This window comes from Anas acuta, chromosome Z (assembly GCF_963932015.1).
Source record: "Anas acuta chromosome Z, bAnaAcu1.1, whole genome shotgun sequence".
Classification (NCBI taxonomy): domain Eukaryota; kingdom Metazoa; phylum Chordata; class Aves; order Anseriformes; family Anatidae; genus Anas; species Anas acuta.
This window is the reverse complement of record NC_089017.1, coordinates 19,734,749-19,995,077: the sequence shown is the minus strand read 5'-3', so window position 1 is coordinate 19,995,077 and position 260,329 is coordinate 19,734,749. Positions and strand designations below refer to the sequence as shown.

The window sequence follows — 260,329 nt, the reverse complement described above, 5'->3', positions numbered from 1 at the left end:
GTGAAAAAGCACCTGAAAGCATGCAGAATTTATTCCGCATGAGTAACCTAAAATCTGACATTTCCTTACTTACAGTTTTGAGACTGCTGACAGCATTCTTAAAGCTCTCTAGCTTTGCATCTGCAATGCTACTTAACAGTGTCCACATGCGCTGTTTTGAAGAAAGGAATGAAATTAGATGCTTTAGCTGAGCCAGACTAGCAGGGAAGGCTAAAATTGACCTTTACTTCTCCAGTTCCTGGCTGCATTAATCCTTCCACTTTCCTTGACCATTCTGGCAGCCACTGGATCCTTCCATGGGGTGGCTGAACCCACCAAAAAATAACCCAGAAGGAGGGAGAGGAAAAAACAAAACAAAACAGGGAACAACCACACAGGCATCTTCCAAACAAAGCAAGTCGGACAGGCTTCCAGCAGAGATGAGAAGCCCCAAGCTGGAGGCAGGAAGGGGCAGGACCACACAACAGAGAGTGGGTAGGGAGGAGAACAAGACCTCCCCTGCTTTTTGGATACTGGCCTTCAGCATCACAAACTAAAGGATATTTATTTTAAAAATTACAGGATGACATATCAAAGCTTTAGCAGCAAAAGTAATGGAGTAATTTGGCTTACCTAAAGCTAAGCCATTATCTTCATTTGTAGACAAGCAACATTTAAAAGAAATTGCTTATCACCTTCTATCTCTTCACCCTCCCCCCCCCCCCCCCCCCCCAATTATGGCTCCTAATAACAGAAGATTGTTCCTAGTCGCAACTCCAGAGTCACCCACTGAAATTATTTCACTTCAGCAGTGCTAAAGTGACTCATAGGCTTGTGTGTAGTATGCTCCCCACAAAGAGCTCAGCCTTACTGTTTCTCTCATAAATAGGTATGAGAGACTTGTTAGGCTCTGAGAGGCTGGTTAGGCACTGGTATGAGAGACTGGTTAGGCACTGAGAGGCTGTTTAACAACATTGCCATTTTGTTTAGTCTCCCTTATTTTTCTGTAATTCAATTATACTGGTCGAATTGTACCCTACCCACTTAGAGATTAAAACTGGAAAAATCTGTTTTCATTTAAAAAAAAAAAAGTTTTTCTGCTATTCCCTTGTGATATCTGAACTTATATTCAGATAATACAACGTTTTGAAGAGTCTTGTTCTATCCTTTGTTTTTTTTTTTTTCTCCCTAAACAGCCTGCCAAGCCCAGCCCAACCCCAAACCCTGAGAATTCTTGCCAAAATATACATTTAAACCCAACCCATAGAAGGATTGTTGATCCAGCACTCAGCCGGAACAGGTGCTTTTGCACGTAACAGCAGTCAGGTGGTCAGAAAGGAGGCAACTCTGCTTCTGGACAAGACAGTCCAGCCCTCATTCAGCTCCAACGCCAAGCAGCATGCTGCTGTGACTGGAGCTGGTGACCCTGTGTCAGCACACCAGAAGCCTCTGGGTCTCACTAGACCCTAGACATCCATGAGGGCACCCCTCTGCTTTGAGAGACCCCCAGTGTTGCAGCGAGATCTGGTGAGAAGGGATTCCCCTTCAGTCTTGCTCAGTGTCAGTAATTATAAATGAGAAACTACTGACCATGCACAGCTTGCTTTCCCAAATGGTTCTCTGCAATTCAGCCCTTATTCCACAGATGTACAGATCCTGCTGTGGCTTCTCCCCCCTCCAGAATCCTTCTGACCAGAGCTGTGTCTGCATCACAGGCAGATCTGTGGCACGAAGCCTCCTGGAGTGGGGAAGGGATTGCCACATCATTCTCCAGCTACAAACTAGCACCATTCATCACACCAGTTGACACATCAGACTTGTGTGCTGGCAGGGCAGGGAGGGGGGAAATAAACAAAATCCCACCACACACCAAGTGGTCTGCAGCAAGAAATAAAGATTCTTGCATCACACTCTTCTTATGCTGTATGCAGGGCCTCTTTGGCGCAAACTCTCTTCCTGACCTCATCTACCATGACTATCCTCCAAGTCCTGCATCCTCAAAGCTCATTTTCTCAAGGGAGCTCAGCAGTTAGAAAATGCAGCTACATGTGCACATTTCAGGGGAAAAAAAAAGAGAGAGAGAGAAAGAAAGAGAGAGAGAGAGAGAGAGAGAGAGAGAGAAGAGAGAAAAAAAAAAACATGCACAGACTATCTAAGCAAGCTTTCAAAGAATGAGCTTCCAGTTGGTTTAGTCATCCAGTTCTAGCAATCTACTTTGTTTCAACCTGTTGTTCTTATCTCCAAGACATTGATTTTATTGCAGGGTCCTTTCTTGGGGTAGAGTACTTTTGCAATTAGAACAACAGACACAAAATCCTGACATGGGATTAATGAGAGAAGGCCTCTGTTGGAGGCTTCTCTGGGCTCTTGGAAGGTAAAATATACTTGCTAAGAACTCCCATCTCTTTTTAGACTGTCAAGTCCCAGATACTTCTGTTATATAGATTTAAAATACTTTTACTTTCCATAATGTGACTTCCTACATGCAAGATATGTTCTCTGAGTTTTAAAAAAATCAGCGTGAACACACACATCCGAAAGTTTCAACTGAAATAGAAACCCTAATTAAAAATAAATATTGCAAGTGTATATAACATAGAAAAAAAAAGTACATCTGTCTGTATGTTCACATAGCAAAGAACGCAGTGAGATTCAGCTTCCAGTAAAATAATACGAGCATTAATAAATTCGTATTTAAAAAAATCACCTTTTCCTTTTTTCCCTTCAGGAAGAGCTTATACTAACTGAAGTCTTTTGGTTTTCAGATAACAGACAGGAAAGTATTTCTCCAGAAGAGATGAAAGGATTTAGGTAACACTGTATATACAATTAGAATTCCCAAATGTTTGCACCACTGGCAGTTCCTGCGGGTGCTGGAAGAAAGATTAAGTTTGATTAAATTGAAGATTGTGCAAGTTTATTTATGGACTCAGCTGTGAAATAGAAAATAAAAAAACTACATGAAGCAAAGCCATTACTTGTAATCTGTTGGTAAAATACCTGAAGTATTATTTTCAACATAAAAACATAGTTCAATATGAGCTTAGAAATAAATGAAGTTCAGTGAAAGCACTACACTAGCAGATAAAAGGGACAAAAAACACCATTTCAGTCTAAGAGTCTGGAATATATATATTTCATTGGCTCGTTGGCCCAAATGCATCTGACTGTATTCTAAGCCAGACAAATAGAAGGTTAAAAAATTAAAATACTAAGAAATTAACCCCTTGGCAATGTATTCCAACAAACGAATTGGGGGCTGAGAGGGAAGGACATGGAAATTCAGAAGAACATCCCTTACAGTCCATAATCAACACTCTTTCCTGGCTGCCCAGGACCACCGGACAGCCAGCTGTATTTCCAGTCTTCACAGGGATCCAAATGTACTTTCTACTGACACAATAGCTTTCAGCCCTAGTCTAACAGTTCTGAATACTGACCTAGAGTAAGCGTAAGTGCTTATCATCGATTCCAGGAAAGTCAGGATTTAACCTGTTCAACCCACTTCCCAAAATGCTTTATATGAAGGAGAGCATTCAGCATACTCCAAAGCTGTAGGAGAAAATCTGAGCTGGACTTGGATTTGATCCCCTCATTACACCATGTCACTGACATTAGTAAGTCACTTCTGTTCCTAGAAGAGTTCAAACAATCCAAAACCAAGCATTTCTTTTCAGCAAGTTGGATTTAGAGATGTTACAAAAGATCAGCAAATTAACCCAAAATGTATCCAATAGAAAGGCTGCAGTTTTGCTGCTAACTTGGCTTGTAAGAACAACAACAACAAAAAAAAAATATTAAATTTTCAAGCCAGAGCATGAAATATTCCCAGCCTTTGATATTTTGTATTGTTTCAGCTTCTCTAGGCTTTTACAATCTCATAAATTCCCTCAATGCCAAAGTTGCCTTTCCGACCCTCAACTCAGAGCATTGGTTTATGTGAAATACACTACTGAGTTAGCCTTCACCTCTCATGCCTAATCATAAATTATGCAGCAAGGCATTCTTAGTAAACGTTTTTACCACTGCTTTAGCAATGGAGATTGAAAAAAAAATGCCAAAATGGGAAAAAGCACAACCACCATTGGAATATTCTCATACTCAAGACACATGTGAAGAAGTCTAAAACAGAACTTTCCTCAGTCACTCAAGTAACAGTCAGAATTTAGCCCTCCAGGGTCTTTCACAATATAACAGAGGGTGAAGAAACAAATTTACAAAAAACAAAAGAAAACAAGAAAATGAAAGCTATAAAGAGACTTGTAGATATAATTGGCAAGAGGTGATCTTTGTGCATAGTACATGACAATGCAGGAAGCACTCTGGAGTGGATTAAACCACAATTTGATGCAGAAAGTCCCAAATTAACAGGTTTGCATACGCAAAGACAGTAATAGCCTATGTGAAGTTTTATGCAGTATATTTGGGGTATTTTCTCATCTCATTCATCTCATTCTCCTTAGAGGACTCCAGCAATAACAGACTAAAGTGCTCCTCCCTACAACAGATTTTCCTTGTTTTCTTTCCTTTCTTTCTTTTTTTTTTTTTGTTTTGTAATGCCAATATCATTCATGTAACAGTATTTATATCCATCTCTATAAGCTTATGATTCTGTTTGTGGCTTTTTTTTGTTGTTGTTTTTGTTTTTGTTTTTAATTCTCCTGAGTTATGTAATAAGCATGCAAATGTGCCTGATTTTTGTGCCTTTAGCGGTGAAACTCAATTTTGAATAAAGATTTTACTGAGTTTCTTAAAAAGAAAACCAAAAACCACAAAAAAAAACTCTTGAGAGAACTCTTCTTGTTATGAAGAGTTCTCACAAGTTAAATTTCAATGGTTCCACATTCTGAAAAAGACCATTCACAGTCATGAAAATGACCCATTATTCTTTGACTGCAACCATCAACTACTGCTGACAAAGATGTTTGAAACAAATTTGAAAAGAATATTCAAGATGTACCAAATTCAGTTGAGTTACTGCATTGCTTTCACGCTTTTATTAGAACATAGAGAGAATACATACTCTCCAATCTCTTAGAGTTAGAAGAAAGTAACCTAGGAAAAAGTATTTATAGTAGCTTGAGTAAAACTTCTACTCTAGTTAGTGCAGTAGGTTCCAGGAAAAAAAAAAAAATCATCTAATAGAAATGTTGGTTTGAACATGAAGTGAAAAAAAAAAAACAACTTTTAATTTCCTTTGTAGTTTGACATTATTTCACTTGTTTGTTGTTGGAGTTCTTTTAAAACAAAACAAAACAAAACAAAACAAAACAAAAAAACACGAACAACTATTTAGGTGTGATTTGAATTGATTTTTCTGTTCTGTTTCACTGCCATTTTCATCATACTTTTCAATTTATGCCTACAAAGCTTCCTTCTATATAGGCAGAATATTTAGGACAGAGAAAGAGAGGCATTACTATTTAATTCCCCCATCCTCTGTGAAACATCTCCCCCATAAATCGCAATCTACAGCCTCTTCATGTACAACTTTTGCCGGTCATCCTAACAGCAATAGAAAAGTCTTTCTATCTTTTAGACTACCTGCTGGCAAGTCAAAGATAATTCCTTATGCAAATAGCTGATGCCTAAAGTCTGATTTCTCTTTTAACTAGGAAGGATTCAAGGTTAATTTAAATGTTCCTTATGCTGTTTTGCAAGTTGTTGAAAGCTGTCTTTAAGCCAAGGGTTGCGTTCTCAGAATAGGAAGAATTCATCAAAACTTTAAATCTCCTCCTTTAGTAGTTCAGACAAGACAATGGTATCAGGTAAATAAATAAAACAGAAAAATGCAGATCCATTTCATGGGTACTTTGGTGCTACAAAACCATGCTATAGGGCCCATCATACACTTCCGTAGAGGTTTTAGTTGACCTTTTTCTACCAGTATTTTAACATCGGCCACTGCACCACAACGGTAGCAAGATAAGATAAGTAGGTAAGATTTTGTCAGTGGATGCTCTCAATAGTCTTGCACACATTCAACCTGTCTGCCTTGTAACACATCTCTATAACATATCCTTATGAAGAAACAAACTCCCATTGTAAGATCTCCTTTTAAGAAGATTCTGAATGAAGCTTTAAGAAAAATTAAAACAAACAAACAAAAAAAAACATAAAAAAAAACTTTTTCAGTCTTTAAGCAAAGCTGTAAATTCTTTGTAATAATGTGCCTTTTCCTCTGAATGACAGTGCTACTGCTGCTGTCTGATTTATCTTTTGCAAAGCTCATCAGATGAGCAATTTCTGCTTGGAGCAACTGCAGAAATTCCCCCAACACTCCATTTGCCTGTCCTGTTGGTCATCTTCACAGCTGAGATCCATAACATTTAGCTATGGATAAAAGTAGCAAATGTCTCCAGTTTGTCTGGCATTGGAATAATGAAGGAAAATGTTGACAAATCAATAAGGAAAACAAGAGAAATGAAGAAAATGTCCTATGTTTTATTTTGAGATGGAAGAAAGTATGATGAAAACTGAAAGTATTCAAAGATTTGAAATAAGCAAGAAATTATTAAGGGCCTGTAAAAGATCACATGAACAACGAGTGTACATGTGTGATCTAACCTTAAGAAACAATTTTATTTCCTTAAAAAGAAAGATAATTGTGATTCAACGTTTGAGAACTATGATTTCACAGAATAATGCTCTGCATAATCATTTTACTTCTGCACAAATATTTACATTGTATTAGTGGAAGAGTAACCCATACTCTTCCCTCCCTGGATTAAAGCATCACCACCAAGTTACACAAGAAGTCAATGCTAACTGGAAACAGCTGCTAAGCCACTTGTATCTCTGTTGCTTTATAATAACCACTAATAACTCAGAAGGATCATATCTTACATCTGCTTCTCTTCTTTTCTACATCAAAGTCTTAGCAGATAGCTTGTAAGTGAAGTTGTCATAGAAGCTAGGTCTTGAGGAGAGGCACAGAAAGCCATCCTGTGGTTGCTGCAGATGTTCCCCTCTGTACGTTTACTAATAGCTGCCTGCTGAGTTTTAACATTCCTGAAGCCAAGGTTTCCAGATGTCTCCTCCAAAATTAATATGGTCTACTGGGAAGTTTACAGAAGGGAGAAAATCTGAAAGTTTCTCTTTCCTAACTATTTTTTCACCTGCAGCCTCTGATAACCACAGAGGAATAGTACGTAACATATATTTGCTGCCATACTACAAATATGCACAACAACGGTGTACCCTAATAATGACAACCCCACATCATAAATCACTACTTTCACATACCAGAGACAGCCCCTTAGGGTCATCAGAAGTGGTCAGGCCACCAAGTTGCACTGCCTCCTCCTCCTACTGCTGTTTTTGCTTCGTCTGACATTAATGCCCATCACCTCAGAGATGTTAGCCATGACGTCTGACAACATAAAATGAGATATAGAGCTCAAAACAATAAAATTTAATGAAAATTGACTCTAACATAGACTTTACTAACATTTTTCTGGCCACTTTATCCTACATTGCTCTCAAGCAAAGGCACGTACTTATTTTCAAAAGTCCTTTGAACACAAATGGAAAGTAAGACGTCTGATTCACACATTACAACTTTCAAATCATGTTTTATTATCAAATGAAATCCTGCCAAGTTTCTTTATCAAATTCATCAAATATTTTCCCCTTTCTCTTGAAGAATGAATGCAGCCACCTTATTCTTATTAAAATTCAAACAAAACAGATTGTACTGAGGAACCCAGCTACAGTGATTGCTGTGTTTTATTCAAGGGATCGGATTGCTTCCAGCCAGCACCCTTCAACAATGGCCTCTGAATATGCATACAAGCACTCATTTTTCAGTGACAATTTTATGAAGATGTACACGCACAAAACAGGTTCCATGCAGGCGGTATTTACAGCCTTCCTTGCCTCCTGCCAGAAAATTTCTTCTTTAAACAAAGAACTACGGCTTTTCCTAATGGAAGGAACATTTCTAAAGCCCCGGAAATCTAGCTGCAATTAGGTAGTATAAATCAAACCACAGTAATGAAGCACACAGATGACCCAATTTTCTAACCAGTGTAGCAGGAAGGATTTTGGAAGTATATGTAATAACTTTTTGCACTAGCATACAGTGTACTTTTATCTGTCACATAACTATTCTCCCTTCCTGGGAAAAAAAAATAAAAATGCTTTGTAATTAGAAAAATGAAAGAAAGTGGAGAAAGACAAAGCAAAAGGCAATCATATCCACTACAGCTAAAAGCCATAGTCTATTTGGGAAACAGAAATCATTCCAACTTTTAACAACCAAGAAAGACAACTCATCATCCAAAAGCCAGTATCACACAAGGTTAATCACTTCAACAATGGACAAAACTTCAAGATCTTGACCTAATACAAGTAAAGAAGGCCACAAATCAGGGCTTTCACAAGAAATGGGGACCTGCTTCTTCCCTGTTAGCTGTTTTGGAACAAATTAATGTTTTGTTTGCATAAGCAGTCACATGCTTGTCTAAGCCTGTCATATACATCTATGATAAAATACTGATTTTCCAAAGTTTCAGGTTTTAAAAAAAAAAGTTAATGGAAAATTCTTCATCAGCTTGATATCGGCTAGCATCAGCTGGCAAATAGCAAGTTGAAACAACTACAAACTATTCTGGAGACTACTTCATGCATGATAGGAAGAGATTTGACGAAAGAACATTTCAGAAACAGTTTTGGCACAATATTCTTCTCCAAACAAGTATCGTTTACTTGCTGGTGACCAACATTCACACTGTTGCTGTAAGAGCATATCCATCAGCCTTCCATCTTCTCAGCACCACTCTGTTCTCCCTCCCTTTATGAGCTAAAATCATCCTTAAAATGTGAGAGGGGATAATGGTAAGATTTATAGCCTGAGACAAGAGACTCTGCCAAGAACTACTGTTCTCTTATTAATCCCAGGATGGAAAAAGACAATGAACCTTTCACTCACTCTCAAGAGGACTCTCTCTTAACTAACAGATCTAGCTTCACTTGCCTGTCCCATCTGCAGTCCTAGACCACCACAGAACAGAAATTGTTCCTCTCACTACAGTCACAACAGTACCCTCTTTATATGAAAAAGAATTACATATTGTTCCTGAGACCTAAAATTGTTTGGGTACTAATTATTTTTTGTAGTATGCAAACGTCAGCTTATAACGGAACAACAAAGAACTGCATTAAGCAACTCTGCACTTCAAAGGTGGCAGCTATGGGTACACAAAATACTATGCTGGAATACTGTGCTGACAGAAGCTACATAATTTATGCTTTCTACAACACTGCAAACTCCATAAGGGAAAATGGGAGAAAAAAAGCAGAAGTTAAATAACAGTGAAAGCCTTTTTCTGAATACCTCTGCAGGAAGACTTTCCACTCAGCTAAGAAAAGCTGGAACCTACTCTTTTTTCGGTACTATTCAATATGCTGCACACAACTTTCAAAATGTCTGTGCCATTTAGAATCTCAAGTTTCTCTCTCTCTCTCTTTTTTTTTTTTTTTTTTTTTTTTTTTTTTTTTCTTCTGTAAAACTGCACTTTCCCTTTATCTTTTAGTTCTTTAGGAAAGAGAAGTCAGCTACCGAGGACTGCCATATTCCACAAGCTGTATTCCTCCTTGGAACAAAGGGGTACAATTCAATTCACCTTTTAAAAGGAGCAAGCAGACAATTCTGTCCTGCAATAGATAGTAATAGTACTAGGTAACACTAATGCCAACATTTAGGAATTACAGATAATGATGATGATTTGGGACACTGCATCTTATTTTGTTAAAATTATGAAGACAGTACATTAATCAGCATAGTTGCCATCAACCCTTATTGTGCAACTGCAAGGCATCATAAACAAGTCAGCAAAATGCTTTAGTAGCTGAAAAACTTTCAGTCTAGACTCTTATCAGAAGACGATCAAAATAATAACAATAACAGTAAGATCACAAAGACTTGTGCATCCATTTAATTACAGTAAGTTCTTTACTACAGTATGTACTTCATCACACTTAAGCAAACATCAAACCAACTCCATTCTATCACTGCTTAAATAACTTTTCCATGGCACAAAAAAAATCTATCATTTATGTTATCATAAATTTAGACTGAATAGCAAAAATTTTACTCAACTTTTTTCTAGACTGTGACATAGAAATATCAGACTGTTATGACTTTTAGGAACAGATTTGAGTCTGATTAGTTCTTTCTTATTCCTCAAATCACAGAATTTAAACAAATGAAGTCCTTTGTTGTAAACAACCCAAAACTACTTAAAAATTAAAAGCAGGAGAACTGGACAAGTTTGCCATTCAACAGATTCTTCCATCTAAATACACTTACGTCTCAAAGAAAAAAACACTGCTTTTGGGCAATAACAAAAGTTCTGAGTTTTATCTACTGTTTTCTATCTCTGTTCTCTTTTTCACCAAGCATTTCTAAAAAATGTGAGGCTAATAGCTTTGATATTTCTCTCTGGGCATGTTTCTTCTCTCTGGACATGTTTTAACCCTCATAATCTGTACACTCTAGAGGTGAAAAAAAAAACACCTCAAATATAATGAGGTGAAAGAAATAAAACTACACGGTTATGTCCTAGGAAGAACCCTTTCACATGCTTTTTCCAATAGCATGCCATATTCCATGAAGCTCTAAAAGAGTAGTTTAGAATGAGGTTTGCTTCAACACAGGCTTCACTGCTCACTAGAACCAACAGGAGTTTTTTACCTCTGGACTGTGGACAAGAGATGTGCCAGTTTTACTACAGATACGGACATATTCGTCCTACATTCAAACTTAATTGCATGCACACAAACATAACAGGAATAGCCCTTGAAAAAGCCACAGCTGTTTCTCACTTCAAGCATTAAATCCAGGTGGATCATGTAACGACTCTTAAAGTTGTGCTGATTATTCCAATCTGAACACAGCCAACTTTTTAAAAATGCCTAAACCTGAGTGGATTAGGCCACCCTGGTTGGAAAATCTGACAAAATACATAACTTCATATAATTCCGGTTAGTTTAGACACATTGCAAATTGCTGGACTCTTACAATAGACACTGCATCATTGCACCTTCTGCAAGCTAGGAAACTGGACTAACACACAAAAAAAGTTAAAAATATTGAATAAATTTACGCATTAAGCTCAAGTGGAAAATACACTCATTTTCACTTCATCTAAGACTGTTACTCTGACTCTCTCTTTTTTCTCAAGGACAAGAATGGAAATAGTCACAAGAAACTTAAAGCTCAGTTTTATGGACCTGTTTTGGAAAGCGATCCTTTTATTAAATACATGACATTTAACATAAGCTTCCAATGAATTAAATTGCAAAGATATGTGCCACATTTAGTATCTTCTATTTAATCAATATGAATGCAAACTAATATTGTACCTTAGTGAAGGATGAGGTATAATTATTTAAATCAATACTTGTAATTTCATCACCTGGCACAGAAAACAAAGTTCCATTATCCAAATACCACTGTGCAGTTCCTGATGATATTATTTTCCTTTTTATTAGCATGGATAACACCACAAAAATATGCTGTTAGGTGAATCTACAAGCATGATCCTGTAACAAAATATGCAACTATAACCGATATCAATCAAAACTAAGGGAGCTAAAATGATTTCCAGCTCTTGTGATTTTATCATTAGTCATACGTGGTGTTTTGCTTGAGTCATATATTTAAGAACCTCAGCAGTGGTGCCTACAATTACATTTTATGATTTCATTAATGCTGCAAGGTCGAAAGGAATCTGCCTTTTTACACATATGCATGAAGCATGCAGGTGACAGCCTTGGTAAGTAACATGCCTGATTAGTGGGTACCAGATTTGGTTGCAAAAAAAAAAAAAAAAAAGGCAAGAAATTGTTAAAAAAAAGTGCTTTTCATCTACTAATGGTAATTCCTAAGTAACAACACGCTAAGACCCACATACTTGACTTCCAACATGTCTTCTTTGCCGTGTAGTTTCACTAATGAGAATTTAGTGAAATTTTCTTCCTTTTAGAGAAAAAAAAGACCTGTTTATCTGTTTGACAGTTTATGACAGCAACACTATGACATTCCACCCACAAAATAAGCTGGTACAAGTCAAAAACATAAAGAACACAGGCAAAGCTAAATTTTCTGCTTCTGGCCCTACCCTTTACTAATTCTATAGGCTTAAGAAACAATGGTCAAGAATAGACCACTATTGTCTTTTCTGTCCCTGAAAACTTTTTCCTTCCTCTCCCTTCACTTCTGTTCTTCTTTCCTATGCTTCTTACTCCTATGGTTTATATATAAGTAGTTTTGGTCATAAAGTTCTGAAAAAAAAAATATATATATATATTTTTTTATATATAAAAATTATATAAAAAAAATATATATATATATTTTTTTAAGTAGTATTCTAGGGATAGGAAAAACAACAACAACAAAAACAAACAAACAAACAAACGAACAAACAAACAAAACACTGTATCAAGCCAAAATAGTCAACAAACAAATTTAATAAATAGTAACAGGAAGAAAAAAAATCATTGGCAGGGCCTTTATTGTTTAAAAATGTTATTCTGTTGCATTATTTCAAGACCTTTCAAATGCTAATCAAGATACATACAGTATCAGATGCTAATCAAGATACATATAGTATAAGAATCAACATGGCCTAAGTTGGAAGGTGGTAGGAAAGCACAAAGGTGCTTGCAATACAAGCATATGTTTTAAAATTCAGCTCCTCTGAATATTCCTGCAATGATCAGTTAAAGTTAATAGAGGAACATTGAAAAAAGTGTTTCTCCTGTCCCCATTTCCAACACTGAAAGTGTTAAGAAAGTTCTCTGCAAAGCAGATTCAAGTAAGCATAGATTTAAGAATTCCATAGAGTTTAATACAGTAAGAGATTCAGCCAATGATGAGCTCTGAGAGTACCCTGTTATTTGCTAAAATAAGCACAATTGTGCTCTGGCTGCTATTCCTACAAGCATCTCCATCTGGCCTTGGAAAAATGGGGAGAAGTGTGATGCAATTCCATGGCACCCACATCCTCAAAGCCCAACACTCAACACCTAGGTCTCAGCAAGCTCTTATACAAGTTGTCTCAAATTAATTGCTTCACACACCAAGACCTGAAACTGGCTCCCTTTAACATATGTTAATCTAATTGATCCCTATGAGCCTCCAAACAAACCCGTTGTAGCAGGGAGCAACAAGGAAAGAGATTTTTACATACCTGCAGCTGGGTTGTTAGCAGAATAAATGGACTGCACCCCACTCAGTGATGCTCACTGAAATCCAGTTATTAAGCTATGAGAACAAGCCCTAAATGAAGCTGATGGCCTCAGCTACTGGGTTGGCCTTGAAGTGTCATTACTGTCACTACAGTGATTGTAAGCAGGGGACATTTCTCTAGTCAGTAAGTTTAACAAACCTGGAAGAAGGTACAAGAACTACGATTACGACAAAACAAAAAGAAACAAAAATAGATTTTTTCTATGACACATTACATGAGCAGTTTTTAGCTAGCATGTATTAAGAAGAAAAAAAAATGAATCTAAGTCCCTGTTTAGATTCAAAATATTTTTATAAATGGGAAGTATCACAACAGATGAGAAAACATTATTTACACAGAATACTTCAGTGAATTTAAAAATTTAAATTGCACGTAACATTTTATCCAAAAGAGAGAGAGAAGGTAGAACATAACGATACCCAGCACAGTATCAGCCAGAGCTCCACAGACACTTATGTCTGTGTCTCTGCACAGTTATACATAACTCTCAGTTTCAGATGGAATTCTCATACACCTAAGATATATGCACATGGATTTGCAGAGTAGGAGCCAAAATATCTTCTGTATCATCAGCATCCAGTATAAGAAAACTAACACTTCATCATAAGTTTTGGATCTCTAAGCCAGAACATCTCACAGCCTGAGAAAGAAAGCAAACCTGGCAGCCTTCTTCCAGTGTGACAAATTCATCTCTTGTACAGCTAATTTCTCTTCCTTTCTACAGCCTACTTTTAGAACAACGGTTTCATGAAGCTCTTTGCAAAATATTTTTGCTGTGTGTCTTCTATGCTTTCTACCTCAGTACTGTGCTACCTAAGCAACTAGGGCTACTGCTGTACAGAGGTGACACCACCACCCCTGTAAGTTCCTCAGAAACTCTTGTAATACCCTAATAGATTACAAGCCTCAAGCTTGGACACCCAAGAATTTATTAGCTCACATCCTAGGGAGTGGGAGATAGTAGGAACAACAAGCATTATTTAGCTTGTGGGAGCCAGGGAATTAAAAACATTTAACCTTTGTTTCTCTAAGAAATCCTTATCTGCTGGCTTTTGTTGGTGTTGTTTCCTTTCATTTGCTATTCATGCTCTTCATCTGTTTCTCTAATTTCCACCAACCCTTGTGAAATTCCACAGTCATCTTTTAAAACAGGAATGTTTCTAAAAGCAGAGGCTTTGGTATTCATAAGTGAATGCAGAAACTCCTCCCTTCTCAATGGTATCGCTGAAGACGACCTATGTATCCATGTATCCGAAATCTTTTATTTTTTTCCCTCCTCTCTCTCTTCTTTCTGGATGTTTCCTGAGAAACCATCATAATTGTGGATACCTATTACTACATTTTCCATAATGTCAGCCAAGAATTCATCAGCTAAATAACTCTTTTCCTCCAATGACTACAAACGCTTCAAACGTGTCTTAATTATACTTCATAACAACTCTGAATCAAACTCAGTCAGCTTTACAGTGTTACTGCCAGTAGCTAGAGTTATTTGACACCACAACAGATAAAATTATTAAAACTGCTCCAATGTAATCAGATTTATCTTAAGGCTATTCAAATACCTGAAAATGCCCAAGATTTTTGACAGGCTTCCTGTAAGTATGAAATTCTGACCTTTGTGTCCAGGCGCATGCCAAAACAGCACAGAGGTTCTACGCACATCTTCGGGCTCAGAAAGAGCTGTTAAATTATGGCCTTCCTAGACAATCATGTCATTAAATGTCATTTCACATCAGTTTAATAAGGTTGATCATCTCCCATGTTTTTTTTATGAAGTTAGTCTATTTCCTTTGAGCTTTTACTTAGCTCATTTTCATTTCTGCTCTGCCTAGACTGAACTCTTTCATAGTGAAGCCAAGGTTGAGAAGAGAAAGATCTTAATTCATCATGAACATCATTTTTCCCACTGACACAGTTCATATTTTTTCACTGGTTCATTAATAAGAGGCAGCTGTGATGGGCACAACAGTAATGCACACCCACCATGAGAGCATCAGAATATGACAGACATGAATGAAAACAAATGATGCTCAGACCTAGAACAACACAGTCATGTTTCAGACTGAAAAAAGAATAAATATAAAATATATTTTTGTACTTCTTGTCCTAAGTCCCACATCCACTATTAAAAGTGACAAAAAAAAAAAACAAAAACAAAACAAAACAAAAAGAAACAGAAAATCTCAGATGGGGGAGGGGAAATTACACCCAGCTACTGCAACTCCTCTCCTCCCTGAAGAATATTTCTTCCTAGCAGTCATGCAGAAAGAGAATATAGGAGATGATGGGGTGAAGCATACTGTCCTTCTCACTGCACCCATCGTGATGACTGGGGATGCTTTCTTAAACTTCTCTAAACTGAACCAAGGTGGAGCAGCGTGGTAAACTAGGCTGCACTTCTCCCAAGGACACCCAGGACTAGACTGGCTTTGGGCCTGGGCTATGAGGAGTTGGCCTGCAGAAGGAATCACAGAATCATACCTCCAAATTATCTGGTCCAACCATCCTCCTACCACCAATATTACCCACTAAACCATGTCCCTACATACCACGTTCAACCTTTCCTTAAACACCCCCAGGGACTGCACCACCTCTCTGGCCAACCACTTCTTCCCAAAGAGGGTACCTGCATATGCAGAGTACCGAAAACAAAGTTATAAAAAGAAATGGCCTACCTAGTTAAGGCTCTACAGAGTTGGCCAGGTAGTGTGATGGATGTGGGTAGCCCAAGGAAAATGAGACAGCACAACTTCAGTAACATGGCAGAGGAACAGGTTAGATCATACCTTTGAAGGATTAACATCACTGCAGCTTGAGATGTAAGCATTATTCAAAGGGAGAATAATTTTTTACTATGAGATTCAAGGAAGCATAGATAAACCAGTGCATGTCAGCCCAGGGTAGACTTACAGACATGGTACAAAGGTGTTGTAGGAGAAGGGCAGGAAAGGGTCCATTCTAGAATGTCTGAGACCCCTTGTATACAAGTCATGATATGTAACCATTACTGCAGATGGGAAACCAAAGCACAGAGTCCAAGGGCTTACTAAATGTCATACTATGATATTAAGGAGACAGGAATAGAACCAACCCTGTCTTACATCATAACCACATGTTTTTTAAATAAGTTTGCAAGCCTTTTATATTCCTCCCATTTTCTAGCATAGAAAACATGTACCTATGAAAGTGTTTCAGCAGCTAATAGACGAATAAACAGAACAAAAGCAAGTTTTTCTAATCTGTACATATGCATACCCACCCATACCTAAACTTCTCTAAGTTTCATTTCTATAAAAAGTCATTAAGCCAAGATGAGATATGGGAAACATAACATTAAAAGAGTGCCTGTCTACTTTTATGTTTAGAATGATTTATTTAATTGGTCCTAAATGTTGGATTAGTGTTATAATAAATCAGATATCCAGAGTGCATGGCACAGTATTTCACAGAGCACTAGGATTACCAGCACAGTAAACTTCATACAATTTATTAGCATGCCTACTAGTACTGGACTGAGTTAGTATTTTTAGATTCCACCTAACTTTAAAATTAACATGAATATAATATTCGTGCAATTAAGTTTTACATCAAATCTTATGGCACTGACATTACACAAGACTACTGACAAGATGAACTGCTACAAGCAGACAGCAATTTATAGAGAAAGAGTTTGTAATATATTATTAAAGGAGACCACAGGCCAAATTCTGCTCAGGACTGCACTCTACATACGTCTATGCAAGACTTGTCAGCATATAACTACGAAAATGGTTTGAGAATATAAAGGTAAACATTATTCTTTATGCTAAAAAGTTACTGCCACAGCTGATGTCTCATGTAGACTTCCTCTTTGTTAAACTTCTTCCTTTCCATAGACCTTTCTGTACCTAACATTCAAAGCTGGGGTTCAGAAAACTGATGTTTGTCATGGACTCTCTTTTACAGTTAATTCCAGGTCCAAGAAGTGATTAAAAGAAGTTGAGTTCCATCCTAAAAGAGAAGTGATCAATTTTTGAAAGAATTTGCTGACATGTAATGCAAGTTAAGGCACACTGTTCCCGTTCACAGACTTCCTTTAATTAGAAGGGAGTGTATACAGAGCTTGGTGACTAAAAGAAGTAAAAATATATGGTATGAGGACTTCTCAATGGACAGTCATGTCATTTGGTCAGTGGTACTTAGATTCCCTTACATATTGCAACTACAGACTAAGCAGTAACCCTTCTGTACGTCACAAGCACTGATATGCTAGCAGTCCTTCTAAAGCAGAGTCCCTCCAGCTGCCAAGAAACCAATCAACAATGAAAAATCTGTAATGAACAAAACCAGTCTGATAACCAGCCATCAGAGGATGGGTTGATGAAAGTGCCAGGGAAGCAGACCCTGAAAATTGCTTTAAGTGCTTTAAATACAATGCTGTCTTGACATATGTACATGAAAGAGTAAGTTATTATCATACTCCTAACAGATTTGACAGTTTCAGGAAGGGATATGAACTGTATCCAATTTCCAGAGAAAAATATGCTCAACACAATCTGGAAAACTACTTGTATTTCAATAGATGTTTTCAACCTAGTATAGAATTTCCTTTTGTTATTCTCAGACTAAGCTTTTCCAATACACACGCACAAAATACACATTTATACACAGAGAAAATTATGTGGAGGGAAGGATTTTTTCCTCATTTAATAAAATCTTCAAGTCTTTGGAGACTATTCAGTTTTTCATTTTCTACTGCATTAAATTTTACCCCCAAAAGAAGCCTTATGAAAATATTTATCGTCCTGTATTATTTGTCCAAGACATGGATTTAAAAGTGATCCAGCCAAGGACAATTGCAAACTTCTACAGACTAGACAAAACTATTATGCTTTTACTATAAATAAATAAATAAGATATGACATGAAAAGTGCAAAACAAAAGAAAATCATAGGCCTAAAGCAAATTTTTATTACAACACTACTCTTTCATGGGCTTCTTCAAGCTTCTTAGGAAGTATATATAGCATAAGAAGATATTCCACTTCGGTCTGATACATTACTTCACTTCTTTCCATATCCCTCTCGTTTGTGCCATTGTGAAAGTCAATCACATCCATTCACCATTGCTTGTTCTTCCTTCTAAATCCTTCCGTGTTACCCACGGTGCTCCAATTGCTGGGCTGAGGGCAGCTCTGCAATCACTTGATCACAACACAGGACTTTGGTCAGGGATTCCCACCCACAAACATCAGTTAATAGTTGTCCTTGATTAAATCACATTACCATTGATCTCATGCTGTTTTAAAATCAATGAAGTTTGTATTTTGGTGGTTAAATGTTATTTGTAAAAAGTTCGGCTAGTAACATTTGCTCACCTGACAGCCCAGGCCAATCAGTTCATAACTCTCAATGAATACTTTTTTCACAGTTTGCCTGCATAAATTTATTGGGAAAAAGATGTTTTTCTATGCTTCATTTCCACAATATATTCAGACACATGAGTCTGAACAGCCACTAACAGGTTATTTGCAAGCTTGCTTAGAGTCCCTAATGTCTCTCTCCTTTCAACAGCTTTGGAAAGTAATCTAACAGCTCCAGCAGCTTGAGCTAAAAAGGGCCATGAGGACATAAGAAAAGAATTCCTCTGTGGGACAGAGAAAAAGGGTCAGTCGGTCTCAAGAAATGGAAAAGGAACTACTTTTAAGCAGTTTGGTTCTCCTTGGACATAAAATACTTGGCTCTGCCACTGAACCCTGTGCATTGTGCTGCTTTCTGTGCAAGGTATCCCTAATCACATCTGGTGTAGAAAGTATGATTGAATGCAAATAGTGCTGATTCCTCAAAATCAGTCCTACTGAAGCTACACAGCTTTCTTCTAATTCTTTTACTGACAGCTTATTCTTAAAAATAGCTTTTTCCAGAATTTACGATGGCCCTAAGCTATGGTTCCTAAGAAATGATAATGGTTATGATGGTTCCTAAGAATTGATTTGCATGCACAGGCCAACACATCTGCTTATCCTCAGACACATCTAGAGAGTACAACACAGTGATCCCACATTTTTGAAATAAGTCACTGCATTATAGTATGCGGTAGAAAGAAGGAGGGGAAGAGAAAGGTAAAAAACAGTCTATCTAGCACATCTGAAAATGAGCTCAAACCCTTTTTAGTTCCAGCAGCTGCCTATAATGGAAAAAATGAAGATTGGCTGTTGCCAGAAAAGCGGGCAGTAAGAAATAACAGATGTGAAGTTTCAGCAACATCATTGGCCAGTTCAGCCATACAAGGGCTTCAGAGCCGGGGTCCCCGTCGGGCTGCAGCATTCTCAGAGGTGTACTCACATTTCGAGTGGCTGAACTATTCCTCTTCCTTCATTGAACTTACTCGGTGACCTCAGCCGTGAATGCAATTGTCAGGAAATATTCATATCCTTGCCACCATGTGTGGGCTGTGGGTAAGGGCTCTTTGATTAAAGTTAAATGTTATATCTTCCAAAATCATTTTAACATTTCTGTTCTCTCTTCTTCCTTTCCCCTCACCCTTTTTTATTTCACAAACACTTAGGGTGAGCAGGGCAAAGACAAGTCCTTCAGCACAAGATCTTATTACACTAGGCTCACAAAGAAAATAAGATCAAAGAAACCAATCTAATATAGTGCGTACATTTTTAAGAGAAAGGGCAGTGGGTGAAAAATGCCCTTCAAAGAGTCAACTCCAATTACAGAAGTCATTTTCAAAGAAGAATGAAGTTGTTTGACAGAGTTTAAAGGGGAAATCATGAACTCAATGTCTGCAGAATATATCACATCAAGAGCAACTTTTGTCAGCTTAATATGAGAGATTATGTGGACTTGCATTTATATGAAGTAAAATGGAAGCTATATTTAGGCATCAGAAATACACCTTGAAAATACAATGTGGATCACAAAGATGACTGCTCCTTCAGTAAAGCCAATTATAAAGCAATTTTTTTGAAAATATACTTCCAATGAAGACTGTGACAGCAGCAACAGCAGCAGAAATGAAGTTGGGCTATCATGTCCTTTGCAAGCCATTGTTCTGGAATTTTCAAAACTTGGTTGTAAAGTGCAACTCTGAACAAGCACATGTTTTCATGCTATGTCTCATCAGGTGTATTTAATACTTTTAGCAGAAAAAAGCTGAAATCCCTCTCTGCACCTACTTCCAGCTGCTTATTTTATTCCCTGTTTGCCCCTTGTGTTACATCTAGCTATTTCACAGCCACAGGACAAGCCAGCCCAACAAAGTTATCTGATGTAGTTTTCCTTCCCAGGTAGTTAGATTTTTTTTACTCAATCAGCTGCTTACCTTGAACTCACCTTGTGGCTGGGGGCTGATGCAAGAGAGGGGAAGGAACAGGCTGAAGCAGTACTGCCCCTTTTGGCATCAGCCTGCAGTTGCGTAAGTCCAGATGCAACATTAAACCATGCTCTGTACAGTATTATTAGCCTACTGCTTGCAGAATCAATACCCAAATGTCTTCAGGATTCCACATTACACAACAAGTCCCTGAGACTTAATATCACAGCATGAGAGAAATTCTGCAAGCACTGCAACGGCACCTGAAGGAAGCCACAGACACTAAAACACAGTGAAAAATGCTGAGGCACAGTATCTGGAGCAAGCACCTTGCACGCTACACAGACAAAAAGTGTAAGAAACAATCGACTTTCCTAATACCACTTAGCAAACTAATAATAGTCATGGAAATAGAATGTGAGGGTCATGCAGGCAGCCCTATCCTCTATGCCACACTCCTTCCTGCGGCCGCAATTGCCGTTTACTCACTGCTTGTGGCATGGCACCTCCATGTCAAGAGCTGTGCTAAGTTCCAGAAATAACAAAATTAAAATTAGCCATTGTATTTGTTGCTCCATAAGCAAATTATCAGTTCAGCCTGGTTTACAGTATCTGAAAGTTCCCACTGACCTCCCAAAGAAAGAACTCCAAACCTTCTGATTTTCCTGGCTTAGAACTCAACCTCTGTTTTCTTTTCTTTACCTTCAGAGATGAGAAAGGGGAAAAAGGCCCATTGCTATTTCTGTTTCTATTAAATTGAGGTGGGACGCAGTTTTAAGTCAGTGTTTTAGTATCACCTTATAGTTCTCCAAAGGAGGAGCATACAAAGACCAATTACATGAAAAACAAAAAACAGGCACACCATCTCCTCCCCTCCCACGCACAGAAAAGAGGTAGCTCATATAGGAAAAGCAATATAAATATATAACTTCCTATTTACTCTGGCTCTTAACAAAAACAAGTAAAACCAGCAAGACTGGCTACAGCTCCATTTTTGATGGGGGGTGGGGGGTGGAAACTGACTCTGTACTGTTATGTACAGAATACTTAACTGTATTGATATACACAAAACCAAAAACCCCAAACCAAACACAAAACCGCAAAATCAATTCCCTGTCCTGATCTGTATTCTGCTGTGAGCTCTGTGAGCTATGCTGGACTAACATACAGTGACCTTTCAATTACATCAAAACCATGAACATTTTATTAAAAACGCTTTATTAAAAACCTAAGAAATAATCCCTTACATCATAAAAACACTGTCATGAGGCAGATGAAGTTCAAACATGGATAAGATGACACCATGAGCAAACTATGGCTTTCCTTCTTATGAGAGCCATCAGGACACAAGGAAAGGCCTTCAGAAAGACACTCTACTTCCTTTCCTTTACCTTGGTTTCTCCCAGTTGTTTCCAAGGCTGGAAGTACAACCCTTATCCTCCAAAACTAACTGGGACCTATGCATGACAACTAGGTAAGTATTGTCACCTGGAGAGGCTGGCTGTTCAAAACATGTAGTTTTCACATTTTCCAAGTTTTAGATCTGTAGTTTTAGGTCTACACAGAGCTAATCTTACTAACCATGCAATTTTACCATCGCCACTGTATGTATCCCTCTACATAGGCTTTCCATCTGCTGACGCTGACAGTTGGTCTTTGTTTAAGTTAGTTTCACACTCTTAATACATGTGCTGGTATTTTTGTTATGTTGCTAAGCACTACAGCGCACATTACTATAAAATTAGTCATACCTGTAAAGGTATCCAAGAAACAAATTTACATTAATAAGAAGTGTCTTTTTTTCTTAACTAGCAACTTCTTAAAGAGCATCAAACTTGTAAGACTGAATACCTATATCTGCTGTTGCATAATGCTGCTTAAACTCTCTATGCTCTATCAAGGCCAGCCCAATTACCATACAGTACACAGTTTTCATCCCCACACTTCAGTTTTCATCCCCAGCAACTGCTATGAAAGTGTGGTGTGTCATCTCACTGATCCATAGTATGAGCAAGGTTCCAACTTAAGAAAAGTTGGTGCTTCAGCTTTTTTGCATTCAACAAAACACTTAATCATCTTCTCAGTTTCTAAACAAACAGTATTTTAGCTGATGACCCTTAAGCATATCCTCTGATTCTGTGATGAATCAGGGCCCCGTATCAGAGCATCCCACCAGAAAGGCTATGGTATTAATCATAAAATAACAAATATCAGCACTCTGTAAAGAAGGAAATGATTTCAGTTTGAAGTTACGCAATTAAATGTCACTAAAAGATCACAAGTAACTTCACATGAGCTATGTTGTTTATAAGATTACTTTTAAGCAAGTTTGAGTCACCCACAAGCAGCAGTCACAAGCAATTTTTTAGTTATTTTTAAAAACCTTGTATATATTTTCTTTGTTTCCCTTACACTATAGGTACATTTAGCTTGACAGAGGGATAGCTTTTGTTTCAGAATACCTGGGGCAAGTGAGTTCTGAAGAATGGGCATGTGGTATTAACAGAGCCCATACATGAAGACGCACAGACTGGAATTCTTCCTTGTACACTGTAAAGAAATTTTCCAATAGCTTCAGCTTTTTGTGGGATCAAACACTACATACACCAGAGTGGTACCTGTTGGATTAACACTCCTGTTTCAACTCAGTGGCACAGTTGTGTATTGTGAAACACTTAACTTACACAGAGCATGTATAAATGTGTCACACTGTCACACAGACAAACGAAGCCACGTAAATCTGTATACGTGTGGATATCTCAGTGAGGATGGGAGTGGTTAGTGAGGTTCAATCTAGTCTGAATTCCTTTTTGCTTAGTTCTATGTGATCCTGAAGTTTACTGTGGCTCCTAGTAAGTCTACACTTAAGAGCAAGGGCAAAACATGGATTTTTCTCTTTTCTCTAGGCACCTTAATGTTGTTCAGTCTTTCTAACAACTCTGGTCATGTATTCACCATGGCCAAAACTATCCTAGATAACTGAGTACCTTCAAAGTGAGCAAGGATCTGTAACATTTTAAGAGTACCAGATGAACTAACGTAAACGTCAGACTAACTTTTTAGGTCTCTTGAATGCCCTGGAAGAAGAAGGAACAAACAAGATTCATTCTGTCTGAGAAAAAAGGAAAAGGGGGATATAAAGTGCACAGGAACTATCAATTCACTCTACAAGTGCACCAGAGACACCATGAATACAGCCCTTTTTAGACCTGAGAATTGGGAGGTTAGGAAGACAGATTAAGACAGCAGGCAAAAAGGAAGTATGCAAAATTAACTGACAAATTCACTTAAAACTCACTTAGGTGCTTCTCCTGGTAAAACACAGGCAAAAATAAAAGGTGATAGTAAAATAGAATTACACGAAGGTAAATGATATCCTGAACAAATGATGTCCTACATCAAATGACGTTCCTTCAAAGTTTGAAAGCAACAGCACTTTAGATATTAAGAACTATTCAAATACAATTCTCAGAGGTGATAAAGGGCAAAAATGGAAGAAAAAGACAAGGCAAGAATGTCTCACTGTACCACGTTTTCTCTGCTCTTGGTCACCAGAGTCAATAGCATGCACAACTGAATCTGTGGATGCTAAAAACTTACGTTGACTGCCAACAACATTGGAACCAAACAAGATTCCATAAATACAGAGTATTTCATGTGTCCTGGCTTGAGTATGGAAATCAGAGGAATAGAAAAATATGTTATTCCAAATAACCATCTCTTGGAAAAAAAAAAAAAAAAAAAAGTAGTTGCTTTTTAAAATATTTATTATTACTATTATTATTATTAAATATAATTAACGGTTGGTGTATATAGCTCTGCACTTACAAGGCTCTCTTTGCCAGCCTAGCTCTACAGTCAGGGAAGTGCAAATAACATATTCATAAACACATTAGTAAAGAAAATTCACTTGAAAAAGTAAATGAAATCTTTAAGGTTCTTTCTCAGACTCCATGTTCCCTTTTAGTCACAGCAGGTACATAACTGGCACACAGAATGTAAGGGACCTATAAAATGATCTGTCTTGAGAAAGGACACCGTAATTTTCAGAGAAAATTCGGGGAATTAAGAATCATAGACATAAGGTTGAGGGGTTAAAGAAAAAGAAAAAATCTCCTTACACTAATTTATTAACTCACCATTAGGTTTCCATGTATTGTGGAACAAGATCTGACTTTATATGTCTTAGTGTATACACTGCCATGATTCTGAGAAGTCTGTATTTGGTATCGCTTATTTAATACAACAGGTCACGTTTATGTTACTGAAGCATAGGTTAAACAATTTTACTTTAAATAGTTTTAGTCATTCAAGTTCAGTATTTTTTAACTCACGGTGGTGGGTAGTGAGGAGATTTCACTTATCAAAAGCAGCCGTTGACGCTACCTCCTCTTTGCTTTCTTAAAATCAATGCTGAAAATATCAGATGAATACTCTGAATACAATTGTGGTGCTCACAAAAAAAGAGAAATATTTAAAAGGAATAGCCTGTTGCACATCCTCCAACCCTCAAACAGCAGTCAAGTTTCAGAGGTAGAAATACTAGATAATATAATCCGAATTTCTTTTACTCACCAGTGTTCCACGTCCTTAGGTCTTGGTCAACCACTTCAGAAACCTGGCAATACCTAGAGAAATAATTGACATAAAATGTAAGAAAGGTACAGAGCCAAAAACATTAAAACAATATTTATGATTAGTTTCTAGTGGCTAGAATGGCACAACTCCACTCAAAAGAGACTATAAGCATGCGGGTAACATTTCACTACCATGACACTTCTGCTTTGCTAGAAATGTAGCATACTGGACCTCACTCCAAACCACCAAGTCTCTAAAAAAAAAAAAAGCATGTGTGAAGAAGTAACACGTGAACCACTAACCATGCTCAACATTGCATCTTCTTCTCTTCCTCTGTTTTATTACTAATATGTGCCAAGTTTTGAAAATAAAATTAAAATGATTTGTATATAACATTCAAATTCATAACAATGTTTTAAAGTTAGATGTGACTTAGGAAGAACTACAGAAGTTCCTAAAACAGTGAAATAAACTGAACTATGTAGCAGGCTCAACCCCTCAAGCTTAAGAAGCGTACATCCAGACCCCCTCCACCATCACTCCATAGATATTTCATGAAACTCAGAAATGAGACACGTAGTCCCCTACCTGTGTTGGACTTAGCCCTTTACAGACCTAGGACTGACTACCTAGGGAGCAGGTCTGCTGAAAGAAAGCTGGGGACCCAGGTGGGGAACAGGCCAAAAGTAAGCCAGAAGTTAGCCCCGGGTGGCAATATGGAAGGGCAAGAATATGCTGGTGTTTACTCTACAGGCAAAACTCCCATTAATAAATCCCTCCTGAAATACACGACTAGAATACCACATAAGTTTTGGATACCCAGTAGCAAAAATTTAAAAAAGGTAATAAAATAAGCTGACAAGGGTAGGTAAGGTTGATTCAGTGATGCTGAACAAGATTTCCCACTTCCCACAATAATAACAAATTCTGAATATTTATACACACATCCACAGATGATATATGAAGAACCTCCCCATTTATACAAGAATAAACTGAGATGGAAGATCAGCAGACTCATTAGAGGTGTGATTTGGCTTTTGAGAATATGATTTTACAAGGAATCTCTTTACAAGGGATCCCTTTACATGGGATCTGCACAGATCTCTTAACTAAGCATGCTGCTGAGGGCAGGGGAAAACATACTGGGAGCACTGGAGAGTCAAGTAAGGCTTAAAATCATCTCTGGATTCCCAGTACATGGAACATTCCACCAAAAAAAAAAAAAAAAAAAAAAAAGTAGCTGTGATTATTCCAACTTTTCCCTTCTGTCTTAAAGGTAGTTAACATGGCAATGAAAATACTGCAGCGTTAGCAGAGACAGAGGAACTACATTTCATTAACAAAAAGGTCACACTGTTTTCCTTTAAACTCAAGCACCTAAATGCATGGTCAGTTTTAAGTAGGCAAAATCAATGGATTTCTATGACAATTACAATTAAATTGTGTTTTTAAGGAAGTTTCTTCACACAGTCCTGCCTCCCTAAGAAATGGATAAAACACAGATGGGAAAACAGGATTAGCCCATAGAGATGGCAGTAGAACAGCTTCCTCTACTTGCCTAATACACAGCAACTATTTTTCTCACCCAAACACGATAATAGCAAAAAAAATAGAGGAGAGTAAGTACTATATTAAAAAGAAGAGAGTCTTTTTTGAGATTACATTTGTGACAAAGCAAGAAAAATGGCACACACCTTCCATTCTCTCATCACCACACAGGCAGTGTTCATTTTCATCTATTCCACAGATGGCCAACACCCAACCCAAATCCTCCCAAACAAATCTGAATGAGAAAAACACATTTGTGCATTTGGTCTGTCTCTCAGGAGCTCTTTCCTATAAATTTCTAAATAGCTCAGATGGAGTTCTACAACAGTTGACAAAACCACATAAAATCTATTTCTACTAAATTAACCTTAAATTTTGCTGCAGTAATCCCCTCTCTCCATCCACAGAAAATACAACATTCTTAATTTTTAGCTACTTTCTTATTTGCACAGAGAAATATCTTAGTGCAATAAATGGAGAAAGAGTCTTCTATACTGTATACTATGCAAAGTCATTGATCTAAACTTATTTACAGTCAGCAAAAGCAAATAAGCTGGACACTGTTAACAGAACACAGCTATTTTGATAACTTCCCCTTATCACATACCCTGACTTTTTACACAACAGGAACAGGGTATACTCTGCCTCCCCAGCAAAAATGGAAAAAAATAATACAGATATATCCGCTGTATCTTAAAACATCCTTTTCAAGTAGCTTTTCTTTAGATACACTACTGTGTGATACTTCCATGTATTATACAACAGCAAGTATTCCAATCAAAGAAATATTTACTTACTTCAGGAAAGTTTGTATGACCAATTATGTCACTATGAATAGAAATAATTCATTCAATGGGTTCTTTGTCTTTTGCTATCAATGCAGAACAGTATTAAAAAAAAAAAAAAAAAAACATACTATTTTATAGGCGTCATTAAGGCTAGCTTCAGAAATAACAGCAAAACAAGAATGGGAAAACATTTTCTTTGGGATTATACTATTAGCAGATTAGAAACCTCTAAATTAATTACAATAAACAAGAGAGGAAAATAACAGCTTACGATACATAATAGTTGTTGGTTTTTTTTTTTGTTTTTAACATTTCTGCCCATGCTATTTTCTTTTCCACATATACAAGAAAAAAAAATTGCAGTTCTCCTTCTAGTATTTCTCCAGTATAATCTACCTAATTTGTTCAATCTAGATCATAATATATATCTACAGACACATAATTCAAAGCTCAAAGCAGCATACCATCAGCATACCATGCAAAGCAATAAAATTTACAAGTTATTTCAACGAGAACAAAAAAAATCTCATTTTTTTTACACTACAAAAAGCATTTCACACAAATGCACCTGCACTGAAGTTTACACCTAATAAAACCCAGATGTACTCCTAATATGCTGCTGATCCATGCTCTTAATTCATGTTTTCCCATCACACCACCTTAACCAAGAAAATGGTACAGCCTAGTTTTACACATCATTAAAATGTTTAAACCAAATACTACATTTTTATAATCCTAGCAATTCCCACAAAACTAAACAGAATAAATACAGCAGCATTAACAGACCTGCACTGTGAATGAAAGATCCCTCTTAGCCCATTACCTAATACAATAAGCACCTGAGAGATCAGTGAATTAAATTACCACATTTATTTAACAAGTCTGTTATTACTTACTGAAACAAAAGATATGCAAATTAATTTTTAGTGAAGTTATTCATTAAAGTGAGTTACGTCCTACAGTGTTTATTTCGTTTAAATTTAAAACCTTATTTGAAATAAATAATATGAAACATCAGCTAGGAGTCCGATCCCACATTCACTGAAATCAATGGGAGTTCTTATCTTTGGTGTTAACTGCGAGGATAAAAAGACATAAATTGTTTACTTTCAGGGCTGTGTAAAAGCACTTAGCAAGTCCACTTTCACAACACACTTGCTAAGTCACATCTCCATGTCACAGACAGGGACAGCAACGCAAAAAGGCAAGTCACCGTCACACGGCAGCACTGCGAGTTACAGCATTGCCAATGCTTTGGACTTACTCCATTAAACACATCACTTCTGACAACTCAAGAGCAACTGAACACCTTCCCTCATTAAGACAGCCAAACTCAGTGTGCAGCTTTGCAGTAATCTCTCCAAAAAGTACATGTCCCCAGTCACCAAAAATGTCCTTGGCCCCATTTTGGACATAAAGACACTCTAGGTGGCTGCAGTTCCGCCACTACCATGAGTGACAAGACAAGAAGCAATTGAGAAAGCAACTCTATCACACTGCTGTCATGGGCACAGTGACAGAGATGTGTCCCATGGACAGTCTCATCACCAGGCACAAGAAGACACCATGTCAACCTGTAACAGTGGGAGCAAGCTGGGAACAGGCAGACCTGCAACACCACTCCAGTCCGGTCTGTCAGCTCCAGCTGGGCTGAAACAGGCTCCTGGGCTGACAGACAAGGGTGAGGAGAGGACCCAGGGGAGGCCGAGTGGGGATGACAAGGCCCATTAATGCCCTCGTGGGCCCTGACATTTGTTTGCTAATTAAATACTCTTACCAATAACATGTTCTTCAGCAATGAACTTGAAACACTTGGCCAGCTCAGGCTATTCTTCTTCCTAAATGTCAAATGGTTTAATAAATAACAACTTCTGAAGAGTATTATTAGCATCCAAATTATTGCCCCAGATTACCACACACTGTGGCCTGCAAAATGCTAAGTTTACAAATAGTCTACTGGCAGAAGTGGAACAGAATGACTCCAAGTGAGACAGCTCAATCTTCTTGTGAAGGCCTAGAGATGGTAACCTTGGAGTTTTGCAAGCACATGTAAGCAAACAGCACACCGTTGTACTTAATGGGTAGACAGCCCAGCACTCTCACAGAACACTGCATGACTCTCCCATCATGATAGTTAGAACAGAAAATTTTTATCTCGCACACATGCACACATGCTCTTCAAATCAACAGCTGCAGGATTTGTTTTGTTTTCAATCCAGCATCTCTTTCTCATGCCAAAGTTATATTCAGAGTATCATCCCAGTGATGCGAACTGCGACTATTACAATTCAATTAAAACAATCAATAAAGTTTCCAAATGGCTTTACAAGATTCCTGCATTTTTGAGTACTCCTGCACCACAATCTAATTATTAGAAACCTGTTTTGTGGTTTCAACTGAAATAAGAAATTTCCTTAAGCAAAATCTTCCCCTCTTCCTACCCTCACCTCTCAAAAACCAGAATCATTTTAACATTCAAATTCTTTTACATTTAAGACAAGGTTTCTAACAGAACATCCAAACACATAACCAGCAACCAACTTACTAAGTCATGAATAAGATTTTACAAGACCTCAAAATACACTCTCAAACTCCTCTATGGTGCCAGGAAAACAGCACTGTATACCTTAAGCACACATTCTGTACTGGACTTATTTACAGGTTCTCCCCTCACAGTTTTTATTTGCAGAGATGTAATAATACATACACATTAAAAGTGACTTATAAAATTAAAGCAACCATAGATACTAGTGACGATTCTTAATAACCCATGTCCAGAGAAGGGCTACGAAGCTGGTGAAGGGCCTGGAACACAAGTCCTATGGGGAAAGGCTGAGGGAAATGGGGTTGTTTAGTCTGGAGAAGAGGAGGCTCAGGAGAGACCTTATTGCTCTCTGCAGCTACCTGAGAGGAAGGTGTGGGGAGATTAGGGTCAACCCCTTCTCACAGATAATTAGCAATAAGACTAGAGGGAATGGCCTTAAGCTGCACCACAGGAGGTTCAGATTGGGTATTATGAAAAATTTCTTCTCAGAAAGAGCAGTCAGGCATTGAAACAGGTTGCCCAGGGCGGTGTTGGTGTCACCATTCCTGGAGGTCCTTAAGGAAAGGGTAGATGTAATACTTAGCAACATGGTCTAGTGGTAATATTGGTGGTAGGTGGACAGTTGGACTGGATGATGTTAGAGGTCTTTTCCAACCTTAATAACTTTATGTTAACCTTTCACCAGTGTAAAGCTTCTTTATAATCATGAAACACTTCAGTGGTTCATTTAATAACCTTGCTAAGTCACAAAACCTACAACTTGGACTAGTTTGAGGAGAAGGAACTTCTTTGAGGTCAAGCTGAACGGCCCATCTGAACATTAGCCAGCCAGTAGGCCTATCATGCACTCAGACTTTAAATTAAAGCTTAAAAAAATAAAAAAAGTACTGCTTAGGACACCAACATCTTTATTGTTCCTTCAAACTTAAGATATTCTATGATCCTGTTGATGTCTCAGAACTGATTTTCAGTCTTGCAGAAACAGAAGACGAAAACCAAATGCAATATTCAATGCAAAGAAAAAATAAAGAAGAGACACTGGGCAAGATTCCATGTGCCTGTCTTTAGTGTTTCAGTAAACTCTTGTTATTAAAACAAAAATCCTTACTCATGTTTTATCTGCCCAGCATTCCTGCTCTGGAGAACATCCTGCAGTTTCTACAGATGCCTGAAAATTCTTAAGTCAACTCTATCCAGCTTGCTTTTCTAAAGGAAAAAATCATAGTCACAAATGCTTCCCTTGAATACGCACGCTTGGGCTTCCTAGCCAGCAATGACTAATCTTTACAATCCCCAAAACAGGTATTCAACATGCCAGAAAGTTTATGGTAATCATAAGATTACTTCCTACAATCTTTACTGAAACTCATGAAAAGGTGTTTGTCATGAAAAACATCCATGTTGAATTAGGAAGAGAGAACAGCTGAACTGATCAAAGGAGAGTTGAGAAAAGATGCAATTTTGCCTTCTTTCACCTAGAAAAACTGAAAGTGCTAAAAATGAAACATAATCGTTTCCTACAGTTACTGTAAGTGGTTAAAATGTAAGAAAAAAAGAAGGCATATTGAAACAACAAGCCAATGTTGGAGCAGGAACATAATAATCATAAACTAACTGTGAATGTGTCTAAGTTGCACATTAAAATATTACTTCTATGCCATCTGAAAGACAAAGATTCTACAGCAGCCTTTAAAGAGAGGTGGAGACAGAAAGCATAGTTTTATGTCAGAAGATGATGACATGTTAAAAGGAATTGCATACAGCCTGATTGCCTGCAATACCAAGGGAACAAACTTGAAAGCTCTTCTCATCCAAATATATATACATTTTTTACAATAAGTTAGCACACCTTCAATCACATCACAGAAAGTATGTACTTAATACCTTAAAGCCACCCCAAACCTTACTGTTAAAAGTGAGACACACATTGTAAGTTCATTTAAAATACTCTTCAAGTATTAAATGTTAAAATGCAGTTTCTCATCTAAGCCTTACCGTCCCTACATGGTTATGGAACTATTAGCTGTGTCCTGTTCTTTTGATTCTCAAATGCTGCTGACAACTGCATTTATTAATCTTGAATCTGCACAAGAGATCTATATTGAATAAATTCACAAAGTCATGTTTAAAGAACATGAAATACTTGGCCATTTAGGTCATTCTAGACCAAGGTTAAAAAACAAGACATGGTGATATAAATATGTTTATTTTTAATATGATTAGCTCTTTTGTTTTTTTGTGAAGTGCATAAACAAAGTAATATCCATGAAAAAAAAAAAAATTGAAACAAAACATGAAAAACTAAGGTCAAGCAGACCTCCACAAAAACAAAGAAGGGAGAAATTGGTCAGTTCACAAAGCACAAGCAAAACAGCCTTTAAAAATCCATAGGAAAGATTTCTTTAAGGATATATAAACTCTTCTTTAGCCTTCATAGATCTCTCTACCAATTGAGCTAAGAGACAACACTTGACCAGAGCATTAACAAACATATCTGAAAATTCCTTCTGTTCCCTCATTCTCTCAAAACATTGTGTTTTGCTATTTTGTTAGCAATGAATATTTTAACTGGCATCGGACACTTCCTTGCTAACAGAGTAAACCTAATGATGAATATGCAAGGTGGTGACAAGTTAAGGACCAGCCAACAAGGGAGTGAGATGGAAGGCTCCCATTCCAAACCCTTGGAAGGCAGGAAAATGCATCAGTACTAATCTCATGCCCCACTCCAGGTTTGAGGGCCAAGAAAATCTGCAAATGAGTTCACAGCTCTCTTAACCATTCAGTTTAACACTACAAGGCTATTCTTAAAACTTCCACCAGAGCTCAATGACTTCCAAGAAACCACTATCAGACTCTGAAATAAGATATAATGTTGTCTGTTCAGTGAAGTTTGCTATAATTTAAGAATCAACAAATTTGTGAGGCAGATTCATGTAGCATATTATTTCCAGTTTATGTTGGACCAAATAACTTAAAAAAAATAATCTTCTATGTATAAATTACACATATTAACAATTGTTTCAATTCTGCAGCAACTGAAAACATATTTTTCAAGACATATGTGTGTATGCATGTGTGAGAGAAGGCAATCATACTGGGAAAAATTATGAATAGCCCAACTTCCATGAGCTTTCTTATGAATTATGAACAAATTAATTCCAAAAACATGAATCAGAAAATTCCTTAAGTCTCATTGTCTGGTTGGTGCACTAATTTAAATCTGTAATTCTGTAAAGCTTTAAACTGTAAATTTGAGACCTTATCTACTAACCTTTTCTCCTTAACTAGCTTTCTGAAGTCTGAAGTATTTGTATGGGCAATCTATCTTTTTAAGGGATTTTTCCAATGCAGGCTGAGTTTCAGAACACAACATGAGTGTATTTTCTTACATAATTGTTTTCTTATGGTATTTCAGCAATTGAATATTGATTCAAAACCTCTTACAGGCAGAGCTGGCTGCTTTAAATTATTGCTTTTGAAAACGCACAGATGATATGCAGCTACTTTACTCCCCAATATCCTTTGCAGCATTCAAAAGAGTTCTCAAGTAAAGGGAGAAAATTATACAGATATTACAGATATACACAATCTCTTTCATATTCATATACGTAATATATTCTGGCTCAACTCAGGTGGTCCCCAGAGGTTTTGGCTCTCTAGAAAGAGTGAAATATCTGAAACAGACATTTTTCTTATTCATTTATTAGCACTGTTTTCAAAGGACTGTTCAGAGAATGAAGCCCAAGAAAAATGCAAATTCTCCACTCCACGCTCAACTAACAAAGCATCCAATCGTTCCCACTGAGCTCCAGTTCATTTTGTATCCACATGTAAGTGATTAAGAGTACATTGTTTGAAACTTAATTCCACATCTGTTCTTCTGTGGGACTTGGAAAACTGATGCATTTTTCTGATAATTGTTTGCAGAGAGGATAATCACAAGCATGTGTAATAGTATCCCAAAGTGTAAGGGGAAAACACCATGAGTCTAAGATTTTTTTTTCTGAATATTTTTGTTTCTTTTCTAAGTAGATAAAATATATATATAGTTTCAGATGAAAATGATCAATAATGTCTTGAGAAGCTATCCATTATAACTTAAAAAAAAAAAAAGCAAAGCCCAACAAGTATGTGGTGGGGTTTTTGTTTTTGTTTGTTTGTTTTGTTTTGTTTTAAAATATCCCAGTAGTTTACCCAGAGAGCTAAAATCCATTTTGTGGTCTGCCAGGTAACTTCAAAAAATTATTTAAAAGTGGCAAAAGCAACAACACATAAAATACATGGCTTCTTCATGAAGCCATACAGTTATGAGAGAACTTTCTACAGTTCAGAGAGTCAGCATCTTGTGAATGGATCACACATTTCAGTGATAAGGATGTATTTTCTTTAGATGTCTAATGAAATACTGACAAGCACAGAAAAGTAGATAAGAACTCTTCACTGTTTTTGCTAATGTAAGTGCAGACAATATCAAAGGGTACTGGGGAATGTAAGGTTCAAGAAAGCACTTTTCCATGTGAGATGCAGTTGGGTGTTAAATTTCTCATTTGCTCAAGAAATTACTGGACAAGTTAATGAAGGAAAGATCCACTGAAAGCGATTAAACACAAACTTGCCGCCTTTGACTCAGTACATCCTTGAGATGCGGAACAATGGATACTACAAAAGCACCAGTGTATATTTACTCCGTTCTCTAGGCCACTGGCTATCACTATATACTAGGCTAAATAAAACTTTGGTCTACTTTTTTATTTATGTCCTTAGGACATTATGTATACGTATATATAGGTCAAGCGAAGGTCCAAGATAATGGACTTTCACTTCAATAACAAGTACAAGAGTGACATTAACTGTAATGATTCAGGAAGAAATTCATAGGGATGTCATAAGGTAGCTAAAAATGCCTTTAACAAAAAAAAAAAAAAAGCTTAATGCTGAGCTTGAAGTAATAATTAGTCATCAATGAGGACATGTCGAAGAAAGGCCAAAATTTCAGTTCAGTCAGAGCAAACTGATGAGTCAGTTAAAGAAACCAGATACTGCTGCCAACTTGTACAATTTTATTGTGAACTTCCTGACACTTGATGATTTTGTTAGACTGCAAATGCCAGAGATACATGATTAGCTCACATTTTAAGAGGTGTTTTCAAATTTTTCTCTGTATCACTAGGACTAGAAACATGGATGACATCAGAAGCTAAATTCACTTAAATTGTAGGATCAAGAGAGTATTTCTTTTCTTTCTTTTTCAGTTTTCATTGTTTTGTTTGTTTGTTTGTTTTTTCTCCTCCTCCTTTTTCTTTGCTGGTTCTGGCAATAGTGAAAACAAGGTTAAAACCCAGAATTCCCACATGTTGCCAGTTCTGAAACTCTGAAACACTGAAACACCTCAGATGAACTAGATTAAAAACATGAATGGGAACTGGGTGGGCTTCCTGAAGCAGAGAAGTAGAAAAGGCACAGGAGAAATAAAGTTCAACTAACAAACTAACAAAACACTTATAATGCGTAAAAAGACACTATTCGGAGAAGGCAAAAAGTCGATCTTCTACAGCAAAGTAACTGCTGGATTTCAAAAGTTTTCTGCTAAGCAAAATTGCTATCTTGCATTAATTAATTAAGGACTTCAATTTAAAATGTGTAGGATAACCCACTCCATAAGTCAGAAGAGACAAAAAGGACCTGTTGCATTAGATAGTTATATATTGTTAATTTCATTATGTAACTTAAAGAATGCCACAAAGGAAAGATTAAAAATGCAGAGCATGTGATCAGACGGCATTGTGCTTTGGAAGAAATATTCCTACCAGATCTGTATTGAAGCTTAGTAGCTTCAATACACTTCAGAAGTAGTTTCAATACACTTAAAACACTAAAAGAATAAGCAATATTGCTTGAACAAGGACTAAAATACAACATATAGCCTTATTTTTACATAAAAAGGGGTCAGTTTATGCACGTGTGATTATCATACCAATCAACAACTGTTAATGTATCAATCCAACTGTATCATACCCAGCTGTAGACAATAATGACTGAGTTTTATTGTCTCATTTAATATAATTTAACACTTTAAAGAATCACTGAAGGCTCCCTGCTGGTCAGGTAAGATTAGACAGTCATTAACCATCTGCAGACAAAGATCAGGTGAACAAGCAAAATTCCCTCCCATACCTCCAATCATACTAATGCCAAGACAGCACCAAAGTTTTCACAACTTTCTTTCCATGTGCTCTAGGCACTGGAAGACGTGTACTTTTATTTATTGATTTATTTTTAAGTATGAGTATCCTCTGCCAACAGCATTTCCTAAAAAATTCCAACTTTTTTTTTTTAATAGTTACATGTGTGCATATGAATATGCTACACCCCTATATTTATACCCCAAAAATATAAACTTAGCTGCTTCAAAGATGTGTAAGTCTTTTTCTTTTTTTTTTTTTCTTTTTTTTTTTTTTTTTCCCTGCTAGGGTGACCAAAAGGCTAAACAAAATTCAGTACACGTAGGAGTCCCACGGGTCCAATCCACTTTGTCCTTCTGTAATTGTACTAAAAGCTTGCCTGGAGTCTCTCAAGGCATCTGGAGTTGACACTTCTCCTATTTATCCAGCTAAAGAAAGGTCCCCTGCTTCTCCCCTGCCAATACCATGAAGAATTTAATGCATCAGCAGGGACTTGAAGCCTGAAACTCTATCCAGTATTTTCATAAAACGATTCACAGACTTGCACTGACTTCTTTTGACTTAGAGCAAAGGGTTTCCATGCAGCAATTTGGAACTAGATTAATCCACTCATTTCCAGCAGGAGGAGAGCAGAGGGAGAGCACTGTAACATACAACCACAGAACTGATTTTAACATACTGAGACAGAAGAGAAGTCCCAATCGGAATGGCTTCATGCCTTCTTAAAAAGATCACAGCACCTATTTAATGCCTCCTGTGAAAAAAGTAAGGACAAACACCAAGCAACGGAACAGAAAATTAAGCTGGCAATAAAAAAAAAGGGGAACCAAGAAACATGAGGAGACTCTGCTTTTTACTTTACAAGAGGAAAGCAGCTTGGAACCAAATCTTACTCCACATCAACACTCCCTGTAACAACAAAGAACCAGAGGAGGAACCAGATCAAAGGAGCATTCATGAGCAAAGCTGAACACATTCTCTTTTTTATAACTAAAATAAAAGACAAATACATAGCACAGAAGGAAACCCTTTCCTACCACATTTACTGATAAATTTGTCAAAGAAATGCTCATCCACACTTCCACTTTTATTATCCCATCCAGTATAATAAGTATCAGAAAGGCCAGTTATACTGCATTTAGCTTTTTGAGAATGGACTAATTTTGTGATTAATTTTGTGATTAATGCCACTCCAACTTTTTTAAATTGCTTGCTTGTGCAAAATGGCGTGTTCGTTTTTTCTGAAACTTAAGATGTCCTCCATTAACACAGGACAAAAGGTTGAAGTGTGCAAAATGTGAATTTTATTTAAAGTACACAAAAAAAACACATAGCAGCTTTTCTGTAAGAAATCAGAAGTTTATTCCAGTCATGTAACTGTTCAAAGTAAGAGAAAACAATAGCCGTCAACCATGAAAAGAAGTGACAGAAAATGAAAAAATAGAAGATGGAATACAGGCATTTCTTTTACTTCTACAGTGCTTTTTTTAGCCACCAGAAAGCAGACAGATCTACCATTCCTATATACCAAGTCTTATATAACATCCAGTCTTACATATTATAAAATGTCCTTTCAATTCCCAGGGCACCTACTATTGAGATCCTAAAATTTGTCTTCATCTTCCAAATTCCTTATCAAGGGCAACAAACTACCTCAGTGACTCAGGATTTATCAATCTTCAGTCTCAGAATCATCAGAAATATCTGAAGTAATCAAGCAACAAGTTATATGTAATAATCCAGAAGCACAGCAGAAAATAATCGTATTACAAAGCCCTTGGTTTATGCATAGTCACACATTAAGAATGGAAATTAGAAACTCAGCTTGCAAGTAGCAGGAGGGCCATTCTCTAACAAAAGTAGTGATACGGAGGGAGGGCCATATTATGTACAAAAGGTATGCATCTTCACAAGTCATAAACAGCATAAATATTTCACAATCACTGAACACTCAGGAAGGATATTAATATCCCATAATACACACTAAAGTTTCTGCAGCTCTTTCCAGTTTTCTGGAAACAAAGTTCAGCCAGTGAAAAGCACATTCAGGATTGTGCATACATGTACAGCATTCCAGCTTCCTCATATAACAAGTCATCCACAGGAAATGCTCTTTCAAAAAGTTCAGTCAATTTTTGAAACGTCCCTGTCATTTCTCTTCTGAATAATTTACAGTCTTATTAAAAACACTTGATATGCTAACAGTGTTTTTAGGTAGAATAAACTCATAAGTATTCTAATGAAAGATTCCTAATGATTAATTAAAACCCTAATTGCACAAAAAACAAACAAACAAACAAACAAACAAACACTAGTATTAGATACTGTTAATTTCTGGGTATATATTCAAGACACTTGTAACATTGCTCTCATTAGGCAATGTACTCTGGGTGTCCCTGCTTCAGCAGCAGGGTAGGACCAGATGGCCTCTGGAGGTCCCTTCCAACCTCAGCCAGTCTGCAGTTCTGTGAATTAATCTCTCATATCACATTGCAAGATACAGTACTTCTATAAAGTGTGTTCTCAAGTTTAAAAATACTTCAAAAAGTCTGTATATCTACAACAAGTTTTTATTACTCCTGCAATCTAAACAGTTTGCCTTTACTTAATTAGATACCTTTTTGGCTTTTCCAATACAAACAAAACAGTGTTACCTACTATACTTGCCATTTGAAGCATATCAAAGAGGCGTAACGTTTATTTATTTATTTATTTTCCAATTTATTTACATAACAGTAGAAGCATGAACTACATTTTTTCTTCTGCATTTATTATTACTGTATACCCAATGAACACATGGCTACAGCAGAAAACCTGGTAGAAGGTGCAGCAACAGCCCCCAGGCCACTGCCATCAGGGCTTGTGCTGTGGACCCACAGAGCACCCCCACACTTCATCACATAAGCTTGTTGGTGACCATCCCTCCAAGATTAATCTGTTATATAGATCCTACTTATTTTAGTCTTTTGTCACTGCTGTTCAAAAGCAGTTTAGATACTAGCTATCTACTAGCTATCAGGTTTTAAACTCTGTCCTGCATAAGCCATGAATACAGAGATTCCCCTCTCCAGAACCTAGCTTGCTGAAAAGATGTGTGTTTTAATACTTAAGGTGAAGGAAAGATCTAAATAACCAAATATCAGAACATTGCATATTGGGCAACATCATTCACTGAATCACAGCTGAAGCCATCACAAATGCAAAGCCCCTGTGGTACTATTGCTAAACTGGTTTGAATTCAACTTTTCCATAACTTTCCAGGAAAGCTAAGTGATGTTTTTGATGTATGGTGGAATCTATTTACAACATTTATTCAGTGCAAACTGCCAGAGTCCTGCTATTTCCTACAAAAGAATGGAGACCCCTGCCTTCACTTTATAGGTAGTAGTACCTCAGTGTTTCTGGTACCTTCCTTTGAGGTGCTATAAAATTTAACAGAACTTTTGGAGCCCACCCTGATGGCACCCTATAACAAAAAGTACAGATTTTGACTACTAGTAAGATAAAATACAAATTAATTCAGAACTGTGCGCTCACTTAATTCATAATACATTCCCTGTTTTCTTCTTCTTCTTTTTTTTTTCCAAAGATTTTTCAAACATATTCAAATTAAATATAGATTTTGATGCAGTACTTTGTCCTCACCTGTACTCCTCTTCCTTAGGCACCTGCTCATGGTTGTAGATGTGGATATTGCTGCTTTTCCCACAGAGCAGCCAAATCAAAGGCAACCAGTGCCAACTGATAAGACACAGCCATGCTGCCGCACAGAAAGACAACTGAGTGGTAAATTGTACCTGGGAAAACAGTCCAAGTGGTCTGGCCAGAGCAGGGATAGCTGAAGAGTCTCTGGCAGACAGAGAGTTTCAGAAACACACACTCCTCATCCAGAAATTGCCTGCCTGCCCTGCTGGCTCCAGCAGAGCAGGAGCCATGTGTGGTTTCTGCAGCCTAAATTTCCTTTTCTTTGGGATAACAGCCTGAACTCCACCAGCAGTGGCTGAGTCCAGCCCCTCAGGAAATAAACATCTGGCTCTTGACATTGATACATGAAGAAAAACCTGCTTCTGGGTAGACAATACACAGATCTGTAATTCTGAACATTCCCAGCCTACATTTGGATTTTGGTGAAGTAAGTAACTTAAACAGCTAAACAGACAGACTTTACACAGCAGACATCCTGAGATCTCACGACATTTAGCTCCCAACAAGATTTTCTTGTTTTGTTGTTGTTGTTATAACTAAGAATAAAAACCCTGTACATTTTCCAGGCTTATTTGTAAGGTTAAAAGCTTAGTAAAATTATTTACCCCATTTCTAAGTACTCACTGGCAACCTTGAAGACAAACAGTTCAGTATGGTGGCACATACTGATAATTAAGCTTGGCTCTATGCATAATGGCTTCCTGCAAAGTCAATTAGAAGCATCTTGATCCTGAAACTTTTTATTATTACTTTTATCAAAGATCAATCAACTAAACACTACTTCATTTTCTCCAACCATCAACATTACTTTCTTCGTAAACAACCTACAATGTTTCCATTATCACACTATATCACACTACAATCAAACTCCACAAATATTTACAGGCAGTTTTAAAAGCCTGATCAAAGAAACTTTTTACTGGTAGTTGGTTGCCTCAATCACTTTTTTGACAATTTTAAAAATTACATGCATCAATGATCAGGAACCTGTGAGGCCAGAGACTTCATATAGCCTTTAGTCACAGTTGGTGTTTTTTGGGTTGTATTTTGTTGTTGTTGTTGTTGTTTTGTCGCTATCAAGTAATATAAAGATGCATATCACATTTGGTTTGTTAAAATGTGTTGCTTGCAATTGTTATCTAGCAAAAAAAAATAAAAAATTCACAGGCAGCTGCTGATGACAAACAAGGAAAACAGAAACCTTTTCTTTCTGCATCTTCAAAATCAGAAGCCTTATGGAAATTCTGGAAACTTTACATGTATATAAAACCAAAGTTGAATGTTATGCTACAAAAAGCATGTTCTTCATTAAAATTAGTAATCATGTCTTTTAGGTTTAATGCAGTTTTGCAGCTCCAAAGTTCTTAGTAGTGAATTGATTTCAGTTCCTTTAAACCTTTATCTAATCCTATTAACTATCTACCACAGAATGATTAAATGATTAACATTCAAGAACCCTACTACCGCAGGTCTGGCTTCTTCAGTTATAGGCTTCACCAAAGATTTCACCACCAGCCTCTTACTGTTTGTAAGGCAAAGCCTTGTTTACTGAGAACCTTTCAAAGTTTTGTTTAAAGTTTACAGTGCTCTTGTGAGACTCCACCTAGAGTGTTGTATTCAGCTCTAGGGTCCCCAGCACAAGGAGGATGTGAACATACTTGAACAAGTCCAGAGAAGGGACACGAATATGATCAAGGGGCTGGAGCACCTCTCATATGAGGATAGGCTGAGGGAGTTGGGGCTGTTCAACTGGAGAAGAGAAGGCTCCAGGGAGACCTTATAACAACTTTCCAATACCTAAAGGTCTTGCAGAAAAGCTGGGTAGGGTCTCTTTGTAGGAACTGTAGTAATAAGACAAGGGGGAGTGGCTTTAAACTATAAGAGGGTAGGTTTAGGTTAGATATAAGGAAGAAATTGTTTACTATGAGGGTGGTGAAGGAACTGGAACAGGTTGCCCAGAGAAGCTGTGGATGCCCCATCCCCAGAAGTGCTCAAAGCCAGCTTGGATAGGGCTTTGAGCAACCTGCTCTGGTGGGAGGTGTCCCTGCCTATTGCATGGGAGTTGAAATCAGATGGCCTTTAAGGTCCCTTTCAAAACAAACCATTCTATGATGCTATGATTCAAAGAAATGAATGCCAAAACAAGAAAAAGCTGAAGAGTGAAAAAATGAAGTCTTATAGGGACTGCCTGAAGATGAACATAAAGCACATCCTTTGTAGTCACAGAACAACAGATTCAACCTGGAAGCCACTCTGAGTCTTCATGTTTGAGCAGTGATCCAACATTGCAAGGACAAGAAGAGAAGCCAAGGAGCTTCTTGACAGCAATTTTGGGGAATCTTAGACTGTTAGTGATGCAGCTGTCATCCTTCTGCCTATGTGGAAGGACAACCTTGTTCAAAACTTCTTTTAAACAATAACTTTGGAGGGATTTTTTTTCCATTTGTAACACGGATGATCTGAAACAAGGATGATCTGAAGTGAAAAAAAATAATTTAAACAAATTAATAATAAAACTAAAATGGGAAGCAAAAAGAATGGAGGTGGAAGAATATTTTAATAACTCTTGAGGATAATAAAGGAGCAACCTTCCTTCTCTAATTTCCAATTTTGTTAATGCTTATATAAAACAAGTTGAATATTTTTGTCTACATTTGAAAAAAGCTCATTATAAAAGACAGAATGCTAAGGGTGCTTAATACTCTTAGATGAAACATTAAAAAAAAAAAAGAAAGAGAGACCTGTGCAGGAAAGCTGTGAAGCCAACAATGAGACCAAATAAATTTTCTATATTCCTACAGAATAAAAACAAAGCAAAACAAAAAGTTTTCATGGCAACTTTCAGTGTCCTATTTATCAACTGTTTCAGTGTCCTATTTATCAACTGATCAAGTATGTCTCTAAAATCATCATTAACATAAATAACAATATGAAAGGAACATATATTTAAGGCTCAGGAGTAAGAAAACAATAAATTCCTTCTAGTACTTTTGAATATAGTTGAATACAGCTCTTTCATAGTGCAGCTATGCACAGTAAAGAGATGAAGGGCACTCCTTAAAAGAGAAGGGAAGAAAAAAATACCTTTAGTCCCTTATAGTTTACTTATTTTATTTATAGGTTGTGCAAATTACTACCACTTAATGCAAAGCATTAACTCCTAAGGGAAAGCATGAAGGACACATTTCCTTCACTTAAGCATTGGGGTTAGTAATATGTTTACATTGCCCCAAACAGCTTTTAAATTCAACTATTCCACCCCATTTTACAAAAAGAAATATATTCGTGTATTCAGTCAAAAGAATATCTGTAAATCAAGAGTATTTTCCTGGTTCAACACAATGCTAATGGGATTTCCATTTGTTTCCTGTCTGAATTTTAAGGAAGGACTTTTTTTCTGATAAACGCATCTTTCTTATTTCTGCAAATTACAAAAAAAAAAAAAAAAAAGTTAAGGAATGATATTTGCCAGACCCTCACCCAAGTGAGTGACAGGAGCTTTATTCACAGACCTGCACACCACAAAAAAAAACATCTTGCTGAACATTCTTATGTGCATATAGCTCGTTTCATAGGTTGTGGAGTTTAACCTAACATTGAGTATTTTCATTTTCTTTCTTCCCAAATTCACAGACACATGAACAATACCCTGGCCACTGAAACCAATCACAACCAACCACTGCAGTGACTTCAAAAAGTCCTTTTCTACTGTTTAAGGCCACAAGAAGAGTCTCCAGAGCAGTGGTAATCTCCACGTTCTTCTTGAGAGCCAAGAGCTTGAGCTCTCCTCTCTGGCCAGGAAAGGTGGGACAACCTGAACCACCTCGCAGTGAGAAACACATCTACTTTTCACTTCATGGCTAAGTGCCCTAACAACTTGGTTGTCACACAGGGAGCAGGACAGCATCTTACTACTCCAATAATTTTGTATTTCCTTTTGTTTTGGTTTGTTTTTTTTGGGGGGGTAGGGAAGAGAGTGCTTACGTTTATCTGCAGGAAAAGACTCTAGCGTGGACATGCCTCCTGAGAAGTGTGAAACATCCACCGGGGACAGGTTTCTGCCCAGAACACCATCCTTGCCATTTATAGTTTGCTTCTTAGGAATATGATGCTGCTGAAACACACCCACACAGTTTCATCCAGCATTTTTACATCTTCACTCTCTGAAGCTTTTTAGAGCTTCAAATGTACATTTTTAAGGCTTAATTTAAAAATAATTTAAATGTGTTCTAGTTTCACACTGACACTGAAGCCAATAAGGGCCCATAAAGGCAGCTTCCTGCCTCAGTTCCCTCTTCCCCCCCATACTTCAAAATGCCTGGGGACCCGATCAGAAATCTCTACATGACCAAGATTTCCAGCTCACCTCTCAGTGCTGTCTTTTCAGAAGCTTTCTGTTCACACTGCCACCAGCCTCCTTCAGCCACTTTCAGCTACAGCATCAGCACTGCTCCCTTCAGCAGTTCGTTGCTTCATTGTTTTCTCCCCACACTGTTATATCTTCCTCCATGACCCATTCCACCCCTGTTTTCAAAGGGCTGTGACAAGGTCTCTTATCTTGGTTCCTTTTCCTGTGGAAATTAAAATTTCTTGAAACATTACTCTTCCACACAGCAGCTGAGGAAAACTGGTTTTTATCTAGCGTGCAGTTCTTCCTCAGTTCTGCTTACTGGAAGCCACAGGATTTGATTGAGACAGATGGGCTGGATCATCCACCCCAGACCCCTCACTGAAAGCACACACAGGAAAGGAGCGTAGAAAGAGTTACAAGGATGCAGAGAGCTTACAAGCAGCATGAATTTTCTTAGAAAATCTGTTAATTGCACGTAGACAAATTCCCCAAATCATTCCAGGCATATTGTATATATAAGCATTACTGGCCGATTTTAAATCTTTTCCAAAATATATCCAACAGCTTAATGGTCTCAAGATTACACTAAGATGAGAGAAGGTACTTCTGGCTCTTCTTATTTTCATAGTGAAGTTTTAACCCCTGTGCAAATGGATGTTCAGAAAACAAAGGGTCTGGCTAAAGCCCACGTTTTTGAGTATTATTTTTAGCTTTCTTGACGCTGAAGGAATTCACTACAGGCTCTCTATGGTATGGAACAACGTTCCCACCAGTCTCTCTGTTACAAATTAATGAAAAGCTGGCTACTCATTCTCTGCCTAAAGGCATCTACCATGCATCATAAACTTCAGTCATGGGCACTGAAGAACAGATCAGTGTACAGCCTCACCGTAATAATCCAGCTGAAGCTCTCTGCTTAACATTCCTTGCAGCAAGATGACCTCCTGAGCCTTCTAATACAATTAATTCTCCTGTCCTCTCCTCCTCTCCCATTGCCAGACTTCTCCAAAAGTGCCATGTATGCAGAAAAAATAGAGAAGTTCCTTGTTCCTCTTTAAAGCACAGGACAGTCACGTTTTTAACTGCCACACTCTACAAAAATATAATGTTGAGTTTAAAATAAAGATCAAGAACTAAGTATTTGCAAAATTGTATCAAAAGGACTCAGTGGTGATCTCTGCATTAAAAGCCCTGCCCTAAACAAGACCTATAAAGCACTTTAACTGTGTACTTTGGAACAATGCCTAGAAACAAGGCTACAAAGAGCCCCTCCACACCCAAACCAATGCTCTTCGACTGATATTTTACAGCAAAGCAAATATAAAATGATAATAAAAATCACTTAGCTATGAAAGAAAAAAAGTAACCTTAAACAACAACAAAAGTGCTGTATATTCAAAGTAAGATTTTTAAAAGTGATAAGCACTTGCTTAGTTCAATTGCTCCTGCTAGTATCAGTAGCATAGCTTTAAACTATTACTGACTGCTACAGAACAATTCAATTTTGAAGCACTAAAAATGTTTAATTACAGTTTTAATGCTACTCTAAATTTGATCTATTGGGCATACAAACCTTGCCAGTCAGAATTCTCAGTTTCTAAGTAAAAGGGACATTTAACAATTCAAAGAAGGAAGGAGCCAAGGCATTGTAACAACGTAACTTAACCACTGTGTGAGTTACTAGATAATAGCACAAGTGCAATCACTTGTACTACTTTGAAAACGACGTTTTAAGTCATCATTTATGACCATTCTGTTAGAAAGCATTAGCCTGCTTGCCAAAACTTGTAGTTTGCTTTCAACTTCTGTAACTCAAAACAACACTGACAAAGATGCAGGGGAAACACCTATAAAATATTTCCCCTTAATTTTAGGCTCAATTATTCATAGCAGGCCACATATTGGCCCAACTCCTTTCACTTGCTGACCTGGTCTTTATTCTGCTTTCCAGCAGACTTTCCTGTCCACTTTTTAAATTCTGTATGGTATGCAGCTCCAAGTAACATTTAGTAGAGAATGACATGGTCTAGTGCAAACTTCTGTTGTGGAGCTGCAAACTGCACATGTGTCTTATTCTCCACGCAAGCTAGCAGGCAGTAAGGAAAACCACACCATCCATTGGATCCTTTTCACTGCTTAAGCTCTCCATACAGTATATGAAAAAAAAAATCAAACAAAACAAAGATACATATTTCACCAACTTTTGGAGGAGTGAAGTCTGAATTATTTTAATTAAAATTTACAGTGTGTTTGGCTGCTAATGGAAAGTTTGCATCTAAAGTAAACCCTTATATGGTAAAGAATTCCTCAGCTATGGAAAACTAATTAAAGTAGTTCCATAAGTTCTTGCTAATAATGAAACTTATTTTTGTCAGATTTGTCTTTTGCAGTTTATCAAGACTTCTGACAGCATATTTTATAGTCTCTCCTGCACTTGGCCACCTATTTCTGTAAAATGCAAAGGTACCCTGCTAGTGTTGACAAGTCTGCCTTTCTGTCAACGGCTGTAATCAACCATATGAATGAAAAATTAGAGAGAGAAGCACTTAGAGAAGCCAGTCCAGAAAACTAACAGCTCATGGAGGGAAATGCCTTATAACGAGGCTGTATAAAAGACACTTACATAGCAGGTAGGGCTATGTGCTAAACACACTTGTTAATTCTTAATATCACAGAGTACGGTTTCCTCCTAATGCAGGAATGAACAGGACTGAGACATTTTTGTTTGGGCCACGTCCCACCAGCCTCGCTGCTGACTTTCTACCACCACCTCACATTCAAGACATTCATGTTTAGCAGAGATCTACTCACTTTTCACTAATCCTGCACACTGCATAGCACTACTATACATTGTAAACCCCCAAAGCCATACACGCACTGTCCTTTCTGCTACTGTTTGCTCCATATAACCTCACTCCCCTGTGCAAGGCCAAAAGGGTACAGCATAGCCAAAAGGGGAGTAACACTGTGTTTGATACACTGCAGACAGGCACATATTGCTGGCTAATGGGCAAGAAAGCCGTAAAATTGGACTGACAGGGTTTTGGGAAAGATTCTGCTTAACAAACTTTGCTCAACAAACTTGGGTCATGATTTGGATCCAATTCATAACCAGGTATAGATGGATGATTTACTTTGGAAACAAAACCAGGTGTTTGTTACTTTACATTCTGAAATAATTCTGTTCCTATTTAACTGAAATTTTACTTAACGTCTTGTTTCTCAGACACATGAGCTGTTTATCAACATATTTATTAAAGTAAGATGCTGTAATAAGATTGCCTTCAGTGTTCTCAAATCTTTATATAAAATAAAAGGAGAAACCATACAAATATACCTATTACAAGTGTATTGCAATGACTATGTACAGCATACAAAGAGAGGAACTTAAATAATATACTACTCATGGAAGTTTTCATTTTCAGAAATACGCTGGTTCCTTCTTAATTTATAGGTGTAATCTGTAATTCATAATAATTGCAAACAGGCATTAATAGGACTTCACAGAAAAAGAACCTCAGTTAATTGAAGAAATCTTAGCCCAGTTTTACTGGTGGGAAAGTAAAAAACTATAGTGCCTTGGCCACCAGCAGTGCTTTCACAGTGTTGTAAGACTGACTGGAGCCCTGTCAAACTTTCCAATGCCAAACAGACTTGAAGTCTTCAGCAAAGAAGAAAAATCATCAAGAATAAGAGCACAGAGGCTGGCAGAATGACTGATGTATGGAAAAGTCAACAAGCAACCATTTCTCACTGAAAACAAAACAAAACAAAACAAAACAAAACAAAACAAAACAAAACACAACCCCCACACTAGAGGGCAGCCGATGAAGTGGTAAATCTGAAACAAAATGTTTGTTCTTCACAACCCATAATACTTAAGTTAGTGAATCATTGCATCAAGACTCTGGACACCCACGAAGCATAAATGGGCTCAAAAAAGAACTACATGTAAATTCTCAAATGACGGACATTCTACTGCTTATTTAAACCAAACATGCTTGTGTGCAACTTTCAGCTAAGGCAGTCCCTAAAACACTAATTAAGGGACCCAACCATGGGAAAGACTCACTATACTTAATGCACTTTTTACATTTTTCTCCCAAAGCACCTTTACTGGCTGCCTTCCATGAGAACATTGAGCTAAAAGGACACTTGGTCTGACCAGAATACAGCTTTTCTTCTTTTCTCATGAAGTACTGGAAAAAATGCCAAATAAAGGCAGACAAACCAACATGCACAAAATGTACAGAGACATTAGAGTGTTACTCCCCTCCCATTCAATCCTCCTCCCCTTCACAAGAAGCATTAATTACTATTTCTGCAAACAACCTGATATAATGTATGACAACAGATTTGGACATTTGTATAAGTATTGTGAGAAACAAAAATTACAGATGAGAAAAATGATTTTACTTCTTTCATATCTGTGATTTTATTCACTGCTGAGAAACAAGCCATGATCCACAGCTAGCTCTCAAACAGGAAAACAAATTAGGTACAACCAGATATAAAGGCTGAGGTTGCTTTCTGCAAAGAGGTTAAATACCAGTGCACTTTTAGAATGCTGTTCCAGAAATCAAGACTGGACAGGTGGATCTCATCTCCGGAGTGTTCCAGTGCAGCGCATTGATCTTACTCAGTCCAGGGTAGAAGTCGTTTAGACCAAAATTTCTGCTACCTTCTTGTCTTAAATGTTACTTTTTTTTTTTTACTTTTTTGTTTGTTTGTTTGTTTGTTTTCAGTTAACCATTACATTTCCATCAAAATCTGCATCACTTCAGTTTTATCTAGAATTTTGGTCAAATCAAGTCTGCTGAAGGAATAGAGCACCTCACTACTCTCTGACATAGTATTTCCCAAATATATATAAAAAACAGTCATTCCTCTGGGACTAGCTCTTGTTTCAGAAGCCAGTTTGCTTTTTTTTTCCTTGAATCAAATTGCACCTACACTAGTAGAATCACAAATGGAACCAGAAAAGACTTCAGAAGATCATCTTATCTAATACTTACTGTGAGATACAAGCAAATATAGATAGTTCCTCCATGAAAATATTCGGTGTCTCATGTCTCACCAGTTTCTGGATATCTCTCTCATTTCGAAGGCTATTTCACAACATCTTTAAGTCATCTATTCAACAACTAACTTACACACGTGTTATTGAGAATATGAGAGCTAAAGCACATCATAAATGCAGGGTATCAATCAGCTGCCACAGAAATTTGTATACCTTAGACAGTTCTTATCTTTCTATTATCCACTCCAAGTCATACTATCTCCCACTAGAGAAAGCAGAAAAAATAGTAGTATCTCATAGAATAGAATAAAATCATAGAATACCCCAGGTTGGAAGGGACCCATAACGACCATGGAGTCCAACTCCTGGCACCACACTGGTCTACCCAAAATTTTAGACTACATGATTAAGTGCACAGTCCAAACACTTCTTAAACTCCAACAGGCTTGGTGCAGTGACTATGTCCCAGGGGAGCCTGTTCCAGTGTGTGACCACCCTCTTGGTGAAGAACCTCTTCCTGATGTCTAGCCTAAATCTCCCTTGCCTCAGCTTGACAACATTCCCCTGGGTCCTATCACTCATGACTAAGGATAATAGGTCGGCGCCTTCCCCTTCACTCCCTCTCATGAGGGAGCTGTAGACACAATGAGGTTTCCCCTCAGCCTCCTCTTCTCCAGGTTGAACAGGCCAAGTGACCTCAGCCACTCCTCATATGTCTTCCCCTCTAGGCCCTTCACCATCTTCATCACCCTCCTCTGGACACTCTCCAACAGTTTTACATCCTTTTTTTACTGTGGTGCCCAGAACTGCACACAGTACTCGAGATGAGGCCACACTGGCGCAGAGTAGAGCAGGACAATCCCTTCCCTCGACTGACTAGCGATGCTGTGCTTGATACACCCCAGGATACGGTTACCCTTCCTGGCTGCCAGGGCACACTGCTGGCTCATATTCACCTTGCTGTCAACCACAACCCCCAGATCCCTCTCTGTGGGGCTGCTCTCCAGAATCTCATCACCCAGTCTGTACACATAGCCAGGGTTGCCCCATCCCAGGTGCAGGACCCAGCACTTGCTCTTGTTAAATTTCATGTGGTTGGTGATTACCCAGCTCTCCAATCTGTCCAGATCTGTCTGCAAGGCCTTTCCACCCTCAGCTGAGTCCACAACTCCTCCAAGTTTATTGTCATTGGCAAATTTGCTCAAAACAACTTCTAGTCCTACATCCAAATAGTTTATAAAAACATTGAGGAGGATTGGCCCTAACATGGAGCCTTGGAGGACCCCACTAGTGACCATCTCCTACAAAGCCTGTCACTTCCCATGAGATGTGTCTCCTACAACCCTCAGTGAGATGAAACAGTCACTTCCTTCACATTTTTCTTGGATTTTCAAAGCACTTTGTTACAGATGCTTTCTTAAAACACTCTCAAAACGTTTGTGTCCTTTAAAAAGAAAAAAAGAAAAAGAAAAAAGCTAGTAACCCTAAAATATATACAATACTGTGTATGAGATATCACCAGTGATGAGAAAAATGGCTACTGCCCTTCTTGCATGTGACATTCCCTGTTCATACATCCTGGGTGCTATTTGTCATTCAATCATAAACCCCAGGTTTTCTTTGGCTACGCTATTTTAGGTTTCAACTCTTCTTTCAAAAATTGTGCAAACCATACCAACTTGTGCTCACCTTTTGGAATTTCAGTTTGCATTTGGATAGCCTTTAGGCTCTCTCTCCAAATTATCAGGATGGTGGCTTTTCAAACAACACTTTTCCACATGAGAAACCATTAAATATTCTAGTGGAGGCACAGTACCATGTGTGAATTTTGGCTTAGTCAAAATAAGCTTATTTTGTGAGTTACCCTTCTCTACACCTTGTAAGCAATCATTGGATTCACTTCATTTGGAGATCACAGCTTGCAAATCATTTTTTGTCATCATTCAGAATTTATCTTAAATTTCCACCATGCTAATGCAACACCCTAGCTTGCTGCTGTTAACAAACACATTCTGTGTATTCTGCTAGTCAACTGCCTAAATAAAATACAGATCACCAAACAGAAAACACACTGACCTATATGAAATGCTCTCTTAGCTGTAAGTAATCCATCAATACTATACTTGGAGACCTTTTCTCAACCATCATAGTGACTTCACGTGGAGTTCCTTAGCCATGAGATAGCACAAAGAATATCACGTGCAGTCACTGCACGAAAAAAAAATAACAATGTCAAGATATCTCATCCATCTACTGAACTTTTAATCTACAAAGCCAGCTACACTGCCAAGGAAGGAAATTAAAATTGTCTGTCACTGTTTGTTTTTGATAAATATATGCTGGATACTTATAAATTTTAATCTCCCAGAGGTGCTTACAAAGCAACTGTCTAATAACTTGTTAAAAAATGTGCAGGGATAAAGGTTTTGCTCACTGGCTTATAATTTTCCCTTCTCTTAAGATTTTACTGACTGTCTTATAATTCCCTTCTTTTTGCCAATCACATTAAAAAAAAAAATGTATGGAGTCTAGTTCTACATTTGCTCTTCTCCAATCCTCTAGAGAGTCTCCTCCTTCCATCCCAAAGACTCTCTTCAGACAAAAGAAGGATAATGCTGACTTTGGCTTGGCAACCTCCTAGGTCTTACATGAGTACGGTAAGCTATTAAAATCAGTGAAAAAGCAAGATAAATTAATCAGAGGCTTAAACAGTATGCTGAGGTCCCTGGAGAGAACAAGAGAGGAAAATGATGGGAAACGACTTTAGTAAGGGTTACTCCTGGCCATCTAGATAGAATAAAATCAGTAATTTGTTGCTTAAGGGTAATCAGTAGGTCAAACAGCTTCCAAAAATAAAACAAAATAAGGTTAGTAGAGTAAAAAATAACGTAGGCCAGTAGCCTTATTGCTTACCTTGAGAAGCATGTTAAGGGGTAATAAAACAGACTGTTTAAACAGATGTTTAACAATGCACTTCTGAATAACTCAGTAAACCCCTTTGGCCAGATTTGGGAAGCGGGGGCCTGCTTGGGTATCGCCTTCAGCCACTCTGCTGGGAAAGCGCAGGAAGCTGGTGTCTCCATCGTTCCGGTCTGAGGCAGTTACTGCTATAACGAGAGGCTATTGTACTAATGGAAATCCCCTGTTAGCTCTCAATTTCAGTCAGAACTGTCTCTTTCCTGCCAAGTTCTCCCCAAACGTGTCTCAAAAGGCCCATAGTTAGGAAATTCTCCAAGAGACTGTAAGGTAGCTCACCCTGTCAGGGACAGGAGACACAAAAAACGTTCTGACAGCTTGCCAGGAAACAGAGAGCACAAGAATACCAAAAAGGCTATTTTATTTTTTTCTTTTTAATTCTCAGTACCTGCCTTGAAGTAAATGGAAATGTCAGATTACTTAGAAAGTAAGATGAACGCTGGATCCGGCACATGAAAAAGACATTACACCTCTAACACGCATTATACATCAATCAGCTAAAGCAACCTGTTGGTACTGCCAGTGACAATACTATCATAAATGCACTGATTTAAATATTTGTTACACTAACTTATTTAGCCTTCAAGGCACAGAAGAAAAGCATCAAAAGGTGCTTCTCTTTCTCTCCTTCTATTTTTTTTTTCTCGTTAAAAAAAAAATAAATAATAAAGACAAAGAAGTTTTTAAAGGAAAGGAAAAGCTAAGAACAAGTGAGTGAAAGAGTCAAATATTATTTTCCCTGTTTATACAACACACACAATTTCTGGCAATTATGCATTCTGTTTAAATTTTCCATCAATGCTACCTGTCTTTGTGGATGTTGAGTTAGGTTAACACATGCATTGGAGCTTCAAATCTTCCTGTAGTTCAGAAAGTACAATAGTAGAGCCATTCCCTTCACCAGTACTCACTCAACAGTAAAATATCCATACTTAAAAGTTTGATCAGCTTGCAGCCTGTAATTTTACTTGTGAACAGGTACTGCACAATTCCAGCTTGTCGTGTTCAACACAATGAAGGGACTTAAGCAGTACAAAACTCCACATCAACTGTTTGCTGTCAATATAGTAATATATCTTTATCAGACATCAGAGTGCTAGAGCCTTTAAGAGACTTACCCAAAACCCATAGTTACAGCAGTAATTATACTTTATCATTCAAGAAAGACAGGGCTGAAATCAATCATACCCTTACCATAACATCTTAGAGTCATTCAGAAACACAGCTGGCAAGGACTGTGGATCCATGCTGGCAAAAATCATTCAGGTAAGCAGGAACCCTTTCACTGCAACTCAGATAATGCTGAAGAGGATCAAGTAATCAAGGATCAAGAGGATCAAGCTAAACATGCATATTAGCACCCAAACACACTGCTTTGAAATGCACAAATTATTTTTGACCTATGAAGTTGTATATTAGCAGAAAGAAATGATTGTCCACAGAACACGGCAGATGAAGGAATTAGATTTGACAACCTCTTTCTAGTTTAAGAGAAAGACAGAATCACCAACTTGCTGACTCAGCCTAATGCTCTGGAAGCGATACACTTCCACCAATGCTTTGCCACACATCCAGGTACACAACATGCTGAAACCATGAGAAAAGACAAGTCAAATATTTAACTAAATAGCTGGCTTTCCCATCAATTAATAACATAGATCTACTATTAATGTGACAATAAAACATCCTGGAAAAGAAAGATGGTGCCTTGACCCACAGCCCACTTCATGTTTTCCTCTTTTACAATATATAGCTCTTCATTAGGTATTTGTTTGTACAGAGCTTAAATAAACACTTTGTTTAAACAGACCCTTCACTCCAGAAGGATGGTTCATAGCTCTCAGTTTAAACAATTACAGTAGTGCATACTTTACCAATGGATTGCCTTAGCGATTCACAGACTTGCAGAGGAAGCATTATAGAAGCAAAAACTTCAGTGTTTAAACTAAACAAATGCAAACTGAGAAGTATGCATCAGCATCCAGTTTTGCTTTGTAACAACTATCCCAGTTGATCTGGTAGTACCTTTTCTTTAGAAGTTCCAAGAGTAGTGCTCATTCCATCTCCTTTTTTAATGCTAGGATCATTTAGTTCAAGACAGAAACGTATTTACTTGGATTGAACATAGATGAATGTACTATTAAGACTTAGCCACAAAAGCCCTGTTTTCATATACATACAATATTTTCATTAACCCAATTATCATACATATACATGCTACATATGAAGTAAAGCAAACTCAGAAAACTAATCAATATAAACACAACATGTATTTCTGAATTATATACTTTCCCTTCTCAAACTGTTAATAAATTCTGTCTTCATCATCATTCTTTTTATTTAGGATCCAGATTTTCAGCATTGATTGGTTATGTAAATACTTTAGAATAGCACCATAATTTTTTATGTTTTTATCTCAGTCAAAGGAGACCATATACATGTGCTGAACATGTTACTTCCTCACAGAAATAAACCAAAAGCCAATAGCTCCCCTTCAGAAAAAAAATAATCTGTATTCAAAAAGAAGATAGAAATATACTTTTGATGATTTCACAATACAGACTGGCACCATATGTTTCATTTGTTGCTTTTTTTTTCCCCCATTTTTGTTTTTCTTCCCTCTTGAAGGACTAGAGAAAGCTCTATTATGCATGAATTCTGAAAGCACGAGTCAGCCAAAAGTCACAAATCTCTCAGAATAGACACATCCATCTGTCATTTCACAGCAGGAGAACAATAGCAGCTTCAATATAGACACAACAGCTCACACAGTCCTCATACAGCCAGACAGAAAATCTGCCTTAGCTGATTGCTAGCTGCCTTTGAAACTCCAGACAGATGTTCCTGTGTAACACCAGGATCAATTTCTCCTCTCTTGTTTCTGTATTTTCAAATTCCTCATTTGTTCATAGCAACCAAAACATAGTCAGTTTACTGCATGTAATCTTTACAGAGCATTGGGAAAACCAGATTCCAGAAGCATAAGAACTCAAGGCACAAAAGCACAGAGTACACTGCTCTTTAAGCTCAATATTTTTTACTGCTGGGGACTAATTAAAAGCAGACAATCTACAAAAGTTGGACAAAGACTACTAGTATTCTTACAAAAATTTTCTAGGTCTATGCTTGGCAGCCTCCAGTTATCTTCACCATATTTATTTATTTTTAAGAGATGACATACCGCATTGCTTTTCCACTGCCCAAAATTCAACTTTTTTTTTTAATTATTTGATATATATGCAAAACAAAAGCTCTAGATGGAAAATGAATTATCTGTAAATACCCCAATTTATTCTTTGAATGATTAAGCAGGATAATTGGTAGAGCATCAGTTGTAGTTCATTTTGAAAAAAAAGTACCAATTTACACATCTAGAAATAATCTTACCAGGCCCATCTGCAGAACCTTCATTTCAGTAGTATATGTGGATGTTGTTTTTTCCCTGACAGCCAGTCTCATTGAGTTTTGTTTACGCAAATTTGTGAAGTCGGCTCCTTCACAGTTCCCACACTTCTCAAAAGTAAACAGATGGATGCCTTTAAACAACAGGATAGTGACCATGTCATGTGCCCTGCTGTAAAGTTTTCCTCACTGAGAATAAGCCTCTAAAGCAAGTCTGGCTACCAGCAGTTGAGGAGATGCTGTGAAAATGTACACCTTGGAGCGACTTCAGAAGTCAATGGTTGGATTTAAAACTAAGCAAAAAATCCTCCAGCCTACAAGATGGAGGCTGACACATCACCATTTAGTTCAAAACTGATACCATCTGCATTTCCTCTTTTCAAGGGCCACAAGAATGAGAATCGTGATGGTCTAGGAAAACAGAAAAATTAAGGAAGCTTTGGAAGCAGGAATAAAACATTCTAAAGATAAAGACAGAAAATAATTATATGTAAATTACTGATAAAAACCATACTTTGTATAATCTTGAATTCCAAGGTTTCATATCAAAAACTTATCCATCCCTCTCAAATATCTCTGAAAACTTCCAGGCCCTGGATGTAAAGTTCTCCTTACTGAAACCATCCCACTTTTTGAAGTTATAAAGGAAACTTACTTTCTTTTGACATCCCACAAAGAGTCAAATCCCACTTAACCAGCAAAGGCAATTAATCATGCATTAACTGTTCCTCCTTTAAAGTTTGTTGGATGGGGACAGTATATAGAACTTCAATAAGGATTATCTCAAATCCCAAAACAGAGTATGACAGAGCAGAGGTAAAAAAGGCACAGAAAACTCTTTTACAGGGGGATTTGTTTTGGTTTGGTTTTGGATGTCAGGAGTTGTTTGCTTTCTCATCTGTGTAGAAGCCTAGAATAGCCTGAAGCCATGGATAGCACAGACTGAACAGAAGTAAGAGTGCAGCTGGAAAAGTCAAAAGGTAACAGCAAATCCAGTTCCTCACTGATAACCACCAAAATTAAGCCTGCCACAAAGGAAAATAAAAATGAAAAGCCTGCTTGTCACTTGTCTCTGAATCTGTTGATGCAGTTGGTCACCTTCGTGCCATTCTGGAAAGCTGTATCATACTATAACGTACCCTACATCATCCGGTAAAAGGTGATTTCCTAAACTGCAGATTATTTTTAGCAAACCTTTAATTCATTCATCTTTCTGCAATGCAGGCTATGTTCTACCTAGAAACAAATTCATACTCCAAGAGGACCATTTCACTGTTTAGACAGGTAACTAAGGAGAGTCTATGCAAACTTATCCTATAAAGAAAACAAAGTTAGGGGTAAACATTACAGTTCTTATTTTTTCCTTACATAAACATCCACAGATCCATTTGAATGGGACTCATGCTTTCAGGAAGCAGAGGACAGAATTAGTCTTCAGGTGTGGACATACAGCACATGGCAAACCAACATCATCCTCCTTTGTCTGCTCTTCACCGGTTTTCTGCCTCTCCTGTGCTTCTACAGAAGTTAGATAAAATATCTGCAACACACTGGGGATCGAGACTGAAAAGCGAATGTGCACAACACTGAACTCGTGCTTGAATAAGGATCTAGTTGTCTGTCAAGTTGTACAACTGTTCTGGGCAGAAAGCTTCTAAGGACAATATTGATATTAAAATGAAGACAGAAGAGGTTTTGAGTTAATATAATAGAGTGAATGGGCATGACAGTTACAAAAAATGGTATTATGATCAAGAAACATTTATTTTTTCCTACAAAAGTGCTCAAAATCAAATAAAATCTCCCAGTGGAGATGTACTAGATCTCTAGATACAGCAAGACATTTTAATATAGTGTTGGGAGAAATGAAGTCCAAATCTATAAACAGCAGGGTTGGAATATGTGCCTTAAGGAAACATTTCATGTTGGGATCCTTGCAAAGAATACTCTTCTTGCATGTGCTAATATCATCAGTATTTCATCATACTTTTATCCAAAAGTCTCATAAAAAGTCATTATGTTTCACATGTTTAGCACGGTATTTAACTGATGAACTTTACATAAACCAGTACACCCACTTGCTCACTTCTTTCTGGAGCCTAGTCCAGCAACATACCACATCATCCAAACACTCATTTTAAATTCACGTGAATAGCAATCTTCTATTTGAGTTCATTAGTAAACTCCATCTGCCAAGGTGCATTTGTAAGGCTTTAGTATTTTCTTGAAAAAAAAAGGAAAAAAAAAAAAAAAGGAGAGAGAGAAAAGTGTTCCCCAGACAGAAAAGTATAGATGGTATTAGGGCTGGCTTGTAGACCTTTCTTTTATTCCGTTACAGGAGACCAATAAAAAGATGAGTTAAGTACATATATGTTAAAAACCAAAACAAATAAACAAAAAAACTTATTCAAGTACAGCCTTAAAGAAAAACAAGACAGCAAAAGAACAAAACAAAACAAAAAAAAACAACAAATAACACTTCCCACTGTAAACCACTGCACACAGCATTCATAGTTTCCAGATGCATAGAGATCGATCACAAACCTATCATCTGGGCTTACAGTGCCACTCTGGCAGCTGGCACTGTCACACAGGAGCTGATCCATTGTCCTTTGCAGGGAGTGTGGCCAGCTGGCAGAGACTGGAAGCTCTGGTTCACCTCGTACAGGGGAATCGCTCTGCAGTTTTCATTGCAAGTACCAAGATACTCACCAGTGCCACATTTGCCACACATGAACCACTCTCTTCCTGAGTATAAATAGAGGGGACCCTCAAATACCTGTACCCTCCCTGAAATGAATCAGGAAGACCCCTCCCAACATAAGTTCTGCTCTGCCACCGATAGACGAAGACATGTACAATCCCTGCAGTAGATGAGGATGTGGAAGAGAGACATCTGTAATCACTGGATCAGTAACTTGGTCACTTAGTATATCTCTGCGACACACCAAATATTTTGATAGGTCTCAGGAGGAGCTTTGTTTCTGGGGTATCACTTGCTCCTTGATGCAGACAGCAGTGTCTTCTGCCAATGTTTTTCTAAGGCGTAGCCTTGTACCTGGAAAGACTCATCTCTACACAGCCCGTGCCATGTCTCCGAGTCACTCCTCAATCCAGAGTACTACACACAGCGGCCACGGCACCACAGATCTCCTCTTTTTGCACAAAGCACTAAGATTTCCAAAAAAACAGAACAGAGTATTTTCCTCTTTCCAAAACTAACATTACTGCTACTGTAATCCTGGAAAAAAGAGATACTCGGGGGAGAATCAAACCGTAACGGCAGAAGTTGTGAAAACAAAATGGCTTCCTTCCATCTGCAAAGAATAACCGCTGGGGACGGTGAAGAGGGAATGCTTTGAAGAGGAATCTCCACATTAAGAATTTATTTGGAAGTGTCAGACAGACAGCGTCCTGCTGTGCTTGTCCCCAATTATCTGGAAGTAGAAGTAAGATGGGGAGCAGATTGCAAAGCTTTGATCTGAAGCGGAACAAGGATGGTTTCATGACTTCAGTCATGTCGTGGCTGTTAGAGGCAGCCAAGACTGAGATCTGTTCCTAAAGCCTCTCATACATCTTACCGTCTTCTCTGTCCACTGACCTCCTTTGATCAAAATGATGAGTAGCCCCTTCTGCACCCAAAAGGAAAAGCGTCTGGTAGAAGAAAGAGGGCTGGCTTGAAGGCTTGCAAATAACCCCAAGATTGCAGCTTCAGGAGCATTTGAGCCCATTTGGAGTCTTCTTGCCATCCAAAAGGAAACAAGATGCCTTCCTTCCCTCTGTCACCCCTTACCCTCACTTTCTCCTCTTCCCTTGCATCTGGCTGCTCAGTTCAACCTCTTCCCCTCCCTTACACCAGCACTTGACAGACCCTCTTAGTAGGACACTACACTTAAAAGCTTGGATAGATTTCTTCCAAATTAGGGAGAAGAGGAAGAGGAAGAGGAAGAGGAAGAGGAAGAGGAAGAGGAAGAGGAAGAGGAAGAGGAAGAGGAAGAGGAAGAGGAAGAGGAAGAGGAAGAGGAAGAGGAAGAGGAAGAGGAAGAGGAAGAGGAAGAGGAAGAGGAAGAGGAAGAGGAAGAGGAAGAGGAAGAGGAAGAGGAAGAGGAAGAGGAAGAGGAAGAGGAAGAGGAAGAGGAAGAGGAAGAGGAAGAGGAAAAGAGAAGAGAAGAGAAGAGAAGAGAAGAGAAGAGAAGAGAAGAGAAGAGAAGAGAAGAGAAGAGAAGAGAAGAGAAGAGAAGAGAAGAGAAGAGAAGAGAAGAGAAGAGAAGAGAAGAGAAGAGAAGAGAAGAGAAGAGAAGAGAAGAGAAGAGAAGAGAAGAGAAGAGAAGAGAAGAGAAGAGAAGAGAAGAGAAGAGAAGAGAAGAGAAGAGAAGAGAAGAGAAGAGAAGAGAAGAGAAGAGAAGAGAAGAGAAGAGAAGAGAAGAGAAGAGAAGAGAAGAGAAGAGAAGAGAAGCACTGGTCAGAAGCAGAGGCAGGAACTTCACCCTGTGAGCAGTCATTATCCCTCATTCAGGTTTCAGGGATGAATACACTGGGCGGCTCACAAGAGTGCTCAGTTTAAGTACCATCTGAAAAGGCTGTTTCATCTACAGGATTTTAAAACACCTCTAATTTGTCTCATCTGCTGTTTTTCTTCTTGTATCTTTTGACAGAAGTCATGCTATGCATTGATTTCTGCTGATGACTCCAGACATCTCTGCTTTATATTAAATCTGCAGTAGTGAAAAAATACATGGTCTCGGTAATTGTTCACGCTAAGGCTTTCTTCAGTCACGGCACAACATAAACAGAAACTCCTTCAGATTTAGGAGACCTACCTAAAAATGTTATGTGCTTGCTTGTTTGTTTTAACTGACTGAAGAGCACAACAGCTTAATGTAAATAAAACCATGCACTCGTTCTTACTGAGTAACACAAGAACAGTTAAGTCCATAGCACAGCCTTTCATTAAAATAAAACATCTGCAAACTAAGGTGTTAGGGACTAACGTGTTCCATAAGGTCACTATGTGTCCTAAAGAGTTTGCCATAGATGTGTTCACAGTATATTGTGTAATAACCAGCAAATGGATATATTACAAATATGTGCACAAGATTATCCCATTTCAGGGACAAATGAATGTTTCACAGTTTTTATTGGAAAACATGATGCTTCCACAGAATATTTTACTTATAGGCTGTTGCTTTTCTCAAATGGAAAAATGTAAATAAGTTTAAAGAGTATGATAGTAACAGCTAATGATCTACTGCCTAATCTTTCTAATCTTTTTTTTTTTTTTTTTTTTTTTTTTTTTTAGAATTCTTAAGATTACAGAAACAAAACAAAACAAAAAAATAAACCTGCATCTTTCATGTCCACTATGCAAGCACATAGGATCGCCTAAAAACACATGTATTTTAAATTGTAGTTCAGAAAAAGCTTAATTAAAGAACAGGTATTTCATTAGCCTAAACTTATCTACCAGATAACTAACTAATTTCCCTGATTATATCTGAACCCATATCTGATCACTTGAAATACGCCCCAAGTGATAAAATACTTCTGTTATGTAATTTTTGAATCAGAAAGGAAAACAGTTACAAAATCTTCCCATTTACCACTGTTCTGAACATCACCAGATGCTTTTCAGTGGTCAAATGATGCCAAAAAATTATTTGCCTCATACTATCTGAATAAACCTACTTAAAGAAGAGTGCCACAACAATGTTATGGGTAAATGTGATGCCCAAGCTTCAGAACTGCAAGGGTGGATACTCTCTGAAACTAAATTATCTCCTGATAAGAAACATCAACAGCTGGCCACTATGGAAAACAGACCTTTATACTTCTAGAGTGATAACAAAGTAAATGGTGACATTGGAAGAACCTCCTGTCCCAATCGAGATAAAGAAATCTTTCTTCAGATAAGACTTCATTTGCACCCTTCTTCAAAAGCAAGAGAATTGGCAAGCTCTTCTCTTAAGAGGGTGGAGATTCTACCAACAATGACCAAAGAAAGAAAACTAACCACCCTTTTATAAAGGATTTCCAAGCTTTCAAGCAAAGCACCTAGTTATCAAAAATTTACCACAAGTGGTTAATACCAATACAGTAGTTTTTGTTGCAGATGAGATAATGACACAAAGATTCCAGTAATTCTGGGAGCAACAGAAATGCATGAAGTCATACTGCACAGAAAAACAGGCATATAACAAAAATAGCAAAAATAAGTTAACAGCATTCAGTCTAACAACACACACCACAAGAGAACCACTGTCCACAACACATCACGAAGCAACCCGGAGGCACTTTTTATTGATCATTCCAAAAACATGCTTCCCAAAACATGCCTGCATTGAATACCGTTGGAAATAGAGGGATGTTTTAGTTCTCAGGGTCACAAGACATTCTTCATTTACGTTCCTTTGAGATAATCAGCAAGTCAAATAAAATAAAATTTAAAACAAACAAACAAACAAGCAAACAAACAAACAGAAGAGTTCATCCTGTGTACCTTTAGAAGTCCCGCTGCATTGTTCCTACCCAACCACAGTAAGACTTACCTTCCCAGAAAAATGTGTTTTGTTTTTGTTCTTTTGTTTTAAATAGATACAACCAGCTCTCTTCTTACAGAAGAAAAACCTGCTCCTTTTCCTGATTGGATACCACACAAAACTTGTCCTTTTCTTTCTAGCTCTCTTCTGCATGTCAATCTCATACTGCAGGTGTTGCAGAGCAAATTTGACAGGTTTCATGGTTTTAGTTAAGCTTCATTTGGCTACTATGCTACTTACACACTAAGTACAGTGAAGCTCAGTTCTCAGTTTATGCAGGAGAAATTCAAAGACAGTCCAGATTTTAAATCCATCTGCAATATATATGTATTTCTGTGTCAGTGCATCTGTCATCTGCGTCTCTAACAAGCAAAACTCAATAATCCTTTCTCTGGCAACAATGTGAAATAAATTAGATTCCACTATATTTCAGAAAATGTTCTCTTCAAACCAAGAATTCAGTCAATAAGTATAAGCCGCTTACAGCAAGTGTAACTGCTAAAATGATCAAGTTCTGACAACCCCCAAACACACACACACACTCTAGAGGGAAAGATAAAATCTATTGCTTCTTAATTGGCAAAATATTTAACCAGTCTGAACAATCACTTGAAGAGATGTTAACCCCTTGGTTCAATGTGTTTAAACATTAACTCTTTCAGTCTGCAGAAAGAATAAGTCAGTTAGCCTTAAAAAAACTATTTGCAGCCTTTGATGTGTAAATATATAGGATAGCCACTAGCAAATGAAAACATTTACATATGAAGTAACTTTCTTATGGCTCACTTTAATTATCAACTAGGAACCAGGTGGTCTGAACACTATTTTTCATCCTTTATGATCCAAGAAACTAATTTAAACTGATTTTCTCAATTAAAGGCTTTACAATCCTACCGAACAACATCAAAAAATCCCTGAAAAATTTACCTGATGAAACATTTTAACTCAATTGCTGGATAAATCTCCATTTCTTGAATAGCAGAGATTACTCTTAGATTTTTTTCAGAAGAGGATAGCCAGTTTTAGAGAACAAAACCAACTTTAAAAAATGTATTTTTGACTATCTCTTTGGAAAAAAAGTATCTGACACATATTAGCACAGCTCCAAGTAAACAGTCTTAAGTGAGTACCCAAAGAAGAAGACATGTTGCAGAAGAGACAAACTTTACCTCTAATCCTAGCATTTTTAAGAAAAACAAGATCACTTCCCTTTTATCTATGATAAAAACCAGCCAGGGATAGCAAGCAGTACATCTTCCACTGTACTGCTCATTGTACACTCCTTTTACTGGAGCCAACGGTTTTCAGCTCCTTGAAAATACTCAGGCCTTGAATACTCAGGAATGTATCACGGTGATAAACAAAGGATACTTCACATACTTCCAAAACATATTAACAAATACAGCATATTTTTTTCTGGTGCTATTTTAAGTGAACTTACCAGCCACAGCTGGTAATTAGGTATGTCAAATTAACATCATGTTGCTTACGCTGGCTCTTAAAATTAGAATTTGGAGGGAATGCACTTCTAAAATACGAGTCAAACAAGACAATACTGCAGCAGCCTACTTGCCTGCCCCACAGGCACCAACAGCTCAGCAGTCAGCTCTTTGCTGGGTTTCAGAGTTTTTTTCTGCAGTTCCTGGCATATGCAGAATGGCACCAGAAACCCAACACCCACCTTCATCAACACTAGTGGATAAATCCATAACCGTGTTTAAATCAGGGGATGGACATGGTACTTCACACTTCCTAGACTCTTTGAGCATCTTATATATATTAATATAAATAAATACATATTTAATATATTAAAAAAATGTATGTATATACATGTACACATGTATATAAAATATGCCTAAATACAGTCATGATCTTAAGCATAGGGACAAAAAAACATAATTCCCCACTCTCAACTGCAGACACAGACCAAAAAAATTGCACAGAACCAGGCTCCTTCGACCATTGTCTCCCCTCCTTGTCCTCCTGACTCTGTTACTCTTAGAATGAGCGGTTCATCTTCAATACAAGGGGCAGATCTTCCACATCTTCTCCTTTGGCTAGCTAGCAATTGTGACTGCACATGGTTTCCCCAGCCCACAGCAGGACATGAGGTTGCCCATTTTCCATGCAAGCTCCCAATCTAGAAGCCAAAGGTGGGTGAAGGTGGCACCTCTTCAACTGGATATACTTTGGGACTGCAGGGCAGAGCACACCTGTGTGTCCTCAAAAGAGGATCCAACCTTGGTAGAGATGACCACCACTCCTGAGCGAGGTGTCTCTGGCTCCAGCAGGAGGCAGTACATGAGCAACACCTTCCATGGGCTAACTGTGCCAGCCCCACCATTCCCTTTGACACCTCCAGTTCCCTTGTACTGACTACAAACATTGCAGGTACTAAGCTCAGGTGACATGAATGCAGTGCCTAATTTTTCACCTATACATGGCATTTGTACATGGAATTTCTTTGAAATTGCACCCAGCACTTTAATGACTAACTACACTGTTATATCAATTTCTGGCAGACTTCTAAAGAAAGCCATTCTGAAAACAAATTTATGGAAGAAAAATGAGTCAAGTGAGAGAAAGATTCAGTTTCCTTTTACATATGACTCATTTTAATTATTATCCTGCAGGCAGATCAGTTAATTGCAGGAAACAACCGATTATTCCCTCCTTTTCTTATTAGGTAAAAGTCTTTACATACTCAGATTAAAAATCTTAGCATGAACCAGACCTTATCTGACATTTCTAGGATTTTGACTTCATTTTGCACTTTGACTCTGTTTTTAATCTATGTTTTTTTGGCTTTTTTTTTTTTTTTTTTTCAAAATAATGGTAAGTCTACATTGCTCAGACACATCTTTTTTTTTTTTTTTTTTTTTTTTTTTTTTTTTTAACATCTGAAATCAGTTACATCAGTTAATAAAGCATTGTACTATTTTTCTTAAGCTAAGAGTCCAGATGTGTCTCTAGATTTAAATCAATATATTACAAAGGCTTATTTCACAGCATAATTCAGTACACAGGGTTTTCTTCAAGGCACTACATCTGATCAAGGTTTGTTTTTCTTTTTCTGTACCATTGGGAATCTCAAGTAAAGCTAATTTGTCAGGGAAGCACAAAAAAGAATTTTAATTGCTTTTTATTCCCCCACCTCTTTTTGCTTAAACAAAAAATGTTATGCTGAAAAGACTTAAATATCAAACAGAGTACTCTGTAAATGAAAGTATGCCAAAATCAGTACCTAAAATGGATGTACAATTAAATGACAACAACAACAGCTCCAGAAAGATATCTTGCTTTCTGGCCTTAAGAATTCATGAATTGCAGCTGGGAAGGGCACTTTGATATTTACTTTTTATTATTTTTGAAGAAATCAAATACATGTGTTGGTGTCTGAAACTGGAAATAAGACATGGCAGGTAAAAATAAAGCAGTCCCTGGCTGCCACGGTATATTGTCAAAGAGTACTATAACTAGAGAAATTATTTGGATTTACAGATGTTCTCCATTATATTAAGGTCTTCAAGACCTCAATTATTTCATACAAGAGAAGTCTCCAAAAAAAATGTTTGGGCTTGAGAAGGGAAAAAATTCTAAACCACAGATTGCCTCCGATGTCACCACTAGTGGTCCACCAGGATGGTTAAAAATGGTGATAGTGATAGTGCAAATGTGTGTAGGTGACTATGCCGCAGGAGGGGCTACCAGAAAACAAGCTCACCAGCATAAAGAGCACTGCTTTCACTTTTAGTAAAGTTTTGGGATTTTTTTTAGTTTTTCCTCAACTTTACTCTTTAGCTGAAATAAAATTCATTTCAATGCAATTGCTGCTCCAGCTACTTGATTCCCCTCCCCAGAATCACAACACGTGGCTTTGGGTTTTTCACTGGTTTTATTCATGTAGTTCTTCCTTCGGGCTTCCGTGGTGGGCAGCACCAGACGTGTCCCCCTGCACAGCAATGGGGGGCAGCCGAGGGGCTCCTCTCTGCTGGCCTCTCCTCTTCCAGCCACACCGCACGCACAGGCACAGGCAGCGATGGGACCGAAGCGGGGCACGCTCCTGGCCTCTCCCCCTCGGCGGGGAGCTCTCCGAGCCCTGCAGGGCAGGCAGCACAGCCCCAGCCGCACCCCAGCACGCTCCCACAGCCTGCTGGCACGGCCCCGCAGCCCTGCCCAAACCCCAGGGCACCTTGTCCAGCGCCCGGCCCGGGCCTGGGCTCCGCATCAGCTGCTGCCCCCCACCCCCCCGCAGTGCTGCCCTGCCCATGGCTCAGCAGGCAGGGGGTGCCCCATGTCACAAAGGGGCAGGGACGGCCTTGGCCCCGGAACGCTGGCCCCAGCGGCACTTGGGCGCTTGGGCAGCCCTGCCATGGCTGCCCGTGCTGACGGGGAGGCTGCTCGGCTGCCTGCTCCTCTGCTGCGGCTCCAGCCTCCGCTCTGGACACAAAGGCAACCAGAGGAACTCAGCTCCTCTCTCCTCCCTCCTCAGGCCCTCGCCTCCAACGGGAACTGAACCACCGCACACCCCTGGCCGCTCCTTCCCAGCACGGGGCCGGACAGTTGTCCACGCTCTCCAGGACAGGTAACATCACCCCGACCCACACCCTCCCACGCTCCCATAGCAGGCAGCCAGCTGATGGGATCAGGCCAGGATGGCAGGGACAGCTCCATCAGGACGACGGGACACGGACAGCCTCGGTGAGACTCTAGAGACCCTCGGGCAGAGAGGGGGCAGCAGCCCGTGGTCACAGGGGGATGCTGCTCTGTTTGGTGCTTCTTCTCTTTCAGCCACAATCACACAGCGATGGCACCAGAGCACCGCACACTCCCCGCTCTCTGCCCACCACCACTCAGCTGGAAGGAAGAGCTGCCAACGCTCTCCAGGACAGGTAAGATTGCCCCAACCCACACCCCACCATGGTCCGCAGCAAGCAGGAAGGTGACATGATCGGGCCAGGAAGGCAGGAGCGCTCCATCACGATGACGAGAGACGGACGGACGTGGTGAGTTGCTGGAGTCCCTCAGTCAGAGAGGCTGGGGCAGCTCGTGGGCACAGGGAGGTGCTGCTCGGTTTGTTCCTTCTCTTCTTAAAGGCCGGCAGAGACAGGAATGAGAGTAGAGCCCTGCATACTCCTGGCCTCTCTGCGCTTGAGAAGTCAGCTGCAAAAGCAGTCAACGCTCTTCAGGACAGATAAGATCACCCCAATCTATTGCAAACCACAGTCTAAAGGCCTGGAAAGTGGGCGCAACGTGGCTGACCCGGGAAGGACGGCCTTGGAGTGAGGCTGGGAGAGCCTTAGGGCTGGGAGGCAGGGGCTGCTCCTGGCCACAGGGGAAGGCTGCTCTCTCTTGGCTTCCTCTCTTATAGCTGGAAAGACACCCAGCGATGGGACCAGACCATGGCACACTCCTGGTCTCGCTGCCCTTGAGAGAGAACTCAGCTGGGAGGAAGAGCTGCCAATGCTCTCCAGGATAGGTAAGATCACCCCAACCCACCCCCCCCCCACATTCCACAGCAAGCAGCAAGGTGACACGCTTGGGCCAGGACAGCAGGGACAGCTCCATCAGGACCATGGGACACGGACAGCCTCGGCGAGACTCTAGAGACTCTCGGGCAGAGAGGCTGGGGCTGCCCGTGGTCACAGGGGGATGCTGCTGCGTTTGCTGCTTCTTCTCTTTCAGCCACAATCACACAGCGATGGGACCACACCACGGCACACTCCCCGCTCACTGCCCTTGACCACTCAGCTGGAAGGAAGAGCTGCCAACGCTCTCCAGGACAGGTAAGATTGCCCCAACCCACACCCCAGCATGATCTCACAGCAAGCAGAAGACGGACATGCTCGGGACAGGAAGGCAGTGATGCTCCATCAGGATGACTGGAGATGGACGGACGTGGTGAGATGCTGGAGACCCTCGGGCAGAGAGGCGGGGGCAGCCCGTGGTCACAGGGGGATGCTGCTCCGTTTGCTGCTTCTTCTCTTTCAGCCAGAAACACACAGGGATGGGACCAGACCATGGCACGATCCTGCCCTCTCTGCCTGTGAGAACTCAGCTGGAAGGAAGAGCCGCCAACGCTCTCCAGGACAGATAAGCAATCCCCAACCCACACCCCACCACACTCTCATAGCTTGCCAGAGGGTGACATGGCTGGGCTATGATGGGCATCCCCTGGCCATCAGGGAGATGTGAGATGGACGGCCCCGGAGTGAGGCTGGGAGAGCCTCGCACAGGGAGGAAGGGATGGCTTCCAGTGCTGCCAGGGGGTGGCTGCTCGTTTTTTCGCCTCCTCTCTTACAGCTGGACACGCTGACAGTGAGGGAATGACGCCACGACACATTCCTGGCCTCTCTCTTTCAGCACTCTGGCGGAGAACTCACCACACTCTCCAGAACAGATAAGATTGTCCCAGCCCATTGCCCACCTCTATGGTCTCACTGCCCTGGCCTAACACAGCTGACTCTTGGCTGTCAGCGATGCACAGGAAGGATGGCCTTGCTGTCGGGCTGGGAGTGTCTCACACAGGGAGGCAGGGCCTGCCCCTGGCTGTGGGCTGGGGCTGCTCTTTTTGATCATTTTCCTTTCTCACCCCATCACAGAGCCCCGAGGAGACCAAGGTCTGCCACTGTCCTTTCCCGCCTCTGCCCAGTTGCTCCACGGCCACTGACCTGAAGGCTGCTGCAGCTTTCTACAACCACAGCCATCGAAGGAGCAGCAAGCACACAGGGACCCCGCCTCTACCCTGACATGGTCCTACAAGCACAACCACAGGCCCCGCAGCTATGGACAAAGAGAGCTCGGCACGCCTCCGTGACACCTCACCGCACCCCATGTCTCTCAAATGTTACTCAAATAAAGCTTCTGATTCACAACCTCATCAGCTGCTCTTTTCTGCCCTTCTTGGGGAAACCTCAAGGGGGGTTGCCTTTTGCAGAAGGAGCGAGTGCAGCAGCCTGCGCTTCTTCAGGTGCTGGCATCAAGAGAATTTCAAAGCACATTACGCGTCCTAATCTAAGACCAGGGTCTGCAGGCGTGGCTCTGGAAACCAGTGTACTCCCTCTTTCACCAAGGGACCACATGTGTACAAGAAAGGACCAACATTTAACACAAAAACCTCATCTGCTCTGATGGAACTGCTTGAGGAAATTCCCCTTCCTGACATGCACTGCGCACCCAACGTGTAGCCATTGGGGGTGCTGCCCCGCTGCTGGCAGTCAAAGAGAACCATGCTTTCTACCCGGGAAATTAAGCGCCTCTCCTAGCTTTGCTGCACATTTCTCGCATGCAGCAGCCTTGCCACGGCCGGCCATCCCAGCTCACTTTAGGCCAACTTCTTCCTAGTCAGCTTGGCTACCTCCTGGTTACAAACCTGACCGCCAGAAACAAACTGGGACTGATTAAAAATAAATAAAAGCCCAGGGGACGGCACTACTTTTGCACACTCACGGTCCCAACTCTTGTAGGGAAAGGTTGAGGAGATTGGGAAGTTTTGGTCCCTATCAGCCCCATCAGGGTTTCAATACGGTGAGGCCTGGCAAATTGACTATATCAGACCACTCCCACAAACCCAACGAAGCAAGCGGGACATACTCACCATGGCAGAAGCAACTACTGGGTGGCTGGAAACATACCCCGTTAACCTTGCCTCGGCCCGAAACACTACCTTGGCCCTAGAAAGGCAAGTGTTGTGGCATCATGGTATACCAGAGAGAATTGCGTCCAACAATGGGAGTCATTTCCAAAACAATCTTGTCACCTCCTGGGCCAAGATGCATGGTATTGAGTGGGTGCATCACATCCCTGTTCACCCACAAGTCTCTGGGAAGTTTGAGAGGTACAATGGACTGTTAAAGACTATGTTAGGAGTGTTGGGTACTGGGACATGGAAACAATGGGACATAAATCTACCATAAACCTCTTGGCTAGTTAGCAATAGGGGGTCTGAAAGCAGTCCTGATTTTGCTGAAACAAAACCCCTATACACAGTGAAAGGAGCTGAAGTCCCTGTAGTGCATGTAGGGAAGTGGATGGGGAAGACGGTGTGGGTTGCTCCTGCCTCGAGAAAAGGCAAACCCACTCATGGGACTGTCTTCGCCCAAGGATGGGGGTATACCTGGTGGGTCATGCAAAAGAATGGGGATATCAAGTGTGTGCCTCAAGGAGATTTAACCTTGGGAGAAAACTAATCTGTAATCTAAATTATATGTTGTAGGAAGACATTGCAGAATCAACAACAGGTCAACTTCGCAAGGAACCGTGCAAGTGCAACAAGGAATTGAGCTAAGCTGGTGCTGGTGTCCACACATCCAACTCTGCCTGCCCTGAGTGACCACTTTAGCAGTGGAAGACTAAATCATCAACAGTTCTTATGAACATTTTTTGAGAAAGACCTATAGAATGAAAAGATATACCTACTTATTAATCTGTTAAAAGACAAGTAACAATGGTGATGAGAATACTTATATGCTGAAGTGTGAGGGACCTGAGAGTGACAGAAATGTTATGGAATAAGGGGTGGAGGTTCTTCTGGGTCTGGCTGGGATGTTAACTTTCCCTGCAGCAGCCCATACAGTGCTGTGCTCTGTACTTGTAGCTAGAACAGCAGTGGTATCACACCAGTGTTGTGCCTGCTGCTGAGCAGCGCTGGCACTGCATCAGGACTCTCTCTAACCCTTCCAGAGGGTGGGCAAAAAATGAGAAAGGAACATCACCAGAGCAGCAGACCTAAACCAACCAAAGGGATATTCCATACCATATGATGTCACATTCAGCAATAAAAGGTGGGAAAAGGAAGAAGAGGGGAGGGGTGGGCTCTCGTTGTGAAAACATCTGTCCTCCTGAACAAAAGCTATGTGCATTGAGGCCCTGCTTCAAGGACGTGGTCAAGCATCGCTCATTGGTGGGAAGTATTTCTGCACTTCCACACAGACTTTACTTGTTGTTGTTGTTTTTTCTCCCTTTTCCCCTTTCCCTTTTTCCCTTTAGTTAAAATAATTAATGTTTTTTCCTTAATAATTATTTTTTCCTTTAATTAAATTATCCTTATCTCAAACCTTGAACTGTTTCTTTCCTTTTCTTCTTCCCCTCCTCAGAAGAGGAGGGGAGTGAGAGAATGGTTGTGGTGGAGTTCAGCTGCCTAGCACAGTAAAACCACCACAGTACCTCAAGCCACATGACTTCCTGAAATAATTCTGTGTTGAACTACAGTCTATTTTTTTTTTTTTTTTTTGGGGGGGGGGAGGGAGAGGAAAGTTGTAACCTAATTCAGATCTTGATTCTTGACACCCTAAACCAAATAAATACACTACAGGGAACATTATTCAGTCTTCCATAGATTTTTTTTCTGGCTCTTCTCTGTTCACCATCAATATCTTCTTTGATTTGTGGGTAATAGCAGGGTATTCTAGTAGCAGTTGTACCAGTACCAAATAAATGATATAATCTCTGTATTATTTACTCTTTCTCAGAGCACCTTATTTTATTTATTTATTTTTTATATCGAGGGATCCCATTAGTCTTTTCTGGGCATACTGCTCTGTTGAGAGCTCGTGTTTAGCTTGTTATCCTGTGATCCTCCATTTGGAGGTGCCACATTTCACACAAACCATGTGAGAGTTACCTGTATTCTTGTTTCCTTTCTCTACAACTTTGACTTGAGAATTCTCATTAGGTGGACTCAGCTTGCCAATCTACCCACATCACTGTCATTTTCTGTTATTTTTCATGCCACTGGAAAGTCATTTCTTACCCTGCCATCACTGGTAATTTTTAAACTCACGTGGAAAGCTCTATGTTGCAGCTTAAATAAGAATTAATTCAGAAGTGTCCTAATGCCTCCCTTTGCCCAGGAAGCCAGGCTACCTGACCATGGGGTCCCCTCAGGCCTCATAAGCTCTGGTTCTGTGACTCTTCAAGGTCTGATATGAGAAATGTAATGCTTTGGTTTATGTCACCAATAAAAAGATCAGTGAATAGCCCAGCAGCTTATCCAGAAATCCAGCCAAACAGTGACAACACCATATTTACAGTTGCATTGGGCACCAGTCATTTAGCCAGGTCAAAGCTCGTTCTTTGATTTTGCTTTCTTCTACTTTGTAAATAAAAATGTGTGTTGAAAGGTTAAATACTTGACCTAAGTCTATTACATCTTTAACTAAAACGAACTTGTCGCCTCATGTAAAAACATTACCAGCTTAATTTGATCAGACAAACTTTCCACAACCCCATAATTATAAATAACACTCCTCTCAGCACCTATTAATTCAATCCCATCACAGACAGTGTGATGTCCTACCTTAAAGCTGCCTATTGCAGCCTGGTGCAGAGGGTCAGGCTCGAGCTGCTGGCAACAGCAGAGGAGCCACTGATGGTTTCTGGTCTACCCCTGCCCACCAAGATCAGCGTGCTCTTACCTCCTCAGGCAGCAACAGCAATCCGACCACTCACAGCTGGCAGCACAGTCCACCCACTCTGTTCGTACATCCAGCTGGCTTCCTAGCCTCTCTTCCCTAGCAGCCCACAAAGAAAACACACAGATCCAGCCCACAAGTCTGTTGTACAACATTAAGTCATCCCATGTAATCTAATAAAATAGAGACACAGCACTGATGTCATCTTCTAGTCTCTGAAACATTGCCAGAAGTAAACAAAAAAACTGGGGGAAGAGAGGCTGAGGAAGGGGATACAAGTTACATTAACAAAGCAGGGAACTTGATGCTCAGCTTTTCCAAATTTTCTGGATGCACTTTTTTGGCCCGGGGGATTTTAAAGGATGCTGTTTAGTGGCTGACGTTACTAGACTGGAGTCTGTTTTGTTATAAACCTGTGAAAAAAGCTACGCTGTCTCTTCCAAATACTGAACAACTCTATCTAATAAAATCCTTGCTAGTTTTGCACTTTCATTTACAGTTACACCATTTTTATCTAGTAACTCACCAACTGTAAAGCTGCAGTTTGATTTGTTCCTGATACAGTAAACTCAGCTTCCACAGACCTTAATCCAGGGATCAGGACAATCACACCCATGGGGCAGACTCTTGGTTTAAACAAGATTTGCAGCTGGCTCCCCTTTGTATAGATAGTGATCTATTACAACAAGCTAAAATGTATAGTTCTGATTACCTTTTTCCAGCAGTTTGAGTGCAACCCTGTATAGAGCACTGCTTTACACAATACAACAGTAAATTACCAACAGCCAGTGCCCAAAGACTTAAGTGACTTGTGAGGTGAAACACGATGAGACTGAGCTCTGAGAACACTGATTATTATCCAATCCTAAGAAACTCAAATACAAAGGATTAATGTGGATAAATAATAATGAAAAAAGTGATTTTTGCATGTTTGAAGCCTACTATAGATATTTAGCTGTCTTATGTAGGCATGTAGAATTTAGTGGGTGGCACTAGGAAGCATTAGTTGTGTGTCATGGTGGGCAAAGAGATACTCTGCAAATATCTGAAAGCTGTAAATCTGTTAAATAGCTGCATTCAACTGTTGGGGAACAGGCTTCAGGATCCAGAGGCCCTCTGGCAATTCTGTACTCTTTAATAATTCACGAAGAAAGTGCCTGGACGTTCCTACAGAGTTTTATGGCAACTGAAAGTGGGCATGGTGCAGTTACTGCTGAAAAAGAGCTTTAACAGTGACTACATCAGCTATACTGGTTTGTTTTTTTAACATTCCAGTTTCCATTTTGAATTTCTGCACATGCAGAACTAATTTATTCTCATATACATGATCATAAGTATATCTACTATATATAATCTTGATGGCTGAAAACCATACATTTCAATTCATTTCCTCTTACTCTGCATAATACCTATATAACCTTAAGTCAAATCTCCACATGCTCTGAAACACGATCACTGCCAAATTGATATTCTGTCTTTCAACACTTTTAAGAAGAATACTTTTCTCTCAGTTTAGATCAAAAGATCCATATAAATTCAAAATACAAATATTCCCTAGCTAAAGGCTGTCGGCAGCTATTCCTAGATTTACTAAAACTTTCAGCATTAGCTCCTTTAGAAGTGATACTGATATTTTACCATCAAGTTAGTAAGCAGAGTTTTACAAAGTAATGGAACACTACATTTCTTAGGTGTCGGTCATCAATTGAGATAACTTCAGAAAGATCCCAAGCTCATATTAACATAAGCCCAATAGTGCATAATGACCTTAAAAAGAAAAGCTCTACACAAAATTAATCCCTAATCGTTCCTGAAGAAAAAGAATTAGATGCAATGCTCAAGGCATTACTTAACAAACTCATTTCCCCCCCAAAATGGAACTGTTTCCCCTCATTTTCACAACTACAGCTCTTCTGAAAGTACCTACACGTTTATCACAAACAATTCATGATGTCTTACTTAGACTTACCCTATCTTAAGGATTGGAGTTTTTTTATCCTGTATTGTAATATATGTGTATATATATACACACACACACACATACATATATTGAATTAGACTTCTGTAAGTAACTGAAATATTATTTTTCAATTCAGTTTTACAGAGGAAAATTCCTATTCACCAAGTACTCAGAAAACCTAACCTCAGCTAAGTCAATATGATTAGTTCCAGCCTCTTCTGAGCAAAATCAAACATTTCCCAAACTGTGTCTAGTTTCAGCCTCTGAACAGTTGAAAGGCATGGTAACTCTGCAAAAGTGGAAGGGATTTAAACCAACGTCAAAAGAAGAACATCAGGTTTTCCCTCGGCTATTCTGAGATTAAAAGCAAACCAACATACACAACATGACTCTTCACTGGAGTATAGAAGTGGCCATTAAATGATTGGAGGCTTTTACTCTCTGACCATTTGATACCACACAATGAGCTCCCTGCACTGTATCTCTTCTCCAAAGCTGCCCAGCTGAAGTGCATCTACACCAATGCACGCAGCATGGGTAATAAACAGGAGGAGCTGGAAGCCATCGTGCAGCGGGCAGGCTACGACTTGGTTGCCATCACGGAAACGTGGTGGGACCAGTCTCATGACTGGAGTGCTGCGATGCCTGGCTATAGGCTCTTCAGAAGGGACAGGCAGCACAGAAGGGGTGGCGGTGTGGCTCTCTATATTAGAGAGTCTTTCGATGTTGTAGAACTCGAGGCTAGGAATGACAAGATCGAGTCCCTTTGGGTTAGGATCGGCAGGGACAACAAGGCTAGTGTCCTGGTCGGGGTCTGCTATAGACCGCCGAACCAGGATGAGGAGACGGATGAGGAGTTCTACAGGCAGCTGACAGAAGTTGCGAAATCGTCTGCGCTTGTACTCGTGGGGGACTTCAACTTCCCTGACATATCCTGGAAGCACAACACAGCCCAGAGGAAGCAGTCTAGGAGGTTTCTGGAGAAAGTGGAAGATAGCTTCCTGACGCAGCTGATTAGTGAACCTACCAGGGGTGGTGCCCTGCTAGACCTTCTCTTCACAAACAGAGAAGGACTGGTGGAGGATGTGATTGTCGGGAACAGTCTTGGGCAGAGTGACCACGAAATGGTGGAGTTCACTATTCTTGGCGGGGCCAGGAAGGGAACCAGTAAAACCACTGTATTGGACTTTCGGAGGGCTGACTTTGGGCTGCTCAGGACACTAGTTGGTGGAGTCCCATGGGAGGCGGTTCTGAAGGGCAGAGGGGTCCAGGAAGGCTGGGCGCTCTTTAAGAGGCAAATCCTAATGGTGCAGGAGTGGTCTATTCCCATGCGCCCAAAGATGAGCCAGTGGGGAAGAAGACCAGCCTGGCTCAACAGAGAATTGTGGCTTGAGCTTAGGAGAAAAAAGAGGGTTTATAATCTTTGGAAAATTGGGCAGGCCACTAAGGAGGACTATAAGGATGTAGCGAGGCTGTGCAGGGACAAGATTAGGAAGGCCAAAGCTCGTCTGGAGCTCAATCTGGCTACTGCCGTTAAAGATAATAAAAAACGCTTTTATAAATACATCAACACAAAAAGGAGGACTAGGGAGAATCTCCATCCTTTACTGGATGCAGGGGGAAACTTAGTTACAAGAGATGAGGAAAAGGCGGAGGTGCTCAATGCCTTCTTTGCCTCAGTCTTTAGCGGCAAAACCGGTTGCTCTCTGGATACCCAGTACCCAGAACTGGTGGAAGGGGACGGGGAGCAGGATGTGGCCCTCACCATCCACGAAGAACTGGTTGGTGACCTGCTACGGCACTTGGATGTCCACAAATCGATGGGGCCGGATGGGATCCACCCAAGGGTACTGAGAGAACTGGCAGATGAGCTGGCCAAGCCCCTATCCATCATTTATCAGCAGTCCTGGCTATCGGGGGAGGTCCCAGCTGACTGGCGGCTAGCAAATGTGACGCCCATCTACAAGAAGGGCCGGAGGGCAGACCCGGGGAACTACAGGCCGGTCAGTTTGACCTCAGTACCAGGGAAGCTCATGGAGCAGATCCTCTTGGGAGTCATCATGCGGCACTTGAAGGGCAAGCAGGCGATCAGGCCCAGCCAGCATGGGTTTATGGAAGGCAGGTCCTGCTTGACGAACCTGATCTCCTTCTACGACAAAGTGACGCGCTGGGTGGACGAGGGAAAGGCTGTGGATGTGGTCTACCTTGACTTCAGCAAGGCTTTTGACACCGTCTCCCACAGCATTCTCCTCAAGAAACTGGCTGCTCTTGGCTTGGACTGGCGCACGCTTCGTTGGGTTAGAAACTGGCTGGATAGCCGGGACCAAAGAGTTGTGGTGAATGGAGCCAAGTCCAGTTGGAGGCCAGTCACTAGTGGCGTCCCCCAGGGCTCAGTGCTGGGGCCGGTCCTCTTTAACATCTTCATCAATGATCTGGATGACGGCATTGAGTGCACCCTCAGTAAGTTTGCAGATGACACCAAGCTAGGTGCGTGTGTCGATCTGCTCGAGGGTAGGAAGGCTCTGCAGGAGGATCTGGATAGGCTGCACCGATGGGCTGAGGTCCACTGTATGAAGTTCAACAAGGCCAAGTGCCGGGTCCTGCACCTGGGGCGCAATAACCCCAAGCAGAACTACAGGCTGGGAGAGGAATGGTTGGAGAGCTGCCAGGCAGAGAAGGACCTGGGAGTGATGGTGGACAGTCGGCTGAATATGAGCCAGCAGTGTGCTCTGGTGGCCAAGAAGGCCAACGGCATCCTGGCTTGTATCAGAAACACTGTGACCAGCAGGGCTAGGGAGGTGATCGTCCCCCTGTACTCGGCTCTGGTGAGGCCGCACCTCGAGTACTGTGTTCAGTTTTGGGCCCCTCGCTACAAGAAGGACATCGAGGTGCTTGAGCGGGTCCAAAGAAGGGCGACGAAGCTGGTGAGGGGCCTGGAGAACAAGTCCTACGAGGAGCGGCTGAAGGAGCTGGGCTTGTTCAGCCTAGAGAAGAGGAGGCTCAGGGGTGACCTTATTGCTCTGTATAAGTACATTAAAGGAGGCTGTAGCGAGGTGGGGGTTGGCCTGTTCTCCCATGTGCCTGGTGACAGGACGAGGGGGAATGGGCTAAAGTTACGCCAGGGGAGTTTTAGGTTAGATGTTAGGAAGAATTTCTTTACTGAAAGGGTTGTGAGGCATTGGAACGGGCTGCCCAGGGAGGTGGTGGAGTCACCATCCCTGGAAGTCTTCAAAAGACGTTTAGATGTAGAGCTTAGGGATATGGTTTAGTGGGGACTGTTAGTTTTAGGTCAGAGGTTGGACTCGATGATCTTGAGGTCTCTTCCAACTTAGAAAATTCTGTGATTCTGTGATTCTGTGATTCTGTCTCAGAACTTTGTTTTTCTGTAGAAGTCAGATGACAAATAAAAAAAGTCTACCTAATCAAATCATTCATGCATTAAGAAAGCCTCCTAAGTCAGCAATGAGATGAAAGGATAGCTGTAAAAATGGCTAAGCTATCTTTGACTTTAAGGACTAATTTTGTGCATTATTAGATAGTGTTCATCTTTTTAAAATATTAACTGTAAATGCACTAACTTAAAAGTAGACAGTCACAGAAAACTGTCTAAAATTGTGAAGTCTGAAAGTGCCTCATATCTTTAAAATTTATCACAATTTATCACAGACAATTAATTTAATAAACCACACTTCATGGCTGTGTGCCACACCTCACCTATTCAGGAAACATTGGAAACACCAGAAGAATGTATGACCATAACATGGTTGGACCCAGAGTTATCTGATAAGTATGTTGTGAGTGGTATTTATTAATTCACAAGAGGGGATGTAGTTATGTGGCTATGGAAAGGGAATGGAAAGAGCTCAGCTGTTCCTCCTGCTTAAAACGATCTGCATCAACGTTTCCCCATGTTTTAAAACACAGGCTGTATTTGCTGTTTTTTGTTTTGTTTTGTTTTCCAATATTGTTAATTATCATTGCATTTGAAGTTTCCAATGAAAGGTGTTATACACATTATCTTCACATCAACACTTATGAAAGAAAGGGAACTTTTCTACGAGCTGTACCATTACTAGCACCCAGAGTATACTAAGTTCCCAGATCTAGTCCATCTTTTCAAAATAACAGTAGCTTCAAATGTGCCTGCTCTAAGAAAAAATAGTTGTTTTGCTGTGTCTGGTGAACTTTCAATGAAATCGAGCAATCACTTTTATGGTTACTACAAGACACACACCTTCCTAAAGATTCAATTATAAATAAATGTGTATACACCTTCATACTATTGTAAAGTACGAATCCTAGTTGGCAAAACAGCTGTGGCATTATCTCTCACTCCATGACCAACACATGTCCCCTCCTCATATGGCCACACATCCAGTGGACAAGTACCTAGCCCAAATGCACGGTGGGACCATGGAGTCCTCACGAGGGCACAGTCTACAATTCCTCTAGCTCAGTTTCCTCTCTGCTCATTACTAATGGGCTTCAAGAAATACAGGAGACCACATGACAGGGAAAACCACATTACTAAATAAAACAAAACAAAAGAAAAAAAAAGAAAAAGAAAAAAAAAAACATAAGAGGGGAAAAATCATGCAAAACAAGCCAGTCTAACCCAGTGAAAGGGTTAACTGCAGACCTACCCATCTGACTATTGCAGTGAGACTCCAGGTTCAGTATATTATGATCAATATTCATTGAATATTTTCAACAAAAGTTTCCAACACATGCTCAAGAAGTAGTGAACTTTAGCAATAATTAAGCTGAAGTTTAATTAAAAAAAAAAAAAAACTGCTCTTAGAAACTGGGAGATTGGGAGAGGACAGTCTGGTTAGTCTAGGTCAATGTAAGACAGCTCATTACAGCATTGTTTTGTGATCAGAGTATCCTATTTAATTTTAACATAACTTAAGCAATTTTTAGTACTTGACAGGGAGAGGTTCCAAAGAAAATAATTTCAGTATACAGTTACGTTGACACATACCCTACATTTTCTGCATTTCAACCAAATATCACCTTGTTTCTTTAAACTCATTACTCTTAGTGTCTTTGATAAACAGTGGTGAAGTTTTGTTTTGCTCAAAAATAATCCCACTGACCTTTTGATCTTTTCATTACCTTCCTCTTAATGACTTTGATTCTGTCAGCATCTACTCATAACAGGTACCTCAAACTGCCTGCAATTCAAACAAATGTACATGTTTTCCAAGACAGGGAGGCAAATTATAAAACAGGGAAAAAATGTTTTTTCTCCCTTTATTGGTCCATAGAATATTTTCACAGATGTAATTAGAATTGATCTTTTTCATTATTATCTCAAACTCAGACCTTATATATTCTCCCACTTCTTTAAACATTAACAGTTTTTAGTTTCTCAGTCCCACTTGCTTTTCGGTTCAAACTGCATGGCTGCATACTATTAAATAACATTTTCAAGATAAAGCTCAAAGTGGTTTTTCTGATGAAATTTCTAATTTGGGAAGCAGGATGCTGAATGAGGGATACTGTGATATGTATATCTGCCAGTATTTTCTTTACAGATTATTGTCTTGAGAAATAGTATATTAGTTCTGCACAAGAGTCAACTCTGAATTTTAAAAAATAATTTAAAAAGTCATGTCAATTATGGCCAAATAATACTTTTTTAAAATGTCTAATCAACTAAATTAAGACTTCATCTCTGCACGTAAGACTAGAAGATAATATGTATTCATATATACATATATAATATGTATAATATTCCAGAAGATAATATGTAACAAGTAATCATATATTTTTATTATAACTATATTAAATAAAAATTCCAATGCTTAGGCACTTGCTTTTATAGTATTTTTCAGACAGCACAAATGTTAAAAACTGAACTGTTTACATATTTAAATAACTATCTACCATATCCTGGAACAAACAAATGTGTAGGTAGTGAATCTTCCAGCTGAGCTGAGCAAGAACAACAGTGCACAGAAAAATAAGTGAAAGGGAGCCAAAACAGTTTCCCTCTAAAGGCAAAAACTCATTTAACTGTTAAAAAAAAAAAAAAAGGAAAAGAGAAGAAAAAAACAACCCACATAATCATTAGGGAAACTAGTTTATCTTCTATTTTTGAAAGGATATAATAAATAACAGATACAACTACAGCATGGGTCGCATCCAGGAAATCTGTGAGGTCTCTCGGACCACACACTCCCTCCAGAAAGTCACACATAGTAATCATGAAGCAACCCACTCAGGGCAATGCTCAGATCACTAACATATGGCTAGAAAAATAGACATTCCCCAAATGGTTACTACCACCTCAAGAACTACTACCATGGCCAGACTGAATAGAATAGCTACTGGCCTCTGCTCAGAATTTGACCCCCAAGTAATTCCAAAGCAACAAATTTGTGCATACACAAAGTCTTCTGTTGACTGCTTCATTTATTTTTTAAAAAACTTCAACATAGAGAAGCCCTCAGAATTGCCAACCTCTCTGAGCCACAGTCGACAACCACAAAAGTGGGTGTGGATCAACTTGTTCCAGCCTACAAATTACAAACATCCATACATCTAAGCAAAAGGGAAAAGACAACCCAGTACTTCCTGACTGCTAAATTAGAGAAGACATATGAAAACTTTCACTCAATTACTGTTTCCCCTCGAACTGGCTCACAGGTAAGGAATACTATTGCAGTAAAACCGCCCTTATAAAGAACCATGTGCTATCTTCAAAACAAAGTAGATGAAATAGGAGCCATTCAAAAAAAAATTTGGCTCTCAGCAGAGCCATGATCCTGGGAAGAGGGACAGTATACTGAATCATTTATTCCACTGTGAGAGCATGCAAACTTCAGAGGAAAAAAAAAAAAAGAGAGAGAGAGAGATCAAGCTTCTGCTGCATAGACAGGTTTAGGCTGACTATATCCATATATAGCAATTTTCCTCTTGAAATCTGTATCTCAGTCACATAAAGGCCAAACAAAAATAAAGTGTGCACAGAAAAAATTAAGATTCCAAGCTTAAAAAGTGGATCTGCCTCTACCCATTAAGGACAATATTGAGCAGCAATTTTCATCCTTCTTGTGGTTCATAAACAAAGACTATTACTACATTACTTAACCATTAATGGAGTAACAGCATGTGCATGTTACAACAAAATAAAATTTTAATCGAAACTAGATAAATCCAGAGCTATTGTAACATACAATTCATCCAGTATGAAAAAAATAGACAGTAATATGCAAAACCAGAATGGTACTATATAGTCAAGAGTCTTTACAAAGTCACCGGTTTTGAATGGCAAACAGAACCAGTGGGTGGACATATTTATTATTGTTTAAACAGGACAGTAGTTAGACTGCAAGAGCAGCAGATGGACTACTTCCACCATCTGGTAATGAGATAAACACAGATTAGAAGGTACAACATTTGTTTCTCACACAGATTTCAGAGTCCATGCTGAGCCCTTTGTGTTCACCTTCACACTCTCCCTTAGACCTTCTGCCTGCTCCTCTCTTTATGAGGACATTGCCCTGCAAGCAGCACTGTTCTAGACAATGGCTGTGAACATGTAGCTAGTGCTTATCTGTTACTGTTTTTAGCTACTCTTATCGATTGCCATTTGTTTAAAAAGTAAAACACTAACACTCAAACATACCTGTTTCCTCTCTGAATAAGGAAAAGTTTTGAGCTTCTGAGGCCTTGCAGGAAACCATGGGAAAGTAACATTATAAAACAAAACAGATTAAAAAACAAAAAAAAAAAAAAAAAAAAAACAAAAAAAAAAAAAAACCCACAACTATATATTTCTGAGAACTTGACTGAGGAGGGGCACCTAATGGTCTAAGCCAGCCCACGAAAAATAACCATCAGATAATTTTTCCAGATTTCAAACTGGTTCACCATGCTACACAATGGGACTCTAATTACCCATTCTTTCTTTATCAGACCGACATCTGCCTGAAATGGGTCATAATGTCTGAAGATTTCAGAGATAATGTGGGGTATATTATGTGTTTGCAAAGACAGCTATGTACACTACTCCCCTTAGCTGATGAATGTCTTCACTCAGAGTGCAAGGCATAGGTCTTATAAACTTTCACATTATCAGATACAGAAAAACACAGGTGAGTAATGAGAGCACAGATTTTGATCAATCTTCATCTTTGTTCAGTCTTTATGGTCAAGAAAATTAGACTGGAAAGGGACATTTTCCAAGTTATCTGGCTCACTTCATGCAAATCTGAATTTCAAATACCCTCACTGCAGAATGTTTTTGTAGTCAGTCAATACATTCTATTTAGTTGTAAGAGCAAACATGAATGGAAAGTGAAACAATAAACATCAGCTCATATGTATGTTATCCCTTGGGGGAACAAAAAAAAAAAATACTCCACAGACATAGAAGAGGATTCAGAATAAAAGATTTGTTAATTCAGAATAAAAGATTTGTTAATTGGTTATTAAATTATTTTTATGACAACATTAGAACTTGCTGCACATCTTGCTTTTACATCGTTAGGAATCATATAGTAAAGAATAAAGAACAAGAGTGTCTGACAACTTCAACAGACAAGCCTTAATATTAATATTACTGCTACACTCAATTTTATCCATGATTATTACAGGAGGAAGGATGGTAGTAAAGACTTAAGAGTATCAATTAATTAATGATCTCCCTTCCATAATCTAACCTCCAGAAAGAATATTTAACAGTTTACTAAAAATAATAATAATAAAAAAATGGACTAGTTACATAAAGATTTGGTGGAAGAATAATTTTTATGGATACAAGGTCTGAGTTCATTGACCAGTCGATGGATTGACTGACAGCAAGATAGAAGGCCTTTTTTGCAATAGTTTCTCAGCTATTTAGCTAAGCTTCTCAGCCTTTAGCAAAAGGCTAAATGAATATACGTATATATATTAAAACTATTTCCTTTGGATTATTTTTGTATATCATATCCAATGTATGAATCCCTTCAATATATTCCCTGATTCTCCGGCAAAGAACCCTGCATTACTTTTCAGCTAAAGGTAGGTATCTGAACAGTGGCTTCATAATACCTGAGAGACTTCTCAGAGGTATAATTAGTTAATGACATGGTCGAGCCTTCCCCTGTCCATACATGAGAGGTGTTTTAGTGCAGCAGAAAAGCTAGACCACTTTCCAGTCCAAACGGAAGATTTATCTTCCTTTATCAGTTCAGGAATACACAGCTACAATGCTGCTGACTATGATTAAAAGTGTTTGGCACAGCTTTAATAAACTGTCAGAACGGAACTGTATTTGCTGTGTGCAAATACATCATCAGTTCAAACATTTACAAGTATCAGACAATGACATTTGAAGGTACAAATACTTTGGGGGTTTCCTACAGTTTATTCTTAAGGTGGTCATAAAATAACTGTGCTGTAGTAACATTAATTAGCATTCACTCAACATGCAGAGATCAAACAAACTACTACATGCAAACACCCCAACCATAACAAAACAGCACTCACAGCTATTTACAACAAACTTCAATAGTCTCACCTACACAAACCCAAATGTTGCCCCTCAGACCTCTGTGCAGTCCTGCCCTCCCCGCCTCCAAAGCCATGTACTTCAATAAAGCTCATTTCGGTATGTGAAGTGAACGAGTTCTCGACCATTGTACTTCATCAGCATACGTGGGAACAGACTACAAAGGCTCAGGAAGGAACTTCCTAATACCTGCATGATCCTTGCCTTTGTAACCTGGCCTCCACTGCAGCAGCACAGGATAACCTGGGAATTCAGCCACTGCTAACATTGATGGCATACAAAATGGGCTAATATAAAAACTCTCTATGGCAGCATAATCACTGCACAGGCTTTCCCCCTCAGGCAATGTTGCTTTCCCCCATGTCTCAGACTACAGAGAAAAGGAGGATAGAATAGTTTATTTGGTAGCAGAAAGATAGAAAAAACATTCAGGTGGTCAGACACGAAGAAACTGGCAGATACAGTCTGGAACAGAAAGTGTTGGTAATTTAACCTTCATTGTCACCTTAGAAAAAACAGCGATAGTGTGTTAGTTTTGTCAATACTTGACAGAACAGTAAAGTATGCAAGTGCAGCACATGGCTCCATGTTCATTAATGCCAGATTACCATCTGGTACATCACCATCTGGTACGATCACCATGCAGTAAAAATTCACCCCAGAGCAGGTGTGGACACAATCACTATTCTGTCACGTTTGCCAGAGCACAGGATATTGCACTCACGAGGACTTCGCGCCAGCTGCAGTAGGACAAACAATACCTGGCCTGGCATTATCAGTTGTAGATAGACAAACAGTATGTGACATAGCAGAACACCTGCTAGTACAAGATGACTAAAATTTGGATTGACAAGGTATGTTTATGCTACATCTTTGCATCATGTGGCTACACATTTTTGATGTGCTGGTTAAGTGCTCTTAGGCTATACCACTGAATCTATGATCTAAATCAACCTAGTAAACCAGTGTTTGTAGAAAGGTAAGTTGCACAGCATTCTTCTTCATCTACAGCTCTCTGTCCTGTTCAGAGATACAAGAGATTTCAATCTATTCTTTAACATTGTAGGGAATCTCACATATTTTGTATTCATGTCAGCAGTTATAAACGTACCTGTAATAGAAGGGAAACAGCCTAAGAAATGCAAAACTTCCATAGTAAATAAAAAATTCACACAGCTGTTAGAGAAAATAAATCAGAAAAAATAAGCAAGGACGACAGGCATAGCTGCTTAGATTCCCTAAACGAGACAATATGTATTATCTCATCTGGCAGTTTAGCATGACTGAAATGAAACATAATTTGTAGTTGACGCCAACTGGCAGGAGACATACAAATGTTCATGGTAATTTTTGTGTTTTGTTGAAAATGTACTTCTGTCTTAAATTATAAAGAAAATGAACAGAAGGCTTTTGGTCTACAAAGTACAATATTTGCAGATGCTACTCTGAGCTTTTAACTCACAGAAAAATGTGTCTTGAGTTTTTACAATTTAAAAAGACAAATCTAAAATTATGCCAGGTCAAATCTTCTACCCAGTACCCCTGTCTCCAAAAGCAGCCAAAAGCAGATGTCTGGGGAAGAGGATAAGAATAGTGTAAGCATTTAGTCATACTTTCCCCAAATACTCTCCAGTCTCCAACAATTTGCAGCTCAGCGACTTTCAAAGTCAGAGGTCATGCTTATGTATTTAATAATCCTCTACAGACTTTTTCTTCCATTCATTTTGTCCAGTCTCCCTTCAAATCACTATAAATTTTCAGTATCCACCACATCCTGTAGAGTTACACAAGTTAACGATGTGTGAGTGAAAACAATATTCCTTTTTGCTGTTCTGAACCCAACACCTGCTAGTTTCATTGATATGCCCATTATTGTACTGGGAGAAACAATGATCCCTACCAGCCTCAGCATACCATGCATGATTTTATAAAACTATCATTGCCTCTCCAGTTGTCTATTTTCCTCATTAACTTAACTGTTCTTTGTACAGAAGGTGTTAATATCTGCAATTGCCCTTGTAGAACTTCTGTAGTTTATTCCCAGTTCTACTTGAACCTTCTTGACATGGTGGTCCAGAAATGCAGATAATACCCAAGATGCACCCCCAGGATACAAATGGCAGATTTGTGCTCCGTTCCTTTAGGAAAGAATTACAAAAATTACATTCCTTTTTGTTTGTTTGTTTGTTTTTGTTTTGTTTTTTCTTGACCTGTGACATACTCACAGAAACATTTATTACAAGTGTATGTTCTTATATCCAAGAGATAACAGTAGCTTAGAAGCCATCACTTTATAAGCAGAAGTCGGTCTGTTTTACAGCACATACTATTTCACTGCCCAGCTACTTGGTCTTACAATGTAGCCCATGCTTGCTACCCTGAATAACAAAACAGTACTTACAAATTCTATCATCTATCATGTCTTCTGAATCACATATGAACAAATGAAAGCCCTGGCAAATGAACAGATAGATCCGTGCACATCTACACTGGTAACTTTCCTCTGTTGTGACAACAAACTGTTTATGTCCACCCTTTTTTTTGTGGTTTTTTTTTTTTTTTTTTTTTTGTTTCTTTCTTTCTTTCTTGCCCATGCAAGAAGTTTTGCTTTTCCCCATGATGATAGCAGCTTGTCTTCCTTACAAACCTTTCTGAAATCTCAGAAACCCAAAAATCACCCCCATCTCTATTATCTATGTGCTTCCAGGTTTATGATGTATTAATTCCCCTTGAAAAATTCATGTTCTCTAATCTCATATTTATGCATGTGTCCACCATGCCTACTCCTTGGTACACACCACACAGACTGCAGGCACACTGGTCTGTGGTTCCCTGAATCTCTCCTGGAATCTGACCAAAACTGCCACACATTTACCATTTTCAGCCTTTTGTTACCAAAACATTTTACAGAAAATGTCACGGCACATTTAGCAATTATTTTATTTCTGAGTCAGTATTTTTGTACCTCCTGTCAACATTTCAGATGGCAACTGACCTTCTAACAAGTGTCCCATGTTAGAGTCCAAGTACTCCCTTGCAGAAACTTCATTTCTTCCACCACAAACAAAAAAAATCAAAACTTAAAATTAGTTTTCTACTATCGCCTCACCTTCCCCAAATATTGTTTTTTATTTCCCAATAATCTAATGGCCCTATGAACTTTTGAGAAGACTTTCTGCTCCTTTACTTATTCCTTAAATTCTTTTTTAACCTGCTTTCTTACAGATAATTAATTTTGCCAGAGTTTGTTCTTTCCGTTTTCCTCTTTCAGGCACAACCTAAACTAAAGAACTAAAGCTACTACCACCAAAACTGTATTTTTCAAAAAGCATTGACTACACAAACGTCTAGCATTAATATTACAAAAATAACTAAGGATAGAGGCCAACAGTTTCTTATGAAAAGTGTTACCACCATCGCCTGTAAACTATCTGAAAGACTTGAGCAGAAAGCAGGTTTCTCTCTGAGCATTAACATCTGCATGAACTGCTATTCCCAATCTAAAGGATCATCAGAAGTCTGGTGAATTTTTCATTCCACAGATTCTTCAATACAGATGGCTAATTTAAACCACTTGCTCTACAATGAAAATACTTTATCTTTCTCTATGACATTTCCTTCCATGAAAAGGATAGCTACATTTAGAAAAAAAGAAGACTTAGCCAAAAACGTCTTTCCTTTTGTAAGGTAGGGTTACCAAAAATATTTGTCCACACCATACAGAAAAATGACCTGAAAAGTAGTGTCATCTTCAGTAAGAAGAGTGCAACATGCAACAGTCAAGCTGAAACAATAAACAATAAAACAAACAGTGAGAATCTCATCTTAAAACACTTGTCCTCAGATGAGGATCTGCCTAAACATGAATAAAAAGTTACAGTGCTGCAAAAACATTATTTCAGCAAATATGAAGAGGATCCCATTCAGTTTTATTCAATGTCATTAAAGCCTCAGGTCATATGGAGTCTTAATTTGGGCAGAAAATTTCAAAATAGATGTGAAGCAATGAAAGACCACCCAAGAAATGCATCTAAGATAACTGGTGTACAAGAAAAAAAAATCCAAAAACAAACACCTCTGAGGTGGAAGAACTGAGCTTAAAAAAAAGCAGACTACAGCAAAAACACTAAGAAGTAACCCAATAAAAACACTCTATAAGAATAACAACCGTCTTCTCTGTCCAAGACATATGTAGGATGGTGTTAAACTACAACAAGAAAGGTATGAATTGGATAACATGAAATGAAAAAATTCCCATGGCAAGATGATGTTAGAGAGATTGCCGAGTCCCTTAAGAACAAGTTACATATAACAGATATAGATGTTCCTAACTTGAAGCAGATGAATGGATTGGATAATTCATAAGTTTTTTTCTATCCCGTCTTTTTGTGATCATTTCACAGAATATGACTCACCGAATATCCCAACTTGAAAGAGACCCACAAAGATCATTGAGTCCAACGCACATCACTACACAGGACTACCTAAGATTACAACCCTGTGTCTGAGAGTATTGTTCAGACACTCCTGAACTCCATCAGCTCAGTGCCATAACCACTGCCCTGGGGAGCCTGTTCCAGGTTCCTGACCACCCTCGCAATAAAGAACCTTTTCCTAATATCCAGCCTGAACCTTCTTTGTTGTAGCTCCGTGCCATTCCCTTGGGTCTTATCGCTCTAGACACTTCACCATTTTGTTAACCTCCTTTGGAAGCTCCCTAATAGTTTTTATGCCCTTCTTATAGTGTGGTGCCCAAAACTGCATGCAGTGCTTGAGGTGAGGCTGCACCAGCACAAGAGCAAAGCATAACAATCACTTCCCTCATCATTTGCTTGGGACTTGAATCAGAATCTCTTCTGTCCAGTGATGACAAACAAAGTTACAGGGCTACCTTGGAAAGACACGGTTACAAGCAGCCTGCTCATACACAAGCTTTTTTCATCCAGACCCTCTCCCTGGCCGTATCCAAGAAGCTTGTGGAAAGAAAGGAAGTCTAGGAGCACCCAAAAGCTGGATGAATTGTGCCAAATGCATGGGCTTCTTTTCTCTAACCTTCTCCAGATATCCCTCAAACATGCATTGGAAGCAGATGCATGCTGTGCACGTGGGCATGTGCAAGAGTGCTGATGCATCCTGAAAGTAACAGACTGTGTGTTCACTGCGCAATGCATGCAATATGAAACAGCAAAACTACATAAATTATGCTGATATGGGCTAGTCAAGCATCAAAGAATTAGAGCATTCCTAATGCTCTGTTTTAGTTTGGACTTCTACCCTTTCACATTAACATGTCCCATTCTTGCACTGAGCAAACTCAAGAGACTGGATATTTCTGTTCTCCAAATTTGGCTGCGATAAAAGGCAAGCTCTAATTCAAGCTGTCAGGCCTGTCATGGAATGTGGTCTGGGTCACTTAGATATAAAGATTGGTTGAAGGTAATTACACTGATTTTATGCAGTCATGATCATGACTAATGACTGAATAAACATGTATGCTCAACACAAGCCTCATGCACATTTCTGAAAACTGGCTACCTCTGCTCAATTATCTAGTATCTCAACAGAGCAATCAGCTGGTCAGTCTGTGGAAAATCTTGCACTCCAGCTGTCATGTACTATGTCTATTAGTAGCTTAAAGAAAACCTAAAACAGAGAGAAAAATGAGATCTCAGTTAACTCTTGAAAGGTAAGCCATAGCAGAGCACCACTATCATGAGAAAAATCAATGCACAGAGGGAACAGGGAGAGGACATTGCATTAAACTTTGTATTGAGCATAAAACTATAACCTCACTATCATGCCAAACTTGGCCCACTACTTCATGTTGAACTCACAAGTTAAAATGATTTCTTAAAAGCACAGAAACAAGTCGTCAAATGACTGAATTTAAATTAACATACATGCAACCAATTTCAACATATAAAAAAGGTACATAAAAATAAGATTAAAATATTTAGACTAGAACTTACATTTGAAATTTCCATTTAAGTGCTCTAATTTCTAACCACAATTTTCTTCTAAACTTTAAATTACCCAGACCCACCTGTGCAGAATGATGGTCAGGTTTTATCAGGTGTCTCATCTGCAACACAGCTGCAATTACTAAAATTGTCACATTGAGCACACATACTTCCTGTCTTATTTTGTGAAATAAATTAGATCAATAGAAGGCTGAAGTTGATAATTCGCTTAAGATGCTCTCCACTGATTACAAGCACTATTCAATGCACACAATTTATAAATAGTGAACAGTTGTACAGAAAACGCTGTTCTCTGTGTGCAAAGAGCTTTCTTGAGACATTCCATAGAAATCTTGTTTCAGTAAACTTGCAGTGGTTTTAACACTGCTGGGCAGCTGAACTCTACCACAGCCACTCTCTCACTCCCTCTCCTCAAAGGGTAAGGGGGAGAAGGGGCTCAAGGTTTGAGATAAAAGGCAAGCAACAGGAATACTTACCCATCACTTACCCATAATCCTCACAGGTAAAATAGACTCAGCATAGGGAGATTACATTTATTGCCTATCTCTGGCAGACTGCAACAGTGAGAAACTAAAAGCAAATTAAAAAGACTTTCCCCCATCCACCCTCTTTCAAATTTCCCCCCTCCAAGTGATGCAGGGGAATTGGGACTGCGGTCAGGCCCCGGTGCTTTGTCTCTTCGGTCATGGTCTCTCTGTGCCCCTGCTCCACACGGGGTCCCTCCCACAGTGTGGGGTCCCTCCTGAACTGAGCCTGCAGGGGCTACCCACAGGCAGCAGCTCTTCAAGCACTGCAACCACATAGCACACAGGCCGCAGGGGAACTGCTGCTGCCTGCCTGCAGCACCTCCTGCCCTCCTGCTGCACTCACCTGGGGGGCTGCAGGGCTGCTCCTCACTACTATCTCTCTCCAGGCTGCAGTTCCCCAGCAGTTTTTTTCTTTTCTTTTTTCTTTAATCTCCTCTCCCAGAGGCCCAACCAGCATCACTCATGGCTTGGCTCTGTCCAGCAGTGGGTCACTTTTGGAGCCATCTGGAGCTGGCTCTGATCTGACACGGGGCAGCTGCTGGGCTCTGCTCACTGAAGCCACCCCTGCAACACCCCTGCTAAAAAACCCTTGCCATGTAAACCCAATATAAAGCTCCAGACATCTGACAGACTGAACTCTCATTTGCAGCACTTTGTCTTTTACACATGCTTTACTGCAAAAACAGTATCTATGTTTACAACACTACATATATATCACTTGTTTCAGGGGAAAAAAAAAAAAAGACTAAATGTAAAATTACTCTTTTTTATAGCTTTCTCTCCACAAAATTTGTTTGCACAGGAGATATCAAAGGAAAACACATGTTCTAAGCTACCAGCACAAGAGCACACAACCATTAAAATAAAGCTTCTCTCAAATGTATTTGAAAGCATATAAACCCAGTGCATTAGCACCACCACACACTCTAGTAAAGAGGTCAGTTTCTGAGAAAGAAGGCTCAGTGCAAACTCTGAAAAAAGTGTTTACAATGATCCCAGATGTAAGCCTTGCAAACTGCAATTCACTGACCTATGTAAACTTATTTGGTTTTCAAATAATCTTCTGGTAAATACCATTGCAAAATCTATAAACACAGATGGCACCAACTGGCACCCTATCTGCAGTCTCAACAGAAGATCAAATACACAGCCTGAATTTATCCTCCCACATCACAGGTGATTCTTTCCAAACAGGTTTATGGGATTACAACTAGAAACTGAATGAAGGAAGTTGTGCCACAGCTATCCATAGTCCCTGCTACCTTGCGAAGTCACACTCCTTGAATGAAACTACTTTAAAACCTGAATGGCCTTTAACAAACCACTGCAACATTTCAGTTCAGATGACATTCAAGTTATAATTGCTAAAATTAACATGTTCACACTTTCTATTAGCAGTAAACTGAAAATAATTATCCTAAAGCAACATAACATACAAGTCTACTTTGGATCCAAAAAACTCTTGCAAGATGAAAAGGCCAATGACACACAATAAAATTTTAAAATAAATATCAATTGTACTAGTTAAAGCCCATTAAATGATTTTATCTACAAAACTTACTATTATTCATCTAGAACAAAGCAGCAGCATGCTGGTGAATTGTCATAAATGATGCATGAGAGAACATACAAAACATGCAATGTCAGATGTTTGCATAATGAAGACCAATTAATGAACTCTAACGCTAATTCAAAACCAAAACATTTTCACATATAAGATTACACATACCATGTATATAACATGGATCTAACTAAATCTCCATTCTTTAAAATGACAGTATTAAGGCAATATAACTTGAAATGTGACACTGACACCAATGACAAAGAAAGCCGTACAGCTGCTTTGGCAATTTTTTTTCGTTAATCTTTTCTTCAAGAAGCAAAAATGATCTGAAAACCAATTTAAAGTACAGTTTCCTTCTGTGTTGGGGTTCAGTTGTAACTTAGTCATCTCAGATGGTTGCAACGCTATACATTGTTTTCTCCAAGACATTTTTTTTCTCTTTTGACAGCATTTCAGAGTTTCCATGCTTTCACCAGAGGCCCTCAACCCTTAAAAAAAAAAAAAAACAAAACATGCAAACAAAAAATATTTAAACTGATGCAAATAAGAAATGTTTCAAGGAACAAATATTGTTTCAGCACTCTGCCCACACAGCTATGTTTAAATGTTCTGGATTCTCCCTTGAAGAGCTCACACCTAATTTGACCACAGAGCTCCAAATTGAAAGTTTTTGTATGATTGTGAGGACCAGGAGACAAGGAAAAATGGAGAAATTAATCTTTACCAACAGACTGATTTATTTATGTTTTACATTTACAGGATTCTAGTGATCATGTCAACAGCACAGCTGTCTCTAATTATCTTCTACTGTGATTTATTGTGCTTGGTCATGGAAAAGGTAATTGTTCAAGTGCTACATGTATTCCCTAAGTTCAGAATTTCAGGTATATTCCTGATCTGCTCAGACAGATTGGTTGCATTTGCAGCCACTTCCTTGAGTTTTGCAGCAAATTAATGCCTTAATTATTTTTTCATTATGGATTTATTTTCTTTGGAGCTACTTTCCACAAAACCTTCTCCTAGAAAAATACTTCTAGAAAAATTGATTATTTTATTCTCTGATTAACTGGTGTTAAAATGCTTATCTGTGATCTATGTCTGACCTCCTAAAGTCTGAACCTAGGGAGAAAATAAGACAATTAAGAAAAATCCCAGATCAGCGGTAAAGTATTTTCCGAAATGCATTAACTATGCTCAACAACGTAACATGAAAATGACTGAAATTATTTAATTAGAAGATTGTTTAAAAATAAAATAATAGAACTCCTATAGCTTTCAGAGCCATGAAGGTGTATTTACATACCTCCCAAGCAATGTAAACAGACAAATAGTAACAACACTAGTTTTTTCCTTGTCTTTACTAAGGCCGTAAATTCAATTTAATTCCATTTCATCTGTAAGTGCCACAATGATTTTGGAATAACACACCCTTTTAGTTCTGCATTTACAGGTAAGATTTTAGACACTACAACCTGGGAGAATTCTATCAATTTTTGTGAAAACTGGAAAATCAGAAGTTGGAAACGGCCCAGTCAAAACTTACCAGACTTGTCAACTACAATCACATCAGCAATTTCCTCTGTATCAAAGAAAGGGCTCTGACAACTGGTAATACCTTCCAGCCACTGACCGCCTCTGTCCTCACTCCCAAGCCAGTTAAAAATGCTGATACCCCACACAATTTATCCCCTCGGCAGAAAGGAGTGAAATGGGAACAGTTGTGGGTGAAGGGAGGCATGGAAAGCGGAGAAGAAAGGGGAAAAAAGGCAAGATATGGGGAGAGCTCCCATTGATGGGGAGGCAGGAATGGGGGCACAACAGCTTCTCACTCTTGCGCTGTAACAAGTTGGCTTGAAGGAAGAAAGTCCTACAAACTGGTTGTCACCTACCATGGAGAACCAGGAGCTTACTTCAGGCAAGGGATGGATTAAGTCAGCTAAGAGCTTCCACCCCATGTTCAGTGCAGCCTCCACTAACAAACACTGCTTTGCTTTCACTGGGGAGCCATCCAACTGGTACTGAGCGTGTCTAACACAGGAGAAACTTGTGGAAATACAAAGCTTGATGAATAGTCATTGTGTTCTTCAGATCACTCGGAAAAATCATGAATCCTACTTTCCATCTAATGATTATTTTAAAAACACTGCTTACAACACTGCAGTATACAAAACAAGACACTGGATTTCTTGCCTGGTGCCAGCTACAGGATGACCTGCAGCCTAGCAAGGCTCTTCCAGGCTGTGCAGTGACCTACAGTACTTCATCTCTCACTGCCCTGCTGGAGTACGCAGCACCACAAGCACTATGCACAACTACAGGCTAAAACACAAAAATGGACCACAGCAATTACTGGCTTCCTTTCAGCCTTTGCTTTCCATACTCCCAACCCAAGCTTGCCAGCACAGCACAATCAAGAGCAACTTAGGTGATGTGGAGGAACATGCCTTGATTGAGTAGGAAGAAAAGGAATATCATGTTCTTGTGCAGAAATCCTGTGTCCAGTCACGGTAAATAATGTTATTAAAAACAATCAACCCACTACTGTTACTTGCCCAATATGTGGGTACATCTTCACCCAAGCACGTCCCAGAATGCTTAACAGAAACAATGATTAACTAATAAATAAATAAATAAATAAACAAACACAGATAAAATGAGCAATTTCCTAAGTACTGATTAAAAACACCCTATGACCAAGACAGAAAAAACTTGTGAAGAAAGCAGAGATGTAAGTAAAGCTGTAGTGGTTGCAGTTAGCCTACACAATGAAAATCAAGTAACAGTGCCATGAAACTGTGTCCGAGATAAAACGCTTTCATTAGCAATGGCCGTGACTGAGTAGATGCAGATAACCTGCATCTAACAATGGCTGGAAAAAAAAATGTAAAAGATGCCAGAGATTAATTAGGATTATGCCTTTGTAGCATGTTTTATTCAGAGGAATAAACGGGAGTATTGATTTAGTGTCACTGACGGTTTCTAATAAACCACTCTTTGTGCACAGCAGATATTTAGGCCTCGGTGAGTTACAGTTCAGTGAGGTTTCCCCGACCAAAAGCCAACCTTCCCCTTGAAAAAAACAGGGCTTCTGCAGGTGTGAGCTTGTACAGCCAGAACCCAGAGCGGGACTGGGATGGAGCTGACAGTAAGATATCTGTAATGGTGCCTAGGAATGTTTTCCTAAGGACGCCAAACCTTTTAATTAACATATATAACATTTTCTTCCAGATGAGGTCAGCCGGAGCTTTTCATTGTCTCGGTTATTCCCCGTAACGCATCTCTCAGCGGGATCTGTGCATCCGTAGCGTCTCACACGCTCGCTTCTGGCACAGCACAAGCTCTCCGGGATGGGGCAGCCCAGCCACGCTGCCACCACAGCTGCCGGCAGGACGGGCACTTGCCGGGACACAGCGCTGGCACACCCGCACCTCCCAAACCCCGGCGCCGAGCCAGCAGCCCTCTACCGACACTTGTGCCGTGCGCCCCTCTCCCTGCCCCGCAGGACCCCAGGGAACAAACCGCCCCCAGACCCCTCAACAAGCATCGCCCTGGGGGGGGCGAGGGGACGAAAAAAAAGCCGCACGGGGGTGGGGTGAGCAAGGCGCCGGCACCATCCCCAGCTCCCCTTCCCCTTCCCCGCAGCGCCGGCGCCCTCCCGGAGCTCTCCGCCTCCATCCCCGTCGCCGCCTCGGCGCCGTCCCCGCGGCCCCGGGCGCTCTCCCGGGGGCACGGAAAGGGAGCACTGCCAGCGCCCCGCTCCCTCCTTCCCTGCTTCCCTCCCTCTTTGCTTCCTTCCTTCCCTCCCTCCTCCTCCTCCGCCTCACCTCGGCCGGGCAGCGCCCGCTCCCCGGCGGCTCCTCCGCGCTGCGGCCCCGCCGCCACCATGCGCCGAGGGAGGAAGGTTTGGGATCCCGGCGAGCGCCGACCCGGCCGCCCCCAGCCGGAGGGAGGGAGCCGAGGCGAGGGGAGGGACGCGGCGGCTCTGCCCTGCCCACCACCGGCCCCTCCATCGGCAGCCGGGGGGCGCCGCCGGGCGCACCGTGACCGCGGGTGCCCCGTGGGGTTGCCGGGGGTTCGCCAAATGGTCGGCCGTGGTCCGCCGGCAGCTTGTTAGCTTACCGACGAATTATCTGTAAATCTGCTATTTTCATTATTTCCCTCCTCCCCCCCCCGAATCTTTTCCCCCTCAAAACTAATCGTTGTCACTCCATCTCCCTTACAAATCCCAGTTAACATTCTTCCAGTTCCAAAAAAGCACCCCGACAACACAGGCTTTTCAAGAAGTCTGAGATTTTTAAAGTGCTGTAAGACGTCTAGTCCTGTGTCTAAGAGCAGCGATCCGCAAATATCTGCAGAGAAAATTACGGTTTGGGCTCGGGCATGTCTCCACGTGCCAGTGCTACTCCCTGCTCTTCTGCCCTCATGTAACGTGCTGGTAGCTGCAAGTGGGCGACAGGTGTATAACTTCACGTAGCTCTTCTCAAAGTCAGCTCCACTTCCTAGATTGGAACTGGCAGTTGCAGTAGGTAAGCCAGCCATTACATGGGTAAATAAAATAAATCACCCCAGGTATCTCCAGGCATAAACAAACTGCAACACCAACGAAAAACTCGATTTGCTGCAGCTAATTCTGCTCTCCTTCTGGGGAAAAGCAAGCTCTCCTTTCACAGCTATCGGAGCGCTATCTTCCTTGAACAGTGCATTTGCTGGAATTTGTGTTGCTGCGTTGCTCTTCCACCCTGACAGCACAGGGGGGGATGTATGAGGGCTGGGGCAGCCTGGGGCCACAAGGTCTTCATCAGGCCTGTGCAGAGGCACAGTGCATCTGACTGGGTCCAGTCATGGGCCTGTGCCTTTTTAATTAGTGCCTGCTTCTCAGAAAGCCAACAGCCAGTTAGCATTTTCCTGAGTGTGTGTAGGTTGAGGAGGAAGAAACAAACACAAATAAACAAGAACAATGTTCACGTAGCAGAGCTATTACAAACATATACAGGTATTTACATTTAGGAAAATGGAGCTTATGCTTTCATGCCTATGTTTATCTTCCAAACTTTACTTGCATTACTTTTCCCCTTTCTTTCTGAAGGAGTCATCAACTGCAACATTCTAACAAACTTGTATTAAGTATATTTTATCTTGTTACTATTAAAGACTCAGAACATTCATTTTTAACAAAATAAGGGTGTCTTTGTAAAGCTGAACTCTCTGTGACCTCTGAGAGTAGCTACTTTAACATACAATAGGAGACAACTCAATAGGCCTGTCCAAAAATAAACATCTGTTTAAAGAATATTTTTACCCTAGAGACTTCAAACAAACAGAGCAGTTACAATGTTATTTGATAATACAAAATGAATGTAATAGATGTATTGATTCCCAAAAGCTATAATGCATTTTGCATTCCAGCCTTTGAGTACACTTTGAGCTGCTCTCTGCGATAGATGTTTCTACCACTTCTGGATCAGAGTGTTTTCCCAGACAGATAAAAGACCCACGCCATTTCAAAAGGATGTGTTAGAGCTGTGAGAGTCCATCAATAACATCAAACAGGGGAGTATAAAAACAGCATTGCAAATACTCTTGTAGCAAAGATCAGGTTTTTTACTGATCACTAAACATCTATTAACTCCTAAAAAGGTAAAGTGATTGCCTGTTTATCTAGTTAAGACTACCTATAATGAAAGGAAATAATTATTGTCATCCCTGTTGTATCAATTTATGAAGTTCTCTGTGCTTATAAAGACAGGCACCTGTGTGTGCCCAAACCACCTAAGAGTTTCAGTGTGATTTACAGAAGGGATAAGGAGTGATGTGCTGGCTGTTGTGGTGGTGGATCCAGTGGTGCTAGCAGCCTTTTCTTCTAACTCAGTATTTGGAGAAGAAAGGGAAGACAGACACTCCTGACTGAGTCTCCACAAGTAGGTCAGGGTTCAGACACACTTTAATGCAGTGTCCTCTCCTGGCTAAATGGAGACAGCTTCCTTGTGGAATGTGGTACCTGACAAGTGTAGCTTACAACAATCCAAAAAGCATGAAACCTCATGCTAGCAGTATCCCAGAGGAAATGTTCAAACAAGCTACTCAAAAATACCCATTAGGAGAAGTTATGCAGCCCTGCTGTCAGCTAGTGCCCATGTGCAGGCTCAGCAATCGGATATGTAATTACTTACAGGAATGGTGGCACCCGATCTTAAGAAAACAGTAACCCATCCAAAGAGCAACCATGGCTATGAACATTTTAATTTCGGCTGTCAGACAGCCTGGTCCCACGGGGTGCTGTCTGGTCATCAGCAGTGATCATTACACTTAGCTTTTACCACACTGCCCTGAGTGGAGAAACCTTTGCAGCAAGCTGGGTCTCAGACTGTGGGGCTGACTGAGCCTGGTGTTTAGGACAACAGCCAGCAGCAGGCAGGTTTCACCAGTAGGTAGGAACAAGAACTCCAAAAACACCCTAGGGCTGGGCTGCACTAAGTGCCAGCATGGCCAGAGGGGCCAGCAGGTCCACAGGAGCATCTGACATGTGTAGCATCTAGTACAGCCTTCCTTGCCTTCCCCGTGGACATGAGACCTCCCTCCCAGGATGGTACAGAGCTCAGAAATTTGTCCAGGTATTTCTGTATAGGTGTCAAAACACCCAGAGCAAGTGGGCTGGCAGTATTAACAAGGCATGCACAGGACCAGCTGTTGATGCACAAAGTGTATTAATACTTGTACAGGTGTAACTCCAGCATGTGAACTGGTGAGAGAGACCTACAGCAAGACATAGGCCAGCAAACAAGTATCCAGAAGCAGGCCTACAGAGTTTATCCCTACCACCAAGGTCTGGGACTCTGACAGATCTAACCATACCACACTATTTTATTTTTAGTTTGAAAAGGTTATTTATTGGAGTTGGTATGAGGAACTTGTTAATTCCTTCTATCAAAGCACTGATGTATTAGCACTACTGAATTACAATATTGTCTTTGATGTGCAGATCTAAACATTTTATTTTGGTTATCTGAAACCCAGCACAAACAAATAATTCATCACCAGAACTTAACACATATGCATTATACAAACAGGAAACTGAGACGTCAAACAAGCACACTTTGGATTAAGTAATATATTAGATGGAAAAGTTGATATAATGTTTTTTCCTCTTGCTTATACATGTAGATCTTCCCAACTATTAACTTCATAGGCATTCTGGAGAAGAGAAGGCTGAGGGAAGACCTCATCGCAGTCTACAACTTCCTCGTAAGGGGGTGTCGAGAGGCAGGAGACCTTTTCTCCATTAACACCAGTGACAGGACCCGCGGGAACGGGGTTAAGCTGAGGCAGGGGAAATTTAGGCTTGACATCAGGAGGGGGTTCTTCACAGAGAGAGTGGTTGCACACTGGAACAGGCTCCCCAGGGAAGTGGTCACTGCACCGAGCCTGTCTGAATTTAAGAAGAGATTGGACTGTGCACTTAGTCACATGGTCTGAACTTTTGGGTAGACCTGTGCGGTGTCAAGAGTTGGACTTGATGATCCTTAAGGGTCCCTTCCAACTCAGGATATTCTATGATTCTATGATTCTATGATTCATTTGTTTAGACAGTTTTTCTCCCTAAATATCGGTTTGCTTATAACCCCAGAAGTAATACCTGACATCATTCTGACTGGTCTATTTAAATTCTCCACAGACTGTTAGAACGAAGGATTATTTCATCCTGAAATTTCCTGAAATTCACCTGAACAAATACAGGCTTGGATGTGGCCCAAAAACATTCTCTGAAGGTTATAAGAATAGAACATAGACAGGGCAGACAAAACAGGATAGCAGAAAGTACAACCGAAGAGGCTATTACATCCAAATAACTAGCAAATAGCACATAGGTTGGAAAGCAGAATGGACACACTTTGGCTCAGAATGAAGCTCCGTGAATAGTCACTGGAAACTATTAGAAATTCTGGAGAAGATACAAAAATGTCTATATGTTGCCTACAAAAAGCTAAAAAAGAACAAAGGGAATATCATGCACACACACTAGAATTAGAATTGTTAAACAGCAAATCAATTTTAAACCTATAATCTTTAGAAACATGCATATTATATGTACTCCCTAATTTTATTTAGTTTCCTTTCTTTCTTTTTTTTTTTTTTTTTTTTTTTTTTCCCCAGTGGCTGTTGTTCCAAAACCTTATCACTGTGGGAGACTGGAATAAATTGGAATATGGTCTGACTATAGGAACATACAGTAAATAATTTTGTGCAAGGAACATAATGATCAATGGTTGGAAGAAAAATGTTACAAACTGAACTAGTCTGGAGAACTCAGATGTGAATAGAAAACGAGGAGTTAAAGAGACAAAAAATGGTGGGAACTACAAGAAAGAGATGACCCAACACTGGAAGAGTTGAGAAGTCAGAGGGAACAGAGTGAGGGTAAGGGTGTCATTTTGCTGTGATTTGTTTATTCTTCTCCCCTGAAGTAAAATAAAATAGAAGACATCAGCTGAGAAAGATCTCAAAGAAAATGCATCTTTCTCATGTAATACTTATTTTTGTTTACAGCTTCAGAAATCTCAGTTCCTGTTAGCACTTAGTTTTGACATTTAATTTTTCAGTATTTCATTCCTCTAGTGTCAACCAGCATATGGTGTTGTAGAAAAGAATCTGAACGCTCTATTCTGTAACCAGTGACAGTAGGGCCAAAAGAAAAAGGAAAAAAAAAAATAAAAGAGAGAGAGAGAGAGGAAAGAAGAAAAAAAGAAGACATTTAAAGTGTTTGAGTTTGGGAAACCCATCTGTTATAACTTGTTTTACTATAGCTTGCAGGAACCTTGGTCATGGATCAGACTCACACTGTAGTATAAACACAAACTGAAATGATGGCCTCCTGGCCAGAAATATCTTACACTCTAAGCAAATCAGACAAAAACTCCAATGCCCAGACACAGGCAAACAGAAGGATGTTAAGAATTAAATAACAATAAAAACTACTAATCAGCATTTTTAGCAAATGTATCGATGTGGGAAAAAAAAAAAAAAAAAAAAGCTTCTACTCTCATCCTGGGTCGTTTGTAATACAGTGGACATTTTGGTAAAGATGAGAAGAGCCTGTGGTTAAGCTGGTAAGGACATTCAAAATCAGCACCTTGTGTTGAAGTTAATAAAAAAAAAAAGGGGGGGAGGGGGGGTTGTTAACCTGAATGGATAACAGCAGTATCATATGGAATCTATCAAGTTCAGAGAAAAGGAATTTATACTTCAGGCACAAAATTAAGTTTCTGTTAGAATTTTAGCCATGTATAGTCAGAAAACATCCTATCTCAAAGATACCATACAAAATCAGTGTACAATATTCGGACTGTCTGCGTGTGAAGACCTAAGGAGAGATCTGTGCTGTGTGGCAGAAAACACGGAGATGTTGTCTGCAGATAGAGTGGAAATGGGAGGAAGGCTTGGAAGGAAAGCCTGGAGCTGCCTTTAACTGTTCTGATTTTGAGTTGGTGGCTTACCTCCAAAATATCCAGAGATATAACTTGAGATTTTTGTCTCTAGACAAAAGAGAAGGAAGTCTGGGGCAACTCTATACACCCTCACATTAGGAAAGTTAGTTTAATTATGTGGAAATTGTTTTGATACCAGAAACAAGTAAAACAGATGAAGGACTTAGAGCTTCCCTGGGAGAATTATGAAGATAATACTCTGAGACATGGAGCATACAAGGCAGCACCGCTCATTGATTAAAATAAAAATAAATTGACGAATAAGGTCAGTTAAATGAAGTCCCTCATAAATTGAGACAGACGTTTAAGAAGAAGGCAACAAGAGAGAAAACAAAGGCCTTTGGTAGTTATCTGTTGGCCCTGGTTGAATATTCTGAGGGCTCACGTTTCAGTTTCTGAAACAAGCTCAGAGTTTTGGGGACAGTAGTTGTTAAAATAATTTGGGACTCAGAAAGTGTGGTACAGGCAGGAATCCACCACTGTATTTTAAGGAGGTTGTAATTGAATGCAGACACTCAGGCTCACTGAAGGGATCCAGATTTATCACTGTGTCTAATCTGTATTTTTGAAACACATATTATTGTAAGAAGTATGAAAAAAAGCTGTCTAGCCAAATAAATGTTGCCTGACACAACAGCAGTAACAGCTGCTTTATCTCCTTTCCCATAATTTGGGGGTCTATGACAGAATATTTTTAAGTGCGCTCTGAGGCAGTAATTCATGGGAATTAAAATTAGCAGTATCCTTTCTACTGAACAAACTGAAATATCCATTAGGTATAAATAATTAAAGAGGCCGAGCTTTAAATATGACATTCATCTATTGAAATTCCCACATTAATACCCAGTTATGCTAATCTATTGCTCTTCTAATGTCTTAAAATATCTTTACACGTCCTAAGGAGCACTACAAGAATACATATAAAGTCAAATGATTTAAGAACCTTGAGCATATATACTATGCATATAATAGTTGAAATTACCCTATCAACTCATATATCCAGACCAAAAAAAAAAAGCAGCTCCGATATGTTCTTCAACTACTAGATTATTTATCACTAATGAGGCATTTTCTAGGACTTTGTCCAAAATATCCTACAGTTCTACTGGCCGTGTTACAAATTATAAAAGGAAATAGTCTAGTGCTATTTCTAGGACTTATATATCCCAAAATTATTAAATATTTTTCATTCATCAGTGCTAACATCACTGGAAATAGGAAAGCTTTAAAGATTATAACACTGTTTAGTTTTACAAAGTAATTTATGACTTGAAGAAACTGGGAGGATTGGGAGGAAAAGTGACCCAACTATCTGTGTAAATTCAGTAAAAAAGGCTTCTTGTTCCATAACCTAAGTTCTAGAATAAATGTTTGAAATATATTTTCAGAATAAAAATGGACATTCCCATGAGCAATCCTGCCCACAGAAGGATGAAGCCATGAGTCCACCATTACATCTTTCTAAGCTCTGTTTGGACTGGCAGTGAGACGCAGAACTTGTACAAATCCAATTAGTTAATGGGACTGACTACACCCACTGGCAGTTTGTGTTGTTTTTGAGCTAATTTCCAGCCTCACATTCAAGGATGAGTTGTGGATTCCTCACATATTTTGTACTTGTCTGGATGCTCAGGATTTTACACACTCACCGTGACATGGCCAAGATGGAAAAAGACAAAAATGATGATGATGATTGCTTTTTGTTGGATTCCTTTTATTTGTTTTGTTTGTACAGCAGACTATCTCAGTTAGAGTTTCCATGACTTTCACTCCAATAAAGCTATTCTTACAGAAGATATAACGATGTCTTCCAGCGTAGAAGTCTGAACTGATATTCTATTTTCATCTTCCTTACTTGACAGGCATCTGCAATATAGTAACTTATGATGTTTTTGAAATCTTTTTACTTCTTTTCTCATGTGGCTCTAGTTTCACTTTATTTCCTTTTCACAACTGTATTGAAACCCTTCCTACTTCCGAATATGGATAATATGCAATGATCACATCCATCTCCAAAATGCAACTAGAGAGCAGGCTCTATTTGTTACCTCCGCATTCTGTCAAATCACACTTTAACCTTTCCTTTCCTTTCCTTTCCTTTCCTTTCCTTTCCTTTCCTTTCCTTTCCTTTCCTTTCCTTTCCTTTCCTTTCCTTTCCTTTCCTTTCCTTTCCTTTCCTTTCCTTTCCTTTCCTTTCCTTTCCTTTCCTTTCCTTTCCCTTCCCTTCCCTTAGAAGCATTTACTTTATGTTTTAAAGCTTACTGACAGTAAAATCAAACTGGAAAACATGCATGCAAGGACTTTTGCCAAGAGTATATATTTTAGTTAAAACAGAACTCTGGAAATACACAGAAAAAAAAATATATATATGCAAAAAGAGTTGTTCTGTGTTTAAATTTGAGCTTCCCAAACTCTTTTTCCATATGCTTGGAGGTTGTCGTAAAATTATTGCAAAATACTCAAGATTCAAAATCTTAACCTTTTAGCATCCAAACCATTTTCATTGAAATTAAGAGAATGTACTTCATTTTCCCCAAAAGTAGTTTGTATACACTGTATAATTTGAAACAATAATAATAATAATTTAGACAGTTTTAGATGTTAAGAAACTGCCACAAATATTAATTGAAAATGATAATGTTACAGGTTAGAGCAACTCTGTTAAGGAAAAGGACCGCAATGCCATTAACTCATCCTTGTTTTGTGGGGCTAAATCATGTTCATGTTCATGTCCTCACTAGATTAATAATCTGACATGTCAGATTTAAGTGATCCATATGTCCTATGTAGCCTGGGGGCAAACAACAGCACATCATCATTTGGGGATGATTTTTTAAAGTGGAGGATCAAATATAATCAATTTCTTCCAAGTCATATAGACTATACTAGAAGAAAATCTTTGTAAACTAATTAAGAAAATGTCTTTTTAACTTGAATCCTGTATTTTTAATATGGTATGTTTATTGACTCTAGCACTGACTCACACCAAAAGGCTTCTCTTCTGTCAATCACTAATCACAATTAAGTACTTACAGTTAAGAGGATGTGGCAATTTCCCTGTAATGTGGCAAACTACAGCCTATAATGATATTAGCTTCCTTGGGACATGAACATGTGTTCTGACTTTTACAGAAAAAGTAATGTGAGAGTACAAAGAGTTTTGCGAATGATCCTTTAAAAATGCAAAGGCTTTTGTAATGAGAGATTTTATTGGGCAGTGCAGCACACAACACTAAAAGAGAGTAGGCCTGAATGTTAGACTTTTTTGCAAATATTATATACTAAATAAACTTGGAAAAATGGACAACAATTTGCTTAAAACTACCTATCAAACCTTCCAAATTTATATTATTTGCAAGAAAACATTTAACCTCAGAAGTTGCTCAGAGACCTCAGAGTTGTCTAGGGAAAAAAATTGGGTCAGCATACTTACAGTTATTCTAGTATCTGAAGTTATCAATGGTAAGTATTAAAGTAATGGATTTTTTTTTTAAATAATACTGTAAAGTAAATGCACAAGATTTATTTTTTTTATTTTTTATTTTTTTATTTTTTTTACATAACACATTAAAATGTTTATTGTCCTTCACATAGAGCAGAGCGGTGCATGAATTTCGTTTGAAAATACCATGCATTTTCATTTTAAAAAATGGCATTTCTATAAGGAATCCTTTAACTTTGTATATTTCCACTTCATAGTAGCTTGCTTTTGTTAGTAAGCCACAAAACACTCATTGTTTTGTTTTTACATTCCATCTAATTGAGCTTTCTGATTTTAGCAATCAAATGCCGTGCTGACCAGAATGCTGGATATAACAAACTTTCTAAACAATTTTAATGACTGATTAAGCCCTGCTGAGGGATCCCAATAATTAAGATTTATGGTATTTCCCTGTACAGATCATTGTTATTCTCCAGTTATTCTCTGGAAGCTGAGTCCATCATTTTGTTTGAATCTCTATATCAAATTTATAGAATGTGGAAGTCAGCCCCAACATAAAAAGTGAGATAAATAAATAGTAGTTTTTGCTGGTCTAGTGCTTGAGTATTCTGTACCACAGGACACTAAATTTTTCAGTCCTATGCTAAGATATGTTTTTCTCACTGCTTTTATCTTTTTTTTAACATAACAACTGACATTTTTGTAATAACTCCTTTCCCCTTATTCCTTATTTTTATTTATTCCTATTTTTTTTTATTCCTTCAGGTATGTATCTGTGTATGTGAGATCAGGTGTGTACCCATTTATGGGAGATCTGTAGGGATCTTTAGCTGACAGTTTTCCTTACTACATTATAAAACAACAGTTTTTTGAATCCTTGTCTCTGAAATGGTTTGACCGGTCTTATTGAAAAAGCTATTTTTTTTCATGGGTCTAAAAATTATCTGAATGGTAAATACTACTGCATCATCTCACTACAAGGGATTTAAGTTTCTCTTCTAGGCCATTAGGTTGAATATATATATGTTCAGTAGCAATACAGTTTTCTGATTAGTCAGCTGTGTTGCCTCTGTGAAATAATCAAACAATCTCATTGCAGTTTATGGCCAATTCAAACTGCAGTGCAAAACCTGTTTCCACAATAGGTAACTTTGATAAAGACTTTTAATTGAAGGTTTCTGGGCTTACATAGTTACAAGCACTAAGACAGCCTTTTATTCCTCAAAGATTCTCACATGTGCTGGTAAGTGAGTATTAGCAAGCCACACTGCATATTTAATTATTTTGTGTAGAAAGTAGAAAAGTTTTAATTGCATTGTTATGTTTTTCATTTCTGTAGGAATTAGAGTAGCTTCTCAAGAAGTGATGAATGATTCACATTAAAATACAAATGAAAACTCTTAGATGGAGATAACTACTATGGTGATTAGTACTAGGAATTCATGCTTTCATTGTTTGAACAGATAAGATGGAATCAAAATAAAAAAACTTGGAAACACAGTATTTTCCTTTATCTGCAGATGGTACCGATCTTGCAAGGACACCGTAATTATTGAGAATAGTATGGAAAAAGAAATAAGAAGTGAGAATTAAAATACCACAACTGATTAAAAATAAATGTTGTTAATTATGATAATTATAGGGCTAATAAACTCACAAGGAAACAGAAAGGAAAAAGTTAATTACCAAGAAAAAAAAAGCACATATTGACCAGGAGTGGGTTGCAAAGCAATTAGTGCATGTTTTTCCCTCAGTACCAAAGGACCCCTGAAGTACTCTTCTGTACTGAGTAAAGAAAATTCTGACACGCAAGGCCACATTAATCAAATTAACATAAAATCTATAATATTATACATCACACTTATTACAATATTAAACGTTATATCCACATATTATATATCACAACACATATATATATATTACATATAATATAAAATATTATATAAATGTATTATACTTAAATATTATGCATATTATAATATTAAATGTATATACATTTCACTGTGTAATGATCTTGCTTAGCTGTTACCTACACCTTATGGCCTGGCATCATTGCCAAATTCAACACTGTAGCTCACAAAATGGTATATTGTGGATGACTGCACAGTAATAAACACATTAACTATACAACTATACCACTGAAACCTTTAAGATTCACAGTGTTGTTAAGTGAGTTAGCTTTAACAAAAAGGCAAATTTCTGTTAATTCTATTTGTCTAAAGATTTTTTTTTCAGCAATTTCTTATTTGGTAGCTGGTCTCTGTTGTGCAAAATAGTATAAGCAAGTAAGCTCTGAAGAGATAAACGTTACCGTAACAGGAAAAGACATACAGGGGTGGTTACATATGAAAGTGGCTGGCACTTTATCTCCTGCTATTGTCGATTTGCAAAGCCACTGAATGACAAGCAAAAGTCATACCTTAACATCAAAACTAGTTCAGTTTATTGTATTTCCTGGGAGATGTATTCAGCTACAAATCACTGGGGTGGCACTGGGAGATATTCAAAAGAGGAGAATTCTTAGTATGATTTTGTGAACTAAGAAAAAGTAGACCTCTTTGTTCTCATGGAGGGCAACATTATGTTTTGTCAGGGAAATCACAGTGCAGCAGTGACACAGTCAGCAAGCACAGTCATTATGAATGGTCTGGGAAGAAAGCAGATGATAGATGATATACAAGGTCATTAAGAAATGGTTCCATACAGCAGCACAGACCAAGTACTACACAGAGAAAATTAGGATTAGCCTCTGGCTTTGGAACAGCAAACAAAGAAAAACATTCTCATATGGCACATGTTTTTGCAATGACGTTACACTGGCAAAATTAACAAAGCTACTTTTTGGATACAGCAGAAGCTTTTATTTATGTCCTCCATTTACTGTGTATATGCCATTCTTGTGGATTAGCATTTTTAGAATAGTCAGTCACCCTTTCTTACAAGTTAGATATTTGTGGTTTTGGCTATCTGTTTGCAATTGGAACATCTGGTTCAGAGCCAAATCATGGTCTTTCCAGAATTGCTTGTAGGCCAATTGGACTTCAGTGAGCCCAGGTATAAGATATTCAGTAAAACAAACAGGGATCCTGTTTTTCTCAACTTTCAAAATAACTAAAGAACCGTTAAAGGGTTGGACTCCATTAGTGCTATTATAACCAAAATAAATTAAGCACTCACTCATTTTCTAAAACATGATTTATTTCTTGACATTCTGATCATTGAAAATTTAAATCCAATGAATAAATGTTTTGTTACTGGGTCTACTAGTTCTTTTAAATAGTAAGTATCTTCTGTATTTGTCATATAAACATTTGTTTAAGTACAGATAAAGTATAATTGTAGAGGAGAATAAGAATCAAGATTCTCCTGTACTTGGGGAAACCTTTTTAAGATTACCATAAAAATGGACGCTCCATTCCACAATTCAAACAAATGGTAATTGTGGCTTGAGGCAGAGATCCAAAAGCTAAATACATATGAAGAGGTTACACATTTAGGCACTTAACAAATCAGTTGCGATGTCATTTTCTTTCTCCCCCACCAACACTCCCAAAAGGTTTTACAATGAAATTATTCTTTGACTAGAAACTGTTGAAGAAAAACAAATGAACAAATTAAAGTGTTCAGTTAAAACAGCTGTAAACAATTTGATAAGTAAATCAAAGACCTGGGGTCACGTGGTTGTACAGTAAGTGGTATTACACTCTGCATCTTTACATTGTTTTATTTTTCTCTTGAATGTTCATAGTAATCAAATGAAAGTTGTCTCTGTTACCCTATTAGTACATCCATTAAAATTCAGTTTCATTGTTCATAGTTTACCATCCATTTTTTTTTCTCTAGCAATTTTATTTTTATGTTAGAATTAGAATTTTCAGTTGGCACTTCCTTTTAGTTTTTCAGATTACTGTCTTTGTTTGTTTAAATACAGCATGCTTTACATCTATAACATCTTTCAGAACAGTACCAAAAAACCTCACCAGAGATGGTGAAGAATGTATAAATGAATGACCCTTAGACTCATAAATCAATAGAGAAAGTTGATATAATCCACCCTCAACACCAACAGCACATTCTGTCAACTCAGCTGAAGTGAACAGTATCATCACATTTGAGACAGAGATACAATTATGGCTGGAAGATTCCCACAGCCCTGCCAGATTCCTCAAGGGGATTAGCACTTGTCTGATTGCAGTATACAACAAAGACATTGTTAAAATATCAGTGCATCAATCAGGAGGAATTTGGAGACTTTGAAGTTTAAAAAAATAAAACAACACTGTGGGAAAAATAAGTAGTTACAATAGCTAAGTGCAGTTACGTTCACCTGATTTTGTTTGATGACATGCAGTTTGACTAGTATTATATTCTTAGCAATTTGTAGGTAACAAATTTAGAAATAACTTTTTTTTTTTTTTACTTAATCAAATAATGTCAATAGCTTTTTGAAAGTAGTTCAGCTTTATGAGTTCATGTTTTTCCAGGAGAAGTAAACCAACAAAATATGAAGGAACATTAATTATAGTTCACTGTGAGTCTCAGAGTTCAGAGCCTGGGATTGCACTTTCCTACACCACAGCTAATTTTCCTACCTCCCAGCAGCTTATTTCACAAGGCAGATTTCACAAGAAAGTCTAAGGTGACAGACCTCTTAAGAGTAGCGTGTAGTAATTGCCAGTATATTCTCCTCTAAATCTCTCTCTGATTTGTAGGCAGTACATAAATCTCAGCTGTATAACATTTGCTGATAAGAATGACAATGAACAATAACCACATCATTTCCCATAAACATAAAGTCATTGTGCTGGAATTTACTGTTGCAACTTCCTTATAGTATACATACAGAAACGTACAGGTTTCTATTTTGCAAATTTACATAAATAGTTTCCATGTCACCATTTTGGTCCAGACCTGAGCTAAATGTTATATACCAAAGGTGTCAATGATAGGAATTTACTCCAATTCAGTGTGTAAGATTTCACCAAAATCTTGCTATGATTTCCCAAGAAATTTGCACCAGCTGCAGGAGTGAACTTCTCAGAACTTCTTATGTACATCCACGAAATAGCAGTTTTAAGAAATGTTCCAAAGTCAGTATCTCCTCGAAAGCATCTCTAATACATTGGTCACAGAAGTGACTAAGGATGCATACATGCCATATGCACAGGTAATGTGAAGCACACATACTGAAAGCACAGAACACCATTTCCCATCACTCCTTACTCTCCTTACTACAGTTGTTCCTACTATAAGCAAGTCTCATGGAAGTTTACACACTTCCAACTGAGTTTGTAGTTCATGTCATGCATGATTAAGTCTTTCATTGCAAATAATCTGATTTTTTCAAAGAGCACTGATGTCTTCCGATGTAATTAGAGGACATCTTGACACCAGCATGAACTTGAACAAATCCTAAATGAGACCAAGCAGTGAAACCAACTGAGTAACTTCCTTGGTTCAGAGTCCATGAACTTTGCAATAACCTCTATAAAAAATACATCCATCACTTACAGCATCATAGAAAGATGAATAAGCAGAAATCATAGCAGCTAGAAAAGTTGAGTGGCAGTGTGTTTGCTCATGTTCTGCAACCAATACAGGCAGTGGTCATGGGATGAGTAGGCTTATGAAGTGCTTGGACAGAAGTACGCTTGGACAGACATATTGTGCTCACAGAAGTTGTCAGTTTTACAGATGTGTATCTGGTTTTAACTGTCACCATATCAGAGGCTGAGAAATAATGAGCCTGTCAGGAAGAAATTACAGCCTGACTAGATTCAGTTTCTCACTCTGAGCATGAAAAGATCCAATTGTTACTGCTACATAAATATGCAGAAGCATGCCACCACCACATGCTTGCTAGAGACCAGAAATTAGAGAGAGAAAGAGAGAGCGAGAGAGAAAGAAAGAGAGAGAGAGAAATACCTTTCTAGTAACTGCATAAAACTTCTTACTGCTACAAACTAGAATAGCTCTATCAGGTACAGTAGAGCTATATCAGCCTCCTAACATGAAGATCTTGGCTCTACTTTTACTGTTTCTCTGAAATTTGGGACAACAGAACTGAAATCAGAGAAATCCTCCAGTGTGCATTCTCAGTGAAACATGCAAAACTAGGTGGTGTGATGAGAGCCAGAACTGACAAGGAAAAGGCCAGGTTATGAAGCTTTCTGTTTGTATGTGCCAACCGATAATGAAAGGTACATAAGGATATGTAAATACTGCACTGTTTGAAAATATGTTCTGCCCTTAATTTTTTGTTTTACTGCCTCTGAGAGAAGAGGAATGAAGAGTGTCAAATTACAAAGTGGAATTCCTACTGCTGACCAGAAAACATTGGATTTCCTTGTTCAGACCCTAAGGGAAAGAACAGTAGCTGCTGTTACAGCTTTTTGAAACTTGATTTCTAAGCAGTAATATAAAGCTAAATATGAGTACATTTTAGAACTATAGAAGTCTATCTCATTTACTAGCCAATATATCTGTACGGGCTTTATTACAGGTCTACTAAAACTGAAATTTTATCTACAGCATTTTTTTTCTCTAGGGTTTGTAACAAAAGGATGTGGAGATTAGAATACGCTCACAGAGGAATATTTTCAAGACAGTAAATTTTAATGATAGTTCCTAATGCTATTAAGTTCATTTTGAAACTAAAGTTCTATGAATAAATTGGTTTGATATCTTTCTCTGGAGTCATTTCTAGCTAACATTTATTTTAAATTTAAATACACAATTAAGAAAAAAAATAACATTAAAACAAGAGTAGAATAATTTTAATGTGCTTAGATAAAATAGTTTCAAGTTATTAACTGGAAGAATAAGTTACTCTTATTCCAACATGAAATTAGCATAACAGTTATTGGCACACCACTTCTGCATATTAATGGTCAAAATAAGCCAATGATTCCACAACAAACAGACCTTTGTCAGGGAACAGGAATCAAAGAGTTTTCCCTGACCTGAGAACATTTATAATATAAACTGAAATCTTTACTTCAGTTTTATAATTTTACTCACCTGGCTCATAATACAAGCTGGGATCATGACTGCATTCAGGTTGAGTGGTCAAGACCTTAAAGCAGGTTTTTCCAAAATGTACTATTATTTGCACAGCCCTGACCTCTATTTCTTACAATAGCCTCTCCTATCCTTTTTTGCATATGGGCAACTAAGACGCACGGATGTTTATTAGTCTTTAGTTAATTCATAACTTCCTGATGTGTCTCACCTAACGGACAAGTCTGTTCAGGCTGCTATTTCCAGTCTGCCCATGGCCATTGCTACACCCAGTGCAAGGGAGGCCTCTGGAAAGCACAGTTGCACTGAGGGGCAGAGGGGAAGGGTGTGAGTGACCACCCCCTTTGGCTGCAGCCTTCACCTACACTGCATCCTGTGTAAATGTGAAACTGCACCTCCAAAACAGGGGAAATCTGCTCTTTGCTTTTAATCTGTTAGCACTTCTTGGCCTGGCCATGCAGTATTCAGCTCCTAAAACAGCAGTGCGAGGGCAGGATGCTTTGAGGCTGGTGCAGTTATGTGCACGTTTTGGGGGCTAAGAATTATGGAGCTAAACAATGCCAGATCTCTGCTACATCTAGAGTTTTGTGATTATTAGTGCATTATAGTCACCTGTGGCCTGGTTAATGAAATCAATGTGATTTCACCAAGTGGATAAAAACAACACATATATAAAAAGAGGACAGTGCTTTATTTGGGCATGCCATCAAACAAATGTTATTATATCTCATTAAGTAAAAGGATGGCTAGTGGCTGCTTCTAAATAGTCAGTCATCACTAGCTGTGGATACTTAAAAATACATTTCTGTAGAACATGAGAAGAAAGGCTGTTAAGAAATGTTATTATACCAAGACTTTAGCATCATCACTGCTTCTGAAAATAAATTAATATGGTGCTAATGCACCAGTTAATTTCACTGCAGTATTTAGAAACAGAGCCCCCAAATCTGTTAGTCAAAAGTACAACAAACTTAAATAGAAGAGAATCTTGCTTTGTTTGGATTTGAGGTTTGAATCAGATTCATCCATATTTGGTGTCTCTAGTTAAATATAAAATGTATAATTCACTGAATAGTACAAATATCCTTAATAATATTTGTGGGTTAACAATTAGACTTGTCTCTTAACGCTGTACTCTGTATTATCAGAAAGAGAAACAAAATGCCTTCTTGCAGTTTTATTTTTTGCTATAGATGGAATAAAAATTTGAATTGAAAATCTTCCTTTTTGTAGGAAAATGCTCTCCCTTTTCTAAGAGAAAGAAAAATAATTAAAGATTACTTTCAGCCAGGTGTTTACTATACTATGGTCCTATTTTCTTTATGTTAAATAAACAGAGAAGAAGATTGAGTTCTGAAGAGTTTTCCATATAAAGCAATGTCCATTATATCCCCATGCACTGTGGGCAGAAATGATTGTGAAAAACCCTGTTGTTAGCAAGTAATTACAACTAAAACCTTAGACAGATACTTTATACCTGTTGCCTCTAAGAGACAATCTCTCTCAGTCATTCAGTTTTGTAAATGTTTCTTCAGAGTGGGATATTTTCTAGGACAAATAAAGAGAGAAATGTAATTGTTCCACCCTACTCCCTCCTACATTTTTCAAAATCCAGATGGGATATTTTAATACATGTAAGTCTTCTTTTATATCATAAATGTGCATACTTTTTACTCAGCTATACCATTTCAGCTGTTTGTTTGTTTCGTTTGTTTGTTTGGGTAGGTGGAATTTATGGCAAAAGAAAATTATCATCAAATTCTTAGCCAGGCTTCTCCACTGTACTAGTCTTAGAGCTTTAGCTAGAAGCAGGATAATATTAATGTATATGTTGTTCCTATCCATTTGTTTAACATACCATGACCATGCACTCTTCATTATAAAGTGAGGACAAAACAGATCTGAAGAGGCAGACTAATTACTTTGTTTCTACACCATGTCACTAGTGGGGCAGAAGTGTGTGACTAGAACAGACTAATAGCCACCTTAGGATTATTTCACACAGTACTTTATCAACCAAACATGACTTGTAAATTGGAATATTTGAAAAAAAAAAAAAAAAGTGAAGGGGACAAGAACTAGACGGAAAATTCAGTACATCTGTAAGGGCCAGCTACCAGTATTTTCATGCAGTATTTTCATGGTTCTTGGGACAGCTATTTTCACAACCTTTTAGGAAGGCTCCCACTGCTGTTAATACATAGGCCAGAGTGAAAAAAAAAATGGTGATTGTCCAGAAATTCTCTGAGGTTTCATAGATAAACCCACGTGGGTGAGAAACATCAAGAACATAGAATCACAGAATCATTAAGGTTGGAAAAGACCTCCAAAATCATCTGGTATGACTGTAGTCACAGAATTATTAAAACTGGAATTCATAAGGAAAATAAAAAGAAGTATTTGTTTTTACACTGAGATAACTAGAGTCAAGCTGGAACTGAAACGTACATCTGCTACATGTTCATCTTTTCATCTTTCAGAGACCCATTAAACTCTTTTAGCTAGTGAGGCAGGATAAATGCAAGGATAACTTAAGGGCTCATATGTCCCAAAATAAGTCATTTCAGAGCTCTTTAACAAAGATCTCAGATAAAAAAAAAAAAAAAAAAAAAAAAAAAAAAAAAAAAAAAGACTCCTATTTCATGGGGGTGCTGTGAGTGTGAGAATGTACACAATAGGCTTTAACATACTGTGTTAATAGGGCCATCAAGTGATGTTCCAGGCAAAATTTTAACTCCCATGAAATGATCTGGGGAGGCCACAGATGTCCTGATCAAAGTTTTCTATTCATTACTATGGGCTCTATGCCCAAAACGACTCAAAAAGAATTGCTGAATGCAGAACACAGCTTACTTTGTTTATGTGTGTATTCACTACATTCTAATTCCTTGTTTGCATGAAGAAATCATAAGAATGCACAGCAGAAAGCAAGACAGAGTTCTTTATTTTTATCACAGCCTTCAGTGCCAGAATCTGGCAGCCCAGAACTGTGGCTTTGGTGTAGTACCTTGTTGTGGCTTTTGAAGACTCATCCAAATAAGCACTGCATTCCTTAGATCCAAATCTAGTTATTCTGACCATACTTTTTCTAACTATAGTCCTGCAGAAAAAAATATAGCTGCCTGTGTTGCTATTGAGTTTAGCCAGAATTAGGGGATCAACATCCGGTAGCTGCTTTGATGATGGCAGCTGATAGTCACTTTTTAGAAACTTGGCAGCAGATATATCACTGACCTTTCCAATCTCTCTCCACTCCACCCCAGAAAAATAACACTCTCAGGAGGGAACACTAACACAACAAGAACTTAATGCATCATCCTCTTTGCCTCAGCTAACTGTGGTATGCAATTATCACAGGGGCCGTCACAGCACATCCATGGTTGGGTGACTGACTCACTCTGCTTGCTTTGTGACAAATGTTTTCACTCTTCTTTGCAGCAGCTCTGCTCTGTGTAGATGAGCTCATACACACATTGTACAGCACCAGAATAAATCTGAGAACACTGGAGCCAGAATATTCTCTACTCTGTATATGTAACCAGCATCTTCCCACATAATAACCAAATCTGAAATTGAATGAGGTTCACCCTTTGTCTGCAGCTGACATACTAAGTAGAAGGAGTTAAAACACTCAGTTGGAAACCTGCTGACCAAATAAACAAACAAACAAAACACCTTAGATTTTTTTTTCTTCCCTTAGCAAAAACACTACTTTCCCATTACAAACCTCAGTCTATTTATAGCTAGAGAGACACAAAACCTTGGGGTGCACTTAGGGTGGGGCTGCAATGGGCTGACACTGGGAAGGGCTGGTCTAGGCTCTAGAAAGGGTCTTCAGGCTCTTCTCATCTATAGTGAGGATTAGGGCTACAAGTGTCAGAGCCCTGAGTCTGTCAAAAGGCTTGATGCTGAGCATCTTCAGCTGGAACCTCTCAGCCTCTGCCTGTGGGGTCAGGAGCCTCATTTCAGCTCAGCCCTGTGACTGACTGAGCCTTCTTTTAAGGTTACCCGTCTCTGGCCCTGTGTTGTGGTCTCGTCTCCAGCTTTGTCTCTAGCTATTCCTAGATGGATATCCTGAATAAGCCATGGAATTGGTCCTTCCTTTGGACAGTTGATAGACCGTGTAACAGCCTAATGAGGCACTGAGCTGTATCCTAAAGACACTACAAATCCAACTGTGTGGTTGTTGCCCTGGGCAATTCTTAGGATTAGAAGAGTGACAAGATCTAGGGGTCCAGCTGTGGTGGGTGCTGCCAAGGGCAACTAAAGGATTCTCCCCTTCTCAGGGTTCTTGCCTGAGAAGCATTTTTCTCTTGCCATAGCTTGGGGTCTTGAGTGAGGCTTAGCCTGTGGCTAGGGCTAAGGTCTTCAAGTCTGGAGAGCAACAAAGCCAAGGGTTAGGGTTAGGAGTGAGGTGTCCAGGTATGTTGGGGTGGAATGGTGCTGGCAAAGGAGGAGTAGAATCTAAAAAGCATTATTTCTAGCATCTTTGGCATCTCAACCACAACCTGGGTCTTATGTTAAGGCTCACATCCAGTTCTAGAGTTAGGATTAGTGTTGTTTAGTGCAGCAAGAAAGCCAGGGGACCAGTGAGATCATGTCTGCAACAGTGGTGTCAAAGGGGTAGGCTTCAGAAAGAAGCATCTCAAGGGCTCTTTCTCATGGACCTTCAGTCAGTGGGTCGGGCTAAGGCTCAAGCCACTTGTCCCTCATGTCAGAGCTAAGGTTAGTGTTTTGAGAGAGAGAGACAGCCTCAGAGTCCAGTTGGAGGGATGCCTGCAGTGGGTTGCCAAATGGAAAAGAATTCTCTCTTGAGATCTGCTACATCCTGGAAATGATTTCACATTCCTAGGCTAAGCACAACTGATGCCTATGGATACATTTTGGATCACCACATATTGCATGACATCATATATTTTTCTTTGTCAAGTTTTCATTATTCAGACTGTTTTCCTGCTGTGTTTTGAGATTCATTTTCTCATTTAGGTTTCCCAGGTCCTAGGATTTAAGACATTACTGCACACACAGACCACATGTCCTGGTGTACAAGACTCCATCACGTATCCTTTATCAGTTGTTCTGCCACTGTCACCCCTTTCATCAGGACTCTTTGTTAAGTCTGTAATAGGGTGGCACGGGTCTAATAGGATTCTCCATGTAACTTCAAGATCATTTATTACATTTTAAAGAAAATATGGAAAAGCACAAGAAATCCCTTCTAGAGTTGCTACATTTAAGCCACTTGGTCAGGGAGTGACATGGGAGACAAATTCCTGGAGGCCAACAGGGATAGCTAGTCAGCTGATCTTCAAATCCACACAGGCCCTGATGGGTTAAGCACTGGGTTTGTATGTTCAGAGATGATAAAGATTATTAAACTCAATTTCATTCACAGCACATGTACTGACTTTGGGAAAACTGAATAAATTATTTTTAGGCTGAATATAGGGCCTTTGACTCCAGAACAGGTCCAGGTTTCATGTATAAAGTCATTCTTTCCTTGTTTGTGTGGATCCTTTTGTAAACAAGTAACACAGAATGAATAACCAGCACGAACATTCTTCCTAAGTATGGTTACTTTTGCAAAGCTTAAATAATTTTTACAGTATACAAATGGACACTTTCAAATTCAAACTCCTCAGATGTTTGCTAGATTAAGAATGAATTTTTACTTGGAAAGGAATGAAATAAAGTTTTATTTATAGAGCTCAAAATGCTTGCATTTTTGAATCTTATTCAAGTAACCACAAAACATAAAGGATGCTGTACTTCTCAATTTGAAACAACTGAACAGTATACAACTCGATGCAGATGCCAACCTGAATGTGCCAGCCAGCTGTTTTCTCTTCCTAACCCAGTTCAATTAAAATATTTTATGAAGGACCACCCATGTAAAATAAGTAGGAATTAAAATAAATAATTATTTGTAGCTGAGAAAATAATGAACCATTTGGCACCAAAATATATCATCTCTTTGTAAGGAAAAATTGGAAATATAGGGTGACTTTAATAGTTAAAGACAACAGTTATATGCCAGAGACTCTTCTTGGCAGATGAATTTCTATCAACAAGACATTAAAATACACACTGCAAGACACAGAGAAAACATATTTACCTTTGTTGAGAACAAAGAACGTTGTTATTCTTTAACCTTTTCTGACATTAGCCAAGGAGCTGACATAGATGGGAGGCTCAAACATACAAATTACTTGAGCTTTTGCAAGTTATCTGATGCTTCTTTCTTTTCCATAAAATTGACATCAGCATAATAAAAAAAGTACCTGTATATCATTGACCAAATTTCCCATTCTTGTGGATAAGCCCACATCTTTCCTCATGTAATGGAATGGAACAGTGCAGAACACTGAATGACACACAGGAACATAGGGCAGAAATTCTGCTCTCCCTCTGCTCCCAAGTCCAGTCTCTTTTTATTGTGGCAGCCACATCACGCAACTGATATGGTTAACCCACTAAAATAATGTTATAAGTGGGTATTCATAGAATATCCTGAGTTGGAAGGGACCCTTAAGGATCATCAAGTCCAACTCTTGATGTGGTATTGACTGAGAACAGTCAGTTTTCCAGTCTTACATCTCTACTGATGTAGACACAGTGTGAAATAAATAAAAACATGAAACATGGGACTCTGTGAAGAGGATGAACAGATTTTTGGAGAGCATTGGCTTCAGTTCTACTTGCAGAAACACTTAAAAAGTGGAAAAGGCAAGATAGATCTAAAATAGTGTAATGGAGCATCAACTGTATTGGAAAAGACAATTTTAAATACATTTTTAGTTTTCTTAAATTTTGTCTTTTCCATGGTTTATCTTTTTATTTAAAAAATACACAAATTCTGACAAGTTTCTCTCTTCATGAATTTGTTTGCTAACAATTAGCACAAGTTTCCTGAGGGAAAAATGCAAAAATGTGTGCAAAACTTCAGTGCAAATTACAGGACATAGTCCTGGACCTTGAGAACAGGCTATTAGATCCCCACTTTCCGGAGGGAATGATAGTTAGAGTTCTGCAGCCTGAGAACTCACCCAGGCACATGGAGAAGCAATACCAGAACTTTGGACAGACTCCAGAGGTTTGAGACACTAAGAGAGCTGGTGGGTTGGTCTTGCATTAATTTTATGAGTAACTGAGAAATGTTGTTTGGCCTGGTTTCTCCATGGCTCAGAGATGAAAACAGTCTCTTCTGAGATAATAAAGGAAAAAAATCTGTGAAGAAAGGGTACTCACCACAATGGTAGGCAGTTCAGAGTAAGGCCACACAGCTCACAGTCTTCTCCAACCCAGGTCTGAACATCTCTGAGGATAGGCTTCAATAGCCTCACAGTTTAAATATTTGATTACCCTCATGGTACAATTATTTTTATTATCATATTGAGTTAGACCCCCGGTGTGCCTCTCATCTTTGTGAATCTCTGCCAAGTCACCAGATCCTTCACCTTCTCCATGCCATCACATTAGGCAGTTGCATCTCCCCTTCCTCTTTTCTTCTCTGTGCTAAACTATCCTATTTCTTTAACACCTCCTCATTTGCTCTCCTTCACATGATCATAGTCATGTCCCTTCAGTATGACAGATTTTTTCTTTCACAGTGAAGCCCAAACTATGTTATGCTTCAGTGCTGAATAAAGGGGAATAAACACTTCTCACATGCTGGCTACAGTCTTGCCCATATGGACAAACGAGGTTAATCTTCACCAAGGGACCACGTGGCAACTCCCCCTCTATTTATTGTCCAGCAGGAAACCTAGTTTCTTTTCCTTTTCTATCCAGCCGGAGCCAAGCCTGTCCATGTGTTCAATTATTCCATCCCAAGTGCAGTTCTCTGCCTCAGTTGAACTTACATTACGTTTTTTATTCAACCCTTTCTTCAGCCTATCAAGACCGTCCTGCCTGGCTGCCCTGCACTCTAGTTGGCCACCACCCTCTACCCCAGTTTGATACATTAACAGTGAACACAGATTAGGGATTTTGCTCTATTCTTAGAGATTGTTTTTTTACTTTTTTTTTTTTTTTTCCCCCTACTGTCTGAGAATTCTGCCTATTGCCTTTCCTGAACAGAGTTTCATGTTAAAGGTAAAAATTATAATTTCAACTATTGTACTGTTTTCTATTCTTTATGAGTAATGTAACAGCTTCCAACAAAATTTATCTACTGGGTAAACATTAAACTCAAAATCAGTTTATTCCACAAGAGAATTCTGGATGTTCCTGCTGCCTTGATCCATTTCAGCTTTTTAACAGAAGTAATCTCTTTCAGGAAGGGAGGCAGTGCTTTAGTTTCTGCTTTAAACGCGTATTGTTAACAAAGAATACTCAAAGAAGAGATTTATAATTTTATCAATGTTTCACATCCAATAATTGGAAGGAGAGAATGGGAAGGACTGAAATAAGATCTCCAGCATACTTTAGGAGTAAGAAATATTCTTAAAGAGTAAGAAATACTCTTAAAGGGAAGAGCAAAAAATGAACTCACAATTATCAGTAATGCAATCAACAATGTAAGACAAATGTGTCTAGGACCTTGAAGTACATAAAATGAACTCTGCTGCAGGTGTGTTTTGCAGGGCGTAGTGCTGTGCATTATGCCCAAGGACCCCAAACCCCAGTTGCTGCTGGATCACAGTTGGGATCCTCATCAGGGTAGAATACAGGCACTGAACGTTTATAATAGTACTGAAGACGTGAGAGCAGTTTTTTCACCACATGAGGATATTTTTCAGACAACTCATTTTTCTCTTCAGGATCACGAACAATATCAAATAGCCAAAGTCTCTTTGTTGGTGGATCAGACGACTGAATATTTGATTCATTGAACAAAGATGGTGGAGGGAACCAATGACCGCAGCCTACAGAAACAGGAACAGACCAAGCGTTAATTCTCAGATACAGAGCAGTGAGGAGAGGCAAAGTTATACTGTAACTGAGGAATTCACTAGGTCCCTTGACAAGCCACGGGCCAGTGACTCTTGCTGCATTGCTTAACTGTCCAGCATCAAAGTCTCTCTACTCCAAGGCTACCTGTACAAGAGTTACGTTTATATAAAAAAGCCACACCATTGGGATTCAAACTTGCATGTGGCTTAATTTCAAATCAAGTGATTTCATGGACTTTTTTCTTTCACTACTGTGAATTTCACTACTGTAAAGGTCAAATTCATCATTTGCAAAATGAAAGAATATGTTGTCTGGATTTTAGAAGTGTCCCTTCTAGATTTTTGCATGTGATCTAAATCCTGAAAGCTAACAGGATAAATAGGAGAAATGATCATATGTTAAACAGAATGAAACTGTGTTTAGAGTGTAGGGGAGATAGGACATCTTGTTCAAAAGGGAGTTACTTTGTTACCTGGATATCCAGTTAGTAATTTCCATTTTCCATGACGGATTGCTGCATGCATGGATATATTGAAAAGTGTATTATCCCACAGAAAAGAATTAATCTGCGGTGAAGATGTCCTGTTGTCAATGCCAAGACCTTAATGCAACAGTAAAATAAGTTAGATGCATTACATATGAATGAAGTCATTTTTAGAATTCTGATAGAAAGCAAAGCAATATCATCCATTTATTTTTTTGTATTGAATAGAGAATTTGTTATATATATGTACAAAGATCTGTGCTCCAATTCACTGGATATACTTAATAGAACTTAAACTGAATCCTAGAAAGTGACATGATGACCAGTGGAGAAAGTGACGTCTGAGTCCAAATAACTGGACTCACCTCATATACAGATATCATGTGTGTATCCAGTATACCTATATTAAGAACATTAACTATTGTGATTGCTAAATTTCTTCATTGTATTGAAAGATCTCCTGAATCAGAACTATTGCTGTTAGTTCTCTTGGATCACTAACACACAGAGAATGAGCTAGGTCCCAGCTTTTACCCACACACAAGAGAGATGATTCTCTGGAATGAGCTGGCTACATTCACACACATCCAAATCTGGCCAGTGAGGTACATCTATCATATGACAACAAGAGATTGCAAAGCAACAGTGTCTTTGTAGAAAAATTCATCTATTATGTGTCTCCATATCCAGACACTGCAGCAAATTCTCAGATGTTAGCTATGCACCAATTCCCTCTCAAAACACATCTTTATATGAGTAAGCTCAGAAAAAACAAAAACAAACAAAACAAACAAGCAAACAAACAACAAACAAACAAATACAGAAAGCAATTAGTTCTTTACTGAAACCAGGAGAGTCAGATGTTCTAGGAGAATTCAAACCTGCAAAAATCCTGCATATCAGCTTTCATAACCAAGTTATATTTATGAAATAAAATCTAAGAGTTTTACATTAACTGTTATCAGTTGGTACCTGCTTACAAAAAGACTACCAAAGGGCAATTCTGTAATCAGACTAGAAGCAAGACATCAGGAAGCAGACAGAAACCAATGTTGATTTTCTAACATCTTTCAAGAGATGAGTTTCAATCAGTTTAGGGAATTTGAAGGACTCAGCTGATATTTTTGTCATTGAAACAAAAAAGAGAATCATTGAGAATCATTGCACATTAAGATGTGCAATGATCACATGAGATCCAATATTAGAGGCAATACCAGAGATTTCTAAAAACAGTAAATTACTCCACAGTGGGGAAAATATAAATCACATAGAAGAAAATTTGGAAGGGAAATGCTGGGTTCTCTATTTCTAAAGTTCTCTATTTTTTGTGAGGGTCCTGCTAGGTTTCTATTTTAATTCTATTTGATTATTGAGTACTGTGTCCAGTTCTGGGCTCCCCAGTACAAAAAGGACAGGGATCTCCTGGAAAGAGTCCAGCGGAGGGCCACAAAGATGATACAGGGCCTGGAGCATCCTCCCTATGAAGAAAGGCTGAGAGACCTGGGTCTGTTCAGCCTGGAGAAAAGAAGACTGAGAGGGGATCTCATCGACGTGTATAAATACCTGAGGTGTGGAAGACAGAGGGATTTGGCCAACCTCTTTTCAGCGGTTTATGAGGACAGGGTAAGGGGTAGTGGCCACAAGATAGAGCTCAGGCAGTTCTGCACCAACATGCAAAAGAACTTCTTCATGGTAAGGGTGATGGAGCACTGGGACAGGCTGCCCAGGGAGGCTGTGGAGTCTCCTTCTCTGGAGATATTTAAAGCCTATCTGGACGCCTACCTGGGCAGCCTGCTCTAAGGAACCTGCTTCAGCAGGGGGGGTGGACCTAATGATTTCTCAAAGTCCCTTCCAACCCCTACAATTCTGTGGTTCTGTGATTACTGGAGTTCATACTGTGAATCAGTTTTTCTTTAATAAACACTTTGTATGCATATCCAAGTTCCTTTTTTTACATCAGACTTGTATAGTGTTCCTAGATAAAGACTATAGAAGTGGACTACTTGTTTAGAATTTGCATACACAGGCTCGGGAGGGATTAGCTCAGCTTAGATCATGAAGTACTGATGGGAAAACAAACAAACAAACAAACAAAACCACTATTAAAAAAAAAAAAAAAGAGAGAGAGAGAGAGAGAAAAAAAAATCATAGAAATACCCTGAAGAATCTGTTCTGGAAGATAAATCTACACATAGCCATGTGATGTCTGCAGCAGATACACAATGTTTTGAAGATTAATATTGCTTACTTTTCCACATCATTATGCTACATATTATTCTGTCATACTGTTTGCTACTGGGAATACTCATCATTACCATTTACTTAAAGAGCACAATGAAGGACATCCAGCAGATGAAAAAGTACAACAATATTTTTTTAAACATTATGTCACAAAATTACAGTATTAGGTCTAAAGGAAGAATTATGTAAGTCTGATTTTAAGCATGAGCATGGAGAAAATGCTTCTGATTGCTGAGGTATGGTATGTGAAGCCATTGCACTACACAATATAAATTACTTAAAATACTTTAAATAACCAGTATGAAAGATTGCATTTTAGAAATACTTTGCAAAATATAGGTAACAAAACCTAACAAATTTTAAACTAAGAAATGCTTCTACCAGAACTTGTAGGTGAAATTGTTTGATAGAATTTTATTGCTGAGCAAAATTTATTGAAAAGATAAAGGCACTCATGTTGAGCTATTATAAGCAGAACCCTGTCAATCATGATAACTCACTCATTTTAAGCCATTTTACCCCGTCTTGCACCAAAGAGATGTGCAGCCTATTATTCAGCCAAGTTCCTTGCTTCATGGGCAGTACTGGTCAACTTTTATCAGACCATGAAAAACAGATTGGTGCTTGTTTGAATGAGCTTTACATGGAATATTTACCAGACTGGCAGTTTATTATATTATATAAGCACCAGTTACAATACTTATAAAAGTTTGCTTGATATGAGTTGTGTTCTCCCATTATATGATTTACTCAGGCAGATAATGATAGGACAATGGGGAGTGGTTTTAAACTAAAAGAGGGGAGAGTTAGACATTTGGAGGAAATTCTTCACTCAGAGGGTGGTGAGGCACTGGCACTGGCTGCCCAGAGAAGCTGTGGATGCCCCATCCCTGGAGGTGCTCAAGGCCAGGCTGGATGGGGCTTTGGGCAACCTGGTCTGGTGGGAAGTGCCCCTGTCCATGGCAGGAGGTTGGAGTTAGATGATCTTTAAGGTCCCTCTTACAACTCAAACCATTCTGTGATTCTATGAGTCGCCTTAAGCTAGAACATACCTTGCTCTGCATATACATGAATTGCTCCTTCTCTTCAACCCAGCTGTTAAATTTCTATCTCTGTCTTCATTCTTCAGCTTCTGCTATTGCAGCTAAAATGCAAAACTACTGAGCAGTCTTCTCCTGCCATAGTTCAGTAGATAAAGAAGTCACATTCCTTTTCATTTCCTGTGTAAGATAAAATGTTCACTTCCTAAGCATCTAAGGAGCTTTCCTCCGTATCTGCTCTAGACTGGTTTTGGCTTCTGTTCTCTCCCTCCCTGCCTCTCTCCCCCTCTTCCCCTCCGTTTTTCAGCATCATTGACAGGCAAGAAACCCATGGACTAATTCAGCAGACAGAGGACAGATGCTTTTTATGGATCTATCTAATGAAGTCTACCTTCATACGCCCACATACTCTCTTTATAGACTTATAAATCTAAAATGCTTTTGATGCTTTTCCTTGTGTGAAGAGGCTACACATTTTAATTTGCTGCCATTTGCTCACCAATGTATTGACAGCTAATGAAGTACTACAGCTTTGCTTTTGCTTTAAAGAAATCCCACAGCCTTTGCCATCATTTTTCTTATTTTCTGACTTAAGCCTCTGTTTCCCAAAGCCCAATTTGTTACCCTCAGCAGTTGCTACATTTAACTGCTCTTTTGGGAAGTGATACTAACTTTTATTATTTAGGAAAGCAGTGAAATTTCATTCAGATATTTATTTTTGTATATTTAATGCTATGACAAATTGATCTAACTATTTTAGTGTTTTGTTTGGAGTTGTAGGTAACCAAAAAAAGTTAATCAATAGCTTTCATATCTCTATAGAAAAAATAAGTACTTTGAAAAATGCAGTCCTTAGATAAGTGACTTCAGAGTTTGTGTCAAGCCCATCCTTAGTCTAACAGCCTGAAAACTGGTTTCAAGTCAGACTTTAAAAGGAACCGAGCTGGCCAACTCACACTATCCACAAGGCAGTTTATCATCTAAAAAAATGTCTCTTTGCCAGATGAAATCTGTGAAACGGCTATGTGAGAAACTACTTAAATAGTATCTTCATCCCCAGAGAGGAACAACACATATCTATGAGATTGGGTGGCAATGACAGGACAAAAAAGGAAAGCTGGTCTTTTGTAATATGGCACACCAAATAAATTATGAGGCTACTTAACTTCACTTTTTTTTTTTTTTTTTTTTTTTCTTTCAGGAAAGCTTCCACTTCTTTGATTTTGTCTAATCTATAAATTTGTGGGAAAACAAAACAAAAAAAATTCAATTAAATAAATTTATTTAGACTGTATTAATGACTCTTTATGACTTTCAATAATAGAAAGAAAGAAGATAAAGTACAAATTTTCAGCTGAGATTTTAGAAAGTGAATATAGATGGGAAAATATATTCTATATCTACAAAGATAGGTATGATACTTGCACATATCTAATAAGCATAGATTAATTACTCTTCTCATTCCCACAGCTTTTCTTTCTTCCTCCAAGAATGAGACCAACTCAAGCAATTGGTAGATACCTAAAATCTAAAGATATAATTAGACAGTACATCTAAAAATAGAGTATTCTGTATTCAGGCTATGATTAAGATGATGAAAATGATCCATGTTGAGAAGTTTTCTTGGTGGGTAGGAGATCAAAGAGCATACAGTTTTGCCCAACATGCCATTTACAAGATCCCAACCAGAAAATTTTAAGGGTCCAAAACAATATTGCCTGAAGCACGCTATATTTCTGTACGCTATGGTCTATGTCACTAACGTGCAGGGAAGAAATGTAGGGTACTGGACAAAAGCAAATGAATGTTAGTTTCTTATTTATTTGGGAAACAGAGCCCTGACCAAAGATGTAATCTGAACAGCCTGAGTACCAGATTGTACAGAATATGTCTCTACAATTTTCCAGTATCCTGCACAGTAACAGAAGCTTTAATTTATAAGCAAGTATATATAATCAGTACTCTTTATGGACAACAGAAGCAAATGAAGCACGTACTTTCATTACTTCATCTGTAAAGCAAAGACTACAGCTGTTATCTACACTTATCAGTAGAATGGACTAAAACCAAAATTGTTCTCTATATCAAACTTCAATTTCTGAAAATATCATAAAACATGAAATTGAGCCATGTGAAAGGGAAAGTATGATCATAAAATATCACCAACATTCATTTTCTGTAACACAAGTGTGTGTGTGTATTATACCAACTGGGTGTCTAAATAATTTGATACTTCACAGTTTGTAAAGTTTGTAATGGATGCCATTCCCTAGGTATTCTGTTAGTAACTAAAAAATTATCTTTTTAGTTCTCAATACTAATTTTTTTTTTTTGTCTATGCAACTCCCTCTGTCATCTCTTTGATTGCTGCATTCCAAAACTTAAATAATAAATAAGAGGATCCCCATAGAACAAAAGCTTACTTCTCACACTGTGTGAATTATTTAAAAGAAGTGCAAAGGAGTGGTTTTGCCCATGCTTAACAGGGCAGACAGGGTTGAGGCTAAGACTGGCAAGAAGAGGTGTGGTGGTTTTACCCTGCTGGGCAGCCAAACTCCAGCACAACCACTCACTTCCTCTCAGAGGAAGAAGAGGGAGAGAAGAAAGTATGATGGAAAGAAAAAAGGATAAGTTAAACAAAAGGACAGTTTAATTAAAGAGAAAAGGAAGAGAGAAAAGCAAACAAGCAAAGGCTATGCAGAAGCACAGAGCAAATGAAAAAAAAAAAAAATTGCTCTTTACTTCCCGTCAATCAGTGATGTTCAGCCACATCCCAGGAAGCAAGGCCTCAATACATGGAGAAGCTGTCTGGGAGGACAGGAGTCTTCATAATGAGAGCCCTCTCCCTCCATCCTCTTCCTCAGCTTTTATTGCTGAGTGTGACACCCACATGGTATGCAATATCCCTTTGGTTGGTTTAGGTCAGCTGTCCTGGCTTTGTCCCCTCCCCACCTCTTCCCCACACCCAGCCTGATGGCTGTGGGGGAGTTTGGAGGGAGCCTTGTTGCTGTGCCAGCACTGCTTAGCAGCAGACACAACACTGGTGTGATACCACTGCTGTTTTAGCTACAGGTGCAGAGCACAGCACTGTATGGCCCACTGCAGAGAAAGTTAACTCCATCCCATCCAGGCCCTAATCAATTTGAAGAAATCTGCCAGCTCTTGATAAAGGAAATCTGACTGATATGTCCCAGCTGGATTTCCAAAAGGCTCCAGACAGATAAAGTAAGCAGCGATGGGTAAGAGGAAAGATCCTTACATGAATAAAAAGGCATCCAATAGGAAAAAAAAAGTTTCCCTTTCATGTTCAATACATCACTGGATTCCTGAAGGCATTTGTGCTGGGACCCATATTGTTACACATATTCCAAATGATCTGGAAAGGGGTCTGAAAACTGAAATTACAAAGTCTCTGGATGTTAATATGTTAGTTAAGGCTGCCTGAAAAGAATGACAGAAGACCTTGTGGGACTGGATGAGTAGGCATTAAAATAGGCAATGATAGAGACATAGATACAGGTAAAGTGAAGGAAGTGTGAAATAACAATCCTAAATTCAAGTCTAAAATGATGACTTGTGAGTCGCCTGTAACTGTCCAAGAGTGAAACCTCAGAATCATGACAGATTGAGCTGACGCTTTTTCAGAATTATGTCAGCACTGGTCAACAAGAAAACTGAATGCAAGGAATTATTATAAAAGATAAGTGATCAAAGAAAAACGTTCTATGCAACTGAAAAACTGATCTGGTCTTCACATCTCAAAAACAATATAGCACAACTGAAAATGTTTAGAAACCAGCTACAAAGTTGGGTGAAACCTGCAGTCCCTCAGGAATTAAAATTCTCTGCTAGTTGTATATTCTGCTTAATTAAGTTATTATATTATAGAAAACTCTAGGGACCAGGCTGTTTCTATCTCCTGTGTGTGCAAAGGAAGGTTTGTTCCATCTTGTGTGATGTTGGGCCAATCAAATAATCAACTCCTTAATGTCTTAACTGACAGGAGACTTACCAAGATAATTAAATAGTTTGGCCTGTCATTAATATAGTCAATGTGACTACAGTCTCTATGTGAACCTGACCTTCTCAACATCTGACTAGATGTCACATACAATGTCAAATGGCAATAATACACAGCACATACCCACAATAAGAAAAACTCACATGTGCTGAAATGCTGGATGAGTTATAAGATTATTTGCCTAAGAAATTCATTGTCTGCTTTTGCCAGTAAAAACCATGTTCCAACTAGACTAGACTACATTCTCTGAACAAATATAATCTTGTCTACATCCTCAAATTCAATTACATGTCATTCTTTTTCAATCACCAAAAAGACTTCATGGAATACTTCCATGTTATTGTATCACTTTGTAAAACCTTCTTTTAATAGCATCTCAGCTTGTTGCTATCAGAATGGCTACAACAGCTCTGTGAGCTTTTGGTTCTGTGCAGTCGTTACCCCTGCAGGATAAAAATAAACTTCATTTTGTTTGTAGGTACCATGTCACCAATAACTGTTACTAGGATAGCACTGCAAGTGTCCTGTGTGTTTGCAAATACTCTCACAAATGTTGGGTGGGACTGCTCAGGCTTTCAGACATAGAATTAGACTCATAGAACATCCCTAGTTGGAAGGAACCCACAAGGACCATAAATATTTCTCTAATGCCAGCTGGAGAGACATACTGGCCTGCAACTGTGACAGATGCACCTATCATAGGATTTTCTACCAGTTACGCATTGAGAGCAAGGATCACAGACATAACATAGTCTCATCACACAGCCAGAAGACAAGAAACTACTGAACTGCAGAAACTAGTGCTCAGAGTAATGCCCTTCCTCAGCTTTGGGGAATGGGTGGTACTTAATCTTATGTCTAAAAAAGATATTGTATTCAAAAGAATACAATGTTGTCCATTCAAATTGCTAAGTTACTAAAGACAGTCACTCCAAGAAGACAGGCTTTCAAAAGGTAGTGTCATCTTGCAATGACAAATTTCAAGGGGATAAATTAGATGTTCAATCTGTACGTCACAGAGTAGAATTCTGCTTAATAGTTGAACCAGAAAAAAACGAGAAAACAAACAAACAATAACCCACACAGGGTACTACTACTAGAATTTGAAACCAACAAACAATAATATTATTTTCATAGTAAGATGATGCATCTTTCTGCCTCTTGTGATCTGATTAGTAGCCTATAAAAACCACAGAGGAGATCCCCAGACAGAAGTCTGGGACTGGCAAACCAAAAACCACTTATACATGAAACCCACACAAAGACAATATTTTCTAGAATATTTTCTAGTTCATTATCATGTTTAAAATCAACACAATATTTTAATCATCCAAAAAATGTCTATTTTATTCAACAGCTTTTATATATTGTCATAAAAATTAGTAGTACCATTCTCCTACTGGTTCCATCAAAATAAATCAAAAGCTTTGCACTTCACAGCCTCTTTTCTAATGTAAATAATTTAATTCTCTATAAAGATTTGAAACATTTACTTACATGATGCCCTTTAAACAGAGAAGACTGTCTCCCAATTGATTCAAAAATCACAAGCAATTACTTTTGTATAAATAGACACTTCAGAGTCCTTTGAATCAACTTAGCCTGGTTCTGTGCTACAAATGCAGAAATAGTAAGTAAAAATGCACAGACCATCCTAAATATTAAGGAATGCCACATAAAAATTACCTTCATGAAAACAGTCTTCCATCTCCTATTAATCTCACCACTTGCACACACACAAAACTAGCAGGTCTAGCAGGCTCACTAATGCTTAACTGTGGAAAAGCAGGAGGTCTGTTGGGACTCGAAAAAAAAATCACACTGAAACTAATAGAAACCTTTCCATTGCTTCTAGTGGGCTCTGACTTAGATTGGTAAGCATTAGTAGTAACAAATGAGGGGCTTACACCCTACCAGATTCTCTTGATCAAACATATGAAGCTGAATTCCTCTTGATCCACATGTTTCAGGAGAGACAGTGTGTTTTCCATTAAACCTTTGTAAAAAAGGCTTACATATTTGTATTCAAAATAATCATTTATGGCAACAAATAAGTTTTTAAACACTCTCAAAATTATCCAGGGAACATTAAAGTGATACTAATCAAAACAGAACAGAAACACCAATAGACAAGTTACCAAGTGCTAGAAGTAAAAGAAAAAGCTTAAGAAAAAAAGACCAGTAACAGTACACAACCCCAAGAATGTTCCCAAAATTGAGGTTGATGGATCAGCAAAGAAAACTGAACTTGAGCCATTTTCTCTGCTGCAAAATCCATGTCACTAAGGTCAGAAATTAAGATCAAGAAACTGTTCACTTAAACAACTCACTTCATCTTCCCTGCAGCACCAGAACAGAAAAAAAAAAACAGTCTTCAGGTACCAGGCACCAAAACAATTGATTCTTTATAGGAGTGTGCAGCCAGAAAGGGAAACACAAAGTTGAGAAATGAACCATAACTTCACTGCAGTAAAACTCAGGAAGCCACATTATAACTTTTCTTTGTGGTCAGCATTGCTTCCCATAACCACATCTTCTGAACTTTCTTTGGACAACATTTTTCCAACTGTCCAATAGTTTCCTCCCTACAGGAAAAAATTCTCAAGTCACACAGAAAGCCCCACCCAACTGCGGGCTATAAAAATTACTATTTGTCCACTAGAACAATTAGAAACATACGCCAATTCAGTGATGAACTTGTTTAATTTTCAATAAACTGGAAATAAAGAAAAGGATCAGACCAATTAAATATATAATTTCCATACATTTTAATAGATGAACCTCAAATCTAAGGGTTGAATTTGCATAGGGATATACCTGACAGAATGAGAGATTTTCTCCTGCTTCCATAAAATCTAGCCCAACACCAAGGTCAAAAATGGGTTTTGAACTGTGATCAGTCTTTCAGGACAGATTTCTCACCAACAGACTGTATGAAGCTCCAAGATGGAGATTTTCTCCATATTTTCTGTTTCACGTCACATAATACATGCAAACATTTTGACTGACAAGAGAGAAAATAAGCATGATTAAGGTGGTGAAGGGATATTCAGATGGATTTGGGTAATTTCAGTTTCGCTCATACCAAATTCATGCATAAAGCTTTGAACTTATATAAGAGTACATGTAAACGTAGTGTGCATACCATGTGGATCAGATTCTTAACTTTTACTACCTTCTAAATTTTAATTCAATGATCTATGAGTTTTTCTGGAATGCATAGAAGCAAAATATTCTGTGAGCACAGGGTGGTTTTGATTTGCAGGCAGACTGTTTTGGTGCTTAAACAAATTATTCTTCAAATAAATCTAAAGCTGAATTAGCAACTCTACCTTACATCATAAAACACAGAATGATAACTGAAAAAATATACATATCTCCTTCATTATTTCCCTGTCTGGAAGTAGCTGGATCTGGGGAGAAGAGAGAGAAGGTGGCAAGAAGGCTTAATGTAGAAACATAAGGACATATAAATATCTTTCAGTATATATCTTTTCTAGTGAAGGTCATTTTAGGAACTGGAAGGCTGTACTCTTCACATTATCCAGCTGCACATATAACAAAGGTAGTACAAATCTATGCACTGGGTCAGAAAAATAAGTTGACACTGGATTTCCATTCTATTTGAATTTCTCTGTTTTATACCTTTGGATTAGGGACCATATAGCTTTACATTAACATGAGATTTTTCTCTTCCTAAATTTCAGGAAATGATACACTGAATGTGATTCAAGTTTTTATCTAATGTACATACTTGACCACAACATTTATGGCACTGAGAGCAATAAGAGTACATTTTACATTTCTATTGATGAATATTAAATCAAGTCTCTTCCAAATTCCCTTAAAATCTTGACTGTCTCTTAACATAGTAATATAATTTTCACAGGGACTAAAATCTTAAACCTGTCAGATGAACTAACTACTTGCAAGAAAAGAGTAAGACTAAAGTTCCAAAGAAAATTTTAATGAGAAATAAAAAAGTAAAATAACAAAAGGCATAGATAATATTTTTAGAATTAATAAACACATTTATACCTTATATATATTCTATTTATATGTATATAGTATTTGTAAATGCTTCATTTAAATGCTCCTCCAGAAACTGGCTGCTCTTGACTTGGACTGGCGTACACTTCATTGGGTTAGAAACTGGCTGGATAGCCGGGCCCAAAGAGTTTTGGCAAATGGAGTCAAATCCAGCTGGAGACCGGTCACTAGTGGCATTCCCCAGGGCTCAGTACTGGGGCCAGTTCTCTTTCATATCTTTTTGATGATCTGTATGAGGGGATCCAGTGCACCTTCAGTAAGTGTGCAGATGACACCAAATTAGGTGCGTGTGTCGGTCTGCTCGACGGTAGGAAGGTTCTGCAGGAGGATCTGGATAGGCTGCACCGATGGGCTGAGGCCAACTGCATGAAGTTCAACAAGGCCAAGTGCCAGGTACTGCACTTGGGGCACAACAACCCCAAGCAGAGCTACAGGCTGGGAGACGAGTGGTTGGAAAGCTGCCTGGCAGAGAAGGACCTGGGAGTATTGGTTGGTAGTTGGCTGAATATGAGCCAGCAGTGTGCTCAGGTGGCCAAGAAGGCCAACAGCATCCTGGCTTGTATCAGAAACTGCGTGGCCAGCAGGGCAAGGGAAGTGATTGTCCCCCTGTACTCGGCTCTGGTGAGGCTGCACGTTGAGTACTGTGTTCAGTTTTGGGCCCCTCGCTACAAGAAGGACATCGAGGTGCTCGAGCGAGTCCAGAGAAGGGTGACGAAGCTGGTGAGGGGCCTGGAGAACAAGTCCTACGAGGAGCGGCTGAGGGAGCTGGGATTGTTCAGCCTGGAGAAGAAGAGGGTCAGGGGCGATCTTATTGCTCTCTACAGGTACATTAAAGGAGGCTGTAGCGAGGTGAGGGTTGGTCTGTTCTCCCACGTGCCTGGTGACAGGACGAGGGGGAATGGGCTGAAGTTGCAGCGGGGAGGTTTAGGTTGGATGTTAGGAAAAACTTCTTTACTGAAAGGGTTGTGAGGCATTGGAATGGGCTGCCCAGGGAAGTGGTGGAGTCACCATCCCTGGAGGTCTTTAAAAGATGTTTAGATGTAGAGCTGAGTGATATGGTTTAGTGGAGGACTTGTTGGTGTTAGGTCAGAGGTTGGACTAGGTGATCTTGGAGAGAAACGCAGATATTCCCCATGCATTTACAAAAGAAAGCAGAGGGGAAGATAGAGTATTTCTTCCCTATTGCTACAGACACATGAAAAGTCTTAGATAAAAGCAGATAAGGATTCCTCAGGCAAAATCCTTGTTATGCTCAAGGTCTGGAACAAATGTTTCCCAACAGAAGGACTCCTATGCTATGCTGATCTACATTGCCCTGCAAAGCAGCACAAGGATATCAGAATTCTGTCTTAAGTGATAACATTTGATGAAGGATCTGTACCTCCCCCTGCAGTACATATATATACATATATATTAAAAAAAAAAAAAAAGCACTTTTACTTTCTCACACAGATGAAGTAAATTCATTTTTGCCAAGATAGGCCTACATTTCAAGGCCTACATTTTTTCCTTTGTGTTTATAATAAATAAAAGAAATAAAATATTTTACAGTGTTTCTAAATGATAACTCAAAAGTCTATAGCCCTTTGAAAGTGATCACAGAATCACTGAATAGCTGAGGTTGGCAGGGACCTCTGGAGGTCACCTGGTCCAGCCTCCTTGCTGAAACAGGGAAACCTAGACCTCATCCAAGTGTTTTTTGTGTATGTCCAAGGAGAGAGACTCCACGGTGTCTCTGAGCAACCTATCCCAGTGTGCAGTCACCCACACAGAAGTGCTTCCTGAGGGAAGAAACAAGGGAACCTCCTGTATTATGGTGTGTGCCCATTGCCTCTTGTTGTGGCAGTGGACACCACTAAAAACTGTCACTCTTTTTTTCTTTGCAACCTCCCTTCAGGTACTTATAGACACCAATGAGATCCCCCCGAGTCTCCTCTTCTCTATGTTATGCTGTCCCAGTGATAATTTTCCCCAGCACAAGAAGGACATAGACCTATAAAACAAGTCTGGAGAAGGGACATGAAGATGATCAAGGGGCTGGAGTACCTCTTCTGTGAAGAAAAAGTGAGAGAATTGGGAATGTTTATTCAGCCTAGAGAAGAGAAGACTCTGGGAAGACATCATTACAGCCTTTCAGTACTTAAAGGGAGCCTACAGGAGAGCCGGAGAGGGATTCCTTGTCGGGCACTGTAGTGATAGAACAAGGAGCAATGGTTTAAAACTAAAATAGAGTAAGTTTAGACTAGATATAAGGAAGAAATTCTTCACTATGAAGGTGGTGAGGCACAGAGAAGCTGTGGATGCCTCATCCCTGGAAATGCTCAAGGCCAGGCTGGATGGGGCTTTGGGCAACCTGGGAGGTGGGAGGTGTTGCTGCCCATGGCAGGGGGATTGGAATTAGATGATCTTTAGGTCCCTTCCAACCCAAACCATTCTGTAATTCTATGATAATGCCCTCAGTAACATGCTTTAACTTTTGGTTAGCCCTGAAGAAGGCAGGCAGTTGGACTAGATAATCTTTGAGGGTACCTTCCAACTGAAGTATTCCATTCTATTCTTTTAAAGTTGCACATGTGTTTGTAGGCATGATGCCGTAATTAACAGACTGCTTGTGAATGTCCATGAGAAACATGAAAGTGTGTTACAAAGAGAGACAAGCCTGCCGTGGTCATTTTGAAATGCAGATGGCTCTGTGGGCTAACAAGGCCTTTGCATATATATACTTTTAATTGACTTCTTTTTTTTTGAACTGTGATGTATGGAGCAATTATTTCATCTCAACAAGGAAACTGCAAATGTCAAGGGCTCCTCCAACCTATACTGTGACAATGAATTACTGAAGAAATAACGTTTTTTGCTACTTCACTGAGGAAAGACATTTGGTGACCTTTTGCTGCTTTATAGCAATAATGAGTTTTCTACAAAACTCTGTCTTTCTTTTATGTTATTAAAATAAAAGCATTTGAGGAATAGCCATGACCTTAACCTTGGAAGAATTAATAGAATACTGATCTTGAAGAAACAGCTGAGGCCTGAGACACTAAAACCTCCTAATGTCATGTTGATGAGGCATAAGTCTGTGCCATAGACAAACTCATACAGTGAAGTTCACCTGCCTTAATTCACTTACTCGAACCCTGTGCACATACAGATTCAAACTCACCTATTATCCCTTCTAATTTCAGTTTTCAGTTTTCTCATGGCAATGTTTTATTCCAAATAAAAGATTTTTATGAGAATATCATGCTCAGTCTCTTACCTTTCAAAATGTGTACCCTTCTAAACTTAATTCCAACAGTAGTAAGCATATTAAAATATTCTTGGTCTTGTTTAAAAGTATTCTTCACCCCGATCCTTACAACAGATTAAGATTATATCTTAAAAACCCACTAGACAAAGAATTGAGTACAATCCAGAATTACTAATGGCAGCAAAAAGTCCCCACTTGCATCAGGAGAGTGAAGCATTTATCCACATTATTACATTATTATACAATTACACAATAATTAAAAAAAAAAAAAAAAAGGAAAAAAAGAAAGTTATTCTAAATAATATCAAACTGATTAATACGGCCTATGAGATCAAACATTACAAAATGAGAGACAGTAAAATGAAGTGCTTGACTTTCACTTCCCTTACAAAAATATTTTAAAAGACTATTTTTTCAACATCTTTTTTTTTTCTTTCTTTCTTTCTTTTTTTTTTTTTTTTCCCTCTCAGAAAACAGATTTGAGCTGATTGGAATAGTATTTATGAATTGCTGAAGACATCAAAGGTCATCTTGAGATGGTGTTCTATGTGAAACATAAAACCCACTTATGTAACTGAAAGATAGCAATGGTCATGGTAAAGAAAACTGAACAGAGTCTGTAATCTGACTCTAACATCCTGTGTACAATTAAAACTTTACAGATTTCCAGCTCAGAGATATTTCATTTGAAAAATGCAATCCATTTATATCAAGAGCTACATAATGTAGCTAGTGTTATGTTCTAGTAGCTATAGGATATAATAAAGCATAAAAAAGAAGCAGTAACAAGGGATTTCTGAATTCTAATCATGGTACTGGCACTAGACACTTTATCAAGTAACTTAAAATTTCTAAATTCTAAAAGAGATTATCTACATTCCCAAGGAAACATGGGGATAAGCATGAGATTCTCTAAAAGTGCAATAACCTTACACTTAGTATTGAATACTATGACGGATGGCTCACATCCAGATGCAGGAGGGCTAAGAGCCAAAGCAATGTATAACCGTAGACCAAGCTTCCCAAGCTATATCCCCGCAAAAGCTACATCCCCAGAAACTTCAGATAGCCAACAGGCAAAGGGAAAGAACTGCATATCTGTGATCTGCACAGCAGTAGAACTGTCTAGAACTATTGGCCTCCCATCAGGGAGTGGAGTTGAGTTCTATCCAAAACTGTCAGACCAGCATGAAAGCACCACGTGAAGTGGTTGAGTGCCATGCACAGCTCCAAGGTCACTTATTGGCAACTCCTGCCTTATGCATATACATGGGGTCATTTGAATTTATGATTTACTTGTAATGAAAAGATGACAGATTCCAGATGGTCAGCACACGGACTATTTAATTTTGCAGAGAAATGGAAATTCAGAGAAGCAAACAAGGTATCTTTTTCCTCATTCTTGATCACTTTCCCATTCCAGCTGTCATGATGTCAACTCAGTCATGTAATGCTACCAGTAGCTTTCTTCACATTTTGATTCTCCAGGAGTGGATTCTGGGTCTTAGCCTGGCATAGACTTGGAGCACTTTAATACTCTTCATAGCCCAGAGAGCACATGCAGGCATGCATACCTATGTCTATTGTATACTTCATCTGCTACTGAATAACTCCATTACGAGGGATTTTTTTTATTATTTTTTCCCAGTAATTCTAAAGCAGCTAGATCATCAGTAATAAAACTGGGGAAGAAATCACTTCTGGCCTGCTAAGTCCTAGGAATCATCTTTCACCTGGGCACAATAAGTAATAAATGGGGCCTAAAGGAGCCTAGAATGTCTATTCCTTAATCAAGATGAATCATTTTGGTATATGTATGGATATAATATATAATGCTGTAGCCATTATAATGCTATTTTAATGCCCATGAATGATACATCAGTCCCAGAAACAAAATGGTTTCTCTGTTGTAATAAATCATATGTTCATTCGGCACAGAGCAGATTTAGCCCCTTATAAGCAATCATTTATTTTGGCAATTAATAGTGCAATATATGAGGTAATGCCTTTTTTCAAATGTCAAGGAGAGCAATGTAAAGTCTTATTTGCATTGAGAAAATTAATCAAAGCTTGGAGAAAAATCACAAAATGTTTTTACAAGTTCTCTGTATTGGATGTCTGCCTCTATGAATAGATATCTTCAAAATAAATTAACTACAATTAGTAGCATACAGTTTTATTATGCCTTTGAAGTTTTAGTTTATGGTTGAGCCTGGAATTTTAAATGAAGGCAAAGTTTTTTCAGCCTGAAACAGCCCCACCCAACAACATATTTATTTTGAATACACCTTTGAAATTTAAAGAAATTTGGATTATTTTTTTTTAAGAGAAAGTGATTCTACTTGTCATCTTCAAGATTTTGTACAATTCACTAACTTAATTTATAAATTTAGCAAGTCAGATTAAAAAATTATACAGTATGTACTGACAGCTTCTGATTAACAACTATGAAATAAAGGGTACATTTTCTTTCACCATGTCATTTAGCTCTGATTCTCAAAATAAAATTGCCTTCTGTGGGATATAAAGTTTCTATACTGCTTCAAGACAGACCATCTAGCAACAACGGTGTGGTCAGAAATATGTTTGGTTTAGCAGTTAGGGGAATTTAGATTTAAATCCAGTTGGTTTTTAATTTAGCTGAATCACCAAAACTTGATGAAATGCCATAAGACTGTCTAAAAGAAAGCAGATCTTTCACAATGGAAGAGCTGACGTCACCCTTACAGCTGCCAAACCATCAACAACTTGGCCTTTTTTCTTTAAAGACAAAGTCACAAAAATGGGGCAAAACCTTTTTTTTTCCTTCCAACAAATGTAAATCAGTTTTTGATTTTTGCAACTTTTCAGTTATTTTACACATTTTATTTGAGCTTTCTTAACCTGTACATTACAGAGAAAATGATACTGTTTCAGCATGATTCTAGCTTTCTGTTTTTAATTTTCTTAATTTCCTACGAAACTCTTAACAGAAAACGTGACTGTTTCAGACAGAAATCTGGAAGACTGTAGGTCTTTTCATACCAATGACCTGCTTTTACAGAATTGCAAATTCTATAATAAATTACAAGCCTACACTGAGATCAAGTGATTGAGACATGTATTCATCGTTAAAAATAAATAAATAAAATCAAGAGGGAGATGAAGAAAGAACCAATGACAAAAATAATGGCTTTTAGCAAGGAGAGAAAAGAGCAATTGCCTGGAGGAGCCCAGGTCCATCTCCATCTGCAAAGCTCACCAGACTGGTTTAGCATAGCCAGGTCCAACAAGAGGGTGCGGCCCACATGCTTTCCCCTGGGGGCTCTGGCTCCAGGAGCAGCCAGCCAGCACTAGTAGGGTTGGCTCTCTCTCTGCCTCTCCACTTCCAACTGCACAGCCATCCTCACCCCCGCCTTGCTCTGGCATCCATCAGTACCTTCAATGAGCCAGTTCAACCCAACTGACAGAAGAAAACCATCTGTTCCCCACCCCAGGCTAGCAAGTTAAATCAGTCTGTGGAGGCACCTGAGGAGTACCAGAAGAGATACAAATCAAGCATCAGGATCATGTGGCTGGGAAAGGGGAAGGGAGAAAGTGAAGTATTTCCCCAACAGAAACTTGCTGAATCACTTCATCCGTTATTATGAAACAGAAACCTCAGAGTCTAATTTCAGCGCCACCAACAGAATCAGTCTCACCTGTCCCTGGAAATTCCTTCTTGTCCCTTCCTTTGTGCCAAAATGAGCATTTTATTATATATCCAATAAAAAGAAAAAAAATGCTTAATAAAATCTGTATCAGTGTCGTGATTTGGTTCATACACAGAGGGATTTACAAGGTCCATACAAGAGGGAGGCAGGATTTCCTCTTTGGTAGGAGGCAGCATCAAACTATGCTAGTTTAAGCTCCATGAAACTACTGCCTCTGGCTGAGGTTCCCTGGTGGCCTGAGCTGATCTGGTGGCCATGTCCTGTGGCCACTGCCTGCATCTGCCACCAACCACACACTCCCATGTGCTCCTAGTCAGACAGCTACAAGGGAAGTTGATTCAGCTGGCTGGTTTGGTACAAATCTTTCCTCCTCTTCCACCCCACCCATGCCCCAAGACAGTTTGAAGGCTGATCTGGCAGAAGACTCATCTTGTTGCCATATGATTTCCAGATCCAGCAAAAGGGAATCAGAAAAGGATGGAATAATAAGAGAGGTTCTCCATTTTGGCAATGAATCACCACCACACTTGCCTCACTACAAAGACCGCAACACCATCATACCCTACCAGTACATTTTTTTGAGATTCCACCCCAGTTTTTCACTCCACCTCCTGTTAAAACACCAGATTTTACGGTCCACATTGTAAAACAGATCCATTCAGAGAGAAAAGATTATTTTTAACCCTGATCATTCAGCTGGGCTGCCACAGGTCAGATGTAGCCTGAAGGCAAAGTCTGCAGTCAGGAACAGAAACTGTTTTTAACACTGAGGATGACAAATGAGAAATTACAGTTTAAAACACTGCAATATGTTTTAGACCACTCCAGAGGTTTATAGTAGAATGAAGAAAGTCTGCCTCAGAGACAGAAGGCGATTATTTGAAAGAAACAGTAAAATAAGACCTGTCAGCATTGTTTTGTAAAATAGAACTGCAGACAAACTAGATTACAGTGTTTTGTCTCTCATGTTGTTTAATATTAACAACAGGAGTGAAGTACAGTACTATGATACATGGCTACTTTAAGGCTATTGTATTGACTACCAGACACAAGCTCCTGAAGAAAGGCAAGATACTCATCAATAGATTAATCAGAGCTCCTACAGCAACCATAGATGATGGCAAGATGTTCGGTACCAGCACCGAGCCTAAGAATTTGAGAAGCTGTATGTTACTACTCCATGAGCAGCACACTCATGGAGTCAAGGTCAAGGTTAGTTCTAACAGACCACAGCAGCAAAGATTTAGTTAGCTCTGTAATTAAGATAGTATTCCCAACATTAAATTTAATACTCTGTTGAATACCTTGTTGTAACACGTGAGTTAATAGTAAATTAATTATGTCCTCTGCACAAAATCTTCCCTGAAAAAAAAAAAAAGCTTATATAGGCATTAAAAATCTGAACAGAACAAATTCAGTTTTCCTATTTCAGTCAAAAAAATCTGTGAATTACATTAGACATCCCATGATTCATGCTAGTAAAATATATATACTATCAGCTTATTTGGAGATGAAGATAGATGAATCAATTACATAATATATACTGAAAGAATGCATACGTTATATGCAAGAGCAGTCAAGGATTAAGGAGCACTGAACATGCAATGAGCACAATAGAACAATAATTCAGTTCCCTATGTGTGCATAACTACAGCAATAATCAGAACTCTCTTGATTATCCCCAACCTCCTGAAATTTTTTTTGATTATGTTTATTAGTAACTTGAGATTTAACTTCCTCTTCCACAGTACTCTGCAGGCCCAAAGGTTTAGCTAGTCTGTATCTTCTAGTCATTATTTTACCTTTTACTTCAATTTCTACAAAAAATAAAAGAAAATATTAGCATGATTTAAATACTTCATCTGATGCAAGAACCAGAAGGATTATTAAGGTGAAATAATATTTTAAGTGGACTTAAGAAGGGCAAGGTGGACACAAAGAAGGCCAAAGACTACTGTCATAATACTCAGCATAGGAGGTGAGAAAGAACCAAGCAAAACAAACTTACATACATGCTAGCACTATAGGCAAAAGAATATTTTTATCTCAAAAAAAGTTAGGGCAAGGAAATAACAAACAGTCAAGGAAAGAGCAACACTCAAGAATGACACATGTTTTATCACCTTGGTGATAAAAGACTATGTATGTGCAATTAATTTTAAAATGCTTTTTAAAAACATGCAGAGAGGCATATTGCCAAAAAAAATGAAAGACCTATATACGTCGTCCTTTGAGTCTCCCTCATCTATCCATAATGGAGATGCCAATATCATTACTCCGGATCTTGATTCTCAACTAGTTATCCAATTCATACAAATAAAACCCAGACATAAGAAGAAATAGGCTGAGTTACATACATACAGTTATTCCTAACAACTCATATTGCAACATGGTTATTTTAATCCTCATATGACAAAGCATAATTTCACTATACTATTCAAAAACAGCATCATGAACACCATGATTCACCCTACCAAAGACAAAGCTATTCCTAATTCCAGTTAATAAATTGAGCACATTGTAACAATTCAAGTACAAGAAAAGATGGATTTTTTTCCCCAGCATTGAACTATAAATTGATTTGTTGTTACAATACAAACTGTACATTAATAAAAAGAATGGTGATGTGAAAAAGTAAAGTTTTATATATGTTTTGTCATATATAACAGGGATGTATTTTGTCAAATGTATCAATAATACAATTATCTACTTTCATATTTTTTAAGAATGGTATTATAAAATAAAAAATTAGGAAAAATGTAATGGATACTAACTTAGACGTCCTCTCTGCCTGTTCTTGACCAAAAGTGCTATTAAGGGAGAAGCCGAAACAGGTGGCACAAAGTATCTTGCCAAAGTTTAAGACCTTTACTGAGAAGAAAAAGGAAAACCATATATGGCACATAAGGACTTGCAGGTAAAGATTGAGATTTTTGGTTTTCATTACTATAGTTTCAAAGGTATATAAAAATAATGGGAGTTTACAGGTACACATACCGCTCCCTCCATTCATGGTGGCTAAAGGTCACATCTCCTCTAGAATAAAGTTTCCCTTACTACACCTTCTGCCCACCTGCCCAGTTCTGTGCCCAAATGCCACACAACACACATGCACACATATAGGAAGGACATGCAAGATGTAGCGTACAGTAAAGGATCATCACATGTGGCTTCACGTAAACAATCCATGAATGTATTTCCTGAGCTTAGGCTCCTGAAAACTTCCTCTTCTCATTCCTCCTCTATTTAAACCAGGAAGTTGGCTATTCAAATGCCTCAGCTGTGCTCAATAATAGCAGCTCCCACATGGAAAAGATGGTCTCTGAAGTATGCTTCAGAATACCACATCAGGGCATAACATTGTACAGGAATGCTACAACTCATTGAGGATTCTTTGAAGGGAAATTGTTGTAGCTACGCCTTAATTCCATCAGTATATAGGAATTATCTGCAGGCAGTGTTGTAGAGCCAACATTAGATGTGCACGATGTTTCTCCTTCTCAGAAAAACATCACAGAATCAGATGTGCATAGCAGAAGGACACCTTACCACTTTCCTTCTTGTTACCGCAGCACAACTAGTATCTGTCGTGCAAGTAACAGATCACTGTCCGTACTGTACTAGTTCATATGCCTGGATTTACTTCTTCATTTAATGAAATACAGAAATGCTATAAAAACACTAGAAAGGATCTGTTCCAATGTTGTGCGTGAAAAAATCTTTGCTTGAAAAGTGTGTAGTCCTTAGCAAACTAATAATGTTGAATCATAAAACAGATGGTTTTCAAAGAGCTATGGAATTGGCAAAGTTAAGCTCTAATTCATGTGATTATGGCACTAAAGATCCAACTTGTATGATTATGGAACAAAAGCAATCACAAAGCTTGGAACTTCTAATATTCTCACAAACTCAGGTTTTCCATTTTCAAGGTCAATAATACAATCATATTGAATAAACATATCAAGATACGCCAGGCTGAGCAGCTCATTGGGAGCTACCTGCCAACCTGGAACACTGAAGACAGGATTTGGTGGTTTGTTTTGGCTGTGTGCCTCCCCATGCACCTCAGGCACATGGCTGCTCCTCAACAATTCCATGTCCCAAAGTACTTTATTCATTACTCGGCAGTGCTTCAGAGCTCTGCAGAATGGGAAGTGCACATTGGTCATAATTCAGTAAGGACTTAAGAGTAGCTGCAGGATGATGTTTCAGTATTTTAGAACTAAAATCTTTACCTAAAAGTAGAAGGCATCCTACTTTATTTTGTTTCACCTAGAAGGAAATACAAGGAGTGATAGGAAGATAAACTGTGCATTTAACAAGTCTTTATCAGTAGCATACTCACATGGGTAATCATCCACAAACAGGGGGTCAATGTTATGAAGCAGTTCCACTCTGGGGGAAGGTCTTCCTTCACTAGGAGAAATTTCAAAAGGAAAGATAAATTTCATTAAGATTCTGTGATTTTTTTTTTGACATCCTAATATAGAATTCATATCCATAAACTAATTGCTAACAACTTTAATCTGAATGTTATTTTCTAGCCCAGTAGCAACAGCTTTTGCCCCTACCTATTTTCCCTGACTTCACTGCTGTTTACTGGGATTATTCATAATTTTACAGAGCACAGAGCTGATCCTACCAAAATGGGAAAAAAAAAAAAAAAAAAAAAAAAAAAGATTTAATTATTACTTACTTTAAAAATCGAATTTAGCAGCATTAAGATGGCATTTTAGACTTGTCCTGCTCTCTGCATACCTAAACAAGAATCATCACTCTAGAGCGCTGAAAGCATTTTGGCTGGCTGCCTCAAAAAACATTATGGGAATTGGTTACCCCTCAAAAAAAAAAAAAAAAAAAAAAAAAAAAAGAGAGAAAGCTCTATCTTTTGTAGTGATGTCACAAAGATTATTCAGATACCTTGAACCAACCTTCTTACCTTCTTAAAAAAAAATAATCTGTCTTTCTATTGACTACACAGGGGTGGTACAGAATCAGTCTCCTAACTTATCAATAAACTTTCTGAATTAAATAGATCCCAGTACTAAAAGAAAGTCAGTAAAATAAATTCATTCCTTATAAAGGGCAACATGTGTAAAAGAAAGAACATTGACTCCATCATGATAAATATTATTTAACAGTTAATTTAAACATACAGTTTCAGAAACTTCCAAATAATTTATGTTTTTCTCTTTCTGTTAAAGACCTTCATTGTAGTACTCTAAAAGAGTCACCCTACGCCACTAAATCACTTAGCATTAAGAATAAAAAACAGCTAACATAAAACTTAATGGACATCTAGTAGAAACCAAAAATGGCTGTTATTTTAGTATATAATTTTTGAAGAAATGCTTTAGAATTAAACAATATTTACACATAATATAGAAGCTTCAGTATTAACTGATTAAAATTAATATTGTTCTATTTCTAGAACCATTTCTGGACTTTATACATTTTGATTAAATATAAAATTAATAAGAAGGATCAGATGAAAGATTAAAATAACTTAGATCATACAACCTTGCAATTAATATAAAGTACAATAATTAACCTATAGGTTAATTGGTGGTCACACTCCTAACTAACTGTTAGGAGTGGTTACACTCCAAACTATGGAGTGCGCAGCCTTAACAAAATCTAATATACCTGTACTACTGCCTCTAGATGGTCCAGTTACAGTTATGGTCAAACTTGCCTTTTCCCATGCGTTAATAGGTAACAATAACATGAACCAATTGCACATATTAAAGTAGGATGTGAATTTAAAGTATGCAGCTGACTCTGTAGTGACTGCTTGGACAGATATTCTTACCTTTCTGTCCAATTTTTCCAGTACTCTGTCAAAGGAAGTCAAACACTAGAACTATGCTAAGTAGTAAAGTACCTTCCACCAGTGTAATCTACAGAACAAAAAAGTACCTTACTTCTAGGTGCTATTTATACATCCAATATTCACACACTATGAGATTAGGCCTCAAAAAGTCAGAACTGAGAATATTGACAATACTAGAGCCTACTATTATTACTATCATATATCATAGATAGTTTCCTTTTATGGCTTTTAATCTGTAGGTTGGATGCTGTACAGTAAATGTGGCTATGAATGTTATTGCATAGCAGGTAGAACAAAAGATAAAAATTATACGTGAATTCATTTAAGTTTTTCATGTTGCAGTGGTCCTTTATATTGAATTTATTTATTTATTTATGGGATAGAATATTAATATTAGTAACTTGGTAATACCATTTATATATAGCCATGAGATATACTCCCTGAGGCTTACCACAATAAGCTCTGTAGTACTGTTAACTGGTAATGAACTGCTTGTTCAGTTTTGGTGTTATTTCCGTAATTCTGTTGCACACAAAAATGGAGGTTTATAGTCACTACTTATTATTCACAAAACAATAGCCAGAGAGGAGAAGGCAGAACTGCACATTAAAGAAAGTGGCTGGCTGATAAGAAAAAAAAATGACATCAGGAAGGCAGAAAAAAAGTCATGAAGAAAACCAGTAGAGAATTCAACCTTGCAGCAGAGTTCCCTTTCTCTATGCTTAAACACTGTCCTAGTTCCCATTTACGGAGCTCCACAGCTGACCTTAGTGTCCCCTGATGCCCTGCCAAGGATATTATGCATCAGGAATATATTCTAGCTGATGCAACTAGAATAAGATTCTGTAGGATCCCCATTTTAGCAGTTTTCAGCATAACCATATCTAAAAAATATCTGTTTTTAGAATACTTATTTTTAGGCTCCTCCCCCTAAAAATAAGGAAGTTTTTCTTTTGTCTGGGAATTATTCTACCATATTGACTGAATATTTATTTAAGCAGTTAAAAGGTACTGCTTTCCAAAAATTGCTCAATGTAAGAACATATTGATTGGAACATATTGGACTACATTCAGAGATGGTTGCAGAATCAGCTAGTTTATGCTGAGAATGTCAGTCTGTTTTCTGCTTTTTAAAAACATACAGAAAGATCTATTACTCTTTAGTGAACTTGCACAAATCCTCTACATGTGGTCTTTCACTTTTATTGTTGTTAAATAGGCAGAAGGCTTCCTTGGGAAGGAAGACAAGGTTTTTCAGGGTAAATGTGTTTACCTCCCACAGTGTCACTCAGCAAAAGCATTTGCAATACCTTGTATTTCTCTAGGTCATATCTGTACACTTTTATAAAATAATTATATTTCAGATGTTCTGGCAATAATTACTCTAAGCTTTCACTTGCTTTTTTGTGAGCAGTAATGCACACCAAAAATAGAAATGATAATTTTTCCAAACAGGTATTTCATTTCTCAAGTTAGTATAGCCATTTAGTACATAAGAATTCAAGTTGATCTTACTTTATTTCATCCAATCAAATTTGATATGTCCAACATCACAAAAATTAAAAAAAAAAAAATGTAACTTAGCAGGCAAGATGTCTAAGTAAAACTTGAAAGCTTTCACTTGCTAACAAGCTTTGGGGAAATACTATTTTTTTAAACCGCATTTTATCTTGAATCTCTCAGTGGCTACCACACTGATTCATGTCCTTCACCATAACCAGCACCATAATTTTCCATTTTTTTGTTAATGCAAAATTAAACACTTCTTTTGAGCATAGACTTAGTAGATACTCAGTGTTGAAAAATAAAATATATCAAAACAATGGTATCAACCAAGGCAAATTTCTACATAAGGAAACTAATTTTGCCTTATATCACTATTTCAATAAAGTAGCAAGCATCTGGAAAACAGATGTTTCTTAGAAATGCAAATGCCTTTTGAGATACTTGCTTGGAAACATGCACTGCAGTTTAGATTCCTTGATTAGTTGCACTTTAGTATTGTTTTCCATTAATCATTCTTGATATTCTCAATTACTATTTTTGCAAAATAGGTTAGTGATATTACTACCAAATTTTAGATATCATTTCTAATACATACATGGTTTTAGAAGTTCCAGTTATATTGTTGTGTTATGGGTGATAATTCAAGATGCTAGATAAGTGGAATCTACTGTGATTTGTGTAGGACGTTTATTTGAGATTTAAGTTTTAGAGTGGAGAGTTAAAATAAAAGGACATTGCCCATGCTGTAGCACTCGGCAGTGGGTGGGAATGGGAGGGCATCAGGAGCTGAATGTGATGAAAGCTGAGAACCTTTGTTGCAAACTGAAGTGGCACAAGGAATCCCAGGTGGCTGCCCTCTGTGAATTTTGGAATGGTGTGATGGATGTCCAAAAATGTGTGGTTACAGTGATACTATACTAAGTCATTTTAAAAAACAAGCTGGGGACATTAGAAGGAATTGAAATTTAATTTCAAAGGCACTTGGAGGAAGATCAAGTCTAGGAAGTACTGGTTCAAAAATATGATTGAACAGTTTTGCATGGAAGAGCTTTTTTGATGTCCTAGTTTCTTTACTCTAAAGAACTGCAACAGAAAGGCCAAGATTGGTATGAACTGAAAAAGACTGGGAATATCTGCATATGGAGACAACAGCAGGAAACACACAGTACAGGCTTCCAGAATGGCCTGTGTTAATGACACCCAGATTAGCAGGTCATCAAGATCCCAACTTGTAGGCCACTTTCCCAAGACACAGATATCTGGAGATAAAGAACAGTGATGCCTTCTGATGACTCACAGGGGTAGGACAGGACTAACAGTACCAATAAGGGGATAAAAAAGCATAACCAAAACCTGTGCATGGTCAGCAAACAAAGAACACAAATGTGAGAAAGAACTTCATTGCTTTCATTCTTTGACCTCTGCACCACTGCAACAGACCCTGGGCACAAGCATTCTGGGCCCAGCTGTGAGATGGATGGCTTAAGAACCCCCATCTTGGTGCCTAGCCACTGGACCAACTTCTTAGACACACATCTTTTGGTGATTGTGTGTCAGACCATGACAGTGTGAGTGAAACCTGTTCTGTTTCAGTTTCTGTTTAAAATCACATTCTGCTTCTGTTAGGTCTCCCAGTACGTTCAGGGCCTTCCAGTACCTAAAGAAGGCCTACCAGAAAGCTGGAGAGGGAGGGACTCTTGTTCATGGAGTGAAGTGATAGGAGTGATGGGGAAATGGCTTTAAACTAAAAGAGGGTAGATTTATACTAGACATAAAGAAGAAATTCTTTACTCAGAGGCCTGTGAGGCACTGCCAGGGTTGCCCACAGAAGCTGCAGATGCCCCATGCCTGGAAGTGTTTGTTCAAGGCCAGCTTGGATGGGGCTTTGAGCAACCTGGTCCTTGAAAGGGAGGCGTCCCGCCTGTGGCAAGGGGGTGGAATTAGATGGTCTTTAGAGATCTTTCCAACCCCAAACATTCCATGGTTGTATGACTGCAGTGATACAGTTTTGGTACATTACTAGGTCATCAGATCACATTGGAAGGAGCAGACAAGCTTTGAGTTCAAAGGCCCTGTCAAACAGCTTCTAAGTAGCATACAGATTTCAACCCAAGAGAAGAAGTTCAAACAAGGAGAATAAGAATATTGTATTTTTGCAGTTCCAAGCATTGTATAAAAGAAACTACAGGTAGGTAAAAAGCAATGTAGAAGAGGAGATTTTCTTGTCTAAAAGAACCATGTGCTTCTGAACCTATGGTTTTCATGCTATTTGCTCCTAACTGTTAACTTTCTTCTGGTTCTTCAACCAAATTAATCAGAGGAGGTACAAAAGGAGCAGCTGCAGATACATGCGGCTTTCAGCACTTAATACTTAGAAGTATTAAGTATTAATACTTCTTAATATTTAGAAGTATTAAGTGCTGAAAGCTATTAATATTAATACTTAATATTAATCTAATTAGTTCTAATATTAGAACTTAATATCAATATTAATATTAATCAATATTAATTTTAAGTACTAATATTAATCAATGTCATGTTAAAAAAAAAAAGCATATGCAGCTAGTTGTAAAATACTGGGCAGGAGAAAAAAAAAAAAAACAACAACATAAGGTGGTGATATACTATTAATTTCCATTTTTCAAATGAGGTAGAATCTTAGCAAATTATAATTTCACTCATTATGAGCTACCTGGTCCCATAGTAGCAACATATTTGAACTTTCCATCAGATGTCACAAAAGGGCATTGTTCCTCTGTTGTTTGCTATCCGATATTCAAGTGACCTTTTGAGTTATGATCATGAAATTTAGTACACTCATTTCTCCTGATTATGTGGGAAAATCATGTGAAATTTGACATTTATGCTGCAGGTCAGACAAACAGCAGCCTAACAATTCACAAAAACTGACTTTCCACTTTGGACAGAGGCACCCCAGCTGGCACAACTACAAACATCTGAGGTCACCTATTTTCTGGCTAGTCTTAGTAAACACTGCATTCAGATCCTACAAGAAGAGAGAAGATTCAAGTGACACAAGTGTGCAGGGGACATGCAGCTGTTCCTTTTCTTCCCCACATATAGCTTTAATACTGAAGTAAACAGACTGAAGAAGATCAGTCCATGACAAAGAATGCCTGTGTAAAAGTGAATCCAAAGTAGGTGGAAATTTTGCTGGCAACTGGAAGAAAAGTTAGTCTGCAATTTAGCAGTACCCCACAATCTTGCTGATGCTATTTTCCCACGGCAGTGTCAGCATGTAAAACATTTTGCTATCTCTGCCTGGACAGAGGACTCCATTTCTTTCTGGCAGCTAATGGCCCCAGCCTCATTTATACACATCCTTATCTTCTTCCACTTGGAAGAGAGCCATACAGTATACCTGTTCACAAGACCACAAGATCTCTGCAAACTCCAGCTAGGACAGAAAGCTACCACATAGCTCCTCATAAACAGAGACAGCACTAAGGAATAAATCAAGCAAGGCATTTTCAAAACAAATAATCATACTAATCATTTTTTTTCAAACTAAAGAACTAAAGTAATTCTTGGTCTACAATGCTAAAATACTTGAAATCTGTATTTATCTTAATGAACTATGTAGACCATTGCAGTGGTTTCAGCAACTGCTACATAAATAAGATTTGTGCTGCAGGCTGGAGTGGGAAGCCTGAGAAAGGGACAAAAGGCTATATAACACATAATATACAAAGAAGTAAGTACCCTTACAAGGAATGATCCGTAATACTGGCTGACTGCTATAAAAACAGAACAAAGACTATCAAAAGAAGCAAAACACTAAATTGCTGATGAACAACATTTACAAAATAGAATTGCTAGTTCTTTTGTTCTGTTTAGCAGTATTAAACTTTCCATGTTAAACAATTCTCATGTAATTTAAAACTATATTCAAAGACCAAATAAAATAAAACAGCTTCTAAGAACATAGACAATCAAATTTAGTCCCATCAATTAATACAATACATGTAGCACAGAAAAGGAAGAAACAAAGGAATTTAAGCCAACATGACCAGACAACTTCTGCAAAACCAAGCTTGGCCACAGAAGTTTAAAATTCTGCAGAAACTCAGGTTTTAAGGTCTTTATAATCCATTTTAGTAGAATAAAAGAACAGCTTTGAAAGATGAAGGACTGATTGAATGTAAGTTTTGACTGAAAATAGCACAAAGGGGCAAAATCAGAGCCCCTTTTGATCGTTTGTTCCAGTGAAAAATCACCTTTACCAGTTAACGCCTATTTCATTTATTCTTTTACATTCGATTTACTCTGGTGAACCTAGTGCACCAGTAATAAGCACACATTCAGATGTGCCCAGAGCCCCAAGTCCAATATCTAACATTTGTGATACCATTTTTATTATGTTTCTCCAGAGGAAAAATGTATGGGATTTAACTCATTTTTATTTTAATGCACAGAAGACTCTCCATTATCTGAACTAATGGGGTCTGGGATATCCCATTTAATACAGACAGCACAAGAAGTATACACAGTCAGACTGAGCCCAGTAAAATTCATTAGGTATTCATGGTCTCAGTGCCAATCCAGATGGAGTTAAGCTGCATTCTTTACAGCCATCTAAGCATTTCTGCACTGCACTTGCTTAAATCAGGCACAGCATTACAAACCCAGGAACCAACAAGTAAGGTCTACCATTGCACCCAGCCTCAAAGGCTTTTTGAGGCGCTGGACACCATGCTAAGGACCCATCCAAATGCTCATACTTCAGGCCAGCTTGACAGATTCTACACTGATGTAACAAATCTTACTGAATCAAAATGAAATCCATATTCAATTAGTTTAATGTATGCATAGATTTCCCACATGTACAATGCCAGAAGCATACTACAGAGATGGCCAATTTGGTTCTGTAGAAAGGAGGGCTGGATCCATACAATTTACTAACATACACTCCACACAGTGCAAAATCAGTTAGCATACTTCTGGATGATAGAGGATTCTTGACAAAGTATACTATGTTTATGCCATGTTGCATACACATTTATAAATTCAATACACACAAGCTAACACATTATGGAGGCTTTGTATCAGGGACAAGGATTAATTTGCAATCTTGATAATTCTTTCATGGACAGCAAAGTTAACAGCACATTTTTCTTCCCCTCTTTAGGGAAGCAAATGTAATATTTTCCCTCCAATTCCAGCTCTGTTCTCTGGCCTGAATAAATTCTTCTCATACCAGAGTTCTGACTCAGTGATTTGACATGCAAGTTACCTGATAGTTTTCCAAACATCAAAGCCATCCAAAGGCTTAGTGCCATTGGTATGTCCTCCAGCAAGGTGCACCAGTGTTGGCAGCCAGTCAGAGATATGTATTAGTTCGTGACTTTCTACACCTGTTTGTTTCAGTAAAGGACTTGCAACAAAGCCTACTCCTCTCACTCCTCCTTCCCAGAGAGTCCATTTTCTTCCTCTGAGTGGCCAGTTATTTCCACCTGCCATAGTCTGTCCTCCATTATCTGAAAAACAAGTAAGTGTAAGAAATCAATGGTAAGAAAGAAACAGAACAATCCTCCCCACAACATTTATTCACCCATGTGAAAAATATATTTTCACAATGTAGACATGACATGCAACTACTTGCATAGAGCTGTTAGGTGTTAATACAATGTACTACATATCCAGAACGTGTTACAAACTAAGTTAGTTCTTGCAAGAATCTTGCAAATTACCTCAATTAAAAGTTATTACTGGGCAAAAATGATACCATACTACAAAGCAAAGATTTAGAAAGGTATTGTTAACAACAACTGTTGATCATTAGACATCTCAAGCTTCCGGAGCTATGGACTTAAAAAAAAAAATAATTCCAACTACTTTCAAGACCATAAGAAGAGTTGCTATCATCATTAGTACTCAGACTACACTATTATTCTGTTTTCTGAAGCACTTACACTTTAAATGGAAAACTGTTATTCCATTATCAGGACAATAAATGTACTCATAGTCTAGTACTAATTTTCTCAGGTTTTTCTGTTTGATGTCACACAAAACAGATGATTTCACAGGCAAAAGGAGAAAACTTGAGAGTACTTGAAATAGTTGAAGCAATTTGGAAATATGCTGAATCTGTTGTGTTTGGTGAGAACAAAATGCAAGATGGTTATAGAAAAAGTTGAACTTTGACTACAGTAACTCAGAAATATCTACATGAGTTAGAGATAGCTCATGTAACTTTTTAAACTCTTTCCTGACCAATCTTCTACACTTAGAAAAATGTCCAGATTCCTAAAATTGACAGAATTCATGACACTTTGAAGTTACTTTTACTACTATTGTGTTGTATAGCTGTTCTTGTTCTTACCTGCTTTAATGATTTCAGAAGAGTAATTGATAGCAATCATTGTAAGCATGATTTTTCTGAATTTTAGTAAGTTTAAAGTTACTTCTCATAGTAGTCATTGAACATTCAGTAAAATCTGTCACATTTCTGTTTTAAGCATTTTCTGATTAAAAAGCTGGAGTTTGAGGTAAGAAACAGGAAGTTCATGTCCAATAGATTACAGAACAACTTTACTGTAACTGCAATACAGCCAAATGATCTCCCTTCTGTTTTATTAATTAAGGACCAGTGTAAACCCCTACTGTGAACATCCTCCTACTGAGAGACTCTTTTTGTTCTGCTCATGAATAATGTAGTGGATGATTTTCAAAGGTGGAAGCCTAAACTAAATGAAACATGTGGGGAAAAAATAGCATGATCTAAAAAGTGCAGTGCTCTGTGGGCCAATTATCTTCCAGCAGGGCTGCTTATAAATGCAGCACTCTTGGATTAAAAAATTAATAAATCAAGAGTTTTACTGTTTATAGTATGAAATACATGCAACCCAATACTAGCTACCAATAATTCTCACACAAAGATGTTGAGCGCTGAGATCTGAGATTTTAAACAGTTGTCAGAGACAAAGAAGACATCAGTTCTACAGTTCCTTTTACTCTTAGTGTAAACAGGAATTCCTGTTGGGAATACTCAGGGAACAGAGCTTTCAGTAGCTCTTAACCTTTGGTAGTATTACAGTAAAAGGTATCAGTAGCTATAAATTTTAGAACTTAGGACATACTGTGGAATCAAATCTTAAGTATATTAAGTATTTTCTTTGTATGACAGGGTACTTACTATCTCCAGCTGCTTAATGCTAGTATTCAGGATTATAGAAACTGGCATATCAACAACAAAGTAGCAAGGAAATTATAGAAGTAGAATGTCATACTGGAGAATGGAGAGAGAAAAGCGTACCTTTCCTGGTTTACAGTCAAATCTTTATTTTTTTTTATTTTTTTTTTTCTGAGACATTACTATCTGTAGTTTAATTAAGACACATTATGCCAGTTTAATTCTGTAATAAAATCCCTGAGACAAGGGTTCTATCTAACATATATCCATAAGTAAAGACTTATATGCAATGTCAGATGTAGTACATAAGATTGAAAAAAAGGGGAGGAGTGTGGGGGGGAGGAACACGACGACAATATTTTCTTGTTTTGATAGCTTACCTGATATGTAAATGGAAAAACAACAACATATAAAACAAGCTTCACCGCACTTGTTTTCACATTTCTAATTTACTACTTCCCTCTCCCTAAGGAATTAATATTCAAGAATTACTTTCTGATTCAGTTCTCTACCTAGTTATCAAGAAAGTTTTGAAGGAAGGGAAAGGATGGTTTCTGTTTTGATTCTTGAAGTTCCCTTTCTAGTTAAGCAGAACAGAGTTGATGTGTCACTGACAGTTTATACATAAATAATATCATTTTTCAAAGTTAGATATGTCTATTTCTGTATGGTTTAAAATACTATCTGGGACTTCAAATATCAACAGTACATTAAAGAGTAGAAAGTTTCATCATATAAAAAGATAATAGTCAAATCTGTATTGATGAAATACTAAGCCAAATAGTAGATAATAAAGGCAGGGGAAGGTAATATAAAAGGGGCCAAAAACTGAGCACAGTACTCAAGGGGTGGTCCCAATACAAATATCCTTCCGCTAATGTAACACCTGTGGATGCTATCTTACTAATAATTTATCTATTGATGCTATTGCACAAAGTTTGCAGAAAGCCAATGGAGAAGTTCAAGATTAAAATATCATTGATATCATTGATCAGTATCATTGATTAAATGAAAGAACTGTTTCATTCTAAGACACTAAGACAGATTCTCCGTCTCAGGAATTTCTTCAGCCACAAGCTGCTGAAGATTAGAAAAAAATCACAAAGTTTTTGGTGAATGACAAAAATGACAAGTTCTAACACTTTCCTAGGCACATGCTACCAGATATTGCTGCAGTGAGGGGATACATGTTTAGATGGATCCTCTGTGGGCATACAGACATCCTCATATTCTCCCAAATAAGCCACTCTTACTAACTCTTCATGATGTTTTAGCAAAGTATCTTGAATGTGCAACACACTCAGAAGTCCATATAGAAAATTCCAGTCATTTACAACACAGGCAATATCCATGTAGGTAACAGACAAATAGGATCATTGTTGCTTCACGTTCTACACCAGAACCATATCCAATTATAAACCCACTTCAAAACAACATTTCCTCAATGATTTATCAACCATTTTTGCAACTGTTTCTCTCCATGACTCATCCTAATACATTACCTCAGCAGTCTCTAGAGCAAAGCTTTTGGAATCAAGGTACCTAAAGCTAGAGGCCCTGATTTGTAACATTTCTTATTATTAAAACTTCAGCCTTGCTACTTCAGCTGAAAACACAAGCCTCCCCCAAGCATGATATTTCAACTGTCTCTTTCCTGGAGACAAACATCAAGCAGAATTTCATTAAATATAATAGCAAAATAGTCTGGAAAATGTAGTGAGCATATTTTTCCTATCTGTAAGAATAATTTTCATAATTACATCTGTATAATTTAGACTTCAGTAGTACCCACAACATATTACGTGCATTATAAAAATCATAAAACAAACCAGCTCCTGTTCATAAAGAAAGGATGAAAGGGGAGAGAATAAGGCTATAATTAGAAATGGTGGTACTTGGCATAAGCATTACCTAACTAATTTATTCAGTTTTGTTTGTTTTCTTTAATGGAAGCATCATACATTTTTAATGAGCTTTGTAGTTGGCTTGGTTTGGCTTGGTTTGATAGGTGTTTAGCTACTTTTATTTCTCTTGGTATTTTTATCAATTCCATCATTTTGTGTTATTTTAAGAAAAGGGTACCTGAGATGTTTTTTTTCATTCTGACAGGATTTTCTTCTGTAAACTGAATTTCGAGGCATATTTGCCAGCATAAATGGCAAAACTGGAACCATTTATGGTGGTGTATTTGCCAGCACAAATGGCAAAACAAGGTCAGAAACAAAACCAACACCACCACCACACACACAAAAAATAATAATAAAATAATAATAAAAAAAAAGATCCTAGCTACTTTTAAAGGTTGGTTTGATCAAAGTAGTGCATCCTTGAATTAACATCAGCCTTTCTGACTATGGAGAAATCAGTATAAACTAGTAAAAAACACCAGTGTTGCACTGATTTGGGAAGAGATGTCATTCCCGATGAATAAGAGAAAGAAAAAAAAATAAATAAATAAAAAGAAAAGGAAATGTATTTAGAGCTCTAAGTACTGGTGAGAGAGCCTACAACTCTTAGATCTGAGGGAACCATGTAGCGACATGCATGTATGTAATAGGGCAGTAGATATTTCTGAGGATGAGGAATTGGACAAAAGTTAGAGCCCCTGTGTATAAAACCTACACACATCTCTAGTATCATTCTCTGCCGTGTTCTCTGCTACTCTTGTGAGTAGCACAGCTGTCTTTTAATTTTGTGTTGTCTTTCAGTATCTAAAGACAGGAATCTGACAGGATCTGAATCCTTCTTCCAAAAGAATTGCCACATCAAACAATCTCAATGGAACTGACTAACAAAATTAGTAGGTCTAAAATGCCTCAAACCAATACGACGCCCCCAAACCAAAAGCAACAACACATTTTGTTAGTTTTTCCATAAGAATGTATCTCTTGAGAACGCGTCCTGATAAAAGGGATTGATATAAAGCTCTCCAGATGAAATTGCTTTTGCTTTAGAAATAATTTTACACAGTACTCTAACATCCTGAATACATTTTAAGTCTTGGAGAACTTCTGCCATCCATTTTGACAAAAATAGCTGGAAAAAATATTCTTTTCTTTTAAGCCTGGTAACTAATTGGCCTTCAAAATTTGCCTTCAAAAAATTAAGTTCACATACAACTGTTTTTACTTTTTTCCCTCATACTCCTACTGACACCTAATCTCTGTCTTCCCCCTTTTAAGTCAATACATTGCTGTTCACATTAAAAAATGTTAATGGACTGAGTTGAAACAATAAAAATCCATAGTACCTTCCTCCCAAAAGATTTTAGATGAAAACAGAACATATTTCTCACATGGAAAATCAGAGAATATAATCTATATTGAAATATTGTATATTGTATGACAAAAGACAGCTGTCTTTCAAAATATTGTAGGTTTTGTATAAGCAATGGATTATGAAGAGGATTTTTTTTTTAATACAAACCATAAGCAAACAAAGTTTGTGCATCTTGACTATACCTTTAAAAAATGAAGTCCAATGTTTTCTCTTCACAAACATCTGCTTTTGTCATTAATATTCACTGTCATATACATGAGAAAGAATTTAATTTGTTAAATCTGTAATTTGTAAACTGTCAAAGATGTTTTGCAGGAGTTCTTTAAGGAATCAATAAACAAAGCTAAACAGAGGGGCCATTCTGTTTCTCCCAAACTCTTCTCTGAAGAGTTGCCAGCTGCCAAACATTCTGACTAGTGCACTATATATATGCAGTGGTGTGGGATGTATGCAACTAGTAAACAGCTTAATGAATATAACCTCTTTGAAGAAGAGCTTGATAATAAGGAACAGGAAAAAAACAATTCTGAGAGCAATAACTAATGAAGCATGTATGGATTCCAGTCTTTGTATTGACTCACTTTTTCATTGAATTAGTCTGTAACTGCAGCAACAGCCTACTTCATACTATGAAGACGATAGGCAACAGATAATAAGAACTATGTGAAAAACTTCATTCATTATTTACCCATCCTCAGACAATGGAAAAATTGAAAATGGCAAGAGTGCTGACATCAGAACGAACCCTGACCAAGGGTCTTCCCAGGATCATAAAACTCATTGTGCATTCCTTGCAAAGTTAATTTACCAGTTGCTATTGAATTCAGAGGCAATATTAATAACATTAATTGTTTACCAAGACTTCACATATCAACGGGTTCCAAAGTTATGGTTGAGAAAGGAGTTCAAATGAAAACAATTTTGTAATAATACATAATGCCAGTTTGGGGACTTCATTTTGTTTTAAGAAAAAAAAAAAAAGCTTATCCTCCCCTAGTCATGTGCACAGAAATCATTATTGACTACATGGTAAAATTAAATGCTTACTTAAAAAAAAACTATGAAAAGATCTTTGATTTATTTTTGGATGGTGTGAAAACTCCATAAGAACATCTTCCAAAGCACATTTTAGCATGATCAGCCCATGGACTTTTTTCCGCATATGGCCCGGTGGTCCAAGTGATTACCCTTCTGTGACTTTTACTACCACTTTTTTATTTGCACACAGGCTTAGCAGCTTCTGCTAATGGTGTTGCCTCAAATTAATACTCTAGAATAGAGGTGCAAATAAACTAGGAACTGGTCTTCACTTTTAAAGATTTCCCTTATCCTTTGTCAGTTTTTCCGTAGGACTTAAGTGACTAAATTAAAAATTGTAAATGATCCAGAAAATAATTTTGCTTTGTTTTGTGTATTATTCAAAAGCAACTACATGCCTTGTTGTATAGCAACATATTTTTCCACCAACAGACTAGATCTTGTTTCAACTGTGCTGTATCTTTATCAATGATCTGGACAAGGGGATCAAGTACACCCTCCATAAGTTAGTTCACAGAGGACACAAGGATAGGAGCACATGCTGATCTGTTTGAGGACAGGAGGGCTGTGCAGAGGGATCTGGATGGGCTGAACTGATGGGCCTAGGCCAACTGTTTAAGGTTCAAGAAGGCTAAGTGCTGGGTCCTGCATTTGGGGCACAACTACCTTACGCAACTTTACAGGCTGGGGGAAGAGTGGCTGTAAAGCTGCCTGGAAGAAAAGGACCTGGGGGCACTGTTTGATAACCATCTGAATGTGAGCCAGAAATGTGCTCTGGTGGTCAAGAAGAGCAAGAACATCCTGGCTTGTATCAGAAATAATGTGTCCAGGAGGACTAGTGAGGTGATCGTCCCTTTTTACCCAGTTCTGGTGAGGCTGTACCTCAAGTACTGTGTTCAGTTTTGGGCCCCTCAGTATAAGAGGTGCTGGAGAGTGTCCAGAGAAGGGCAACAAAGCTGGTGAAGGGTTTAGAGAACAAGCCTTACGAGAAGCAGCTGAGGGAGTGGGGGTTGTTTAACATGGAGAAAGGGAGGCTCAGGGGAGACCTTGTTGTGTTCTACAAGTACCTTAGAGGAGGGTGTAGCAAGGTTGGGATTGGTCTGTTCTCGCAACCACCAAGTGATAAGACAAGGGGAAATGGCCTCAATTTGTGCCAGGGGAGATTTAGGTTGGATATTAGGAAAAATATCTTCTTTACTGAAATAAAAAAATATTTTATTTTACTGAAAGTGTTGTGTGGCATTGGAACAGGCTGCTCAGGGAAGTGTCTGAGTTACCATCCCTGGAGGTCTTCAAGAAACCTGTAGATTTAGAACTTAGTAGCATGGTTTAGGGTTTGTACTGACATGGTTTGTCAGTACTATGATAAAGATTGGACTAAATGATCTTAGAGTTCTTTTCCAACCTGAATAATTCTATGATTCTACAGCAAAGTAACTTTTTTATTTTATTTTTTTTTTTAATTGAGCACCCTTCTTTTTTCTCATTTGTGATTCTTCATGTTGCTGCATTCTTGTTATGACCACAGTTGAGCTAAACCTTGCAGTTCTGTTCATGTGCATGGCAAATTGTTCTAGACAAGCTCCCTGAAGAAGCGTTCCTGAAAATTCTCCATAGACTCATACAGGGTTGTATTAGGTGCTGTTATTGAGCAGTGTCTATTCCAGTATTTCTTTTCAACTGTGCTTTCTTACTCAAAGCAAGGCACTACTCATCACCCTCCTAACCAAAAATAAAAACAAACAAAAAAACAAAACCAACCAACCACCCAACAAACCAACCAAATCAACAACAACAACAGCAGCACACCAAAATCCACCCACCCTTCCTGACTACATTTTGTGTACATATTGTTTTTAGCTAAGAGCCTCATAAAAATATTCAGGCTTTACAGAAATTGTCTTTGACTTCTATTTGTTCTAAACCTTCCATTCTCATAAAATGATATTACCAGAGAGTTTAAATTTGTGATACTTATTATACAACCTCAGTTACAAAGGCAGAATGGCATTCTTAGATATGTACCCTAGCAATTCTAATTATCATTAGCTTAACAATTGTTTTTGGCATTTATAGAACAAAAAGCAATCCAACAATATGGAAAATATTCACAACAATAATTCTGCAAAATACAGCATATAATAAGTTATTTCCTTTAAGAAATGTAACAGTCTTAACAGAAAACAAACAAACAAGAACAACAAAAACATAATCACACAAAAACTTTCAGTACAACATTGCACCACGACAAGCTTCTCTGGACTGTTTAGTACTGTATGTCTCAGTACAACAAGTTCTGCAAAAACAAATTTTAGCAATAAGCAACAAACGAATAAAACTGTTTGATAACTCAAAATATGAACATGCAAAATATTTTATGATCAGAATGTTGTTAAGTACATATCCAATTAGAAAAAATGCATTTACATATCCAGAAGTTTAGCAGACCTATATGCATATGTGCTTACACAAAAAATAACCAATGAACATTTTAACAAAGTATTTGATAAGGAGTCAATAAAAAAAATAATAAAAAAAGTCAAGTGATGTGTGCCAAGAAAGTCTTTTGAATATGTAACCACTTTATTATCCTATCCAAATCCCAGCACAAAGAAAGCATTTTAAGTAATGTATCTACATTAAGGGCAAAGTAAGAAAAAATCTAAGCACCAAGGATATTATATATGTAATTAGATACCACAAATGTATTCACCTCTAATCATTTATCAAGTACTGTTGCAATTATAGTCTATAAAGAGGAGATCTAGCCTAACTTTTCTGGCTGTCAGTAACAGACATCTAGATCCCCTTCTTTCCTGAAAACAAAATACTAGTAAAACGCTCTTGCTGTACATACAGTACTTTTCAAAAACAGCATTCACATGCTGCAGATTTTTTTTCTGTTTTTCACCTGTGCTTAACCTCCAACATTTTTCAACCACTGAATTTTCTGAAGCTGTAAGAGAAAACTCCCATACCCTGAAATTTCTCCTCATGGGCCCCTGCAGTAAGCTGATCTAGCACACATCTGTCTAATACATAAACCATGCCAAGCTCTGTTTGAAAGGCTTGTCTAAAGCCATGCAATATTTTAAAAGTGAGTAAAGACCAGGAAAAAAAAAAAAAAAAGAACACAACTCTGTTTAATTTTATAATGCAGCCTTGGACAGTTCAATACATTATCAAATTAAAACATCTTCAAAATAAAGAGAAAAGGGAATCTTTTAAGTGTCTGCTACTCCTGCAACTAAAGTCTGCTGACACACTAAAGCCATCACCTGCACATAATCTAGCATGAAATATGTGCACAGAATGTTTGAAGGGGAAATATGGTCAATATTAATTTATAGTACTTACTCCAGTTTCTTGCTTTTGATTAACTAATTGCTTTGTGAAGACAGGAGAAGAAATAAAGTTGTTTCTCTTTACTAAAAGGAACAATGGAGACACTCTCATATGCTCTCTCTTTTCATTTAAAGTAAGGGGGTAATTTAACTTAGAAAAATGTTTAAATTCACGTTTCATTTTCAATGAAACACCCACCTCTCTTCCTACCAAGTAGGATAGAGATGTTCATATGGTAGACAGAAACGCCTCCATAAAAGGAGGACTAGAGAGGACTGATAAATGACTGGGAGTATGCTAGGAAGTACAAAATTCCAAGCATTAAGACTTGTAGGTGCCAGAAACTGTCCAATAGCTGGCAACATCTAGGTGTTTTTATTCAGTAAAAGCATTCGGAAGTTTATTTTGAATATATTTGTGTTTTTTTCCTCTGCTTCTGGAAGCAGTGTGAACTCTTACAATAAGTCTAGTGCTGTTATCCAAACAACGTAACAGATCTAATTAGAACACATTTATAGCAGCTTTTGGAGGAAAAAAGCAGGAAGTCCAGCAACTGTTACTGTACTTACAGACAGCTCCAAACAGCCAAAACTAATGCATCTATACTTCCAGATGTATGGAAAATGCCTGACCTGAGGCCTGATGGTTTTGTGCTTCAAGTTGCAGCTGTAAGGTAAGAGAAAATGAGCAAACTCTAACGTGTGGGGACAGGAGATGGCATTAAACTGGTTTTGCATCTATGGCTGATCAGTCATGTACAACAGATTTCCCTGACTTCAGATGCATCAAGAGCTTTAAGATGAGCATGGACTTAAGGGAAGAGTGCTACTAACCTTAGAGGATCGTTTCACTTCTCTCTCTCTCTTTTTTTTTTTTTTTTTTTTTTTTTTTTTGTGGTGGGGCAGGGCGGGAAAAGAGAGAGGGGAATGGGGGAATGGATGAATGGATGAGGGCAGACAGGAATACTACCTTGACATAACACCTTTTTTTTTTCTTTCTTTAAAAAGGAAAAAGAAAAAATCACTTCCAGGGATATGGAGCTGTCAAAGCTTACAATTACATGCAAACAGCAGAGACAAATGAACTAATCTACATACATTAAAGCCTTATGCTTATATCTAGAATCTGCTTCTTCCATCATAATATCCTGTACCTCCCTTTTCCTCTGTGTTTACTTGAGGAGGACTGCTAGGATTGCACTTTGTCACTTATCTCACACAAAATAAACAGAGCAATCTGGAGCTAATTTAAGTGGTTTAGCGTATCAGGATACAGCTGGGAAAGATTTTAAGAGAAAGGCTCCAGATGAACAATAGCAGTGTGCAGCCGAGCAGCAGTGAGCACAGGAAGGCTGTGCAGACAGGCTGGCAGACAGCTGTCAGCCATTCCAATAACAATTCCTGCAGCCAATGTTAACTGGTCAGTGTCGAAACTCCCCAGCCAGCCCAGAAACAGCCACAACCAAAACAGGGAATTAAGAAGTTCACCCATAACAACAGGAGTGTCAGGGCCACAATTCAGTGTCACGAGCATTTCAGTTGTTCCTCGCTTGTCTAGCAATAGCACAACACTGCCTATGTGTCTATGTTTTTTATATTTCATCTGCTATGAACCAGATGTCTTTTTTTTCTCTTCCTTTTTAATATTAAGTGTAGACACATGCACTGCTTTTACACATTGCAAACTATGACTTGATTCATGCAATTGGACACATTTGCATCTGTTTTTCACATCACTTTTTCTTGAGAGGAGTGACTTGAGTTCTTAATCACTTGGGGCTGTAGCTATACCCAGGAAATCCTGGCACAGTTCACAAGCAAAAAGAAACACACATCTGTTGTCATACGAACATAAAAATGAAACAGAACTCTTTTATTATTACCTGCCACACTGGACATATGAAAAAAGAGCAGCAAGTACCTTCACAAGTGTATTTGCCCCTAGGCTCAAACCAAGCACATAAAACACAAAAATTGAAATTCCATCTGACAATTCTCCCAACCAAATAACAGAACAAAATTATAAAGTTGAGAATTTATAACACTAGTCTTAAACTTCAAGGAAAAAAAAAAAAAGTTAATTACTTTGTGATCTTTTGTAACCATTTTGTCTCCTGTACACTTCCATTCTCCTAGAGATGACAATGAAATGAAATGAAACCCGTAAGATATTCAGTACCCACTGACAAGGTGGATTATGCGTCGGTCTTATATAGGTACGTTCAGCAATGTCTAAGGCAATGTCTAGTGCCCATTCACCAGTGTTCCAAAAGCTACCTTGCCTTTTGTTAAGTGCAATCCAGCTAACAGGAGGAAAGGGCTTCGTCACAATACTACTTTAACAAATAAGGAAGACAGATAATGAAGAAAAACTTAAGTTTACGTAAATAAATAAATGAATATCTTTCCCTTCAATGATCTAAGCAACATTATTAATCGGCTTTCAAAAATCTGAGTTTTTCTGCAATGGATATTTTTAGGACAGGGAAATGGCAGACAACGCTCTTGCTGAATGAACTTCAAAGTAAGTTTTACTTGGTATTAATTTCTTTATCTCCGCTGCATGACAGTAATAATGGCTGAGTAGCATACTGCCAAATCTAAAAAACAAGATGTTAAGCTGGCTAAAACTGAATATATTTTCTCCAAATAAACAGTAAAACCTAGTGTGCGGTTTGTTGTTTTTTTTTCGTTTTTTTTTTTTTTTCAGTAGTACATGTAATATTCTTCTTCCCCTTCTTAATTTTGTCACATCAAAGTGACATTTAACTGAGTGAAAAGAAAAAGCCCTTAAATTCGAATTTTTTGGTTTCATATAAGTTATTGTAATCAGAATTTATGATTTTTTTTTCCAGTTGCGTGCTAAGACATGCCTTTTTCTAATTGATCCCATTGTCTGAATCACTGAAATATGATTGCGAGACACGATGGTAGGTTCAGTAAGATAACCAGCAATTTCCTCTTGGCATGATCCAACCTTTCTCCAGCATTACCATCCTTGAACTTTCTGCCACTTTTAATCATATTTCCTGAATCCTGAAGTTGTGGAATCTCTCCTTTTACAATTCTCTGGCATTACAGTCCACTTTCAGTCCTCAGATACACACACAGAATGCTCAGCAGTTTCAAGAGGGAGCTGTTCATATCTAAAGCAGAAAAACAGTAGGCTTCGAATAAATAGTCAAATTGTATATCTTGCTCTTGGTAGGCACTTTGTTTTTGATGTTTTCATGTCTACATGTCAGTAATGATCTTTCCTTGGAAATTTTGTCCTTGAAATTCTATCCTTTGCAGGATAACAGGTTTGCTATTCCATTCCTGATAGTGGGAAATAAATAGACAAATCCATAATGCACTGACAGATTCTTCTGCTCAAAGACATTATTTCACTATATACAGAGCTTCGGCCTTGGGTGTCCCAGTGTTTCCTAGTACACGCATACTTCAGAAGTTAGCTATTCCTTTCATTTTCAGAAAAATCCTCTCATTCTTTTCTCTGCAAATTCCTTATCTACTGTTGCGAGATTAAAGCGATAAAGCATATCCACTTTATGGTTCAGTCTATGCTTGCAAAAGGAGTCTATCTGCTTTTGCTTATCATCCCTAATCCCACCAACACTCAGAATTCATCGTTTCTTTCATATTTACTCCAAACTACTCACAGGTTCTGTCATCCATCTGCTCAATCCAAAGCTGCATTAGCAAAAATCTACCATTTCATCAAATGAGCAGATTTACCATAATTAAGGGTGAGATGAGCAGGGATGATGGCATCCTGTGTAATGAGCTCCCCTGAGTACCCTACTTAGAGTTGTAGTTTTATCTTCCTCATAAGGACTTCTGCTCTCCCAGGTAACCACTACCCAGTCCATCTATGTGACTTGAGAACTCCCATCTTACCCTTAGTCCCAATTTGACAAAGGAGTTACTAATTCTTCAAAAATCCAACTTCAAGTCTTTCTCAGCATAATGGAGTAGGTGACCCATTAAATTAATCAAGGCCTTCAGGTCCAATGGCTTCCTCATTTCTGTTACACTGCACTAAGATGCACTCTTTTGGCTCTGACTAAACTAATCTAAAGTGTTAAGATAATTAAAAACCCTCAGATCATACAAAAGGTCAACAGCAAAGGCTAGGACAATTGCACGTGTGCTTACTCTTTAGTTCCATCAACATTATCTGGATTAACAAACCAAGACCACTGTAACTACTAAAATTGTTCAAATTACCGCAAGGTATCTTGGAAAGAATCACAAGAAGCCATATGCATTGTAGCCACATGAATGCAGCTGAAAAACTTCAGGGGCAATCAACTGTGAAAGCACAGTGTGCAGAAAAACACCTATAGGCAGAAAAAGAGACCTGTGGGCAAAAGGCTTTGCTTTTTCAGTCAATCAAATGCACTGGTATAAAGCTTGATGCCATATTTATGGAGCATCACTTGCCAATACATTCAAGTAGAAAGATACAATTTTGTATCATTTACAGCCATGGCTTTCTTAAACAAAAAAAAAAAAAAAAAAAAAGGAAATCACTTTCTTGTATTTTCCTCCAGGAGAGCAATAATAGAAGAATACTATTGTAAAAATCTGGACTTTACAAAAAAGCATGCACAGGATGCCATTCTTAAGATCCTCATATAATAAATGTTTACTTGATTTCAAAACGTGTTGCAATGTTGCATTGCAAACAGAAAGGCAGACTGAAGAAGACAATTATTAAAACTGTCATCAAATTTTGTATATGAGATGTTAATATATTTCAACTATTTCACTTTTAATTTGTTAAAATACCTTCTTGCAAGGTATCAAATGCAGTGCAGTGCTCCAATACATGCAGTTCTCTGCATTGATCAGTAATCTTTTGCATTGCCTAATTACATAGACCTCAAGAAGTTAATAAGGAAAAGCACATACTACAGTTGCTGAATTGTTTCTTTTTACATGTAGTTTGTTAAAGCCATTTATTTTAAAATACAAGTGAAATTACTGCCGCTGTTTCTTCCCAACCAAGTTCAAGCAACACTGTAATCTTAATAGAAATTCAGGGTTAATTCACTTCAATGTACACAAAGCTCTGGCTATACTTTAACACAAGCAAATGCAATTAGAAGTCAAAGCCAAGAACAGGCACAGGCAATGTTCTACATGGTAGTGTTGAGGGATTTTTTGAAACAGCAAAAATTCCATGGCTTGCTGTAGCTGAGCAAACCAAGCTACCAGGGCAACTATGAGAAGTTCCCATGACGGTGTTCCCACATCGCCCAATTGAGGAATTCAGAAAAATATTGTTACCAGTAGCTGGCTTCAAGGACAAGGTCTATGTGACTGCTAATCACAAGGGGGTTGTTTTCTTGCAGGTGGGGTTGTTTTCTTGTAGTTGTTTGTCTGAGTGCCTTTGACCAATAATCTTGTGTGAAACACTGTCTGCCCCTGTTAAGTTCACTATAAAAGTTAGGCTATTTGGGCAATAAAAGGGAGCAAGATCTGACTCTACTGGTGTCTGTTGTGCTTTCGGCCGTGCTTCCTGCAACAATGGTAGCATTGCTCAAAGTTCAGGTATAGTAAGTGTGGCTGTTTCTTCCTGCTTAAAGAGAAATTTGAAGATGTAGAGATGATGTACAGTAGGAGACAGATATTCCAGTCATTGAAGGCACATTACAGTCTCTAGAGATGCAAAAAATTGCAAATGGTGTGAAGAACTTTAGTAGGAACATATAGAAAAAGCAGATAAAAGACTAAGACTGAGCTGTAAGGAAATGAAATACAAAGAAGGGTCCTCAGGAAAGGAGGGAAAAAGAGCTTGTTAGTTCAAACATTAGTATGAAGTGGTAAAAATCCAAAAGAGACACTGAGGTATTGGGTCTCCAAACCAATTTTGCATCAGATGCTTACAGGGTCTGGTACTCCTCATCCATGGCCAAATCTTAATATCCATGACTAAGGTGCACAGATACTTTGAAATTCTTGCTGCTCAACTTTATTAGCTCTAAGGATGGATGAACACTTTCTAAGTTCTAGCCTTCAATATTTTATAGAATTTTTCCCAATATTAAACCCTTCCATTATAGTCCCAACACTGCTTCACTAAATACAAACAAACAACAGAAGAAACTTCTTTTCTGCAAGCATAGGAGATGGACAACACTAGGACCAGTGTAATACACCCACAGAACATTTTGTTGTGATAATCTGTTTTTATCTGTCTAAATACTATAGATTGCCAGTAGATGCTAGACACACTGTGCCCTCCCCTAGACACTGCTGCTGTTTCTTCCTCTACTTTTCCTTACCATTTTCCATTACAATTGATACTCAAAGGTTCCTTTGGTGTATGTTTTTACATGCACCGTGTATATAATCATCTTTTTTTTTTTTTTTTCTGGGTAACATCAGACACTTGTCTCACTTCAGTCTTACCTTCCATCCAACAGCTAGGAAGGCTCTATTTTTGACCCTCATCTCTACATCACTGCTCAGTCCTAGATATCTTGTTTTCTTGTGTCAGACTATGGTCCAAGATAACTTCCTTATCTATGTCACAATATCCCCTCTGCACCTACTATTCACTGCTGCAATTTAATGTGGCAAAATACTGCCAAAAATCTAGATTGACCACGGGTGACACCTTTAGTTCATGCTATTTCTGCTTGAGTATCCAGCTATGTTCTAAAGCTTGTTTCCCTCAACATTATGAAGAGGTGAGGGAGAGAATGAGAGAATGAGTGTTTCCCACTTTTTTTTTTTTTTTTTAAGATCATCTCTCAGGTACTCTTACTATATATATCCTAGCGTTCTGTTCTTTTTTTTCTTGTTCTCAAGGTGTATTCACCTAATCACATTTTCATAAATACACCCATGATCTCTTTTTCATCTCATAAAATTAAAGCTCATCTTTCCCTCTGCACATTTTTATTTCTTGATATTTACCAACCTGATTTATTTAATCAGTTTCAAATCAGAGGACTTTAAAATACTATCTCATCTTTTCTTCCACAGCCTACTCTGCATTTTACCTACATGATGATTCTTATGCATGCAACCATGGAAAGTCACAGTCCTGAATTATCAAAAATGTATTCCTTCTAGGCAATCAAAAACACAGAAGAAAGCTGAGATTTTCACACTTTAAAAATTCTTATCCTATCCCACTACATAAATATAATTATTTATCTCTTTCAGGAGACAGCACAGATATTTCAGCAGGACAAAAGTAATGTTTTCCTGTATTTTGCATGTTATATATTGATCGCCAGTGACTGGAATTAATCTTTCTCTTCTATGCTACTCAATAACCAGTCTGAAATGCCACACAGATGAAACCACTTAGTCCAGAAAAGAAATCCTAGTGGCTGCACATGCTTCAAAGAAAAGTGCAAATTCTTTCTCTCACCAAAGGGGGGAGTCTTTTCATAGTCCCCAGAGAAAGAGATTTGTATTTCATGGCATGAAATGCCTAAATCCCTTTTAAGCATTTCTTAGAGAAATGGATGATCAAGAAAATCTACAGGAAGGAGCAAAAAACTATGGATATTAAACTTTCCTTCCATTTTTAAAGTCAACCAATTCTTAACTGATACAGTTATTTTAATAAGATACTGTAATTTAGAAAAACTTCTGTTTATGCATGATAGTTTTTTTTTTTTTTTACACTGTAATTTAGAAAAACTTCTGTTTATGCATGATAGTTTTTTTTTTTACACTTTAAATCTGTAAAATGCACAAATTACTAGGCATTCGGCACATCTGTATTCTGAGGCTCTAAGTAAATTCTGCTGTTTATACTCACCCATGAATTAAAGGAGTGAGGGAAAATCTTAATGCCTTAACACATGCTAGAGTGAAACCTTCTGCAAATTTATTATGTTGTATGCACAGGAATAACATGGAATGTTGGAAAGTGAAAGAGAAGAATACAAAAGATAGTTGTGCTGAGCTTTATATGGAAGTTCTAGTTTCTTCTGTAGAGTTTAGCCTTTACTCACACATTATTTGGAGCACACTTTAATTCTGGAATATTCAGAAGTACACAAAACAGATGAACTAACCAAGCCATACTCCATGTGAACACAGATGTATGGAAAAAAAAAATACAAAGGAAGAAAACAGATTCTGAACTCAGCAACTCAGCAGGGATTCAAATGATCTTTTTCAGGTAACACTTGACTTGGGCCATCTTACAACATCTGCAGCTTCTTCCAAATGCTTAATCCAGACCAGACAGTATTGTACATGTATGCTTCCTTCCTAAATTAGTGATGGGTTTTCCTTACATTTCTATATTGATTCATAAAGCAAGGGGTGTCCATGACTGACAGAGTAAGTCTCTTGGATAAGCAGTATTTCTAAACATACATGATAGTTTTCTGTGAGATGGCTTTGTGCTGTTTCATAGAACATTAATCAGTTTCAGAGGAAATCTGAACATCTATGTATACAAAATTTCAAACTTTGCTTTTGTTCTATTAAACCATGATTTATAATTTTGTATTTCAATATTCCTTCAAAGAGTTATTTCCACCACTGTTTTCATATGATCTGCAGTATCAAATCAAGCTATATAAGAAAACACAATAACAGCAGATAAAAAAAAAAAAAAGAAAAAAAAAAAAGAAGTGCTTTAAGTGACAGATTTAGTATAGATCCACTATGGTGAGTGATTACTAGTGATATGAAACACTATTCCTCTTTTTCCTGTATATTCAAAATTGAAAAGTTGGTTATATAACAATTGTAAGCTCTGAAAAGAGTAAGAGCAATGTACAAAAGACTATCTCTTTGGCTAATCTTGGTTTTGAGACCAGTTGATCAGAAAAACGGCATACATCTAGTTATATTGTAATATTTAGTAAATTTAATAGTACTTGATTATATAAGGGTACCCAATGTATTAGTAAATTCATGGTCATCATCTAAAATAACTTACAGGACAAGGAAGAAATATATAAGGTTGTGCAAGGAAGAATTGTCAGAAAAAAAAAGAGAAAACTAATTTACCCAGAGTTTTTCTAATCTTTTTCCATCATCTATAGTGATGTACTAGGATATAGTTCCCATAGAAAGTAAAAGACAATTCACCACTTGCTCACCTCTAGGTCAAGCAGGGCAATCAGGGATAGCTGTACCCACCAAGTCCTAGTAAACTAAGGAAGGAGTAAATTCCTTCCCTCTAAAGTTTCTGATATATTTCCACTGTGCAACAATCGAGCTCTGAATGATGAAAGCTTAAAAAGAAACACAAACTTGCATATTTTGAAGGTTTTTTTTTCTTCTCTTGTTGTGCTACTGCATTACGAGATTTTACAATGAACTGTAAACAACAAAAACAGAAACAGAGTTCTCTTCTAACCCTGCATCTCATAGCATCTAATGTGATCCCTTCACTTTGCCATCACCAGCCAGTCAACACAATTCTTTTAACAGAACGTTTACTATACAAGAAAATGAACCAGGGACAGCTTATCAACCATCCAGAATAATATGATCCACAAAACTAGATTATGGAAGATGTTGCTTTTCTTCTCCTCCTTCGTGTAATTCTTTATTTGCTTTGCAATACTGAGGCTTTGATTTTTTTATATTAATTGCATTAAAAAAAATCAAATGTAATTCAACTTTGAGTACCAGTGACCATATAGGTTCTTTTAATCCACAACAACTAGATTTTAACAGGAGTAACAACTCCTGTAACAAGCAGAAGACAGAATACCCAATTCATCCATGGTTTAATTCTGTAAACAACTGTTAAATGTTATTTATCGTGTTCCTTTGAAGGACTGGGACTATACGAGCAATCATAATCTTATACCTAATCAGAACCATATGGAGGCCAGTGCAACAGTCCATCCACACTGAAGCAGAACTGGAAAGTCTATTAAAAGTTAACTGTGAAACTATTTCATACATAACTTAAAAGTTTAAGAAGCCAGTTTGACCATGCTAGTGTCTCAATGCTGTTGAAAACAATGAGTCATGTGACTCATGAGACCTACAATATTTCTACAAAGCTAATTTCTGAATTTTTCACCTAAAAATAAGTAACTGGAATAACAAAACAGGCAGACAACCTTAGGCAAGGTAAACAAAAGGTAGACATAGGGACAAACAGAGAATGGGATGGGATAAAAACACATATCCCCATAGTTTTCTTGCCTTTGCCCTGATGAGCAAAGCCGTGCATGCAGAATTCTTGTACATGGCTTGATTGTAACACTACCATCAGTCACTAGTATCAGTGATATAAGCAGGCAGTTAGATGTTTGGTTTTACTTTTTAAGGAAAAAACAACAACAACAACAACAAACTTAAAAATTTTGTTGGCGAATTCAGTATATACAAATGGGAATTAAATAGCATTTACTAGTGCCAGACACAATATGAGTAGGTACAAGACAGCTTCACACACAGCTCTGTAAATGCATCTCATTTTTGACCTTCAACATTCTTGCTGAAAGTGTAGGTCACAAACCAGGACTTCAGAGCCTTTCCTTTGTGTGATTTAAGCTCATGATTGTGACTCAGAGTTAAACAGAGAGTACTGTCAATAATGGCAGAAAAGGATCACATTTGGGGAAAATTTCTCCCCTCTGATCTTCACAGCATGAATAATGCTTATTCTGTATATGTTCCAAGTACGGAACTCCCATTGAGGTTTTGTTTAAAAAAAAAAAAAGTACAGCATACACAGCAGAGATCTACACTGCGGATAAGCTACTCACAGCAGGAATTAGAGAATAACTTTGTCCTTAATTTGAACTCATGTTCTTCCCTGCTTCCCCATAATGGATTTGAAAGATCCATTTGTTGCTACATTTTCCAATTGTGCTGCAAGTGTGATAAAAATGTAAGCACACTAACTCTGATGGCTAGTATGAAACATACATTTTCAATGAAACAAACCGCAATCATTTAGTTAAGATCAGCTGATGAAAAAACATCTGTTGTATACTTCATTATGATGCAGAAAGAGTAACCTGGAAGGGTCAATATATGCAGGAGAAAAGCCACTCTAAAAAGTGTCTTCAGACAGATGATGCATTATTCTGTTTTCAGCACTTAATACAGACTTTTGTGTGTATGTATGAGATGGAAGAACTACTGAAAGTCTTTCTGTTGGAAGCACAGTAGGAACAGAAAACCACACCTTCTCCTATAAAATTCTGCTCATGTAATTTTTGTCCTGCTTTAAATACACCCATAGGGCTTTTATTTTCCATAAAGGGAACATAATATCTCTGATGCATCAGAGCACCGTGATTTTGCAGAGTTGTGTTCAGATAAATCAACATTATTATTATTTTTTTTAACTTACCAGAATTGTCTGTTTACTCTCCTGACTGTTCTAATGCAGAAAAAAAAAAAAAAAAAAGATACTGTGGAAAAAATGAATTTGATTTATAGAAGATTCTAACACATGTAGATACAAACTTAGTCCTGTAACAGCTGCATGCACAATATCCTTTTTCATTCTATTCTTTTTCCTTTTTTATCCCATCTCTTTCCCAGTACAGCAATAGGATCCTACTGCAGACAGCTTTAGGCAACCACCTTTACTTTAAGCAGCCTCGGCAATTAAACAGGCCTCAGAGTTACAGACCCTGCTGTCAGGTCTACACCAGCATTCACCATCACTAAATACAATTGAAATGCAAAGGCAAATTTTAACGTGAAACTACCATGAATAATCTGACAAACTTTTCATATGTCTGTAGAAAGCAAGTGAAATGAGCCATAATTAAAAAAACTTTGGACTCTTCTCAGTGAATGACAAAGCACTGAACCAGACCATTGAATTGTATGTAGAAGATTATTATACATAGTATAAAGGCTTCTTTTACACTATCATACAGAACAAATTAGTATAGTTTAATAGTAAACACAGTTCAACACAACCTTTCAACAGTTATGTGAAATTATTACATGTCATTAACATGTAAAATAAGCTGTTTTCAGCATTCATTACTACCTCTCAGACAGAGAAAAAAAAAAAAAGCTAGAATAACTGTTAGCATGCCTAAGTTTTAATCAAAAATGGCCAGCTTGTGACACCAGCAAAATTAATTTCTGAGGTTTATTTACCAATTAACTTCATTTTAAGTACTGACATTTGCTCAAAACAGGAAGAAAAATTCAATTTTTGCACTTATTGTGGAATTTAAAACACAAAACATAATAAGAAGTGAGTATCTCTGGGACAAGGCCATTCTCTGTTCAGGAACTCAATTTTGGAATGATAGGTTTTGCAAGGAAAAAAGAAGGGAGGGGTAGGGGAATTCAATACTATAAGAAAGCAAAAGTAAATAAACATTTTCTACAAAACATTTTAGGTTTTCACATGGCTTCAGAATAGGAAAACAAAATCATTATATTTCTTGACTATCAACACCTTCTCATTTTTCATTTTGAAATTGATTTCCGTCATATGACAACATTTCTGCTTTTGATAACATTCTTGAAAAAAACATCTCAATGAGTCATTACTATTAACTGTATCTTAGGGCATCAATCTAGACGGGCTGTGTAACACACAACACTAGATAGAAGAAACTCTATTATTTCCAAAAACATTTATTCTTACCTCCCATAATCTAATGTGGAAAAAGTTTAAATAAAAAGAACAAAAGCCAGTACTAGAATATGAAACACCAAACACATGCACCTTTCATTATTTATCACTGGCATGCAATACCTGTGATCAGTGCAAGTACAGTGATAAGATGTACCTCTTATCTGCATAATAACAAGCTTAAATACTCAAGATATAAAAATAATATTTGCTAGTACACAAACTCTAATAAATTGTTTCATTAAAGTTAATTGCAACCAAGAAATACGTGCTTACTTCATCTTTAGGAAAAAAGATATTCTGGTACTTCCCTTGCTGGCAGTACACTGAACCTTTCAGAATTTCCTGACAGGAGAGATTAAAGCAGTTCTTCAGATCTATAATTGAGCAGACTTACTAAAAATTCTGTCTGATACACAACCTTCAAAGTTAGCACCTCTAACAACACAATCAGATAATAACTCTTCTAACCAATCTGTCATTTAGTTGTTTTGGATAATCCAGAATTAAAAGTCTCTCTCAAGTCCCTCACCTACTAAAGAGAATGAGCAGAATTTCACTTAGGAACAAAGATGTGGATAAAAATAGCCCTCAAGAAAAGTCCAGTGGAAGTCAGATCCCCAATTTCTACCAAGGCAGAAGCTAGACACAAGCAAAAAAACACATAATTTTATCAGGCAAAGAGCACAAAATGCTCAAAATAAAATAAAATCGACTAAGAATAATTATTTATTAGGGAAAGATAATATAAAGTTTTGGGGAAAAAATAAAGGAGTATATGAGAGAGGCTGTACAAACATCAGTAAGCATGTCCAAGACAATTTGTGCTTCCATTAATCACAATTCTAAAATGATAAAAAGACCATCTTTTGGAATGAAAACAGCCATCACTGTCACATGCTCCATTATGGAAAGGATTTATGTAGTTTCCTCTTAGTAATGTAAACCTAGGTTTGAAGAGAAAAAAATCTACATATTTTACTGTTCAAAGCCCTCTCATGGCAACTACCAGACACTGCAGTGTTGATTCCCCTTTAAGAATTGTTGGACATATTGGAAGAAACAGTGGTAAGGGAGTTTGCTTCAAATTTTTTTAGAATATTTAAAAGCTGAAAGTTAAATAAGACAAGGGATATTAGCTCTAATATAGAACTCAAATCAGAAGTAAGATTCCTATGTTCTAATGCTGGCGAGTTTCTACTCAAATCACTTGCCATATATTGCAAAAACTATAAACACGTGCTATACACAGCAAATCCCAACTTCTTACCTCAAATACAGGTTTACATTTGAAGCAAAACTTGGACTACAAGCCAGTTTTAATAGTGCTAAGTTAAATTTGTATGCTTCTTATGACCTTCGGTTATTTTAAATTAAGGTCCTCTTCAGAAAAGTTCTAGGTATGTTCGTTTACGTTTCCAAAAAGAAAAACAAACCCTATCTCTTGTTATTTTTTAAAAATTTATTTATTTCAAATTAATAAAACACCATGGATACCCAAGGCACTGCAACATTCATTTTTACTTGTTTTGCTTAGACCACAACTATATTTTCACCACTGATTCCATTAGTGTAGAAGTACTTGTATCTACAGGGTAAAATCTGCTCTATAAAAGCAAATTCTATTTTGTATTGCACCAGTCTAGAAGTTGTTTCTATCCACTACTTGATACATAAATATAACACCACATACTATCATACTATCCTCCTCCCACCCTCTTATTTACCTGCAGAAATAGCTTATGAATCTGTTCAAAAAGACACCTGAGATGTTGATTTACGCGGTATACTACTGAGGCATGGTGAGACTTCATTAATGACCAGAATACTTAATTCTTGGCCCAGTATTTCTGTCAAGCTTTTTACTTCCTTAAAGTGGAACTGGAGATCTACACAATTTACAAAGCCCTTTTAAAATGTGCAATAGTTCCATTTGCCAACTGGCATATTTTCAAGTGAATCTTGGTTTAGCAATTACATATACTAATAGGAAGAAACACTCAAGAGTTTAACAAAAAGAAATCTATTGTGAGAGCAAAGAGTATGTCAAGTTCTAGTCCAGAACCAGATAGTGTCATACTGGCACCCACTAAATAGATATCTTTCATTTTGGGTTTGATACTTAACAGTGAAGGAATCAACGGGAAGACTATGTTTGTTGCAATGCTATGTGGCACAGCAAACAATAGCAAACAATTACTGTAATTTCTGTATTTTTTCTGTGAATTTTGAAGTAGTAAGATGCAAACATCCAAATGTGAATATTGGCCACAACTAGAGGGGAAAAGTAACAAACCTAGTAAAATGTACAGCAAAAATACGTTCTTCACTTCTTTTTCCTCTACAGTTCTCCAACACAATGCTTATCAAACCACATAATAAAACAGTGGGTGCTTTGATAGTCCTGTGTCTTTAACTATTATGCTGAAGAGACATGCAGCCATCGTTCAATAAAATTATGGATACTATTTATCCTTCTCTAAGTTCTCCCTTGTAGTCTTCATTCGAACCCTTAAAATGACCCTATTGATTCTTAGCTCTGCAAAAGAGGAAGAAATATTTTGAAGAGAATTCCTAATCATATAGGAAAATGTGTATCTTTTGTCATATTGAGCAAGAGGAGGGTCTACATGTTCCAGAAGAGCATTGGGCAGGCCCTGTAGAGCTGAAAAAATATTTTTAAGAAGTATACCAGAAAAAAAAAAAAGTGTATGAAAAGAGTTAGGGGCATGTCCTACAGTTAGAACACACAGGAGCATCGGTTTTACTACAAAAAACTATCTCAAGCCAGACTGCAGACCCAACTCCCAAAATCATTATTTTAAGTAACACCATACCATAAGTACCAATGCACACTAACACTCCTGGTTATAAAGAACTTGCAAGCTGTGTGAATAACTTGCAGAGAGATCTCACATAGTATAATTCTCTGCACAAGACACCCAACTGCAGACCCTCTCAAGTTTCTTTTCAACCACTTTCTGATGCCCGTTTTAAAACACACCATCTGCAAAAGTGATAGATAGAATATAGAAAAGCTGAATAGATTTCACACCTTTTTTTTCCCAATACTTAATGGTTTCAACATTTGTTGTTTTGGAAGCTTGATCTTTAACGCATGCAATGTTTTATGCCTATAAAGAACACTTGTGTGAACTGAGGAAAGAACAATGGAAAAAATGAATCACTGCCTGTGATCTCCTTGATCTAGGCACAATTTCCTTACATTTCAATCATATTAAATTCCATTCCTGGCAGTTTAAACATCAATTAAGTCAAGACAAGTCCCATTAGACAGGACAGATACTGGATTCTCCTGACTGTCTGACTCCCATTGAAATGTACCTGTAATTGATTATGTGATAACTACTGTTAAAAGCAGGGCATACTCTATTTGGAAGAAAGTGTTTTATAAAATATAAATAAATATATCTCTCTAATTCAGTTATTCTCTGAACTTCCAGCTCAGATGTCTTTAGTTTTATTCCATAACGTACTGAAAAACATTACTGAAAACGCTCTGTTAGGACCCCAGGAACAAAGAGTGGATTTTTTCCACATGGAATAAGCATTGCTATCATTTTCCATATGGCTTTGCTGTTTAATTTTGGTTCTAAATACGAAAACATTGTAAACAAAAATAGGCACAAAAAAGTTATTGAAACCTATCAGAGACAAAACCTGGACACAAATGAACCACTACAAGGCAAACAGGCTTGGACTTAGAATGTTGTTTCAAGATTTCAAGTGCTATACAAAACAGCTGATAAAATATGTCACTTCATTTTAATCAAAACTTGAGTTTGGGTTTTTGCATTTGGATCTCTTTTGGGGGAAGTGGTTTTCGGTTGCTTGCTTGCTTTGTTTTTCTACATAGTGTTCAAAGAAAATGCATTTGCCATTTTAACAGCCTTGATGTGTAAAGCCTGGACAAACAAGCAATTTTAAGCACTGAAAGGTGACTTCCCACTGCCAACCAAACAATATTATCTATTTTCCTGAAACCTTGCCAAGCATCTGTATTTTGAAAAGGTTCCACTTCATTCCAAGTTTGGAAACAAAGAAAAAAGTTTTATAATCCATTATTTATATTCTCCTAATACTCTAGAAACTAGATCATATGCTAATACATACACAATTTTAGCCTGTAATTTGGCAACCTAGATTGTATCATCACATATTAAGGTTTTTTGTTGTTGTTGTTGTTGTTGTTTTTTTATTAACAGACCTCTGCTTCATGGGAGTAATGTGCCAGTGAAATATTTCAAGGAAGAAACTGCAAAAATTACACGTTACATAAAAGTAGGACAAAGAAAGAGTTTTGTCTTCAAAGTACTTGCTGTCTGGCAGTTTGAGCTTCCTGCAATAGGTGGCAATTTGTAGACTGAGCAGACAGCTACCTATATTGATCAGGACATATGAATATGACATACAACATCCTCTCGATAAGTATTCAATTCGGATAGATATACAGTGACTTCACACCTATTAAGATGCCTCTAACTTCACTTCACTCCTCTGCTTTCACAACACTGTTCCTACTCTGATAGGAGTATCCTCCATTTCCTCTGATACTTCTTCAGATTTGTTTCAGTCATACATAAGACAGCCCTTCCGTAGTTACAAAATATATTGAGGAAAGACAGAGGGGCCAGATGTATCTGCATTCAGCTTGTTAGACACTGTATCAAAGACACTACTAAAAGAATATTCAAACTAACTTACCAGTAGAGAAAACAAGAACAGTATTATCCCAAAGACCATATCTTTTCAGAGCATCAGTAAGATTTCCTACAGCTTCATCCATAAGAGTCACCATTCCCGCATAATGGCGCCTCTTCTCATCTTTAATGGAGGAGTAGGGTTTCATGTATTCTTCAGGGACCTCAAGAGGTTCGTGAACAGACTGAAAAGCAAGGTAGAGAAAGAGGGGCTGGGGTGGAAAGGACAGAAAATAAGTTAGTTGAATGTAAAGTACTAAACAAAAAAGTTGCTATATGAAAAGCAGTCCTGATAATTAACACCGACAGAAATGTAGTCAACTTCCCACTTTAGTATCTGGTAAAATTATGGACAAGATTATTCTGGGAGTTGTTGGAAAACACTTGGAAAAAAAATGCTGCCATTGGTCATAGCCAAAATAGGTTTAAAAGGGGAATGTCCTGTTTAACTAACTTAATTTCCTTTTATGAAAAGTCTACCCATCTAGCTGAACAATGGAAACTAATAGACATGTTCTTTCTGGACTTCAGCAAAGCTTTCAACAGTTTCTCTCAGTATCCTTCTGGACAAAATATTCAGCATACAACTAGACAAGAATATAATACAACAGAGAGCAATTAGCTGATGAATCAGGCTCAAAATGTTGTAGTAAATGGGGCTATATCAGGCTGGTGACCAGTCACTAGTATGGTTCCTCAGCATTACATTTTAGAGCAAGCGTTACATTTTAAAAATTTTTACATTTTCTCTTCAGTGTTTTCATAAATGACCTGAATGCAGGACTAAAATGCACACTAAGTTTGCAGATAGGTTAAGGAGAACTTTTGACTCCAGTGAGGGTGGAAAGGTCTCGAACAGAAATCTTAACAAATTAGAGGGCTGGGCAATCTCCAGCCACATGAAGCAAGTGCTGCATGCTGCACTTAGGAAGGGCCAACCCTGGCTATTTATACAAACTGGGGGATAAGAGGCTGGTGACCAGCCCCGCAGAAAGGGATCCAGGGGTTTTGGCCAACAGCAAGCTGAACACAAACCAGCAGTGTGCCCTGGCAGCCAGAAGGGGCAACCCTACCTTTGGGTACATCAGTACCATGCCACACCATGGGGTGGCATTGCTAGCTAGTCAATGGAAGGGATTGTCGTGCTCTGCTCCATGCTGGTGCAGTCTCAACACAAGTGTTATGTGCAGTTTTGGGCACCACAGTATGAAAAGGACACAAAACTATTAGAGAGTGTCCAAAGGAGGGCTACAAAGGTGGTGAAGTGCCTAGAGGGAAAGATGTGTAAGGAGTGGATGAGGTCCTTGGTGTGCTCAGCCCCGAGCAGAGCAGGCTGAGGGGAGGCCTCATGGCGGCCTGCAGCTCCCTCACGAGGGGAGCGGAGGGGCAGGCGCTGAGCTCTGCTCTCTGGGGACAGCGACAGGACCCGAGGGAACGGCATGGAGCTGGGACAGGGGAGGGTCAGGCTGGGGGTTAGGGAAAGGGTCTGCACCCAGAGGGTGGTCGGGCACTGGGACGGGCTCCCCAGGGCAGTGGTCATAGCACCAAGCCTGATGGAGATCAAGGAAGCATTTGGACAATGCTCTCAAAGAGAGGGGTCTGATTTTTGGTTAGTTAAGTGTGGAGTCAGGAGTTAGACCCAATGACCCTAGTGGGTCCCTTCCAACTCAGGACATTCTACAGTTCTATGACTGCCTCTTCTAATCCCTAAGCACAAACTAATAAAACTTTGATAAACGACTTAGGCAAAACTGTGGGAGAACAACAAGTGTATCTTTTCTTCATAATACAGCTAAAGTGTTTTTTTTTTTTCCTTTTTTGTCTGTTTTTGTGCTTTTTTTTTTTTTTTTTTTTTTAATGAAAATTCTCCTGCTAAGCTTTTCAGTACCCTTTTAGTTACATGCTAAATCATTTCTATAAATTCATTACTTCCATTGTCAAAAATCAAATGGAGAAGGGTAGGAGGCCAGAGTTATGCAGCCAAAACTCATCCCGAAAGGGAGACAAGGCAAGTTTTATCGGTGCCACTTTTCACATTTAGCTCTGTGTACCCTGTTGAAAAGGCCACATTTACAGCCCAAATGTAGGTCTTCGCATTAATACTTCATTAACATTTTTATAAACATTCTTCAGTGTTAAAATTCTCAAATAAAGTAAGAACCGCTGACTCTACCTTCTCAGTTTTATGATTGGCTATGATATCTATAGCTCTTTCTGTAAATAAATTAGTGGAATACATGTTTTTAAATCCAGTTGCAACTTCTTCTCCATCTCGGAAGTCCAGAGCACAGCGTGTTACATTCTTTGCTTTGATGAGCACGCAGTGATCATGAGAATAATAATCCTCACTCCCCAGAAGATAGCCTAGAACAGGAAAAAATGACAAGTAAACAGGTCAACACAACATCGTAGAAACAGATGCATTTTTTTTGGGGGGGTGGGTGGGGTGGGGGACATTTTGAACTGAGACACACATCCAACATTTGATAATCAGCAATGACATCACTTGATAGGACTAAGTATCTCAACATTTAACACACAGACTTTTTATCACTACTACAAATAGTAGTTTCAAAATAGTAATTTCAAAGCACACAAAACAGTTTGAAAGCAGTGTAATGACACTATATAGAGATAACTTTATATCAAAGACCTTAGTATTAAACTTATACACTGATAGCAAAGGAATGACCTATTCCTGTACTACTATAATATTTATCTGGTTTGATTTGGTATACTTGCTTTTTCCACATAAGACTTTTCTCTCTATTAGAATGCTTGGAATTTATTTTGTTAGGAATTGCTTGTGTGTGTGTCTGTTTGTTTTTTAACATATATTAAAATGCATCCAAGTATGAAATGTTTTGTTTTTTTTTAACTGTAAAGTAATTTCTGATCCTCTGCTGACCCCAACTGGTGAAAAGAAGATACTACTATTTAGAGATACCAAAAAGACTATGTATAAATTCTAGACGTATAAATTTTCTCCTATCAAGGGCTACCCTGTTAAGCATTGAGTGCCATTGTTTTTTATTGACCAGAAACAAAACTCTTCTAAATCATTCCAATCTCAATAATTACTATGCCTAAAATTAAATTTCAGATTTATCTTCTAGTACCCTGAGGAAAAAAAAAAAATCTGGAAAAAAAAAAGTGAAGTTCTGCAAAATCAAATTAAAACTGAGACCAACAATTAAAAATTGAGGAACTTTACTTCTTTACTTGAACTTTTATACAACAACTTCAAGTATCACTACTAAAAATAAATAAATAAATAAAAAGCTTGCTAAAGAATCAAATGAGTGTCCCTAACTGCAATCAACTCGTACTGGAACTATATGAACAGAATAGGATATTAAACCACCACATACGCTGAAAAATAATTCCCTTGGTGTCATGCTGGGCACCCAATGACTATGCCTAGAGCCAGCCTTAGTCCTGGTATTAAAAGCCTGCTCATTCCTAGGAGCATAAGCCTACATCTATGCCATCAAGAATAAGATAAGCTCCTGTGAAGGGATGAGAGCAGACAACCAACAGGAGAAGAGGCATATAGATTCAAATAGTGGTCCATCATGTTACGATCCATATTTACTATCTTAATTCAGCTGTGAAACCATATCCCAAGCTCTCTGAAGAGTCAAGAGAGACAATCTAAGGGAACAGTTCTTTCCACCTAGAATTTGAATTGCCAGTATCTATACAGGAACATAGCACAAATAGGTTTTTAGGTACCAAACATTACATAAGAGGAGTGTGGGCTTAAATAAGCAAAGCTAAAGTCTCTGTATCTAAGTTTCCCTATTGTAGAATTGGGCAGCATTATTGTCAACAGCTTATGGAGTTATTTTGAGGATGATCTGTTTTGAAATCCTACATTTGATTAAAGTTTTTTAAAACCAACCAAGTGGAAGTTAACAACTTTGTATTCAGTATCGGGTGGTATGAGGTGTATTACTGATAACCTGATTCGCATAATGGGGAAAAATTATGATATTATAGTATAAAGTAATTATATTGAAATAAATATTACAATGTGGAAATAAATATTATTATAGGCAAATATTCACATTCACGTGGGATACCTGCACAAAACTATTAAACATCCAATAAATACTCAGAGAGGAGCTTTTGTGAGAGGAAAAATATGTAATAAGTAATTACAAGTTGCTTTGTAATACACACACACAATCTAATTCTGGCATTATCCTTTTTTTTTTTTTTTTTTTTTTTAATCAGAGTAATTGATTAGCTTATGTAATACCTGAGTGTCACAGCTTGTGAGCTCCTGTAACATCCACATTTTGTATGCTGTTTTTATAAAGGCTCTCATATCACCTTCCTTGCCAGAGGAAGTGGAAAACCAGTGATGGTCTATTCACAAAGCATGAAGAGACTTTATTTCTCTCTCATTTAAATATATCAGCTTTTTAGCAGTTTAATATTATTTGCAGAGCATGTGAGGTCTACTGTCTGATCTAAAAAGTACAGTTTAGAGACACTTTTAAAATTAAACTAGTCACTACAACTTAAATCTTCTAAGCATCATGGAATGAAATTAAACACAGATCTTTAAAGAGAAATACTTTCTTTGGAGGCACTCAATAATTACAGTGTTTTCTTCAATAGATCATAAGGCTTGGGCATGCATTTAAGGCGCTAACTTATTTTTAACAGTTATGCACTGGAAATATGCATGCTCAAGTATTACTTACGCACTCACAGTATATCTGCTCTTCTTGGAAGAATCAAGCAGTTTTCTCATAATTTTTAACACTACATTTATTGCCCGTGTTAAATTTAACTATTACCAAAGTAAGTATCAAATCCTCTGCGTGTTGGAAGGCATTCTTTCCTGTACATCCCTAAATGCCACTTCCCCACCATGTGAGTAACATATCCTGCATCTTTAAGTAGCTCTGGTAGGAGTTTCTCATCTAGTGGTAGACAGCTGGGTTGGCACGGCCAGATTATTTGGTGTTGTAAACCTGTGTGGATCTAGTAGGGAAAAGAAAGGAAGAGGTATTAGTTACAATGCAGTAACACATAAGCACATCCAAAAAGAAACAATATTACACAGCAGGGTAGCATTAGGTTTAGGGCCTGCTGGTTTCACTGATGTAGCACCACGGAAGTTCAGGAAGCCAAAAATGAGGCCAGGAGTGTGTGGAGGAAGAACTGCCAGTGTTAACAAGAGGATCTTCCCAGCCATAATTCAAGCGCAATAAAAATAAATAAATAAATAATCGAGCCTGTCGTATTTTCATCTAAAAGCCTAACAGGTAACAACTACCATTACAGTCTTCCTGAAGGAATAGGGATAGCACCTCAACGTGGAATGCAAAAATTAAAATAGAACGCAGATGGACAAAAAGGTGCAATGCAGTTACAGCTACAGGGCTCGTGCCTTTATTGGAGTATTATTACTGGAGGAAAAGGTGGCAAAGGCTAGGAAAGCTATTTTTGCAGTACTGCTCCAAATGGGTATTACATAAACATAAGTATGTATTTACTTACATCCTCAAAGTGAGTGTTGAGCATTTTTACAAATAAAATAAAATAAAAATCAGATGTTTGAGATCAGGCAAGGTTTAGACACTGACTAGATCTGACCTCTGACTGTTCCACCCAGGTTTCTGAACTTAACAAGCGGTGAACTTTGTATCTCTTCACAAAAGTATGACCAGTAATAACAGTCTGAGTAGTATATTTCATTTGATACAAGAAACCTCTGCAGTCACTATGTACTACAAGCTGACTTTTGTCAACTCTCATATCTCTTACTAAGAAACCACCACAGACAAACAAAAGAGTCCCACTACCCTAGATCTAGGAGGGAAAACACACACATACCAGTTTAAATACCTTGTTTTTTCACTAAATGTTTCAGGTAATCTGCCTCTGTCAAACAACATCTCCAAGACCCCCTAGACAGCAAGACATCAGATTTCATAATGCTACTAAGCATTCCGGTGAAGCAAGCTAAATGATTAATTTGAAATCATCCTGGTAGCAACCGTCTGAACTCACTTTTAAACCAAGTAAGCCCCAACATAAAGTGCATGGGTAAGTAGACTAGACTAGTAGATGAGTACACAGTGGTGGGTGTATTAGTTGCTAGTTTTCTTTGAAAATGGAGCTGGATTAATTAATTAATTAATTTATTTATTTTTAATGCGGCATTAGAAAAGTATTATTAATATAGTTAAAGATACAAGTTAGGAAAACATTGCAATTTCTTCCACCACAGCCTATAAACAAATAATCTACAACTTTCAAAAACCAACAACTTTTCTCTTTTTTTTTTTTTTTTTTTCTCATAGACTGCAGGACAGCTATCAGAATTCCAGCTCCAGATGTAGGTTACATTCTTAAATCTTTGAGTAATTCTTCATCACATTCACCATACAATTGTATAAAAAAAAAAAAAACCACACACTTGTTAAATAGTTATTTCCTGAACAGAATGCTTGCTCAATTTTATAGAAAATTTACTTCAACCTTCTAATATATTTTACTCATTTTTTATAAGGTCAACATGACATTGAATTATCAAGTCAAATACATATGATGAACTTAAATCAAGACTGAACTATGAGCATTTCTAATTTCCACTCTAAGATCAGATGCTGCAAAGTCCAGTTGACACTGACCCATTTGTAGACAAGCAAGTTAACAGCATGAACTGCATTCTAGAATAGGTCAATATGAAGAAATAGTGTAAGTAATTAAAAAAAAATAAAGTACTGGTTAAGAAAGAAAGAAAGAAAGAAAGAAAGAAAGAAAGAAAGAAAGAAAGAAAGAAAGAAAGAAAGAAAGAAAGAAAGAAAGAAAGAAAGAAAGATAGAAAGAAAGAAAGAAAGAAAAAGAAAGAAAGAAAGAAAGAAAGAAAGATAGATAGATTATATCTTTCTATTCCTTATTGGCTCTTTAAGTCTGGGAACAGAGCAAACATTGCTTGCAAAAAGTAACTCCCACCTAGAGCAATCACTCTGCTACACCAAGAGGTAGCACCCACTAACATTTAATTTCATCCTGAGCACTTTCTTTGACAAATACAGTTGCAGGACGTTTTGAAAGAAAGGGGAAGTTTCTGAAACACATTTAATCCTTTGCCAGTTCCTCCATTTTGTTCTTGCTAATTTTCTTTTTCCCCTGTTTTTGCCAAAGCTGCAATGAAAATGAAAGGAAAAGGAAAAAAAAAAAAAAAAAAAAAAAAAGAAAGAAAGAAAGAAAAAAGTATAGCAGAATTATGAAGTTCAATTCTTAAACCTGGGGGGTGGGGGAAGAAAAAGGGGGCGGGGTGAAGAATCATGTGCATGAGTAGGAAGCTGGGTACCCAGGCTAGGATCAGCCTGTGGGCACGCTGTCAGGGGGCCATGGGGCATCATGTGAAGGAGGATATACAGGTTAACGGTGCATTTAAACACTGCGCGGGGAAAATAAATAGCACAAAGCGCTTCTGGCTGGATCTTAGGTGCTCAGAAGCACCTAAGCGAAGGGGACCGCGGCAGGGCAGCCTGTCCCGGCACCTTGCACCACCCGGCCCCTGTACTTCCCAGCTGGCAGCTCAGCGGGAGGCGGACGGGTTTCGTGTCCCTACCTGGTATCGGCCGCTGAGCAGCTGGCTGCGGGAGGGCGTGCAGAGCGGCTGTGTGTAGTACCGCTCCAGCCGCACGCCGCCCGCACCCAGCGCGTCCAGCCGCGGTGTCCGGATGGCCGAGCCGTGCCAGCCCACGTCGCCCCAGCCCAGGTCGTCGGCCAGCACCAGCACCAGGTGCGGGGCCGCACGCCGAGCCCCCGCCGCCGCCGCCAGGCGCAGGGCGCACCAGAGCAGGCAGAGCCGCGGCGGGACGCCCGCCCGCCCCGCCATCCCCCGGCCGGCAGCACCAGCAGGAACTGGGCCGCGGAGGGAGCCCCGGCGCCGCCCCGGGGCCGGGCTGAGGGCGAGGGGAGCGGCACGGGCCCGCCCCCGGCCTCCTTCGCTCCCCGAGGGCCAAAGGGAAAAGTCGTGGTGGGGTGCCCGCTGCGGGCGAGTGCCGAGGAGGTGATGTTGGTTCCTCTGTCAGATGAGGTTAAAAAGCAGGGTGTGCGCTTGCGGTCTGTGTCAGCTGAGTAACCATCTCGGCAGTGCTGCCTTGCGATTCCATCTTCCTGTAGTTCCTACGATCAACACCCGTTTTCAACCATGGAGGCTTCCCATGGGGCTGCCTGCAAGCCTGCATGTCAGCGCTCACCAGTACGTGACTCAGTGCATTGAAAGGATGGGACCGCTACTTCTCCCTGCCTACAGCTCCTCCAGCGCTACCCACAGAGGTTATTCAAGGCTTTAAACAAGGTGCAGCAGCCACAAAGCAGCCATGGCCTTGCTGCTCGCCAGCCTGTGCCACAGACCTGGAAAAAGACAAGCTGCCACCATCACTGGAGAAGCAGCCAAGGTGTGCGAGGTGGCAAATATTCCTGTCCGAGAAAGTGCACGGCCTCTGCCACTGTTAGGTGCTCCCCTCCCCACTCCTTCTGCAAAGCCATGAGTGACACTGTACTCTTTTCTCCTAATTTTGGTCATGTGGTTGAGAAGTCTAGATCCACCTCCAGCTGTAAAATGTTGTTTATGACTGTTAAGAGTGTAGGAAGGAAGTGAAGAAACCAAGAGGCAGAAATAAAAGCTATGTCAACAGGGCTGTTTCTTCAAACCGTGTAATCTCCTAAAGCAACACTGTAGACAACCACTAACCTACTTAAAAGTCTTGGTGTAAAAGCTCAGACTCTGGAAGGACAGAAGTAACTGTCAGCTCTGATCAATCTTGTTCATCCATGGAATATATAAATATTTCAGCATCCAGTTAAAAATCAAACAACCACATCTTTGATACTTAGCTGGAATGGTACATACATGTCATCATAACGTCACAGAGTGGTCTGGTAACAGGTGAAAGAAAAATCCACACTGAAAATACTATTTAACAGTGGAAAACAAACAAACAAAAAAAAGTGTCAGGTACCATTGCTTACTTTCTTTTTGATTGACTAGTCTCTGTAGAAAGTAGGTTCTTGCTCCTCTGGGTTAAATCTAGTGGGTAAGCCTATGAAGTTACCAGAAATTCTATAAATCACAAAGGATTCCCTGCTGGTTTGAAAACAGTAACAAAGACGAGTGAAGACACTTCTTTCTTTTTTTTTTCTTTTTTTTTTTCTTTTTTTTTTTTTTTCTAAATAATCAATAACACATTCATTTATATTTCCTTGAGGAGTCAATTTAACCTTAAATTTTCAACTCCAAAGCAGTATTGATTATTAATGGTCCTGATACTTGTCTAAACAGTTGTTGCTTGCTCTCTTCCCCACTTCCAGCTGTTTCTTCAGACCTTCTGGTGGTATAAATGGGATGTGCCAAAGAGGCAATTTCAAATCAAATGACAGGAAGAGATTGTAGCTGAAACTCAGTACACAGGAGAGGAAAATCCATAATGAAAAGAAAGCAGGGAAGAAGATGAAGAAAGTGTTGATAAGAAGGTGTATCCAGCAGGTAATGCAAAGAGCCAGGGAAATACAGGCAAAAAGAAATTTGATGTGAGGTAAAAGAAAGAGAGAGGTGGGGGTTGGTCTGTTCTCCCACGTGCCTGGTGACAGGACGAGGGGGAATGGGGTTAAGTTGCGCCAGGGGAGTTTTAGGTTGGATGTTAGGAAGAACTTCTTTACCAAAAGGGTTGTTAGACACTGGAACAGGCTGCCCAGGGAAGTGGTGGAGTCACCATCCCTGGAAGTCTTTAAAAGACGTTTAGATGTAGAGCTTAGGGATATGGTTTAGTGGGGACTGTTAGTGTTAGGTCAGAGGTTGGACTCGATGATCTTGAGGTCTCTTCCAACCTAGAAATTCTGTGATTCTGTGAGAGGAAATGGAATTTAGGGGGAAGAGATGAATTAAATAAAAATCTAATTTCATTGTTAAATTTTTCTCTCATAAGGGACAATGAAGAATGTATGAGTACTATTAAGGCAAGTAACCACTGCTTCCTTTATACCTAGATCTGTAAGTTCTTTTTCTTTACATATAAACAATTATTACTGTTGTCTTTTTGTAATTTCATTAAGCATATTACACCTATTACACCTTGTTTATTTTCTCTCTGAGTCAGTTTCTGGGACTGAGTGCTGATATGCTTAAGGTTTGGGAAGGGGGCTGTTCCTGCATGCTTTTGTTCACCCCAGCTTTAGGAGTTGGATGACAATTAATAAAATTAATCAAATAAGATAACCAAATGTATTTCTTTAATGGTAAGGAGGCAAATGAGACCCTAGTTAAAATAGGACACTGCTACAAGAAGTAACAAGACTTTCCTAACATCATTTTTCCCTAAAGAAAATTCCAGGGTTGCTGACAAGCTGATATGTGACTATGAGTTATACGGAATGTTCTGACTTACCTTGTTTTCAGTTCAGATCCCATCACCAGTCACAGTAGTCTCACAGAACTGTATAATTTACTAACTTCCATGTCCTCATTCTAAGAAATATTCCATTTGGATGTCAGAAAATTCTTATGGAAACAACTCTTTTTCATTCAGAATAATTACTTTGAAAATCTACGCAGTGCTGGTGAAAACGGAAATGTTGGATGCAACTTTTGCTATAAAATTCAAAATAATGTATTTACCTCGTATGTTTTAAAATTTAAGATGGTGTTCTAGCACAGCTGGGCTCATATCCCCTTGTAGAGGGGTGTCAAGAATTTTTGCTGTTTGTCCTGCTCAACCAGAATAGGCTAACCTGATTGCCTGAGCTGCCAGAGTTAAAACATTATGTCAGACCATCTAAAACATACACAGCAGATACTGCAGCAGTCACAGTCTGAATATTGCTGCTGTCTTCTTTTTTTCTTTTATTTTGCTTATCACTATTGGAGGGATATAGATTCCCAAACAGAAAATACTATTTATATCAGAGTAATCTCTTGAATCAAAATAATAAATTGTGAAAATGGCTGGTGTTCAGTCCCCTCTGTCTCAGTCAACCTTTTCTGAATTTGGGTTTGAAAAATTTCAATTTTGAGTTCTATGATTAAAGCAGTCATAAAAGTGACAAAATGATGGCATCCACATTGCTTTATCATTCCACACAGAATATGAACATGGCACAATGTGGCATCCTAGACCAAAGGTTCAAGTGACAGCAGTAACATCTACTTTTGAGTTGTTGGAAGGAGAATAAAGAACAGTGACATAGAACATGTCTGAGAAACCTGCATTCTGAGAGGTCCTAATCACTCCATGCACAGAAATTTTAGTATTTCACAAGATTTCCTAGATGACCAACTGTCATTTTTTCACCTCATTACAAACTTCCCTATTAGTTAATGTTGGTGACTTGAGAGACTCGAAAGATATCTCCACCAGCATTTCCACCCTGGTATTTCGTTTTGATTGGCTAAAAGTCCTCTTAAAATATGGATGTAATACTTAAACAGTCCTGTTCTTATTCACTTCCCCTTGCTGTATGTCAACATGAGAAGTTTATGCAACACCATATCACAACACCCAATGAAAGGAAGCAGTTAACAGGAAGACACAAAAGCCATTGAGCACCCTCATCCATTTCTTCATTTTTTTTTTAATTTTTTTTTTTTCATTTTTTGACTATGAAAGATTGACTTTTATGTGTGACGGTCCCTGTGGGCATGATTTGTAAAGCTGTAAAGCTTATTCCCCTTACAATTTATCCAAGCTGCAGTGATGAACTATCCTAATAATTTATCAGTAAGCTAGTTTGGGTATTGGACTGCAAAAAAGCAGCAGGGTAAACTAGGAAGCCCAGTCAGAGATATAGCTGTGCTACAATACTTTTAATACCTCGTCATGTTTGCTTAAAACTGGTTTAGTTATCTCTTCTCCCGAATGCACTGTTAAGTAGAATGCACAGCCATTCTTGAGAGAAAAGAGTGCAGCAATCACTCAGATAGTCCTCTTGTGAAGAACACGGAGTTGTTTTGGTCTTACAAGTTGGCTGCAGTAAAGGAATTTTTTGTATTGCCTTGTCCCAGAAACAGCAGTCCACAGTTTTTGTCTGCTTCCCAAATCCTGCAGCTAACTGAATCTTAACTGGCTAGTTAAGGCTCAAGCTGGGTGACACCCAGGTGACAATAGGTGTCATTGAGCAGCCCACAAGGGAATCAGTGTTTGGGCCTACTCTCTAGATCCCATATTCTCATAGCTACACCATATATATATATATATATGTATATATATATACTGGTATATATACATGATATACAACTGATATACATATATCAGTTACATATATATATATATAACTGATTCTAACTTCATGTCTGGGTTGTGGAAGGCATAACTGAAACAGTGCTTTGGCATAGCAAAGCTAATTAGGAACATAGATAAGAACCCGTGTTCCGATAGCTGTTATCATACACTCCCAGATATTAAGTCTAGTGAATTTGCATATTCTTGAGAAATAGAGAAATTCAAAGTTATATTCCTAAGAATTGCTCTCCTACACCATATTCTAAGTAAAACAGAATCACATTGTGCTGTATTTTAGATTCCTTAAATGGTTACAGGTACATAGTAGCCAAATGCCTCATTAAGAATAATATCACCTTTAGAAAAAGTAACACCTCTGATTGGTTCAGCAAAGAAGAATTAAATCACTTGGGAAAGCAAAACAGAGAATAATTTCTGAATGGGATTTTCACTCAAAATAGTACTACAAGCAAACCTGCCAAATCTTGTGTTTGATTTTCACCTTTGTAAAAGAGATTCAGAGCAGCACAATGTAATGTTAGCTTGCACTAAGACTTTAGCAAGTGTAAGCGTTCGTTGTTCAAACTGTGTTTCTCCTGATATATTCTATTTATACTTTTGCTTCTTTGCTAAAGATTTAGATGCATCACTTACTTGGAAAAAATAAAATAAAATAAAATAAACAGTACATTTTGCACATTGTTTCTACTCCTATAAAAACTTTTCTGAAATGTTTAATCTATAGCATAAAGGTGAGTGTTACTCTTTATAAGTCAGAAATTGCTGTATTGTTGTGATTCAAAAGAATTTTTGAACATATTATGGAATTCAGAAGTGTTTTTTAATATTCCAGTGTGTTTCCATTGTTTAGTTTATTTCAATCATGCTTTTATGGGCTATCAAGTATTTAACACTGAAAAAAAGCTCCTCTGCTGTGGATTTAATTGAAATTTTCCATTGTTAATATTTTTGTCTAAAAACATATGGTTCTAACTACTGTTCCATCTATAATTAACAGGAAAAGGAGGAACAAAAGTTCTTCAGTGTCACTATTAACTCTTCAGATTTAGACCAGTAAATCCATGAGACAATAGTTTAAATTCTTTTCAAAGATTGAGCAATAACATCCTTTTTGTTGTAGAATATTACATGTAATCTACCAGCTAATCTGTATAAAATAATGAAGAACAGACCTCTTGCAGCTGCTTCATTAGAAAGAACTAGATTTTCATCTGTGAGGATTTCCACTAGGATGATATACTGAAAAAATAAAATAGCAGTTCAGTTTGCCTTTAATATTGCCTTTATTATTTTTTAACGATGGATTGGATATATTTCAGTTCTTTAAGGAGCATTTGCTATTGGCCAATACCAAGAACAAATTTCTCCCCTATATTAATTTAGATCTGCCAGTCTATGAGCAAGCTGAATCAAGGATCGATCTTACTCCCAGCCACTTCTTGCTCACAAGTGTTACTGAGAAGGGTCAACATATTGGGTTCATTAACTGTGCTCAGATCTCCGATGTGAACAACCCATACAAGGAAGCAAGGTGGCAACACAATCAAATTTCTCACTGATGAATGGAAATGAGGATCTTGTGTTCAGCAATTAATGAATCTGAATAATTTGATTCTCTTAATTTCATGCATATAAATGAAACTATCTCCCACTGCACAATTTCCTGTATCCTCATCTGTGTTTATATTTTGGGACTTTCACCCTTTCTCTGAAGGCGCATTCTTGTTGGTTCAGTCAGCACCAGTGGCTCTTGTATAACAGTTGCTGAGTAATTTTTCCCTAAAAGTTCAACTTCCAATTTCTGTCCAACTTTGCTGAGTTCTGTGGGAACATATGCAAAAGCCAGACTTCGCTGGGCACTGAAACTGAAACTTCCAGATGTGGTGTTGCCAATAACCTGGAAGAAATTAATAAAATAAAATAAAATAAAATAAAATAAAATAAAATAAAATAAAATAAAATAAAATAAAATAAAATAAAATAAAATAAAATAAAATAAAATAAAATAATAAAAAGTGAATGCATGTTGAAAATAAGCATTAAACCTTTTTTTTTTTTTCCTTTTTTTTTTTTTTTTAAAAAAAAAAGCTATACACCTCAGATACTAATTTTGGATTATACACAATACACATCAAGTTAAGTTTCAAGTGCATCACACAGTTCATAACATTCTCAGTGGGTGGCTTCACCTTAAACTGGGTAGGTTTTGCTCCCTGAAAAAACAGTCTGTTCCTATTTTATTCAGTTAAGTTTTAACTGAGAACAAAAACTGTACGTATATGTGTGTATATATATATATAATGTTTTATAGATATATAAATTATATACAATAATATAACTGCTAATAAGTGCTTCAACATGTAATATGAGCTGAACTGCAGAGGCTTAAACTTCACTGCTTTTTTTTTTTATGCAAATTTCAAAAATTATCTTAGGACAATTGTGAATTTACAAGAAGACTTAGTGGATGATGTAGTACTTTAGTCTAACTCCAGTTTCTATGGTAGTATTCCACATTTTCACTACAGAAATGTACAGTTAGTCTTTGCTTCCTGCTTAATGATTAGAAAATGGTATCATACCTTCAAAGTGTTCTGTGACAGTAAAACAAAAATACTATATTCACACTTGAAACACAAAGTTAGATTCTGTTCATGAGGAATTAACTTTAGTTTCTTGTAACATGATCTATATAGTCCTTACCTTCCCATTATGCCACACACTTTCATTTCCCTCTGGATCAACATCATCTGTTTCCAGGGTGAGATATACCAGTCGTCGTTTGAGCCCCTTTTCTTTAATCTGCTTCAGTGTTTGCTTTCCTATAAAGTCTGCTGGCTGAAAAAATAGCAGATAATAATGATATTTAGATTATTCAGGTTATGCAAAAAGGTTAGAGAGAAAAATATTTGTGTTCATTTGTTTTCCTAGTATTTATTTATTCTGAATGAAATGCAGGTTAAATCAAAGTTTTGATGTATATTGTATCTTGTATCTTGATACTTTATACTGATATATTGTATCTTGGTAATTTCATTCAGTTTTTCTAGAGCTTAGGCTTTTCAGTATTCATAATTTCAAATATAGTAGGAACACATACATAGGAAGATGTGCGCCCAGCTAAAGTGGTGAGCCAGAAGACTCACAAAGAGTTTAATTTCAGTTTCTATTAAATAAATGGGATTCCAATATGAATATCCTATAGCATTGGCTTCCCTCTGTGGACACTCACCCATTTCAATGCTATGAGCAACCACAGCAGTAGCTTGGTACTAGTTTGCTTTGGTGTCTCAGTGGCAGGGTGCAGAGCTGGCAGCTTTCTCCATGTTCTTGTTTTAAGCTATGTTTTCTTCCCCATAGGCACCATTTTATGGGATAACAAAGAACATTAGATACAGAATAACACTGTCATTTGGAGTTCCCTTTTCCATCTTGCCTAAGAAGACACAAGTACATTTCTAGCAGCAGACAGCGAAAACATGTGACAAGTACTGGGGTTGCCATCTGTAAAGCTTGCAATCCCAAAGGATGTATGTGACAGTATTCACTGTATGTGATGATGTTGAGCTGGCTGAGCTAGCCTGATTCTACAGCCCAGATCACAGATATGAGCTTGTTTTGCCTGCCAGTAGCTGTGAAACTGACTTGCCTCACACTGCTGTCTCCTAGGTCTTAGATGTAACTTCCTTACTTGGTTGGCTGGAAACAAATTGGAAAAACAAGCTGTAGAAAGAATTGTTAGAAAATTGGACAGAATGCTTCAAGAGCCAAAAGAAAGCCCCTTTCAATGATGCTGACAGTTCAGACAGAGGATGAAATAGTAATTAGACTGGATCTGTGCAGGAAATATGACGAAGAGTGTGTTATAAATTCTGCCTTTTTTTTTTTTTTCCATTATTTTTTTAATTTAAAGGCATAGATCAGACAGAACAAAAGACTTGCATTCAACTAATTTGCCAGATCCACATCATCCTGGCCTGTGGGCAAGAAAAATAATAGCAGTTACAAGATCATCTAGCTTTACAGCCTTTGCTGAGAAGATGAGTAACAGTGAAAGCTATTTTAAGGCACGTGGTCCTAGGTCAATGTGACAGTTCTTGTAGCAGGATTTCTGAAGCAGGATTTCTAGTCATTTGATGAGTGCTTAGGAGAAGGAAGGGAAATATTGTTGAAGATAAAATGTTATTTCTGGTAACGTACTTTAACTTCTGTAGAGAATTATACCACTTAGATCTATCCTAGAACTATATTTGAAATACATTTGTAGTTAGTGCTCTGTTTATGGAGAGAAGTTCAAAATAAATAGTTCTAAAGTGCTGTACTCTGAGAATTTGTCATTGTCGCTCCTTATGCGTCAGCACTGAATCATTATTTTGCAGTAATAACAGAACTACAAGTACAACCTATTGTACTTGGAATACAGTATTACACAGTTGGAACGTGTTCTTATTACTGTACATCTTGTTCACATTCACATACGTCTGCTTATAGGCTCTGAAGAAACTATTAATGCACTGATAAATTTTGAAAGACTGGACTATGCAAGCAATTGTACAAAACAACTGATGTCATGAACCAGCTAAGGACAAGTTAGACTGAAAATCATTGTGGATCAACTGAAGATAAAGACTTGTGCCCCGTTTTGGGGAAAGGCAGCATGAAATACAGACCACATCAGAAAAAGACAGGACTGTGAGGATTGACTTGTGAACTCTCAAGATGTGTTGGAAAAATACAAAGCAAGGATCTCAAATCAGACAATAAGTAGTTACTGGGTAGTTCCTTGTCACTTTTCATAGAATTGTTTTTGTGTTACACAGGAATATTTATGACACGAATAACCTACAAGTAGAAACACAAGTGAGATGGTATACCACAGCATGACACACAGACTAATATGCTTCGCATGAGACAGAGAGATACCTAAGAAGCAAATATACTACAGGTGAAGTTCGCACTGAATCAACCCCTTCCTGAACATGCCAATGTAGCGTTTGTTGATTAGTGTCAAGGAATCTAACCGTGGAACTAAACACAAGTATTCAAATAAAATGGCCTGTGACCTAGGGCCTCCACCTGCTGAACCAGGAGAGGATAGGTCTCCCTTCAGCCTCACATCCTATTTACCAACCCAGTGTGGATGTTATGGCTGGCACATTAAGGCCATCTAAAATGGCAGTAGGAATGTCTTTAAATCCCCATCCATAGGTCTGTTAGTAATATCAGAGTGATGTCATACAGGACTCTAAGAACTAGTTTCTGACTGTATTTTTATGCTAGATTAATTAATTAAAAGAATTAAATTATTCTAATTTATGCACTTTTTCTCTACTGAGTCACCCTGCAGTTTTCCAAAAGCAAAAAGAATTGTAACCCACAACTTTGGGAATGCAGTATCACATAGTATTGACATAGCTCTGTACTGACAGCATGGCTTCTTTTTTGTGGAGTATTCAGGTACTTGTAAATGCAAGGACGTAGAGAGAGATGAAAAGCCTTCAAAACATGTATCAATTTCGTGTTTTTTTTTTTTTTTTTTTTTTTTTTGTGTGTGTGTGTGTGTGTGTTTTCTTTTTTTAATTCAAAGTTTTTTGTTAATTTTTACCTCTGTAATTTCCTATTTACAAATGAAAAAATACTTTCTATAAAGGCTAATGCATCAATCATAATCAGAGCCTTGAGTATGACCTTGTAGCATATGAGTGCTGCTTTAATGGGTCATTTGAGATTAAGTGTATAGATGTCAGTTAACTCCTGTTAATCTACTTGGAACCTTGAGATTGACAGCAAATAAATAAATAAATCTGACTTTCATTCATTGATTACCTTTTAGGTATGGAAACAATTACGGAAAATTCTAAGCACCTTGCTGGTTTTACAGTTTTCATATTTCTGGAACATTCTTTGCCTATTCATTGCAGATAAAAAATGAAATTCTTGCCCAGAATGATTTCTGCTGGGACAGGCTTTTGACCCAGAGCACTGTGTAGTTTTATGCTACCTGGAGATGGATCTAGGGGCTTACATGCAATGGGCTTGTTCTGTGTGGATTTATATTCCTTAAAGTTTAAAAAATTTCTTGTCTTTTTAGAATTCAGACCTGCAAAAATAACCCAGAGGTAACCTAGAATTCAGACTTTGCAAAATACATACACACCCACATCCACCCAGTCTGCAAAAATGAGTATATAAATATGTATATATATGTGTATATATATGTATGTATATAAAATGAGTATATAAATGTGTATATACATACATCAACATACACTTATATGAACATTATATCAACATAGCTAAAAATCTATGACTGGACATCAGTGTGTATAATACATATATATATGTATATATATCTATATCTATGTGTATATATATCTATGTATATATATACACACACTCACACATACATTTTTAAAACATTTAAAACAACCTCTTAAGAAATTACAGCTATATGAATACGACTAAATCACTCTTCTTATTCTACAGTTTGTGGGTATCCACATCAATTGTACTGACCACATTTCCACCATTATTCATTTCTGATTTATGAGTAAGTGTGTGTGTATGTGTGTGTGCATGAGGCTGTTCATTCCAATCCAAACAGCATTTTGGAAACTGATTCATTCAAACTCATAGTGTCTATTCTTGGTAACTGCTTCCTGTTTCTAGAAGAAAAATAGTCAGTCTGTTTCTATTTCTTTTAGGTTGTCACACTAAACATAACACAAGATGAAATCCCATTCAAAACAGCATAAATCACTAATAGGAATATTCTGAAAAAAAGAAAAAGAAAAAGAAAAAGAAAAAAAGAAAAAGAAAAAGAAAAAGAAAAAGAAAAAGAAAAAGAAAAAGAAAAAGAAAAAGAAAAAGAAAAAGAAAAAGAAAAAGAAAAAGAAAAAGAAAAAGAAAAAGAAAAAGAAAAAGAAAAAGAAAAAGAAAAAGAAAAAGAAAGAAAGAATAAAACAACAGAAACAAAGAATAGAAACAAAGGGAAACACCAAACAATTCCAACGTCAAGTGTCAAGCTCCTATTGTTCCTATACAATCACTTGACATGGAGAAACAATACAAAACTTTTACAGCTCAGAATAATGAGAGTCTCATTAAGCTAAGCCTAAAACACAGAAGAATTTTCATTATCTTGGCATGAGTTCCCAAAGCACTAAGATGGAGCAGATGTAACGTTTTTCACAGTAAGTAAAAACACTTTTTAGAAGCAAGAAAAGGACAACATTTATGGCTTAGGTGTATGATTTTTGAGTGCATTTTGACAGAAGCAAAAAAGAAGGGTTGTGCTTTTTACTTTATGCACTGGTATTAAGAGAAAATTGTTTCACAAAGACAAATCAGTTAAGATTTTCAAATAGCATATAGCTTCAGGAAGCCCATGGATTATCTCGTCTATTACCATATCAAAGATATATTTTTGCCTTACCCTTCTCATCAGGCTTTCATCTTGTAACAGTTACTAGCACAAGATAAAACCACTTTTTTTTTTTTTTTTTTTTTTAAGACAGTAGGAGACATTAACCAATTAGGTGATTTGAGGCACGGTGTTATATCCTGAAAAGTTTAATGTACTTCAAATGTGTTTCAAATGTGCTTGATTTACAAGGCATACAGATATTGTTTCTAATTCTTCATTAAAATCTCTTGTTTCTTGCGGGATGTAAAAAATATAAATTACCTATAAAACTTTCAATTTTCTTTTTTAAATTGTGCAGCTTAGTAGAATTAAGTGTGGGTTTCTAGGAAAACAAATGTCATATCCCTTCAACATTAATTGGAAGGAAAGATATGCAAATCTCTTTTAATAATGAAGTATTGTAATGTATTTGGTATCCTGCTTATGAATGTGGGCTTAAAGCCAAATTATGTACACAAAGCCACCCAACTGAGTTAGGCAGCACCAACAGCTGCTGCAATCTGCTATAACCATTGCATTACGACACACCGGAGACAGCATTAATGCAATATTTTGAAATTAATTATTTTTACTTGGATGCTCTTGAATTATTTCAGGGTATCACTCCAAATGATATCACAGGGTGACAACTGAGGATCATTTTACTCCACAGGTAGCAAATATTTGATAATTTTATTTTTCTGCAGCAAACCAAAGCTGCAGTTTACACTACACAAAACAGTTTTCAAAGGCATTTATGGACAGTCAGTATGTATGGCACCTGCATCTTTCATTCAATCTGTCTAAGTCCTCCTTGTATGCAAATGACCAGCTCTAAGAAATTGATATGAAATAAACTGCTGATAAAATGTTGAATTATTTTGGCTCACAATTTCTAGCTCAGTGGGTGTCTATTGTGTTATGTAATCCAATGAACACAGTGGGAGTGGCCTAGGAGTGGATTTTATACAGTCAACAAAATCACCGCAGATATTTTTCCACTGTATTTCATGCTCTGTGTAAATTAATGGGATAAATCTTCTGTTTTCATGACCCTCTGTACACCAGATGAAGTAACAATAGAATATGATAGAGTATTATATAGAGTATTCCACACCTAAATCTTAATTTGAATAGGGACAGGATTTGGGTGGAAAGGTACATTGAACAAAAGTTATAGGCATAATAAACATAGAGTGAAAGAGAGAGAGGAAAAAATAGATAAATAAAGGTGTCCTCCTCAAATACACTGGGTCTAGCACCTCTTAACTGTCACTGTTCTTTTTCATAGCTTTCTGCCTTTCCCCAACCACATTATCCCTACTTAAGTAAAATCTTTCTTCTCCCCTCTCTCATTTTCTTGCTTGGAGAAGAGGTGGCACAAAACACTGCCTTATTCCAGGTTTTGGAGTGGGGTCAGCGATCACTACTATGTTCATTCCTCTCTGAACAGGAAGGATGTGAGTCAGAGTAACGGAAGGATGGACAGACATTTACAATAAGGGGGAATTAACAGAAGCTGTAGCAGGTGGGCCTGTCCAGCACTGAAGGGCTGGAGCTGTGCTCCCTGCACAGTCAGTCAGCAAATATTAGGCATTCCAAAAATCAAGACTGCATTATATGCTTTATACTGCAAGAAGAAGCAAGAAGATAAAAATCAATCACCTACTATGATCTTCCAAATACGCTTCCCATTTTGAAGTCAGTGGTTATTTAAATAAAACAAAATTCAATTAAAAATTGGAAGCAGACACAAATGGCTAAAAGAGGTTGTTTTTCTGGCAACCCCTTTTCACTCCTTGCCTCCAACCCTCTGAAACCTACGAGTCTCCTGCAGGTAAAAGGTTTTGATCTCATACCACTGCTTAACAGTGCTACAAGCTACATGATATAAGTGTAGAGTCAGAAAGTAGTACCAGATCATAATAGCATTTTGCACTCATGATGATATAAATGACCATGTATGCATCAATGCTGCAGAGAATCAGAGCCAGCATGTATGTCTTACTTTCTTCCAGTTCAACAATTTTGGTTGTTCTTTCTCAAAACTGCACTTGTAAAATGATGAAAATAACTTTTTTTCCTAGAAATATCCATTGTTCTTTGCTTTACTAAAGCAGAACACCGCTCTTTAAACGGTGGTAACACAAAGACTTAGACTGGCACAACTAAGAGGCAGTTCTGGGAGAGTGGAAAGGAGGGAGACAAAACAACTGGAAAGAGGAGGGCGTGAACATGTAAGACTGAACTTGCTACTTGAATTTGACAAAGGAATAAAATGATGGTGGCACAATTTAAAGCTGTTTATCTTAGTTTCCCATGGGATAACAAGTCCTGTGTAGTTGTGCTGGAACGTAGGTCAATGTTCAAGGACGGTATCTTTGATTTACAGTCATTCACCATCTGCATTCTGCTGGGCATGTTACTCAACTTCTATTCATAGAAAATAAGAAAGTAATTAAACATTCACGTGCCCAATAGGTGTAAACATAAAAGCCACCGTAGAAATCCAATGCAAAAGTCAGAAGAGATAGACACTTTTTGTCTTAGAAGCATTGTTTGACATCTAAATGCAGGCATTTACTGTGCAGGCTTGGTAGAGATGAGACAGAAATAGTGAGAAGTCAACAGGGAAAGAAGCTGAAATGAAGCACAAGGCTAAAACCAATAGAAAGAAAGGAAGTAAGGAAGGAAGCTCTGGTATAGTGGGCCTAAGAAAAGAAAACGCGAAGGGAAAGAGATTGTGGGTAATATATAATCTGGTAGAAATACTACTACTACTACTACTACTACTACTACTACTACTACTAATAATAATAATAATAATAATAATAATAATAAAAGGTGAATCACAGAATCATAATATCATTAGGGTTGGAAAAGATCTTCAAGATCATCTGGTACAACCATCACCCTACTGCCATTGTCACCCACTAAGCCATGTCCATAAACACCATGTCCAACCTTCCCTTGAACACCCCCAGGGACGGTGACTCCACCACCTCCCTGGGCAACCTGTCCCAGTGCCTGACTGCTCTTTCTGAGCAGAAATGTCTCCTCATTTCCCACCTGAACCTCTTCTGGTGCAACTTGAGGCCATTCCTTCTAGTCCTATCTCTAGTTACCTGTGAGAAGAGGCCGACCTCCAGCTCCCCACACCTTCCTTTCAGGGAGTTGCAGAGAACAATAAGGTCTCTCCTGAGCCTCCTCTTCTCCAAACTAAACAACCCCAGTACTCTCAGCTGCTCTTCATAGGATTTGTGTTTCAGGCCCTTTACCAGGCCTTCACCAGGACCCGGCTCTTAGCCATGTTGAACCTCATCCCATTGGCCTCTGCCCATCAACCCAACCTGCCCAGGTCCCTCTGTAGGGCCTTCCCACCCTCCAGCAGATCAACACTTCCCCCATCTTGGTTTCATCTGCAAACTTACTGAGGGTGCACTCAATTCCCTCATCCAAAACATCAATAAAGTTATTAAAGAGGATGGGACACAACACCGAAAAAATAAATTGCCCCAGTAAATAAACAGGACTTCAGTAAAGAAACACTGTCTGACAAAGGTATTCCTACTAGCGGAAACAAATGCTACATATTAGCTAACCTCTCGCACTGAATGAAGCCTGGAAGAATACATTAGGACGGAATCCAAAGGGTTTTTCCGTCATCCGCTGCATTTCCCTCCCAGTGAGCTGTTGCTGAAGACAGTGCCCAGAAGATGGCAGTCTTGTACATAGCACAGCAAATAATAGAAAAACAAATCAAAATAAAACAAAAAAAGAACAAACAAAAAACAATTAAATATGGAATTTTGTAGCAGTATACTCCTGAAGATTGTTGTCACTACCTGATTCACGTGGAAAATCATTCTGAAAGAGTCCCTTGTTTTTCACTCTAACATTAAGTTTATTGGGTCCTCTATGCACAATAGAAAATCAGGCTGTTTTAAGAATAAGCTACTAACAATCAGCCACTTGAGAAAATTGTAAATGCTCGCAGATTTTTAAGACACAAGCATATTCTGAAAAGACGAAGGAAATATTTTATTTCTGTATGTCAGTAGTGAACATAACAATCAGTTAGAACTTTGAAGTATGGTAAGAAAATATTTTCTAACATAAGGATGGTGAATTGTTAGACTAGACTGCCCAGGGAGACTATATTACCTTCAGGACTGGGAGGTCTCTTTAATTTTACACACAAAATTTTATACATACAGCAAGGTAAACAAAGGGTGAGACTCTGGAATTAACATTTGGTAATTGTTCATATTTTCTACGGTATTTGACAAAAGAGTTACATTTAAACCATGATTTTGAGAAATAAAAAGCATTTAGAGATGATATACCACCTGAACCATACAAAGCTGAAAATGTCAGGTGGAACTAAAGTGGTAGCCTGTTTTCCGAAGCAAAGAGTTGCAAGTTTTTCTTTTCTAAAGATGTCCTGTGAATTTCCTGCCACAAAGTCAATTAGGACCCTACAGAATATTTAGTAGCAGTGCTTATTCATGAGAAGAAATATTAGTGAGTGAGGCTATCTAAGAACATTTAGTAAAACAAGATGAATAAAAAGATAACAGGTATTAAAAAAAAATCCCACCCCTGAAACAGGAAGATTTTCTTAAGAATTTACAAAAATGACATGCACACTAAATTGGAAATCCTACTACCATAGGATTTAATCACAGTCCATTCTGCTCATCTGAGGAAGCAGCTAACACCAACAGAAGAAAGAAGGAGTACTAAACAGAAGCCAGAGGAAGATACATAGAACAATACTATCTTTCTAGTCTGAATTGATAAAATGAAACTTGCCACAGAAATCTTGAGAACAGGTTTATTTGCTGTTGTGCTATAATAGATTGTGAAGAAAAAAAAAAAATCAACTTAAGCTTTGAAGATTTTTTCCCCACTACTCATCACAAATAAAATTACTAGTCTATATGTACCTGAAGATGATGTATACACTAAGACATTTACACACAGAGAAATATGATAATTTTATGGGGAATTTACATCTCTTCATATTTATTTGCCAGACATTTGAATGTTCTTTTGTGGAAATTAAAATATTTCTGATTGTATTACCTTCATTGTCATTTGGTGGTTCATTCACTTTCATCTGTTTATGAGCTGTTTACATTTTCCATGACATACCACTCAAGATTCACACATATTGAAGTTAAGTCTTTCTGCCCATTTTGTGAGCTATTTCAGCTACTTGTTGCACAGTAAGAAGCACTCTGTAATAATTAGCTGAATAGTTTATTTTTGTTTTAATTTGCACAGAAATAAACCCTCTCCAGTTGGGGGTGAATGGTTAAAGGAATAATCCCTGTCAGAAATTTCCAGCAGAACAAGAATGCAAACAGAAGGATTTGTTGCTTATCTCATGGACTTTTTGGAAAAGAGTTTCCTTGACAATAGGAACAGGTGATAATGGGAGGTCTATGCCATGCCAAATGGACACCAAACCAGATGCAGAGAATTGTAACTAAAAATGGGACTCACAACCCCAAGCTGCCAAGAAGCAGAGTAAACAATCTCACATGGTGCTTCATGCTACAGTGTTTAGATTGCTTCCAATATCTGAGTTAACTCGGGTATCTCCGCAGTGTCAACATACAGTCACAACTGCCCTCTTCTCTCAGTCAGTAAACAAACATTGATTATTTCTTTCTTCACATTAGTTCAAAAAAAAAAAAAAAAAAAAAAAAAAAAAAAAAAAACAAAAACAAAAACAAACTGGCAAATGTTTTAGGCTGACATTCTGCATCTGTGCTAGAGGTTCACTTCACATGTATTTGTCTACCATGAATAGCCATGCAGAGAAGAGTGCAGAGCCGTAAAGAAAGAATTGCTTCATGCACATTAGGTGCCTTTAGATGTTCTGCATGGGCATTTTGGCAAATAAACTTCTCCTGTATATGGCTGCTTTCCTACCTATACTTAAAACAAAACAAAACAAACAAACAAACAAACAAATAAAAATAGGCATATCAAATAGCAGTAGAAAGAAAAACAAGAAACAATAACATTATTTTCCATTTCATCTCTCTGCCAATGCTTTCCTCAAGATGGGGAAGTCCTTGGTGATTAAATAAAACATTAACCTAACAGACAAGACTTCATATTTCCTTTGCATATGACACTTCCTCTGACCAGGGCAAAATTACACAAACCAATGGAGACAGCTGTAGCTTGACTACATGTAGGAAGGGCCACTGTCATCCATTCCAGTGGATAAGCTCCATAATTGGGCAGGAATAACTTCAGAACTTGTATTTCATGCTAGAGCACACACTGGTGTTAGACTGGGGCAAGAATGGATATTTCATCAACCCTGCATTAAAGCAATCATGATTTAACACATATGGAGAGGTTTAACAGTTTGAGAGAAAAAGCATATTCCTGTGTTTGTTCCTCTTATAACCAGTACACTCATCTCATATAGACAAAAGCACCTTTTTATGTTTAACTTGAGTCTGTAACTCTTGCCTACCCAAAGATAAAGATTTATAGCTTATATGGAGCTGTTACTTAAAAGTTTGGGATTATTTTTATCAGTTCCACAGTGCCTCCATATGACATAATAAAAATAATCAAGTGTCATATATTATCTGATTTTTTATCCTTTTCAGATATAAGGAAAATATAAGTAAGAATATAATTTGTCCCTGTATTACACTACATCATTATAAAGAATGAATGCTTCAAAATAACTACTTTCTCTTCTTACACTCCCTTATGTAAAAACATTGGCACTTTCTCTATTTTACAGATGAAAATCCAAAGCAAAAGATTAAACCAGAAATACAGCCTAATTCAGGGCACCTAACGTGGAATACCTAGGCCCTCTTTTTTAGGTTAGAAACTTCACATCTACTGTGCAGGTAACTGCTGTTTGAGTCAATAAACTAGCTGGTAGCAACAGATGGCATTGGAGGTGCACAGCAAAGGTTTCGAAGTGTTTTGTGAAAAATTATTCTTTTTGACACAGTTTGGACATATGGGGTTTTTTTTTGGACATATTTTTAATTTGGACTAGAAAAGAAAATTACAAGCAATTTCTCTATCTATTAGAGTGCAATAGAGTTTGATTTCCTAAAATATTAATATCATGTGAAAATTGAGTTGCTAATAAAGGGAGATAAGATAATATGTTTTCACTTTTATCACACATTTAAATTCAACTAGTCTCATTCTCTGGAATTCAAATCAGACAGTAACAATTTACAATGGAGGATCACTTCAGAAATTCTGTCAAGAACTACATTTTTTTACCAAAATGAGATCTTATATTTGACTCAAATTTGAGTTGTCAGTCAGCAGTTCTTCTGAAAAATCCAAAAACTCTACCGAAGTGATAGACAGAGATAAAGGTGCTATAGAAAACTCCTTTAACAAGACTAAGCAAGTCAAATGTTTTCATAATATAAACAGGTTTGTTCAGCTTTTATATGGACAATATGTGCTTGCAAAAGCACATAAAAAATTTATCTAGAAAAATAAACGACACTCGAGTTATTTTTGATATTGATTTAAATTAAATTAAATTAATTACTTAAATTTATTACTTGAAAATTTCTGATCTAAGATATAATTTTGTTACCAAGAAGCATGTAAATATGCATATATTAAAGATACTTCATAATTATTCTTGAATAATGTGAAAATAGTTGGTCAGTTTGTTTTCTAATACCTATTCTATTCTACAGATAATTACATTTTTCTTTTTATACACTTAATATAACCTTGTACATAATGGAACACTTTAAAAATCATAGGACATATACCTTGTTTAGCTTTACAAAATATTCCAGTCCGGCTTCCAAGGGATTTGTGTCACAGTTCATCTGTTAAAAAAAAAGAAAAGGCCATCTATACATGAGGGACTGAGGGACTGTCACAGGTTTTACTTTCATTACTACTATTACTATTACTATTACTATTACTATTACTATTACTATTACTATTACTATTACTATATAAAATCTTCTTTTTACTCCTGGGTCAATGTCATCTACACTACTGATGTGCAGCCTCCATTTGAATACATCATAATTTTTTTATATGTGACTTGAAGCAGAATATTTGCTATTATCCTTAATATAAAGCATAGATCTGTAAATCTTTCACTTAACTTTCAGTATGCAAAGTAATACACACTTCAGTAAGAAACAAGACTTTGGAACCTGCAGAAGCTTGAATAACTGAGGTATAAACATTAACTGTAACACACAAAAATGCCTTATCTGGAGATGAAAATAAAATACAATGCCAGCTTTTTTTATCACTTTCCCATCAAGGGGAAGAGGGACATATGGTTTGTTAGGCAGCAAGAATGAAAGCGGTTATACATGGACAAAGGGAAAGGATTCCCAAATGTCCAGCATTTCACCTTTGTGAGTTCTTTCCTTTCCAAAGAATTAGAAAAAAAAATCAGGTAAGCGGAAATTATAATGATTTTCCACAAATTCTCTAGCTCCCCTGAGTAGTTCTTTACTGTGAATGAGCAAATTCAGCAGAAAGAAGCTAATGAGAAATGAAAAAGTTCCAAACACATTATGAAGTAAAAATAATTGGCCTCCCATGACATAGTTACTACAAAAATAAAATGTTTTCAGAACCTATCGGCCAAACCTTTGATTTCAGAAGACTAGAGCTCAGCAAAACCCTCATAATTTTGCACAAGATACAAAAACATCAGTAAATCAGCATGTGTCTCTTTGCCAGTAAAGAAATGTTGTGTAGTAGTTATATTTATTTAGAAAAGACATCGTTCAGAATAACAGAGTTTTTGCCTGTTCAAAGTAAATGTTATTTTCATGCTAAACTTAGAAACTGGAACAAATACTATCTTTGTTAAGTCTAACTATAAGATGTATAGTCATAATGAAATAAAGAAAATAAACAAAGATAATAATTAAAAAGTTTTATTTCCTGACCTCTGCCCCCCAGGCTCGGAAGCCCTTTTCTAGCCTTAAAGCATTCAGAGCATATGTTCCAAAGTTGTCAATTCCCTCTTTTTGGCCAGCTTCCATGATTGCACTGTAAAGAGCTACAGAGTCTTCTTTTCTATGATACAGCTCCCAGCCCAATTCACCTGTTTGACAAACAAGACTAGCAGTTTAATCAACTCAACAATGAAACAATCCTAATAAATGCAGTCTCTTCATTGGTAAAAGTGGGGATCACTGCTGTGTTAATTCACATTAGAGGTCAATTCTGCAATCATATAGAAAGTCAAATTCCCTGCAGTTCTTGCCCTAGATCTTAAGCGGAGGTACTATTATTCTAATTTAAACTGTAACTGAAACTGTAACATGGAAGGGGAAGATATAGAAAGGGAACAATAAAATATAACTGGTAAGGGAAGGTCATGTAGTGAACTCACAATTAGCAATGAAGTTCAAAGGCATTACAAGCAGGTGATGAGTTGGCAAGCGAAGAGCAAATGTAACTGAGTGTAAATAAGAATAAAGTGAGTGTGTTTCATCACTTCAGCTGCTTCAGAATGCCCTGAACTCAGTTCATTGAAGTAGAGATGGAAATAAAAAGAAATAAAAACTAACTGAGAAAAACAAATACTCAGCACTTCAGTGTTACATTTTGAAAGCACTTGACAAACAATAATATACGGTAATCCAAAAACAATTCCTGACGTTGGTTTTGTAGCAAATACCACAGAGGTTATCAGAACTGGCCTTTTGTTCTGTAAAATAAATATTTACACCATAGGGTATTCTAGAGAAGAGGGTCTTGGAAAATTTGGAACAGACCATGACCAGAACACATCTGAAAAATCAATGTACTGCATTTTCTTACACATTTAAAAATAAAGTGTGGTGCACCTACTACCTATGAATACATAATGAGATTTATTTTTCAATCTATTTTTAGCTTTAGTCTTTTTTGTCCTCTTTCCTTTTTTATTCCGTCTTTCTTCTCTATCACTTACCTGTGTATGATATCCTAATGGCAGTAACAGCAATATCAGAGAGTTTCAAATGTTTAGACTGGAGAAACTTAAATGAAACATCACTCAGATCCTCAGCTGTCAACTTCTGGAGGACCTGTCGTGCGTATGGACCTGCTACACCAAGTACTCCCATCTCATCTGTCACATTTTCTATTTCAACCTTGTATCCACCTCTCACTATCTCCTCTTCTATCCATCTGCATGTAAAACACAACAGTGATGTTAATTTTATACATCAAAAATAACTGATTCATATAAACATTAAAAAGGAAATGTTTTTTTGTTACTGTCACCTTCTGTTGAGATAACCAGTATAGGAACACAGTTATCTGTGGTACAGTAATGAAAGCTGAGAATTTAAATGGGTGGAATCCCAAAATCACAGAATAGTTGAGAGTGGACAGGACCTCTGGGGGTTATCTAGTCCAATTCCTGCTTGAGCAGGGACACCCAGAACAGGCTTCCCAGAATAACATGCAGGCATCTTTTGTGTATCTCCATGGAGGCAGACTTCAAAACCTATCTGGGCCTCCTATGCTGGTGCTCTGTCACCCACACAGTAAAAAAAAAAACATTTGCTAATGTTTAGACAGAATCTCCTGTGTTGCAGTTTGTACCCACTGTGTCTTGTCCTGCCACTGGGCACCACCAAGAAAAGCTTGGTTCCTTCCTCTTTGCACCCTCCCTTCAGGCATTTATACATACATTGACAAGTTTTCTTATAAGTCTTCTCCTACCCAGGCTAAGCATCTCAAATCTCTCAACCTTTCTTCATAGGAGAGACGCTCCAGCCTCTTCACCATCTTTATGGCCCTTCACTGGATTCTCTCCAGAATGTCCGGGTCTCTCTTCTAATGGGGAGCCAAGAACTGGACACAGTACGCCAGGTATGGCCTCACCAGTACTGAAGGGAGGGGAATCTGCTCGACCTGCTGCCAGTATTTTGCCTACTGCAGCACAGAATACCATTAGCTTTCTTTGCTGTAAGGCACACTACTGGCTCATGTTCACCTTGGTGTCCACCAGGACCCCCAGGACTTTTCTGCCAAGCTGGTTTCCAGGTGGCTTGCCCCCAGTATTTATTGCTGCAAGAGGTTGTTCCTTCTCAGGTGCAGGACTCTGCAGTTCTTGTTGAACATCATGAGGCTCCTGCCAGCCCATTTCATTAGACTGTTGAGGTCCCTCTGGATGGCACTACACTGAAAACACTCTGGCATATCAGTCTGGCATATCCTACCAGTTTTATGTCATCTGCAAACTTGCAGTGGGTATACTATGCCCCATCATTCAGATCATTAATGAAGAAGGTGTTATACAAGACTGGACCCAGCATTGACCCCTGGTAGGTACACCACTGGTTACTGGCCTCCAACTAGACTTTGCACCACTGACCACCACCCTCTGGGCTCAGCCATTCAGACACTTTTCAATCCACCTCCCTGTCTGCCCATCTAGCTCATACATCAACAACTTGTCTACAACGATCTTATGGGGAACAGTGTAAAAGGCCTTACTGAACTCCAAGTGGACAATACCCACCACTCTCCCCTTATCCACTAGGCTAGCCATTCCATCATAGAAACTTAACAGCTTGGACAAGCATGACTTCTTGGTTAATCCATGCTGACTACTTCTTTTCTATTTCCAAGATGAGAAAAAGACGTAATATCGTAAGACTGAACATCAATCTGTCTTTGGATTCATGTGTTAATAAAACTTGACATACAAAAAGATATAAATACAATGAACGTCAAAAAAACTCAAGATAAATTTCTGTGTTAACAGAAATGTACAAATGGGATTGTTGCTTCCTGAATATAATATTTACAGTATTGCCAGAAAGTTTAGTTTTGAGTCTTGCTTGAATTAAATGCATCATCTGGGTACTGTCTTTCAGGAATTTTGTAAAATAAATAAAAGGAATATATTTGAAATAATATAAATTACTGTTTTGTTAAAAAGTGTTTAAAGATCTCAGGCCCAGGGGAGTACAAAATAAGATGGTAGAAATTCTTTAAAAGTAAATACATTAGGGCTACCCTTTCTTACTTGCATTTGGTTCCTGAATGTGCCAATGGTCCTACTGGGACTGTTATGAAGCAGTACATTATTCATCATATGTTAAGGCAGCAAGTGTCATTCCTTTATGTATTGATTCATTTTGAAGAACTGATTTGTCAGCAATCTCCCATAAGAATATTTTTTTTCAGTATGTGTGTACTAACTACTAATAGCACTAGAAATGTCATTTCCAATGTGCATGTAATTGAAAAAAAAAAAAAAAAAAAAAAAAAAAAGCAACAACAAATGAAAACAAGTCAAGCTGCAACTGCTTCTAGTTCCTTTATTTCTTTTATTTCATTTTGTGACCCCAGAGCCCAAAGCAGAAGACATTATCACAGTATCAGGAAGACTGTATTACCCATCTCTGCTGGCCAGGTCATTGTATCTGGGGTCATCTGTGTTAAAAGCCAATTCTCTTTTTTGCGTAAGAGAAAACACTAGAAAGGGACAACTGTGCTGTGTTCCATCATACAATGCCAAATCCAAACAAGCTCAATAACAAAACAAGAACTACTCACATTAGAGTATATTACATAACTATCAGTAAATTATTCTATCCACCTTTTTCACCAACAATTAAGCCAGTATTCAACTGATAATATTTCAGGATTCAACTTGATTGAGTTTCTAAGAAACCAAGATCAATGAATAAGTAGAATTCTCTTGAACCTAGTGCAAGGATTATTGAGCAATAATTAAGAATTTGGCACTTAATAAAAAAGGTTTCTATATTAATGTGACTGTACAGCACTATGTACTTACTGTATGAAAAATAAACTCACCTCAGATCATGGAGTTCTGATCCTGAGCCAGTTATAAGCATAAATTCTCCTGGATACAGTTGAGAGACTGTTAGTTCAGCATAAACTTTTCCTCTAGGTGTTAACATATGGCTTATATTTGTGGTACCAACCTACAAAAGACAATTATTAAGGATGCAAAGTAAAACCTTTGAATTCTTAAACATTATAAAATATATGGAAATATATATTTACTTGAAAGAATAAATTTATATGTTTTTTCTGCTGTGCCTTAATAGGAGAGGTCACATACACAATTGGCCAGGTTTAAGATTTATAGTGGAAATTTTTCTTCATAGCAAAAATGAAAATTTTGAAATGAGATAAATCAATAACTTCATAAATATTTGTTAATTTTATATTAGACAAGACATTCTCAAGAATAGATTTTCAGTGCAAACAAAATCATTTTCAGTTTGCTGATTATCAGAATAAAAAATTCTACTTGTTATTGTCGTAAATAATCTTTTTCAATCGTGATTAACATTTTCAGAGACAAAAAGGATAATATGTCCTTTGCTCCTTACTTAAAGAAAATAAATATTGAGCTATGATATGCTTTTGTGGCCCTGATTTATGCACATTTTTCATATTTTATGCAGTTGTTGACTATTAATCTACATCTCTGTACATTTCGGTCAGATACTGTGTAGAAATGTGATCTCTAAAGGTAAAATTTCAACAGCTACTTAGCTATGGCTACAACATGTATGCATGTTCATACAGATACCATCCATGCAAACAGAAATGTGCACCATAGCAGTTGTTCTGGTCTGATTCCAGAGACAGAATTTAATTTCTTTTAACTCATTCTGCTTTCATAAGAACCTTGTCAATCACCCAACCAGTGCCCAGATTCCAGCCAATGAGTGGAAAAAGTAAAAATATTGCAGATACTAACAGTCCTTTGCAAGGTCATGCTACATAAACACAGTTGTTGTTACACTACAGGTGCATAGTCAAATCTTCAGTCTGATGCTAGTCACTCACAACCTGCTTGTGATAGAAGAGTATTTCCAGTAACTTCACTGCACTATTTTATGATGCAGACAAGCATGAATGGCACTAGAAATCAGACAGCTTAAATAATCAACTGTTGTGAAAGCTGGATTTCTAAGTTGGCTCATAAGTTGTCCATTTTGTTTGCTGTCTTTCTTTTTAGCTTCAGCAACACTTATTAAATTCCATAGAAAGCACTCACTATGTCTTCATGTTTCCTGCTTTATCTTGCTTTCCCTGCAACACATAAATATATTCAGCAAGCGTTATCCATGCCAGCTGATGACACAGTCACCTCAACTCTAACCCAAACTAGAGAAAAGACAAACATCAATCTATACTGCTATCACAAAATGAATACAGTAAAATATATGACTATATGGCAGTTCAAGTTCTCTTTTCTGCCAGACCTATGGGACACCATTGTTGTATATAGCCTTTCCATTCTGTTGGCTCTGACTTCTAAGATATCTACCTCCATGACTGTAGTCTCAGTATACTTAATGTTTCCCTATACTTACTTCCTCTGTTATCTGAAGCAAATAAACCATAATCTACAGGGAGAAAATAAATAAATAAAGGAGAAAAAAAAAAACAACTGTGCTAAAATGACAGAATCCCACTTCAGAAAGGAACAATCTGCTAGCTGGATGTGTATCTCTGAAGTTAGACATTCTGTGAGAGCGGTTGACAAAGGGGTAAGACAAATAGGACTCATGGAGCACTACCTGTCTGGTAGCAGGTCTGAGCCTTTATGTTCCATTGCCCTTCTCTGACACTTGCACCGTTCTGCAGCACAGTTGGAAAAGTCACAGTGCAAACTGCTGCCATTCACAATAGGTCTCCCTCCAAACGTGATGGAGTAGCACTATTAAACACCAGCGAGGCTGGCAGCAAGGCCTTGAGTTTTTTGTTTGTTTCTTTCTTTTGTTGTTTTTGCTTGTTTGTTTGTTTTTTAATTTTTTGAAACAGAAGTGCTGAGGTACTACAGGCCAGCTCCTGTTCTCACCCCTGCCATGAAAGTGGTTCCAAAGAGTGGTTATCAAGATGGTGGCAGGCACTTTGTATATATTAGTATAAATATAAATTTAACAAATATAATATGTAATATAAATATATATTATATATAAATACACATAAACAAACTGAAGACTGAACTGAGGACCAAGAATCAAAAACCTGAGCTATGTTGTCAGTGTGCCATTTCTGGGAAGAGGATCATATTCTGAGGATCTTGGAGCAGAGTCAGACTTGTGAAGAAAGAACAGGTGTGAGTCTGAAAGATGAAAATGCTGAATATTTGTAACCCTGCCTGCTCTAGGCAGGTAGCTATAAAACAGAGTAAGTATGAGGGGTGTAAAAAATAAGCATGAGCACATTTTAAAAAATGTTCTTTGGCCATCCAGGAAGAATACAAAATCCCTCTATGGTCAGGCAAGAGCACATGCCACTGCTATCCTCTGCTACTTAAAGCTGCCATAATGTGGCACAGTCTTAGGCAGGCAGTTCCCATGCTATTCTTAGCATGGGAGTTATTCTTGTATGGGAGTAGCATGGGAGTATTATTGTAAAATAATTACATTCCTATGGTCCTCTTTATATCAAGATCTGAAACACTGGAAGTTCTGTCTGAACCTAAGAAAACACTTTTTGTAATGTCAAGGTGACAAAGCACTGGAATGAGTTTCCCAGGGATGTTTTGGAGTCTCCATCATTGGGGATATTGAAAAAAAAAAAACATCTGGACATAGTCCTAAGTAATCGTCAAGGTGATTTGCTTTAGGTTGGGCAAGATGATGAGAATGAGGTCCCTTGAGCATCAGCAACTCTATGACTCAACGATTTGTGTCAAAGGGTACTTTTTCTTGGGACTATTTTAGTACAAACTCCACTGTTTGTGCTCTTAACTGAGTAAAATGTACCTCCTGACACAGGAGTTTCTCCAAAGGACCTGAGTGCCTGGTATCTGAAAGATATTATGACAATATTATGTCTCATTTTCCATTTCTGAAACAGATTTTTTTTTGTCTAAATCCTACATTAAAACAGTTATCATCATCCCATTTACCTTTGGAACAACATTTGCAAATAGATGATCCAGCAGCTTAACAGAATCAGTGCCTTTTACTTTAAACTTGCCAAATGGTGACAGGTCAATCACACCAACTTTTTCCATAACCTGTTTATACTCACGACCCACTGGGTCAAACCAATTTGTGCGACGAAAACTGGGTCTGAAACAGAGCATTATAAACATAAAACACAATTTGGCCATTTTGTGCTCTTTTCAGTAAAATGTAGTCTTCAGTTTCTTCAGTTTAAAAACCATTCAAAAGATTCAACTCTCCTAATTGTAGGTAGCTTACACAATATTTTCCTTGGACTAATATAGCTTAATTATTAAATCCTCTAACAACAGAAAAGATATGGGTTGATATTTTATCAACCACTTTGTAATAAACTGTGAACTGTTCAAATGTTGGAAGAAGCAGTAGTCTGTCATGTGTGAATTTACAGCATACTTTGTTGCTGAATCATTTATTTGTTTTTAAGGTGTCAAAGGCTTTATATCTCAACAGCAGAGTGTGTCTCCTTATTCCTTTATGAGCCTCATTTAGATTGGAACTACAGTAGCCCTGGGGAAAACATTTGCAGCATGCTCCCTGATATAAGCATGTAGGCAGGCACAGAAAAAAAAAAAAAAAAAGTAGGAAGGAAGACTGAACTTCTCCTTTCCTGAGAATTATACAGACAGAAACGAGCTTTTTCATGAAAACATTATACTGCACCAAGGAAGAAAGTACGGATTTGTTTTTTGTTTTTTTTTTTTCTATTTTTTTGATAGAAAAAAAAATCTCTTTTGATAGATTTTTGAACATCTTTTTTCTATCTCTTTTTTGAGGTAGGCTGCTTTCTAACACCCGATCTCTAGAACACCTACAGGTTAACTCGATCTGTGTTTTGCAATGTCTGCATTATCAGAATGAAATGGATTCTAAACTATGGAAAAAACAATAATAGATCTACCGAACAGATATCTTTTAGCAAAAATGAACGATAAATGTAAGCTTTCCTTTAAGTTTAACTCAGCTTGCACTTGCTGACAATTTCTTAGGAAAAAAAAAAAGAAAAAAGTAATATTTCATTTACTTATATCCAGTCTCATCTCCAGGTTTGTAAAACCAGTGAGGTTGTTCCCATCCTGCATGAAATCCCATGGAACATTTTGACTTCAGCAAATCATAGAGGGCACCAGCTCTCTCTGTTGGTCTCCCAGCAAATCTTTCCTCTTTAGGGTAACCAACTAGGGAAGAAAAATAAATACGTTACCAGGACAGAATGCATAAAAAACATATATAAACAGAGAAACCTAGAGGCAGGCTTTGCTGGAATTCATTTGCAGGATATAAACACAATTCAGAAAATATCTTCTTACCAATGTTATTAAAACCATAAGATTCTCTTGCTTTGGCTGCTGTGTATTCTGTGGTGGTCCACTTTCCATAGCGATTAGGGTCTAATTCTATCAGGTCAAATGGAGGTTCCCCCTCAAGGATCCAGTCACTCAGGTACTTTCCTATGCCACCAGCATGTATAATGCCATACCTTAAAAACAGAAAAAGTCCTATGTGTTTTTCCTATGTGAAAAAGTGCTATGTGTTTTTTTTTGTGTGTGTGTTTTTTTTTTTTTTAAATCAATACTAGCTCATATTACTAATACATCTCCTATTCCACCTCTCACCCCTCTTTTTTTGTTTGTTCCATTTTGTCTTGTTTTCCAAGATTATATGTGTTATTGACAGGTATTTCTACTGCACCACTGTAGCAGAAGTCCACTAAAGTATGGCAGTTATGGTGTTAAAGATTACAGAAAACTCTTTCTTTATCTGAAGTTCAGAATTTAATAATCTTGTCTAGGAATGTTAACAGTTAATGCTAAAGAAAGGTGTCTAACTTCTGATACCCATAAATAAACTTTCTAGCCATAAAGTACCTTTTCTTTGTTGATTACATTCAATTAAACAAGACTCAGAATTGAAAACCATACAGAAACATTATAGCAGCTATGGTGAAGATTTATATTACAGTGGCAAGAACAACAGAACCAAAAATCAGCAGACAGCATTACCAAGCAGCTTTAAAGAAACTGAAGTAACAGAAGAACTTTTTATATTGCTCCACTGAAAATCAGAGAATGTAGTGGAACTGGGTGTGAGACTAGGAGACGTGCCAGAATGGAGAGCTGCCTTTCCTTACTTGAGTTGCCTTTTCTGTTCTCTGCTACAAGAGAGAGAACTAGTTCCATAACATTAATGGTAAAAAAAAAAAAAAAAAAAAAAAAAAAAAAAAACAAAAAACACAAGTAGGAATGCTCTGCTACTAGTCTGTAGCAAAAGCCTGTCCTGTTTCTACCTAGTAAGTGTGTGAAGCATCAGTCAGTAGAGGAGGTCTCTTGCTAGAAAACTGTATTAAAGGAACCATACCAGACAGCAAAGGTAAGTACTCAAAAGTATTTATCATTTCATATATGAAATGATAGATCAGAGGTTTTCTTGTTTAAGTATTTTGTACATAATTTGACCTTTCAAAATGCTCAACATCTTGATGCCCAAAAGGAAAAGCCTATGTGTGAAACATGCTTCTACCAGGTAGCTGAACTGGACAACTGGTAGACAAGGAGCTTCAGTGTACTGCAATATGTGTATGTCACCACTCAATATACATGCAACCAAACAGCACTATGTAATGCTGAATTACAGGCATTTAAGATTATACATTGAAATGGTTAATGACAATTATTAATAACAAATGTTTTAAAACTTCTGATGTTAATATATCCATGAATTAGTTTACCATGTCTAAAAAAGTGTCTAAGTATCCTTCTGTCACGTGAAAATAAATTATTAGTTATTTGTGACATGCTCCAATGAGCAGAACAGAAAAATCCTTGAAGAAATATGAAGCCAATGGAAAACTAAGTTTAAATTAGCATGAAAAAATTAAATCACAGAGACTCACATTGAATAGTGACGCCAAAACTTGAGCTGGTGCTCATCAACTCTGCATTCTGAATTCTAGGCCCTGAATTAAACAGTCCAAGATCTTATGAAAAAAATAGAATGTAATTATTTAATCCTAATGCATATGCATAAGAAGAATAGGTCTGGCACTTAGTCCCGGCACTTCCTAACTGTAGAATGCCTGACTTCACGATCTTCATGATAGTGGTTTGATACAGCAGGTTTTTTTATCTTTTTGTTTGTTTGTTTATTTAATAAAATTAATATCAAGCAGCTGAGTGCATGAAGCAGTTCTGCAAAACATAGTCCTTTAGGACATTCAGCAGAAATCCTCAGATTCTCACCTCAGTTGATATAGAAAGAATGACTGCTTGTCAACTGCCACTCTGTAAGTACTACAGAAGAACTAGCCATTTCTGGTGTTAATTTAGTTAGGCTACTCACTTGGGCAATTCATGTGTGCAAGTTTTGTGAGCATAGCTATGATGCCTTCAGGACCAGCTCCAGAAGTTTTAGCCAGCTCAAGTCTCTCTGCACCATTCACTACAGCCAGCACAGCACAGAGACCATTCCATGACTGTGGATGGAAACAGATGAAATGCAGTGGAAATTTTCAGGTTTATTTGAAGACTGAGTGGATGGCAGGGTAACCTTCGGAGCAAGACAGACGAGGAGGCAGATCTGCAATGTGGAGTTGCTAGGTCAGGTGGATCAGTGCACCTTGTCTGACTGGTCTCCAAATTTTGCAGAGCTTTTCAGCACTGTCTCTGCTCATTTAGTTGATTCCGTGTGTGCTCCCCACTGGGCCTACATCATCAGAAATGTTACTGATTACCCAGGTTGCCCAAATTCTTCATTAGCTCAGATAAGGAGAGCTGATAGTATTAATATATCCACTGCCATTCTTCTAAGAAGGAATGACATATGTGGCTTGCAGGGATGGGATAGGATGGGGTGGGATGGGATGTTACTGCTGTAAAGAGTGGTACAGCTTAGGAGTCCCTGTCTTCATATGAAGATTTAGAGAAATTGTGCTTAAGTGAATATGAACTGCCCTCTGCTCTTCTCTCCTTTCAATCCATGCCAGCCTTGCTTTGCTCTGTGGTCTTCCCCACTGTCCCTTTCATATTCTTGTGTCTTACTGGTTTGTGATACATTGCTTCTCACCAATTTTTGGTTCCTGAAACTTTTCACTCCACTCCTTTTTTTCCTAGGAAATCTAAGCCCCTGCACACCATGATCTTTTTTTTTAGTGACTTTGTTCAGCCATTTTTCTGCCCCATTTCTGCAGGAAAACTCCTGTTCAGTCTCTGGCTTTAGAATACTATTGTAGATATAACTCATGAAGACTTAGTGAATCTCTGTCAAGTGTTTATGAGCTGTAACTTCTCTGAAGGCATGTGAATGGGACTTGCAGACAGATTTTGTGAAGAATGGCAGAAAGACATATCTTTAGGAGAAAGGTTACTTCTGCCAAACATGAAGTTCATTCTCAGCAAATGAGCAGATTAGAGTTCTTCAAAAGAAAGACTTCCCCCAAAAAACTGAACATGGCAAAATGGCATATCTTCCAATAATCTCATTATTTTGAAAGCTTACACTGCTTTGACACCAAATATGGTCAAAAAAAATAAATAAATAATCTAGCTTATTGTTAACACTTTCAAAGCTATAAGTAACCAAAAACAGTCTTAAATGGGAAGCATTGAGCAACCTTGATAATAAACAGTGCTACATGCCCTACTAACTATACTTATTAACCTCTTTGCACATTAAAATGTCTAGCATGCTGCTAATTTTAGATAATAAAAATCCTCTAAACTAACAGCACTAAGTCCTCTGTCACAATGTCCCTGCTAGCTGACTGTGAGATAAGGATTTGCTAATGCACACAAAAAATTACAACACTGGCAGAAACACTGCAGTGAGGCAGAAGTGCAGAACAGAGTCAAAAGTCCCTGAAAAGCAGGCAAAGCAATCCAATGACAGCAACATAATTGCAACCTGTGTCTACACATTTAGAGATTAATCAAATTCCTGAAATAATTTTTTTTAAGAAACTTAAGTATATAACACTGGTCTCTGGTTATTCCCACATGGAACTTTAATTCTGCTCCTATTGATGCCAAAAGAAGGAAAACAGGTTCCAAAGTCTGGCAGCACAGTAATGAACTTAAACAGTCTTTCTGGTGAACTAGGACTAGGCAAACCACTTTTGTAACTATAAGTTCTGCAAATGTTACTAAAAGATAACAATTTTGTTGGTTCTTTTTTTCAATCCAAGCAGCAAAGGTGAACACCTTTCACAATGAATCATTGCAAAATTACCAAACCCTTTTATTTTGAGGGCCTCGGAAAGCATGTTAGTGATATTGCCTTATCTTACAATCTGAGGGTTTGTTTAGTTTGGACTGAAAGAAAACTGGAAAAGCTTAGCTGGATTTTGAACGGCAAATTAGGCAATTGGAAAAACAGTGTAAACAGAACGTGTTCAATAACATGTGCCTGGAATTGCATTCAGTTCATTCTATCCATCTTGAGACAACAGGCAAGCTGAGACAATTAAAGAAAAGTCAGTAAGAGCTTTACCACCGACTTCAGTGGGGCCAGAGTATATGAGATGCAAATCACACTCAAAATAAATGTTAGAGTGGGCAGGAGAGACTAGATAACATCAGAAAAACACCCATTCCTGTTGTCACACTAACCTTGTCATACTAACCTCTTCATTTGCTTTCTTCCAACACCCAGCAACATCATTTCTCAGCTCGATCTCCAACAGTCAGAACTATGACTGTTTGTATCCCTAAAGCAGTAAGTCACCCATGGTGCCTGCAGTCCTCTATCCTTAGCATGCCTTCAACTCTTCACTGAAAGTTATTACTTCTGATTATAAGTTCTTCCTGTAACAACCATTCCTGCCACAATTTCAGTGACACCATTTTCTGCATACCAAAAAAGTATTGAACAAAATGTAATTGAAAGTGATCCACAAAATGAACTGGAAAGTGTACTACAAAGCCCAGCACTGTCACGGCTTCAACTTGCTCCACAGACATTACCAAGTCCTACCCACTTCTTGCTGCTTCATAAATTGTCACAGATACTAGCCTCCAGAACAAAAGGAGGACACAAATTGAAAGAATTGTGAGAGTTATGAAACAGAAGAAAGAGAGAATGATAAGTTCACAACATGTGGGTAATGGTTATTAAGATTATTTCCAATCATATTTTATATAGGAAAAAAAAAAAAAAAAGAGGGAAGAAAAAAAAAAGAAGGAAAAAAATCCATAAAAATTTAGCAAAGTTCACGATAACTATCATTTTAATAACATAACAGACAAAAGTTCTCACAAATAAATTTACTCACCCAAAACCAATAGCTACCCAGTAATTTCTTACACCCTGATGTGGTCCCACCATAGGAAGAATGTCTGGAGAATAGGTGATAGGACCTGCAATTGTGTTTATGATGTCTGCTTGTTTCAGAACTGGGACCATTTCCATAGCAGCCTCAATGTGTTCCATTATTCTGTCTAAATCAGACTCAAAAAGTTCTTTTCCAAAACCTGCACAAATATTTGAGCCATTACATACTTGTTAAATACAATGAAAATACATTTTAATCACAGTTATGAAATTTATAAAATGGACACAAAATTTTTCAGTTAGTATGTTCAAGCATATACTATCCTACCTAAGAAAAATGGTGTGCATAAAACCTTAGTTACTTGCAGGATCAAGTTTACTGTCACTGCAGTTACACTGTCTTTTATACATATTTGTTTAACCCTAAGGTCACACAAATTCAACAATGAAGTAGAAAGGAAGTGGAGAAACACAGATACTTCATCTGTGTTAATAAGACCCATTTATTTTTCTCAATATGGCAACAATTTGAGGAGGGAAAGAAAGATATTGCCTGTGTCAGCTTATTTCTTCCACGGCATTTTGTGAATTCCTGGATACATTTCAGCCTTCAGCCTGTGCTCTGAGAATTACTGAACATGACTCTGTAGAAGGACTTGACACTGGTGGAGACAAAAAGCTTACGAAGATAAGACAGTGCAATCCACAGCCCAACAATATAAATTGATTTATTCTTCCTTAAGAAACACTTTCTGTTTGTTTCTTTTTTGTTTGTTTGTTGGTTTTTTTTGGTTGGTTGGTTGGTTGGTTGTTTTTTTTTTCTTTTTAAACATCGTGACCATTCACCTAAGATGAATTACTGTGAAGAAGTGAATGTAAAGCTGGAGCCTAGGTATAGCACAGTACTTAATTTCATAGAATCATAATCATCAGTATGTTAAGGTTGGAATTTTTCTGTACAAAAATTCTATACAAATCTACAGCTCATTTGTACTTATATCCGAGCACAGTATTTTGTCTAAGCCATTCCTTTGGTGTATCTGTGTTCCTTTTTGACAACTGCATTGTCTCCAAGGGAACAGAGAAAAATTCAAAGCCCTTGTTAGTATGTTGGAGAGAACTATGGCTTAAAACTATAATAAAAATCTATTCAAATGCAAAAATGTGTATTTAGTGATTGGATTTAATCACTACACACAGACACCTGTTCAGAGAGTAAGATAATACTATGTTGTAGATGTATATTTTGTGCCTATTTCAAATAGCCTTTTTCATATTACTTTTTTTTTTCTATTTATTTGGAATATTAGATGTCACAGCTATTCTTTGAAAAAAGTTTTCCACTGCAGTCCTGCATTGCAAGTATTTTCTATTTTCCAATATATAAGGCAATATTACGTAGTGGGATTTATATATATTAAAATATATGGTAGTGCTTATTGAGTTTAAAGATTTAATGTACTTAATTACCTGGTGGTACTCCATTTGTTACCCAAGAGTCCTGCAGCTTCATCTTCTTTTCACTTTCATATGGACCAAATAAAAGACCATCTCTTTCCTGTCTTAGGTAATATGATCCTTCTAAATCACGAATCACAGGTAATTCTCTTTTTAGGGCTTTCACTTCAGGGATGGTTGCTGTCACAACATACTGATGGTGGACAGGAATAAGAGGGTGCTGCAGGCCAATCATCTTGCCTATTTCACGAGCCCAGAAGCCTACAGAGGACAAGAAACAACACACTAACATTCAAAGATTTTCCTTTCAATTAAGGGAAAATAACAGCAAAACATTTTCAAGAAGCACTGTGTTTTGTGGAAAGTGACAAATTTTTTACACAATTTCACTTTTAAAATTATTTTTCATACTATGTAGCATCATTTTCACTCCATAATTTCATGCTCTTGTTCCTAATTATGCTACCATATATTACTCTAGTTTACAGTTATTCAAAAATGTAACTGGAAAAATATGCATTAGGCTTCTAAAAGTTCAGAAAGGAATTTAATTATCAATTCCACAAACCCCATAGTTCATTTCATTAAACTAGGACTGTAATGCATAAAAATCAGTAACACAAGCAGAATAAATTAGTTCATATTATAGGTGTTATCCTAGGCTCTTACTATCAACCAAAAGAGCTAGTGTACTTCCCCAATACAGTAGTCAAGTCCTAACACAGCAAGGCAGTACCTTCAGCTGGCTAATCCCAAAAATCTAAGTTTCCCTCCTTTTTCACATGTCATTAACTTGTATTACTTATGCCTGTCATGTAGTAATCAATTAACTGTTCCTATTGGCAAGTAGTTAGTGCACCCTCCCATAGGTGTCCAATTAAAAGTTCTGATACATGCTGTGATCAGAAAAAATAGGCACCAATTTCTCTGTCCCTAAAGCCTGCTCAAGGTCCTACATGTAAAATCCTAAGCATACATTAAAGAAGGCCTAATTCTTCTCTGTTAAGGTCCTTGCAGACTAGCTGCTTGCACCTGGTAAGATGTATTCACTTAGTGATGTATCAGTGTCAAAGCTAAAAAGTAGAAGCCATTTATCTCTGCCAGACTTACTAGCTAGGGCTTTGCATCATGGCTCAAGTCTGCTGTGAGATCAGAGTGTATAGATGAGAGAATCCAGCAGATACAATCGACTGCGATGGCGGCTGCTCTTAGAGATTGGAATACTCTTTAACATCACTCTCCTGACTCTTTGTAAGAAGGAATGTAGGTCTCAGAAGTGGGAATGAAGGGGGTAAATCAAACAGCAGGAATTTCAGGGAAATCTATGGGGTCAGGAGTAAGGGTTGAGAGAAGGCAATATGGAAGATGAGGAAGAGGTAGCCTTTCAAAGAAAAGGCTATGTGCTGTATGCCACCCAGGAAAAGAAGGCAGTTCAGCCTGGTTCCTGTGTAATCAGCTAACTCCCAACTTAATGAAAAACTATCTCTAGCAAGGTTTCCCGCTTACACAGCTGCCTCTTCTCCTGGGCCCTACACTCAAGGATGCCCAGCATAACATGCTTTTTTTTTTTTTTTTCCTTTTTGCTGCTTGCTTGGCTTCAGACCCAGAGGTTCCTACCTCTCTCTTCAATTCTACCTTTTCCAAGAACTGGCTAAATTTTATCTCTCAGGGCCCTGAGGGCACTAACAAGCCTCAACAGTCCTGAGCAGCCCCTTTGGGACTTTCACCCACACACCTCCCCATGGGGCCTGAAGCCCCATTTCTGCTCAGCTCAGGGACATCAGTACCAGTCTGAGCTGGTTTGATCGGAGGAGTGCCTGTTTACAGCTGTGTCACAACCATGCCCGTGCCTGGCCATGGCCCTCATTGATCCAGACCCTGATCCGTGGACTACTTCCCAGCTTGGCCTCTCCCCAGACTCATCACCACGGACCTGCCTGTTGATCACTGGGCAGTGTCTGACCCTGGTTACTGTCACCAGACCTGCTCTCAACCTGCCTTGTCTGCAGGCTGGATTTGTCACTATGGCTGCCTGTGCCTCTTCCCCACAAATCAGTCTGGAAACCTGGGCTCTAGGTGGATGCCAAATGCCAGTCCTGGGCCTGCCCAACTCCCTCCTTCATGGCATTTAGGACAGAGCCCTGGCTGGCAAGGCCCATGCCCTACCAGACCTGTTACCACTCCTGGCACCTTCTCCCATAGAGAGTACCCAGACAGTGCTGTTAGTTGACATTGATTTGGAAATACAGCCTCTCATCTTTGACATGGGCTAACGCCAGAGTAATTAGAAAAGATGAGTTGGGCTGTGCTGGCTTGGAGCTATTCCCTGCACACAAGCCAGACTCTGGGTCTAACACCCACATTAAAAATAATAATAATAAATAAAATCCAAGAACAAGGTTTTATGTGATAAATCAGCTGGCAATTGCTAACAGACAGGTAAAGCAAGTGAGAATGATATCAAAGATCATGACAGAGAGACTTGGTTAATTAAAAGCCCCTGCCCAGAAAATGGTAAAAAACGGTATCTGTTGTACTGTATTTATCATATGTAAGACTTTGCTTCTTAACTGAATCCTCAGTACTTGCAGGAGACTCACTGACAGAATAGTTGTTATGTTGGTCAAATTAGGAAGATCACGTAGCATGCAGTGATTCAAAAAATCTTTCAAAACCACTGAAACATGATTTATGCTCCTTTATATCGAGAACAATCAAAAAATGCTAATGAAGTTGAATTTCTAGCACTTCTTCAAGGGCTTCCTCAATTAAACATGACAAATACACATTTGAATTTAAGCATAGGTTAAGGGGACCTAGAGTTGACCATTAAAAAAATAAAAATTAGAATTAAAAAAATAAAGTATGAAAACAATGAATGTATTTACTCTCATTTGCTAGCCATTCATGTACAGTGTCCCCCTTCTACGAAGTCCAGGCCATTGACTAGTCAACTACAATTACCGTTTAGGGAACTTCTTTTGATTTGTGTATTTCCATGTCAACTCCAAAGAAGATTATTTTAAGGTAAGGTCAGTTAATGATCCATACAGGAGAAAAGAAGGTGAAGTAGCAAAAAAATCCACAAAATATAGTATTATACACTGTTTCTCTGCCAAAAATTTTAAACTCAAAAGAGATATTTGGAAAAGAAAGAATACTCCAGAAATGCACTCCTAGTAATTTTATTGTTTTGCTTACATGTTAAAACAGAATTAGTGGGAAAACATTAAAGTAAAAATATTCAAGCTCCTCAGAGAAAATAAAAATGGCAGACAATTTTAGATCTTTGAAACTTACTTCCAAAATAATATCAAGTTTCTTAACATTAAGTTTCCAGAAGTATAGCACAGCCACAGCTGATTTTAAACTGCTGTTGAATTAAAAGCATATACTATAGGCGTGCTCAAAATCAAATTTAAATGCCATAATTCTAAAAAATATATATATTCATACTTAGGCTAAATGCTTATTTAATTGGTTAGAATAACAACAGCTGGCATTTACTAAATGAAATATGTCATAGTTTCTTTGTTTAAAGTTTTTGAACCATATGCAAAAGGCATTATAAACTCAAAAATGACAAAAGAAAGAATATGTTCTCTAAAACTAAATTCTAATTGGAAGCAGATGTCAAGTCCTATCACACACAGAAGAGATAAATGAAGGCATGAATTATATCTCAAGGACATTTATAAAGATAGAATTGTAGAGATTGCAAACATCTGATGCTGAAATATTTACTGGTGGTATTACTGAGTGTAACTGTTGAACTATGTAATCTGACTATCTCTTGTGTTTTAAAAGAGGAGAAAATATTCCACCACTACATATATATAAATAGTTGTATATGAATTGTGTACAGGCCTGCACATGTGCATATGTATGCACGTGCGTATTGTATAAATAAAATAAATTCACTATTTTTGCAGAATTTAATCAATCTTTATATTATAAATAGGCTGAAAATCACTCTAGCTGGCTCGATACCAGTTAATTTATGTCAGGGATTATTTATTAGGCATCTGCTTTCTTCCAAAATGGAAATCTCACATAAGGAACAGTTAAAGATTGGTTGAAACTAGTTTGTTCCAGTTCCACAGCAGATGTCGGTTGGGGGATGAGGGAAGAAGAGAGAATGTGGAGAGCCTCCTGATATATTCTTCTCTACTCATATTGCAACATGAGCCTAAAATATGAGCTCTGAATTATACCAGTCATGATCTATAGTGGAATGAGGCAAGGCTGAGAAGAAGAATGAATGTTAGCTGAGGGAACATTTATAAAATATATTGGTTATATGGTATTAATTTCACATCCCTAGCCAGAATGTTAAGCAACACGTGCTTCAAATGTTCATTTTGGCTGAACAGTTAGCCACGTATTGTTAGTTTAATAAGTTATTAAATCAAAAAAAATAAAAAAATAAAAAAGAAATAAAAAAAAATTGTAAGGGCTCATTCTAATTTTTACAAATAGACTTTGAAAAGCAATTACTGAAAAACTCTGCCTAATGTCTACTTGATACATAAGCCAAGGAAAGACAACTACACTACAAAAATAAATAAATTACATCTGTGACACTTTGTACATATGATGTAGAGGCAATGTTTTGGAATAATAAGTACCTACAAGTTTGGGGCCTAAATAAGAGGTCTAAATGCCAAAAGAAAACCCTGTCTCTCCATGCCATAATCTTGAATTGTTTCCAGACTAATAAATCCATCCTGTGTAACAAATGACACAAGTATCCTATTAGTAGGAGAGCTTGTGATTTTTTATCTGAATGCCATCCCATAATTCATGTCCAAAAGCCATGAACTGTGAGCGCATACGCAATCTAAATATTGATGTCTTTCATCTTATAAGTGCTTGACTTCTGTTAAGAAGAAAGGCTGAGAGACCTGGGTCTGTTCAGCCTGGAGAAGAGAAGACCTAGAGGGGATCTTGTCAGTGTATATAAATATCTGAGGGGTGGGGGAAAGAAGGATGTAGCCAACCTCTTCTCAGTGGTTTGTGGGGATAGGACAAGGGGCAATGGCTGGAAGTTAGAGCACAGGAAGTTCTGCACTGACATGCGAAAGAACTTCACGGTGAGGGTGACGGAGCATTGGAACAGGCTGCCCAGGGAGATTGTAGAGTCTCCTTCTCTGGAGATATTCAAGGCCTGTCTGGATGCCTACCTGGGCAGCCTGCTCTGAGGAACCTCCTTTGGCAGGGGGGTTGGACCTAATGATCTTTCGAGGTCCCGTCCAACCCCTACAGTTCTGTGATTCTGTGACTTTGTGGTCTAAATAAAATTAGTTTAATTTGGTCTCCTGGTCTGTGTCATTGCTTGCTTTCTAACAAGCATACTGAACTCCTTATCTAGTCCTCTTTCTCTCCAAAATATTGTTATATTGCACTACATTGACATCATGACAGCTCATGAGCGTGCATAGAACCTCAAGGTGAACTTTTCAGACCCCTGCTATTTTAGCAAGGCTAATAGCCATAGCAGGTGATCACATGTATGTGGGAGGTATATGATGAGAAAGCACACTTCTCAGTGTGTTTCACAGTCTTTACTGAAAGCCTAGAATGATCTAACACAGGGCTCTCTGCATTCCAGACATGGAAAGTGGGTCACCTAGCACATACTGCACATTTCTGTCCAGAGCACAACCCTTTTATCCCATTCCCTCCAAACTTCTCTCTGTGCCAATCTCCTCTCTTCCCCACCCCTGCTTTTCCTGTAACTTCTTTTCATCTCAGTCTCAAGCTCTTTTTCAATCACTCTTTTACAATACTTTTTCATCTAGTTGCCTCTCTCCACGTGCAAGTCAGCTTTCCTCTTTTGTCAAATCCTGTCCCATCTGCCTTACCTTCCTTCCAATCCACTCCCATCCACCTTTTTCCTTGTTTGTCTGACAGTCTTCCATCCTTAGACAGCTCAGAAAGCCTCAATTTTCCAACTCCAGTTTCACCCACAACCAGTCCTCAAATATTCTTTCTAATCTTTTTGTCCAGAAAAGCTCCAGTTCCCATAATGAAACATGTCAGACCCTTTTTGGCTACCTCCCTCCACAGTGTCATCCCCACTGTTGCTATCACCACAGTCCTTCCCAGCCTGAGCTTCCTTATTCATCAGGTCCTCTAGCACTTAAGCTTTCCACTTGCTGCCAGTGCTCCCAGCTACCTCCCGGCATCTCTCCCAAGTATTTCACTCTACCACTCTACTCCACTTCCAGTCCAACTCTCTCATTATTTCCAACTACCAGCCATGGTTATTCTACCACCAACAAGAACAGTACCTCTCTCACTCAACTTCTTCATTTTATCTGCCTTGCGTTAGAGACATGGTGGTTGTTTTTTTTTTTTGTTTTGTTTTGTTTTGTTTTTGTTTTGTTTGGTTGGTTGGTTGGTTTATATTATTATTATTTTTCCACTGCACATATGTAGAAAGGAATGAAAAGGATTATATATCCCTGCTCTCAGTTTGCTCATCCCATTTGAAGAATAAAAAGTCTTCTGGAGTCATCACACCTCTCAGCTGAAACCTGATTATTCACTGGGATGGGATGTATGAAAGACTATTTCAAAAACACACATATGATTCAGTTTGAGGCTGTCAGTGTCTGCAAAACTTTTATCCAAATTGTAAATATTCAGAAAATATTCAAATGACTGAAAACAGAAAGTCTTCTCCTAGGAACCATTTGGCACACTTCATGTGGGAGGTGCCAATGGTCTCACCAGTACTATGATTTTCTGTAATTTGTATAAAGCAGCATAAAAATAAGTGAAGTTTGGTTTAAATACTGCTTCCTAGACCTATCAACTCATTTGAGAAAACAAAATCAAATCCTGTTGGAAAGACTTTTGAGGCAAAAACATCAGTTTAGCTTCTTTAACAAAATGAAGAATAAAATTGCATACGTAAATACAAGTTCCTTTGAGTTTGGAAATTTTTATTATGTGGAAAAATTATTATTAAACAAAGGGTGTGTTTAAAATACTAATCAAATAACAAAAATCTGCTCTTTCAATGATATGTGGAGAGTTAAATCTTAGAGAAGATAATGCTGAAATATGCAGAATTATCTTATTGGCTGCAAATCCTCAGTCTCTGAAAACAAACAAACAAACAAACAAACAAAACCAGTGAAGATATTTCTAGTTCATTTGTACATCCCATATCCCTTCCTAAGAAGCTTTCATAATATTTTAGAGGACCACATTCACAGACAGTAACCTGTCTCTTCTACACCACTTACTGCCGACAAGTAAGAGTCTATTCTGCTTCTGAAATCTAACAAGACAGCCTAAGTAGTAACTGCTGGAGACAAGCCAGAAAGTAATATTATTAATGCCTAGTCAAGGACATTTATCTGAAGAGTTAAATTTTCACAATAATGTAAAGTAAAAAGCACGGAATATATTTTACTACAAACCAAATATTCAAAAGCATATCCTTATTCCTGTAAACCACACAAATCTGGACAGATCCTCAGTGTCACCTAGTTTGTAAATCAGAATAGTATACAACTGATGATGTTAAATCCTACCTGCAGTGTTCACAATTCTCTTTGCTTGAATTACTCCAAGTGGAGTTTCAACTTCCCATGTCCCATCTGACCGGGGGTTCAAATTAGTCACTTGGACTGGGTAATTCAGTTGGGCGCCATATTTTCTGGCTCCTGCAGCCAAGGCCATTGTGAGAGAATAGGGATCAATATGACCATCTCCAGGGTTATACAGGCCAGCTAAAACCTATGTGGAGGTAAAATTACACAAAATGAAAGAAACTAATATTTATCAAAGTCAACTAATTTTGTTTCAAAAATGATTTATTTCTTGAATGTGATATATTTCTTGAGTAAACGTTAAGGACTCAAATCCAAACAAATTTTGAAAACATAGCACATTATAAAAGCTACAGCTAACCAACTTAACAGTGGTCCTAAGGAAGTAAAATTCCTCAGTTCTCAGATATAATTATAATTTTAATTTAATATTATATTAATATTATAGCATACAGTATTCACTAAAATGCACAAGCGATTTTAGTTTATATATTTTTCCACTGAAATATGAGAATTTCTCATACCATTTTTATAAATGGAACAGGATCTAAATACCTGGTAGACCAACATTTAAATGCAATGGAAGTTGTTCCATAAAATTATGATTTTTACCATATCCATGTTCAATAAGGGGAATAGCTCTTGTACTTTCTCAGGAGTAATTAAGTACTGCTCTGTTGGATGCCAACCAGCTCGAGTCATTTGGTATTTGAATTCATCCACCCTAGTAGGGGTTGAAGCAATTCTGATGCTGCCAGGCTGATGAAACCCCACAGCCTAAAACAAAGAGAAAAAATGAAATACTGTAAGAACTTTTACTTATCTCCATAAATACATGTTCCTATGCTATTCCTATTCCACAAGAAATTTGCCATTAAAATGACTGGAAAAAGACTCAGTGTAAGCTAGGTGCCCTTGGAGGAGCAGGATTAAACTCCTACAGTTAATTGGCTTCCCAAGTAAATACATGCTATCTTCAAAAGAAATGTAAAAACTTTTTATTGAATGCCAGATTTTATTAAGTTTTGATTAATGTCTGAATTTATGGACTCACTTTCAAACTTATCAGATATGTTTGAAAATAAATATATAATAATTTGTATTAAAATTTATCACCTACTTTATTTGCTATTGAGGTGCAGCAGAATAAACTTAACAGATGTAGCATCTCTATTGACAAAATGAACAATCCCCTTCCTTTTTGTCTTTTTAATAAAGCAGAAATCCTTATACAGCTAAACACTGAATCCTCACTTTCAGGTATACATAATGTATTTTATCTTTTCTCTGTTAATTAACAGGACATTAATAGGGTTGTATAAGTCTTTTAGCAGAACTCACAATGATAATTTGCTGCAGTGTTTTATCTTGCTGTAGATAAGAGCAGCAGAATGAAGAAAAAAGCACTTTGTGACAATTATCAAGTTAGTACTGCAAGGATCACGGAGGTTCTGCTGCAGTCTGAAGCAAGCAGAGCATAGTGAACGAAATCTATGTGGCTGAATGTTGCCAGATAAGGAAGACAACTCCTGTGTTTCTCTGCATACCCATTCCCTAAGTCACTAAATAAAAACATGTCTCTGAAGGGGATGGGAAGAATTACAGCAATCTTCTCAAGTACAGACCATCATATCATATGAAATTATAAGCAGACAAGTTTAAAGCAGGAATGTATCATAATCAATCCATTCATTCCAGATCCTTGATGCTATTTTAACTCCTAGAGCAAGATAAAGTTGCAGACTCTCAGTCTGCTGAGCTTCTGAGATGTTTGATGAAAACAATCTTCTTAAACTTTACAGAGATCTGAGAAGCTATCTAAAATATTTACCGATTAAACACAAGACTTCAGTATAGATATGCAGGCAGAATATATTTTAATATAAGGAGAGCCTTATGATAACCCTGAACAAACACATACAACGTGTCAACTCTGTTATAAGACTATTTGTAAGATTGATTTGAATTAATACTTAGAAAGTTAAGGAGATTACCTGCCCAGTCTCTTCTTCCAGCTTTTCATAGAGTTTGATGCTGTAGGCATGGATTTTCTTCAGGTTTATTCCAGGATGAAAGTAGGTAGTTAAACCAGCCTCAATTAAGAAATAAGAACAACACAGAAATACAATTAGAAATGGAGTGTTGTCTTTCCCACCTTCCAACTATCATTCAAAAGTGAACTGTCTAGATACTATAAAGAAAAGCAACCCATGTATAGAGCCAAGTGCTACAAAAATAAAAGCAAAACCCTTTTCCTACTTATGGCATTCTTCTCTCTGCATATGTTTTTCCACCTGTCTTTTCTCATCAAATTTGTCAGCTCATGATACTCTTGCAGTTGTCCTCTCCTATGGTTTCCTTTCTTCCTTAAATTATGCAGTTGTCTGTTTCAAATCTTTTGGAAGTGACACACTACTTAGTCCTCGATCAACTGCAGCCTCTGCAATTGTTGAAGTTGCTTAAAAATTAGTGTATGAATTTTGCACATCATTTTGTTAGGCTCGATTTTAGAAAGCTGATGAGTCCTTTTGGGTTCATGCAACTGTAATATCAAGAAGCTACTACAGACTTTCCTGTATTTAAGGAAGCTATTCACCTCCCAACACTATAGACAGCTTCATCAATCTAATGACATTCATAAGTGCAGATATTTAGCACTTGAAGGAAGTTTAATTCTTACTGACTTAATTTAAGAGTTTAAGTCTTACAGAAGTTAGGTTACATGTCTTCATATCTCTAGAATTTGACATCTCACTAAAGCCCTTCTTTGAAGTGAGGTAACAGCACTGAAAAATTACATTCGATTTTCAGGCTCATTTTTCAGTAACTACATTGATTTAAATATTTTTATAGAGAGACAAGTTTGCTAACTAAATAAAGCTTATTCATACCTAATGTTTGTTTTAATTAAGAACCCAATTTATATATAATATCTTCATTTACTTACATAGATGTAATAGAACAAATGTACAGTACATGATTTTTAAAAAACAGTTAAGGGAGCTAGACACCCAAATTCACCATTCAGTTCACTGCTCTTGTGAGATAAAAAGAGCAGAGAATCTAAAGGTGAAAAGTAACACACGTAGTAGAATTTTGATAGTTTCCTTCAAGTTGCCTACTAAGAATGCACATCAACTACTCTTTTCACTCATCAAAATGGCTCTGTGCAACAAATATGTAATTTTAAGGCCCCAACTTTTAAAGCTAATTTAATAACTGTACATGTATATATATGAACAACAAAATTAAGAGTTAGTGGTCTATACATATAGGTTCTGGTTCAATCTAGTTTAATTTTGCTGAGAACCTATTAAACATTACTCTTCTCTGTAATTAACAATGCTCTTCTCTATAATTAACAACATATATTGTATGCATTACACATTCTCATTTTCCGAAACAATGGCCTGCTGTGGCTCATCTTTCTTGTTGCACCTTCACATTTAAGACCCGTTTTTTTCTTCAGATAAAATTAGCTTCAAATTACACTTAGCAAATTGTTTCCACTCAAATGCCATGCCCCTCAAAAAACAAACAAACAAACAAACAAATAAATAAATGATTCCTAAGTCACTCACTGCCTTAGATGACAAATACTCAGTCTCTTCAGAGTATGAGAAGTGTCTGGCATTAGTGACTGCACAGCTTTATGCATAGTGTCAGTTTTTCCTACTTTTCTTCATATGAATTTTATCTTCCTGATACCTTAAAGTTTATATACAATATTATAGCATACTAAATGAGTGAAATGACACATTTTTCATTTGTGATGGTATTTTATTCATAAATTTGGCTCTGGTTCCCTCAGTATGTTTTGTATTGTTCATTACCCAAATGTTTTAAGTTTAAAAGGTGATCATGAAAATCTGGAGGAGGAAAAAATATCCACTGAGGGCTACATTAAATGCAAAACAAGCCCCTTGGATTCAGGAAGTCCCTGAGATACAAAAATATTCTGGAAAGCTATTGCTGGCTTCATGAAGTCCCTGAGATAGACATCTTTTCTTATTACCATATTATATCATCATCATATCATCTAGAGACTGGATATTTGACAATGTGTGCACTTGACCTCATTTGTTACATGTGGTTTTATGCTGTTGTGAACACTTGTATTTTATTTTCCTCAGACTAAAACCCAAGGCTGCTTCAGTAAAGAATTTGTAATTAAAAGTTGCTTGTTTCCTAAAAAAAATAAGTCCTAAAGGCCTTTTTGCTATGTGTAGAAAATAAAGAAATAAATTAGGCATTGAAGTCTTCACATTTCTTCAGCCATTTACAATAATCTATGGGTAATTCATTCACTTGTGCCTGGAAATCATGCCATCACATATTATTTCTACTGTCCTCTTTCATTTATGTAAACATTTTCTGGTTGGTCTTTTGTTGTTTTTCCAAATGTAGCAATATATTTTCCAGATGTAAGAAAATTCCATTTTAGCAGCCACTGTTAGTGAAGTCATCTTAACCAAATGAAGCATAAATCACCTACAACTTGGCTATAAAACCATATAAGTTCAAGTACATTTAATTGCAATAATTAAATCTAATCTCTGACATTTTTTAAATAAAGAAAAAAAAATCTAAACACATTTAATGCCCTTTGGCTTCTCATGAAGATTGTTTCTGATTTCAGAAGTATAATTAGGAGACAAATATAACCTGACTGGACTATATCAAAATGAAAATAATAGAAACACAGAATAATTTAGACTGAATGGGGACCTCTTGAGGTCCGTATCTATGCTCATGCTTTAAGCAGGATCAGCTACAAGATCAAACCAGGTTGCCCAAGGTTTTCTCCAATCTGGAAAATCTCCAAGGACAGTGAGTGCACTATCTCTATGGATAAATATTCCTATACTTTGCATTTGTCCTTGCTAAATTTCATGAAGTTTTTCTCATTCCATCCCTCCAGTCTGTCCAGGTCCCTCAACATGGCAGCCCTGCCTTCTGCTACACTGACTGGTTCCCACAGTTTGGTGTCAACTGTGAACTTGACAAGCATGCACTCTGTCATATTTTCCAGATTATTGATAAGGATATTAATCAAGATGGGTCCAAGGACCCTGTGACACTCCACGTTTCCAACATTTGGGTGGGGTACAATCCATTTACCACTACTCTCTGAGTCCAACCATCCAAGCAGTCTTTTTTTACCTATCTAGCTGTCCCACCATACAGACCACAACATCTTAAGTTGAAAACATGAATATTATGGGAGACAGTGTCTCATGTATTGCTGAAGTTGAGGTACATGACATCAGCTGTTTTCCCATTGTCCACACATTCAGTCATTTTAAGATAGAAAGCAACTGGTTTGGGTCAGGTATATTTTATGCTTGGCAAAATTTTATGCCAACTGTACCAAGTTACTTTATGAGCTCATACATGATCTGAAATTCACTCTATGATTTTTCCAAGAACCAAAGAAAAGCTAGCTGGCCTTTAACTCCACTGATTATTTCCTTTGGCTTTTTATAAAGATGGATACTCCCCTAGTTCCACAGTATTTCAAAAATGATACAACTGCAGCCTTGCAATGCCATCGACAGCATTCTTGGATTCAGCCCATCTGCCCATCTGTATTTGTGAGTCAAGTTCTCCTAGTAATCCCTGACTTGATGATACTCGTCCACTGCTAGTAGTTCCTCTACTCCCTGAGCTGTGCTTCTATGCACAGAGGTGTGTGAAACTTTGTCAGTGAAAGCTGGCAAAGAAGGCATTGAGTACTTCAGGCTTATCAGTGTCCACTGTGGCTGAATCACCCCCCTCATTCAGCAGCAGTCCCACATTTTCCTTGTTCAGTATTTTACTGTTAATGTAGCAGTAGAAGACCTTGTCGGCCTAATGTTCCTTGCGAGTCTTAACTCCAGTTGGGCTTTAGCTATTCTAGCATCTTCTTTGCATGCCCATTCAGTTTTTCTAAATCACCTCTTTGCAGTTTCTTCCTGCTTCCAATTCCTGTAACTTTGCCATGAGCTTTCTCTTTAGCCTAGTTGGCCTCCCAAGACATCCACCTCTTGTCCTGAATTTCAGGGTGGACTGTTCTTATATATGAAGATTTGCCCTTAGTTTTGCTCTATTTTTGTGAGACAGATTGTGTTGTTTTATATGAACATGAGCTGGGGAAATAATTTTCTGTAGAATGGCCACTATGCTATGAAAATCGACAAAGACTTTAAAGCATTTTTATAGACTACTTTTTATATATACATATATGTTGAATATTTCGTGTGTTCTTTTCTTTCTATTCCAATCTGTTTCAGATTTTATATTTACTTTACTATTAAACTAGCATTCTGGAGGAAATGGCATTAATACTGATACTACCAACATTCACTCTTATTTCAAGTTTGACTGAGCGTTAATAAGTTTTTATTTGTCTTGTGCTGTGATTTATTAACCATCAGCAGTAAAATCAACTGAACGTTGCGCGAAACAGTATTACATAATAATGATACATTACACATTTTCTTAGAAAACACCTTGCTGAAAAATAACTATACAAAAAAAATATTTGCTGAGTGATTTATATATGCATTGTTCAGTCCTTAGAATGTCGGTGAGATTGCAAATGATTTGGCAAGCAGTATACTAGAACCCTGAAAGTTCATGCAGTCTAAGTCCTAACCTAGTTTACATACATATAATAATCACTACTCTGTCATGGTTAGATGGCATAAAAGTTAGCAGCACTTACTCTCTTATTTATATCTGCTCATTATTTCTTGTTATTCTCATAGCTAATACAAAAATGTGCATGGTTTCTGTCCTGTTTTCAATAAATAATTTCAATAAAAGGAGAGTCAGACAAATTCTTCTCAGACTACAGAAGTGGAAGAAAGTTTTAACAGCAACACTAGCAGGAATATGATCTATATGAAATGTGATCCTGAATGCTGGCAAGACTTACTGGACTGCAAAAGAGGGAAAATCTGGTACAGTACAGCAATATCTGAACCAGACTTTCTCAAGTTTTCTGGCCGCAGGCAATATACCATGTGCCGTATGACATGTTAACTATACGTGTCATTTTCATCTATACCCAGTGAAAAGACCACTGATAAATGAACAGTACCTACTGCAATAAAGAATTGACAGTCACAATTCTGATCTTTTTCATCATGTGAAACAGCAATTTTTTCATCTTCAGACACAGCACTACAATATGGAATTCAATGAAGAACATTAGCATACCGTGTATTTTATTTAGTAGTTATTCATTTTTAACCTGTCTCATAACTAGGTGTCTTTCTGTGTTCATCACCCCACACTGTTGGAGCAGGTACTACAAGGCAGCCCACTGAGAAGCCTGGTGCAGGTATCTTCTCTACTGTGGTCCCTCCCTGACTTTATACAGAGTTCCTCACCCAGTGCCCCATCCTTGTGTTCACTAAAAATGAACAAGCAAAAATACTGAAGGAAAGGTTGCTTTTACATAGTTAGGAGCAATAAGCTAGAGTGAGAGAGCATATCAACAAAATATTAGAAACAAATTCCCCCCTATTCATGATGTTGTTTTCATATTCAATGAGGGGATTTGATTATTTTTTTACACACATATTGTTCTGTATATGCATTGGGTAGATAGAACTCAGTCTGTGACTCTCTTTTATGCTGAAGTCAAATTATTTCTCTGAACACTTCCTAATTATGATTCATTACACAAGATGTATGATCTGACACTTACTATATACCATGTTGCATTCTGAACTGCATCAGCTGAGGTAAGATTGGCTAAAGGAAGTATAATTATTGATTTTGTTTTTCTTAACTTGATAAAGTGTGTTTTCTTCTGTTTTGCTTGTTGCAAAGCAAGTACAATGAAATATAAATATACATTTCAGGCAGTTGGTTTTTTTTTAATTTTTTTTTTTTTTTACTAACATCCTCTTTTAAGTCTCCAAACCCACAAAGCATCTGCACTATAATATTTCAAACTTGAGGCTTTCTCCTCTAGGAAGAGTGTGAAAATATAAACAGAACACAATGAGAGTCAGCCTCCTTACTTTGTTCCTAAAAGTCTCTCAGATATTCTAGTTGTAAACACTGCATAAATGCTCTATTGTATTAACAGAGTAGTCACAGAGAAAGCAAGCTGTTGCTTTTATATGCACTTTTATTACTACACACAGAGATAGCTTTCTCCTAACTCCATGTGACCATAGCTGGAAATGAATAGAAAAAGCATCTATTGTTGTGGCAAATTTTATTTTATTTAATAACACTACCTACTCCAGACATTGACACATACAAAATATGTAGTTACATACATGCATGCTATGTACCACTATGTCCATGTGATTAGCATTATCATAGGAGGTGTCCCCAGTTGTCATTATTACATGTATGTCTTTTTAGTTCTTTTCCTTAGACTACAGACAAACAGTCAGCCTTACAAAACAACAATGTACAGTTGTCAGCTTTGCTTTTCCAAGACTTTGTGCAGTGTCAGTAATGGTAGGAAAGAAAGCTCTTGTCTCTAATAAGAATCAATTTCTGAGACAGTGATGTTCTCTGAGAACTGGACACTGATGCTGGTTCTTAACCACTTCTCTTTCAGCATAACACACATATAAAAAATAATTAAGGATAAAATAATGCCAAATTCCACATTTCTGTTTTTTGAATGGTATTAAAACCACTCCCAGTGATAAAGTCTTCAGTATAAACTAGATTACTTACGACATCAAAATTTGTTTTTAAAAAAATCTGAATTGAACTGAAGTTTAAAGTCTAAGTCCACTTAGCTGCCAAAAACATGTAATAGTATTAACAGTTATGTTCCAGTAATTTCAAAATACAATATTTGTCCCAACTTCTATGAACTTCTAGGAAAATATACTATGGATAGCTGAACCAACTTTTCAAAACTCACACTCCAGGTCTATACAGAGCTCAATGCTAAAAAGTTTACATCTATAAAATAACCAAGACAATCTCTGGAAAGCCAGGGAATATAAGGGTAATGAAACTTCCACCACTGTTAGATAAACTGTTGTTAATCTGAGAGATTAACAAAATGTTCCTTACTGCATGCCAAGTAGATCCTGCAGTGAGCTCAGATTTTTCCAGCAGGATGACATCCTTCAAGCCAGCCTTTGCCAAGTGATAGGCTAGGCTCACACCGACGCAGCCACCTCCAATGATCACTGTGTCTGCTCTGTCTTTCCTCAAGGAAGGAGATGGATTTTCTTTACTGGGGAAAAAAAAATAACAGTTATGGACACTTACAGAAAAACAGTTGCACATTTGTCCATCTTCATTGTTTTCAGCTCCAGTCATTACGTAACTTGGTCCCTGCCTGCGAGTCTAACTTAGAAAGTAACCTGTTCACTCCTATCTTCTTCTAAAGTAAATGCTCCCAAAGGGTTTTTTGCATACCCGGGCCTAATAAAAACTGCAAAGCAAGTTTGTTTCCACTCACAGCTTTAAATCTTTGCTATTTGTCCCATTTACCCTTATGTGCAGTATATTTTCAAATGAGAATCTATACCCCTGAAACAATGCCAAAATCTGAGTTTTCGGAAGTGTGAGTGTAACACAACACAGTCTTTTAAAAATGACTACTTAGTAAAGCTCATTGACACATTTTAAAGCGATATGCCAGTGTTCACCAACAATGAAAATTAATTCTTATTTTCAAGTTCTGTGCACCTTCACGTGTTCTACTTTGCTAAAGTCAGAGCATTACGGTGGCAGGTTTTTCTCAATGGCTTGCTTACACCTGCTTCAACGTGGTTTCACAACTATTGTAAGCCAGCACAACTCAGCACTGTTACCCCGGGCAGCCCATTCGCTTCCATCTTATGTGACCCCCCCTCGGCCGTCCCTTCCACAGAGGGCCGAGCAGCAAGCCAAAATCAGGAAATGTATCAGGATAAATATCCAAATTAAAACATTTTGGATGAGCGGGGCAAGGTCAGACCTTTTACTGCAGCAGAATACTGTGAAACTACAGTACCTGTCCTTTCGGGACAGTTAATCAACACTCATTTAATGTTATCTCCCCACTCCTTCTACGCAGCTTTTTGCTGTTTGCTTTCTCAGCCTCTCCGGCAGAAAGCTACCTAATGTGTAACTAACTGATCTTTCACCCGTCTGCGCTCGGAATTCCGAGCTGCTAGCGGCATGCACGACGATGCACATGACAAAATGGCATTTTAAGTACAAACTCACCCGCCCTGGGCGCCCGCGCCGCTGCCGAGGGGCCGGGGGGCAGCCGCGGGCAGGGGGCAGCGGTGGCGGCGCGGGGTCGGCAGGCGCCGCAGGGCCGCCCGCAGCAGCGTGCCCATCCCGCACACGGCTCGCACGCAACACGGGCCGGCTCTGCGCCCCCGACGAGGACGGCCCCCGAGGAGGAGGAGGAGGAGGAAGGCGCCGGACCGCCCCCCTGGCCGCGGAGCCGGCTGTCCCCGCTGGGACTGGGGGCGGAGGACGAAGGGGGGGGTCCCCCGAGGGGTCAGGGACCGGGCAGGGACGGGACAGGACGGGACGGGGGTGTCACCCACAGCGCTGCCCACCTCCTGCCAGGGCTATAAGAGGGCAGGCGGCTCGCTGCGGGCATCCCCTGCTCCGTGCCGAGCCGTCGGACAGACTTGGGCAGCCGGCGTCCCCGGGCGAGCAAGATGCTGCCGATCGCCAAGAGCTTGAAACAGGGCAAGAGGGTAACTCCCCGCACCCCCCGCGCAGCCCCGGACCCCTGCTCCCCTCCCCTGCACCTCCTCTGCTCCCTCCTTCAGTATTTTTAATTCTGCAACTCCTGCTGCAAAACCCCCGCTGCTGCCAGCCCCTGCTGGAGGGGCTCGGTGTGACTGCGGGTAGGGGCGTACTGTGAGAACCTACCTCATGGGCATGGTGTGCATATGTACACCTACACAGTATACCTATATGGTATACCTATACATCCATATGGTATATCTATATTGCAGCTGTAGCTGTTCTCCATCGGGCCCCTGAAAGCGTTTGGATGCCACTATAAAGTGGACGGATATATTGGGTTGGAGTTAATGCTGTGGCAGCTCCTGTGATCTTGGTTTCTCTGAACGCCTGGCCACCAAAATTTAGAAGCTTTTTGCTATATAGTGTTTGATATGTAAACTAAACTGTGCTTGCAACACATTAAAATTGTGAATGTTGTAAGCGTAAGCCTTCATTGCATGGGGTTTCTGTCTCCAGCATCCTGACAACACTATTTAAAAGCCCCAAATTGCTCTTACCTTGATTTATATGACTGAATACCAGCAGTTTTTGTAATATGAGTGCAATCTCCAATATATGCATGCCCTTAGCACTCTCGTTTAGCTGAGGATAAGCTGATATAAAAAGTTATTCAGGCAGCAGCCATTCTGCCTGTTAAGACAAAACTGTGAGTATTGTCTAAATAAGACTCTGGCATGCACCACTGCTGCTACCCAGTAGTGGAAGGGTGGGTGGAATCACATATTCTGCCTTCCTCTCAGGAGGACAGTATTATCATCAATAGGATACAACTGTTTTTGTTCATTTTTATATGTAACATACAAGTCAGAGAACAGGCCATGGGAAGAAGGCTCAGCTTTGGGCCTTTCACGTAGATCAGCAATAGCTGAAGGACTCACTGAAGATCTGAATAGCAGTTTTGAGGTGCATTTTTCTCTCCACTGATGGAAAGATTTGTTAGAGAAAGAAGGTAGAGAAAGAAGGTTTCTCATTGGTAGAGAAAGAAGGCTTCCCACTTGCATGGTTTGGTTACATTCCTAAAGCTGGATAGGGAGATATCTTCATACACTTGTACTCTTTCCACCGATAGAGGTATGAACTATGTGGTGCAATTTCATTCATGGTAGCAGAAGTCAAGCAGTGAAAAGGTGGCTCAAAAGCCTTGTTTAACTTTTTACAGATACTTTTTCATGTCATTTAATATCAGATTTGTGCATTATGGATTGCCTGATCATATAATTTTGGTCTGCATTGAGCATGAGCACACAGTTGTAGTTCTGTTAGGACAAAACAGAGTTGATGCCAAACTTATGCTAGCTATATGTCTGTTGAGCCAATAGTATTTTATCCAGTATGGGTAAGTAAAAATGGTTTAAAGAGATGATATCAGGTCTATAATAAGCTGTCTCAATACAGGAATTATATTTTTGCAGAATTTGAACTGAAAAAAATGCACATTTTTATTAAGTACTTCGTGCTTTATAGTTTTGTCACCTTTTATCTGCTATTAGGTGCTCTTATGCTATGTTTAATAGATTGCATTACATTATATATTAGGATATCATGTACTGTTATATCATGGCTTGCATTGCTTCTCTGTGTTTAAAAAAAAAGTGATTTACAGTGTACTTTAAAAGAGCTAGAACTGTGAGGGAAAGCTGCCATTAAATCTTAGAACTGACTTGTTAAAAGAAAAAAAAAATCCATTAGTTGCAGTGCATTGAAATATAATATCCATATATTATGTCAACATCTGTCCATTACTTAATCTTCAGTTAACAAGCAATGACTGAAGTTTCTTGTATGTTCAAGGTTTTTTCCTCCGCACTCCTGTTCTCTGCATACTAAACTTCTGAAGCAGGCTTTGTCTGTTGTTCCTTGGCAAGCAGAGGAAGGAAAGACTCAGTTGTTGGTCCCTCAGCTGCTTTTCTCTGGCTCAGTTTGAGGCATTCTGTTACAACTGCAAATTAGTTAATTGGAAGCACAATTTCTACAAAGCCTCTGGACACTTACACTTACAAGAGAGTTGCCCTCTGTTGAGGAATGACTGGTAGACTCACTGAAAATTACTGATTTTTGTGGATTCAGTATTGCAGGTTGAGTTTTGCCCGGGTCCTGCTGAAATGAAGATTAAAGCTTATGTACTTGAAGCTGTAGAGTTAATCAGGTCACTGTTTTGGCAAGTCCACAACATGCAATAGAATGCGAAGCAAAATCTGCAAGCCAACACTTGGCCAGGCTCATATGCCTGCAGAGCAGCCATTGGTTGCCATGTCAGCACCAAAACATGAGTCAAAAATGCTGACCCTCTCAGTCAGTCTTTGTAGCCCCAGGGTATGCAAACACATCAATGCTTGGTACCAGTTCTGGCAGAGGTGGCATGGTGCTCCTTGGTAGAAAGACGTACCTCATCCCTCCTAAAGGGCAGTGATGCTGAGAAGTTATAGATGTTTGTCTTTCCCATATATATGTGTGTGTGTGTGCTGAGATAAATTAATTAATGAAGGAGAAATTATCAAGAAATATAATCTATTAAAGGTTGGGGGCTACTTGTTTAAAAAAAAAACATCCTCTCGGTGAACAAGCTACACTCAACTCTATATCCATAAGGCTTTTCTTTGTCCTACTCCCTCAGATTTCATTTAAGACTTTTTGGAAAATTTGAACGAGCCAATGAAGCAATGAATGGAATATGAAAAATAATATATATTAGGTACAACCAATCTGTATTTTTCTCATGTTTTCCATTCTACAAAATCAAAAAGACTTGCCTTGTGTCAGGATTATTTTTGAGGTAGAAACAAGGTTAATCACAGGGTGTTGTAAGGTTTGACATCTTAAAATACTTCTGGGCTGTGCAAAGCAAGCAGGATTTTCTTTCATTTTTTAAGTTTAGGTAAGGAAAACCAAGGCACTGAAAACAGCCTGCCAGAAAATGGAGGCATTTTGAGGTGTCTTATTTGCTTGGAAAATGTTACATGCTTACTGTTTTATGATGCCTGTTGTGTTGTCTTCTGTCATGAGCTACTTGTGCTGAGGTTCTGTCAAGATGGCATTTGTAGGTAAAGAGCAAATGACCTGATACTTGTGTTTTATTTTTAAGTTTCACTTATATTTTAAAGGAGAATTTCAGACTGTGGTTTATATTCATAGAGATGAAACTGAACCGTTGACTTCTAGCTCTGGGGACTATGCCTCTAGAATACAATAAATCTGACTAATGAGAAGTTTTAAGTACTACATATCCATATATTAAAGCCTGATGTTCTTATAAAACAGGCCACCTACCATTTTTTCAAGAGAACTTCAAGAAGTGAATGGATTACTTTTTATTACTATGGTAAAGGCCTTTCTGGTAGCCCACAAATAATTGTATTTTCTTTGTAAATTTGGGAAATTACAATGAACTCAATGAAGCTGAAGCACTGTAATAATTAATCTTTCCTCCTGCTTTTCAGGGTATTCTAGAGCGCTTAGATTCTGGAGAAGTTGTGATTGGAGATGGAGGATTTGTCTTTGCCCTTGAAAAGAGGGGATATGTAAAAGCTGGGCCCTGGACTCCTGAAGCAACAGTAGAACACCCAGAAGCAGGTCAGTTTACTGGGAAATGGTAATCCTATAGTGAAAGCTAAGAGGCTGGATAAATAATAATTATATAGGAATTTGTAGCAGGTTTTAAGAAGTGAGGTTTGACAATGCCACATTAAGTAGAATTAAACACTGTTAAGAATAGTCTAAGAATGCATACACCAGAAACTCATTTTACCCCATAATTTGTCTATAATATTGTCCAGAAGCAGTTGGCTAGGGACCAATGAGTAGTGCAAACAGAGTGATACCTCACTAGAATGCTCTGTCTTCAATAATTTGCAGCCCAGGGACTTGCTTGACACAGAAATGGTATCTTTGTGTTCAGTAACATTCAGCGATTGCTCTTCCATGGACTTGTCCTGTCTGTCCTAGAGCTGATATCAAATTTATCATTCATAACATCTTGTCACAAAGAATTAGGCAGGTAAGAATCTGTTTTCTGACCATTCTAGGATTTTTATATCATTACAAGCAAATATAGCTTGTTTATTAATTCTTTACAGAAAACTGTAGCTTCATCTAAGCAATAAAATGAGAAAGGAGTCTTTAATGTATCTGCATCCACTATGAAAAAGAGAATGATAAACCTCATAAGAACCTAACCATTCCAATAAAGCAGCATCAGTTTCTGTGTCTACACTATTTAAAGGAATAACTCTTTATAGTGTAGGGGAGCAAAGCAAGCTTGTTGTGTTCAGAAGAGTACTTTGTTTCCATTTCCTGTACTTGTGAGTGTTTCTATATGGAAACAACTTTGTAATTTTGCTTTACAAAACTGAACTGTTGGTTTCTAACAATACTGGTTAATTTTGCTTTACAAAACTGAACTGTTGGTTTCTAACAATACTGGTTACCTTTCCTGGACCACTTTTAGTTCTAATTACCACATCTGATAAACAGGGCATAGACTACAAAGCTATTCAATCTGGGAAGGGTCTATTGAGCTCATGTCAACTGGCTTATACTTGACAGTCGTCTGACGAATCGCTTGTCTTGCTGAGATTCTGCTTTATGCTGGAAATGAGTTCTTGTTGTCAGACAGTGCTTCAAGGGATGAGACATGATTTCAGTGAAATTTTGTTATTTGGCTTTCTTTGACATGTTTTATATGAGGAAAACATCTAAATGAATTCAGTATGCTAGATGAGCAAACAGATTTGCTTTAAATAGCTGACTAGTTGCCACTGATTAGAGCCCAGCCAACTAATAATTGCTACTGATTTGGTTCTAACTGTTTTTAGAACATATTGGCTATGTCTGTAACACACTTATAACATTTTAATAAACCCTTTATAGGCTATTTATAAATATACCCTTAACTGGAAATGTGTCAATTTCTTTTAGTGCAATGTGTTGCCTCCTCTCCATTACTGCTTTTTGCTACTGAATGTTCAGGAGTCATGTTACTTGGAAAGCAGGTGTGAAAAACACAAGGAGCAACTGGATAGGCCAGCTGGTATAAAATCCATACAACTACTAGGCCTTCTCTTTGTAAGGAGAGAGGAAAAAGGAGAGAGGTTCTTAAAATGCAGCAAGGCATGCAAGGAAAAAAAAAAAGGGAATCAAAAACCATAAGAGAGGAGAAGATCTGCAAGACTGACAACTTCAGAAATTAGATCTAAATATTTGTTCTGAGCCAGATCAAGTATCAGAGCTACTGCTGTGCACAGGGCATATGCACTTATTGCCCTATCTTCTGTTGGATTAATTTTTTTTGCTAAATGTCACTCATGGTGAATTGAAATGAAAACTCAGTGTTCTATGCCTGACTTCTAAAATGCATCAAATTATTAATAATTATTTGGCCTTACATGTGGCTATTATCCTCATTTCTCAAATAGTGGTAGAAAATACAGCTTCAGAAACATGCTAGAAGTCACACAAGAAGTAAATTACAGTTGTTGTTTATTTTTTTTGGTTTTTTTTTGTTTTTTTTTGTTGTTTTTTTTTGTTTGTTTTGTGTGTGGGTTTTTTTGTTTTGTTTTGTTTTCTTTTATAGTGTCATGCACACGCTTGTTGACTTTATAGTAATGACAATGTATTCTAGCAACAAATGTTTGCCTGAGATTGAATGAGGTTCAAGCTCATACTTTTAAGGGCATTCTTTCTCTCCAAATGTGAACAGCAGACTCCCAAGTGGATCTACCTAACTGATAGTCTGCGATATCAAGCTTCTTATTTATATGTGTTAGGTTGTTTCATTTACTTGTCTATGTCACTGTCTTTATTCACACAAATCCCAAGCCTTTTTCTAGGAATGAAACAATTTTATTTAAAGACCACACAAACACTGTGGATAAATAAAACTGAATTATTATGGAAATGTCATAGAGCATTTTTGAAAGTATATGTAGATTTCCCCTCCCCTTTTCCTACTTCTTGATTAGTTTTCATCAGTATTTTTTATGGGGGAGAATCAAAAAACAAACTGCAGACCACTAGAAATATACAGAGACAGACCTTTTATTTGTGTTTTAATGCTTCAGGAAAAACAATACTCCCTGCACTAGGAAATTTTTGACTTTGAGTAGAGGTTGTAAGACTGAAATCTGATTCTGATATTTCAGGCAAATTCCAGGGGTTTTTTGAACTGTAGCCATACTATGATCTGTATTCCTGAATAGGTCTTTTTGATTGCTGGGAAAAGAAGCATTGTATTAAGTCACAGTGTGGTTAGCCAAGGCTGCAACTGAAAATGAAGTGCTCTACTAGCAGAGAAAAACAAGGAACATTACACTGTCCTTCACTGAAAGTAAATGTGTAATTGTGTGTTTGGAGATTGACTCTAGCAGCTACTGTTTGAGCTTTTCTGGTGTAGAAGTCTGTGTTTGTTGTAGCTAAAGACAATAATTTTATAATGGCATATTTACACGTTTTCCTAATGACATAGATTTTCTGTAGGCAATGAGGTATGATAAAAGAAGACTCCTGGAAAACTTCCAAACATCTGCCATAGAAACTGAAGTGTTTTCTTGTCTGTATGCAATATCTAAGGAATAAATTGCTCCTGCGTTTGCTATAAGCTGTTGATCCTTTTAACTGTATTTTGCATGATTGGTAGTGTTCTGGCAATTATAATTGTTTTGTGGGTGGATATATATATCCATTTTATATTTTATATATAAAATCAATTGACAGCTCCTGTTCCGCTCTTGTGGTGTCAGTTGCGGTGCATTGCTTACTGTGATGAAGTCAGAACTGACATAAGAGAGCCTACTCCCAAAGCTGTAATGTAGGAAACTTGTCCATTAAAAGTAATGCCAGCCTTTCCTTCAAAAGAATTGTTGGCTCTGTAGTAAAATCATGTAACAACTTATGAGACAAATCAAGTCTGTGTTCTGATTCAATTTTTTTTTGGAGCGATTAATCATCTCTTAATCAAGTGTTCTTTTAACCAGAGAGCTTTGGTCTCAGCTGAGGCTAGGTTTTGCTTGGAGAATAAAACTAGAAAGTACAAAGTGGGTGAGATTTGATGATCTTTTTGTCTGGTATTCCTTGCTATGCTTTATTTTGCCGATTGTCTGTTTTCCCCCTCCCAAACCACGATGCAGTTCTGTAAAGTCAGACTGGGAGGTCTGAAGGACTCGCAAGGTGTCAGACAAAACTGAATCTACTGATGAACTAAATAGAAATCCTCAGCCATTCTTAGCAGAGGCTAACTGAGGAGAATGTCTTCTACCGAATGTTCCAGGAGTGTGAAGAAAAGGAGTTCTGCAGACAACTGCTTCTACTCTCTCATAATGACTCCTCTAGTAAATACTGTATCACTTGTTTTATAGTAACATTAATTTAACAAGCATTCAATTTGAGGATAACGGTAGTAATAACTGTTCCAAACATTTCTTCTTTGTCTCTTTAATTCTTTACAGTTCGTCAGCTTCACCGGGAATTCCTCAGAGCTGGATCCAATGTTCTTCAGACATTCACCTTTTATGCCAGTGAAGACAAACTAGAGAACAGAGGCAATTATGTAGCTGAGAAAATAACTGTGAGTAAAATACATCTACATCTATTTTGATCTAATGTGAAATAAGTGGATTCATTTCAAAAGGCTCAGTAAAGAGATTATGGAATATTTTCAGTTTTTCATAATGGTTTTGATTATGTTTGATGACCAAAGTATGAGATAATGCAATTTCAGAGGTAGGAGCAGTAAGAAAGACAAGGTTAAATGCAAAAACAAACAAAAACACACACACAGAAAATGGTACAAGGATAAAGAGAGGAAGGAGGATGCCCACGTCTTATGTTTTTCAGCTGAAGAGATTAGTGTACTGGAGTTTTCTTACAAAGAGTATGGGGAGAACTAAGAGCACAGGGAGAATAATAAGTTAGGGAAAAATACTTTAACACCTAGAGAGACAAATAAACTGCAAAAAATGGTGAAGAATCCTAGAAAACAACTTGCTAGTAAGAGTGGAATGTTCATAGTTCATAGAATCACAGAATGGTTTGGGTTGGAAGGGACATTAAAGCCCATCCAGTTCCAACCCCCTGCCATGGGCAGGGACACATCCCAGCAGACCAGGCTGCCCAAAGCCCCATCCAAGCTGGCCTTGAGCACCTCCAGGGATGGGGCATCCACAGATGCTCTGGGCAACCTGTGCCAGCGCTTCGCCACCCTCTGAGTGAAGAATTTCTTCCTTATCTCTAATCTAAATCTCCCCTCTTTTATTTTAAACACATTACTCTGTGTCTGATTCCTGTACTCCCTGACAAAGAGTCTCTCCCCAGCTTTTCTGTAGGCCCCCTGTAGGTACTTGAACTACTTGAACCCTGCTCTATGGTCTTCCTAGAGCCTTCTCTTCTCCAGGCTGAACAGCCCCAATTCTCTCAGCCTGTCTTAACAGGAGAGGTGCTCCAGCCCTCTGATCATCTTTGTGGCGGTCCTCTGGACTCATTCTACTAAGTTTATGTCCATCTTGTGCTGGGGGCCCGAAAGCTGAATGCAGGGCTCCAGGTGGGGTCTCACAAGAGCAGAGCAGAGGGGCAATCACCTCACTCACCCTGCTGGCCACGCTGCTTTTGGTGCATCCCAGGACACAGCTGGCTTTCTGGGCTGCAAGCTCACATTGCCAGCTCATGTTGAGCTTCTTATCAACCAACAGACCCAGGTCCCTCTCCTCAGGGCTGCTCTCAATTCATTCTTTGCCCAGCCTGTGTGGTGCTTGGGATTGCCTCAGCCCAGATGCAGGGACTTGCACTTGGCCTTGTTGAACCCCATGAGGTTCGCACAGGCCCGCCTCTGACACCTGCCCAGGTCCCTCTGGATTACATCCCTTCCCTACAATTTGTCCACTGCACCACACTGCTTGGTGTCATCGGCAAACTTGCTGAAGGTGCACTTGTCCTTGTCACTGACAAAGATGTTAAACAGCACAGGTCCCAGTACTGGCTCCTAAAGAACACCACTCATTGCTGATCTCCATCTGGACATTGAGATGTTGACTGCAGCTCTTAGAGTGCCACCATCCAGCCCATTCCTTACCCACTGAGTGGTCCTTCCATCAAATCCATGCATCTCCAATTTAGAGACTAGGATATCATGGGAGACAGTGTCAAATGCTTTGCACAAGTCCAGGTAGATGATGTCAGTTGCTCTTTCCCTATCCATCAATGCTGTAACCCTGCCATAGAAGGCCACCAGACTTGTCAGGCACCGTCTGCCCTTAGTGAAATCACATCAGAATCCTGGATTGCCTCTGCCCTGCTGTGCTGTCCCTCCAAGGGTTATCAGGGTGTTTGAAGTCCCCCATGAGAACCAGGGCTTGAGAGTGCGAGGCTGCTTCTATCTGTCTATAGAGGGCCTCATCTGCTTGGTCAGGTGGCCTGCAGCAGACCCCCACTACAATGTCCCCTGTCCCTGCCCTCCCTGTAATGCTGACCCCCAAGCTGTCAGCTCCTCACCCATCCCCAGGCAGAGCTCTACACACTCCAACCTCTCACTGACATAGAGGGCAATGCCCACTCATCCTCGCCCCTGCCTGTCCTTCCTAAAGAACCTGCATCTGCTCATTACAACTCTCCTGTCACCGCAGCCTTCTCACCATGTCTCCCTAATGCAAGTGAGGTCACAGCCCTGCAGGCATGCGTAATGTCTTGTGTATTGCCCATGCTACCTGTGTTAGCATAGGGACATCTGAGCTTGGCCCCTGGTGAAGCTGACTTACTGGCTGGAGTGGTAGTAATTCCTTCGTGCTGCTGTTAAAAACGTGCTGCTGACTTTTAAGACCAGTTCTTCAGTAAAGTAACAACTAACAAAGCCACGGAAGGCTCTGTGGCCAATATTGCCCTCTTCAGGCGTAAAGGTGATCTGGCACAGCAGCAACGTACAATGTTGGCCTTTTCTAATGCTGTGCACTGAGGAGCTGTAGGATGCTGGGTGCCTTCACTAGATGCAGAGCACAGCTCTAATTTTGGCATCAACATTTCTAGCTAGTTCCTTTGAGACTAGGAAATTTGGCATTGGGAATTTTCTCTGGGCCTTTCCTTTGGTCATATTGTTTGTTTTAGCCTCTGGAAAACAGAATCATAGAATCATAGAATCATAGAATATCCTGAGTTGGAAGGGACCCTTAAGGATCATCCAGTCCAACTCTTGACACCGCACAGGTCTACCCAAAAGTTCAGACCATGTGACTAAGTACACAGTCCAATCTCTTCTTAAATTCAGTCAGGCTCGGTGCAGTGACCACTTCCCTGGGGAGCCTGTTCCAGTGTGCAACCACCCTCTCTGTGAAGAACCCCCTCCTGCAGCTTAACCCCGTTCCCGTGGGTCCTGTCACTGGTGTTAATGGAGAAAAGGTCTCCTGCCTCTTGACACCCCCTTACAAGGAAGTTGTAGACTGTGATGAGGTCTCCCCTCAGCCTCCTCTTCTCCAGGCTGAACAGGCCCAGTGCCCTCAGCCGTTCCTCGTACGTCTTCCCCTCCAGGCCTTTCACCATCTTCGTAGCCCTCCTCGGGACACTCTCCAACAGTTTCATGTCCTTTTTACACTGTGGTGCCCAGAACTGCACACAGTACTCGAGGTGAGGCCTCACCAGCGCAGAGTAGAGTGGGACAATCACCTCCCTCGACCTACTAGCGATGCCGTGCTTGATGCACCCCAGGACACCGTTGGCCCTCCTGGCTGCCAGGGCACACTGCCGGCTCATATTCAACTTGTTGTCTACCACGACCCCCAGATCCCTCTCTTCTAGGCTGCTCTCCAGCATCTCATTGCCCAGTGTGTACGTGCAGCCAGGGTTTCCCCGTCCCAGGTGCAGGACCCGGCACTTGCTCTTATTGAACTTCATGCGGTTGGTGATCGCCCAGCTCTCCAACCTATCCAGATCCCTCTGCAAGGCCTTTCCACCCTCATTCGAGTCCACAACTCCTCCAAGTTTGGTGTCATCAGCAAACTTGCTCAAAATACCTTCTATTCCTACATCCAGATCGTTTATAAAAATATTGAAAAGTACCGGCCCTAAAATGGAGCCTTGAGGGACCCCACTGGTGACCGCCCGCCAGCCTGACGCAGCCCCATTCACCATAACCCTTTGGGCCCTGCCCGTTAGCCAATTGCTCACCCATCGTATGATGTTTTTATTTAGCTGTATGGTGGACATTTTGTCCAGTAGGATCCTATGGGAAACCGTGTCAAAAGCCTTGCTGAAGTCCAAAAAAATCACATCAGCTGGTTTCCCTTGGTCCACCATACGGGTGATCTTATCATAAAAGGAAATCAGGTTAGTTAGGCAGGACCTACCCTTCACAAACCCATGCTGGCTGGGACCAATGACTGCTTTGTCCTCCAGGTGCGCCTCAATAAGTTCGAGAACCATCTTCTCCATGATTTTACCAGGCACTGACGTGAGACTGACAGGCCTGTAATTGCTAGGGTCTTCTTTCTGACCCTTCTTGAAAATCGGCACAACATTTGCCAGCTTCCAGTCTACCAGGACCTCTCCAGATTCCCAGGATTGTTGAAAAATAATTGAGAGAGGTTCCGCGATGACGTCCGCCAGCTCTTTCAGCACAGAGAAGATTCTCCAGGAGGCAGAGAGAAAGGAATATATTTTTTTATGTGAATATATACCAGGCCAGAAATTAGAACAATCTGTACACTAGGGAAACAACTGTGGCTTAAAATAAAGAGACCGCTTTTACCCTAGTACTGTTGTACATATCAGTATGCAATAAATAGCATTTTTCTCAAAGCATCATATTCGACATCAGCTCTCAGCTATCTGGGCTGCTTGTTTAACAAAAATAAGCACATCTGTTATACAATAAGAAAGCCTATTTTTTGTACTTCTTTCTATCTAATAACAAGATTGGAGCCTGTTTCTGTACAGAGGATATAAGTAATTCTGAGTAGAATGAATCAGAATTCTTCATGTTCTAAGGGGCTAAAACCACTGGTCATTACAAATATTGAGATGCTGTGCACAGCCTAGAAGATACTGATGTGGGAATGATCCCAAAGAGGGGGGTTCTGCTTCACTGGCTGGAATTTTTGGGGGAAGATCTTCCTGATCAATTAAAAAATATATACATTTAAATTCTAAGTGAATGTGAGGTCAATATGGGCTTTGATTCTTTTGTCCTCTTCTGTGCTCCATGCATATCTCTGATCAGGTAAAACTGATGTTTTCTGTATTCTGATGTAATCTGTATTCATACAGTGCCAGAAAGTGAATGAAGCTGCTTGTGACATTGCAAAAGAAGTGGCTACTGAAGGTGATGCTTTAGTGGCTGGAGGAGTCAGTCAAACACCATCATACTTAAGCTGCAAGGATAAAGCAGAGGTTAAAGCAGTTTTTCGAAAGCAACTAGAAGTTTTCATGAAGAAGAATGTGGACTTCTTAATTGCAGAGGTAAACTCTTAAACAGAAAAAAAAAAGAAAGTGTATGCCTTCAACTGGTACAGTGAGTTAACTTTCATCTGTGTAGTCTACTTTAGGGAATAAAGTATATACTGCTTCCTCCTTTAAAATTTTGTGCTATTCTTTTATTCTAGTAGTATCAGAATTCTTTGCAAATGCCTAGAAAAATCTGCAAGTGTTCAAGAATAGGACATTGAATCCTAAATTTCTATCTCAGTCAAGTCAAATTCTATACTGGCACAAAATAGATAGGTGAATGTGATCTTAACTAGCTCCAGTTTCCCCAGTTTCCTCCTGTACTCTGAACAACCAAACTGTGGTGGCTAATGTACATGAATTTTTGGGGGTGAGTCCCTGATTAACTCTCTATCTGGACATTCCTACCATTCCTACTTCAGAGCAAGAGTGCCTTTATTTTTTTAGTTTCTCTAACTAACTCTTTAAAATCTTTTTTTTTTTTTTTTTTTTTTTTTTAAGCTGTGTGATCACTGAACTCAATAGAATTCTTAGTGTAAGTCATTGTATTGCTAATGAATTTGGGGTCTGGATTAACATGCTTATGCTTCATCTCCAAGAAACAAAACTAGCTGAGTTTAAATTTCTTTCAGTATTTTGAGCATGTTGAAGAAGCTGTCTGGGCAGTTGAAGTCCTGAAAGAATCTGGCAAGCCAGTCGCAGCTACAATGTGCATTGGTCCAGAAGGGGACATGCATGGCGTGCCCCCAGGACAGTGTGCTGTCCAACTGGTAAAGGCTGGTAAGAACCTGTTTTAACTGGCCCTTTAAAAGAATGGAATAAAACGAATTTCTTAGGCACTCATTTACTTGATATACCATGTAATTAGCTTCCTGATTACATCTGCAGATATAAAAAGTATCTGTGTTTACTTTGCTAGAGGAGTCTTTAAAAAAAATAGACAAAACAACCAAAATAAATAAATAAATAAATAAAAATGCAGCTATTCAATCTTTATTATCAAGGGTGGTATAGGGAGTAGAAGGCTCAAGTAGCTGATATTGCATAGAGCAAAATGCTATATTTGTGCTCATAATTAAGAAACATAAGCAGAATCCAAAGTAGCCTATGATTCTCCACTCATGTTTTAAGAAATGTCTGGAGCACAGTTCAAATCCAAGATGAGAATGGGGTTGAAAAAACATGTCCTTTTGCCTATCAACGGATGTGTTTTCTGGAGGAAAAGGGGAAGGACAGAAGGCATGAATCAATGGCATGACGGTTGGTACAGGAGTTTTACTGTATCTCTCCCAAGCTACTCTTATCATTGGAGTTAGCATTCACAAGCAAAGGCAGAACTTGTGTTACGAACCAGCTAGTTAATTGCATTTGTGCCTGTGGATGTTACTCACCGTAGTGTTTCCTCTGGAAGGTAAAGAGGAGTGCAATTCCTGAGATGTAAATGCTCTGATCAGGAGAGCAGAGGCTAGCTCTAAGCATGGAGTGCTGTGGCTCTTTTCCAGGGAGATGTGACTTGAACAATTATTTTTTTCCTCACAGGTGCTTCTATTGTGGGAGTCAACTGCCATTTTGATGCAGAAACTTGTCTGCAAACTGTGAAACTGATGAAAGAGGGCTTGCAGGCTGCTAAACTGAAAGCTCACCTGATGTCTCAACCACTTGCTTTCCATACACCTGATTGTGGGAAGCAGGGATTTATTGATCTTCCTGAATTTCCATTTGGTAAGACAAGAGTATCTCTTTATTATTGGCTGTTTCTTTTTTCTCCATTTTTTTTTTTTTTTTTAGAAAAATTGAAACTGTAGTTTATCCTTCTGCACAATAGTATTAGTCCTTATTACCTTGTCTAGCACTGTGCTTAGAGGCATTGAAGTGTACTGTTAGGTGAAAGTTCATCCACATAGTGAATGTATTTCAATAGTATCATAGTATGTGAATGACAGTAAAATTATAATGAAAATTGTTAAAATGCCATGACCTAAACTCCATTAAAAGTATAGTTCTTCCTCATGCTATAGAGCATTGCTCAGGACAGCTGTAAAACAGCTCAGAGAAATGGACAAACTCCAGATTTCAAATACCTTTGAACGGGAGCTCCCCTGTGTTCTGGTTTGTGACATCTATCCCACAAGCCCTGTAATGTTTATCTTTATAGGAATTTAATGTCCAGCACACACATGGAAATGGATCATTAGTACAGGTGCATAATTACTGCAACTCAGTCTTGCAAACTATCTAATGTGGGAGTAGAGAGAAACCAGAAGCAGTATGTTCCTAGATGTAGCTAACAAATGGGTTAGCAGTTTGGAGATGGATTCACCACTCTTATGCTCAGGAGAAATTTTACAGAGACTGAAAGGCTCATCCACTTTTGTATTTAGAGCTTATTTGCACCTGGGATGTAGAAGATCACATCCTCCTAAGATGAGAGGACAAAATCAGCCAAAACAGTTTTATTTTGATTAGAAAAATACCTTTCTTTTCAAGTACTATGCACTCTTCTTTTCAAGATCAGCCTATAACATAAGGTATTGAAACAATTGAAACTTGAATTTGTAGCAAAAACTGAGAGAGATGTGATTTTTAGGAAGGTCTCTCGGTCTCTCTCTCTTTTTTTTTTTTTTTTACTTCCTTTCTTTAAATAAAGGAAAGAATGAAGCCTAAGGCTTTGATTAGGTGATAATAGTGTGTCTAAATTCTGAAAGTATTCTGTAATATTTCAAAGTGTCAGGACCTCATTTGTGCTATTCATTCTTTCATATAACTCCTCTGATTGCAAGCAAAAAAGATAGAGCAGATGCAGTAAGTAATCAAGTGAATTGAAGACTTCACTATTTGGTTTGTTATGGTTCTTGGCTTGTCTGTATAAGCAGTCTGTATGAGATCTCATTTTTTAGAAATTTCATGACTCAATTGGAGAAGCCTGGTTCTGCGAATATTTTCAATACCCAGATCAATTGATGCACTTTGATAAATGATTGTTAAACTAACACAATTAAATTTATTTATTTAGTTAGTTAGTTTCTGAAAGACTGTGCAGAAGAGGCATTTAGATGTTTGAAGTGCACATACCCTCTGTAAAGACCAAGACCTCAGTTTCTAGAAAAGAATTGTCTATGTTGTATTGGCAAACTCCAGCATCAGCTGCCAGTAGTATTTATTTATCATTAGCAGTTTTTTCTGCTTTCCGTGTCTTCCTTTTAACTGTAATTGGCCTCAAATGTTAAGGAATGACAGTGTTTTAGAAAATAATGTGCTGGTCAGTTGTCTCATGAGTAGATGCATGGAGAGGCTAAATCTAGGAACTGATTACAATCTTCTCATCCAAAGTTTATGAAAACTTCAATCTCTTTTTATCATAAATAACCAAATTGTTAAGCTAGGGATATATAACTCTGAGTAAAGCCAAGAAAATAAATGCTGTAAAATGACAGGAGTGGAAAATAAAATGTTAAATAATTTTTGGGAGGGTAAAAAACACAACAACAAAACACTATCTATGTGGAATCTTCTTTTCATTGAATATTGTTTGCTTTTAATCATCATATTCCAACACATGAGTATTCAGTTTGTACAGAGGAGTCTATCCATGTTTCTTTAGAGAGGCTAAGCTCTTGCTGTCCTTATGCTTATGATGCATAAAGGACTGATTGTGACAGTGTGGGTGATGGAGAAAACAGGGAAATATTCTATGCTATTCCCCTGGAGTTTAGTTGCTTATACATGTATCAGCTGAGTAAAAGATGATGCATTCTTAACATTCATCACTTTGTATCAATTTTGCATTTGCATTTTAATGATATATAAGAGACAAGGAAATCATCGACAGGACTGAACACAAAGTTACATGTATGTGAAAAGCTTTCGAAGATACTTTCATTTGCTTTTCTTTTTTTTCCTCACTATTAGACTATCTTAATTTCCTCTGTCCAGCCCTTCCCTGTGAGACTAACTTTTTGTTTAAGAACACTTCTTTTTTTCCTTCTGTTTTTTATTTTCTGACCCCTATTTAACTACTCATTGGACTTTAATCAGTTCTGCTTTTTGTCAGCTTCTTGCATGTTAGGCAGTTTTGGAAAAGAGTGTAGGCAGAAGAATCCTACCTCTGTGCAGAGATGCCAGAGCCTTACTTCCTCATCACAGCTTGTTTGCCTAGGGGAGTGTTCTGTGGCCTGACATCACACTGTTCTCCCCTCATAACCTTGCTGGTTAATTTCCTGCAGGTGTGCATAAAGAAGCAAGAGGATTTACCTCCTGTATTTTTATTCCTCCAAGTTTCTTTTCCAGTCCTTGGTCTTTTCTTTTCCATTCTGCTACTTGTTGTACTTCCTTCCCACTACGGTGTGCTCTTCTTTCTTCTCTTCATGCTCTGTTTGCTGCTTTCCTTCTACAAGTCTTTCCTCTCAGCTCTGTTGTCCCTTCACTCTGCTTACCACTGGCAGAGGGGCTCAAAAGAAACATGTCATCTACACATAGAATTTTCCACAAGGAAGGAAGTGGTATGTGGCAGCAAACTGCTTATGGATGGGAGTATAATTAATTAAGGGATGGGCTAAGAAAAAACTGGCTGCCACTAGCTGATCATGGAAAAAAAAAAAAAAAAAAAAAAAAAAAAGTCTAGTAAGCACTCCTGAGGACAACAAGCAAGCTTATTGCTGTTGCAGGTAGTCCAGTACCCTCTCCTCTCACAGATTAGAGTGCAGTAATCAGATTTCCCACCTATTGATAGGTCACTGAAAATGTAACACTGAAAGTGCTCCAATACTCCTGTTCAGAACTCCAGCAGAATGGCAAGTGCAAGGCCCAGGGCTTGGTCAGTCTCAGAGGACATGATGTGCTGTTTTGCAAAAGTAAAAAGCTTAGAACAAATATAGCTCTGTAATGCTTAACAGAACCTAAAAGCTAGACTTCAAAAAATTTGCATCATTAGTTTTAGCTCAGACAGTTCAAACATCTACAGCCACTTTTGCAAACAGTGTGCAAATGTTTCAACAATGTGACTCCTTACTGAAAAACTATGGAAATGGAGTGTGCTGGATACCAAAGCTATGAATGTCTTTGCAGCTCTGGAGCCGAGAATTGTCAGCAGATGGGATGTTCAAAAATATGCAAGAAAGGCCTATGACTTAGGCATTCGTTACATTGGAGGCTGCTGTGGATTTGAGCCATACCACATCCGAGCAATAGCTGAGGAACTGGCTCCTGAAAGGGGATTTTTGCCAGAAGCTTCTGAGAAACATGGTAGCTGGGGCAATAGCCTGAGCATGCATACCAAACCCTGGGTCAGAGCAAGGTATGTATATGTGAACTGGAAAGCACACCAACACAACCCTTGCTTAGGCTTATATTTGTCCATGCAGCAGACTGGATTAACTGATATGGAGGTTTTATTTATGTTAATAATTTGGAGGAATTAAATCTGATCTGGGAATAATGAAAGGGGTGCAGGGGCAGTAGGACATTCCCCAAAGTTATCACACACACACTTTAAAATGAAGAATTGGTCATCATTAATGTGAAAGTAATTCACGAAAGTTAAGATGAAAACCTGTCAGACTATGGTAGAACAGCTCCTAATGGTGAGTGGCTTACGGTGTTCCTTTGGAGGGTGAAAAGATACTTTTTAGATGTGTAGCATTTCTTTGCATGCTTTAATTCAACTTTCTGCATCTGAACACAAAGTCAGTCTGTGCAAGACAGATGACCCTTTGTAATAATGATTTAAGTCACAGTTCCTTTAGTATTGTGAGGTGCTGGAACAAATATTTTATTGTTTTATTTATTTAGGGCAAGAAAAGAATACTGGGAGAATTTGAAGCCTGCCTCGGGCAGGCCATATTGTCCTTCAATGTCAAAGCCAGATGGCTGGGGAGTGACCAAAGGAGCCAAGGAGCTGATGCAGCAGAAAGAAGCAACAACTGAACAGCAGTTGAAGGAGCTCTTCCAGAAACAGAAGTTCTAATCCACTGCAGTTTTCTGAATGTTAGGATGTTAGAACATCTCATGCTTCATGAGAAAATCTGTGAAGATGAATACCCTGTTAATTTATCAGTTAACATGCAATGAAAAAGACAAAATGAATAGAGAATGTGATTATAGACTAAATATGTGAAGCTTTGATAATAAAGGCTTTCTCTGGTCAAACAGTTTAGAAGGAGATTCTTATGGATTCTTATAACAATTGGGCTTCTTTTAGCTAGGTGCCACTTATTGGGTAGACATAGAAATACGTGGAAAGTTATAATAGGCTCAACTGGCTTGTGCATAAAGGAGAAAGTCACTTCTAAATACTGTATCAATGGATTTCCATTCTTGAGACTCTTTTCTGTTTGGAATTATGTAGGAGCTTTCTCAGACCTCAGCATTTGCTGAGGGCCACTTCAGGCATGCACAAGCTGCCAGTGCTTCAGACAGAGTTATCTGTAGTCACTTTCTTTACTTAAAGAGAATAAAAGTATATTGGAAAATATATCTTTCAATTGAATCAAAAGATAAGAATGAGATCTTGCAGGAATTTCTTACGTGCAGGAGAAAGGTTCAGAGAAAACTTAGGATGCAAAAATGGCAAGTAAATAATTCATTGTTTTTGTCCTAAGTTATCATGTTCACAAAACTTTATTCCTTTGGAGACTGTAAGGCTTAAGAGATTATTCTGAAATTATATATTAAAAAATGAATAAATTAAAAATAATATGATGGAATAGTACTGTATTATCTTCACACTCTAAATCATATGAACTCAGAGTAACATAACCCAAGTAAACAACTGTCATTGTCAAATACTCCAGCTGATTTCTGGATATCTCATTTGAAACACTCAGTTTTATTAAAAATCAAGTATTCTATAGAAAATTAATAATAAGAAGGTGTGAAAACCCTGTTAGGAAATAGAATCATCCACATAAGTTTAAAAGAAGGACATATTTCCATAGTTTATTTTTGTGAAATACTACACAATTGAGAGTTCCGTCTGAAATCTCATTCCCACCCATCCTGCGTGAAAGCCACTGCCTTTATAAAAATATTCTTGAAGTTAGAATATTGAAAACCTTAGCTGGCCTACTTTGTAT

At 38.1% G+C, this 260,329-nt stretch overlaps 4 protein-coding genes and 1 long non-coding RNA gene across 7 annotated transcripts in view; 2 read left to right on the top strand and 3 right to left on the bottom strand.

Moving 5' to 3' along the window:
* Nucleotides 1–96,100, bottom strand: part of LHFPL2 (LHFPL tetraspan subfamily member 2) — a 132,891-nt gene extending 36,791 nt beyond the window's left edge. Inside the window, exons 1-2 of one of the 3 annotated variants that reach the window (XM_068667110.1) lie at nt 95,948–96,100; nt 25,116–25,168 (exon numbers count right to left, since the gene is read on the bottom strand). The gene's annotated coding sequence lies outside the window, so the exon portion shown is untranslated. Of the gene's footprint in view, nt 1–25,115; nt 25,169–44,255; nt 44,409–45,129; nt 45,149–95,947 lie in introns of those variants that run through there. The other 2 variants (XM_068667112.1, XM_068667111.1) reach the window with 2 other exon arrangements.
* Nucleotides 96,101–120,074: 23,974 nt separating this feature from the next.
* ARSB (arylsulfatase B) lies at nt 120,075–187,128 on the bottom strand. The gene is made up of 8 exons (XM_068667106.1): nt 186,783–187,128; nt 183,991–184,177; nt 181,353–181,543; nt 179,184–179,391; nt 152,334–152,577; nt 144,086–144,156; nt 121,435–121,563; nt 120,075–120,934 (listed from the first exon to the last, which is right to left on the bottom strand). Exons 1-8 carry the CDS (start codon nt 187,050–187,052, stop codon nt 120,669–120,671), a joined length of 1,566 nt encoding a protein of 521 aa, XP_068523207.1. The 5' UTR covers nt 187,053–187,128; the 3' UTR covers nt 120,075–120,668.
* Nucleotides 164,369–178,985, top strand: LOC137848149 (uncharacterized). Its single transcript, XR_011091193.1, has 4 exons — nt 164,369–164,417; nt 164,749–164,823; nt 169,076–169,106; nt 178,685–178,985. It is a non-coding gene; the product is annotated as an uncharacterized lncRNA (long non-coding RNA).
* A 5,511-nt stretch (nt 187,129–192,639) lies between the features above and the next one.
* DMGDH (dimethylglycine dehydrogenase) lies at nt 192,640–240,533 on the bottom strand. The gene is made up of 16 exons (XM_068667104.1): nt 240,303–240,533; nt 239,157–239,322; nt 232,112–232,210; nt 230,730–230,894; nt 230,100–230,304; nt 222,565–222,813; nt 221,096–221,294; nt 216,141–216,310; nt 215,855–216,008; nt 214,773–214,938; nt 211,688–211,818; nt 208,821–209,038; nt 207,808–207,965; nt 206,656–206,715; nt 194,158–194,292; nt 192,640–193,351 (listed from the first exon to the last, which is right to left on the bottom strand). Exons 1-16 carry the CDS (start codon nt 240,416–240,418, stop codon nt 193,136–193,138), a joined length of 2,607 nt encoding a protein of 868 aa, XP_068523205.1. The 5' UTR covers nt 240,419–240,533; the 3' UTR covers nt 192,640–193,135.
* Nucleotides 240,534–240,631: 98 nt separating this feature from the next.
* LOC137848144 (betaine--homocysteine S-methyltransferase 1) lies at nt 240,632–259,960 on the top strand. Its single transcript, XM_068667105.1, has 8 exons — nt 240,632–240,790; nt 244,283–244,415; nt 248,285–248,403; nt 253,083–253,274; nt 253,892–254,039; nt 254,799–254,981; nt 258,324–258,552; nt 259,047–259,960. Exons 1-8 carry the CDS (start codon nt 240,752–240,754, stop codon nt 259,219–259,221), a joined length of 1,218 nt encoding a protein of 405 aa, XP_068523206.1. The 5' UTR covers nt 240,632–240,751; the 3' UTR covers nt 259,222–259,960.
* Nucleotides 259,961–260,329: the final 369 nt, after the last annotated feature.

Excerpts from the sequence above, each read along its gene's own strand:
- ARSB (XM_068667106.1), bottom strand. The coding sequence starts at position 187,052 with ATGGCGGGGCGGGCGGGCGTCCCGCCGCGGCTCTGCCTGCTCTGGTGC. Across the intron at positions 179,392-181,352 it reads CCAATCATAAAACTGAGAAG|CCCCTCTTTCTCTACCTTGC; the intron begins GTAGAGTCAGCG and ends TTTCCACCCCAG. Across the intron at positions 152,578-179,183 it reads TGTTCTTGTTTTCTCTACTG|ATAATGGAGGACAGACTATG; the intron begins GTAAGTTAGTTT and ends CTTGTTTTTCAG.
- DMGDH (XM_068667104.1), bottom strand. The coding sequence starts at position 240,418 with ATGGGCACGCTGCTGCGGGCGGCCCTGCGGCGCCTGCCGACCCCGCGC. Across the intron at positions 216,009-216,140 it reads TTATGGTTTTAATAACATTG|TTGGTTACCCTAAAGAGGAA; the intron begins GTAAGAAGATAT and ends TTTCTTCCCTAG. Across the intron at positions 193,352-194,157 it reads GTGTGTGGCATAATGGGAAG|GTTATTGGCAACACCACATC; the intron begins GTAAGGACTATA and ends AATTTCTTCCAG.
- LOC137848144 (XM_068667105.1), top strand. The coding sequence starts at position 240,752 with ATGCTGCCGATCGCCAAGAGCTTGAAACAGGGCAAGAGG. Across the intron at positions 240,791-244,282 it reads GCTTGAAACAGGGCAAGAGG|GGTATTCTAGAGCGCTTAGA; the intron begins GTAACTCCCCGC and ends CCTGCTTTTCAG. Across the intron at positions 254,982-258,323 it reads TCTTCCTGAATTTCCATTTG|CTCTGGAGCCGAGAATTGTC; the intron begins GTAAGACAAGAG and ends ATGTCTTTGCAG.